Raw genomic sequence first — 202,446 nt, 5'->3', positions numbered from 1 at the left:
AGGTCTACTTAGCATATACAAATAATTCTACTGGCTAGAGTAAATAATTAGAAGGCTAACTTAAGATAAATGCTTTAGCATAGGCATAAACAACTTTAGTAATGCATAAGACCTATAACTACTAATGTGTAAAATAAAATCTATTAGCATGAGTAATTATAGTTAAAAGTTAGTATCAGATAAATTATTTTGATTGATTTCCATAAGCAAATTAAACGTAATATCAATGAACAGATTAACAGTAAGCTTCTGGAAAACATTTAAAACTCCTAAAACAATGTGGTAGGTCCTTCTATTATGGGGACCTCAGAGCGCATTGAAGGCTGCATGAGAAAATAATCTACTTCCTCTACATCCTCTGCAAGCTTGGCATTGGCTATAAGATGTTAATTCAGGACATATTGGCCTGCAGGATCTTTCTTGCTCAAAGCAGTTTCAATTAAGCGTTCAACTAATCCTCTGACACATGGGATAATACAGAATCCTACAAGTACAAAAGTAGCAACACAAATAATAATAGTAGTTGCTGCTGAGATGATTAACATTTTCCATTTACCAAAAACCTTATCCATCCAGCTGGTCCAGGAAGTATCAACACCAGAGTTGGCAGCAAATTCTTCAGAAAGTGAAGTGAGGCCTTTCAAAGCTCTGGTAATTGATCCATCTGGAGCAGTATTATTGGGGATAAAGGTGCAACATTGAGTACCCAATTTCTTACATACCCCACCTTCCGAAGCCAACATCATATCAAGAACCATATACATACATCCAGTGGCGTACCAAGGTGGGGGGGCGGTGGGGGCGGTCCGCCCCAGGTATCGGCGGGTGGGGGGGGTGCTCCGTCGTCTCCTGCCACCATCCTGCGTTTTTTTTTTAAATCCATGCAGCGACGCAGGCAGCGCCTCGTGTCTGCCCTGCAGTGTGCTGTCAAAAAAGAAAATCGCTTTGCTGGCGTCGGGCCTTCTCTCACTATGTCCCGCCCTCGAGGAAATAGGAAGTTACCTCAAAAGTGGGCGGGACATAGCGAGAGAAGGCCCGACGCCGGCAAAGCGATTTTCTTTTTTGAAAGCACACTGCAGGGCAGACACGAGGCGCTGCCTGCATCGCTGCATGGATTAAAAAAAAAACGCAGGATGGTGGCAGGAGAAGAGGGCTCTGTCGCTCTCCACGGAGGGGGGGGGGGGGCTCAGATGGGAGAAGGAGGTGGGGGAGCTCAGAGGGGAGAAGGGAATTGGGGAGGGGTGAGGGGAGCTCAGAGGGGTCCGCAGAAGGGAGAAGGGAACTGGGGAGGGGTGGGGGAGCTCAGAGGGGTTCACAGAGGGTTGAAGGGAACTGGGGAGGGGTGGGGGAGCTCAGGGGTTCGCAGAAGGGAGAAGGTAATTGGGGAGGGGTGGGAGAGGGGTTCGCAGAAGGGAGAAGGGAACTGGGGAGGGGTGGGGAGGTCAGAGGGGTTCGCAGAGGGGAGAAGGGAACTGGGGAGGGGTGGGGGAGCTCAGAGGGGTCCGCAGAAGGGAGAAGGGAACTGGGGAGGGGTGGGGGGAACTCAGAGGGGTTCGCAGAAGGGAGAAGGGAATTGGGGAGGGGTGGGGGAGCTCAGAGGGGTCCGCAGAAGGGAGAAGGGAACTGGGGAGGGGTGGGGGAGCTCAGAGGGGTTCGCAGAGAGGAGAAGGGAACTGGGGAGGGGTGGGGGAGCTCAGAGGGGTCCGCAGAAGGGAGAAGGGAACTGGGGAGGGGTGGGGGAGCTCAGAGGGGTTCGCAGAGGGGAGAAGGGAACTGGGGAGGGGTGGGGGAGCTCAGAGGGGTTCGCAGAGGGTTGAAGGGAACTGGGGAGGGGTGGGGGAGCTCAGGGGTTCGCAGAAGGGAGAAGGGAATTGGGGAGGGGTGGGGGGAACTCGGGTTCGCAGAAGGGAGAAGGGAATTGGGGAGGGGTGGGGGAGCTCGGGTTCGCAGAAGGGAGAAGGGAATTGGGGAGGGGTGGGGGGAGCTCAGAGGGGTTCGCAGAAGGGAGAAGGGAACTGGGGAGGGGTGGGGGGAGCTCAGAGGGGTTCGCAGAGGGGACAAGGGAGCTCAGAGGGGTTCTCAGAGGGGAGAAGGGAACTGGGGAGAAGGGAACTGGGGAGGGGTGGGGGGAGCTCAGAGGGGTGCTCAAAGGGGAGAAGGGGATTGGGGAGGGGTGGGGGTGCTCAGAGGGGAGAAGGGGTCTGAAGCTGGAACTGGGGTCCGACAAGGGGGCAGGTGGGAAAATGGGTCTGGGGCTGAAAAGGGGGGTTGCAAAGCATGTGGTGGATGAAGGGGGCTGGAACTGGGGGCTGAAAAGGAGGGTATTTGGGATAAGGGGGCTAGTGCTAGAACTGTGGGCTGAAACAGGGCAGGGGCTGAAACTGTGGGCTTTAAAGGGGACAGGGAGAACTGGCTGGGGCTGAAGCTCAGGACTGGTGAGAGAAAAGGGCTGGGGTTGAAACTAGGGGCTGAAAAGGGGACAGGGAGAAGTGGCTGGGGGCTGAAGCTCAGGACTGATGGGAGAAAAGGGCTGGGGACTGGTGGGATAGTGGGGCTGAAAAGGGGGGCAGGTGGGAGATGTGGGCTGGGGCTGGAACTAGGGGCAGGTGGAACTGGGGGCTGAAAAGGGGGGGCAACAGACCCTGGATGGAAGTGGGGAGCGTGAGGGAGGGCAGACCCTGGATGGATGGAAGAGGGAGGGCAGACGGATTGAAGGGGCAGAGAGAAAGGGCGGATGGTGGGTGGAAGGGGGAGAGAGAAAGAGGGCAGACTGGGGCAAATGGTGGATGGAAGGGAGAGAGAGGGCAGTGGATGGAAGGGGCAGAGAGAGAGAGGGCAGACAGTGGATGGAAGGGACATTAGAGAGGGCAGACACTGGATGGCAGAGAGAGAGCAAAGACAGATCCTGGATGGAAGGAAGACAGTGAAGATGAGGAAAGCAGAAACCAGAGACAACAAACTGTAAATATATATTTTTATTATTTTGCTTTAGGATATAGTATTGTAGCTGTGTTGTTTATAAATAGAACATGTAAATAAGGTAATCTTTTTATTGGACTAATTTTAATACATTTTGACTTAACTTTCAGAAAACAAAACCCCCTTCCTCAGGTCAGGATAAGATACTGTAACAGCACTATACTGTACTGACCTGAGGAAGGAGATTTTGGCCTCTGGAAGCTAAATGTATTAGTCCAGTAAAATGGTATTATTTTATTTTCTGTATTTGTTTTATTTCTATTTGTTAATTTGTAAAGTGGTGATTGGTATTTGTTAGTTTTTTCAAATTTACATCTGCTGTCTTTATATTTTGCACAGTACTAGAGGACATTTTCTGTTTCTGTGGTGTTGCATTGTATACAGAGTCTGGCATCGGGGGTTCAGTTTAATTTTTGTCTAAATAGAAAGTTTATGATTACTTATCCTATAGTGGATTAGGGTGTATCTGTGTTTGTGAAAAAGACATGGCTTTCAGTTGGCATTGACTGTGCAGGATCTACGATCTGTACTGTTCTGTCTGGTTTCGTTTTACAATAGGTGAATTGATGTTCTAGTGCTCACTGTAGTGTTTAAGATGCTTTCCTTTTCCTTGTGTGACTCGTAGAAATGACTGCTTATGGTATGGTAGAATTGCTCTATAGGTCCTGAGTGTTTTGTATTCTTGGTATGCCTAGTACTGGATTTGGGGGGGGGGGGGGTGTTAAAAAATGACCGGCCCCGGGTGTCAACTACCCTAGGTACGTCACTGCATACATCACTGTTCCTTAATCTCTACATCCAGGTTCTTATCATCAGCTGGGGGGGGCCTGTCCACAGCGAAAGCTAGGAGTCTTTTGATCAGGAAATGTAGTTCTGTGCACAGTTTTGGCACAGTATAAGTCATCACAAGGACAAAATGCAAAGCGGAGATAAGGAGGGCAAAAAAGGACTTTGAGAAGAAATTAGCGTTGGAAGCAAAAATACATAGTAAAAATTTTTTTTAGATACATTAAAAGCAGGAAACCGGCCAAAGAGTCGGTTGGGCCGCTGGACGAAAATGGTGTTAAAGGGGCGATCAAGGAGGACAAAGCCGTAGCGGAGAAATTAAATGAATTCTTTGCTTCGGTCTTCACCGAGGAGGATTTGGGGGGGACACCGGTGCCGGAAAGAATATTTGAAGCGGGGGAGTCGGAGAAACTAAACAAATTCTCTGTAACCTTGGAGGATGTAATGGGTCAGTTCAGCAAGCTGAAGAGTAGTAAATCACCGGGACCTGATGGTATTCATCCCAGAGTATTAATAGAACTAAAAAATGAACTTGCGGAGCTACTGTTAGAAATATGCAATCTGTCCCTAAAATCGAGTGTAGTACCGGAAGACTGGAGGGTAGCCAATGTTACTCCGATTTTTAAGAAGGGTTCCAGAGGAGATCCGGGAAATTATAGACCGGTGAGTCTGACGTCGGTGCCGGGCAAGATGGTGGAGGCTATTATTAAGAATAAAATTGCAGAGCATATACAAAAACATGGACTGATGCATTTTTTTGAGGGGGTAAGCAAACATGTGGACAATGGGGAGCCGGTTGATATTGTATATCTGGATTTTCAGAAGGCGTTTGACAAAGTGCCGCACGAAAGACTCCTGAAGAAATTGCTGAGTCATGGAATCGGAGGTAGGGTATTATTATGGATTAAGAACTGGTTGAAAGATAGGAAGCAGAGAGTAGGATTGCGTGGCCAGTATTCTCAGTGGAGGAGGGTAGTTAGTGGGGTCCCGCAGGGGTCTGTGCTGGGTCCGTTGCTTTTTAATGTATTTATAAATGACCTAGAGATGGGAATAACTAGTGAGGTAATTAAATTCGCTGATGACACAAAATTATTCAGGGTCGTCAAGTCGCAGGAGGAATGTGAACGATTACAGGAGGACCTTGCGAGACTGGGAGAATGGGCGTGCAAGTGGCAGATGAAGTTCAATGTTGACAAGTGCAAAGTGATGCATGTGGGTAAGAGGAACCCGAATTATAGCTACGTCTTGCAAGGTTCCGCGTTAGGAGTTACGGATCAAGAAAGGGATCTGGGTGTCGTCGTCGATGATACGCTGAAACCTTCTGCTCAGTGTGCTGCTGCGGCTAGGAAAGCGAATAGAATGTTGGGTGTTATTAGGAAGGGTATGGAGTCCAGGTGTGCGGATGTTATAATGCCGTTGTATCGCTCCATGGTGCGACCGCACCTGGAGTACTGTGTTCAGTACTGGTCTCCGTATCTCAAAAAAGATATAGTAGAATTGGAAAAGGTACAGCGAAGGGCGACGAAAATGATAGTGGGGATGGGACGACTTTCCTATGAAGAGAGGCTGAGAAGGCTAGGGCTTTTCAGCTTGGAGAAGAGACGGCTGAGGGGAAATATGATAGAAGTGTATAAAATAATGAGTGGAATGGATCGGGTGGATGTGAAGCGACTGTTCACGCTATCCAAAAATACTAGGACTAGAGGGCATGAGTTGAAGCTACAGTGTGGTAAATTTAAAACGAATCGGAGAAAATTTTTCTTCACCCAACGTGTAATTAGACTCTGGAATTCGTTGCCGGAGAACGTGGTACGGGCGGTTAGCTTGACGGAGTTTAAAAAGGGGTTAGATAGATTCCTAAAGGACAAGTCCATAGACCGCTATTAAATGGACTTGGAAAAATTCCGCATTTTTAGGTATAACTTGTCTGGAATGTTTTTACGTTTGGGGAGCGTGCCAGGTGCCCTTGACCTGGATTGGCCACTGTCGGTGACAGGATGCTGGGCTAGATGGACCTTTGGTCTTTCCCAGTATGGCACTACTTATGTACTTACTAGTAAAAAAGGCCCGTTTCTGACACAAATGAAACGGGCGCTAGCAAGGTTTTCCTCGGAGTGTGTATGTTTGGGAGAGTGTATGTGAGAGTGACTGTTTGAGAGTCGGAGTGAAAGTGTGATTGTGTGAGAGAGAGCGTGAGTCTGGGTGTGAGTGTGTTTGTGAGAGAGTGTGTGTGTGAGAATGAGAGTGTGTGCAAGTGTGTATGTGAGACACAGTGTGAGTGAGAGTGTGTGTGTGTGTGTGTGGGAGAGAGAGAGAGTGTGTGTGAGACACAGATTCTCTGTTTGAGTGAGTGTATGAGACCAAGCGAGTGTGTGAGTGACTGTGTGGCACATAGAGAGTGAATGTGATACAGTGTGAGACAGAGTGTGTGAGAGTGAGAAAGACATTGTATATGAGAGAGAGAGTGTGAGCCGTGCCCTCCCAATCCATGGCCATCTGTCCCCTGCCCCCTCCATTCATCCTTTTCCAGCAATTCCCCTCTGTCCGTGAGCCCTGCTCTCCCAATCCATGGCCATCCATGTTTGTCTGTCACCTGCCCCCTCCATTCATCCCTATCCAGCATTTCCCCTCTCTGCTTGAGGCCTGCCCTGCAATCCATATCCATCCATGCCCATCTGTCCCCTCCATTCATCCCTATGCAGCAATTCCCCTCTCCCTGAGTCCTGCCCTTCCAATCCATGCCCATCCATGCTCCTCTGTCACCTGGCCCCTCCATTTTTCCCTATCCAGCATTTCCCCTCTCTGCCTGAGGCCTGCCCTGCAATCCATATCCATCCATGCCCATCTGTCCCCTCCATTCATCCCTATCCAGCAATTCCCCTCTCCCTGAGTCCTGCTCTTCCAATCCATGCTCATCTGTCACCTGGCCCCTCCATTTTTCCCTATCCAGCATTTCCCCTCTCTGCCTGAGGCCTGCTCTGTAATCCATATCCATCCATGCCCATCTGTCCCCTCCATTCATCCCTATCCAGCAATTCCCCTCTCCCTGAGTCCTGCCCTTCCAATCCATGCTCATCTGTCACCTGGCCCCTCCATTTTTCCCTATCCAGCATTTCCCCTCTCTGCCTGAGGCCTGCTCTGTAATCCATGCTCCTCTGTCCCCTGCCGCCTCCATTCATCCTTTTCCAGCAAGTCCCCTCTCGCCCTTCCATGACCCCCCCCCCCTCGCATCCATGCTACGCTCTCTCCCATGTCCCAGCCTGGCCCGCCCTCTTCTTTCCCCCCCCCCCTTCGCATCCATGCCCCCCCCCTTCGCATCCATGCCTCGCATCCATACCCCCCCCTCGCATCCATGCCCCCCCACCCCTTCGCATCCATGCCCCCCCCTCGCATCCATGCCTCGTCACCCCTTCGCATCCATGCCTCGCATCCATGCATCCCATTTTTTTTTTTAATTCTTTTTAACTTTACTTCCGTGGCGGTTCGTGCAGCGAAGCGTCAGGGAAGGAGGCGGCGCTCCCGACGTCTAGCTTTCCCTTCGCTGTGTTCCGCCTTGTTTTGAAGGCGGAACACAGCGAAGGGAAGGCTAGACGTCGGGAGCGCCGCCTCCTTCCCTGACGCTTCGCTTCCTTATTTGTTTGTTTAGGCGCGAGGGCGGGGCAGAGATGGCTGGCTGGCTTGAAGGCTTCACACCACGAATCCCCGAACCCTTCAGCCTCAGCCTGGGAGTGACGTCAGATGGCTTCAAGGCTTCAGGCTTCAGGCTTCAAGGCTTCAAGGCTTCAGACTTCCGGCTTCAAGCTTCCGGCTTCACAGAACGTTGTCCTGAGAACTTAGGCTTCCGGCTTCAAGCTTCCGGCTTCACAGAACGTTGTCTTCAGAACGTTCACGGTGCGTTTTATTATATTAGATGTACTTATAAAAACAATTGATTACATTAGGGGCTTGTGCAGCATACGGATGTACACAGAGAAAGTTGGTTTAATCGGTTAGAGTACTAATTTGTTCTATGTTTTGTGTCATTTGGAGGGGCTGGCTATAGGGACTCCCTGTATTCATGCACAGATGTTTCTACTTAGTAAAGGGCCACCAAAATAGACATGTTATGAGAATCAGATACTTAATCAGACTTACGATTTATAAGTACGATTACAAATAAACATTAATTAGGTTGAAACTGGGAGCATTTAACATCTTTTTTTCCCTCTGCCTACATCAAAATAAAAAGATGGCATTTTTTTATTATTACTATTTCACAGATATGTATTGAATAATGAGGTAGGGGCTTCCTTCATGCAGAAGTTCTGTCCAGAGGCAGTCTAATGTGCCAACATTGTCCAGTTCAGCACACTATTAGCCACCAAGTTCATACAAAGTTAATTATGTTCAATGGAAATAAATCTGTTGGCTCAGGCTGCTTGCTATGTGAATATTCCATCATGCTTTATTATTGATACCAAGTATTACATATTAAGAGCATTTGCTGTAAACTTTGTTTTAATGTTTATCCAGTCCTTACATGCACATAGTTTTGCTTTTTAAACCCAAGGGTGAATCCTAAGGGTGGTTCAACAAATAGGTATATACTGTGTTGTTGTTGTTGTTTTTCTTTTTACTTGTTTTGGACTGCTTTGGGTCCTGCTGATCTGTACATCTGCTGTCTGAAAATTTAAATGAGAGATCTGCATGAAAGACAATATTTATTTTTTATTATTTTGACTTATGAAAACCTGTTGCCCCTGAAACATGCTCAAAACAGAATAATCGATTTGTGCAAAAGAGATGAGGTGAAGATGTGATTCTATGTGCCTCAATGAAAGGAGATTTAATTTTACTTCCAATCTTTATAACATGAACACCAGGCTTCCCAAGGCAGACTACAACAACAGTTAAGATGAACCTGTTCTATCCTCCGACAGCCTTACACTATTTTATAGTGTGGTCCTAAAATATATTTAATCCTTTTATTGTTATTCTCACTTCTAAGGATTTTTACTGCTGCAGTTCTCAATGCAAAGATATATGAGTAATGCATTGTGTGTAATGTAGTCTCACATGTAATGCAGCTACACCTACCTGTCTGCATAAGGACTTTTACTATTGATCTATCCTGCTGCAATGATCTCTTCTCTTTCTCAGCCAAGCTTGGCTTCTTTGTCTACCTGCTATCATTTCCTGGTCATTCTTACTATCTCTGTCCTGAGAGGTCAACCAGGTATGACCTTTCCCTCTAGGACCACCCCTGCTACCTGATGGCAGGCTCTGTCCCTATTGATCCCTTTACCTCCTCCTACCTGTGCGAGCCTCTTCTTGGCCTCTCTTTCTCCATGAGGCATTCTCCATCTTGCTTCAGAAAGCACTTGTCCTGCTAAACTCCCTGGAATTAACTCTGTTTTTACCTTGTAATATATCTCTCTAATGAGATATTGCACTTTCCATCCATCCAGCTCTGAGCTACTTCTACCTGTTTATTTTCCCACCTCTGCAATAAAGCTGCCTTTCTTCAGATTTCTACCTCCAACCACTGATTCAGCTCTCAGAATTACGGAGTCTCTGTTGCCATGGGGCAATACTTCTGAACATCTGACTGTGAGTAAATTATCTATATTTATTCAATAAAGGAAACTTCAGAAAATAAAGAGGCTTCAGGTGTGTGCTGGTGTGCCGAGGTTATACTCCAGGATATTAGGGCTTTACAGATATTAAGTCCTGAGAGGCCTGACAGAACCCATCAGTAAACAGGATATCCTCACTGAAATTTGGCTATGTATTACTGTATTGTATAGAACACTGTACAACAATGAGCACAAAATATAGCTACAATAATTTTTGAAGTTGTTTTAGTGATATTCAGTTTTGATTTCATGATACAGTATTGATGTCTACATATGGGAAGCTTTTGAATAAATTAAAAAGCTGTCAAATAAGTAAAAAAAAAAATCTTTTGTCCTCCACCATTTAAAGCACTGACTATCTGACTGGAACAGCTTTTTAATTCTTACAGATGGACCATGCATTGGCAGTCCATTATATCTAATAATCTTTTACTATTGTTTTCAATAACATTCCACAAAACAAAAGAAGCAAGTTCCCACAAACCGTTTCTCTCTTTGATCTAGGCACAAGAAAAAATAAAAAAAAGATTTTAAACGCTCCCAGGTTTCAACCTAACTAATGTTTGGTGTGAGATATAAATGTTATAAACAAGTACATAAAATATAAATGTTGAGCACCTGATTTTCATAACATGATGTCTGTTTTAGTGGTGCTTTATCAGGAGAAAAAAAAATGTCTGCACAAATACAACTTGTGCTAGGGAGTCCCTATAACCAGCCCCTCCAAATGACACACTGATTACGATTTACAACAAAATTACTACTCTACCCAAAGAGGTTGGATGAACAGGAGACAAGTCAACCTATGTAGCGTTTTAAATCTAGTCTTTTTCTCCCCCCCCCCCCCCCCCAAATTACTATGTACCAACCACCCTCAATTTGAGGTGATAAAAGACTAAGGAAGGCCACGTATGAGAAAAGCAATTTAGTTTATTTACTTACCAAAGTACAAATATAAAGGTACAGATATAATCCATATTTTCTCATGGGAGAATCAGTGCAGCTGCATATAAGTGTTTTCTGCCACTGTCTCTCCGAAGTAATACTGTGCTTCAACTGTTTATATATATCCTTTATGTTAAACAATGCTTCACATAAGTTCAACAAATCATCTTCCTCAAAGATCATTCTGTTTTCTTTCAACTGCCAAACCACATTCCTTTGTCCATCCATAATTACTCACTTCCCACGCTTGTTTGCGCGCAAGAATGTCTTATCCAGGGCTTTTTTTGAGGGGGTACATGGGGGTACTGAGTACCGGCACCTTTTCCATTGTCTGCTAAAATTGACCCATGGACCCCAAGTTTTAATGAAAGAGCTCAGGCTCTACATGCAAATTCTGCCTTGTCATAGATTCTGTGACTGGTTACAAGGGACCTGGCTATTGTGGGGTGGGTCCCTCAGTGATCACCTCACCCCTGAAGGGTGGCCTGGCATTTGAGTACTGGCACCTTTTTTCGCTAGAATAAATGCACTGGTCTTATCAGATTATGAGTCCCCTGCTCACATAGCTTAAACCTTTTTACCTTGTTTCAAAGTGCCCTTTCCTTCTGTTTCAAGATGCACACCTGTGCTCATTATTTACAGTAGTCCATTATATGAGCTGAAGCCAGTAGGTGGAACTTCCAAGCAGTAGATGGAGCTTGACGCCATTTTAATTCACCCAAAACAATAGCAAATGCTACTGAAAGCAATAGCTAAAGATTAGAAATAAGGGACAGCCTGTTCCTCGTACATCTGTATAAAGTGTACACGTGTTCTAGTTGGATAGGCAGTGCTTTAATAGGTGGAGAGCAAAAGATTTATTTTTCTGTTTACTTATTTGACAGATTTTTAATTTATTTGATAGCTTCCCATATCTAGATATAAATATAATGAAATAAAAATGGAATAGCACTAAAACAGCTTTAAAATTATTGTAGGTGGTACCAAAAGCAGTTATAAACTCTGTATTTTGAGCTAATTTTTCTACACTGTTCTATACAATAAAGATGGCCAAATTTCAGTAAGGCTATCCTGTTTCCTCATGGGTTCATGTTCGAAAATATAAGTGAGATTAAATAAAAATGCTACCAATAATAAGGAACAACAACGAGAATACAGCATCTCACACGTCTGCTTGCTTTGTTTTGAGTGTACTAGATGACGGCTGCGCGGGGAAGGGGAAACATAGATGAATTTAATTGGCTTCAACCTATGACGTCATTCCGGTTTTCTTCACCCTCCTTGACTTTACCTACGAAAAGTTATTCCGCTATTATACTTCCTCTGTGTATACCCTTATGCTGTACAAACAGAGTAGTTACTTACCTGTAACAGGTGTTCTCCGAAGACAGCAGGCTGCATATTCTCACAAGTGGGTGACGCCACGTCGGCCCCGGAGGATTTTAAAGCAAAATCTAAAAATCTCTTCTACGGCGTTCCGTCGCGCGAGCGATCACACTGCGCATGTGCGCACACCTCTTCCCGCTCGCCGTGCGGACACGCCCCTCAGTTAAATCCAAAAGATGGAGGAGACAACTCCAAAAGGGGAAGGTGGGAGGGTTTGTGAGAATATGCAGCCTGCTGTCTTCGGAGAACACCTGTTACAGGTAAGTAACTACTCTTTCTCCAAAGACAAGCAGGCTGATATTCTCACAAGTGGGGTATCCCTAGCTTCCAGGCTTACACAACACAACAAACAGTGGTCAATTGGGTCTCGCAACGGCGAGGCCAGAATAAAAATTGACCTGAAAAGAAGAAACATCTAAATGAGTGTAGCCTGGAACAGAACAAAAATGGGCTTAGGAGGGTTGGAGTTGGATTCTAAACCCCAAAGAAGTTCTGCAGCCCCGACTGCCCAAACCGACTGACGAGTCGGCTATCCTGCTGAAGGCAGTAGTGAGATGTGAATGTGTGGACTGATGACCACGCCGCAGCTTTGCAGATCTCTTCAATAGTGACTGATCTTAGATGAGCCACCGACTCAGCCATGGCTCTAATTTTGTGAGCCGTGACATGGCCCTCTAGAGTCAGTCCAGCTTGGACAAAAATGAAGGAGATGCAATCTGCTAGCCAAGAAGAAATGATGCGGTTTCCGACAGCAACTGGCATTAAAAGAAATAAACAACTGGGCGGACCGTCCGAGGGAGCTCGTCTGCTCCACGCAAAAAGTGCGCAGCTTGCTTTCGCCAGGGCTTGTAAGAAGAGGGAGAAAGAATGTTGGCAAGACAACTGACTGGATCAGCTGGTACTCTGATACCAGCGCCAGTAAGAACTTTGTCTGCATGCAGAGAACTACTCTGTTAAGATGAGAAGTAAGGTAAGGCGCTTGAGCTACTAGAGACCGAAGCTCACCGACCTTACAAGTTGAAGGAACAGCCACTAAGGAAAAGGACCTTCCAGGTCCAATACTTCAGATGGCAGGAATCCAGTGGCCCGAATTGAGCTTGCAGCAGCTGGATGAAAACGACATTGGGACCCCAAGATACTGGATAAGGAGTGATAGGAACTCTGACCGAAGCATAAGAGCCAACTGTCAAAATTATTGTGGGTGCTAAGCCCAACAGAAATAATCTCCCCTAGACACATACAAGGAATTCTCTCAATATTGGGGGAGAAATAAACCTCTCGTGAAGTGGACAGCTAAAGGCTGACCTTTCACACGTTGATGATAAGCTCTATTGCACGAAGATGAATACTGACAGAGTTGGTCTTGAGACCAGACTCAGACAGGTGTAGAAAGAACTCAAGCAAGGTCTGTATAAGACAAGATGCAGGATCTAGGGCCTTGCTGTCACACTAGACGGCAAACCTCTTCCATGAAAAAGAATAACACCTCTTTGTGAAATCTTTTCTGAAAGCAAGCAAGAGTCGGGAGACACTCTGGAAAACTCAACGAAACCCCACTCTCAACATCCAGACCGTGTGAGCCAGAGATTGGAGGTTGGGATGTAGAAGTGCCCCCTCGTTCTGCGTAATGAGAGCTGGAAAACATTCCAACTCCAGAAGAAGAGGGAATCCTATCTGACGCAGCTAGAAAAGAGCAATCAGAATCATGGCTCCACAATCTTGCTTGAGAAACAGCAAAGTCTTTTCCACCAGATGTATGGGAGGATACGCATACAGAAAACCTGTCTCCCAAAGAAGGAGAAAGGCATCCGATGGTAGCCTGCCGTGAACCTGCAGCCTGGAACAGAACTGAGGGACTTTGCGATTGGACTAAGTAGCAAAAAGATCCACTGAGGGGTCTTTCGAACTATAGGCATGCTCAACTGTAGCATTATCCTGCTCAGCCTGTCGGCCAGACTGCTGTTTACGCCAATTAGATAAGTGGCTTGGAGAAAACATGCCGCGTTGCGGGCCCACCGTTACATCTGCATGGCATCCTGACTCAGAGGGCAAGATTCAGTACTCCTTTGTTATCGAGTACATCACAACCCGATTGTTTGTTGAATTGAAATAATGTGGTTGGATAGGCAGGAGGGATGCAACCTTCGTCAGCAGCTTCTGACTGAGTAAGGTGCCTCAGAATCAAAATAGAGAGAATTAACCACCTCTGAGGGGAATTCCGAAGACTGGCGAACAGTTGGGTTACATCCTCTAGATACCCTAAACTTGATACCACTGGGAAGCTAGGATGCACTGAGCGGATGTCATGTGCAAAAGTGCCATGGGAGTTACATGAACTGTGGAAGCCATGTGTCTAGAAGTCTCAATATGTACTGTGCTGTAATCTGTTGAGACGGGCAATCATCGTGTTAAGGGAACACATGCACTCCCAGTCCATGAAGATACGCTGCAACAACAGCCAGGCACTAGGAAAAAAACATGCTCTGGATGCAAAGAGAGTATAAGTATCCTGTAAATCCAGAGAGCATAACCAATCGTTTTCCTGAAGTATGGGAAGAAGGATGCCCAGGGAAAGCATCCTGAACCAAAACTGTTTAGGCCCCTTATGTCTATGATGGGTCGCAACCCACAAGGAAAGACCTGGAATAGAAACTCAACCCTTCTTGCCCTGGTGGAAAGGGCTCGACTGCATTGGCGCTGAGAAAAGCAGAGAGTTCCTCTGCAAGTACTCACTTTTGATGGAAGCTAAAGGATTAAGCTTCCAATGAACAATGTGGAGGGTTTGATTCCAGATTGAGAATGTATCCTAACCGGACTAGTTGAAAAAACCCACCGGTTGGAGGATAAAAGAAGTCACCTTTGGTGGAGAAAATTTAAACTTCCCCTCCGACAGGCAGATTGGCCGGTACGGACATTTTTTTTTTTTTTTTTTTTTAGTGGCTATACTGAATTGGAGCCAGTCAAAAACCCCTCTGGTTCCTGGGGAATAGCTGCAGGGGCCTGATTAGGTGCACGCCGCTGACTAGAACGAGCGTGCTGAGGCATAGCCCGAACCGGCTGTCGAGAAGTAGGAGTATAGGTACGACCCCTTAAGGCACAAGGAAAACTACTCTTCTCTCTAAAGAACTTCCAAGATGAGGAAGTGTATGCACAGCATATCTACAGTTTTCTGCTGAGTCTTCTCCTCCAGGAGAGAGGCACACAGTCACGAGAGTCTGCGCATCACTGTACCTAGAGCAGAAATCTAGGTGTTACATTACAAGTGTCGAAAATGCCCTTAGACAGGAACCTGCGACACACCGTGTGCTACCTGACCACTTGGTGAAAAGGTTTAGCCTACTCCGGTGGGAATGCTTGTAAAGATCTGACAAGACTTGATTTTGGATGCGATCATGCCAGCCTGGTACGCCATTCTCCAAAAGAGGCTAAGGATGTATGCTCTGGCCCCGGGGGCGCCGAAGTAAGTTCTTAGAACTCCTATCTGTTCTGAGTGCAGAAGACTCAGGTGAAGATAGTAGTCCAGGACCTCTAGCATCTGGGCATTGGGATTCACAATCTCCACTGTAATGTCAGATGACCATCATTGAACTGAACTAACTACTCAAACAGAGCAGCTCAGATCCAAACGCGTCCGATATGGAGGCTACTACGGGTCGAGAAGTTGCCCCAGTAGGGTGCGAACACCCATACCAGAGGCAGCATCGGTGAAGGAGACCAGGTGAAAAGCTAGATGCCGCAGGAGGCGGTAGCACCCATGGCATCCAATGGTACCCATGGTCCCGAAGCCAAGGACAAAGTCTGGAAATGCAAGGGAATCGAAACCAGACTGCTAGACCATGGCACCGACGGTACCGATGATACACATGGTACCGATGGCCCCCCGGTACCAATGGTACCCATGGTACTTGGTACCGATGATAGTCATGATATCTGGTATCAATGGTACCCATGATACCTGGTACCGATGGTAGCCATGACATGTGGTACCGATGGTACCCATGATATCCGGCACCAACAGCACAGACGGTACCGATGGTACACATGGCACCGACGGTGCTCATGACACCTGGTACCAATGGCACCCATGGCACTGATGGTACCTGGTCATGATATCTGGTATCGATGGTACTCATGTGCCGACGGCATCCATGATACCTGATACCCATGTATCCACGGTACCGACGATACCTGATACTATGGTACCGATGGCACTCATGATACTCGGTACCGATGGGCGATGATACCTGGTACCGATAGTCGATGGTGCCCATCATACCTGGTGCCGATGGTGCCCATGATACCCGGTACCGACAGCACCCATGGCACCGATAACACTCGGCATCGACGGCACCCATGGTACCGATGATACCCGGTGCCGACGGGACCCATGGTACCGATGATACCCGGTACCGACGGGACCCATGACACCGACCATGGTACCAATGTTCCTGGTATCGACACTCCTCGGTACCGACGCACCGATGATATTCGGTACCGACAGTACCCATGGCACTGATGATACTCGGTACCGACGGCACCCATGGCACCGATGACACTCGGCATCGACGGCACCCATGGTACCGATGATACCCGGTGCCGACGGGACCCATGGTACCGATGATACCCGGTACCGACGGGACCCATGACACCATGTTCCTGGTATCGATACTCCTCGGTACCGACGGTACCCATGACACCCGGCACCGATGGTATCCACGGCACCGATGATACCTGGTACCGATGTACCGGTGCATCGACGTCCAATGCCAGGATACCTCCATAACAGAGGGAGCAACGCTCTCGGCACCGACTGATGTCTGAAGCCCGGATACCTCCATAACCGAGGGAGCAAAGCTCTGGGCATCTCCTTTGGGCATCCCTGGCAGAGTAGAATACGTCTCGTCTTTGAGACAGTACTTGCGCTTCACAGGGAGATGATCCGGCCCAAGACACATCCGCCGATGCGCCCGAATGACCTGCCAAGCAGGAGGCGCCGAGGCAGGTGGAGACCTATTCGATGCATAACTATACCCAGCGTGCATCGGTCTCTGTCGGACTCCAGAATGATCTCCTTTGGGCATCCCTGGCAGAGTAGAATACGTCTCGTCTTTGAGACACTACTTGCGCTTCACAGGGAGATGATCCGGCCCAAGACACATCCTCCGATGCGCCCGAATGACCTGCATAGCAGGAGGCGCCGAGGCGGGTGGAGACTCACTTCAAAGGTTACACCACTGATATTGTGTCACCAGGTTGCCCATTCAGTGGCTGACCAGGGATGCACCTGCTTAGGTTCCTGGTTTTTCCTGTGACATACACCTTCACCACTTGTGGGGCTTAAAGACAGTGGTGTGCTGGAGCAGGCTCTCACAGATCTGGAGAGCCATTTGTAAAGTTTTAATAAATGGATCCTAAAAATGTGGGCTTGTTTAGTTTGCTGGCGAGAGAGAGCCCACAGATAAAAATATGCCAGCACTTTTAAAAGAAAAAAGAAAAAGAGAAGCTTATATGCTTTGTTTTCCTTTCAGGCACAGCCCCTTGTGACTCTGGCAACTACTTAACTTTTTCTTGCCCCAGGTACAAAAAAGTACCTGTATATATAAGCCACAATGAACCTGCCATGAAAGGATCAAATGAAAAAATAAAGAACACCCAAAAAGGGTAAAATAAAAAAAGAGATTTTACTCCGAGGACCTGAAGAAAACACGAAGCACTAACGAACTCCGTGTCTCCTCAGACGCGGAAAAAGAAAAACTGAGGAGCGTGTCCACACGGCGAGCGGGAAGAGGTGTGCGCACATGCGCAGTGCGATCGCTCGCGCGACAGAACACCATAGAAGAGATTTTGCTTTAAAATCCTCCGGGGCCGACGTGGCGTCACCCACTTGTGAGAATATCAGCCTGCTTGTCTTTGGAGAATGGCTAGGGTTACCATACGTCCGGATTTCCCCGGACATGTCCTCTTTTTGAGGGCATGTCCGGGGCGTCCGGCGGATTTTGCCCCCGCCCACGTTTGTCCGGATTTCTGGACAAACGTGGGCGCGGGTGCGGGCAGGCGCGTGCGTGCGGTGGGCGTGTGGGCGGGCGATCGGCGCATGGTCTCCCGTCCTCTCCCCTCCCTTACCATGTTCCCTGGTGGTCTAGTGACGTCTTCGGGGCAGGAAAGAGCCCCCTCTTTCCTGCCCGGAGCGCTGCCTCCCCTGTCTATCATCCTTCTCGGTCTGGCTGGGGATTCAAAATGGCCGCCGAGAGTTGAACTCTCGCGAGGCCGCTTCAACTCTCGGTGGCCATTTTGAATCCCCAGCCATACCGAGGAGGATGCAGCAGGCAAGGGCAGGCAGCGCTCCGGGCAGGAAAGAGGGGGCTCTTTCCTGCCCCGAAGAGAAGACGCTACTAGACCACCAGGGCTAGACAGTAAGTGAGGGGGGGGGGGATGTGATGGGGGGGAGGGGACTATGAGACGGGGGGGGGGGAATAGGGGCGGAACCCGGACCTGAAGGGGGCGTGGCATGAGGCGGGGCGGGGGCGGGGTAGGGGGGCGTGACATGTGTCCTCTTTTTCAGAGGACACAAAATGGTAACCCTAAGAATGGCATATTTGAAAATATAAGCGAGATTAAATAAAAATGCTAGCTACAAACAATAAAGAACGACAACGTGGATGCAGCAGCTGACAGGTTTGTTTGTTTGCTAAATAGTAGTAGTAGTAGTAGTAGTTTTGAATATATACAAAACGACAGCTGCGCAGAGAAGGGGAACCAAAGATTAAGCTAAGTGGCTTCAACTTTTCTATGTCATGCCGGCTCCTGTTCTCAATCTAACCTCTTTTCCTTCTACAATCTCCTGTTCTCAATCTAACCTCCTTGGAGCAGGCGGTACCGTGGTGGTGGTTACCTATCAAAGAGGTTTTCTTCAACCCAGTCTGACCTCCTTGCCTCAACCTGCTTGGTAACTATCTCCACCCCCACCACGGGATTCCCGCAAACTCCGTTGTCCGGCATCCTCTTGCGCTCTCCTTTGACGCAATTTCCTGTTTCTGGCACGGCGAGAGGCGTCTGCTCACTCAGAGGAGACAACTTGAAGTTTGTATTGTATCATATAGGTCGGGGTACCGGACTGGAAAAGAAAAGCTGCGGGATTGTTGGTGGGTAACCTCAGGTATTAGTTTAACAGTGGAGTGAGACATGCAGACCGAAGAGATGGCGGACCATAGGGCGGGGAGTCTGGTTCACTAATGCGTGTAACTAGGTATTTTTGGCACAGTAAGTGTGCTTGTGCCAGGGTGAGAGTTGTTGGGCGTTGCGCGTATAATGTAGCTGTGTTAAGTCAAACTGTACCTTGCGTGGAGCCTCAGACTGAGCTCGAGAGCGTTTTAAGCCAAGGATGTTTAATAAGATATCCTTGGTTTAAGCTCCTTTGCACGTGGTTTGGCGGGAGGCGCTGTCCAGCTGCACACTTGATACTCTGCTTTTTTCCTCCCATTATCTGATCTTTTTGTGCTAACGGTTGATGCCGAAAATTTCTGCAGGTTGTGTAGTCGGATGGTTTTTATTAACTGGAAGACCAAAAGAGCAGGAAGGAATGGCCATGCTAAAATTATTTGGCTTAGAGATCTAGTAAAATACTTGGAAGCCAGTGGTTGAAAAACAAAACAAAACAATACTTTTTCCTTTTCCCAACATCCTAGTGTGCTCCTGAAGTTCGAGAGGGTGGAGAGAGAATCCTTCCAGAGGTCTGTAGCGATTCCTTTAGAAACTGGTTTGTTAAGACTTCTTGCCCCCCCCCCCCCCAATTCTTTGTCTATGGGCAAAGAAAGTAAATAACTCGGGCCTTTTAGATGCCACTGCACATCACTGATCAAAGCCAGCACTGTACCCTCCCAAAGCTGCAGTGTGACACCACCCTGTTGATAACTGACTTGGGTCCCCATTACCACACCTTTTCACCCCATTTTTCCAACTCCTATGCCCCCACACCCTATTTGTTTAAATCATTTCTGTTCTGTTTTATCTACAATTCTAGACAGATAAAATAAAAATACATAAGTAACAAAATATTAACAATGAAATTAACATTTAACATACAATACACACATAAAATCTATCAGCTATTTGCCAATCAGTGTATGAGTCTCATACTTTATTCCATTTTACATAAAACATACCACTAAATGCTTGCCTGAACAGGCGTGCTTTTAAATTCTTTTGGAAAGACAAATGGTTTAATTTGCATAGATCATTAGGCAAACAGTTCCAGAATTGTGGTTCAATAACTTGAAAGGCACTGTTCCTTAATTCTAATAAGCTCACTGTATAGAAAGATGAAACATTCAGTAAATTGTTATTTATTGAAAGTAAAGGTCTAGCAGGGTGATAGATCATTAAGTAGAGGCAGTTGTCAATGGAACCTCATTATTTAATGTTTTTTTGTATAAGTAACTGAATTGAACCCTAGTTTTCAGCTAGTCTCTTGCTCTCTTCCTGCATTCTTCGATCTCATTCTCTTGCTCTCTTATATTTTTCCTTTCATTTTCACCCAGTTTTTCTCTAATATACCTTCATTTTATTTTTATCATATCACTCTCTTGTCCACTTGTAGGCCAGGTAAACCATCCAGTTGTCACACTTGGGCAAATAATGAGCTTGGTGCACTTCCCAAACTTCCTTGTCACCTGTTCTCCCTTCAGCTTGCTCTCTGCAGCTCTTTTTGTCACTATTGGGAAACAGTATTGTCCTTCATAATCCACTGTGCGATTCAGCTTCGGACTTGAAATCACAAGGCAGAAGTTCCTGCACTGTGCAGCTCAAACTTACAGAGCCAAAATTTGAGGAGTATAGAATACTGTTTTATCCAGCAGCGATAGAGGACAATAACAGAAAAAGAATTCCAGGTTGTAATGGTGCCTCAAAATTGGCACCAGTATTTGTTGAGCCCTGTGATTGTCATTCAAATGTCTGAAACACGTGGAGGGACATTTTTGATATGATGTTTAAATCCAACTTTGGATGTTTTGTTCAAAGTGTCTCCAAGTGGTGAATATGATTTTCGAAAATGAAAAACATTTATCTTTGTTTTGAAAATGACCTTTTTCTAGCCATTGCTGTACTCAGTGTGTTTATATTTTTGGACCATTTTTGAAGGAAAAAAAATTCAAGTGAAAAACTCACAAAATTAAGCCATTGGGATGTAGGAGGAGCCAGCATTCTTAGTAGATTGGCCATACAGATATCCCAGCAGAGCAGTGGGGCACTGCAGTGGACTTCACATAAAATGTCCCAGGTACACTTCTCACCCTTACCCCCTTTTGTTTTATGGGGAGCCCTCCAAAACCCACCAAAAACTTTATATACCACTATTAATAGCCTTTATGGTTGCAGGTGCAACCTGTATGTGGGTACAGTTGGTTTTTGGTGGGCTGGTACTTTCCACTGTAAAAATAATAAGATGTAAAAAAGGAAAAGGTGGAATGAAGGGATATATTTGTGGAATTGCATTAACCTGCACTGTAATGTTTAAGGACTTGTGCTCAGAACATAAAGACCAGGTAGGCTGGATTAATAGTAACTCACTTTGATGGAGGCTGCTGGTTGGAGTGGTGAAGGAGGTCGTTTCTGGAAAAGAAGTAATTTTGTTGCAGAGTTGTTGCTGGAGCCTGAAGAAAGTCTTATTTTGGATGTGTGTGAAGTTCACCAAGGCCCAGGGGTTCAGTGAAGGTCCAGAGAGTGCAGATCAGGAAGAAGCAGAGTGGAGCAGAGAGAGGCAGAGAATGTTCTAGGGTTTTTATAATTTATTGTTGGATATTAGGCTGAAGTCAGGTGGGGTGTATTTGATCCAATGAAAACTTAGGGATAGCTGAAAACTAGTTCCATCTAGTTTTGAGATGGAGCATGGTAACTGGTCACATGTTTAATGACATCATAAGAGTTCCTATCTGGTTATCTGCTGTGATATACATCCAGAAGGTATCTGACAGGATTAAAAGAGTAATTGTCTGGCATAGATGGGCTTTCTTTTGTTAGATTAGGTAGGTGGATGGGCTTTTCAGTCTGAGGCCCAGATGCATCAACCAAACGTAAAAAAATCTAAAACGTAAAAGTACTTACCGAATTTGAAAAAACGAAGAATGCACCAAAAAAACAAGTCACACGTGTTCGGTGCGGTATTGTAAAGTACAATGCATTACAGATTCGTAATCCCCGTCGGCAATCGTCTCCTAAAACGTGCGCAGAGCCACAAACTTCAACACAAACGTATTAAACCTGCGTAGGTTGCTTACGTCAGATGGGGGCGTGCGAGGGGGGGGGGGGATCGGGACATGCGAGCATTTAGCTCTGTGATCCTAGCAGGAGAGTGCAGTTGAAGAGGTCCTCAGACTCCAAAAGGACGTCCTTCATAAACCCCCCTTTCTAACAAAAGACCTCTTTCACTGTGATTCCCTTTAGCTCAGCAGAGAGACCTGGGCCCGCCCCCCGGCTGGGGGAAACAGAGGAAGGGAGGGGGACCTGACCTGAGCAGCTTAAAGTTGTTTTCAGAACCGGGAAATTGGCTTCAGAGGAGAGGAGAGCAGAGAAGCAGGGAGGTGTTGTTTATCTGACTTTTGTTTTTAAACATGCCAGCTTGGAATTTTAAGGTGCAGGGGGAAGCGGGGAGATGACAGCTCAGGCCTTTACAACTGCTCTGACCATACATTTAATATGTCGCGGTAAATGATTCAGTGTAATCGTTGGTATTGTTAGTGCATCCCGAATCGTCCACATTACAATGGTAGTTACTCTTTTGTATTCCGTTTTCGTTAGCTGCTTGCTTCATCGGAAAAAGGCCTTTACTTTAAATCTTCTTTTATTAATCAAACAGGTACAACATTCTGGTTCAAAACAACCAGATAGAACTTGAAACAATTTCAAATGTAACAATGCACCTTATAATTTCAGCAAAGTTTTATACAAAACATTTCCTCTTTTTCCTCCCCTCCCTCCACCCTCCCACCCAAAATCCGCCACCCTCCCTCCCCCCCCAAAAAAAATCCCTAGAAATCCTTCACAATCTGTTTAATACAAAACTGCGCGCCCTCGGAGATAGCGATTGGATATAACCGTCCCATATCTCCAGAAATGCCTTTCTTCTATTTGTGGAGGACCCCACCACCCTACGCTCCTGCAGCAGCAACTCATACAGCTTGTTTCTCCAATGCCAGTAGTCTGGCGGTTCAGCCTTCATCCAATTATTCATAATAAGCTTCTTCGCAATTATATTAGCCTTACGAACAAACTGCTGAGCCCCTTTGTGTGTCAGTTTCAAGCTTTCATAATTGTCTAGCAATATCGCCAGGGGAGAAAAACTGTATCTTGTGTTTTACCACCTGTTCTAAGTAGTGAGCTATTTGTATCCAAAAGGATTTGTTCTTATAACATTCCCAAAGGGAGTGGAAGAACGTCCACTCCCCCTGCCTACACTTAGAACATAGCGGGTCTGGAACTCCTCCAATTTTAAACACCTGGGGCTTGGACATGTACGCCCTATATAAAATTCTATATTGACATTCCCGTAGTGTGGCATTTCCCGTTAATGAGGGTATGCGGGCTGCCAATTTCCTAAGATCGATTTGCTGGTTGGGCTGTTGTAAAACATGATTCCACCTCCAGCAAATATGCCCCACATCTTTCCCCACCCCTATCTCCCAAAGGGCCTTCTGCAGGCCCGGGACCGACAACCGCTCTCCAGGAATTGATTCAAAGAATTCCCTGATCCTCCGTCCATGCCCTGCTCCCAGTTTATTCTGATATAAAGAATGGACATAGTGAGCCAATTGACCATATGCAAAGGTGTGACTAGTGTCTATACCCACCCCCAAAGCCCCCAAGCTCAGCAGCTGTCCCCTAGAACCAAGAACATGCTCTAACCGTGTAATCCCCAGCTCCGCCCACCTCTTGAACACTTTTGATTCAGACCCTGGTGTGAATTGAGGATCGCCCTGTAATGGTAGCAGGTCTGTGGTGTCTGCTGCTACTCCCCAGTGTCGAACTAAATCCCTCTAAATACCCTTAAGTGGCTCAAGCAATACACTACTTCCCATGCAGGCCGGGACTGCTCCCCTTGGGCACTGTAACAAATAGTATAAATGATAAGGTTTGAAGTATTCATGTTCAATCCCCCTGTGAGTGTAATCTTCTCTATCCAATAACCAATCTCCCAGGTATCTCAGCAAGCAAGCTTGATTATAATGACGAAAATCTGGCAACCCCATCCCCCCTGTAGCCCACGGACCCATCAATAAGTGCAGTGGGAGTTTAGGTTTTGCATCTCTCCATACCAATCTGCGCACACATGCATAAATCTTTCGTAGGTCCTTACTCTTTAACCTCAAAGGGAGTACTTGAAAGGTATAGAGCCGCCGGGGAAACTCCACCATCCGGAATAATTGTATCCTCCCGTGCATTGTTAAAGGAAGTGCCTTCCATCGTCCCAACCTTCCCTTCATGGCCTCCAACAAGCAAGTGATATTGAGACAATGTAATGCAGAGGTCTGCATAGATATTCGCACTCTCAGATATTGAAGCGATTCAGAGGCCCATTTTAATTGGAATGCACCCCCACATCCCGCGTACCTCAGCACTTCCCATTAGCGCCTGAGATTTAGAATAATTTATCTTAAATCCCGCAAAGTCTCCATACTCCTGGAAAAGTTCCAACAATGCCTCTAAAGAGCTTTTAGGCTGTGTAATGTGCACCAAGATATCATCTGCAAATGCAGATACTTTGAATGTGCACGGCCCCCAATCTACTCCCTTCACTTCGGGGTGGGTAGTTATTTCTCTAATCAACGGGTCTAAAGCAAGGACAAACAGTAATGGGGACAGGGGACAACCCTGTCGTGTGCCTCGCCTAATCGGGAACAGTGCTTATTGCTCCCCATTCAGCCAAACATATGCCTGCAGATTCGAATGAAGCGCTCCCACCGCATCCCTGAAGGCCAAATCTATCCCCACCTTAGCCATAACCGCAAACATAAAGTCCCATACTACTCGATCAAAGGCCTTCTCTGCGTCAAAACTGACCAGCAGAGAAGGCCTTTTCTGTGGCTCCACTGTCTCCAGGGACGCAAGCAAGGTTCTAATATTACTGGAAAAAGGCCTTTAATGCATGCAACGGTTAGGAATTTCCTTCGTTAAAGGGTTGTTAGAGGGTCGTTAAGGTTTAGTGCATCTGGCCCTGAGTCATTGTGAGTTTCATGCAATCCTTTTGATTGCTGTCAATATTCAGGCTTTTGTTCTTTGGAGATGTGGTGATTGACGTTTTAAGTATCCACTCGGCTAGCTTTTGTTATGTTATCACTGGTCTTCAGAGGGAGGGTGAAAGTCAGACCAGTTTTTCTGATACTGCTCCATGAAATCTTTGTAACTATATATATTTGTATCTTATACCAGCAAAATCAATAACTCTGACAAACTCATATCATGCTACACATTAAGTTCTAAGTTCTGGGACAATCTAGAGTATAGAATTCATATCATGCTATACCATCACGTGTAACAGAGTAGATTATGGGCCTCGGTCCCCTTTTTCGCAGTGCACTGCATCGACCGCTAGGCTTAGGGTTACCATTTTTTGTCCTCATAAAAAGAGGACACTTGCCCCGCCCCTTTCACGTTCTCCCTGCCCCCCCTTTCACGCACACTCGCCCCGCTCCTGACACATATTCCCCTCCCCCGGTCACCCTCTCCTTCCCCATCACCTTCCCTCCCCCGTCATCTCCACTCCCCACCGTCACCTCCCCTCCCCTTACTCTACTATCCCTGGTGGTCTAGAGGTACCTCTTCGGGGCAGAAAAGAGCCCCCTCTTTCCTGCCCGGAGCGCTGCTGCCAGCTGCCCTGCATCCTGTGAGTCCGGCTCTCGGCGTTTCAAAATGGCCGCCAGTTGAAGTCTCGCGAGGCTGCTTCAACTCTCGGTGGCCATTTTGAAATGCCGAGACGAAGAGGTACCTCTAGACCACCAGGGATAGTAGAGTAGAGGAGAGGAGTCCCGCGCCTGCTAGCCAGCCCCTTTGTCCAGAAATCCGGACAAACGGGCAAGCTGGCCAAATCCGCCTGGACATGTCCTCAAAAAGAGGACATGTCCGGGTAAATCTGGACGTATGGTAACCCTAGCTAGGCTACTCCAGGGACCTGCTTGCTGCTCTAGTAGGACTGGCCATAACATCTGAGGCAGTCATAGAGGCTGGTATGTACTGTTTCTTTCACATCTTTGGGGGTGGGAAGAGGTCAGTAACCGTTGGGAGAGTAAGGGGGGGGGATCATTCCTTTGTTCCTCCAGTGGTCATTTAGTGCACTTTATTGTGGCTTAGTCGTATGGAGGCACTGTTAACAACTGAATGTTTGTTAGTAACGTTTGTTGTTTGCTCTTTATATACCAGTATACCTCAGGAAAAGGCATTGGAAATACTGTTTAATGCTGCAGAAGCACAGTTTTGTCCACAATTGATTCCATCTGAATTTTTGCTACAATTAAGTAAAATAGCTATGGGTTCTAATTTTTTTTCTTTTTGATAGTTCTACCAACAGACATGTGGTATTGCTATGGGGGGGGCGTCATATGTCCCCACAGCGGCAAACCTTTTTATGGCAGCGTTTGAGGAAAAATGGATCTATTATTCTTAGTATATTCATGGTTGGGTTTTAATATACGGGTGACATTTTTTCCATTTGGACAAGTTCAATAGACATGTTATAACAGTTTAACTATTTAAATGCTTGCCATGCTACTATTAAATTTGAAGTTTCTTTCGACCCAACTGAAATTGCTTTTTTGGATGTATTAGTAATAAAAGGATTAGATGATCTGTTTACTACAGTATTTTCTAAACCTACAAACAGGAACTCTGTATTGCACTTCTGTAGTATGCACCCTCCACATATGAAGGATAATATTCTTTTTGCTCAGTTGTTTGTGTTATCAACAGATATGTTCTTATGATGACTTTAAAAATAAATCGGCGTTATTGAATCAGAAATTCATACAGCGAGGCTACCCCCTGAGAAATTGGTGAATCGGGCGGTTAAAAGAGCTTTATTTCCTTGTCATCAAGCAGATGAATCCATTTCGAGTGGGTTGTGTCCTTCAACCAGCAGGGGGAGATAGAGAGCACTGAAAAACCATAGTGCCTCATGGCCAGCTAGCTCCATCTGCCTCTTCAGTATTCTCTATCTCCCCAGCAGGGTGGTCGCAGCTTATTCAGCTCCTTCAGAAAATCTGCCGGGGGTGGCTCCTGTGCTGTTGCCAGTTGTAGCAGGGGTGTTGAGGCTGGTGGTGCCCAGTTTAAAGGCACTTAGGTTCGCCCTTTCCCTGCCTTACCCAGCCCCCGATGTGGATGTAGACACATAGGTAAGCCCTGTCCCTCTCTTTGCCCACGCTGTGGATGCAGGCACATAGGTTCACCCTTTCACTGCCTTTCCCACGCTACTGATCCTCCGGAGTGGAAAGAAATTTGCCTCTTGCGCTGTTGTCTCTAACTTTCCTCACAGCGTTAACAAAAAAACAAAAAGTCGCTGCGATCTCAGAAAAGAGGTTTTCTTCTGTTTGCGCTGCGGATCGGAGCTCTGTGGACTCGATCCGAAGAGGTAAGAGCATTTTGTAGCTCCTCTGGGGAGGGCCTGCGTTCGGGACGATTTTGGCGCGAATCCGCTATTTTTAATTTCCTGCCGTTTTCGGCGATGGCTGCAGAGGTTGTTAAGCGTTTTCCGTTGTGGCAAGCGCAGATCAGCAGCTGGGCTCTGTAAATCATGCTCTTCTGACGTCAGAGCCGGCCCGAGCATGGCGAGCGAGGTTTCTTCCTGCTCCGTGGAGCTGGCAGCGAGCGCCATTTTGGAACAGCATGGCATGACCCCCACTGAGGCGGAGGGGTTTGAGCCTGGAGGGGAGCCTCGTATGGAGGCTAATATGAGAGCCATTTCCCCCGGACTGGAACCAGGAGGCCAGGATGAGCCGTTCTCCCCTGAGTTTGTTTTGCTGCTGCATAAAGCACTTATGTTAAAAAGAGCTCTCCTGCAGGGGTCTTAGTGCCGGCTGCCTGTGTCCCCTCCAGTGGAGCCTGGCCTTGAATTGCCATCAGGTGCGTTTTCCCCCGACAGATGGCTGCAGTACAAGCGCAGAAGGGTGGATTCCCCTTCAGAGAGTGGCACACCCCCGTTCCCCCCCCCCCCCCCCCCCCCCCTCCATGGTTGGGATGTGAGGAGTCTGAGGGGTCTGGCAGGCCCTCGTGGTCTGGAGAGCCAGAGGAAGGTGCAGAATTGCCACTGGATCCAGATGATCCTTCCGCGGTGAGGATTTTCCATCGCGATAAGCTGCCAGTGCTAATTTCTAATGCACTGCAGGCCCTCTCTATTGATGATCCTGCGAGTGCTGAGCTCTCCTCTGCTAATCCGAGGATGACAAGTACTAAGAAGCCTGCTCGAGCCTTTCCTTTGCATGACTCCATCCAAGAGCTTATTTCGGCTCAATGGGCTGACCCCGAGGGGCCTTTGAAAGTTGCCAGGGCTATGGGGCAATTATACTCTCTAAGTGAGGAGCATTTTGCGCACCTAGCTGTGCCTAAAGTGGATGCCCTAGTCACGGCTGTGACAAAGAGAACTACCCTCCCAGTTGAAGGAGCAGTTGCCCTGAAGGACATGCAGGACCGACGCCTTGAATCAGCTATAAAACGGTCCTTTGAGATTTCAGGCCTATCCTTACGGGCGTGTGCATGCAGCAGTTACGCTGCCCGAGCCTGCCTTGCTTGGTTACAACAGGCAGTGGAACAGCCTGGAGATGGAGCGGAGCCCCTTGCGGAGGTGGCACCGCGGATGGAGTTGTCTTACTTGGCTGACGCCCTTTATGATCTGGTCAGCGCTTCGGCTAAACAGATGGCTGTAGCGGTGGCGGCTCGCCGCCTGTTGTGGCTACGGCATTGGGCGGCTGACATGGCCTCTAAGCAAAGGTTGGTGAAGTTGCCCTTTCGAGGCCTTCTTCTATTTGGTGAGGAGCTTGAGAACATTGTTAAAGGCCTGGGGGATGCTAAACCCCGGCGCTTACCCGAAGACAGGCTGCGGCCTTCCTCCAAGGGTCAGGCGGTTCCCTCCTTTTACAGACCTCGCTTCAGAGAAGCTCGAAGGTACCGCCCGGGGCATTCTGCTGGGTTCACGTCTCGTGCCCGTTTTCAGCAGAGGAGCTCCTTTTGCTTGGACAAATGTTCCGCAGCAGCTGGCTCAAGACCTGGAGTTCAAGGGCGACCCTCTCAATGATGGTGCGCTGGCCCCTCCTCGCTACCTGTTATAGGAGGACTACTTTCCCTCTTTGCCGAGGAGTGGGCCAAGATTTCCTCAGATCAGTGGGTTTTGGACCTGATCAGAGATGGCTACAGAATAGAATTCAATGCCCCGGTGAGAGACGTGTTTGTGGAGTCCCGATGTGGTTCGGCCGCCAAAAGGGCGGCAGTAGAGGAGTCCTTGCAAGGCTTGATTCACATAGGGGCGGTGTCCCCGGTGCCTCCCACCGAACACGGCTCTGGCCGTTACTCCATGTACTTTGTGGTGCCGCGAAAGGAGGGTCTTTTCGGCCCATCCTAGACTTAAAAGAAGTCAACAAGTCCCTGAGAGTGCGGCATTTTCACATGGAAACCCTGCACTCCGTCATTGCGGCGGTACAGCCAGGAGAGTTTCTCACGTCTCTGGACCTGAAAGAAGCTTACTTGCACATTCCTATTTGGCCCCCGCACAAGAGATTTCTGAGATTTGCGGTGATGGGAAAACATGCCACAGCTCCCCGAACCTTTTCAAAGGTTATGGTGGTAGTAGCTGCTTTTCTCAGGTGAGAGGATATCCGGGTTCACCCGTACCTAGATGACTGGCTCATCAGAGCGGATTCGGCAGTGGAGAGTCATCAGATAACAGCCAGAGTGGTCTCAGTACTTCAATTTCTGGGCTGGGTCGTCAATTTGGCCAAAAGCCATCTGACCTCCTCTCAATCTCTAGAATATTTGGGGATCTGGTTCGACACAGCCTCGGGGTATGTGTTCCTACCCGAGCAAAGGCGGTGCAAGCTTCAGAACCAGGTCCGTCTGCTCCTGAGGATGCCTCGCCCGCGAGCTTGGGACATTGTCCAGCTGTTAGGGTCGATGACGGCCACCTTGGAAGTGGTGCCCTGGGCGAGAGTGCACCTGAGACCTCTGCAGTGCTCCCTGCTTCAACGATGGTCTCCAATTTCTCAGGATTATCAGTGCAGACTCACGTGGCTCCCTGCGGCCCGGCTCAGTATGTAGTGGTGGCTCTCAGACAGCATGCTGCGGCAAGGAATGCCGCTAGCGCTCCCCGATTGGTGCCTTGTGGTAACAGGTGCCAGCCTGAAGGGCTGGGGTGCACATTGCCGGGGAAAGCATGCCCAGGGTCTCTGGACACCCGAAGAGTCGGAGTGGTCCATCAATCGCTTGGAGTTGAAAGCGATTTTCCAGGCTCTTCTGGCCTTTCACTCGACCCTGGAAGGATTGGCTGTCAGAGTTCTGTCGGACAACACGACAGCAGTGGCCTAAATAAATCGACAAGGCGGCACTCAGTGCAGAGCACTGGCCGTGCAGGCCGCGCAGATTTGCCACTGGGCTGAGCTACATCTGCAGTTTCTGTCAGCAGCTCACATTGCAGGTCAGAGCAACGTGCAAGCCGATTATCTAAGCAGGTATCAAATCGACCCAGCAGAGTGGGAACTGGCAGACGACGTGTTTCTTCAGATTTGTGCCAAGTGGGGGTCGCCCGAAGCAGATCTTATGGCCTCAAGCGCAAATGCCAAAGTCCTGTGCTTTTACAGCAGATGGATTGCTTGGCGGGGTTGGATGCCTTGGCTCAACCCTGGCCTCAGGGCCTCCTGTATGTGTTCCCTCCTTGGCCCTTGATAGGGCGAGTACTCCTGCGGATTCGGCTACATCAAGGAGAGGTGGTTCTCATTGCCCCCGATTGGCCCAGGAGGCCGTGGTATGCGGACCTCCGGCGGATGCTGGTAGAGGCTCCCCTTCCTTTGCCTCTGGTACCGAATCTGTTGTCACAGGGACTAGTAACCAAGGAGGACTCCTGCCGCTTTGGTCTTACGGCATGGCTATTGAGAGGGCGCAATTGAGAGACAAGGGCTATTCCAACAAGGTCATCTCCACTCTCCTTCAGGCCTGCAAGCGTTCCACTTCCGTTGCCTATGCTCGGATTTGGCACCAGTTTGAGGCTTGGTGTGCTGCTAAAGCGATTACACCCATGCGGGCTTCTGTCTCGCTGATACTTGACTTTTTGCAGGATGGTTTACAAAAAGGCTTGGCCTATAATTCCCTGCGTGTTCAAGTTGCAGCCTTAGCATGTTTTGGGGGAAGGTGGCTGGCCTCTCCCTGGCTGCTTATCCGGAGGTGGCACGGTTTCTTAGAGGGGTGCTTTGGCTCCGTCCTCCCATGCGGGCTCCATGTCTGGCCTGGAACCTGTGGTTAGTTTCAAAGGCCCTTCAGTGTTCGCCCTTCGAGCTGGTTAGGCGAGTTTTGGAGACGGACGTGACCCTAAAGACAGTCATTTTGGTGGCCATTACATCAGTGAGACGGGTGTCTGAGCTCCAGGCGCTGTCCTGTCAAGACCCATTTCTGCAATTGCATCTTCTAGATGTGCAAAGGGCTCTGTTGCAGTATCTGCACAAGTCAAATGCTTTCAGGATCTCTGATCACCTTTTTGTTTTGTTGTCAGGTCTTCGCAGAGGGTCTCCAGCGTCTAAAGCTACTCTGGCTCGTTGGCTCAAAGAAGCTATTTTTTCAGCATATCTGCTGTCTGGCCTTCCTCCGCCTGAACCCTTTAAGGCACATTCCACAAGAGCGATTTCCTCCTCTTGGGCTGAAACTGGAGCACTCTCTCTTCAAGAGATACGCAGTGCAGCGACATGGGCTTCTAAGCTCTCATTTGCCTGACATTACAGGCTGGATGTGGCTGCCAGGAGGGATGAAGTATAAAGTAAGGGTGGTGGGGGGAGAGAGCAGAAGATAAAGAGAAAGAGGAGGGTGGGGTGGAACTACAATAACTTATAGGAAAGAAGAGAGGGTGGTAGAGATATCACTCTGGTTTCTTTGGCATAAGGAATTCTGCCAAATATTTCAGTTCATTTTGAGGATCCAGTTGACATATGAGCACCTTGAAATACTGACATTCTTGTCATTTAACTTCGTTACTAGTTTCACTTGCCTGCATTTATCCTGATTTTCAAAATTATCCTATGGGGAAAAAAGAGTTTATTTTTGGGCCTGACCTGAAAATCAGCAGAATTAAGGACTCTTTTACAAAGCTGCGCTGCCAGTTCTTGGTGCGGCAAATGAGAGAAAGCCCATTCAATTCCTATGGGCTTCCTCTCATTTGCTGCACAGGAATCAGTAGTGCGACTTTGCAAAAGAAGCCCTAAGTGAGATCTGTTTACTCTTGTTTACTTTTTCCAAAAATACTAGGCATGCGATGAAGCTACAAAGTAGTAAATTTAAAACTAATCAGAGAAAATCTTCACACAACATGTAATTAAACTCTGGAATTTTGCCAGAAAATGTAGTAAAAGCAGTTAGCTTAGCAGGGTTTAAAAAAAATGTTTGGATGGCTTCCTAAAGGAAAAGTCCATAGACCATTATTAAAATGGACTTGGGGGAAAATCCACTGCTTATTTCTAGGATAAGCAGCATAAAATGTATTGTACTTTTTTGGGATCTTGCCAGGTACTTGTGACCTGGATTGGCTTGATGGACCTTCGGTCTGTCTCAGTATGGCAATACTTATGTAATTATGTACTTTTTGATTATTTCATCTAAACTTTTTAATTGCAAGTTATTTTTTGGATTTAACAGTGGTTTGGTTTCCAAATAATTTGTTTTTCAACTTCTTCTCAGTAGATCTTGGAAGAATTTTGTTGAACCAGAGTAAGAGAAATTGCTAGCTTGAGTTCATAACCTGCTCTATATAATCGTCATGGATGAAGATTCGAATGTGAGGAACCCAAATCTGAATCCTTATTGGTGTAATGTGAGTAATATCTTATTGTCTGATTGTTTAAAATAAAATCATATATATGTTTGAATAATAAGGTAGAAAAAAATAACTCGGGGGTCTAAAATTCAGTGCCTTGTGTTAGGCTGTTTTTGGAACTTGCAGTCAGGCTTAGGGTTGGTCAGAGTTTTCTGGGCTGTAGAAGAAGAAAGTAATGGGGAGCAGAGACTGAAGAGAATGAAAGGGAGAGGGGAAGTGATGGGGCAAGTAAAATCTCACTGCTATAAATTTCCCCCTCCATAGCTCTTAATAGTTTTGTCTGATGACTTAAGTTTTCTCAAAAAATTCTAGTCTGGTTGCATGTGTGCATCTGTGTATATGTGTAACAGCAATTCAACAAAAGAAACAAAATTCCCTTCAACACCTCATTTTTTTTTCATGCTACAGTATATAATCTCCCATAGTATCTTTTACATTAATCTTTGGAGGCAGTAATCTAATTTGAGATGCTTTAGGGAACAGAGATTGTGTTTCAAAAGAAGTTTGAAGATGGTTCATATAGTAGAAGGGTTGCATTTTGAAGTAAAGGGTCATGGATTTGATATACTGCCTTTCTGTGGTACATCCGAAGCGATTTACATATATTTTATGTAGGTACTTGCTCTGTCCCTAGTGGGCTTACATTCTAAGTTTTTGTACCTGGGGCAGTGGAGGGTTAAGTGACTTGTCCAGAGTCACAAGGAGCTGCAGTGGGAATCAAACCCAGTTCCCCAGATTCTCAGGCCACTATACTAACCATTAGACGACTTCTCCACTCCAGATCTTGTGCTAATGAAACAGGAGCAGTTTTCTCTAAAAACAAGGGATGCTGTCAGGTGGTATTTATGAGGTGGTTGTAATTGTTTCTCCATATTTTTAATCATATATAAGAAGACAGGTACTGATAATTTGTTTGGATTGAGCCTTGGAGGGCTCACAATCTAGGTTTCTTCCTGAAGCAAAGAAGGGTTAAGTGACTTTCCCAGAGTACCACAGTGAGAATGGAAACAGGCTTTCCTGATTCTTAGCCATTGCTGTAACCCAGTGCAATATTCAACAGTTAGCTAAACCAGTCCAGCATTCATAGAGGAAACTCAAATCTTTTAGTTTCCAACTGCTTAATACAGATAAGTAAAGACAAGGGATTTTTGCATGCAGAAGGTTGAAACCAGAGATTAGAGTGCTGGAGCTGAAGTATTATATGATTGTCCTAAACTTTATTAAATAGAGAATTTGTTTTTAATTTTTCTTTTATGGAGGTTTACAGCTATTTTTTGTAGTCTCCCACTATTTTGTTTTATACCTCTGATGAATGTATATATAGTCATATATGAGAAAATCATTTCCATTATGGAGCTTCCCACTGTTCCAGAACCTGTGGCATAGTTGTGTCCATCAACCATGAGGTAGGTGGAAATAGAGAACTGAAAACTGAACTGAGACATATTTATTGGCATCCATTCAAACTCCTCTGTGTTTTCTGTATCCAGCAGGTAGATAGACATACTTTCAGCCTCTGGTTCTTCTCTTGGTTCATTTGGTCAGCTGGTCCCCAGTTGAGCTTGTGGGTGTCTTGAGTCTACAGAGTCATATCTGATGGTCTTCAGATCCCTGTCTGGTGAGTCATTCCATTTCAAGTGGTCTAAAATTAAAAAAGTTCCCACCATCATGTTCTCCAATTTTGTTCAAATTTTATCTGTTGCGTGAGTCAAGTGTTAAACGAAGTTTCCCAAAATTTGAGGTCTCTAACTGCAATAGTTGCAGATCTAGACCCCCTTTTCTGAAAGGTTGTCAGTCCATGAGCGCGCGACTGACCAAAATGCCATTTTGGGGGTCTAATAAAATCCAAACACATTTATAAGAATGGCTAAAAAATTCGAATCTTGTACAGTTTTTGATGCTAATTCTGATGAAATACATTTTAACATTATAGATGCAAAATCCAGTCAAACAAGTTGACTCAAAGTGTGCATCAAAAGTGGTCGCGACTCATCGGAACATATATGGACCAATATTCAGACTGCAACAACTTCCATGCAAACAAAGATACGGACTTGAAATTTTGAACAAGCATTATGCTTGTGCTGGACATAATACTGCCAGATTTGCAACTAACCAGCATCTATAACCGCCCTCCTGCAGGATCTCTTCAAGGTTGGCACTGTCAGCGCAAATGGTAAAATGTACCAAAGTTCAAAGCCAATTATTAAAAAAGAGACTGCCTGAATCAGCTTGTGAACAGTATCATCTGAAAGAGAAAATTGTGCTCTACAACACTGATATGTTTTTGTTTTGCAATGCCACCATTAAGTAGCCATTTACTCAGGTCAAAGTATGTTATGTTAGGACGCTTGATGCGCTAATCTTTCTTCATTTCTAGGAAATTGAGTCTTAATAGTCGCTTAAAAGTATTGATATAATTATTTATTCATTTGTATTTTATTTGTTGATTGTCCAATCGTTTATTGTGCGCTGAAGAAGGCAGGCTTGGGAACCTGCAGTGAAGTAACTGAAGAAGGCAGGCTTGGGAACCTGCAGTAAAGAAACACACAATCAGGCTTGGGATCCTACAGTAAAGAAACCCACAATCAGGCTTGGGATCCTGCAGTAAAGAAACCCACAATCAGGCATGGCTATCGGGCGTGGCCCCTATGGCGATGGGGATGCTGGTTTCAATGTGATAACCAGTAATGGCTCAGCCATCATGGACCAACGCAATACATCGCACACATAAAATATAAGATACTTTGACCTGAGTAAATGACTACTTAATTGTGGCACTGCAAAACAAAAACATATCAGTGTTGTAGAGCACAATTTTCTCTTTCAGATGATACTGTTCACAAGCTGATTCAGGCAGACTCTAATAATTGGCTTTGAACTTTGGTATATTTTACCATTTGTGCTGACAGTGCCAACTTTGAAGAGATCCTGCAGGGCGGTTATAGATGCTGGTTAGTTGCAAATCTGGCAGTATTATGTCCAGCACAAGCATAATGCTTATTCAAAATTTCTAGTCCGTATCTTTGTTTGCATGGAAGTTGTTGCGGTCTGAATATTGGTCCAAATATGTTCCGATGAGTCGCAACCACTTTTGATGCACACTTTGAGTCAAGTTGTTTGACTGGATTTTACATCTATAATGTTAAAATGTATTTCATCGGAATTAGCATCAAAAACTGTACAGGATTTGAATTTTGTAGCCATTCTTATAAATGTGTTTGGATTTTATTAGACCCCCAAAATGGCATTTTGGTCAATGTCGCGCGCTCATGGACTGACAACCTTTCAGAAAAGGGGGTCTAGATCTGCAACTATTGCAGTTAGAGACCTCAAATTTTGGGAAACTTCGTTTAACACCTGACTCGCGCAACAGATAAAATTTGAACAAAATTGGAGACATGATGGTGGGAAGGTTTAGACCTCTTGGCATGGAATGACCCTGGTGCCCTGCAAATTCCCTTCCTTCACCTCTCTCCTGTTTGCTATGGAGCTCGCCTTTTCTAGCACAACAACCTTTTAAGAAAAAAAAAAAAAGCTTGGGGGGAGCAGCTGGTATTGGTAAGTCTCTTACTAAAGTTTGACTTGGAACCACTTGGAGGGCTTCAAGTTCTACTTGGTGCAGGGGAGGGATCCTGACTCACCACTTGGGACACGTTCTTCACTTGTGACAGTTGGGATGAATACCAACTCCTGCGGAGGCAGTTAAGTGGTGTTCCCGCTGTGGGACCCATTGGCCGGCATAGGGGCATTCCAATGTGTGCAAGCTGGGAATCCCACAGGACGCAGAGGAAATAGTTGGCGGCAGCACAGCATCCGAACAAGAATGGGGTCTTTGGGCTCTCTGGCAAGGCCGGTGCGCAGTTTGATGCAGGAGAGCACAGGAATGGGTACCATTTTGTCGGGGCCAGCTGGCAGTGAGGAGCAGCCTCTGGCTGATCACGCATGGAGCACTGCCCTCAGGGCCTGACAGATATTCAGCTGCTTTGGGATCTTTGTTTTCTTCAGAGTTTAGCTCTTACACCAGGCCTATTTACTGAAGCAGGGATAGTCAGTTGCTGGAAGGTGCGTCAGTTTCTCTCCCTGCTGCCTCACTGCGGCTCCTTGTGACCTTGGGCAAGTCACTTAACCATCCATTGCCTCAGGTACAAAAACTTAGATTTTGAGCCCGCTAGGGACAGAAAAAGTACCTGCATATAATGTGTATAGCGCTGTGTATATCTGGTAGCACTTAGAAATGATTAGTAGTAGATCTCATTTAGACCTCCAGGAGCGGGCAGATAAAGCTGTTTCTGCTTCTTCGTCCTTATCTGATGTGGCATCGATCTATTCAGAAGAACCATCATTGAAGGAGCCCTTAGAGGAGGGGAATGCTCCCTCTTGAGGAGGGGGTTGATCTGAAAGTACGGAGGTTTTCATAAAAAGGAGCTCAGTACTATTATTTTTGAGGCATTGGCAGTGCTTTTCATTGAGGAGCCTTCTGCTTCAGCGTCAGGCGTTCCATCTTTGTCAATCATGAGGGGGGCTTTGAGATCCTTCTAAGACCTTTCCGATGCATCCAGACATTCAGGAACCGATTACAATAGAACGAGTCTCACTGGATGCGGGACTCAAAGTGGGAAGAGCCATGGCTCCCCTCTACCCATTAGTTCCTGAGGAGAAAGATAAATTGCAGCTTCCCAGGGTTGACTCCCTGGTTACGGCGATGACTAAGAAGACCACTTTGCCAGTTGTAGAGGATGTTGTCGTAAAAGACCTACAGGATAGGAAGTTAGAAGGCTTGCTGAACCAAGCCTTTGAAGTGGCCTCTTTGGGCCTTCAAGTGACAGTGTGCAGCTGGTTCATGGCAAGAGGATGCCTGAAGTGGCATCAGCAGTATCAACATAAGACGGGCCCCACAACATCCAGCAGAAGTGGGGTTGGCTTACTTGGGGTCAATATGACATGTTAAGGCCCACAGTATATGTCTGGTTGTCATGGCACATTGGCAACTCTGGTTACGGCATTGGGCAGTGGTTTCAGTGTCAAAGTCACATCTAGTTAAACTGCCCTTTTGGGGCAACTGGCTATTTGGATAAGTTCTCAGTAACTTGGTGAAAGAACTGGGGTGAAACTAAGCCACAGCGGTTGCCAGAGGATGAGCTGAAAATCTCTGGTTGCCCGTCTTCAAGGATCTCACCGTTTTGAGACAGAAGATGCTTCCGGCCTTTTCATCAGCAATGTGATCAGAAGTCCCACTGTCAGGCATGCCAGTCTTTTGTGCAGATGGGTAGTTCCTCTCAGTCAGCTAGAGTCCCCAATGCCTCCAGAGCTTTGCGATGATGTGAGGCTAGTCCACTCTTCTTTTCCTCCGGTGGGAAGATGTCTTTAGGAGTTTTGGGAAGTGGGCCAAAATCGTGTCAGACCAGTGGGTTCTGGATATTCTTGCAGAAAGTTACAATTTGGAGTTCTGCTTGGTTGCTCCTCTCTTCTTCTTGTCTCTTTATCAAAAGGGAACAAAGGCGATCGAGGTTCAGACCACTGTAGATTCCTTGCTGGTGCTCCGGGCCATTGTTCCAGTTTCCCATGCCGAACAGGGGCAAGGCAGATACTCCATTATCCCAAAGAAGGAAGGCATCTTTCGTCCGAAAGCGGGACACTCAGAGGCAGTTTAAACCTTTGAGATGTTTAAACTGCCTCTGAGTGCCCCGCTTTCACATGGAGACACTAAGAGCAGTCACAGCCTTGGTTCAAGTGGGAGAATTTCTCACCGCCCTCAGTCTCAAGGAGGCGTACATTCATATACCCGCCACATGAGAGGTTTCTACATTTTGAGGTGATGAACCGTCACGTCCAGATCAGGGCTTTGCCCTTTGGTCTCGCCATGGCTCCAAGAAAGTTTACCAAGGTTATGGTGGTGGTGGTGGTGGTGGCGGCGGCAGTGTTCTTCCTTTAGTGCCATTGAATTAGTTCGCGTGTTTCTTACCGACTGATTAATTAATTAATTTATTACATTTGTATCCCACATTTTCCCGCATAGCAGTAGGCCAATGTGGCTTACAGGTTCCGGAGAGGAGAGTACCAACTCCGGGAATATATACAGAGTGGAAAATAGAGTGACAGTAGGTGCAAGGAAGCTGATAAGGTTCCGGAAAAGAGAATACAACTCTGGGACGAATATATAGTAGCATATAGAGAGAAGTAATCCCAATGAGGCTGATAAGTCTCTAGGGGTGGGACTACAGCTTCCAATGAGCAATACAGAGTAGGATAAGGGTAGAAGTACACTTAATTATAACTGGAGTGGTAAAATTCGTGTGAAGTAATAGGATTATGCGGAAAGGGTATTGTTCATTTCTTAGTTCTTTAAGCTCTTTGAGCAGGGACTGTCTTTCTTCTATGTTTGTGCAGCGCTGCGTACGCCTTGTAGCGCTATAGAAATGCTAAATAGTAGTAGTAGTAGATAGATGTGATGCATTGTTCATGAATTAGTTTGGGTCTGCTGGGTAGGCTTTCCGGAACAGGTGAGTCTTGAGGTCTTTTCAAAATTTTAGATGGGTGCTTCACACACTTTAGTAAAGGGCATGAAAGGGCCCAAAGTCTCAAGGTGATGAACAGTTATAAAACTGGGGGCTCAATATTCAGCTGCCAGTGACCAGCATTTTGCTGACCGCTTCCAGCTGTATACCTAGAAATTCAATGCCAGGCCATGTCCAGGCACCGGCATTGAATTTCTGGGGATAGAAAGCTAGCGAAAACATAGCTGGTTAAGTGCAATATTTGGCACCTAACCAGATAGGATTCCTTTTTACACGGTCCTAGTTACGTGGTTATCTTAGCCGAATATCGGCACAACCACCTAAGTGCTATGGAACTGTAATATATGGTAAGATATATTAAATGTTTTTTTTTCCTGGGGCTCTGTGGGGGGCTGTTCCAGGGTTTTGGTGGATGGTGCTGGCTGGAAAAGGTTTAAATTTAGTTTGGGAATTTTTAATGGAGTTAGGTCAGTGAGGGCATCGGATGGCTGAAAAATGAGCTTGCGGAGCTACTGCTAGTGATATGCAATTTATCCTTAAAATCGAGCGTGGTACTGGAAGACTGGAGGGTGGCCAATGTAACGCCCATTTTTTAAAAAGGTTCCAGGGGAGATCCGGGAAATTATAGATCGGTGAGTCTGACATCGGTGCCGGGGAAAATGGTAGAGGCTATTATTAAAAACAAAATTACAGAGCACATCCAAGGACATGGATTACTGAGACTAAGTCAGCACGGCTTTTGTGGGGGGAAATCTTGCCTGACCAATTTACTTAAATTCTTTGAAGGAGTAAACAAACGTGGACAAAGGGGAGCCGGTTGATATTGTGTATCTGGATTTTCAAAAGGCGTTTGACAAGGTACCTCATGAAAGGCTACAGAGGAAATTGGAGGGTCATGGGCTAGGAGGAAAAGTCCTATTGTGGATTAAAAACTGGTTGAAGGATAGGAAACAGAGAGTGGGGTTAAATGGGCAGTATTCACAATGGAGAAGGGTAGTTAATGGAGTTCCTCAGTGGTCTGTGCTAGGACCGCTGCTTTTTAATATATTTATAAATGATTTAGAGATGGGAGTAACTAGCAAGGTAATTAAATTTGCTGATGACACAAAGTTATTCAAAGTAGTTAACTCGCGACGGGATTGTGAAAAATTACAGAAGGACCTTACGAGACTGGGAGACTGGGCGGCTAAATGGCAGATGACGTTTAATGTGAGCAAGTGCAAGGTGATACACGTGGGAAAAAAGAACCCGAATTATAGCTATGTCATGCAAGGTTCCACGTTAGGAGTTACGGACCAAGAAAGGGATCTGGGTGTCGTCGTCGATAATACACTGAAACCTTCTGCTCAGTGTGCTGCTGCGGCTCGGAAAGCGAATAGAATGTTGGGTATTATTAGGAAAGGTATGGAAAACAGGTGTGAGGATGTTATAATGCCGTTATATCGCTCCATGGTGCGACCGCACCTTGAGTATTGTGTTCAATTCTGGTCGCCGCATCTCAAGAAAGATATAATGGAATTGGAAAAGGTGCAGCGAAGGGCGGCTAAAATGATATCAGGGATGGGACGACTTCCCTATGAAGAAAGACTAAGGAGGCTAGGGCTTTTTAGCTTGGAGAAGAGACGGCTGAGGGGACACATGACAGAGGTATATAAAATAATGAGTGGAGTGGAACAGGTGGATGTGAAACGTCTGTTCACGCTTTCCAAAAATACTAGGACTAGGGAGCATGCGATGAAACTACAGTGTAGTAAATTTAAAACAAATCGGAGAAAATGTTTCTTCACCCAACGCGTAATTAAACTCTGGAATTCGTTGCCGGAGAACGTGGTGAAGGTGGTTAGCTTGGCAGAGTTTAAAAGGGGGTTAGACAGTTTCCTAAAGGACAAGTCATAAACCGCTACTAAATGGACTTGGGAAAAATCCACAATTCTGGGAATAACATGTATAGAACTATTGTGAAAGGCCCGTTTCAGAGAGGAATGAAATGGGCGCTAGCACCGCTCCCCCCCCCCCCCCGATGTCTGCGCTGCCACTGTCCCCCTCGCCCTCACCAAGTCGCCGCCGCTTCTCCCCCCTCTCCGTGCGGCCAGCAACTGTCTCCATACACAGAGGTGGCGCGGCGGTCCAAAATCAGCATCAGGTGTTGTGTGTGTGTGTGCGCAAGTCCCTGGTGTTGCTTTAAATGTAAAGGGAGGGAGTGGTTGACCTTCCCTGCACTCATTTTCTCTGACACTGCAACTAAGAGGAAGCAGTGGGGGGAGGGGAGGCCGAGCAACAGAGTCAGCAGGAGAGCAGCAGATTGGAGCTTGCGCTTTGAGATCCTCAGCCATGCCCTGACGATACAGCGGGGGGGGGGGGGGGGGGGGAGGGGAGGGGAGCAACCCGGGCAGCAGAGTCAGCAGGAGAGGAGCAGATCGGAGCTTGCTGGCTATGTTTCCCTACTCCTTACTCCTGCCTGTGATTCGTGAAACCGACACCCAGCTGTATCTCTCCACACCAGACATCACCGCGGAGACCCAGGCAAAGGTATCGGCCTGCTTAACCGACATTGCTACATGGATGTCCAACCGCCACCTGAAACTAAACATGTCCAAGACTGAACTCATCGTCTTTCCACCAAAACCCACTTCTCCTCTTCCTCCACTTTCTATCTCAGTTGATAACACCCTCATCCTCCCCGTCTCATGTGCCCGCAACCTCATCGTCTTTCCACCAAAACCCACTTCTCCACTTCATCCACTTTCTATCTCAGTTGATAACACCCTCATCCTCCCCGTCTCATGTGCCCGCAACCTCGGAGTCATCTTCGACTCCTCCCTCTCCTTCTCGGCACACATCCAGCAGATAGCCAAGACCTGTCGCTTCTTCCTCTTCAACATCAGCAAAATTCGCCCTTTCCTCTCTGAACACACCACCCAAACTCTCGTCCACGCTCTCATTACCTCTCGCCTTGACTACTGCAACTTACTCCTCACCGGACTCCCACTTAGCCAGCTATCCCCCCTCCAATCTGTTCAGAACTCTGCTGCACATCTTATATTCCGCCAGAATCGATATACTCATATCACCCCTCTTCTCAGGTCACTTCACTGGCTTCCAATCCGATACCGCATTCAGTTCAAGCTTCTCCTTCTTACCTACAAATGTACTCAATCTGCTGCCCCTCACTACCTCTCTACCCTCATCTCCCCTTATGTTCCCACCCGAAACCTCCGTTCACAGGACAAATCCCTCCTTTCAGTATCCTTCTCCACCACTGCCAACTCCAGGCTCCGCCCATTCTGCCTCACCTCACCCTATGCCTGGAACAACCTTCCTGAGCCCTTACGTCAAGCCCCCTCCCTGCCCATCTTCAAGTCTCTGCTTAAAGCCCACCTCTTCAATGCTGCCTTCGGCACCTAACTCTTACCTTCAGGATATTTATTTATTTTATTTTATTGCATTTGTATCCCACATTTTCCCACCTATTTGCGGGCTCAATGTGGCTTGTCCCAATTTGACTGCCCCTATCGAATTGACTACTCACTTGTCCTTTAGATTGTAAGCTCTTTGAGCAGGGCCTGTCCTTTTATGTTAAATTGTACAGCGCCGCGTAACCCTAGTAGCACTTTAGAAATGTTAAGTAGTAGTAGTGAAACCGGATATCTACACCACCATGCAAAACGGAAGTGAGACTTCATTAGAACATTGGTGGTGCCTTTTATTTATATAGATGTTTGTATGTTTGGGAAGTTTGCCAGGTGCCCTTGGCCTGGATTGGCCGCTATCGTGGACAGGATGCTGGGCTCGATGGACCCTTGGTCTTTTCCCAGTGTGGCATTACTTATGTACTTAGGTGAAGAAAGTGTGAGATGTTTTTTTTTTAACACAAGAAATAAACCATGATTAGGTGGGGATTGTACTATAAAATGTTTCTTGCTGTTTTGGGTAAAGGTTAGGTTAAAATTGACTTTAAAATTCTATATATAGTAAGTTTTGCATTAACTTCTATGGGGGGAAGTGGAAGCAACCTGGAGATTCAGTTAGGACAGTCAAGATTCTAAAACAGATAAGTCACGCGTCATCCTATTCAGACAATGTGGTGGCAATGGACAAAGTTGTCAGTCTTCGGGTTGGGTGATCAATTTTAAAAAGAGCAGACTAACTCCATCACAGATGCTGGAGTATCTGGGCATTCTGTTTGACAAAGCATGGGAGAGGATCTTCCTCGCTGAGTGCAGGAGATCGAAGCTGGTTCAACAGATTCGTCTTCAGTTAGACCCAGGGTCTGGGACTACGTTCAGATTCTGGGGTCAGTGATGGTGGTGATAGAAGTGGTGCTGTGGGCAATGACACATATGTGGCCATTACAGGAGTTTCTTCTCAGCACTGGTCTCCGGTGTTGCAAAAGTACTACCTTCATCTTACTTGAACGCTGGTTGCCAGACTGAATATGCAGTGGTGGTTGTCACCCAGAAATTTGATCATTGGAGCTCCCTTTCCGATAACACAATAGGAGTTTGATCATTGGAACTCCTTTTCCGATAACAGAATGGGAGGTGGTGACAACGGACATTAGCAAGTTGGGTTAGGGAGCTCATTTACGAGTTCCATCTGACATAGGGCAGCTGGACAGAGCAGGAGTCTCTGTGGTCAATAAATTGCTTGCAGCTCAGGGCAATTTGTAATGCCATGTGACTTCTCTCCCTTTCTTGTGGGGGCCCCTTTCCGAGTTTTCTCCAACAATGCAACAGTAGTGACTTACATCAACCAACCCACGTGACCCACAGTTGTCTGATGGTGGTGGAGATGGCCTCCCCCATGAGTTGGGTGGAGAAAAATCTTTGCTGCTTGTCAGCAACTCACATCGTAGAGTCCTTGAACGTGGAGGTAGACTTTCTCAGCTGGCACTCCTTTGACCCAGGAGAATGGGAACTGTCCAGCTGGGGGTTTCAGCTGATAGTGGACTGATGACGTTCTCTGCCTCTGGACTAGATGGCGACTAAAAAGAATGTCAGAGTGCCCAAGTTCTTTAGCCGTTGGAAAGAACTGGGCTTATTGAGGATTGATGCCCTACTGCAGCCCTTACTGGAGACACATCTACTGTACGTCTTCCCTTGTTGGCCCTTGGTAGACCAGGCATGTGTTGAACAGGATTGCATTGCACTTGGGTCAAATAATTCTCATAGCCCTGGATTGGCCGTGGTATGTGGACCTGATTCAACTGCTAGATGGGGTCTTCTCCATCTTCCTCAGGTACACGGTCTGCTGATATGGTGCTCTTGGAGAATCTGTGCTCCTTTGTTCTTATGGCTTGGCTGTTGAAAGGGTTCGGTTGAAATGAAAAGGTTATTCTGGTTTGGTCATTGCTACCTTGCTTCTGGCTTGGAAATGCTCTACATCCGTGGCGTATGTGAGGGTGTGGAGGACGTTCGACGGATGATGTCCTGAACACTAACATTCTCCCTTCTCTGCTCAGATCACACACATTTAGCATTTCTCCAAGCAAATCTTCAGAAAGGATTGGTGTTGGATTCTCTAAAAGTTCAGGTTGAGACTCTAGCCTATTTCAGGGACTGACTATAGATGGTGTCTCTTGCAGCACACCTGGATATTGTTCGATTCTTGCGGCCTCCTTTTTGTAAGCCATGTCCAGAGTGGAACATTTAATTTAGTCCTTTGGGCTCTTCTGAAATCTTCTGTTGAGCCACTCCGTAAGGCCTCCTTGAAAGATCTTATGCTAGAGATGGTGTTCTTGCTGGCTGTTGCATCAGCACTTAGTGTTTCAGAGCTTCAAGCTTGCTCTTGTTGGGATCCCTTTCTTCACTTTCAGAAGTGGGGGTCTCCTTGAACACAGTTCCTTCCTTCTGAAGGTGGTATCAGCATTTCATCTCAACCAATCTGTGGATCTTCCATATTTTTGCAGAGAGGATGAAGAGGCTCAGTATTCTTCCTTGAAGCTTCTCGATATGCAAAGTCTTCATTAGATATGAATGAGTTTCACAGATCATACAGACTGTGCACTTTTTGGTAAACAGAGCCTTGGTCTCATGGCTTCCAAACCCACAATTGCTAGATGGCTGAAGGAGACTATTGCATCAGCTTATTTGCTTATGGGGAAGCAGGCTCCTCAAGTTTTAGGGCTCGTTCTAGAGGTGTACAGCAACATCCTGGGTGGAGACTACTTTACTGTCTCCAGCGGATATTTGCAAGGCTGTGATTTGGTCAACCTTGCATACCTTTACCAAGCACTACATTTAGGGAGGATGTTGTGGTGTGTTGGTCAACACTGCATACCTTTACCATTCACTACAGGGAGGAGGATGTGGTGTGCTCAGAAGCTAGTTTTGGGGCTTCAGTCCTTAGGGCAGCGGTGCCAGGATCCCACCCACGCTAGGCATTGTTTTTGAATATTGCACAGGTTCTGGAATAGTGGGAAGCTATGTGATAGAAGGAGAAATTAGGTCTTACCTGATTATTTTCTTTCCATTAGTCCTTCCAATTATTCCAGAGGCCCGCTCAAAAGGCTAGATTTGCTAAGCGGCGCTATGGGTGCTTTAGCGTTTTTAACGCACGTTAAACGCTAATGTGCCCATAGAAATGTATAGGCATGTTAGCGTTTAACACGCCTTAAATTTACAGGCTCGTTAAAAACGCTGATGCACTTTAGTAAACGTACCCCAGCGTTTCTGAGATGTTTAGTCGATGCAAAGTAACAAGTCAAATAATGGCTGTTACCTTTCATGGTTCCTTCCTGCATATCTCTTGTTCTCTACAAGTTGTACAGAGATGAGAGAGGTCCATGCATGTTTGATTGTCTGGTTAGTGTTAGGTTAGTGAGTTGTTTAAAATTGTCATGTTTATTCTGAGTTTCTCCTTATTGCTTATCTACGTAAATATTGAGGAGCTGGAATAGTGGGAAGGACTAATGGAGAGAAAATTATTAAGGGGTCCTTTTACTAAGCTGCAGCAAAAAGTGGCCTGTGGTAGTGTGGGTGTGTGTTTTTGGTGTGCACCAGACTTTTAACTGTGTCTGGGGAAAGGGGGCTATTTTTCAGTGGGACAGGAAAAGGGCCTGTGGTAAAATTGTAACCAGCGCACACCTATTTACGGCCTGAGCACTTAACGCCACCCATTGATCTATTGGTAAGGGCTCATTTGCTACATGCGCAGTGACCAGTCGGCGTGCACCCACTGCCAGTTAATGCTGGAAATGCCACGCGCAATAAGACATTTTAAAAAACAAATTTGTACTGGTGGTAGGGGTGAGCACCAAATCCAAAATTACTGCCGGGGGTGCGCACTAGCCTGGCAGTAATCTTGTTTTGGCGCACACGTAGAGCCTACTGCGCCTTTGTAAAAGGGCCCCTAAGTAAGACAATTTCTCCTTGTTCAGTTTTATTGTTGGAGCTATACATGTGTAAGAAAAATTACACACAACACACATGACCTGCTGAGTGAAGAGTTACTAATAAGAGATAAAAGCTATAAAGTGTGGATGGGTAAATTTGGGCAGTGAAAGTTTTGTGTACTGTATGATTAGTGGAAAGGGACTATACAATTTGTTTTCAAAACTTTGGATTATAGAGAGATGTTTTGAGTTTGCTATTTTTCAAATGCATTTTTCTGAAAAATGTACTTTTTTATTGATACACATTTCTCATTTTTTAAAGATGTAATAGTCCATACCTGAAGCTGAAATTTTGCATGATTATGCAAATAATACCCCTCTTTCTTGTGGTATAAATAAGTCACATACCCCACTTTTGTTCAGTTGCTCACATATATATAAAAAAAAAATCTTGTAATTAGGTGTTTATAAAATTGGTAGAAAGCTTTATATATTTTTTAAAGTATTGCCTTAAAATAAGGATGACTGTTTAAAAGTAATGAATAACTGTGTATCCTGGAAGTAACAATTAAACTGTGGTGTGTGTTTTTATTTAGATTTGCAAAATATCCTGTGCATCTGCATTAAACTTGCAGACCCATTTCCTTGGATTTAAACACAAGAAGGTAAACTAATTTTTATGAATTCAAAGAGCATATTTTGAAAAATGTTAAGTACTATTCTGAACTTTATATAAATGTAGAAACACAACTGTGTTCTTACGTCCTGGTTTTAAAATACTTTCTTCTATTCAGTGCTTTATGGTAGTGTATTTTGTAAACAGGGTATGCTCATCATAAATAGAAGGTGCCAAAGAAAAGCAAAAAAAATGTTTGTAAAGTATGATATAACAGATACATCCAGCTAAATGGTATGCAGAGTGTTAGTAAAGCAATGATTCATGGTAACTGTGATTCAGTTTGAAGGACAGTGATAGCTAAGTTGAACTGTGCATCTAAAACTGGATAATGATTTCATGACGCTAATGCCTCTGCTTTCCATCCCTGAAGAAGCTAGCATTTTAGCTGGTCAAAGTGTGTATTGGTTAATTACTGAAATCTCGTCAAGTACATTGAAGGTGACTTATAGAAATATCAAATCACTTCTGTGTTTTTATAAGCCTTTAACATTATACTGTCAGTTCTTAAATGTTGCTTTGGAATACTTCCAGTTGTATGCAAAAAGGCATGCTTTCAATCAGTCCTTAACTGAACAGAAACTGGTACAGTCTACATGGTAGAAAATTAAGCATAATACTTTCTGCAGTTTTTAAGGAATGTTTATAGTTAACAGATTCAGAATAAGGAAACAGTGAATGTGGCAAGTGCAAAGGTTTGCTTTGGACACCTTTTTTCAGTTAGTACTTTGTAACAGCTTCCAAACATTTTCTGCAGCTAGCTAAGAACATTCATATATTTTATCATGGAATTTTTCCTCATTCTTTCTTACAAACTCTCTAGTACAGAAATATTGTTAGGTCCCCTTTCATGCATGACATTTTGAGATATACCTACAGATTTTCAATTATTTTCAAGTCTGGAGATTGTGAAGGACATTCCAAAATGTTCATCTTTATTTTCTCAGTGTTTCGTGGTTTATTTACAAGTATGTTGAACAGTACCTGGGTGAACCTCTTCAGATTTAGGTTATTTTTCTTTGGAGTGTTCCAAAAATGTCCCACAGATAAAAAACTGTCTTTATTCTGAATGCACTATACTGTTTATATGTGTGTGTGTTGTAACTATTTGAAATAAAAAGTTTCAAAAAAAAGGGGCTGTTAATAAATTCCAATAAATAGTAAAAAAATAAATATATGTTTTGAAGTCTTGTTGAAATAGCCAACCTTTCTAAAGCTTACAGGGTCTTCATTAAGTTCTAGGATTCATTGATATTTAGTTTAACCCATTCTTCTTTCCACTTGCACAATATTTCCTGTACCACTGACTACCACACAACCTAAAACATAATAAATCTACCCCCTCTTCAAATGCTTCACCAATTTTTTCCGCCAAATGTGTCTTGTGTATTTGTGCTCCAACAGTTCCTTTTTTGTTTCCTCAGTCTAAAGTACTTCATTTAAAAAAGGTTTCAGGCTTATCAGTGTTTTCTATTGCATTCTTTAGATGACAACTTTATGGTGAGATACTAGAGAAGGATTTTCTTCTGACAACTCTCCTATGTAGGTCATTTGCAACAATATTGGTTTTATTGTCAATCTGACAATTTTTTGTGCAGGTCTGTACTTTTTTTTTGGTCTTTCAGACTTGTTTTGGCTTCAGCAGTTCCATGTCACTTCCATTTCATCAGCTTCTGTTCATGTAGGGATTTGTTTAAGCATATAGTTTAACTGGGATGCATAAATGAGCATATAACTTATGATATAACAAAAGATTGCCAGTTATTGTGTTTGATCCAAGTGCTTTTTGAAGACAGCTCTTTCCTAGTCATCTACTATACTAGTCCTGAATAAATGGGTTATTCCTGCCTACCAGCAGATTGAGACAAAAAAAATATTTATGAATCCCTGCACTGTGTAGCTCCAGCCAGCTCTCCAGCAGATGGTAGATTGGCATAGCATGCAACTGTTGTGAACTACTGGGCCTGTTTGGAGATCAGGTCACCTCTCTGCTTTGCACGTGACTGAAGGAGTCACTGGGGAGTGTTAAGCAGTGGCTGCACCCAGAACAGCAAGAGCAAGTCTGAATACTGCTGGGAGCAGTGGCAGCAGCATAGCGGGGCTCAAGTCTGTGTGTGGTACCATTGGATTGGTGTGAGATCAGAGTAGGCGAACCTGAATAGTGTTTTTTAGTGGCGCAGAATGGAGGTTCTGGTTGAATGTGCCAAACATTACTTGTGCTGTGGGAGCTCAGAGTAGTGTGTGACCTGCTGCAGTAAAGCATGTACCATAGGTAGGAAATTTGGCAGGCCAGGCCAACTCCAGAGGCAGGGGAGCGGAGTTCAATGTAAGGAGCACTATTTTGGTATGTCTGCAGCCCATGACGCTGATATTTTGCAGATCGGATCCTTCAGTGTGCCCTCAACTGGACTGTGCTGGAGAATGAGTTGAACGGGCAGCTTGGTGGGAGCTGGCTGAAGGCCCCCTTTCCTCAAATGAAATGGCTCTTAGCAAAATTTGTGCTTCTGATGTGCCAGGCCTTCTTTTTGTTATGTCAAGTACAGCTCAAAGAAAAGACAGCTGAGGAGGGATATGATAGAGGTCTACAAAATCCTGAGCGGAGTGCAAAGGGTTAACATGGATCGATTTACTCTTTCAGAAAGTACAGAGACTAGCATACCATAAAGTTACACTGCAATGCTCTTAAAAACAAATAGGAGAAAATGTTTTCACTCATTGCATTGTTTAAAGCTCTGGAACTGATTTATTTACCGCTTTTTTTTTTTTTTTTTTTTAAAGAAATTCACCCAACGGTGTGCAGCAAGAATAAGTCGAACATAGACAAGAGATAATTACACCAGTAATCATATTCAAACAATACACATTATGGCATAGTATGCTACTTACAATGTCCATGTAGCACACATTAAAACATTTAAGAATATAGCATAGGGTATAAATGAAGGTGGAACATATAAATAGGAGTTAGACAGAAATGAGGGTGACTAACAAGGGAAAATTGTACATGAAATCAGAAAAGATGCAGGAAAATGATTTCGGGTAGAGAGGAATGCTAAGGTTAGGACACTAAATCAGGCATGGACATTATTCAAAAATACCATCTTGGAAGCCCAGACCAGATGCATTCCATGTATTTGCAAAGGTGGAAAGAAGAGAAAATGACAGCCAATATGGTTAAAAGTTGAAGTAAAGAGACTATTACAGCCAAAAGATTTCCCTTCAAAGAATGGAAAAAGGACCCAAATGACAAAAATAAGAAACAACATAAGTACTGGCAAGTCAGATGCAAAGCATTAATAAAGAAGGCTAAAAGAGAGTATGAAGAGAAACTTGTCGCAGAGGCTAAAACTCACAGTAACAACTTTTTCAGGTACATCAGAAGCAGAAAGCCTGTGAGGTAATCCATTGAATCGTTAGATCACAAAGGAGCAAGATGGGTGCTCAGGGAGGACAAGGCCATAGTGGAGAAACTGAATGAATTCTTTCCTTTGGTCTTTACGGAAGAAGATGTAAGAGATCTGCCTGTACCGGAAATGTTTTTGAAGGGTGATGATGCGGAGGAACAGAAAGAAGTCTGTGAACCTGGAAGATGTACTGATCCAAATTGACAAATTAGAGTAGTAAATCACTTGGACCAGATGGCATACATCCAAGGATACTCAAAGAACTTGAGCATGAAATTGCTGATCAGCTGTTGTTAATATGCATCCTATCTTTAAAATTGTCCATAGTACCTGAAGATTGGAGGGTGCCCAATGTGATGCCGATTTAAAAAAAAAAAAAAAAAAAAAAAAGGGTTCCTGGGGTGATCTGGGAAATTACAGACTGGAAAGCCTGACGTCAGTGCTGAGCAAAATAATGGAAACTATTATAAAAAATAAACTGATAGAACACATAGACAAACATGGTTTAATGGGACAGAGTCAATATGGTTTTAGCCAAGAGAAGTCTTGCCTCACCAGTTTGCTTCATTGAAGTCGTGAATAAACCTATAGTTACAAAAATTGATTCATATTTGAGGGGTTCCACTCATCTCATTCAGATACTTCAGACATTGAAGATTCAAAAAGAGTCCATACAGTTAATAACCATGGACGTAATATCATTTTCTCCGAGGACAAGCAGGCTGCTTGTTCTCACGACCGGGTGACGTCCGCGGCAGCCCCCACCAACCGGAAAAGGCTTCGCGGGACGGTCGGCATGCAGGGCACGCCCACCGCGCATGCGCGGCCGTCTTCCCGCCCGTGCGCGACCGCTCCCGCCAGTTCCTTTTTTTCCGCGTCTGGAGAGAGTCGTGCTTTGCCGCTCTCTCTGCTTTCAGCCGCCGGAAAGTCGATCGCGTTTACGCGGATCGTTGTTTTTTCTATTTAATTTTTTGTTACCGCCGGTTTCCCTTTTCTTTTTCAAAAAAAAAAAAAAACCTGAGCGTGTGGAGCACGCGCTCCCTTTTTCCCTCGTTTCCAGCGGGGACGCCGCGTTGCGGCCTAGTGGCCGCACGGTCGTTTTCTTTTTTCGAGGTGTGATTTTCGCCACCATTGACGACTTTGACTTCGCCGACGCGATTTTTCCGTCGATGTCCTCGAAGGTCCCGAGTGGATTTAAAAAGTGTGGTCGCTGCGGCCGGCCGATCTCGCAGACCGACACCCACGCTTGGTGCCTCCAGTGCCTCGGGCCGGAGCACAATATCAAGTCGTGTTCCCTGTGTCTCGGTCTCCGGAAACGGACTCAAGTTGCGAGGCAAGTTCTGCGGGACCGTCTTTTTGGAACTTGCGCCGGGCCCTCGACGTCGACCTCGACGGCATCGGTATCGACGCCCGGTCCTTCGGTACCGGTATCGATGCCCGAGACATCGGCACCGATGGCATCGACCCCAGGAGAACAGGTCCCGTCGGCCCGCCGGTCCGCCGGCGAGGGTGGAGGTGAGCGGCCGCGTGGGCAGTCGGCCCCGGTCACTCCCTCAGCCCGTGGTCCACGGGACCGAACCCTGTCTGACCCGGCTCCTCGAGACCGAGGGGGATCGTCCTCCTCCTCCTCCATACCTCCTGGCGCCGGTGACGCGCATCGAAAGAAGGACAAGAAGCGTCGTCACCGGTCGCCTTCGGTGCATCCGGACATCTGAGAGGAGCCGACGCCGAAGCGTCATCGCCAAGAGGAGAGGTCCCCGTCGGTTGTGGAGGTACCGACGCGTCAGGGTTCCGGCACCTCGGTGCCGTCTCCTGGCCCCCATCAGCTTCTGGCACCGACACCCCTACCGGTCCCACCGCCTTTCCCGGCAGCGGGCCTGGACGAGTGCCTCAGAGCCATCCTTCCGGGGATCCTGGAAGGGCTGATGCGCCAGGCTGTGCCGGCGCCGGGGGTGCTTGCGCCCTCGGCGCCGATGTCTGTGGCGCCGGCGAGCTCTAGCCCGGCGCCGGGGCCGTCGACACCGCCGCCGCTTGCGGCGCCGGTCTCGACCGCCACGCAGGTGGAGTCCCCGTCGATGGAGGGAGCTCCGTCCCCGCCGACGCGGGAGTCCACCGCTCGACGACACCGAGACCTTGGTGCCTCGACGTCGAGCCGGGCCCGGTTCAGGACTCAGCTACATGAGCTTATGTCCGATACCGAGGATGAGGCCTCGTGGGGGGAAGAGGAGGACCCTAGATATTTCTCCTCAGAGGAGTCTACGGGCCTTCCCTCGGACCCCACGCCTTCACCGGAGAGGAAGCTCTCACCTCCTGAGAGTCTCTCCTTTGCCTCCTTTGTGCGGGATATGTCTATTAGCATTCCCTTTCCCGTGGTCTCTGTGGAAGAGCCGAGGGCCGAGATGCTCGAGGTCCTCGACTATCCATCACCACCTAGAGAGTCCTCCACGGTGCCGCTGCACAATGTCCTCAAGGAGACACTGCTTCGGAACTGGGTGCGACCGTTAACTAACCCCACCATTCCCAAGAAAGCAGAGTCCCAGTACAGGATCCACTCTGACCCAGAGTTAATGCGGCCCCAACTGCCCCATGACTCGGCGGTCGTGGATTCTGCTCTCAAGAGGGCACGGAGTTCGAGGGATACTGCCTCGGCGCCCCCGGGGCGGGAGTCTCGCACTCTGGACTCGTTTGGGAGGAAGGCCTACCAATCCTCTATGCTCGTGACCCGCATCCAGTCATACCTGCTCTATATGAGCATCCACATACGGACTAATGTGCAACAGCTGGCGGACCTGGTCGATAAGCTCCCGCCGGAGCAGTCCAGGCCTTATCAGGAGGTGGTCAGGCAGCTGAAGGCGTGCAGAAAGTTCCTGTCCAGGGGTATCTATGACACCTGTGACGTGGCATCTCGTGCTGCGGCCCAAGGTATAGTGATGCGCAGGCTCTCAAGGCTGCGTGCCTCTGACCTGGACAACCGCACCCAGCAGAGACTGGCCGACGTCCCTTGCCGGGGGGATAACATTTTTGGTGAGAAGGTCGAGCAGCTGGTGGACCAACTGCATCAGCGGGAAACCGCCCTCGACAAGCTCTCCCACCGGGCGCCTTCAGCATCCACCTCAGCAGGTGGACGTTTTTCCCGGGCCCGGCAGGCTGCGCTCTATTCTTTTGCAAAGCGTAGGTACAACCAGCCGGCCCGAAGGCCTCGCCAGGCACAGGGACAGCCCCAGCGCGCTCGTTCTCGTCAACAGCGTGCGCCTAAGCAGCCCCCTGCGCCTCCACAGCAAAAGCCGGGGACGGGCTTTTGACTGGATCCTCGGGAACATAGCCGCCCTCAAAGTGTCCGTACCGGACGATCTGCCGGTCGGGGGGAGGTTAAGTTTTTTTCACCAAAGGTGGCCTCTCATAACCTCCGACCAGTGGGTTCTCCAAATAGTGCGGTGCGGATACGCCCTGAATTTGGCCTCCCTGCCTCCAAATTGTCCTCCGGGAGCTCAATCTTTCAGCTCCCATCACAAGCAGGTACTTGCAGAGGAACTCTCCGCCCTTCTCAGCGCCAATGCGGTCGAGCCCGTACCACCCGGGCAGGAAGGGCAGGGATTCTATTCCAGGTACTTCCTTGTAGAAAAGAAAACAGGGGGGATGCGTCCCATCCTAGACCTGAGAGGCCTGAACAAATTCCTGGTCAAAGAAAAGTTCAGGATGCTTTCCTTGGGCACCCTTCTGCCAATGATTCAGAAAAACGACTGGCTATGTTCCCTGGATTTAAAGGACGCATATACTCACATACCGATACTGCCAGCTCACAGACAGTATCTCAGATTCCGCCTGGGCGCACGGCACTTTCAGTATTGTGTGCTGCCCTTTGGGCTCGCCTCTGCTCCACGAGTGTTTACCAAGTGCCTCGTGGTGGTAGCGGCCTACCTACGCAAGCTGGGAGTGCACGTGTTCCCATATCTCGACGATTGGCTGGTCAAGAACACCTCGGAGGCGGGAGCCCTCCGGTCTATGCAGTGCACTACTCGACTTCTGGAGCTGCTGGGGTTTGTGATAAATTACCCAAAGTCCCATCTCCAGCCAACACAGTCTCTGGAATTCATAGGAGCTCTGCTGAATGCCCAGACGGCTCAGGCCTACCTTCCCGAAGCGAGGGCCACCAATCTCCTGGCCCTGGCTTCGCAGACCAGAGCGTCTCAGCAGGTCACAGCTCGGCAGATGTTGAGACTTCTGGGTCATATGGCCTCCACAGTTCATGTGACTCCCATGGCTCGTCTTCACATGAGATCTGCTCAATGGACCCTAGCTTCCCAGTGGTTTCAAGCCACCGGGGATCTAGAAGATGTCATCCGCCTCTCCACCAGTTGCTGCACTTCACTGCTCTGGTGGACCATCCGGACCAATTTGACCCTGGGACGTCCATTCCAAATTCCGCAGCCCACGAAAGTGCTGACGACGGATGCATCTCGCCTGGGGTGGGGAGCTCATGTCGATGGGCTTCACACCCAGGGTCTGTGGTCCCTCCAGGAAAAGGATCTGCAGATCAACCTCCTGGAGCTCCGAGCGATCTGGAACGCACTGAAGGCTTTCAGAGATCGGCTGTCCTACCAAATTATCCAAATTCGGACAGACAATCAGGTTGCAATGTATTACGTCAACAAGCAGGGGGGCACCGGATCTCGCCCCCTGTGTCAGGAAGCCGTCGGGATGTGGCGTTGGGCGTGCCGGTTTGGCATGCTCCTCCAAGCCACGTACCTGGCAGGCGTAAACAACAGTCTGGCCGACAGACTGAGCAGAGTCATGCAACCGCACGAGTGGTCGCTCCATTCCAGAGTGGTACGCAAGATCTTCCGAGAGTGGGGCACCCCCTCGGTGGATCTTTTCGCCTCTCAGACCAACCACAAGCTGCCTCTGTTCTGTTCCAGACTTCAGACACACGGCAGGCTAGCGTCAGATGCCTTTCTCCTTCATTGGGGGACTGGCCTCCTGTATGCTTATCCTCCCATACCTTTGGTGGGGAAGACCTTACTGAAGCTCAAGCATGACCGCGGCACCATGATTCTGATAGCGCCCTTTTGGCCCCGTCAGATCTGGTTCCCTCTTCTTCTGGACTTGTCCTCAGAAGAACCGTGGAGATTGGAGTTTTCCGACTCTCATTTCACAGAACGACGGAGCGTTGCTGCACCCCAACCTTCAATCCCTGGCTCTCACGGCCTGGATGTTGAGGGCGTAGACTTCGCTGCGTTGGGTCTGTCTGAGGGTGTCTCCCGGGTCTTGCTTGCCTCTAGGAAGGATTCCACTAAAAAGAGTTACTTTTTCAAGTGGAGGAGGTTTGTCGTTTGGTGTGAGAGCAAGGCCCTAGAACCTCGTTCTTGCCCTGCGCAGAACCTGCTTGAATACCTTCTGCACTTATCAGAGTCTGGCCTCAAGACCAACTCAGTAAGGAATCACCTTAGTGCAATTAGTGCTTACCATTATCGTGTGGAAGGTAAAGCCATCTCTGGAGAGCCTTTAGTCGTTCGATTCATGAGAGGCTTGCTTTTGTCAAAGCCCCCTATCAAGCCTCCTACAGTGTCATGGGATCTCAACGTCGTCCTCACCCAGCTGATGAAACCTCCTTTTGAGCCACTGAATACCGGCCATCTGAAGTACTTGACCTGGAAGGTCATTTTCTTGGTGGCAGTTACTTCAGCTCGTAGGGTCAGTGAGCTTCAAGCCCTGGTAGCTCATGCTCTGTATACCAAATTTCATCACAACAGAGTAGTGCTCCGCACCCACCCAAAGTTCCTGCCGAAGGTGGTGTCGGAGTTCCATCTTAACCAGTCAATTGTCTTGCCAACATTCTTCCCCAGGCCGCATACCCGCCCTGCTGAACGTCAGTTGCACACATTGGACTGCAAGAGAGCATTGGCCTTCTACTTGGAGCGGACACAGCCCCACAGACAGTCCGCCCAATTGTTTGTTTCTTTCGACCCTAACAGGCTAGGGGTCGCTGTCGGGAAACGCACCATCTCCAATTGGCTAGCAGATTGCATTTCCTTCACTTACGCCCAGGCTGGGCTGGCTCTTGAGGGTCATGTCACGGCTCATAGTGTCAGAGCCATGGCAGCGTCAGTGGCCCACTTGAAGTCAGCCACTATTGAAGAGATTTGCAAGGCTGCGACGTGGTCATCTGTCCACACATTCACATCACATTACTGCCTCCAGCAGGATACCCGACGCGACAGTCGGTTCGGGCAGTCGGTGCTGCAGAATCTGTTTGGGGTGTAAATCCACCCTCCAGGACCCGAATTTATTCTGGTCAGGCTGCACTCTCAGTTAGTTGTTCTTCGTAGGTCAATTTCTGTTGTACCCTCGCCGTTGCGAGGTTCAATTGACCTGGGTTCTTGTTTTGAGTGAGCCTGAAAGCTAGGGATACCCCAGTCGTGAGAACAAGCAGCCTGCTTGTCCTCGGAGAAAGTGAATGATACATACCTGTAGCAGGTGTTCTCCGAGGACAGCAGGCTGATTGTTCTCACCTACCCTCCCTCCTCCCCTTTGGAGTTGTGTTTCATATTTTATTGCTTGTCATTCAACTGGCGGGAGCGGTCGCGCACGGGCGGGAAGACGGCCGCGCATGCGCGGTGGGCGTGCCCTGCGTGCCGACCGTCCCGCGAAGCCTTTTCCGGTTGGTGGGGGCTGCCGCGGACGTCACCCGGTCGTGAGAACAATCAGCCTGCTGTCCTCGGAGAACACCTGCTACAGGTATGTATCATTCACTATATACAAAGATACCACATAAAGAGGTTTTGGACCTCATCAATAGACAGCTGAATCAGTTGGATCTTTCATCAGACAAAATCGACCTTTTAAATCAGATGACAAAGATAATCATTACTAAAAAACATATGCTGAGGAGAGAATCCCTAGAAATACTTGCAGTTAACAACCAGGTGGAGTCTTATATCACTTGGCACAGATATTCATATCACTCCCCTGGTGACTCTATCAACGTGCATAGGTTTAATCATCGACTAAAAACCACCTCCACCCTAATGTTGTAATTGCAATAATAATAACTTAAATTCTCACACTAACATGTGCAGATATATAAATGTACAAAAAGACACTTAGCTTATGGAGCATGTATACTCCACAATTCAGACTGGCATGTGTAGAAGCCCCGACAGTGCCTGTTTCGCTATGCTTCTTCTGGGGGGAACCTCACACCATTTAGCCTGATAAAACAAATCACAAAGTGTCACATATATATTTCAACCCAACTGCAGGTATTCTAACAACATTCTTTTTCACTAACGCGGACTTACTGTATTGTGTCTGAGCGCAGCTTCTTGGCTGTCAATATAAAATGGCGCCTCTGTTCGCTTAAAACCAACGGGCTACCGGAAATGACTACTCGTCATTTCCGTGACAGAAGAACTTAGGTGCTTACATGAAACTACCCCATTGCAACATTGTGTTGAGACCATCTGGTTCCACCGTATTCAACTGGTGTATCCAGAAGGTCTGACGTTGTAGCAGCTTCCTGTTGAAGTCGCCTCCTCTTATTGCTGGATCAACACGTTCAATTACTTTACATTTAAGATCTTCAAAAATGTGGTCCTTAGCCACACAATGCTGGACTAAAGGGGCACCAAAATTGCGTGCATTAATCCTCGATCTATGCTCTATCAATCTAGCATGTAGCGACCTGGTAGATTTACCTACGTATAACTTGCCGCATGGGCACTTGATGTAATATATTATGCCCAGAGTACGACATGTTGAATATTTTCTTAACTTGTACATTTTACCATTGTATAAAAAATGGTCACCCTCTTCTGTGATCTCACATGTCTTACAATGATGTCCCGTTTTTACCTGCCTATCAAATTCATTATCATGTGGTATAGCTGGTAAACAAGCTGGACTTAAAATCTCCTTTACGTTCTGGGATCGGGAAAAGGCTGTCCTCACTGTGTAGTTCTCAAAAAGGGGATGTGATCTCATTACGTCCCAATGACGTCTAATAATGTCCGCTATTGCTTCCCCTCTGGGGACATAACGTAGCACACAGGTTAGAAAGGTGAGTAGCGGAGTGCCTCAGGGATCGGTGCTGGGGCCGATTCTGTTCAATATATTTGTGAGTGACATGGCCGAAGGGTTACAAGGTAAAGTTTGCCTTTTTGCGGATGACACCAAGATTTCCAACAGAGTGGACACCCCGGAGGGAGTGGAAAACATGAAAAAACATCTGAAGAAGCTAGAAGAATGGTCTAACGTTTGGCAATTAAAATTCAATGCGAAGAAATGCAAAGTGATGCACTTAGGGAGTAGAAATCCAAGGGAGACGTATGTGTTAGGCGGGGAGAGTCTGATAGGCACGGACGGGGAGAGGGATCTTGGGGTGATAGTATCTGAGGACCTGAAGGCGACGAAACAGTGCGACAAGGCGGTGGCCGTAGCTAGAAGATTGCTAGGCTGTATAGAGAGAGGAGTGACCAGCAGAAGAAAGGAGGTTTTAATGCCCCTGTATAAGACGTTGGTGAGGCCCCACCTGGAGTATTGTGTTCAGTTTTGGAGGCCGTACCTTGCGAAGGATGTTAAAAAAAATGGAAGCGGTGCAAAGAAAAGCTACGAGGATGGTATGGGATTTACGTTCCAAGACGTATGAAGAGAGGCTTGCTGACCTGAACATGTACACCCTGGAGGAAAGGAGGAACAGGGGTGATATGATACAGACGTTCAAATATTTGAAAGGTATTAATCCGCAAACAAATCTTTTCCAGAGATGGGAAGGCGGTAGAACGAGAGGACATGAAATGAGATTGAAGGGGGGCAGACTCAGGAAAGATGTCAGGAAGTATTTTTTCACGGAGAGGGTGGTGGACGCTTGGAATGCCCTCCCGCGGGAGGTGGTGGAGATGAAAACGGTAACGGAGTTCAAACATGCGTGGGATATGCATAGAGGAATCCTGTGCAGAAGGAATGGATCCTCAGAAGCTTAGCTGAAATTGGGTGGCGGAGCAGGTGGGGGGAAGAGGGGGTGGTGATTGGGAGGAGAGGATAGGGGAGGGCAGACTTGTACGGTCTGTACCAGAGCCGGTGATGGGAGGAGGGACTGGTGGTTGGGAGGTGGGAAATACTGCTGGGCAGACTTATATGGTCTGTGCCCTGAAAAGGACAGGTACAAATTCAAGGTAAGGTATACACATATGAGTTTGTCTTGGGCAGACTGGATGGACCATGCAGGTCTTTTTCTGCCGTCATCTACTATGTTACTATGCCTGCTTTGTTGAATGACTTTGTTGCAATAATAATTCTCTGTTATTAAACTTAGCACGTGTATACGTTTTCTTTAAGATCTTATATGGATAATGTCTTTGTAGCAATTTGGCCCCTAGATCATCCGCATGTACTTTGTAATCATTGACATCAGTGCAGATTCTTTTGAATCTAAGGAACTGGGAGAAAGGCAAGCTCCGTTTTAAAGCTCTAGGGTGGCAACTGTGATAATCCAAGAACGTATTTCTGTCAGTAGGTTTCGAGAAAACCCGGGTAATGAAATGATTCTGAATGAGATGCACTTCTACATCTAAAAAATGTATTTTGATGTCAGACCATGCCATTGTGAATTGAATACTATCATGGCATTTATTTAACCATTGAAGGAATTCCATTAATTCCTGTGCATCTCCGGACCACAACATAAAAACGTCATCTATAAACCTGCGCCACAACATAATCTTGTTTGTGTAAGGTGAATTATGCAACCATTTCTTCTCAAATGTTGCCATAAAGAGGTTGGCCAGGGTAGGGGCAAAAGTAGCACCCATGGCGACTCCGGATCTCTGCAAATAAATGTCTTCTTGGAATTTGAAAAACTTTTTACACAGCGCCATTGTAGTCAATTCCATCAGAAAATTAGTTGGAACATCGTGTGGTCTTAAACGAGTTTCCAATGTCTCCATGATTACATCTAACAGTTCTTTTTGCGGAATCATCGTGTAAAGTGCCTTGATGTCGAGTGTCACAAGTAAAGTACGGTCATCAACTGGTTGTGTTGTTTGTAAAATATTCAAAAAATCAGTAGTGTCCTTAATAAAGGCAGGACTTGATTTAACAAAGTTCATCAAAAAGGAATCGATGTAAACAGACAAGGGTTCCAATAGGGATCCCTTGGACGACATGAGGGGTCTACTCAGAGGGCTGGTCACATTCTTGTGAACTTTCGGCAAAATGTATAAGACAGGAATTACAGGGGCTTTCCTGTTCAAATACCGATACTCCTTATCCGTGAGAAAACCACCTTCATGTCCTAATTGGGTTACCTCTTGAATTCTCTTCTGGAGACTTGTTGTAGGATCTTCACTTAACAATTCATAAGCTGAGGTGTCCGATAGCTGTGAAGAAACTTCACTGATGTATTGCGTTCCGTCCAGTACCACCACAGCCCCTCCTTTGTCAACATGTTTTACTACAACTTCCGTTCTGTTTTTAAGTGTATGCATCTCCCGCCTTTCTTCTTTTGTTAGATTATCTCTCCATCTATGCTGTCTTCCTTGATATAACTGATGTACATCTCTCAAGACCAGTTGTTTAAATACTTTGACAACCGGATCAATAGGAATCTGAGGCATCCATTGTGATTTCTCTTGCACTCTTGACATGGTCTTGTCAAGCTCTCTGCCATTGAAATATATTCTTAGCTGTAAAGTTCGTATGAACTTTTCAAGATCTATTCTAAATTGAAAAGCATCAAATGTTTTGGTGGGGACAAACGATAGTCCTTTCGCTAAAAGAGAGAGTTCTGCATCTTGCAAATGTATACTGGATAAGTTCATCACATTATCACTCATCTGAACTGGGACCGAGTTCGGGGGTGTGACGTGGGATGGCCTCGATTCATTCCTCGTCTGCCTCCTGCACCAGGTCATTCAAAGGGAGATCAAGAAATTGTGAGGGGAAAAAAAATGTAGATAAAGGTGTGAATTGTTCTTGGTCAATATGAGAAAGATGACGTGACTGATGGGAAGATTGAAAAGTTGAACAAATTGAGGCTGAAAATACATCAAAATCCCGGAGTCTAAAAGAAATAAGCAAATGATCTGACCAAGCTAATGGCAGAAAGGAAAGCAAATCACAACAAAAGGAAGCTAAAACGGGAGAAATCATTAGATCCAGGGTGTGATCTCCCTGGTGAGTTGGAACAGTGACAAGCTGAGAGAGGCTTAAATACTCAAGGAAGATGGAAAATTATGTAACCAACAGATTCCTCTGTGATGGTGTTGAGCGGAGAGTCCCAACTGTGGGAGTCTGACGACGGTGGTTGGTAAACTAACAATAAGTGAAATGAAACTGGAAAAGAAACATGGCATAAAAGGAGTTCAGGGTAAGAAAAAGAAGAGTTCCACAGCCAAGAAAGTTTGTGGGAGAATGAGAGCCAGCCCACCTCCTTTACAAGAGCTCCGAGAACTGTGAAAAGAGTGAAAACCCGCAGGGAGTGATTGGTTGAGTTAGGGTTCCTCGCCCGACTTCAACCATGTTTCTGTCAGGTGTGTCCCACTTATTCATATACGCATAAATAAAGAAAAACCCTAAAATACTTAACTAGATCTTTTATTATTATTATTTTAATGAAACAAAGTGACTACTTTAAATGAAGGCTTTTTTAAAACACAAAATCTTTGGTATACATAATACACAGTTATGAGGTAAAGTGTACCCAATCCTGGGTTCATGGAGTAGGTGTGGTCTAGCCCAGGGTATGGTTCTTCGACGAGAATTATGCATCTGCTTTCTATAGTATCAGGCTCCTAGATGCAGAAACACTATAATTTGTTAAGTCTGATATTAGCAAGGGGAAGAGAAATGGGGCTTTGCATTTCTGAGGCTAAGAGCAGAAGTCAACTAGCTACTAGACATTCCCTCCTGGGCCCCGTGCTGCTAAAACTGGGATTGTGTTCCTTTGTTTACTGTTGAAGAGTATTTATTTTATTATTTAGTTACATGCCTCTCCAATTTGTCTTTTACCTTTTGTTGAAGAAAGGGTTTGGCTGTTCTACACATTCCTCTTCTTACTCTCCCATAGCAGGGGTTCCTAACCTAGTCCTTGGGACACACCTAGCTAGTCAAGTTTTCAGGGTATCCAAAATGAATATACATGTGATAAGCTTGCATGCAGTACCCCCATTGTGTGCAGATGTATCTCATGCATATTCATTGTGGGTATCTTGAAAAACCTGACCTCTAGGTGAGTTCCAAGGACTGGGTTGAGAACCACTGGTCCCACAGGAAGATTTGTATTTCACCACTTAGCAGCCGCTAGAATCTCTTCTATGATTTGACATTACCCAGGAACTACATCTTTAGACTATGTTTTTTAGAGCAGAAGTTTAATTTCATGTGTCTGGGTGTCCTTAAATAGTGTTATGCAACAGCACCGTCTGCTGAAATTTAGTCAGAAAGTGTGTGGTGTTTTTTTTTTGTTTTTTTTTACTGGAAATGCCTGCACAGGGACTTCCCATGCTAGTCAGTTTTTGGTGAATGCAGGTGTTTATATCATATCAACGGAGATTATTAAAGCTAACTTTTTTTTTTTAATTTCTTTCCCCACATTTTTCTCTTCTCCCTCTGGAAAAAAATGTCATGATGAAACCAGGTTGAAGAAGCCCTTAAAGCCCATGGCATTGGTAAGTTCTGAGTTAACATATAACTTCTCAACAAGGTGAATAAACCTAGATTCCATCTCATTAGAATTGATTTTATATGTAGTATTGAGATTCTTATCACATTTGTAAAATAAGTTTCCCAATTGTAATTGCTTGAGACTTAAATACTCAGAGCCAAAGTGGAAGGCATCAAATGAAACTAAAGGCAATTACTCTGGTCATAGCTTTCTCCAAAGACAGGCAGGATATCAATCCTCACAGATGAGTACATAAGTGTTGCCATACTGGGACAGACCAAAGGCCCATCAAGCCCAGCATCCTGTTTCCAACAGTGGCCAATCTAGGTCACAAAAACCTGGCAAGATCTCCAAAAAGTACAAAACATTTTATACTGCTTATCCCAGAAATAGTGGATTTTCTCCAAGTCCATTTAATAGTCTATGGACTTTTCCCTTAGGAAGCTGTCCAAACCTTTTTTAAACTCTGCTAAGCTAACCGGCTTTACCACATTCTCTGGTAACAAATTCCAGAGTTTAATTACACGTTGAGTGAAGAAAATGTTTCTCCGATTCGTTTAAAATTTACTACATTGTAGCTTCATCGCATGCCCCCTAGTGCTAGTATTTTTGGAAAGAGTAAACAGACGCTTCACTTCCACCCGTTCAACTCCACTCATTATTTTATAGACCTCTATCATATCTCCCCTCAGCCGCCTTTTCTCCAAGCTGAAGAGCTCTAGCCGCTTTAACCTTTCCTCATAGGGAAGTTGTCCCATCCCCTTTATCATTTTTGTCACCCTTCTCTGCACCTTTTCTAATTCCACTATATCTTTTTTTGAGATGCGGCGACCAGAATTGAACACAATATTTGAGGTGCGGTCGCACCATGGAGTGATACAAAGGCATTATAACATCCTCATTTTTGTTTTCCATTCCTTTCCTTTCCTAATAATTCCTAACATTCTACTTGCTTTCTTAGCCACAGCAGCACACTGAGCAGAAGGTTTCAACGTATTATCAACGACAACACCTAGATCCCTTTCTTGGTCTGTGACTCCTAAGGTGGAACCTTGCATGACGTAGCTATAATTTGGGTTCCTCTTTCCCCACATGCATCACTTTGCACTTGCTCACTGTAATCCAATGGAATCTATGCAGGAAAAGCCTCTTCTGCTATTAAAAATATAAATAAAAAGTTCTGGTGCTGTTGAAAGGCTCTACCACATATGCATGCAAGTTCCTATCTTGCATAATTATGCAGGATCACCGCAGTCTATTTTTTTTCTCTGCAGAGCTGTTCAGACATATTCTCTCTCTTTCTCATGGAATTAAAATCTATATCTTTATTGTCGCATGTGGATTTTCTCTTCCTCTTAATGTCCCTAGTTAGTAACTTCTTTTGTGTGTGTGTTTTAAGTTTTATTTATTTATGATGTTCTCACTTGCTTTTTCTTTTTTTGAAGCTTGATGATTGTAGCCAGGGCTTGTTTTTCCAAATAGAATTGTTTGTTTTTTCACACAGTATGTGCAAGAAAAAGGCTTCAAGTGGCTTTTAAAAAAATGCAGCAGTGTGGAAAATGTTCAGTGTCGATACCAACAGCTGGTTCTTCCTCTTTATTTTGCTAGACCAGACAAATGGGTTTATGCCTTCCTGCCAGCAGATGGTGGAGACAGAGAAGACAGCTTTGAATTGACATCATCACTGCTAAGAGGCTATGTCACTAGGCATCTTGCTAGTATTTTCTCTCTCCAGAAGATATTGGCATGTGCTGGTCTAGTCAGGTTTGAGCTCCCTGGTCCTTCTCCCAGGGCAGTGGTTGTAAGGGCACCTCCACTACTTGAGGGCTTCCAGGGCACCAGTTTTTGCACTGTCTACCCTTGAGCGGGCAGCAGTTTCAGTGCTGTTCTCCTGGTTAAATCTAAGATGTTGTTTTAGTATTGGGTTGAGGGATTAGTGGGTCTCCCATTCCGTCTGGGACTGTCATGGATGCAGGGACGGTAAGCCCTTGGACTGTATCCAGGCTGCAGCAGACAAGTCTTCTGAGAATGTACAAAGCAGAGGTGAGCCAGACACTGAATCCAGACAAGACACAAGACATAGCAATAGACAGTGCACACTCAAGGCAGGGTAGAAACAGCCTGGCTAAAGCAAAAACCAGAAACGGAGCTTGACACAAGCAGGAACCAGGAACAAAGGAAGGACACTCATACGGGTCGCAAGGCCAAACTGGAACCCACACGTACCAGAGGGAAGGGAAAAGAAACAAAACAGAATCCCCTGAGTAAGTACTACCCAAGTGCACACATACTGCACAAAATAGAGCAACAAGCAGGAGGTCAAAAGACCCTACACACAAGCACAAAGGGACTGAAGGGGAATCCAAACAGGAGTATAGCTCAGGGCTGTGCTGAGAACCACAGCTATATGGACGAATAGGCTTAACTAACTCAAACAGGAATAACACAGAGAGGTAGCTCAGGGCTGAGCTAGTAGTCCTAGCAAACCAGAAGAGTAGACCACTCGTGCCACACAGAGAGGCAGCTCAAGGCTGAGCTAGTAGACACAGCTAATAGAAGAACCACCCACTCACAATCAAACAGAGAGGACGCTCAGGGCTGCGCTGGTAGTCACAGTTAAACAGAAGAGCAACTCACTCAAACTCAAGCAGAAATCTCACAGAGAGGAGTCAAACAGAAAGCATACAGAGAAGTAGCTTGAGACAGGGTCACAGGGCCATTCTAAGGTAAAGGGAAAATACACAAAAGCAACTCAAGGCAAGGCCACAGAGTCAAATACAGACACTAGAGACAAAGGGGAAAAAGCAGGCAAAAGGGAAAGGCTGCTTTTATAAACATAAGTCAGACAAGGAGCAGAGCTCACAAGAGCCAGGAAGCAAGCACAGCAGACAAAGAGTTAAAGCAGGCTAAAGAGAGAGGCTGCTTCTAATACACAAGTCCGCAAAGTAGTACTGCTCAAAAGAGCCAAGTAACAAACACAGCACACAAAGGGTTAAAGCAGATTAAAAGGAAAAGCTGCTTATAACTACAAAAGTCAGGAAAGGGGCAGAGCTCACAAGAGCCAAAGAACAAACACTGCACACAAAAGCACCCACAACCGGGAAGGGAAGGGCGAGGCTAGCTTCTACAGACTCTCAGAACAAACAGACAAGAACTACACACGCCCAGAAACAGTACAGGCAGAGCTTGAAAACAAAGCTGAGAAGTAATCCATTCAGGTACAAACAAGAACCACACACACAGAGAAACAGAAGAGAACTTTGCTGGAGAGCATAGCTAACATGAAAGTAAGCCATTCGTTTAAACCAGAAGCACACACACAGCTCAAGGCTGTGCCCTGAGGCACAGCTAACAAGACAACCAGTTCCCTCAGAATTAAACACAGTTACAACTATAACAAAAAAAGGAAAATAGGCCTGTTGCAAAGGCAACCCAGGAAAGTTTCCCAGGTCTTTATAAAGGAGATGGCTAATGTCTCACTGGGCAATGAAGCCTGGAAGCAGATACACCAAAGCGAGGCTATGGCCCTGGGAGCTGCGTCGGGCACTGGGGATGCATTGACATTCAGGAGGTCTTCGGCTGCCTTATCATCGAGCGTCAACAGCACCCATTGGAGCTGAGCCTCCTTGAATCTGGCACTAAAGACTTGTTAGGATTTGACATCACGTAGCTATAATTCAGGTTCCTTTTACCACATGCATCACTTTACACTTGCTCACATTAGACATAGACCCCCTGTGTATCGGTCCTTGTACCTTTAGTATATCTGTATCTCCAGCAGGTGGTGGATGGAGCTTTCCAGCTCCTGGATTCTATGCTGAGGGGGCTCCTGGGGTTTTCAGTTGAGCTGGAGTGTGTGGCTGACGGTGCGCACTTTAGAGGCATACTTGTGGGACAGGTCCCTGCCTTACCCGTTTCTCCCCTTCTCCCAGTGGGTTTTCAGTGCTGTTTCTTCTGTGGCTTTCTGTGCTCTTAGCTCACAGTAAAAAAAAAAAACCTGACCCACAGACAGCACGTTTCCAAACCTGAGCTCCTTTGATCAGGTGCTGGAGCGCTGGGACACCGTCTGCAGCTCCTCTGGGGCCGGACCTCACTTCCCCTGTGGCTGGGTGAGTGTTGTAGCTTCCTCAATTCGCACCTTTTCTCCCCGTGTCAGCGGTAGCGCTGTATGGCAGCTGAGATGGCCAAACGCTGCCCTTGTTGTGGTAAAAGTCGCAGCGTTGCAGGACTCTGTATTGCAGGCTGCCTGGAGGAATCGGGGCCTGTGAGGCGGATGGCGGCCTCAGAGGGGGTTTTCCGTGCTCCGCTACTTGGCGCAGGCGCCATCTTGGATTCACCAGGGGACATTGTTAGCGTGGTTTCTTGATCAGAGGAGAGTGCAGTAACGGTGAAAAAATATGCAGAGGGCAGTCAGAGGTCTCGGGGGCTCAGAGCTACAGAGGCTTTGGCCTTTCAGGGACAGGGTGACCCATTTTCCCCTATTTTATTGATGCATCAGGCATGTCTGTTGAGAAGATCCTCCCTGGGTTCTCTGTCGCTCTCCCTGCCACAGCCTTTCCCTTCAGAGCAGCTGGGTCAGATTGGTCCTGAGGTGGTGGCAGGTACATCTTCATCTTTTCCTGCGGAACTGCCGTCTTTGAAGCGCAGTGGGATGGCTTCCTTGTCTGAGGCAGGTTCTGTCGCCTCCCATTTTCCCCAGCCATCCCTTTTAGAGGGAGCAGGAGGGTCCTCTAGAGCCATGCAGAATTTGGGCCTGGGGGATCTTGAGGAGGGAGAACTTGGTCAGGAGGAGCAGGACGATACAAAGGCAGTTTGGATTTTTCACAGAGACGAACTGACCTCTCTCATTTCCAAGTTTGCAGGCGTTAAATATTGAAGATGCGAGGAAGTAGCCGCTGCGGTGGTGAACATCAAGATGGCTAGCACCAAAAGGCCGCCTCGAGCCTTCCCGGTACATGAGGCTATTCAGGAGCTTATTACGGATCAGTGGTCAGAGCTGGAGGGGTCTCTGAAGGTTGCCCACACTATGGCTCGTCTCTACCTGGTGGGTGAGTCTCATCTGAGTCGTTTTGCCTTTCCTATGGTGGACTCCCTGGTGGCGGCTGTCACCAAGAAGACCACTCTTCCTGTTGAGGGTGATGTGGCCCTCAAGTATATCCAAGATCGCCGTTTGGAGGCATCTTTGAAACGCTCCTTTGAGGTTGCTGCCTTGGCTCTGCAGGCTTCTATTTGTACTTCCTATGCGGCGAGGGCTTACCTTTCTTGGCTCCAACATGCAGTGCAGCAGGAGGAAGTTTCGAGTCCCTTGGCTGAAGGGGCCCCTCGAATGGAGTCCGGGCTTTCTTACTTAGCTGATGCCCTCTACGATTTGGTTCGAGCCTCGGCTAAACAGATGTCCCTAGTGGTTTCTGCTAGGCGTCTATTATGGCTACGAAATTGGGCAGCTGATATGGCTTCGAAGCAGCATCTCACGAAATTGCTGTTTCGTGGTACATTGCTGTTCGGTGAGGACTTGGAAAAGATTGTTAAAGGATTGGGTGATTCGAAGACACAGCGACTCCTGGAGGACAGGCCCAAATCGGGGTCCAGAATGCCCTCGGCCAGACCGAGATTTTGTGATGCTTGATGGTATCGCCCGGACCGGGCGCCAGTTCCATTTCAGCGTTCCAGGTTTCAGCAGCGTTCCTTTTGTTCAGACAAAAAGCCCTCTAATCAGGCACAGAGACAATGAGGCCCCAGCTGGGGTGCCCGATGAGGGGTGCCGGTCCATTCTTCCGTTCCTTACATAGGAGGCCGTCTGGCTTTGTTTCTGGAGGAGTGGGCCAAAATTACGACAGACTTTTGGGTCCTCGACCTAATCAAGCACGGCTATGAGTTGGAGTTGGCGGCACCCATTGGAGATGCCTTTTTGGAGTCCCGCTGTGCTACGGCTGCCAAGCGGGCAGCGGTTTCCAACACATTGCGCGCTCTGTTGCAGCTAGGAGCGGTGGTTCCTGTACCCCTGTCCGAACTTCGAGGGGGGGGGTCACTATTCTATCTACTTCGTAGTTCCTCGCAAAGGGGGGTCTTTACGACCGGTTCTAGACTTACAGAAAGTAAACGAGTCCCTGAGGGTGCGGCACTTCCGCATTGAGATGCTGCGCTCGGTGGTAGCGGCGGTGCAGCCCGGGGAATTTCTGATCTCTGATCTGAAAAAGGCGTACCTCCATATTCCAATTTGGCCGCCGTATCAGAAATTTTTTTCGGTTTGTAATTTTAGGCCAGCATTATCAGTTCCATGCCTTACCGTTTGGTCTGGCCAAGGCACCTCACACATTCTCCAAAGTGATGGTGGTGGTGGCCGCCTTCTTGCGGAAAGAAGGAGTCAGAGTCCATCCTTGGACGATTGGCTTATTTGAGCAGACTCAGAATTGGAGAGTCGGCAAGCCACTTCTCGAGTGATAGAAGTTCTACAGTCTCTTGGCTGGGTCGTCAATTTTCCAAAGAGCCATTTGATCCCCTTGCAGTCTCTCGAATATTTGGGAGTTTCCTTCAACACGGATCTGGGTTGCATATTTCTTCCTGACGGCAGGCGCCTCAAGTTGCAGTCGCAGATTCAACGATTGTTGGGGCTTCCTGGGGCTTGGGATTATGTCCATGTGCTGGGACTCATGGCAGCCACGTTGGATGTGGTGCCGTGGATGAGGGCTCACATGAGGCCCTTGCAATATGCCTTATTCAGTCGATGGTCTCCTATTTCTCTGGAGTATCAATGTCTGTTTCCCTGGACCCCAGCTGCCAGGAAGAGCATGGATTGGTGGCTTTCCAAAGTTCATCTCAGGCGGCGAATGCAGCTTGCCTCTCCTCAATGGATTCTAGTGACGACAGATGCCAGTCACCATTATGCACAGGGACTGTGGTCAACTACGGAGTCCGGTTGGTCCATCAGTCGTCTGGAGCTGAAGGCTGTTTGGCTGGCTTTTCTAGCCTTTCAAAGGATCCTACAAGGGCGAGCAGTGCGAGTTCTGTCGGACAATATGACAGCAGTGGCCAACATCAATCGGCAAGGCAGCACGCAGAACAGAGCATTGGCCTAAGAGGCAGAGGTCATTTTGACTTGGGCGGAGCAGCATCTTCTCCTGTTATCGACAGAACACATCGCCGGTCTGGACAACGTGTGAGCCGACTTCCTCAGTCGTCATGCCTTTAATCCAGCGGAGTGGGAATTGGCGACGGATGTGTTCAATCAGATTTGCAGCAAGTGAGGAACACCAGGCTTCGATCTCATGGCGTCCAGCTCCAATGCCAAAGTCCGTCAATTCTTCAGCAGAAGATGGGAGCACGGGTCCGAGGGGCTGGATGCCCTCTTACAGCCATGGCCAACATCCACACTTCTGTATGTATTTTCTCTGTAGCCCTTGATAGGGCGAGTTCTTATACACCTTCACTTGGGCCTAGTGATCCTAGTAGCTCCAGACTGGCCGCGTCGTCCATGGTATGCGCATTTGTGCCGGCTTCTGCTGGGGGAGCCGTTTTGTCTTCCTCTCCTACCAGACCTTCTTGATCAGGGAACGATGGCTATGGAGGATCCTTTCCCCTTTGGTCTTATGGCCTGTCTCTTGAAAGGGTGAAGTTGAGGAAGAAAGGTTATCCTGTTGAAGTTATAGCTACCTTGCTAAGGGCTCGCAAGCGATCCATGACTATGGCCTACGCATGGGTCTGGTGTACCTTTTGAGGCATGGTGTTCGGCGCATGCGTGGTCGCCGATGTGGGCTATTGGTTGCCCAGATGCTGGCTTTTTTGCAGGAGGGCCTGCAGAAAGGTTTAGCCTACAATTCTCTGTGGTTGCAAGTGACAGCGCTAGCGTGTTTTCGAGGTCTGGTGGCAGGATCTTCGATTGCGGCTCACCCGGATTTTATTCATTTATTTTTTTATTTTTGTTACATTTGTATCCCGCGCTTTCCCACTCATGGCAGGCTCAATGCGGCGGGCAATGGAGGGTTAAGTGACTTGCCCAGAGTCACAAGGAGCTGCCTGTGCCGGGAATCGAACTCAGTTCCTCAGGACCAAAGTCCACCACCCTAACCACTAGGCCACTCCTCCACTCTTGATCAGGGAACGGTGGCTATGGAGGATCCTTTCCCCTTTGGTCTTACGGCCTGGCTCTTGAAAGGGTGAAGTTGAGGAAGAAAGGTTATCCTGATGAAGTTATAGCTACCTTGCGATTCTTGCGAGGAGTGTTGAAACTTTGTCCTCCATTGCGTGTCCTGTGTCCTATGTGGAGTTTTCAACTTGTTTTGCATGCTTTGCAGTCAATGCCCTTTGAACCACTTCGTCAGGCTTCGCAGAAAGATCTTACGCTTAAGGCTGTTTTTTTTTTTTGTGGCGTTGGCACGTAGGGTGTCGGAGATTCAGGCCCTGTCTTGCCGGGACCCTTTTTTGCAGTTTTTGGAATCTGGGGTCACGGTTTGTAGGGTGCCATCGTTTCTTCCTAAAGTGGTGTCAGCCTTTCACCTGAATCAGCCTCTCTTTCTTCCTTCATTTTGGAAGGAGGACTGCCCAGAGTCTTTTCAACAGCTGCACCTTTTAGATGTTTGGCGCATCTTTTTGCAATAATTGGAAATGTCAAATGAGTTTCGGTGCTCTGATCACTTATTCTTCCTATTTGCAGGTGCACGACGAAGCTTCCCAGCGTCTAAAGCCACGGTGGTGCGCTGGCTGAAGGAAGCAATTGTTTTGGCTTACCTTTTGACTGGAAAGTCTCCGCCTCAGGCTTTGAAAGCGCATTCCACGTGGGCTCAGGCGTCTTCTGTTTTGGGCATCTGTCGAGCGGTGAAGTGGGCATCGCATCTTTCCTTTGTGAAACATTATCGGCTCGATGCAGCTTGAGAAGATGCATGCTTTGGAGCGGCGGTTCTATCTCGGGGAGCTGCAACTTCCCACCCAGTGTAGGGAGTGCTTTGGTACATCCCACCAGTTCCTGGATTCATCTGCTGCTGAGGCTAAGGAAGGAAAAATTAAGACATACCTGATAATTTTCTTTCCTTTAGTCGCAGCAGATGAATCCAGGATCCCTCCCTGTTGCAGTCTGTGGTCAATTTCAGCAAATTTGCATTTGACAGTTCTATTTGTTACTCCTTGTGTTATTCACTCCGGTTGAGTTCGTTTCTTTTATTGTGAGTTAAGTGATGTTCCTATTTCTTTTCCTGCTTTGGAATTCTTTCTATACTAAAGGTAGAAGGCCCGATACACAGGGGGTCTATGCCTGTTTTTAGTGTTCTCTATCTCCACCTGCTGGTAGATGGATACAACCCACCAGTTCGTGGATTCATGTGCTGCGACTAAAGAAAGAAAATGATCAGGTATGTCTTAATTTTTCCCTCTGTTTCCTATCTTTTAGCCAGTTTTTAATCCACAATAGGGCAGTACCTCCTATCCCATCCTCCTATCCCTCTGGAGTCTTTCATGAGGTACTTTGTCAAATGCCTTCTAAAAATCCAGATACACAGTATCAACTGGCTCACCTTTATCCACATGTTTGTGCATCCCTTCAAAGAAATGTATTACATTGGTGAGGCAAGATTTCCCTTCACTAAATCCATGTTGGCTTTGTCTCATTAATCCATGCTTTTGAATATGCTCTGTAATTTTGTTCTTTAAAATAGTCACTACCATTTTGCTCAGCACCATCGTCAGACTCACCGATCTATAATTTCCCGGATCTCCTCTGGAACCTTTTTTTTTTTTTTTTTAAATCGGTGTTACATTGGCCACCCTCCAATCTTCCGGTACCACGCTCGATTTTAAATATAAATTGCATATTACTAACAATAGCCCCGCAAGTTCATTTTTCAGTTCTATCAGTACTCTGGGATGAATATCATCCGGTCCAGGAGATTTGCTGCTCTTCAATTTGTAGAACTGCCCCATTACATCCTCCAGGTTTATAGAGATTTCATTCAGTTTCTCCGACTCGTCAGCTTTGAATACCATTTCTGGCACTGGTATCTCTCCCAGATCTTCCTCGGTGAAGACCAAAGCAAAGAATTCATTTAATATCTCCACTATGGCTTTGTCTTCCCTGATCGCCCCTTTTACCCCTCGGTCATCTAACGGTCCAACCGATTCTTTTGCCGGCTTTGTACTTTCAGTATACCTAAAAAAATATATATTTACTATTTGTGTTTGCCTCCAACGCAATCTTTTTTTCAAAGTCCCTCTTTGCCTTCCTTATCAACGCTTTGCATTTGACTTGACATTCCTTATGCTGTTTCTTATTATTTTCAGTCAGTTCCTTCTTCCATTTTCTGAAGGATTTTCTTTTAGCTCTAATAACTTCATTCACCTCACTTTTTAACCATGACAGCTGTCGTTTGGTCTTCCATCCTCCTTTTTTAATACGCGGAATATATGGTGTTTTTGAACAGCATCCACGCCTGATGTAAATTTTTGACCCTCGCAGCCTTTAAAAAAAAAGAAAAAGAAAAAAAAAAGACAAGTCACTCAGCTTAGTGAACTTAATTTTTATAAAGGAGGATCGCCGATTCAGGCTTGCTTCTCTCTCTCTTGGCGGTAGCATGAACCCAGCCTAACCGACAACACCTGCATTCACAGCCAAGCAAACACAGATTTCATGGTAAAACAGAAATTGCAACCTCTCATCTCCTGTCTTGATCACACATAGTGAATCAATACAGACATAAATACAAGTACACTCACATGCACCCACACACACTGATTCATGATCATACATGCATACATACACATAACCGATAAACACAGAGAACAGATTTTTTTCTCTCTTTATATATAGATATATATAGATATAGATATCCTATATAATAAAAAGCACCTCCAACATTCTGAAGCTGACTCCGTGGCACTGTGGCAGTGTAGGGTTCATAAGTCTGTAGTTCAGCGTTTCATTGGCTCTCACTGTCCCCGCCCTCACGTCGAGGAAACAGAGTGCTGCATAGTTGCCAAGCAAACAAACGTGATGTCACAGGAACGAAGAACCAATCAGACAGAACGGAACGTGGAGGAGGGAAGTGGAGTGGATTGAATCTCTAACAAACAATCATATACAGGGAGGTACGAACATCAGTGGAGGCAAGTGCACAGAACGGAAGGGAAGACAAACATTTAATCACTTTGTCACTCACACACAGACATCACACACACACACACACACTCAATCACTCTGTGTGTCTCTCTCTTACACTGTCTGTAAAACACACTGTCACTCTCAGTCTCTCACATGGGCAACTGTATGTTGCATTCTCACGAGTAAGGAGCTCTTCTGATGTGATTGTTAAACTGATTGAAGGGCCTGAACAAGGAAAACTTTTACCACATTGTAACACAGTTTACACAAAAAATATTGTATATAAAGAAATCTTACACATGTAAACAACAATTATATTCAGAATACAACCGTGGAAACATTAATGGCAGGAACTCATTACATTGCTAGCACCCGTTTCATTGCGTTAAGAAACGGGCTTTTTTTACTAGTATATATATAATATGCACACATACACAAACGTTGAAATTTAGTCATACTTGTTAATATCCTTTCCCTTTCCTTGAGTTTTGCCAAACCAATCTGAACAATTGTGTTTTGTCACTTTCCATCAGCAGATGGAGGTAGAGAATGGAGTTTTCCAGTGAAATCAAGGCATATATAGGCTGATGCCTCCTGGAGTTCTCCCAGTATCCCACTTCCAAAACAGTGTAAGGTTCTCTGTGCCACACCCAAGCTCCATCTACCACTGCAGCACAATTAGATTGACCAATTAACTTATACAAGAAATGTCTACACTAATTGAAAGAGAAGCAGACAACCCAATGAGTCCCATAACTGAAGTATTTCAGGGTGGGTCTCGGACTGATATAGCAGGACTCAAGGAAAGGAAACTAAAAAAGAGAAGGCCACGTTCCACTTTCCTTATCGCCCCTGCCCATACCAGTTTAAACAATTGAGATGTACTTAAGCATCTCAGTATGAGGGGGAAGATTAGGCCCCTTGGATCCACATTCCTGCCAAAGGCTGATTGGTCCCTGGCTAGTACGTCAATCTCAAAAGAATGCAGCAACACTCAGGTTGCTGCTCTGCAGGTGTCTTAAGGTGAAACTGTGAATGGAGCGCTGCCCAAGAAGTCATCTGCGTACGGATAGAATGCGCTGTAAGGCCCTCTTGCAACTTGCCTGTTTAGACAAATATGCGTAGCCTCAATGGCTGCCTTGATCCAGTAAGGAATTGACTAGTGCATTGTTAGGCCCTGGCATGCCTATGGAACAGCTCAAACAAGTGATCTGACAGGTGGAAATAATTTTTTTTCTTTCACATAGCAGAGCAGAACTCACCATATATCCAATTTTGTGTAGACACCTAGAGTGTGTGCCCATCTCTTGATCTAAAAGATCAGGGAGAAAAACTTGGTTGATATGGAATGGTAAAATTGCTTTCAGAAGAAAGGAAGAACTGTCCAAATGGAGACAAGAGTCCTTCGAGAAGGACAAAAATAAGGCCTTCAGCTCCAAAACTCTGCATGCAGATGCGACAGGGACTAAATAGACTGTTTTCAGCATGTGTTCTTTTAGAGAGGCAGCCCTCAAGGACTCAAAGGGCAGCCATGACAACACATTGAATACCAGGCTTAAGTCCCACAAATGAATCGTGGGCCTGATTGGCGGATGCAAATGTGCTACCCTCTTTAAAGAACAAGAAATGTCTGTGTGTAGTACCAGGGAAAGACTACTGATCTTCTCCCTATAAGAAGTGAGTGCTGCTACCCAGACCTTCACTGAGTGAAGAGCCAACCTCTGCCCAAACCAGGTTTCCAGGTTTATTAAGTTGTTTTGATATCCTGCTCATTACAACAAAGTTTCTAAACGGCTTACATTCATAAAAAAAAAACCATTCAGGAAAACAGAAAGGAAGGGAGACAAAAACAGTAACTCTGGACCTCTGACAAGACAGCCTTATAAGAACACTAATAAAAAAGGCCCGTTTCTGACACAAATGAAACGGGCGCTAGCAAGGTTTTCCTCGGAGTGTGTATGTATGGGAGAGTGTATGTGAGAGTGAGTGTTTGAGAGTCAGAGTGAAATTGTGAGTCCAATCCATGCTCCTCTGTCACCTGGCCCCTCCATTCATCCCTATCCAGCAATTCCGCTGTCTCCCTGAGGCCTGCCCTGCAATCCATATGCATCCATGGCCATCTGTCCCCTCCATTCATCCCTATCCAGCAATTCCCCTCTCCCTGAGTCCTGCCCTTCCAATCCATGCCCATCCATGCTCCTTTGTCACCTGGCCCCTCCATTTTTCCCTATCCAGCATTTCTCCTCTCTGCCTGAGGCCTGCCCTGCAATCCATATCCATCCATGCCCATCTGTCCCCTCCATTCATCCGTATCCAGCAATTCCCCTCTCCCTGAGTCCTGCCCTTCCAATCCATGCTCCTCTGTCACCTGGCCCCTCCATTTTTCCCTATCCAGCATTTCCCCTCTCTGCCTGAGGCCTGCCCTGCAATCCATATCCATCCATGCCCATCTGTCCCCTCCATTCATCCCTATCCAGCAATTCCCCTCTCCCTGAGTCCTGCCCTTCCAATCCATGCCCATCCATGCTCATCTGTCACCTGGCCCCTCCATTTTTCCCTATCCAGCATTTCCCCTCTCTGCCTGAGGCCTGCCCTGCAATCCATATCCATCCATGCCCATCTGTCCCCTCCATTCATCCCTATCCAGCAATTCCCCTCTCTGCCTGAGGCCTGCCCTGCAATCCATATCCATCCATGCCCATCTGTCCCCTCCATTCATCCCTATCCAGCAATTCCCCTCTCTGCCTGAGGCCTGCCCTGCAATCCATATCCATCCATGCCCATCTGTCCCCTCCATTTTTCCCTATCCAGCATTTCCCCTCTCTGCCTGAGGCCTGCCCTGCAATCCATATCCATCCATGCCCATCTGTCCCCTCCATTCATCCCTATCCAGCAATTCCCCTCTCCCTGAGTCCTGCCCTTCCAATCCATGCCCATCCATGCTCATCTGTCACCTGGCCCCTCCATTTTCCCTATCCAGCAATTGCCCTCTCTCCCTGAGGCCTGCCCTGCAATCCATATCCATCCATGCCCATCTGTCCCCTCTATTCATCCCTATCCAGCAATTTCCCTCTCTCCCTGAGTCCTGCCCTCCCAATCCATGCCAATCCATGCTCCTCTGTCCCCTGCCCCCTCCATTCATCCCTTTCCAGCAATTGCCCTCTCTCCCTGAGCCCTGCCCTCCCAATCCATGCCCATCCATGCTCCTCTGTCCCCTGCCGCCTCCATTCATCCTTTTCCAGCAAGTCCCCTGTCTCCCTTCCATGACCCCCCCTTGTATCCATGCTCCTCTGTCTCCCATGTCCCAGCCTGGCCCGCCCTCTTCTTCCCCCCCCCCCTTCGCATCCATGCTGTCGTTTCTCCCCTGCCCTCCCGCTCGCTCCCATTGTTGTACTTTAGTGGCCACCCTCTTCTCTCCCCCCAACATGGTTTTTTTTTTCTTTTCTTGTTTTTAAATTTACCTCCTTGGCGGTTCCGGCAGCGAAGCGTCAGGGAAGGAGGCGGAGCTCCCGACGTCTAGGTTTCCCTTCGCTGTGTTCCGCCTTCTTTTGACGTCATCCTTGACGTCAGAAGAAGGCGGAACACAGCGAAGGGAAGGCTAGACGTTGAGAGCGCCGCCTCCTTCCCTGACGCTTCGCTGCCAAGCGTTGCAATTGGTTGAGTCATTGCTCCGCCCTCGACGTCATCACGTTTGACGCGTGGGCGGGGCAGACACAATGCGATCTCACCCCCTTCACTTAGAATGTTGGCTAACTAACAGAGGCTTCATTAGAACGTTGGAGGTGCGTTTTATATAGAGAGATAAGAGTAGCCATACTGGGTCAGACCAGTGGTCCATCCAGCCCAGTATCCTGTTTTCCAAACTGGCCAAGCCTGGTCACAAGTACCAGGCAGAAACCCAGTTAGCAGCAACATTCCATTCTACCAATCCCAGGGCAAGCAGTTACTTCCCCGTGTCTCTCTCAATAGCAGACTATGGACTTTTCCTCCAGGAATTTGTCCAAATCTTTTTTAAACCCAGATATGCAAACCGCTGTTACCACATTCTCCGGCAATGAGTTCCAGAGTTTAAATATTCGTTGAGTGAAAAAATATTTCCTCCTATTTTTTTAAAGGTATTTCTATGTAACTTCTAGTGTCCTCTAGTCTTTGTACTTCTGGAACGAGTAAAAAATCGATTTACTTCTACTCATTCTACACCACTCAGGATTTTGTAGACTTCGATCATATCTCCCCTCATCCGTCTCTTTTCCAAGCTGAAGAGCCCTAACCTCTTTAGCCTTTCCTCATACAAGAGGAGTTCCATCCCCTTTATAATTTTGGTCGCTCTTCTTTGAACATTTTCTAATTCCGCTATATCTGTTTTGAGATATGGTGACCAGAACTGAATGCAATACTCAAGTTGAGGTTGCACCGTGGAACGATACAAAGGCACTATAGTATTTTCGGTCTTATTCACCATCGCTTTCCTAATAATTCCTAGCATCCTGTTTGCCGCCACTTCACACTCAGCAGAAGATTTCAGCATATTATCTAACGACACCTAGCTCATTTTCTTGGTTGCTGACCCCCAAGGAGGGACCCTAGGATCAGGTAACTATGATTCAGATTATTCTTTCCAGTGTGCATCACCTTGCATTTGTCCACATTAAATTTCATCTGCTTCTGGATGCCCAGTCTTCCAATTTCCTAAGGTCTTCCTGCAGTATTTCACAGTCCGCATATGTTTTAACAATCTTGAATAGTTTGTATTGTCTGCAGATGTAATCACCTCACTCGTTCTGATTTCCATATAATTTTAAATAAATTAAATAGCACCGGTATAAAGATCCCTGTAGCACTCCACTGTTCACCCTCCTCCATTGAGAGAAAAGACCATTTAACTCTACCCTCTGTTTTCTGTCCAATAACCAATTCCTAATCCATACCAGAACCTTGCCTCCTGTGATTTTTTAATTTTCTCAGGAGTCTCTCATGAGGAACTTTTATCAAAAGCTTTCTGAAAATTTTGATACAGTGCATCAACCGGCTCACCTTTATCCACGTGTTTATTCACACCTTCAAAGAAATGAAGCAAATTGGTGAGACAAGACTTCCCTTGGCTGAACCCCTGCTGACTTTGTCCCATTAAACCATGTTTGTCTGTGTTCTGTAATTTTATTCTTTATAATAGTTTCCACTATTTTGCCCAGCAGCAACGTCAGGCTTACCGGTCTGTAATTTCCTGGATCAACACTAGAACCCTTTTTAAAAATTGGCGTCACATTGGCCACCCCCAAATCTTCAGGTACTATGGACGATTTTAACGACAGGTTACATATTACTAACAGCTGATCAGCAATTTCATGCTTGAATTCTTTGAGTACCCTTGGATGTATGCTATCCAGTCCAGGTGATTTACTACTCTTTATTTGTCAGTTTGGCTCAGTACATCTTCCAGGTTCACTGAGATTTCTTTCAGTTCCTCCACATCATCACCCTTGAAAACCATTTCCAGTACAGGCAGATCTCTTACATCTTCCGTAAAGACAGAAGCAAAGAATTCATTCAGTTTCTCCGCTGTGGCCTTGTCCTCCCTGTGCACCCATTTTGCTCCTTCGTGGTCTAACAGTCCCACGGATTCCCTCACAGGCTTTCTGCTTCTGATGTACCCGAAAAAGTTGTTACTGTGAGTTTTAGCTTCTGCAGCAAGTTTCTCTTCATATTCCTTTTTAGCCTTCTTTATTAATGCTTTGCATATGACTTGCCAGTGCTTATGTTCTTGTTTTCTTCATTTGTATCCTTTTTCTATTCTTTGAAGGACAATCTTTTGGCTGTAATATCCTCTTTTACTTCACCTTTTAACCATACCTTCCATGGGGAGAGCCACTTTTCTCCAAGCTAGTACTCAAAGGTCTTCCAAATATGGAGAGCCCAAAGAAGTGGAGGACTTACAGGCCTTGAGGAGCATGGAAATTACAGAGGTTGACTGCCCTCGTTTCATGATACACCTCCTCTCAAGGGCCAAGCTATAAGCTAAAATGGATCTGTATCCTCCATCTCTACTGGCTCCTGCCCTCTTATCCCATGACTTTTTAAAATTTCCTCAAGTCTCTCTCATGAGGGACTTTCAGATGCTTTCGGAAAATCAAGATTCATTATTTCAACCAAATCTCCCTTATCCACATGTCTTAGTAACCATTCCAAGAACTCTAACAGATTAGTAAGGCAAGACTTCCTATGCTAAATACTTTTGACCGCGATTAAGCGGTATTTATTCATATATTTCATAATTTTGTTTTTCTGAATGGCCTCTATTATTTTGTCTGATACTTATGTCATCTGTAGTTTCCTTGATCCCTCCCCATCCCTTTGTAAAAATTGGTGTTATATTGTTTACCTTCCAGTCCCTAGGTAGCATAGCCAAGTTTAATGATATGATACAGATTTGTTGTTAACAGATCTGTAATTTTTCATTTTTGAGTTCTTTCAGAACCCTAGGTGCAGTGTTGCATGTGGCCAGCACCTCCCTTGGAAGTGTGTTTCAGCAACATGGTTCCCCTCCCCCCCCACCCCTCCCCATGGCATATGAGGCGGTTGCCTCTTTGCTTAATGTTTCATTGTAGCCTGGATGCCTGTGAGTCTTGCTTCTCCATCTCATCACCAGCACACACTCTTCTTATCTTTTATCTCCGACCATATGTTCAGCAGGCTTGCTCACTTGCTCAACCTAGGTTCTGCCAGCTACTCAACTTGTCATCTTTATCTACTACTCCAACCCCAGTCACACTTGCATGCTGTCTCTGCCCACCCAACTGGCTATTAGTGAGTTTACATGATGGACAAACTCTCTTGCTGGTCTCCTGAAACTTAAGTCCATGAGACAGTAGCACATGTATTTATTCCCATTGCTCTTGGTAGATACTCAGACCACTCAGAGCAGTGACTTAAATTCACTTATTTGGCATTGTGATCCATGGCAGTAGTACCTCAAGACTACTACTAGGGGTTAGGTGATGGCATTTTGAAAGAGGCAGCTACCGGGGCAGGAGCGACTGTGAATTGCTACTTCCCCCTTTGCGCCCCTCTCCCTCTCGGCATCTTTAGGGAGTCTTAAAAGCATTTTAGCCCAGTTTTGCATCTGTGGAGGTGGACGTTGGACTCATTAAGCCATTAGTGATTGAAGACTTCCCCAGGGGTGGGGCTTCAAGGGAGGCATGCTCCCAGTTCAGGCCAGTGGGCCTTTTAATTGGTTATCTACTGCTGCCATGTGAAGGGCACAGTTATTTTTTTTCTCTCCAGCATGTCTTAGAAAAATAAGTACAGCTCGTTCTCACGTGGCCATTTTTTAATTTTCTGGTATTAAAGAGTTGCTTTGTATGTTCTTGCATCACAGCAGCCCATTTATGCAAAATTTACACTAACTTTTGTGACGTGGACTTCTGCATGAAACTTACGACTGTGAAATGTACTTTTTTTGTTTAGAGACTTTGCAAAAATTCACATCTTGCAAAAAAAAAAAAAAAAGCATCTAGAAATGCAGAAAAACAGATGTTTTTTTGCACTGTTTTTCATGCAGTCACTTTACATTATAGCACACGAGGACCTTTACTTGCATTGTACGGCCCTTGCTGAGTTTGAGCAACATGTTGTAGGAACTCCCACCCTGGTCTCTCAAGACTTCAGACCCCAAGACCAGTGTGGGAGTTCCTGCACTGCGCTGCTCAAATTTACTAAGGACCATGTGTTCCCAGGAAGAAACAGATCACAAGATAAGGGAGAGATGAGAGAGAAGAGGTCCAGGGAGCTTTGTGGCTGGAAGCTTGGAAGGGTGACTGGGCTTTAGGTGGATAGGGGGTTGGGTTTAACTACCTAGGAATAAAGGGTGAACAGATGGATAAGGGGGATGAGATACTAAAGACAATGGAATTGAGAGAGGGCGGCCTGGGGATAGATGAAAATATGAGAGTGCTTTGGACAGGGTGGGGGAGGTGTGACAGATTGAAGACATTGTAATTTGGTATGAGAGAGACTGGTTGAGGTTAAGGTGGGAGACTGAAAAATGGCTTGTTGGATGGAGGCTGTTGCAGCAGCAGCATGCAGTGGTGTATTAAGAGGCCCAGTTTACTAAGTATTCCTTTCCTTAGACGCAGAGGAGTAGATTTACTAATATAAACTAATGCATTTTATTTACCGCAGGTCCATATTCAGTAGTAATACGCATTAATGGTGTTGATGTACTTCAGTACATCTAGCCCAGAATGGGAAAACAACTTTAGTATGACAGATCCTTAAGGAGCTGGAGCCAGGCTCCTGCATGCTAAATAAATAAATAAATAAATAAAATTGTCAAGATCTAAACATACCTGTGGTATTCCTGCATTCAGGTGGTAAATACATATATATATATACACACACATCAGTATAAAAGGCCCGTTTCGATAGGCAATGAAACAGGTGCTAGCAAGGTAATCCCCCCCCCCCCCCCAGCAGCGTCCTTCCTGTCTCCCCTGCCCCCCCTGCAGCCACCCATCTGGTCTCAGGGCCCCCTCCCCACCAACCATCCTCTGCCCCTGTAGCCACGCATGTGCAGCGGCCCTCCTCTCTCCCCTGCTCCCCCTGAAGCCACCCATGTCCAGTGACTCTCCTCTCCCCCTGCCCCCCCCTGCAGCCACCCATGTCCAGCAACCCTTCTCTCCCCCTGCAGCTACCCATGTCCAGCGACCCTCCTCTCCCTTGCCCCCCTGCAGCCACCCACGTCCAATGACCCTCCTCTCCTTTCCCCTGCCCCCCCTGCAGCATCCCTTCTGTCTCCCCTGCCCTCCCCTGTAGCCACCCATCTGGTCTCAGGACCCCCTCCCCACCTCCCTCTTCCCTGCCCCCCCCCTGCAGCCATCCATGTCCAGCGACCCTCCTCTCCCCCTGAAGCCACCCATGTCCAACGACCTTCCCCTCCCCCTGCCTCCTTCCAGCCACCCATGTCCAACGACCCTCCCCTCCCCCCTCGGCGCATCACCCAAGCCCCTACTCCCCCTCGGGCATATCAATCCCCTCGCCACCCGCAGCCACCAATACTAACGCTGTCCGGCCGCTGCTGCGTCTCCTGTTGAGCAGCAGCGGCCGGTACAAAAAGAAAAAAGCCAAAAAAAGATTTTAAACCTGAAACACGGCTCCGTAGACAGCCATCTGGCATTGGCTGTCATCTCTGCAGCAGCTCCTCCTCTCCCCTCTGACGTCGCTGCGCTCCTCCGGGGTCTTCCTGCAGGGCAGTGACGAGGGGAGAGGAGGAGCGGCTGCTGTGACGACAGCCAATGCCAGATGGCTGTCTACGGAGCCGCGTTTCAGGTAAAAAAAATCTTTTTTTTTTTGGCTTTTTTCTTTTTCTACCGGCCGCTGCTGCTCCACAGAAGAAGCAGCAACGGCCGGACAGCGTTAGTATTGGCGGCTGCAGGTGGCGAGGGAGTTGATGTGCTCGAGGGAGGGAGTAGGGGCTTTGGTGATTCGTCGAGGGGGGGTTAGGGGCTTGGGTGCTGCGCCGGGGTGGAGGGGCTTGGGTGTTGCGCTGGGGGGGGGGGCACTGAGAGCTGATTGGTAGGCAGGGGGAGGAGGTTTTGCCTGGCTCGCGGTTTTGCAGGGCAGGGGCTTGGGTGTTGCGCCGAGGGGGGGGCACTGACAGCTGTTTCCCAGGCGGGGAAGGAGTATGGAAACACGCTCCGTGTGTTTCCCTACTCCTCCCCTTGCCTTGGAATCAGCTGTCAGTGACATCACTGACGTCAGTGCATTCTAAACTGCCTAGCAGACCACCTCCGAGGGAGCCACGGTCCGAGGCACATTAGAACGTTGGAGGTGAGAATTATTATATAGGATATATATTTTTTTTGTAGTAGCTCATTGCATCATTGCACAGATGGAAACTTGTTTTTTTTTCTTTTTAAATTGTAGAAATCAAGAAATACAATATTTAGATTGTTACCTTGAATAAAATATTGTTCTGTTTGTGAATGTATTTATTTTATTTTTAGTTAAGTCCATTAATCCACTGAATGAAGAACCTATAAAGGAAGCTTCAGAGGAGGGTAAGCTAATTTTTACTTTGATTATTTAGACATTAGTTCCTATAGTTTCTTCTTGCTTACAAGTTATATATATAAAACACTTGTTTTTTTACCTGATAGAGTAGAAAGTGAATCTTTCTTGGAGTTTGACCACCTTCATGCTATTCCTGTGATAGGCTGAGGTTCTGAAGACTGCTATTTGCAAGTTTGTGCTCTGAGATGCAAATGGTATATTCTTGTGTCTCTCTAGACCGTCCTAGACTGATGGGCTATGTACTCCTACCAGCAGATGGGTGTTGACTGAAAACTATAGACTTCTGGTGGAGCCTGTAAGTTAACTGTGCAGTCCCTCCCAGAGTCAGTATTTCTCAGCCTCCCAGCAGTGGTAGAGGTGCAAGCCTGTACAGTCTCGACTGTTCTGGTGGGCCTTGGGGGTTCCTAGTCCTAGGAGAAATTTTTTTTTTTTTTACTGGAGTCAGCAGTGTTTTGTAACTTATTCTGGTTCCCAATTTCTCAGCTTTTCTCCCAGGGCTCCTTCTTGGCTGCTGGATGGGGCTGTGGCCTGTGGGGGATCACAGTGTGTATTGGGGGTGTTAAACTTGATGGCTGGGTCCTTCCCCCATTCCCTTCCTATACGTCCTAGTTCCTTGGCCCTGAGGGGATTTCTTTTTGTGCTCAGTTTGGTGGCACCCAGGCTTTGCCTTGCTTGTGGGTAGTTTTCAGAGGTATGTTCTCGTGCCCCCCCTCTTTCTTCCTGCGGTGTCATGGAGGATGGACTAACTGTGCAGCTCATTTTTTCAGTTAAACTATGGCGAGTTTTTTCTGAACCAGTATTTCTGCTGTGTTTGTCAAGTTGGGGATGTGCTCTTGGGCGGCTTCTCCTGACCCATTTTATACCTGGGTTCAGTTGAATTTTGGGGTGCCTAGCTCCTGTTAAAAATAAAGTAAAATAAAAAATAATAATGAGACTGAGGTACATCTCAGAGCTCTCTGAGATTTCTATCCTCCTCCCCCCCCCCCCCCCCCCCCCCCAAACCGTGGAAGCCTCCTTTAGAAGACAGCATGGTGAGTTTATTCTATTTTATTTTCTGGTATTTTTTGCTTTTTTGTAATGTCAGTACTCTGTCACTATGAGTGTGTGTGTACTCCTCTGCCCTTTTTCATGCATGAGAACAGTTTGTTTTCCTATTTCTTGTGGCAGACTAAATTATTGTCTGGGACGTTCAAAACCTCCCATACCTCTGTCCTCCTTTATCTGTGCTAAGGTGTATTTTATCACTGCTTTCTGGAACTGTGCAGAAATAAGTAGTATTTTGCAGTGTTGTTTGGCACCTGTGAATGAATGCGTGGAGTTCTAGAATTTTCAGATTTCCTTGGTAAACGTTAAGTCCCTCAGCTTAGAGTGCACAGCACATGAGACTGGAACTTTGGCAGGGGAGGGGGGAGATGGAATCTTTCGGAGCACAGTCTTTTAATTATGTGGGGTAACTTGGTCAGACTTTTAGGTTGCTCTCTGAATACTGACAATCAGAATATATGAAATGCTTTAGGAAACATTTTAAAATAAGAGCCAGATGCTCAAAACTCCAGGGCTGTAAAAATAGAACAGCACAGAACAACTTTCTAATGCTCAGTGTTAATGAGATGCAAATATAGGCACGCTTATAGTGTTGAGCATTAAGGAGTTCGGTGGGAGGATTGTGCATGGCGCATACACAGGGTAGCTCCACAGTAAGCTCTGCTCCTGTGTGCATGCGCCTGGCAAAACCCAAATGTGAAGCACACGTTGGAGACTGTTTTCTGAGGCTTAAATATGAGTTTTTAGTTTTGTTTTTTTAAAACTTGGACGCTTATATTTAAACGCAGGGGAGAGATGCCAGTATTTTCTTTCACTTTTGGGTCTGCTGTGACTTGTGCATATTTCTTTCTCACGACAAACACATAAGGGCTTGCACAGATTTCCTTGTGCTTTCAAAAGCAATCAAAACTGGCAGATTTTGAAGAAAGAATCATGAGAAATCCTCTTTTCTAATACCCTAAATCCTGCTCCGACCTGGTGTTTATTTTTGCAGCAGAAAGGCAGATTTGTGTTTGGTCGCTCTTTTCTGAGCATTGGGGAAGAATGCAAAATGACCTCATTTTCATGAGCTTGACTACATTAGCATACTGCTTGTGCTGTTCGTCTGCATGCTCGTTTGTTCCCTTGCTCCAGGCCTCTGAACATCTGTGCAGGTAAATGTGGGTGCTGCTTTGTGGATCCCTTGCCCTGATGTTTCCTTGAGCCATATAAGTGTGACGTGCTGTAGGAGGTCATTCTTTATTCCTTTTACTGTTATCTGGGCAGGGCAGTCAGATAATCTTACCCCCCCCCCCTCCCTTGCTAAACCTCCTGCCATAAAACATACCAAAACCCAACCACAAATCCAAGTTGTTTGCCTTTTCAACTTCTTTTAGGAATTTTAATGTAGCTGTACTGCAATATAGTCCAAGTACTTTCTAGCTTTAAGCTAGTCTGGGTAGATGGGGATGTGAATTTTTGTATATCAAAAACAAAAAGCTTTACCTCCGCTTTTTTTTTTTCTGTTACCTCTCTTAAACAGTACCCCCGATTTTGTTTCAGACATGCTTGAAATGTGAGCCCTGCAGGGACAGAAAATAACTACTGTATCTGAATGTACACTGCTTCAGTAGCTTTCAGTCTTACAGGTGATATATAAGAAATTACATAAATAAATATATACATAGGTTTATGTCACCCTGTGGAGCCAAGGGACCACAGCTTTTTAGTGGCTACATCATTATACTTCAGGAGGGGTTCAGAGAGGCCTTTACTAGTGTTCTGTCTCTAGCAGCTGGACTGGTAAGCAGGATTTCGTATTCTGTCAAGCTCCTTCCCCCAGCGGAGCAGGGTGATGGTGTGCGGAGTGCCTCCCCTAGTTGAGCGGGATCCTGGGCTCCCAAAGTACCTGTTCTTGGCCTGTCCCATGTTGGACCAGATTCCCCAGTTAGTTTCCAAGGCTTGGCATTGCTTTTGGTGGAACTGGCTCTGGTAGGTGGGTTCCCAGGCCACATTTTAAGTGTGTTCTGATTGAGAAAGTGTGGTGGGGATCAGAGAGTCTAAAGGAGCCCCCCTCCAATTTTAAGAAATCCTGTTCTAAACGGCATTAAATTTAAACTGCTTTGGCTGTAAAAATTAAAAAGGGATGGTAAGGGGAAATTTGTTCCGGTTGCCATGATGATATTGATTTTTGAGGTATTTGTTGTGATAATCTCCTTTGACCAACAATGACCACTGCCACCAAACTGTGACAAGGCCCCATCCAGCAGTCCATCAGAGCAACAGTGAGAAAATTGCCACTAATAAAGACTTTGGCAGTCAGCCTCTACCTACTGATGAACAGCAGTAGTCGTCCTTGCTAGTACCATGTACACTCATGGGCCGATAATCAGAAGCAGATGCAGGCACTAGAGGCTGTTAGCGCCATATTAGTGCCTGCGTTTGCTACCGCCCCATGATCAGAGCCCCCGAGCGAGTGAAACAATATGCTCGCAGGCTCTGACTGCAGCTAGTATACAAATGCATGCAAAACAGGGCTTTTAGCACAAGTAGCATGTAAATGCATGCTAAACCTATTCATTCCCGATAATCAGCAACCAGTGCCCGAAAGATAGGCTTTTTGGCTGCGTCAAACCCTACACCAGCTGAGAGCTGGCGTTAGGGTTTGCAGACCATCAGGGAGGAATTGTTAGCCCTGTCCAGCATGCATTTGCATGCTAGCAGGCCCTCATTTCCCCCAATGCAGCAGCCCCCCCCCAGCGACAGGGGGCTGGAGGTTCAGCAGATCTCTGGTCCCCCCCCCCCGAACTTGTGTCGGGAGGGGTCAGGGAGACCAGAGGTCCGCCGGACCTCCAGCCCCCGTTTCACTTGGCTTGGGGTGGGGGTACTTGTCTGGAATGTTTTTACGTTTGGGGAGCGTGCCAGGTGCCCTTGACCTGGATTGGCCACTGTCGGTGACAGGATGCTGGGCTAGATGGACCTTTGGTCTTTCCCAGTATGGCACTACTTATGTACTTATGTACTTGGGATCTGGTGGTCCCATGGACCTCCAGCCCCTATGTTTGACAGGTCTGAGCTTTTGACACAATCCTCCCACATGACCCTATGATCAGAGATAATAGCGTGCTTACATTTGCATTCTATTATCTCTGATCATAGGGACGGTAAAGCCCCGTGCTGTTCCAGTGCTATTTTTAGAGCGCTGTTTGGAACAGCGCGGGGCTTTCGATCATCTGCCCATTAGTGTGACTTCTCAGTCTTCTTCAGGTGGACTCCTGTCTGCCCAACACCCTCTTTCTTTGGGTCAGGAACAAGTTTTCTTACCTCTAGAGCCTTGGTTAGAGTTTGGGAATATATTCAAATGAGGCTCTTTCTCCACAGCTATGCCTTATGCATGTTAACCTTCCTTAGGCTGCTCTAACCAGCTCCGTGGGGGTAATTCTCACTTCTCAGTACTTCTGTACAAAGAAGCAAAACATTGATACTGAGCCCTTTTTATTGAGTAGCAGAAACTCAGATGAACTGCCACCACCCCTCAGACAGGACAACACTTAACTTGACCTTAAAAAGTCCTGTCCTCCACCCTTGGCTGTTAGCCTTAGTTCCAAAAGAAAATATCAAAATCTTAATTTCAAACGTAGTTCCAAATTAGAGTAACAACTCCCCCACATGGTAATACATTAAGGTAAATACCTCTTCATTTGGCCCACCTTTGGGCTCCTGCTTAGGGGTCTGCATCTCAGGATTCTCAGCCAAATCCGTCCATCTGCTGTGGCTGGAGACTGCCCTCTTCCCCCAGGCTTCTCGCTCTCCTCTGCCTGCTTTCTGGGGGAGAGCTTTTATGGGACTTTGGGACTAAATCCCTCCAACTCACAGGCCAGTCTCATTTCCTTTTAAAATCCTCTTGGGCTTTTCCCCAACCTTTCCCAGAATAGACAATGTTTCCTGTGGGCCTAGCAAGACTTCCCTGCCCTCATCCCATATTTTTCAGCTGGATAGCTTTTCCCTAATTTCTCCTCCCTTTCCTGGGTTCTTGAATGCAATAAGCCGTATGAGAGTTGTATTCTTCTATTTAAAGAGAAACTACCATTTCCTTTACACTTTAGCCCATAATCAGGTAGCCAAAGCTGGCCTCTTCCTCCGACTTGTACCTGTCATACAAGTGACCATGGGGTCAGAGGCCCCCTCCTCCCCTCCCATGGCATCCTGTTGGCGGCACAATCTGTGGAGATTTACAGGAGTTCTTGCCCGCATCCTGGCTCATTATATCCCCTGCACTGGTACAAGGCCTTATGGGGCCTATAGTTCCGCCTCCTTTTAAACAAAAACACCCTTTCATAGCCTGACAGGTCCTGGACATGTAACATTGTATAATTGTATTTTACTGTTGTGTTTTATAAACTGCTTTGGGTTGACTGAGTTCAGTTTATTTGGTATAGAAATGTAACACACCTAGCTAGGCAGGCATTCAGGAAACCCACAACGAATAAGCACGAGAGAGATTTGCTGAAGGTAGTTCATGCAGATTTCTCATGCATTTTCATTGTGGGTATCCTGAAAGGCTGACAATAGATATGTCCCAAGGACTGGGTTGAGAAACCCCCTGCACTAAAGTGAAGAAGCATGGGCTGACAGAGCAGTGTCTGTTGTCCAGCTGGCTGTACCAGGCCAAATGCCACTTTGAGGTAGAATTATAAGTTCTGGCCTGGTGATCCTGTGTAGCAGGACACAGGTTTGGCACTGCTGCTGCAGTGGACTCTGCATCATTAGGAGCTGCTGTCATTTTGTATACCACACAATCTTTATGTTCCATGGACTGTAACACTGGGAGCAGTTACCTTTTTCAAACATGCACATGGCACCTCTCTTCAGTCCCCTACATCTATAGCTCTTCCACTGTTTCCCTAATGCTGGGCCCTGCTCTTGTCCCTCAGAGGAGGGGTCTCGGGGCCTTTTGCACCATTTTGGGGTTGAGGGTGTTCTATGTGGTGCTGCTTCATTAAGTCCCAGGTCTCTGAGCACCCCCCCCCCCCAGGGGTTTGGTCCATTGTTGTTCCTGGAGAGGATATGGCCTTAAGAATAATGGTTGTCTTTTCTCTAGTAGAAATACTATTTTTCTCTCTTTTCTGGTCGTTAGGCCCAAGCTGCCTGCACTATGCAGAGGCCTGAAAGAGTGCAATATGGCACTGAGGTCCTTTGCTGGGAGCTTGCCCCTAGCCTCATGTCTATTCAGGGTTCACCTTCACAGTGATTATTATTTGGGTGATTGTACCAACTGCGGCACTGCTAGATGAACCTGCCATTCTGATGGCTTGCCTGCTGGTTTTGCCTACCAGACTGATCAGACAAGACAAGTGAAATCTTCTGAAGGGAAGAGAGCAATGTTCTTTTGTACTCAGACATTTGCAAGAAGAGTCAACTGATAAATTCAGCACACAGAATAACCTAGTAAGCCTCCAGGACTGTAACTAACAACTGGGTGCCATATTATTCCCATATGCTTCTGTTTTGTAGGCTTTTTTTTAAACATAGAAAATGAAGGCACATAAAAACCATGGCTCATCCAGTCTGCCCATCTATACCAACTACAATGCTCCATAATCCCTTCTCCTTTAGAGATCCTCCGTTCGTGTCTCCATACATTTCAAACTCGGAAACCATCTCCATCTCCACCACTTTTGCTGGGAAGCCATTCCACCCCTTTCCATAAAGAAATATTTTTTAGGTTACTCCTAAGCCTGTCCCTTTCACCTTCATCTTATGAAACATCATTCCCGAGTTTTCTGAATCTGTTCTCGAGGTCAACCAGTTTGTCTTCCAGTTTAGCTAATCTCGATTACTGGGCTTCTTGCTGTATGAGCTTGTCCTCTACATCGGAGAGACGTTGCTGATACTGGCTAAAGTCCATTTGTAGTTGCTCAAGTCTATTGGCCACCGAGCCCAGTTTAGTCAAGATTTCCCAAAGTTGTGATTCAATGGGGGTAGAGCTAATGTGGATTTTATCTGCAATGTGACTTCTGCAACCCATGCGGAACTGATAGAGCTGAGTCCAGCTGACTCATCCTCTGCCATTTTGTGCTGACCGTTTTTCCCCTACTGCCTCTCTGTGTGGAAAGTTTTTGACGTCATTGCCTGCAGCAGAGAATAGATCTGCAGATCTCCTTTATAAAGGGATTATGCCAACCTTTGGTGCACTATTTAGAAGGTGAGAATGACGGTGAGGAGGTTGTTAATTCAGGGCCTGAGAGCCTATCTCACAGATGTCTGCTCTCTAGCTTGACATCACATGACCCCCCACAACTCTTCATTCATAGTGTTAATTTAGTCAGTTATTCTAATTAGGATAACAAGGGAGAAGTCCTCTTACAGAGTTTTAATTATATTTCATTCCTTTCTAAGAAGCAAACACTAAATAAATCATACAATATACCATATAGTCTAAAGGCTCTTTTATAATAGTCTAATATCCTTACTATTTTAGCAAGTTTTAAATTATCAAACAATTCAATAATACTAAGATGCACACTGCAGTTCAGCAGCGAGAGAGGTGCTATCCAGTCTTTTTTGCATTGAGTGTCACATGTATGATTATCTTCCAGTTGGTAAGAGGTTATATGCATGTGCCTGATACTAAGAGCTCCTAGCTCTCGGAGAAGAATTCGGTTCTCTTGAGGCTAGAGTTGCGGAGGAGCTGAGGGAGACAGAGAGGTACATAGAGGAGACCTACAGGGATGTTGTAGAGAAGTCCCACCTCCAGTCTTGCAGTCCCTCTGCTGCCTTGGAGGAAGAAGATCTAAAAGAAGAGCATCACCCTGGTGAAGTAGGAAGTACTTCTGTAGTCAGTACCTGCCCACCAGGGTATGCACTATCCTCTCACACAGAGGATATGTCTTCAGGAACTTCTGCCCAGGCAGGAAGGGTTAAAACAGTTGTTGTAGTTGATTCAGTCATTAGGCATGCAGATAGCTGGGTGGCTAGTGGATGTGAGGATCGCCTGGTCACTTGCCTGCCTTCATGGTTTGAAGGTGGCCTACCTCATGCATCACCTTGATGGAATTTTAGATAGTGCTGGGTAGGACCCAGCTGTGGGTACCAATGACATAGGAAACTGTGGGAGATTGGTTCTGGAAGCCAAATTTAGGCTGTTAGGTAGACAGCTGAAGTCCAGAGCCTCCAAGGTAGCATTTTCAGAAATGCTTCCTGTTCCACACGCAGGACCCAAGAGGTAGGTGGAGCTCTGAAGTCTCAATTCGTGGTTGAGATGATGGTGCAGGGATGAGAGATTTAGATTTGTTAGGAACTGGATAGCATTCTGGCAAAAAGGAAGCCTGTCCTGAAAGGATTGACTCCATCTTTACTGGGATGGAACCAGGCTGCTGGTGCTAACTTTTAAAAAGGAGATATAGCAGCTTTTAAACTAAAATGAGGAGGGGGAGGGGAAAGACAATAGTCGCCCAGGAGTGCACGCTTCGGTGTAAAGCATCCTTGAAGGATACAATTGAAACAGGATCTTTAGGGAGTCCCAAAACATTGGTTTCAATAATGGTAAAAAAAAAAAATCCAGTAGTGTCTAGTGCAAATAGTTTTTATTGAACATCTAGGCTACTATGAAACAGAGGTGGAGTTCAATTTTACATAAGAACATTTCTGTCCTCTACTCTCTTTCCCCCATCCCTCCACCAAACAAAAATTTTTGCACTACAGTTTCAACGATGATAATAATAACCCTGCTCCCTCCAACTCCTACCCCCCTTATCCTCACCTACCCATCAGTAGTCTTCACCATTGAGAGACTGTACTGTTATACCTCCCACTGTCAGAATTATACTCTGATACTCTCTACTTTGTAATGCAGCATTTGAATATAATCATTCCAAACGGAGAGAGACAGTTTCCGTCTTTTGAGGGAATGGTTAGCATCTCTTTGAGTCCAACAACAAATGATGCAATTAGAGTTGATATTGCCTAAAGGGTGGAGCCATGAGTGTCTAATGGGAGAAGAGAGTAAAGGATGCAAATTATCCCATCAAATTCAAAGCAACTAGTAGATGCAAGGAAAAACACACAATTTGAAGTGTCTATAAACAAATGCTAGAAGCCTAAGAAATAAGATGGGAGAGTTGGACTATATGGCACTAAATGATGAGGTAGCTATAATAGGCATCTCAGAGACTTACTTGATAGGAGGGCAATCAATGGGACACTTACCAGGATACAAATTATTTCGCAATGATAGGCTGGATGAAATTGGAGGAGGGATCAGGTGACCCTCAGGGGGAGGAATGCTGGCTTCGGCCTAACCCCTGGTAAGCCTTTCCTCAGCTGAGAGGTGCCCACCTCTACCACCGGCTGCCTTTCAGGTGCTGTGGAGGACTTGCAGCTCATCTGCATATCCTTACAGCCTTCTCCGGGGTGACACCCAGGTCCACCCCGATCCACTCAGAGCCTCCGCTCTAGGTGCCGCGCGCCTAATGGCGCGCGGGGCATTTTTCTCTTTGTATCTAATCTTTTTCCAGTTGCTAAAGTACCTTAATCATTTATGGCCCCTTTTCACATTCTCTTCCTAGCTCTGTCCCTTCCTAATCTTTTCCCTCACCCCCTACCTCTCTCCTCTACAGGAACTCACTTCCCATCCATTGACTTCATCACCTCACCTTCTCTCCTACCCTCTTTCTCCCTCTTGGCTTTTAATCTCCGTCTCTTTCTTCCCTCCATTTTGCCTTCCCCATTCCACCTAAATACCTCTCGCCTTCGACGCCTTCGTGGCCACACCTCTCCTACTCTCCTCCGCTCTCTTTTACTCCTTCTCTTACTCTCAGCTGGTGACATCAATCCCAATCCTGGCCCTCCTCACCAACTATTATCCAAACTCTACAGATCTCACCGTGACCTCTCTAACCTCATCTCTATTCCTCTACTCCCCTCCTCTTTTCTGCCCTTCTCTTGCGCCCTATGGAATGCCCGCTCTATCTGTAACAAACTCCCCTATATCCAGGACCTCTTTATCTCGCGTCACCTCCATCTGCTCGCCATAACAGAAACCTGGCTCTGCCCTGATGACTCTGCTTCAGTCGCAGCCCTGTGCCACGGCGGTTATCTATTTTCACATACTCCTCGCCCTGCTGGCCGTGGGGGTGGTGTTGGACTACTTCTCTCTCCCTCCTCCAGATTTCAACCCCTTCTTCCACCTCAATCTCACTGTTTTTCCTCCTTTGAAGTCCACTCTATCCGCCTTTTCTCTCCTCTGCCTCTTCGAATAGCGGTCATTTATCGTCCCCCTGATAAGTCCCTTTCATCCTTTCTCAGTGACTTTGACGCCTGGCTTGCCTTCTTCCATGATCCTTCCTCCCCCTCTCTCATCCTTGGTGACTTTAATATTCCTGCTAATGATCCTTCCAACTCTTATATTTCCAAGTTACTCGCTTTAACGTCGTCCTTTAATCTCCAACTATGCTCCACCTCCCCCACTCATCAAAATGGTCACTGTCTTGATCTCATCTTCTCCTCCAACTGTTCACCTTCTAGTTTCCTTGCCTCTGATCTTCCCCTCTCTGATCACCATCTTGTAACTTTCGCACTTAAATCTCCTCCCTCCCAGTCCCGTCCTATCCTATCTAATTTATCTAGGAATCTTCACGATATTGACCCTTCATCTCTATCCTCCCATGTTTCAAACCTCCTCTCTACTGTGGCACCATCCACGTCTGTCAACGAGGCTGTTTCTTCTTACAACCATACTCTATCCTCTGCCTTAGACACTCTTGCACCTTTGATGACCCGCCCTGTAAGGCGTACAAAACCCCAACCTTGGCAGAATTCTAATATCCGCTACCTACGTTCCTGTACCCGCTCCGCCGAACGCCTCTGGCGGAAATCTCGGGCCCTTGCTGATTTCTTACACTTTAAGTTCATGCTGACCTCCTTCCAATCTGCTCTTTTACGTGCCAAACAGGATTATTATATCCAACTGACCAACTCTCTTGGCTCTAATCCTCGACTTCTCTTCACCACATTGAACTCTCTCCTCAAGGTGCCCCCTCCCCCAACTCCCCCTTCATTATCTCCTCAGACCCTTGCTGAATTCTTTCACAACAAGGTTCAAAAGATAAACCTTGCTTTCTCTACCTCACCAGCTCTCCCTCCACTAGTCCGTTCCCCTCTCTCTCCTTCCCCTCATTCCCTTTCCTCCTTTCCTGAAGTTACTATTGAGGAAACTACACTTCTCCTTTCTTCCTCAAAATGTACCACCTGTTCCTCTGATCCCATTCCCACCCACCTTCTTAATGCCATCTCTCCTACTCTTATTCCTTTTATCTGTCACATTCTCAACCTCTCACTTTCCACTGCGACTGTCCCTGCTGCCTTTAAACATGCTGTGGTCACACCTCTCCTTAAGAAGCCTTCACTTGACCCTACTTGTCCCTCTAATTACCGACCCATCTCCCTCCTTCCTTTTCTCTCCAAATTACTTGAGCGTGCTGTTCACCACCGCTGCCTTGATTTTCTCTCCTCACATGCTATTCTTGACCCATTACAATCTGGTTTTCGCCCTCTCCACTCAACCGAAACTGCGCTTACTAAAGTCTCCAATGACCTATTACTGGCTAAATCCAGAGGTCAATATTCCATCCTCATTCTTCTTGATCTTTCCGCTGCTTTTGACACTGTCGATCACAACATACTTCTCGATACCCTGTCCTCACTTGGATTCCAGGGCTCTGTCCTTTCCTGGTTCTCTTCCTACCTCTCCCTCCGCACCTTTAGTGTTCACTCTGGTGGATCCTCTTCTACTTCTATCCCTCTGCCTGTCGGCGTACCTCAGGGTTCTGTTCTTGGTCCCCTCCTCTTTTCTATCTACACTTCTTCCCTTGGTTCATTAATCTCATCCCATGGCTTTTCCTACCATCTCTATGCTGATGACTCCCAAATCTACCTTTCTACCCCTGATATCTCACCTTGCATCCAAACCTAAGTTTCAGCGTGCTTGTCTGACATTGCTGCCTGGATGTCTCAACGCCACCTGAAATTAAATATGACCAAAACCGAGCTTCTCATTTCCCCCCCCCCAAACCCACCTCCCCGCTCCCCCCGTTTTCTATTTCTGTTGATGGCTCTCTCATCCTCCCTGTCTCCTCAGCTCGAAACCTTGGGGTCATCTTTGACTCTTCTCTCTCCTTCTCTGCTCATATCCAGCAGACCGCCAAGACCTGTCGTTTCTTTCTTTACAACATCCGTAAAATCCGCCCCTTTCTTTCCGAGCACTCTACCAAAACCCTCATCCACACCCTTGTCACCTCTCGTTTAGACTACTGCAATCTGCTTCTTGCTGGCCTCCCACTTAGTCACCTCTCCCCTCTCCAGTCGGTTCAAAACTCTGCTGCCCGTCTCATCTTCCGCCAGGGTCGCTTTACTCATACTACCCCTCTCCTCAAGACCCTTCACTGGCTCCCTATCTGTTTTCGCATCCTGTTCAAACTTCTTCTACTAACCTATAAATGTATTCACTCTGCTGCTCCCGAGTATCTCTCCACACTCGTCCTTCCCTACACCCCTTCCCGTGCACTCCGCTCCATGGATAAATCCTTCTTATCTGTTCCCTTCTCCACTACTGCCAACTCCAGACTTCGCGCCTTCTGTCTCGCTGCACCCTACGCCTGGAATAAACTTCCTGAGCCCCTACGTCTTGCCCCATCCTTGGCCACCTTTAAATCTAGACTGAAAACCCACCTCTTTAACATTGCTTTTGACTTGTAACCACTCGCCTCCACCTACCCTCCTCTCTTCCTTCCCGTTCACATTAATTGATTTGATTTGCTTACTTTATTTATTTTTTGTCTATTAGATTGTAAGCTCTTTGAGCAGGGACTGTCTTTCTTCTATGTTTGTACAGCGCTGCGTATGCCTTGTAGCGCTATAGAAATGCTAAATAGTAGTAGTAGTAGTAGGATTGCGCTATATGTTAAAGAGGGAATTGGGTCAAACAAAAAATAAACATTCTTTATGAAACAGCAGCGTGGAATCATTATGGATAGAAATTCCATGTGTGAAGGGAAGGAGTATTCTTGTAGGGCTGTACTAACATTCACCAGGACAGAACAAACAGACAGCTGAAGAAAGGTTTACAGAAATTAGGAAAGCTGGCAGATTGGTCAACAGTATAATAATGGGTGATTCAATTATCCCAATATTGATTGGATAAATGTTAAATTAGAGCCAGGGAGATAAAATTTCTAGTTGTAATAAATGACTGCTTCTTGGAGCAAATGGTCCAGGAACCGACAACAGGGGGAGCCATTTTAGATCTAGTCCTTGATGGAGTGCAGAGTACAGTATGAGAGGTAACGGTGTTGGGTCCGCTGGAAAACAGTGATCATAACATGATCAAGTTTGAGCTACTATCTGGAATGAAGCCACAAAGGAAATCTACTGTAGCAGAATTTAATTTTCAAAAGGGTGGCTATGATAAAATGAGGAAAATGGTTAAAAAGAAGCTGAAAGATCAGCTGCAATGGTTAGGACATTAAATCAAGCATGGACATTGTTTAAAAATACTATATTGGTAGCCCAGACCAGATGCATTCCACGTATTTACAAAGGAGGAAAGAAGAGAAAACAGCCAGCATGGTTAAAAGGTGAAATGAAAGAGGAAAAATGGAAAAAGGACCCAAATGAAGAAAATAAGAAGCAACCCAAACACTGGCCAGCTAGATGCAAAGCACTGATAAAGAAGGGTAAAAGAGAATATGAAGAGAAACTTGCTGCAGAGGCAAAAACTCAACTTTTTCAGATACGTCAGAAGCAGAAAACCTATGAGGGAATCTGTGGGACCGTTAGATCATAACGGAGCAAAAGGGGCACTCAGGGAGGACAAGGCCATAGTGAAGAAACTGAATGAATTCTTAGCTTCAGTCTTTATGGATCTACCTGTTCCAAAAATGGTTTTGAAGGGTGATGATGCAGAGGAACTGAAAGAAATCTCGGTGAACCTGGAAGATGTGCTGAGCCAAATCAAGAGTAGTAAATCACCTGGACCGGAAGGCATGCATTTAAGGGTACTAAAAGAACTCAAACATGAAATTGCTGATCTGCTGTTCGTGATGTGTAACCTGTTGTTAAAATTGTCCATAGTACCTGAAGATTGAAGGGTGGCCACTGTGATGCCGATTATTAAAAAGGGTTCCAGGGGTGATCCGGGAAATTACAGACCAGTAAGCCTGATGCCCGTGCTGAGAAAATAGTGGAAACTACTTTAAAGAATAAAATTACAAAACTCATAAATAAACATGGTCTAATGAGACAGAGTCAGTATGGTTTTAGCCAAGGGGAAGTCTTGTCTCACCAATTTGCTTCATTTCTTTGAAGGCATGAATAAATGTGAATAAAGGTAAGCCGGTTGATGAAGTGTATCTAGATTTTCAGAAAGCTTTTGACAGAGTTCCTCTTGAGAGACTCCTGAGAAAGTTCTATTGTGGATTAGGAATTGGTTATTGGACAGAAAGCAGAGGGTAGGGTTAAATGGCTATTTCTCTCAAAGGAGGAAGGTGCTGCAGGGACCGGTGTTATTTAACATATTTATAAATAATCTGGAATTTGGAACGAGATTTGAGGTGATTAAATTTGCAGATGACACAAAACTTTAAGTTTGTTAAAACATGTGTGGACTGTGAAAAATTTCAGGAAGACTTTAGGAAATTGGAAATCTTTGCATCTAAATGGCAGATAAGATTTAATGTGGACAAAATGCAAAGTGATGCACATTGGGAAGAATAATCTGAATCATAGTTTTCAGATGCTAGGGTCCTCCTTGGGGGTTAGCACCCAAGAAAAAAATCTAGGTGTCTAGGTGTAGACAAGACGTTGAAATCTTCTGCCCAGTGGGCGACGACAAGCAGCCAAAAAAGCAAACAGAATGTTAGCAATTATTAGAGAAGGGATGGTAAATAAGACCGAGAATACTATAATGCTTCTGTATCACTCCATGGTGCGACCTCACCTTGAGTATTGCATTCAGTTCTGGTTGCCGTATCTCAAAAAAGATATTGTGAAATTAGAAAAGGTTCAAAGAAGAGCAACAGAAAATGATAGGGGATGGAACTCCTCTCATATGAGGAAAGTCTAAAGAGGTTAGGTCTCTTCAGCTTGGAAAATTGATGACTGTGGGGAGATATGATTGAGGTTCAAAAAATCCTGAGTAGTGTAGAACAAGTAGAAGTGAATCAATTTTTTTTTACTCTTTCAAAATGTACAAAGACTAGGGGACACTCAATGTAGTTACATGGAAATACTGTTAGAATAAATAGGAGGAAATATTTTTTCACTCAAAGAATAGTTAAGCTCTGGAACTCTTTGCCAGAGGATTTAGTAGCAGTGGTTAGCGTATCTGGGTTTAAAAAATGTTTGGACTAATTCTTGGAGGAAAAGTCAATAGTCTTCTATTGAGGCAGACACGGACGGGGGAAGGCACTGCTTGCCCCAGATGAATTGGGTTTCTGCCAGGTACTTGTGACCTGGATTGGCTACTGTTGAATGCAGGATACTGGGCTGGATGGACCATTGGTCTGACCCAGTATGACTATTCTTTTGTTCTTAATTGTAATGCACTAGTTGGCCACCACTTCTGCTCCCACACTCTGCCCATGCCATGCCCTTGACTGAAAAATACACAAAAGCTCAGTAATGCTCGATTAAAAGCGTGGAAACAGGTGAACAACCACACTTAATGCACTTTAGTAAAAGGGTCCCTTAGCTTAGGGACAGGGAAATTACCTGTTGTACCTAAATATAAGTCACTTTGAGCTGCTACTGAAAAGGTGTGAGCTAAATGTAAAATAATTTGTTTTTCTCTCCAGCTCCTAATTGTTACCACTCATTTTTATAATTCTCACACAGATACCTGTTCCCACAGGGTTGAGTTTGTAAAATGACTGGTTGCAGCTGTTATGAGATTGGTTTGGTTTCTTACCTTCACGAAGTGGCAGAGCCTGGGGTATAGTATGATGGAGATTAATTGCTGAGTTTGCATATGGAAAGTGCAATGTACCAGTTTCTGTTTCTTTTGTCAAATGGATTGCATTTCTCAAAGGGTAGCACTAAAGTATTTTTTCAAATACCTCATGAAGTGGTCCTTTTAATGAAGCTTAGTTTAATGCTAACGGTTATTAGTGAATGCTAAATACTGCATGCCCTGTTTTATACTGTGGGCTGCTTAGCACATAGTGCATGCTAATGTCTGTTAGCGTGGACTAAGCTTTAGTAATAGGGCCCCAAAATAAAGAGATGGGAGCTGTGCCAGTACCCACTTTCCAGACAGTTTATTAAGGTGTTGTCCCTAGAGTACCAGGACTTGTTCACTATAACACCAATTCTTTTGAGACATATTTTCTCCCATTTTGTTAGAAAATAACCAAGGTTTTTCGTTTCAGAAGTTGAAATTGAGACGCCTAAACATGAATCTCGGACTTTGGATGAATGGCTTGCATCCTGCAAAGGAACAGAACCTGCTCTTGGTAAGTTACCCCCCCCTCCCCCTGACATTAAAGTAGAACAATGATAATGTTGTTTTGGTATTTAATAGTCTGGTAGCATTTGTTGTTTTGGCGTTGTTGTGTGACTTTGCCTATATGAATGTACAGCCACTTGCATGACAAGGCAAATAATTTCAGCCTTTATTGTCTCATGGCACACTTTACACAGCACAGAAATTGGCAAGGCACACCCCCACACATGGTCCAGCATTTTACCTTCTTCCCCACCCTCACACATGGTCCAGCATTTTACCTTCTCACCCCCCCCCCCCCCCACATACACACAGATAGCCCAACATTTACTTCTCTCCCCCATCACAAATACTCCAGCATTTACCTTTTCTTCTCCCTACCCTCACAAATAGTCCTTTACCTTCTCTGCCCTGCCCCCCCCCCCCATCCTCTCTCTCCAGTTGGCGACCAAGCATCTCCCTTTATCTTGAGATCCCCCGGTGTACCTTTTAAATGTTTTCTTGTCTCTAGTGGTCGGCGGCAGTGATTCATACAGCCTGTTTGTGCCAACCCTGGAACCTTCTCTCTGACGCTTCCCGCCTATACGGAAGCAGGAAACTACATCAGAGAGAAGGTTCCAGGGTTGACGCAGGCAGGCTGTATGAATCACTGCTGCCGACCACTAGAGACAAGAAAACTTTCTCTATTCTGGTACAGATTAAGCTGGCCCAACTCCCACGGCAATGTGCTGTGGCACACCAGTTGAAAAATGCTGTCTTAAGGAAATGCAGCAAATAGTTTTCTGAAGCTACATTTCATTATGGAATGTAAACTTGTGTTTGGCCTTCAAAAAGACATACATGCTAACAGTCGAGATTAACAGATATGGTTTCTTTCTATTGTATGCATACATTTCTAATGATGGTTCTCCTGATTAAGTTAGCAGTTTTCTATGCAAAAGAATTGCACTCAGTGGTCACGGGATGCGGATTAGTTGAACGGACGTCTCTAAGCCCTGCTTTGCTCCCGCCGCACTAAAACCTTTGTTTTCATCGCACAAACCCCCCTGGACGGGCTCCCTTTTGACCCAGCTGGCTACTGCAGGTTCCGGCGCTTCTTTTGAGGAAGTTACAGGACCCAGTGGCGTGGCTAGACGGTGGGTATGCCCTCAAAGACCCTGCGGGCCAGGAAACATTGCGCGCAGCACTGGAGACCTAAGATGGCAATAAGCTCAAGTCCTTCCCTGGTAACCTTGCCGGCTGAAGCAATTAAATAGATAATGCAACAAATAACAGTGGTGCTCGATGAAAAGCTTTCTAAGATTCAGGCTTCAGTGGATCATATTAAAGAGGCTCTGGAAGGTCATGGCGCAAGACTGTAGTAGGCTGAGGATCGCATTTTGCGCCAGGAAGACAGAGCCGAGGTAGCAGACATGAGGATCGCAAAGCTTGAGGCGCACTGTAAACAGCTTGCACAAGTTGATGACCAGGAGAACCATAGAAGGCGCAACAACCTTAGGATTATCGGATTGCCTGAATCTGTTAAAGAGAGAGAACTCTGGAACTTTATGGAGAGAGGGTTGCCTGACCAGTTGGGGCTGCAGCTGTCAGATAATGTGTTACGGGTCGAAAGAGTACACAGAGTGGGTGCTCTCCGTGAGGGTGAGCAACGCCCATATTGGCTCGAATCCTCAACTATGCAGAGAAGGACAGGGTCCTCAAAGTGTTCCAAGGAAAGAAGCTAGTGGAATTTCAGGGTCACAAGATCCTGCTTTTCCAGGATTACTCTTCTCACGTCTCTGATCAATGGAAACAGATGGGTTGACTTGGATGCTGTTCAAAAACAACATCCTGGAAGCCTAGGCCAAATATATTCCGCGTATTAAAAAAGGAGGACGGAAGACCAAACGACAGCCGGCGTGGTTAAAAAGTGAGGTGAAGGAAGCTATTAGAGCTAAAAGAAAATCCTTCAGAAAATGGAAGAAGGAACCGACTGAAAATAATAAAAAAACGGCATAAGGAATGTCAAGTCAAATGCAAAGCGCTGATAAGGAAAGCTAAGAGGGACTGCGAAAAAAAAGATTGCATTGGAGGCAAAAACACATAGTAAACATTTTTTTAGGTATATTAAATGCAGGAAGTCGGCAAAAGAATCGGTTGGACCGATAGATGACCGAGGAGTAAAAGGGGCGATCAGGGAAGACAAAGCGGAGAGATTAAATTAATTCTTTGCTTCAGTCTTCACCAAGGAAGATTTGGGTGGGATACCAGTGCCGGAAATGGTATTTGAAGCTGACGAGTCAGAGAAACTTAATGAATTCTCTATAAACCTGGAGGATGTAATGGGGCAGTTCTACAAATTGAAGAGTAGCAAATCTCCTGGACCGGATGGTATTCATCCCAGAGTACTGATAGAACTGAAAAATGAGCTTGCGGAGCTATTGTTAGAAATATGTAATTTATCCTTAAAATCAAGCATGGTACCGGGGGGGGGGGGGGGGGGTTCGCCCTCATAGATATTCAGGACCGGCGGCTGGAATCCGCTCTCAAATGGTCCTTTGAAGTTTCCGGGCTAGCCTTAAGGGCGTCTGTTTGCAGTTCATATGCAGCCCAGGCCTGCTTTTCTTGGTTACAACAGGCCGTGGAGCAGCCCATGGATGGTGCGGAGTCCCTCATTGAGGTTGCACCGCGGATGGAGTCGGCCTTGTCCTTTCTGGCTGACGCCCTTTATGATCTGGTGAGAGCTTCGGCTAAACAGATGTCTGTGGCGGTGTCTGCTCGCTGCCTTCTATGGCTACGGCATTGGGCAGCTGACATGGCCTCTAAGCAAAGGTTGGTGAAGTTACCCTTTAAGGGCCACCTGTTATTTGGAGAGGAACTGGAAAAGATTGTCAAAGACCTGGGAGATTCTAAACCCCAGAGGTTACCCGAGGATAGGCCGCAGCCTTCTTCCAAGGGTCATGCTGTTCCCTCCTCTTCCAGACCTCGCTTCCGTGAAGCTCGAACGTATCGCCCGGGGCGCTCTGCTGGGGTTTCTCAACGTCCCCGTTTTCGGCAGAGGAACTCCTTTCGCTCAGACAAGAGATCCGCAGCGGCCGGGTCAATGCCAGGAGTTCAGGGCCGTCCTCCACAATGATGGGACGCCGGTCCACTCCTCCTTGCCAGCTGTAGGAGGACACCTTTCCCTCTTTCTCGAGGAGTGGATCAAGATTACCTCAGATCAGTGGGTCTTGGACCTGATCAGAGAAGGTTACCGTTTGGAATTCAACGCCCTGGTGAGAGACGTGTTGTTGGAGTCCCGATGCGGCACTGCCGTCAAACGGGCGGCGGTAGAGGAGACCTTACAAGTCTTGTTGCACCTTGGAGCAGTGATCCCTGTGCCTCCCGCCGAGCAAGGCTGCGGCCGTTACTCTATTTATTTTGTGGTGCCGCGAAAAGGAGGGTCTTTCGGCCCATTCTCGACTTAAAGAAAGTGAATGAGTCGCTGAGAGAGCAGCATTTCACATGGAAACCCTGCGCTCCTCATTGCGGCAGTCCAGCCAGGAGAGTTCCTCACGTCTCTGGACCTAAAGAAGCTTACTTGCACATTCCTATTTGGCCCCCGCACCAACGGTTTCTCCGGTTTGCGGTGTTGGGAAAACATTTCCAATTTCGGGCCTTGCCTTTCGGCCTCACCACAGCTCCCCGAACCTTTTCCAAGGTAATGGTGGTAGTAGCTGCTTATCTCAGGCGAGAGGGTATCCGGGTTCACCCGTACCTAGACGACTGGCTCATCCGAGCAGACTCCGAGGAGGAGAGTCTTCATGTCACAGCCAGAGTGGTCTCAGTACTACAGTCTCTGGGCTGGGTGGTCAATATACCCAAAAGTCACCTGACCCCCCCTCTCAGTCTCTAGAGTATTTGGTGGTCCGGTTCGACACAAGCTCTGGGTTTGTTTATCTACCCGACTCAAGGCGGTGCAAGCTTCAGAATCAGGTCCGTCTGCTCCTGCGGATGCCTCGCCCGCGAGCCTGGGACTTTGTCCAGTTGTTGGGGTCGATGGCAGCCACTTTGGAAGTGGTGCCTTGGGCGAGAGCGCACATGATGCCTCTGCAGATTGCCCTGCTTCAACGATGGTCTCCAATATCCCAGGATTATCAACGCAGACTCACGTGGCTCCTATGGAGTGGTGGCTCTCAGACAGCATGCTGCGGTGAGGAATGCCGCTAGCCCTCCCCGATTGGTGCCTGGTCATCACGGATGCCAGCCTGCAGGGCTGGGGAGCTCATTGCCGGGGACACTATGCCCAGGGTCTGTGGACACCCGAGGAGTCGGGATGGTCCATCAATCGCTTGGAACTGAGAGCGGTATTTCAGGCTTTGCTGGCCTTTCACAAGAACCTGGAGGGGCTGGCTGTCAGAGTTCTGTCGGACAACAGGACAGCAGTGGCCTATATAAATCGCCAAGGTGGCACTCGATGCGCAGCCCTAGCAGCGGAGGCCGCGCAGATTTGCCACTGGGCCGAGTTGCATCTACAGCTTCTGTCAGCAGCCCATATCGCAGGTCAGAGCAATGTGCAAGCCGACTTCCTCAGCAGGCATCAGATCGACCCGGCGGCATGGGCCTTGGCAGACGAAGTGTTCCTTCAAATATGTGCCAGATGGGGCAGGCCCAAGGCGGATCTCATGGCTTCAAGCGCAAATGCCAAAGTTCCTTGCTTCTTCAGCAGACGAAGAGATCCCCGCTCGACGGGGTTGGATGCTCTGGCTCAACCCTGGCCCGCAGGCCTCCTGTATGTGTTCCCGCCATGGCCCTTGATAGGACGAGTCCTCCTACGAATTTGGCTATAGTAACATAGTAGATGACGGCAGAAAAAGACCTGCACGGTCCACCCAGTCTGTCCAACAAGATAAACTCACATGTGTCATTTTTTGTGTATACCTTACCTTGATTTGTACCTGTCTTTTTCAGGGCACAGACCGTATAAGTCTGCCCAGCACTATCCCCACCTCCCAACCACCAGCCCTGCCTCCCACCGCCGGCTAAGCTTCTGGGGATCCCTTCCTTCTGAGGAGGATTCCTTTATGTTTATCCCAAGCATGTTTGAATTCCGTTACCGTTTTCCTCTCCACCACCTCCCGCGGGAGGGCATTCCAAGCATCCACCACTCTCTCTGTGAAAAAATACTTCCTGACATTTTTTTTGTCTGCCCCCCTTCAATCTCATTTCATGTCCTCTAGTTCTACCGTTTTCCCCTCTCCGGAAAAGGTTCGTTTGCAGATTAATACCTTTCAAATATTTGAACGTCTGTATCATATCACCCCTGTTTCTTCTTTCCTCCAGGGTATACATGTTCAGGTCAGCAAGTCTCTCCTCATCCCATACCATTCTCGTAGCTTTTCTTTGCACCCCTTCCATTTTTTTCACATCCTTCACAAGATACAGCCTCCAAAACTGAACACAATATTCCAGGTGGGGCCTTACCAACGTCTTATACAGGGGTATTAAAACCTCTTTTCTTCTGCTGGTCACACCTCTCTCTATACAGCCTAACAATCTTCTAGCTACGGCCACCGCCTTGTCACACTGTTTCATCGCCTTCAGGTCCTCAGATACTATCACCCCAAGATCCCTCTCCCCGTCCGTACCTATCAGACTCTCACCACCTAACACATACGTTTCCCGTGGAGTTCTACTCCCTAAGTGCATCACTTTGTATTTCTTCACATTGAATTTTAATTGCCAAACGTTAGACCATTCTTCTAGCTTCCGCAGATCTTTTTTCATGCTTTCCACTCCCTCCGGGGTGTCCACTCTGTTGCCAATCTTAGTGTCATCCGCAAAAAGGCAAACTTTACCTTGTAAGCCTTCGGCAATATCACTCACAAATATATTGAATAGAATCGGCCCCAGCACCGATCCCTGAGGCACTCCACTACTCACCTTTCTCTCCTCCGAGCGAACTCCATTTACTACCACCCTCTGGCGTCTGCCCGTCAACCAGTTCCTAATCCAGTTCACCACTTCGGGTCCTATCTTCAACCCTTCTAGTTTATTCAAGGGCCTCCTGTGGGGAACCGTGTCAAAAGCTTTGCTGAAATCTAAGTAGATTACATCCATAGCACGTCCTTGATTTAATTTTCCGGTCACCCAGTCAAAGAATTCAATGAGATTCGTTTGGCACGATTTCCCTTTGGTAAAACCATGTTGTCTCGGATCTTGCAACTTATTTGCTTCCAGGAAATTCACTATCCTTTCCTTCAGCATGGCTTCCATTACTTTTCCAATAACCGAAGTGAGGCTTACCGGCCTGTAGTTTCCAGTTTCTTCCCTATCGCCACTTTTGTGAAGAGGGACCACCTCCGCTGTTCTCCAATCCCACGGAACCTGTCCCGTCTCCAAGGATTTATTAAACAAATCTTTAAAAGGACCCGCCAGAACCTCTCTGAGCTCCCTCAATATCCTGGGGTGGATCCCATCCGGTCCCACTGCTTTGTCCACCTTTATATTTTTAAGTTGTTCATACACACTCTCTTCCGTGAACGGTGCTATATCCACTCCATTCTCACATGTACTTTTGCCAGTCCATTGCGGTCCTGCTCCAGGATTTTCTTCTGTGAAAACAGAACAAAAGTATCTATTTAGCAAATTTGCTTTTTCTTCATCATTATCTATATATCGGTTCTCAGCATCTTTGAGTCTCACAATTCCCTTTTTAGTCTTCCTCCTTTCACTAATATACCTGAAGAAAGTTTTGTCACCCTTCCTTACATTTCTAGCCATTTGTTCTTCCGCTCGCGCTTTTGCCAGATGTATCTCTCTCTTGGCTTCTTTCAGTTTCATCCGGTATTCCTCCCCTTGTTCCTCTTCTTGAGTCTTTCTGTATTTCAGGAACGCCAACTCTTTAGCTTTTATTTTCTCAGCCACTTGTTTGGAGAACCATGTTCCACTTCCGTTGCTTATGCTCGGATCTGGCACCAATTTGATGCATGGTGTGCTTCTAAAGCCCTCACACCCTCATGGGCCACTGTCTCGCCGATACTTGACTTTTTGTAGGATGGTGTACAAAAAGGCTTGGCCTATAATTCCCTGCGTGTTCAAGTGGCAGCCTTGGCATGTTTTAGGGGGAAGGTTGCTGGCCTCTCCCTGGCTGCGCATCCGGACATTGCACGGTTTCTTAGAGGGGTGCTTCGGCTCCGTCCTCCCGTGCAGGCCCCTTGTCCTGCCTGGAACCTGGGGCTAGTTTTAAAGGCTCTTCAGTGTTCGCCCTTCGAGCCGCTAAGGCGAGCTTTGGAGAAGGATGTGACTCTAAAGACAGTCTTTTTGGTGGCCATTACTTCGGCGAGATGGGTGTTTGAGCTCCAGGCGCTGTCCTGTGGAGACCCATTTCTGCAATTCTCAGAGTCTGGAGTGACGGTACGTACGGTGCCCTGCTTCCTGCCTAAGGTGGTTACAGCCTTTCACCTAAACCAGCCTATTTTCTTGCCCTCCTTTTCTCGGGAGGAGTTTCAAGACTCTTTTGGGCAGTTGCATCTTCTGGATGTGCACAGGGCTCTGTTACAGTATCTGCGGATGTCAAATCCTTTCAGGACCTCTGATCCTTTTTGTACTGTTGTCTGGTCCTCGCAGAGGGTCTCCAGCGTCTAAAGCCACTATAGCCCGTTGGCTTAAGGAAGCCATTTTTTCTACATATCGGATGTCGGGCTGGCCTCCGCCTGATGCCTTTAAAGTACATTTCAGAAGAGCGATTTCCTCCTCTTGGGCTGAGACAGGAAAACTCTCTCTCAGGAGATATGTAGTGCGGCTACTTGGGCTTCTAAGCTCTCTTTTGCCCATCATTACAGGCTGGATGTGGCTGCCAGGAGGGACGCGCTTTTTGGAGCACAAGTGCTTGCGCGTGGTGTGGCTTGTTCCCGCCCTATCTAGGGATTGCTTTGATACATCCCATTCGTAATGGATTCATCTGCTGCTGATAACAAGGAAGGGAAAATTAGTAATTTTCTTTCCTTTAGTCACAGCAGATGAATCCATGATCCCTCCCTGATTGACTCTGTTTTATGTTCAGTTTTGCCTGCAGACATGTTCTCTCATTGGGAGAAGTTGGAAAACAGTCTTCTGGACTTCTCTTCTACTACAGGAGGTTGAGTTCGTCCCTCCTTTGTGTTATTTCTCCTGTTCTGGGGCGTTTGTTCGCTGTGAGGAAAGTTCGTTATGTTACTTTGCGGTTTAACACTGCTTTGGAAGCTTCAAAATACTGAGGCAGATGGAGCTAGCCGTCCTAGAGGCACTATGGTTTTCAGAGCTAGCCATCCTAGAGGCACTATGGTTTTCAGTGTTCTCTATCTCCCCCTGCTGGTAGGTGGACACAACCCATTCATAATGGATTCATCTGCTGTGACTAAAGGAAAGAAAATTACCAAGTTAAGAACCTAATTTTCCCTTACAGGGGCAGGAAGTACAAAGAGTTGTCAGACAATTGAAGATAGCCAAAGCACTGGGGCTGAATGGTCTGGGCACAGAGTTCTACAAGATTTTGCAGGATTTGCTGATACCCTCATTTGTGTCTATGTGTGATGATGTAAGAGAATCACAGGATATGGGTTCCTCTTTAGATCACGTTTTCATTACCGTTCTCCCTAAGCCTGGGAAGGATGGAGAACTAGTGGGTTCCTATTGACCAATCTCGTTACTTAATCAGGATGTTAAAATCTTGGTGGCAGTATTAGCGTCCAGGCTGAATAGGTTTCTCCCCCAGTTGGTCCATCCAGATCAGGTAGGTTTTGTCCCGGGCAGATTTGCCTTGGCTAATATTTTTAAAGTAAGTCGTGCTTTTCTTGAGGGGCGCGGGCAACAGGGGGATGCAGTCTTGGCTAGCCTGGATGCAGAGAAGGCCTTTGGTAAAGTGGTTTGGGAATGCTTATTTTGGGTGTTGTAGCGTTTTGGCATTCGGGGCGCATTCTTAGATTGGATACAGGCACTTTTATAGTAATCCTACAGCCCAGATCATTATTAATGGCACTTTCACCAAAACATTGTCATTACAGGGGGGAACTAGGCAGGGGTGCCCCTTATCCCCCCTTTTATTTGTTCTCACTTTGGAGCCCCTAGCTGCTAGGATTCGGCAGGACTCTGTTTTGATGGGTGTTTCTATAGGGGGAGGGGGTATTGCATAAACTTGTTTGCTTATGATATGTTCTTGATTCTCGATAACGCATCAACTAGTTTACCACAAGTGATGACCATTATTCGAGACTTTGGAGCGTTCTCTGGCCTCAAGATAAATTTTGGGAAATCGGAGGCACTGCCGCTTTCTCGCCCTTGTATTTGTACTGCTTTGTCACATTTCCCTCTGATCTGGGCAGATGTGGGTATAAAGTACTTTGAAGTGCTATCTTAGTGCCAATCAGGCATGTAATTTGAAAAGTTAGATGCAATAAAGGGGCTCTGTTCTTGTTCGAGGGACCTCCCAGTGAACATTTGGTGCTGTGTTGCGCTGGTCAAGATGGTTGTTTTGCCCAAGCTGCTATACCCCTTGCAGATGCTCCCGCTCTGAATGCATAGACGGGAAGATAACATGTTTTGTAGCATTGTTAGCTCCTTCATATGGCATGCAAAGAGACCCAGAATGTCATTCCTTAAATTAATGCATGACAGGGTACGAGGGGGGGGGGGGGTCTGGTTGCCTGACCTAAGGGTGTACAACGTAACAGCACTTCTCCACTGGATTCATGAAATCTACTCAGGGGCTACTTTGTTCGCTCTGTCCCTCTTTCCTCTAAGATATACATATTCATCTCATCAAGTCTCTTCTCCAAATGATGCCTCACCAATGATTTGTACAGGGGCATTCACACCTTTCTTATGCTGCTTAGACCTCTCTCTCTGCAGTCTAGCATCCTTCTTGCTCCAGCCTCTGCCTTGTCACATTGTTTAGCCACCTTGAGATCCTCAGACACTATCACCCCAAGGCCCCTCTCCTGAATTGTGCTTATCAGTTCTCCCCTCCTATCTTGTACATCTCCTTTGACGTTTTGCACCCCAGGTGCATCACTCTCTACTTCTTTACATTAAATTTTAACTACCAGAACTTGGACCATTACTTCCTCCAGGATGTCCACTCTGTTGGGACATCTTCGTGTCAACCGCAAAAAGTCAAACTTTTCCTTGTTTCCTGTTGGCAATGTAGCTTACACATACATTAAACAGACTCTGGCCCCAGTATTCACTTTCCTTTCCTCGGAGTGGATTCCATGTACCACCACATTCTGTCATCTGTCAGCCAGTTTCCAATCCAGTTCACCACTTTGGGTCCTAATTTCAGTCTGCTCAGCTTATTGATGAGCTTCCATATCAAACTGTATCAAAGACTTTGCTTAAATCCAAGTAGATTTCATCAAGCGTGTGTCTTTTATCTAGTTCTGTGGTCACCTAATAAAAGAAATCAATCAGATTCATTTAGCAGTATTTTCCGTTGGTAAAATCATGTTGCTTTGGATCTTGTAACTTGTCAGATTCTAGCTGTTCGCTATCCTTTCCTTCTTGTCCTCGGAGAAAAGTGTATAGGGTATTCTCCCAGGACAGCAGGCTTTATATTCTCACAATCCCTCCCATCTCCCCTTGGAGTTGTCTTTTTTATTTTTACTTTTTTTTTTTTTTTTTTGCTGTAGTGTAAAACTGAGGAGACCACGCTCTTGTGTTTCTGTTTTCCATAAGTCCCAGACCGAGTGACACAGGTCAGCGTCACCCAGTTGTGAGAATATAAAGCCTGCTGGCCTCGGAGAATACCTGTTGTGATCTGTAAAGTGTTAGTATTTGGATTAATATTGTTGTGCTATTTCACATTCCTCTTCCCATTTTGGTTCTTGATGTCGTCTTCTTGTTTCTTATTGTGTTTTTATTTTTTATTTTAGCATCTATTTATATTTCCTATTGTAAAGCACCATGATGAAATTTGAATGGCAGTATATGAAATCTGTACAAATAAATAAAAATTGTGATACAGAACATCCAGTCTCATACAGGGCAATTCTATAACGTTCACGCTCAGCAGGTGTCATTAGAATAGTAACATATATGTGCATTTGTATGTGCATATATGCCAAAATTCAGCCTAAGTTCTATAAATACCCATATATTTTACTTGATACGGATTTTATGGGTGAGCATACACATGGGCAGAATCTGAGCAGGACTTACTATTTTGGTTCAAGCATTTATACCGGCTTTGCAGCTGGTGTAAGTGTTCGTCATTTGTTCTATAAATGTAGGCTTTTATCAGGCACCCAGTTATAGATTTGCCTCCATATTGTCCTAAGTATGAAAACACTACTTATAAATTAACATATGCATCCAGCTTCTCTTACATATGCACCCAAATTTGGAATGAATTGCCAAAATCCATAAAAATAACACACAACACAGTGACCTTCCGTAAACTATTGAAAACGTATTTATTTAAGAAAGCATATAATAACTCATCATAATTCAAATTAACAAAACGCAACTATACAACATGTATTCTCTTTATCTCTACTGTTTTTGCTAATTATCTTGATTTCCAGTTTAATGATCCTAATTATTCAAGCTTTTTTTCATCATGAATGAACTTTAACCTATTACCTTTAGCTCTTATCATTGGACGAACTTTCCTCTTGTAACACCTAATTTGTCCCTTTACCCCAACTATGTATTTCTCCTATCCGGAACTGGTAATCACCACTTACGGAATTATGTAAGCAACATTGAGCCTGCAAATAGGTGGGAAAATGTGGGATACAAATGTTATAAATAAATATTTATGTATGCAGTAAAGCGGCAATGCTGGATCTGTACTGATATCCAATTTAAGGAAACCACTTCATGTAAAACTGTGGGCAGCATGATGTTATCAACATTGATCAAGGTGGAAAGTATGGAGTAAGCATCATGAAAGGGTGTATTGCAGGTTAATGTTGATTTATTTTAAAGGAAATGTCTATGTCAAAATTTATTATGTGGTAATTTCTACATCTGCCATTCTACTTCAGGCACTTTGGAAAGTAGAAAGGTTTATTATAGAAATAAAAATGTGTAATGTGTAATTATACCACATATATAGCTTTCTGGGTGTAGATTATTTGAAGGCATTCTTTTTGTTCGTCTCTTATTACAGGTCTGGAGTACATAGTTGAATATCGGTCAAAGAACAATATTCCTATAATATATGAATGTAAGCTATGTGAATGCGAGGCAGGACTGACCAATATGTTCATGCATGTTGGTGGTGTTAAACACAGATTGGCATACCTGGTAAGTCATTGGAGTGTGAGAGATAGTTGATAGATTTTGGTCACTTATTGGGGGGGGGGGGGGGTGGAGAGACAACAGATCCCAGTACTTCTGACCAATTGTCAATTCATGGTACTTCACAATTTCCACTGGGTTTGGAAAAAAAGTGCTTTTGTTCATTGGGAGGAAGAAGGTAAAGCATATGATTCATAATGATAGGGCACTTGTAGCATATGTGGACTTTCACCGTAGATCACAGTTTCTCAACCCAGTCCTCAGGACACACCCAGCCAGTCAGGTTTTCAGGATACCCACAATGAATATGCATGAAATAGTTTGCCTGCAGTGCCTCCATTGTATGCAGATCTATTTTATGCATATTCATTGTGGGTATCCTGAAAACCTGCCTGGCTGAGTGTGTCCTGAGGACTGGGTTGAGAACCCCTGATATAGACTAATAATTCAGTGGGGAGATCAGTTTGCTTATTGTCAAGTCCGGGCATTATATGCAGTTTTGAGATCAGATAGTCAAAAGTTTAAAAAGGTGGAGAAGCTGCACCCATTCTTTAACACCATATTAGTAGATAGAATATCTATTTCTGGTATACATAATGCCTTACAATCTTTGGGAGGATTGAAGGATTTCACTGGGCTAAAGCTAAATGGGAGTTGGATGTGGGGGTTAAGTTAGTATCTTGGAATATGGGAGCTAATGTCAAGAGAGTATCTCAACTTATAGAAAGTGCAGATGTTAGAGAGTGTTACTTTGGGCACTTTATAGAGCCTATTTTATGCAAACTCAGCTCTGTAGGACTGGGAAACTCCACAGTGGCATGTTCTTAAAATGTACTGAAGCTCGAAACCCCTTATATGTTTCACTTTGGGCACACCCAAGCATCTAGGAATATTGGAAAGAAGTGGGGGGGGGGGGGGGAGTATATGTATCGATTAACAGGGTGGAGAATCAACCTTACCCCAGAAGCTGTGGTATTGAATACCCCAAAAGCGTGGAATGCAAGGGGAAAATTATTGCAATTGATGTTAAGGACGTTAAGTCTAATGGGGAGAAAATGGGTTGGTCCATAGGATGTAACAGGTGACACAGTAAGGTGGGTACAGGTTTTCTGTTTAAAGGTTAGTTTGGGAAGGGGTGGGAGGAGATTAGGAAGTTTTGGTGGGGTTTTGAGTTGCTGATCTAGTTGGATAAGAGAAGGGTGGTTATAAAAGAAACCTCCAATCTCAGAGATATCTTTGATTCCATTCTGAGGGTAGGGGGGAGATTATACCCCCTCAGCTGATACAGATCAAAGCAGTTTACAAAAAAGAATAAAATATATTAATAGAAATGGAAAAGAACTACAATATGCAATAGGCCAGAAATACACTCATCCCAAGATTCAAAAGAAAAAAGAGAGTGAAGAAGACTAAGTCAAAAGAACAGAAAGAGAAAGCTAAATAAGAAGCAGATTGTCAGCACAATACTTCAGATATCCTGCTCCAAAACTTTTCTTTGTATTGAGATGGCTGCACTGAAAAGTATTTTTACTTTTTCAGTGATTTGCTTATTCTCATTTCTTAATTTAAAAACATGTTGAAAGACTAAGTAATAAAAGAGGGTCAAAAGTACACAAACAGGAGCAACAGAAAAAACGCAAAAGGGCCTCCAAGACTGCAACAAACGAGTTCTTTAGTAAAGCAACCTGACATGGGCCTGCGTCAGAGGTCTAACAAAAACAAACAAAATGCAGAATGAACAATATGGAAAATAATATCAAATGAAGTACAGAATTATATATAATAAACAATAATGGCAGTAAAAATTCTCTACATTAATATCAGTTAAACGCATATAAAAACATCAATAATGAGCTGGCATCCATGCAAAAGTGTAGACATACATGTTAAATTTAAATACGTGTGACAATAAAAGTGAATGCAAGAATAAAAATACACAAAAGTGTACGCGTACGTGCAAAAATGTGTTCATGGTGACAAACGTGCATTATGAAAATGTATGTATTATCCTTGTCAACTAAACCAAACACTATGTGGATATGAAGTCAATCTGAGCAAAGCTCTCAAAATCAAGCAGACACAAGAATGACCCACTACAATTGCAAAAATATGTGTAAACAGAAAAAATATATTTACTAAAACGGAAGGAAAAAGCCTCAGAGCCCCAGATCTAAAGATCTATAGAGCTAAAGACGATCATGTTGATCTATACTTGATCATTGGCTGAAAAAACTTTCCAAAGATATCACAGATTACTGTATGGAAAACATCAAAACTTATCCAAACATCAACTATCCATGTGCATCAAAATATCAATGTGCATCAAGAAAACAAAATCCAATACAGTATAGAAAACTTCAGAGAAGGTACTCAGCTCAAGCAAACTTTAAATGTCCCTCCTGAAGTTCGTACAGCTCTTGTGGCTATATTCAGCATCCGCCAGCACCCTAGACCAACATTGGCCAGCATTTCGCTTGGCTCAGATTAGCACTGCTGCTTCAGGCTCTTTAGAATTGGGGTAAAACTAGATGGCAATTTCAAACACAGCAGTCATGTTTGAAGTTGTCTAGTTTTATATATGTAACCTGCCAATCTTACCAAAAAGGTTAAGAACTCTTGAAGAACATACACAATTTAGAGCTACATGCTCAAAAAAGAATCCAACTAATAAGAGAGAGAATTAAAAGTTTTTAGGACCAGATAAAAAGATAATATAATACATGCACATGAGAGGTCTGGGCTTCCAAACAGCTAGATGTATAAATCCCTTAATACTATGCTTATATATACAGACTAACAAATAATAAATTGCTCCATAAATGCAGGCAAATGCTAAAAAGCGTAATCAAACCGGATCTCAGAATCGTTAAAAGAGCATACCAAACACGATAGCAGTCCAGGACCTCAAAAGCACATCAGTGCACTGATTACAACTTGTTCAAGCGCACATAATCAGAAAAACTGAAGAACAGAACATTGTAATCCTGGTTCTCTTAGAATAATGATAAAAAAGTGACAACACACTGGTTATAAATTTTTAAAATGTATATAGTGAATGAATACAATGTTTTTCATACTTAAAAAAAAATGCTGCTGATACTGTAAAATAATATTGGCTCAAGCCTCCGTACAGCTAAAATCCCAAACTGTCAAACTGTAAACTTGTGATTCCAAGGCACTGGTTGGCTATCAAACTAAATATCCAATGCTGATATGAGGAGACTGGTGTTCCTCTAACTAGTACAGTCAAACCTCATCAAATTGGAGCCATTGCTACTACCATTGATCTCTTGAAATTTACTTTGCTTTGAAGTATTTCCAGAGTTACCTGCCTGTCATACCTGCATTTCACAGTGCTACCTGGACAAGTTTTCAGTAAGAGACAACACATTTGGTCAAGCATTACTGAGTAATCTGACTTAATTTACTCAACTCTCGCATTGTCATTTGACTGGGTTGCTCCCCAACACCGAGAAGGTTGTCTGAGAACTGGACAACAGTGAACTTGGGAGAGACCCATTTTCCTGATTTGATCCTGCTTGCCAATCTAGAAATTAAAATTGCTTACCTATAGCAAATCAAATAAATTTTCCCACTTTCATGAGAAAAAAAAATAGGTTAGTAAATGAGGCCAAAAGTAACAGTCATGAAATAGAGAGTAGGAAAGTCAGATAAGTAAGCATTCTTCTAAAACTTTCACTATCTTGCAGAATTATAAAATAATGTGGACCATGCTAAAGAAAATTATGCAGCAGCAAGCTCTCCAGAATTTGAGCATAAAAAAGCATTAAGTTCAATAAGGCGGCATCACCTTTCTTTATATATTCTGTGAGAAAATATTTCAGAAATTTTCATTTCCTCTTCCAAAATTTCATTTCTTTACAAAAAATTTACTTATTTTTCAGAAAAAACATCATCCTGTTATTGCAAATTCCAGTGCAATTCGGGGTAAGGGATCAGAACTGAGTAAACGACTTAGTCAAATTGCAATGGAAATTGAAAAGAAAGAAGGACGGAAAAAAATAGAGGTAATTTTCTTTTCTGCCTTATTATGAAATATAACTGGTACCAAATAGAATGTTATAGATCAAGCTTTAATCTGTATCTAGAAACCAGGTCCAAAGGGGAGGGAGAGATAAAAGAATCCCCCAGCAACTCTTTCTCAAACCCCCTCATTTCCAGCAGTTTCCCTGTTTCTCACTTTTTCTCCAAGGACAAGCAAGGCCATTCTATTCTCACATGTGGGTGAAATCATCCATTGGAACCTAGTGATCATCCATGCCAGTTAGAGAAAGCCACTCAGCTCCTTCATTAAGTCCTTTGGGAGTAATCATGGTTGATTTATATATATAAAATTGTACTCAATATGTCGGCTGCAGCCTTGATTCCCCCCCCCCCCCCCCAAGTGTTGGGAACCTGCACAGTATCTATATTTCACCATTTATGGGCAGTTTATTTTGCAGAGTGGAGAAACTTGTAGTTCACTAAAGATTGCATCAAGTAAATTAAGATAAGTGATTTAACTTCTTTATTATCCTACCTATGGACATATGGATAGTTATATGTATTTTTTTTATAGCGCAGAAATATTTTAAATGTAACACACATACAGTAACACAGTAATGTGTTGCTTGGATATAGTCTGTGTATAAATGTTAGGCTGTTGTCCAGCTTGGATCTCCTGATAACCTGCAGTCAGTCAGAAGCTTGTAACTTAGAAAAGACTGTCATCATATTGGCATTAGAGAGATATGTAAACGTACTTCCTGGTCAGCTTCCATGCCCTTGCTCAGGTAGTTTGATTTAGAGAGTTTGAAAGTGGAATTTTGTGGTTATTAGTTTTTGATAGGCAAAAACCACAATATTGACCTTCTGCACTGACTTACAGAGAGTAGCCGAATTCCATCCACCATGTAGTACTACAACCCTAATCCTTAGGGAAGGCCTCCTTGAACAGATAAACCTTTAAGTGCTTACTAAAAGAGTCTAGTGAAACAATCTGTCTCAGCCCTTGTGGTAAGGTGTTCCAGAGTTCAAGGACTTTCTTTATGTGTCTTTACTCCACCTTCTGTTTGCTGTTCCAAAGAATTCACCCTGCAACTGAAAAAAATCTGAGAACTGTTCTCTTCTAGGCTGACCTGACAATAGATGAAACACTCAACAGTCATTTATCTTGCAACCTCAACATACTAGTTAGACAATGGATCCTTAAAGAAGAGACAATTTAAAAAAGGCATGTCATTATTCAACACTTTGTGCACCAGGACAAGTATCCTAAATTCCATGGACCTAAAGTTGGAAATACATCTGCTCCTTTATTTTTCTAATTTTATCATAGACTTCCTTTTCAGAATTAAGTGCAGAGCAATAGTGTGTTTAGTATCTTTGTTTCAATCATGGTAAATTTGATTGCATTGGGATCACTATTGCCTTATCGCCCCATCACGATTTATCTCTTGCACCAGGTCCTGTGAACATAAAAGGACTTGATATAAAGTATTTTTGCCTCTTTTCGGTTTCTGGACCAACTATTCTGTGGTGCAGCTATTTATGGCATCTAGAAACTTTTCTTCCTTAGCATATCCTGATGAGACATTTACTCAATCAGTATTGAGATAATTGAAATAATTGAAATCTGCTGATATAACAGCTTATGTCTTATGCAGCAAACACCATGAAATGTGAATTAAAACATTTGCAACATAAGTCATTAGTAAAATGGTGGAGAAAGGCTTCAGAACTTCTTACATTGAACCCATTATACCTTATATTAGTTTTAGGGTCATGGAAAAATATATACAATCATTGGTTTGAAAAAACTCTAACCATTAAGAAATATCTACAAAAAATATCTTTAAAATATTTTAAAGTGGTCTAGAGGAAAAAACATCTGTAAAGTTGTGAGCAGTCGCAAGTGCTGCTACTTGCATGAATATATTCAGTGGTTTTATGATCTCAAGAGTCAGTTTCTATCCAGCCATAGTAGACAACAAAAAAATCACTCAGCTGTGAAACTAGTAGCAATTAGTGCTTGGACAAAAACTTGTTTCCATGCTATGTTGGGCAGTCTTCAATCTGAGTCTTCTAATCAACAAAGCATTGGCTGTTTTGTGACCCTGACTTGAAACATTTATAAATCAGGTAAACTCCCAACATGGGCCCCTTGTTTCACCATGTAGCTGCGTCAGGGTAACCATAGCTGACTCCCCATTTAATAACTCACAAAATGGCCTCCATCCTTTTCGTCCGTACCACCCTCAAGGGTATTGTGCACTCCAGCTTAGAATGTTCAGTATTTTGCTCTGTCTCCAGGCGTATGGTAGATGAATTGTGCAGCTCCTTCTTAGGTTTTCTCTGTGAGCTCCTGTCTCAGTTTATTCTGAGTGACAGTTAAGTAGGGGGTCATTTTTGGTTGAATTGTGTGCTCTTTTCTACCTGAATATGGAGTCTGAGCCTGGATGACACTTGGTGGGGTGGGTTCCCCCATCTGCCAGCTAGGTGACACCCAGTGGTGTCAGATCCCAACCCCCCCCCACCCCTCCCCAGCTCCACTTCTTCATATGTGTGGCTCTAAGCGGTGGACTGAGGCTAAGAGTTATAATCTGTGCTTTTCTGGATATAACGTCTCCCAAGCAAGTATGCACCTTTTCTTGTAAGGAGAAAGTTTTTTTTTTTTTTTTAAACCCACACTTACCTCAGCCAGAAGACAAGTGGTGTCCAGTGTCCATGGCTTCTAAGTGCCTTGGTATGTCTGCTTTGTTATATTTTAGTGCAACGCTGGTATATTCCATTTACTCTGGGTGTTTTATTTTCAGTGGAGCCATTCTTCTTGCCTTTTTGTTTTTTTTTTCTGTGCTGTGACTGCTGTTTTTTTTTTTGTTTTCTTCCACGATTTGTGTAGTGGGGCAGACCTCTTTTATTTGGCCAGGTTTTCTTGCATATAATTTTGACAGTTTGCTCCTCATAGCTGTGTCAGTTGTTGAGACTCATCCACCTTAAAAAATAAAATAGTGAACGCATAGTTCCCGAGTTTGGTTGTTTTTTGGAGGCTTTTATTCTTAGCCTTTTTCTTCTGAGGAGAGGCATCAGTTTTTCCCTGATCAGTGTCTTCTGTAGTTCATGCTGGCCAACAGCAGTTATATTTTTACCTTACTGCATTGTATGTCAGCCTCTTGTGTTCAAGTCAGGTGTTGTAGTGACAGCTGTGTAGGGGAGCCAGTTCTCTCCATTATGTGGTTGCAGTGTTCTTCTGCTGCATTGTACAGCACAAGCCAAGACCTGTCGCTTCTTCCTCTTCAACATCAGCAAAATTCGCCCTTTCCTCTCTGAACACACCACCCAAACTCTCGTCCACGCTCTCATTACCTTTTGCCTGGACTACTGCAACTTACTCCTCACCGGCCTCCCACTTAGCCATCTATCCCCCCTTCAATCTGTTCAGAAATCTGCTGCACGTCTCATATTCCGCCAGAACCGATATACTCATATCACCCCTGTCCTCAGGTCACTTCACTGGCTTCCGATCAGATACCGCATTCAATTCAAGCTTCTCCTTCTTACCTACAAATGCACTCAGTCTGCTGCCCCTCACTGTCTTTCTACCCTCATCTCCCCTTACGTTCCCGCCCGTAACCTCCGTTCACAGGATAAATCCCTCCTCTCAGTACCCTTCTCCACCACCGCCAACTCCAGGCTCCGCTCATTCTGCCTCGCCTCACCCTATGCTTGGAACAACCTTCCTGAACCCTTACACCAAGCCCCCTCCCTGCCCGTCTTCAAGTCTTTGCTTAAAGCCCACCTCTTCAATGCTACGTTCGGCACCTAACCCTTACCGTTCAGTGAATCCAGACTGCCCCAATTTGACTGCCCCTATCGGACCGGCCGTTCACTTGTCTATTAGATTGTAAGCTCTTTGAGCCGGGACTGTCTCTCTTTGTTAAATTGTACAGCGCTGCGTAACCCTAGTAGCGCTCTAGAAATGTTAAGTAGTAGTAGTAGTACAGCTCCATTTGGCACAATTTTGAATCCAGTCCTGGGCAGTGAATTGGCTTCTGCTCCTGGACAGTAAGTAAGCATTATCTTAAGCTGGGTCATGCTGCCTCATGGACTGTGTGATCTCAGTGGCCTTCTGACCTGCATAAGCTCTCTGTTGGACTATTTACTGGCAACTCAGTCTTGTCTTTGTCCTGTCATAGCCTCCCGGCCTTCACCAGCAGTGGCAGCTAGCCACTGGTCTACAGTGGTAGTGTCCTTTTGATCAGCAGCGCTGGCCACATCTGGAGCTGAAGTAGCAGCACCTTTTGGGTTTCACTGAGGCTGAGGACTGTCTCTTGACCTCCAGTCATAACAGCCTCTCAGACTACATGGAGAGTAGCCTTCAAGCTCTACTGTCGGTGGTCTCTACAGCTACATGGGCAGTGACCTCTCGGTCTGCATCGGCAGTGGCCTCTCAGACTGCACTCATTGCAGCCTCTCAGGCTGTTTCTTTCCCCAGATTCGTGGACAATGCCAGCTTCTTGGCCAAAGTTCTAGTATGGTTTCTTCACCTGTGTTCTGTAAATGGCCTCCTACTTTCTATTCTAGTCTTTGTTTTGGATGCAACCTCCTGGGCTGTGCTCTTGTGGCAGCCCTCTGAGCTGTGTTTGGGCTACAGATGCCATCAGACTGATTATGGCCTACAGCTTGCTGAACTGTATTCTGCTTATGGTCTCTTGGACCGTGTTTGAGGTGTAATCTCTGTGTTGTATTCTGGCTATAACTTCCTATCAGTCCTATGGCTACAGCCTTCTAGGCTGTCTTCTGGTAACAGCCTCCTAGGCTGTGCTCTCCATATGGCCACCTAGGCTGCGTTCTGGTGACAACTCCCACAGCGGGGTCAGTCATCGGCTTTCTTGGCTGTTTTGCCAACAGTCTCCTGGCTTGTGTTCTGCGACAACCTCCTAGGTCATAGTCGAGTGTCAGACTTATGGACTGTCTTCAACTATCAGTCTCCTGGTCTGTATTGTGACATTGCCCTCCTATATTGTCCGTTGCCCATACTCTCCTGGGTTGTATGCTCCCCAGGCCTCTTGGATTGTGGTCTAGCCATGGCCTCATGGGCTGTGTTCCACTCACAATTTTGACTGGAGTTTACAATTTCATTCTCTGGCAATTTGTCTTTGGGGCACAGTGCATCCCCTAAGTTAGTAGAATTGCTTCAAGGTTGCAGAGGCAGTACCATTATATCTCTGAACATGGAGCCCTGATCCATGTCTGGATATGGAATGCTGCTGCTTCTCTGCATATAGCACATTACTTCATTTTTGGATATGAAGCACAGCTCCATTTCTAATTAGGAATTGCGCTTCCATCTTTGCATATTCAGCACAGCTCCATGTCTGAATATGAAGCACAGTTCCATCCCTGGGAAGGTAGCATGGCGACAGCTGTTGATATGAAGCACAGCTGCTTCACTAATATGTGGCATTGCTTAATCCTTGATTATGAAGTGCTCTTTCATGTCTGAATGTGAAGAGCAGTTCTATCTCGGAACTTCAACTCCATCTCTGCATGTTGCACACTCAGTTCCATCTTTGAAGGCACAGCATAGCTTCGTCTCTGATTGTGAGCATAGAGCTTAGGTCCGTCTCTGAATGTGGGGCACAGCTCCATTTTGAAAGGTCAAGCTTGCCCACTTCTCATATTTCAACACTCACCTCCCATCTTTCACAGTAGACCCTGGTGGCTTCTGTTCTGAGTGGAGTACACATGCATTCTGATCAGATGTTTATGGGGCCATCTATCCTATCTGTCAATTTTCAGCATTTGATGCAGGGACAACTGGTCGTCTTCTGGTTCACCAGGTCTATTCAGTCATGCGATAGTGGCTGCCTGATGCTCCATGCTCTGGTATGCCACTTTTATGGTTTTCCCTACATTATCTTCTAGGGGTTACACTACCTGTGGCTTTTGGTTCTGTGGTACTGTATACAGATTCTTCCTAATGGCTCCAACTCTGGCTGTTATCTTCTCATTTCCTGCCATAACAGCCTGTTATCGTCAGTTGCTGTTCCCGCTCTCATTGCCTGACTGTTGTTTTGCTATATTTCTTTTATTTTTGGTCACCAGTACTGTGGATCACAATAGTCTGGGGCCTCTGATTTTGTGTCTCCCTTTTTGCTGCATTTGGCTTATTTGTCCACTTTCATATCTTCAGATCTCCTGCCTGCCTTCTAGTCATTCCTTGCAGGTGGGCTGTTCACCTGATAAATATTTTTTTCCTTCCGCCTCCATGGTCTCTTCCTGAAGATTCATGTTTGAGACTTTCCTTCTGAAAAGGTCATTGTTCCTAGGGGCTTATGTTGGAAATTTAGTCCCACCCTCATGGGGACACTGCTTTGCTACATCTCAATCATTCTAGACTGGTCTGGTATGGATGAAAAACAAAAAATAATATCTTACCTGATAATTTTCCTTCCTTTAGTCCACCAGACCAGTCCAGAAACCCTCCTTGTTAAGTTCTCAGGATTGTTTGCTGCTGATTTCTCCACTTCTGTCGCATGTATGTGGCTGGTCTCCTGACTCAGTAAATAGTCAGTTTCTCACAAAATATGTGCTTCCTCATTTCTTTGTGCTACCACCCAAGTGGCACAGCGGACATCAGATTTTCATTGACAGACTGAGTCAAAATACTGAATCTTCTATGGTGCACGATAGCGTTTAAGGGCAAATTACTTGATACTATATTCCCCCCTCTGTCTCCTTCCGCTGGTAGATGTAAATAACCCATTTGTGCTGGACTGGTCTAAAGGACTAAAGGAAAGAAAATTATCAGGCAAGACATAATTTTTCTTTATTTGTGAAAAATGCCAAGATTCAAATTAGTTAATCAGTGATGGGCCAGAAGCACATCTTTATATAATGAAGTATAAATCTATTTGTTCTCATATGCTGCCAAAAATAAATGGCTATAGAGGGAGCAAAAGAAGCCTCCATGGCAACCCCTGACAATTGCTGATAAGTTATTAACAAAAATAAAATGATCATACTGTTGGACTGCATCTGTCTATTTCACGAAAAATTGGGTAGGCAGCCTATATGGACAGGGGCAAACATCTAAAGCTGTCCTCAAAACCTCCCGTGCTTCTTTCTGTGAGACACTGGTATATAGGAACAGCACAACCAACATGACCACCAATGTAATAAATTCAAAATTCTGCAATAGATTTTTAAAAATGCATGGATTCTTTGAAATAAGACACAGTATCCATTATAAGATGTGTACTCAAATTTTGTTTATAAAAATGATAAGAGGTGAAAGGTGTCACCAAAGAGGAAAAATCAGTTGCCTTCTTCAAATCACTGGTGCAACTCCAGGCCTAGATGAGCAGTTAATTGACACCCTTGCCTCAAAGCAGGAATAAATTCCGATGCCTAGATTTTACATTTTTTAAAAATATATATATATTTTCACTGCAAAATTTGAAACACACTTAGGAGATAATTCTATAAAGTGGTTGCTAACATTTACTTGCAAATTAAATGCCCTGTTTACTAAGGTGCGCTAGCGTTTTTAGCACATGCTAAAAATCAGCGTGCGCTAATGCTGGAGACACCCATACATTCCTGTGGGTGTCTTTAGCATTAGCCCATGTTAATTTTTAGCGAGTGCTAAAAATACTACCGAGGCTTAGTAAACAGGGCCCTAAGTACGTAAATAATTAGAATATATGAGTGTATGTGTGTCTATGCATGTGTAAATGCCAAAATTCTGTCTAAATGCTTTTCTGTAAAAATGCATATGTTTTTACTTAGAGCAACCAGAACAGTGGGAAATGGACCAGGCACTCCAAGAACAAATCAAGGAAGCTTCAAAATCTCAATGAGAATAATATTTATTCTGAAAGCAGGATCACTTTCTGTTGTGGTTGCATATCAAGGGTCTTTTTCAGGACCATTTGTTCTCAAATGATGATTGGCACATTTACCATTGGATTGTTTTACTCCTCACACAACATAGAAAGGCTCATGAGGCAGGCCTTTGGGCTGAAACATAGTGCTGTGTTGAGTCTTCTGTCAGTAGATATTGTTTGAATCTTCTATCAATAAATATTGTTTTCATTGAGATTTTGACGCTTCCTTGATTTGTCCCTGGGTGCTTTGTGGGATTTCAGTGCTCTCCACCTAGGTGGCCTTTTTCTGCTATTTGACAGATGGATGTACATACAGGAGACTGGGCAGAGCATTGGGTAGGCCTCACACGTGTAGCATATAGAATACTGTAGGTTATGTTTATCTTTGATAGCGCAAGTGTCCATGCCTAAATATCTCTATGGCTGTTGTATGAGCTTGCCCCTAACAGCATGCGTGGATACCTGATTACACTAGTATCAAACATATAAACGGCAAGTGACCGACTCACCTGCAAATGCGCAGTAGAGACTTCCCTCTCTGTCCCACCCTTGCGTCAAGACGTGATGACGTCAGAGGGCGGAACAGAGAGGGAAACAGAGTTGGAGTCACTGTCGGACGCTGCCGCCTGGTAACGAACATCGCGCGCACCACCCTCCACCCTCCCCCCCATCCCCACTGCCGCTCCCGCCCTCCTCCATATCGGGCCCCCTGCACTGACCTGACAGCGCCTCTCACCTCCGTGTGAAAGCGCTGCTGCCTGTAGCGCTTTCACACGGAGGTGAGAGGCGCTGTCAGGTCAGTGCAGGGGGCCCGGCACGGAGGGGGGAGGGAGCGGTGGCGAGGAGGGTAGCTGGAAATCTCGCACGTTTTAACGGGCTTAACGGCTAGTCTTTTATAAAGGAAAATAGATACCTAATTTCATTGATAGAATAGGCACCCTCCAGCCATTTAAATGTAGACACTGTCATAGAATTGCTCTCATACTGTTTGGATCATTACAAAGAATGCCCTTAACATGCCCACTTGGAAACTTAATGTAAAATAGTGGCTTTCTAAAATAGCATTTCTCAGGGCCTTTTGCTAAACTGCATTAAACACTAACATGCTGCGCTTAATGCAGGTGTATAGTTATAAGTTGTTGTTGTATAAGATTATTAACTGTTGTCTCAAAATTGCCATTTACCTTGAGAATAAGATAGAAATGTATTAAAACCTGAATTTTTCATTTGGTATAGGAAACAAAAGCTAGAATATATTGCATAATATTAAACTGATGCATATATAACTTAAAACATTCAGATTTTTTCATAAACTAGGATGTTTGTGGGATCTTGCTGGGAACCTGGGAATCTGGGTTCAGTTCCCACTCAAGCACCTTGTGACTCTGGACAAGTCGTTTAACCCTCCGGGTACAAAAACTTAGATTGTGAGCCCAGTAGGGACAGAGAAAGTATCTAACATAGTAACATAGTAGATGACGGCAGAAAAAGACCTGCACGGTCCATCTAGTCTGCCGAAGATAAACTCATATGTGTATACCTTACCTTGATTTGTACCTGTCTTTTCCAGGGCACAGACCGTATAAGTCTGTCCAGCAGTATTTCCCGCCTCCCAACCACCAGTCCCGCCTCCCATCACCGGCTCTGGCACAGACCCCGTATAAGTCTGCCCTCCCCTATCCTAGCCTCTCAACCACCAACCCCTCTTCCCCCCGCCACCCAATTTCAGCTAAGCTTCTGTGGATCCATCCTGCATATAATAATGTAAATCATTTTGATTGTACCACAGAAAAGTGTTATAACAAATCCCATTACCCTTTACCACCTTTCACCTGACAGGTTCCCTGTTAATGACTTAAATTTCTTGATGTTGCTGGTAGCTGTAGCAACATAGTGTTCAAGACATTTAAGATAATGAAACTATTTGGGCTGCAGGAATAGCCTTACTACTACTAGATGAACCTAGGCAGTCGTCAAGGGTGCCAGAATTTGGGGGAAGGGAAGGAAGCAGCCTGCAGGGTGGAGCACCATATCCTGCCAGCCTAAAACAGAATTGCATTGACCAGACATGGCGGTGGGAGCCTGTATTATGGTTCCCTGTTACTCTTCTTTCTTAAGGCTGGCACTGTGAATACATTCAAAACAAGTTAAGTGATAAGCACTTCCTAATGCTGATGCCATGTATTGCAATTTTAACATCAAAAAGAAGTAGCCTTGTGACCATGTGTTTGATCATAGTTGTGGAGGAGTGGCCTAGTGGTTAGGGTGGTGGACTTTGGTCCTGGGGAACTGAGGAACTGAGTTTGATTCCTGGCACAGGCAGCTCCTTGTGACTCTGGGCAAGTCACTTAACCCTCCATTGCCTACCGCATTGAGCCTGCCATGAGTGGGAAAGCGCGGGGTACAAATGTAACAAAAATAAAAAAAAAATAAGGAAGAGGAGGAAGAACAGCAAGTAAGTTGCGGTCGGCATGGCGGGTGCAAGGCTGACTTGCCTAGAATATCCAGTACCCTTGCTCTCTTGAGCTGCAACAGGAGCTGTACTCACCTTGCTCCAAAAACACAAAGTTTGAATCATAATTAATTTTAATCAAATAATTATCTAATATTTGGTTACTATTATATTCTGTTTACTTAATTTGAGGTTTTTGCTTGCTTAATAGATTGTAATGGACTTCCCAGGACGAAAGAGAAAATATGAAGAAGGTAAGTGCTAGAAGATGCCCTATTAATTGATTTTACCATGAAAAAAATGCACCTGACATTCAAAAGGAATTATACAGATAATGGCATCTGTTTCACCTAGCCAGTGTTCTCTCGTGGATCTTCAGTACCACTATCCAGTAAGCCTGAGTCCTGCCATTTCTAAATTCATGAGTCTCAAAGCATGTTCTATCTTATATAGCCATCGTGTACGTATGAAATTTTGGATATGATTATTGCTGCTAGTAGTCCAATGACTATTGATTCACCTGAATTTAGAAACATGCTTAAAACCTTGGATCCCAAATTCAAACCTTATAGCAGTGCTAAAGCCTTGAAAATGATGTAACAAAGCAGAGTCCAGCTGATTTTCAAATTGATTTAAGCAGAAAGAAACCTCTCCTGTCCGCTTAAATTGCTTCCTGATGCCTAACTGGAGAGTGCAGCTGAATATCCGTACAGATCACCTAACCAAAAAGTGGGGAGATCAAGGGCGGTGCTGGGGGCCATATTGGGGAGGAGCCTGGGGTTATGCAGGTGCTGACAATATTCAGTGATGGCACCTGCATAGCTAATTGGCCTAATTTAGGACAGCTCAAAAGCTAGGCACTTAACTATGTGGGTGCCGGCACTGAATATCAGTCTGGCACCCGCATAACTATGTTTTTTTTTTTTGTTTTCTTTTTTCTAAAACCCTCCTGATCCCCTTCCCGGCCTTTCTAATACCTCCCTGTCACCTCCCCCCCCTCCCCAGACGATGTCTAAATAGCCCCCCTCCCCGGGTGTTCCAGCAGGGGTCTTTGGAGGCACAGTTCACCCCCCCCCCCCCCAGCTCCATATCAGAATGGCTGTTGCGACCTATCACGGCAGCTCACAGTACTGTGAGCTGCTGTGTGAGGTCGCAGCATCCATTTTGATAGGCAGCTGTGAGGGGGCAGGAGCGGGGGCTGCACTCCTGCTCCCAAAGACCCTCACTGGACCACAGGGAGACAAGTAGGCCCAGAGGAGCCTACCTAGACATCAGGGGGAGAGGTGAGGGCAGGTGGTTAGTTTGGGTGGGAAGGAGAAAAATTTACGGCATCTCGGCAGGGGTGTAGGAGGGTATTAGACTGGGAGGAGAATTGAGAGGGTTTTAGAAAACAATTAGTTATGTGGGTGCCAGCTCGATATTCATTTCCAGCACATACATAACTCACTTGTGTGGCCCCGGCTGAATATTGGCCGAGCCCTCATAAACTCTGATGTACAGCCCATCCATATTTAGACCCAATATTCAGTGCTGGTGCCCAGACATGGCTGGGCACTGAATATTGGGAGCGAATTTAGCCGGCTACGGCAAGCGTTTAAAAAACCGCTGACTGTCGCTAGCTGAATATCAGAGGAGTGTCTTTACCAGAGAAGCTGAAGGAAATGTTCGCTAGGAGTGGAAAGGTCACAATATGTTTATGCCTTGATGGAAGGAGAAAGTTTTACCTCAAGTTTCCTCGATTTTGACATCCAGCAGTGCCTTCACCGACAACAATACTTTCAATCATCTTCCAGTGGCTGCAAGCATTCTCGATCCTACAGTTGTGGTTGTTCTTCTGTTTACAGAAATGAGTCCTCTACTTGCATTTTCTGATCAGTTCATAATTGATTGGTCAGTACATGAATAAATGTGCAATAAAACCTCCCCAGAAAATAAGCCATATGTTGCAGCACAGAGTTCAAATGTCAACAGCCCCAGCAGCAGCACTGAAAAATTTACTTATATTGCTGAGAAGCTGAAAGAGACCAAAGTAAGAAGTCCGACAGGCTGAGCAGACTCATGCAACCGCACGAGTGGTTGCTCCATTCCAGAGTGGTACGCAAGATCTTCCGAGAGTGGGGCATTCCCTCGGTGGACCTTTTCGCCTCCCAGACCAATCACAAGCTGCCTCAGTTCTGTTCCAGACTTCGGGCACACGGCAGACTGGCGTCGGATGCCTTTCTCCTCCATTGGGGGATGGGCCTCCTGTACGCTTATCCTCCCATACCTTTGGTGGGGAAGACCTTACTGAAGCTCAAGCAAGACCGTGGCACCATGATTCTGATTGCGCTCTTTTGGCCCCGTCAGATCTGGTTCCCTCTTCTTCTGGAGTTGTCCTCCGAAGAACCGTGGAGATTGGAGTGTTTTCCGACTCTCATTTCGCAGAACGACAGAGCGCTTCTGCACCCCAACCTTCAGTCTCTGGCTCTCACGGCCTGGATGTTGAGGGCGTAGATTTTGCTTCATTGGGTCTGTCTGAGGGAGTCTCCCGTGTCTTGCCTCTAGAAAGGATTCCACTAAAAAGAGTTACTTTTTCAAGTGGAGGAGGTTTGTCGTTTGGTGTGAGAGCAAGGACCTAGAACCTCGTTCTTGTCCTGCACAGAACCTGCTTGAATACCTTCTACACTTATCAGAGTCTGGTCTCAAGACCAACTCAGTAAGGAATCACCTTAGTGCAATCAGTGCTTACCATTATCGTGTAGAGGGTAAAGCCATCTCTGGAGAGCCTTTAGTCGTTCGAGTCATGAGAGGCATGCTTTTGTCAAAGCCCCTGTCAAGCCTCCTGCAGTGTCATGGGATCTCAACGTCGTCCTCACCCAGCTGATGAAACCTCCTTTTGAGCCACTGAATTCATGCCATCTGAAGTACTTGACCTGGAAGGTCATTTTCTTGGTGGCAGTTACTTCAGCTCGTAGAGTCAGTGAGCTTCAAGCCCTGGTAGCCCATGCTCCGTATACTAAATTTCATCATAACAGAGTAGTCCTCCGCACTCACCCTAAGTTCCTGCCAAAGGTGGTGCCGGAGTTCTATCTTAACCAGTCAATCATGTTGCCAACATTCTTTCCCAGACCGCATACCCGCCCTGCTGAACATCAGTTGCACACATTGGACTGCAAGCGCGCGTTGGCCTTCTATCTGGAGCGGACACAGCCCAACAGACAGTCCGCCCAATTGTTTGTTTCTTTCGACCCCAATAGGAAGGGGGTCGCTGTCGGGAAACGCACCATCTCCAATTGGCTAGCAGATTGCATTTCCTTCACTTACACCCAGGCTGGGCTGACTCTTGAGGGTCATGTCACGGCTCATAGTGTTAGAGCCATGGCAGCGTCAGTGGCCCACTTGAAGTCAGCCACTATTGAAGAGATTTGCAAGGCTGCAACGTGGTCATCGGTCCACACATTCACATCACATTACTGCCTCCAGCAGGATACCCGACGCGACAGTCGGTTCGGGCAGTCGGTGAAGCAGAATCAGTTTGGGGTTTGAATCCAACTCCACCCTCCAGGACCCGATTTTATTCTGTTCGGGCTGCACTCTGTTAGTTGTTCTTCGTAGGTCAATTTCTGTTATGCCCTCGCAGTTGCGAGATTCAATTGACCTGGTTTCTTGTTTTGAGTGAGCCTGAGAACTAGGGATACCTCAGTCGTGAGAACAAGCAGCCTGCTTGTCCTCGGAGAAAGCGAATGATACATACCTGTAGCAGGTGTTCTCCGAGGACAGCAGGCTGATTGTTCTCACCTACCCTCCCTCCTCCCCTTTGGAGTTGCGTTTTTTTTCCCTCATTTCTTTGCTTGTCATTCAACTGAGCGGGAACGGTCGCGCACGGGCGGGAAGACGGCTCCAGGCCCTTGACAGACTGACATCGGATGCTTTCCTCCTCCATCAAGGGAATGGTTTTCTGTATGCATATCCTCCCATACCTCTTGTGGGGAAGACTTTGCAGAAACTCAAGCAAGACCACAGGACCATGATTCTGATTGCATCATATTGGTCCCAGCAGATCTAGTTGCCTCCTTCTGGAGTTATCCTCCGAAGAACCGTGGAGATTGGAGTATTTTCCAAACCTCATCACGCAGAACAAGGGATCTCTTCTGCATCCCAACCTTAAGTCTCTGGCCCTCACGGCTTGGATGTTATGAGCTTAGAATTTGCTTGCTTGCATCTTTCAGAGAGTGTCTCAAGAGTCTTGCTGGCTTCCAGGAAAAATTCCACAAAGAAATGCTACTCTTTTAAATAGAGGAGGTTTGGTGTGAGGGCAAGGCCCTAGATCCCATTTCCTGCCCTACACAGACCCTGCTTGAATACCTTCTACACCTCTCTGAGTCTGGTCTCAACACCAACTCTGTAAGGTTTCCCCTCAGTACAATTAGTGCTTATCGTGTAGAGGGTAAACCCATCTCTGGACAGCCTCTAGTTGTTTGATTCATGAGAGGTTTGCTGTTGACAAATCCCCCTGTCAAACCTCCACTTGTGTAATGGGACCTCAACGTTGTCCTCTCCTAGCTAATGAAAGCTCCTTTTGAGCCACTTGATACTTGTCATCTGAAGTACTTGACCCGGAAGGTCTTGTTTTTGGTGGCTGTTCATCTAGCAGAGTCAGCTTCAGGGCTTAGTAGTGGATCTACCTTATACTACGTTTCATCACAACAGAGTGTTTCTCCTCATGCACCCTAAGTTCCTTCCTAAGGTTGTGTCGGAGTTCCATGCCAACATTCTTTCCCCGACCGTATGCACATCCTGGGAAGAGCACACTACATACTTTGGAGCGGATTAGGCCCCACAGACAATCCACTCAGCTTTTTGTTTCTTTTGATCCCAACAGGATGATGGGGGTTGCCATTGGGAAACGCACCATTTCTAATTGGCTGGCAGACTGCATTTCCTTCACTTATGCCCAGACTGGGCTGACTCTTGAGGTTATGTCAAGACTTACAATGTCAGAGCCATGGCTGCATCAGTAGCCCACTTGAGATTAGCCTCCATTAAAGAAATTTGCAAGGCTGCAGTGTGTTGTTCAGTCCACACATTCATATCTCACTACTGCCTTGAGCAGGATACCCGACGTGACAATCAATTTGGACAGATGGTACTGCAGAATTTTTTTGAAGTCTAGAATCCAACTCTATTCCTCTAGGCCTGTTTTGTTTCATTCTAGGCTGCACTGTCACACAGTTTGTATATAGTTTACAGGCAGTGGTGTGCTGGAGCCGGTTCACAAGAGCTGGTTGTTAAATATTTTGGCATTTTGCTAGCCGGTTGTTCTGGCAGGGCAAGCTGGTTTGCGTCTTCCCCCCCCCCCCCCCCCCCGAGCTCCCATCGCATACCTGAAGGCAGCCACTCTGGTGATCTAGTGGATTCTTCGGGGCAGGAAAGATCCTCAGTCTTTCCTGCCTGCAGCCGCATTGCTCTTTAAAAATGGCTGCCAAGACTTCCAGGGGCGGCCTTGCAAGACTCTAATTCTCGTGAGGCTACCCCTGGAAGTCTCGGCAGCCATTTTTAAAGAGTGATGCGGCTGGAGAGTCTTTATGCAACGAGAGGCGGGGAGCGGGGAAGGAGGTCTGTAATAGAGTGGGGTGGAGAGGATACTGTAAAAAAAAAAAATTAAATTTTTAAACATGCTGTCGGCTTCTGCATAGGGATGTACACAGAGGGAGTATAAGGGAATAACTTTTCATAGGTAGAGTAGTAATTTGTTATAAATTGTAATCCGTGTGTCATTTGGAGGGGCTGGTTATAGGGACATCCTAACCCTGTTTGTTATTGGTACAGAGATTTTTTTTCTCCTGGTAAAGGGCTTCTAAAACAGACGTCATGCTATGAGAATCAGGTGCTCAACGTTTAGCGTTTCTATCTATTTATTTATGGCATTTTATCCCACATTAAACATGAATTAGATTGGAACCTAGGAACATTATAAAAAAAAAAAAAAATCCCCGCGAAAGTAATGCATTACCCCCCCCACCCCAAGGCTCTCACCCCGTTTATAGCCAGCTCTGCAGTTTGGGAGGGGGCACAGAGGTGGACCGGGGAGAGAGCCTGTTGTTAAAAATTTACCAGCACACCACTGTTTTCAGGTTAATCTGTATTTTGACCTCACTGTTGTGAGATTCAGTTGACCACTGCTGCTGTTTTTGGTGAGCCTGGTAGCTAGGGATTCCCACATGTGAGAATTATGGGCCTGCTTGTCCTCGGAGAAAGCGAAGATGCTTACCTGAAGCAGGTATTCTCCAAGGATAGCAGGCCATATATTCTCACATACCCTCCTTCCTCCCCTTGGAGTTCTGTCTGCTAGTTCATTGTAGTGGTGGTCCCATGCTCTTACAGCAGGTGGGAAGGCACTCGCTCATGCTTGGTGTGAATGCTGAGTGCGCTCTTAAAGCTATACAAAGCTTTTTTTTCAAGCTCCAAAGCAGGCTACATGGAACTCACCCACATGTGAGAATATATGGCCTTCTGTCCCCAGAATACCTTTTACAGGTATCTTCACTATTTCTTCTTACTGATGTAGCTAGAGCCACTCAAAAGAGGAGGAAGCAATTTATTATTGAGACCAACGATTTTTGTATCTGAATGCTCAATATTGGCTTGCTTTTTCCATGTTAAATGTGTTGTAAAATATGACGGGATCAAATACATTTTCTTTCATCCACAACAGCTTACCAGTTTTTTGGTGTGTAAACATCCTATTCTATCTCTTTTCTTCCTCCTACTGCTACTCCAGGTTGATAGAAGTAGTTGATAGTCCCTAATTTGTAATGTTGTGTGGTATCATCACCATTTTCCTTTTAGGCTTTTTTTTTTATTTTTTCTTGAAATTTTGTTGGTCAGGCCCTCATTCTAGAGGTCTGGATAGTTGATTGTATTCTTTTTTTTCCTCTGAGCAAAACACAAAAGAAGAAACAATCACCATATTCAACAAGTATATTACTTGGATTGAAATAATTTTATTCTATAAATATAAAATAAAATATAATTGCATAACACTCATAATCTTATGCATACTTACCTTAAGTGAAGAGAAAGACGACATATTGCCTCCGCTTTGATCTTACTTCTTGTGTTAAGACATGTGTAGTGATAATTTACAAAGCAGGACAAAAACAACAAAATTACAAGCAACCATAATCACTGCAAATATCACATTTTACCTCTGCACTATTTATGATTATAATACAGGTGGCACCTATAATCCAGATAGCAAATTAGCAAAAATGGATTTCACTAGCGATGATGTGGATGGAAGTTTCACTGAGAAGATAAATCCTTCTTCTCCTACTTCCGCTCCTGCTAAAGAGTCCCCAGCAAATCCATCTTTTCAAGGTGAGCTAAAACACTGTGGTGAAAACAAACTTAATATACTTTTCTGGCCTTGTCAGTGCAGCACTCTGGCTTCTCTACTCTTTCACATTTGTAGTTCCCTTCCATTTGTAGTTGTCTGCGTGAAACTGATGCAGGTTTTTTGGTCAGTGTCCCATGCTTAAGTTAGAATCTGCTTTTTCTTCAAGCTTTTTGTCTAAAATCCATCCATTTTCTATAGGATTTTTGGTACTTATAAAAATTTCTCTTTTTCTTCATTGTTCTAAGCCACCTTTGTTTCTTTGCTTTAATGTGAGCTTTACCAACTAAGTGGCTCAATCATTTAACAGTTGCTATTCATCTTATGTGAGGAGGAGAAAAGCCTCTGTATTCCCGTTTCAGTACATACTTGTGTCTGTTAAACCGGGATGGAATCTTCATAGGCTAAAAAAACCTCCTCATAACTTTAATCAACAAAACAGCAATCACATCACATTTGACGAACACTTATCTTTAGTGCCGCCCATGCAGTTGCAATTTAGCTTCACTCTGATACGCCCGACGGGGTCCCGTTTCGCAGTCACAGGCTTTCTCAAGGGAAACACGTCATGCGATGTGAATCTACAAAAGCATGACGTGTTTCCCTTGAGAAAGCCTGTGACGGTGAAACGGGACCCCCGTCGGGCATATCAGAGTGAAGCTAACGATAGTGCATAAAAATTTACAAAAAATTGATATAAACCAAAGAAGAATTTTTTGTGTTATAAGCACAGTTGAAACATGGATTAATTTATTGCAGAACACTTATTTTGAGGTGGTTGACAGCACTATCGGTGGTTGGGGGTAGTCGATGATTATAACTGAGTCACTAAAGCTGAGGCTTTAAGGAAGCACAAAAAAGAAGTGCCTGTGTGACAGTATGAGACATCCCCTTATTAAAGCATAAATAAGTGTGAGCTGCTCCACTGACAGTTTGTTGTGTATGGTTCAAATTATAAGTGGTGGAGGGTTGCCATTTTTTTGCTATATTTTTTGTCATAATCTTAGGCAGTGAGGGCTTAGAGGGTCTTTTACTAAGGTGCACTAGAGTTTTTAGCTTGCGCTATTGATCAGCAGGTGCTAAATGGGAAATAATGGACGTCTCAGTGTTTAGCGCCAGCTGATTTGTAGCACGAGCTAAAAATGCTAGCGCACCTTAGTAAAAGACCTCCTTAGATTCAGGGAAATAGCTGCGTAAATATTTGAACATAGCAACAAACATAATCATTTCATTGTTTTCTGTGTAGATTTGAAGAAAGCTTATTCTGAAATCATAAAACTACTACCAGATCAAAAAGTAGAACCAAAAGAGATTAGGTAAGTTTGAATTGCACTAATTTCCAATATGCATTTTTAGGTGTTTTTCAGCAGAAAAATGTTGTATGTACTGTTCTATCATTACTGTGGAGTTTGCTTATGGACAGTATCAGTAAGGACAATGAGCCAAAATAAAATCCTTTTCTTTGATTGTTAAGCTAATTCTGCTTGGGGTCTCAGTAAGTTCTTTAGGTTAAAATAAGCAAATTTTTTTGTATAAAAGGATAGTTTTTGATGGGAAATAATTTTTGAAAGAGTGTACTCCTGTGAGAATGTCTGAGAACACTATTACTGTAAAGTAATGCTCTAGGTTTTTTCCACCCTTCCAGCTCATACATCCCAGGCACATGCTGTGCTAGGCTATTACCCCAGCTGGGAAGTGAGAAAGCGGATAGTTTGGTTTGGTTTGATTTTTTGTTTACAACAAGAGTTTGTTAGGGATATTTTCATCAAAAGGTGAGTGACCCTGACCTTATCAGTAGTATTTTTGCAGGTCCCTTTATGTACATAAATACAGCAAACTTAAAGGACAAATTAAGCATTAAAGTCAATAGGAACGTAAAACTTTACTTTGCTTCAGAGAGAGCTCTTCAGTTTGTGTTATAGGGGAAGTAAAAAAAAATAAAAAAAATCTGCACTGTTGAGTTCAGATGCCCCCTTCTGAGATTGGAGAGGGAAGGGGTGTCTTCTGTATATGCATGCTGCAATTCTGTGAAGACTCCTAAAACTCAAGCAGCATTGGATAACTGTGATTCTCATAGCCCTCTTTTGTCCAAAGCAAGTTTGGATTTCCTCTCTTTTTGTGATGGTATTTTTTAAAACAAAAGATTCCCACTCAGAAACCATGGAATGTTGGGGTTTATTTTTTAAAGAGGTAAATCAATGGATGAATGCTAATAAGTTGAAACTGAATATAGCAAAAACACAGATTATGCTGCTATTTGGAACTCCTGTCTTAGATTTTCCAGTTTCTTGTAAAGTTGATAGTGAGGAGCTCTTTTTGGTTCAGAAGATTCATTCTTTGGGGGTTATACTTGACTTTAGGGTTAACTGTGTGTGATCAGATAAGAAAAACAGTATTATTTTTGATAGATTGAAACTGATGAGGTGATTGAAAGATTATGTGACTCCTGAGAAAGTCAGATTGATCATCCAAAGCACAGTAATACCATACTTCGACTACTGTAGCAGTTTGTTTTTAGGATTACCAAAGAAGGTGTTAAAATCTCTTCAAATTGAACAAAATGCAGTGTCACACATCATTTTTGGACTTCTAGATGTGATCATATAACACAGAGTCTTACATGCTTGCATTGGTTACTGATTGAGTATAGAATTCAAAACAAAATTTTACTACTTGTGTTTAAAGTACTAACTGATGCTGTCTCATCAATTATTTTTCCAGTTTGCATATCCATTAGCCTTCACAAACACATCTGATCAGTTAGATATTCCATCTTTTCAGTTGATAAGGTTGGAAGAATATAGGTCAATGATTTTTTTATCTATTAGGACTGAAGTTATGGAACAAACTGCCACCTCAGATTCATGGAATAAGATCAATGCCTGTTTTTTTTTTTAAAGATGCTGAGTTTTTCAACAAGCATTTGTTTAAGGCTAGTTTGTTATTTAAGAGCCTGCAGTATTTACTTTGAGATTTTATTTTTAGTTTTGTTTTGTATTTTATGTTTTTGTAGATTGTGAACCTTAACTATGTCATTGTCTTGTCTGTTGATTGTAACTATGTATGTTCATTATGTAGTCCTCCTAGAATTTTTGAGATATTTAGAATATAGGATTTGTACAATAAACAGGAAGACCAAACTAGGGAATTCTCCTATGTTGTTCATACCCCATAGGGAAAATTGTTGCATCCTAGCATCAGGTCTCTTTCCCTCACAGCCTGGATGTTGAGAGGATAACCATAGCTGCCCTGGATCTGCCTGATAGCTTATCTCAAATGCTTTAGGCTTCTAACATTCTGCTATATAGTCTTATGGTATTAAGTGGAAAAGGTTTGCTGTGTTTCTTTTCCTGTCCCATTCAAAAACTGCTTTAATAACCTCAATATCTCTCTTGAGTTGAGTTTTAAAGACGTATTTATTAGAGTTCACCTTGATGCAGTTAGCCCTTACCACCACCATGTTGACGAGAAACCGATTTCTTTACAGTCTAGTTCAGTTTATGCGGGGCTGACGTCTGTTGAAGCCTCCCATCAGGCCATCCACTATGTCTTAGGACCTCAGTGTTTTAATTTAATTTAATCATTGAAAACTCACTTTGAGCCACTAGACTCCTGTGATATAATGTATCTGACCTGGAAAGTTTTTTATTTTTGGTGGCACAATGTTAGTGAGCTCCAGGACTTATTGAATGATCTACCCTTTTCAAAGTTTATCAGAAATAGAAAAGATAAGGGAGTAGTAAAAAGCAATAAAAAAAAGAGTGAGAGAACCTGTAGATGTAATAGGCATGTTTGCACCCTCCGGATTGCAATGAATCTTAGCCTTCTACTTGGAGGAGAATAAAAGCTGTTAGACCCTGTTTATACCAGAAGTATGTCCCTGTGTTGCTACATGATAAGGAGGCCATTATGAGACTTAATTTCAGAGTAGCTGAGATGTTTCTCTAGAAGTTAAAATACAACACTTCCTGATGTATTAAGATAAATACAAGTTAAGAAGAAGAAAGTTTTGTCAATGAAATAGGTGGTTATTTCTTTTGGAGCAACTTTTCAACTGCAGTGTCCCTGCAAATGTCTTACTCACTTTGAAAATGTTATATCTTTTTTGAACCTCTCCAGTTGAGTATTTTCTTAGATGCTAAAGTTCCTTAAGCTATTTATTTATTTGTTTGTTTGTTGCATTTGTATCCCACATTTTCCCACCTATTTGCAGGCACATTGACTCTATATTTGGAAATTGAAGATTCAGGGTGAGGGTTTTGTATTTTTTCTTTTTTAGCCGGTCTAACTGCCACGGTCTAAATATCAGCCCCTCAGTAACTGAGCCATAGCTGGTTGGTAATCTAGTTAAGATTAGTCTCTGTAGAGCAGAGTTACAGAGCTGTAACATGGACTTCAATCCATACATTCACATCTCATTATATAGGTGGAAAAGGATTGCTAAAGTGACAGTTGGTCAATCTGTCCTTTGAGGCTTAAAAGTCAATTTCATCTGCCCAGGCCCATCTGTAACTTTTTGGTTACCTTCATTTAAAAAAAAAAAGGTAAACTGAAATGGTGTGCTGCTACCAAAAACAAATTTGATTTCTGCCTGTTAGTCATACCCTTTATTTGTTTTCACCCTTGTTATTGAAGACAACCTGTAGCTAGAGAGTGCCACTTGTGAGGACTTAATATCCTTCTAGTCTTCAGAAAAAACAAAAGTTCTTCAAGGACAAGCTGGATGAATCTCTACACTGTCCCACCCACCTCCCCTTGGTGTTGTGTTCTTTCAGTTATAGCAGTGTTTCCCCGTCCAAACCTGGAGTACCCTTTGCCAGTCAGGTTTTCAGGATATCCACAATGAATATGCATGAAAAAGATTTGCATATAATGGAGGCAGTGTGTGCAAATCAAGTTCATACATATTCATTGTGGATATCTTGAAAACCTGACTGGCAAGGGGGTACTCCAGGACCGGATTTGGGAAACACTGGGTTATAGTATTAGAATGATTTAGTCCTTTGTGATGGCAGCAGGCAGGATGAAGCACACGTGTGTGTAGCTCTGCTTTCAAAGGCTTCTCAAAGTTGCTGGAGAATGGTTCCTGTGTGGGGCTTTGTCAGATGACATCACCATCTGTGTGGAGATTCATCCTGCTGTCCTCAGAGAACATCTTCTACAGATAAGTCTTGCTGTTCACAGAGAATTCTTATCACAAGTCTTCACATACCCACTCACTTCCCCTAGGAGTTGTATTATAAATAAGTTATTTAGGGACTATAGAGGCCACTTGTGATTCCATAGCTCAAGAAGTATTACAAATGTGTGATTGACTCGCACAAAGCTTCCAGAAGTTGCCTTAAGCTAAGGAAGCTTTTTTCCATATCAAGATCCATTAGGTGACATCACTGACTTGTGAAAACTTGAAATTCTGCTATTTGTGAAGAACACTTGCTACAGATAAGATACTTGGTTTAATTGCATTTAGTCTGTTTTGTATTTTTATTACTGTATTTTAAATTCAGTTGTTGATGGGAACTCCTGTAATGTGACTTTAAATTTTGGACCTTAATCAGTATTGAAATGTCAGGCATAAATTTTCATGCACATTGCTTGCTTCTGGGTAAAGTATATTACATTGTGCTTGAAATATGTGCCCAAATATGCTTCTTTCATTAAGAAGAAATACAAGGTTATACAGCTAAGAGGAAGAGAATAGTGGAACCTGTGGGAGGGACCTAAGACTGGGTTGTTGGAATTATTGCTGTTCACTTGGTGAAGGGGGCATGCATGACTTATTGTTTAATCACAGAGCACTAAATTCTTCAAGAATATTATTTCAGAGTTATCCATTGATTTTTTTATTTTTAAAGTAATTTCAAAATATCCTTATTAAAGAATGATGTATTTCAGTGAGGCACCATGAAAGTGACAGGACTGAGATCCATGTGAAAATTTATTTTGGAGGTTCTAGAATGTATTTATTTATTTATGCATTCTTGTATCCCACTTTTATCAAAAACAAATTTCAGATCAAAGTGGCTTACAATTTACATTTTGGTGGAGTTACAATAGTGTTGTGCAATGTGGAAAGGGCATCTATAGTTCGTGTGGTTATTCATAGAGTTTTTGAAGAGAGAGAGATTTGAAGAGGAAAAGGTAGTGGTAGCTTTTGTGTTCAGTTGTAGAGTTTTGGTGATGTTTATTCATATAGTTTTTGAAGAGGTAGATTTGAAAGGAAGGCGATGATACCTTTGTGATTAGCTGTAGAACTTTTTGAAAAGGTAGGTTTTCATTTCTTTTCTGAATTGAAAGAGATTTGTGATGCTTCTTATTGATTTTGGTATCAAGTTCTACCATTTGGAACCCTGGTAGCTAAATCCTGTTGTGTAAATAGTTTTGTAGATGGCGTTTTTGCATTTGTGTAGATGTAGGAGTAGGTAGTTTCTGTTTACTGGGCTGCATTTCTTGAGGATAGTGCAGTCATGTTGCGCATACATTCGGGTGTCATTCCATATAGTATCTTGAAGATTAGGGTGCTCGCTTTGAAAAAATAGTCTTGCCTTGACTTGTAGCCAGTGTAGTGTTTCAAGCAGTGGGGTTGCTCTTTCATATTTCGATTTCTTGAAAATCAGTCTTGCTGCTGTGTTTTGGACTGTTTGCAGCAATTTTAGTGTGTTTTCCTTGCACCCTACATATGCCGCATTGCAGTAGCCTAGTTGCGATAGTATCGTTGATTGGACCAGTTTTGGGAAAGATTATCTAGGGAAATAGACTTTTATTCTTCTCAGTTTCCATAGTGTTCTGAAGCATTTTGATGTTATGCTGATATTTGATTGTCCAGTGTTAGATGTTTGTTGAGAATGATTCCTAGTATTTTAAGTTGTGTTTCGATGTGGTATGTTTGTTGGTTGATTGTGAAGTTTTGGTAGGATGTGGGGTTGTGTGGGCTGGATAGTACTAGGAATTTGATTTTGTCTCTGTTCAGTTTGAGTGTGAAAGTTGTTGCCCATTCTTCCATGAAGTCCAATCCTTTTTTAAATTTTGTCCTGTATGTTTGTAATACTGTTTTGGAAAGGTATGAAGATGGTGATGTCGTATGCATATATAAATGGTTTGAAACCGATTAATTCCAGTTTTTACTGAGTGACGCCATCATTACATTGAATAGTATTGGTGATGTTAGCGATCCCTGTGGTACCCTGCACGCAGAGATCCATGAGGCTGATGTTTGGTTGGATATCTTTACAATGTAGGATCTGGTCTTTAGGAAGCCATTGAACCATGTTGCCACTGATGTCTATGTTGTCGAGCAGTGTCATTAGTGTGGTATGGTCTGCTAGGTCGAATGCACTTGACATGTTAAATTATAGGAGTAATACGTTTTGTCCTTGGCATATTATGCTTCTGAATTTTGTTATCAGGGTGTTTATGACAGTCTCAGTGCTCTGTTGTGGTTTGAAACCTGATTGTGATTTATGAAGAACTGAGAATTTTGTCAAGTATTTCATTAATTGCTATGTTTAGACCTTCCATCGTTTCGGTCAGTAGTGGTATTGTGGCTACTGATCTGTAATTTGTGATATCAGTGATCTTGCTGGTAGTGTTTTGGGGGATAGGTGTGAGTACGGTTGCCTTTATCTGGTGGAAATTGACCTCTTTCAAACATGTATGTGATGCGTTTGATGAGATACTGGATGAATCAGTTTGGTGGGTTTTTCATTATGTAGTTGGGACATTTGTCAAGTAGGCAGTATGCATGTGCATATTTTATCATTAGTGTCTTTACTGTGTCTAGTTGGGGTGGTTTGAACGTGGTCTATATTCTGTCTGATGTGGTGCAGTTGTGTGTTTCGCAGTCCTGTAGGTTGTCTGTGATGTTTATTTGTGTTTTTTGCAAGGTTTGATCTTGTGTTTATTTTGTTTTTGAAGTATTGTGCAAGCTCATCTGCAGTTGGTGGTGTTTCAGTTATTGCCAGTATGTTCTGGGTTTTCAGTAGGTTGTTCGTGAGTTCGAATATTATTTTTGTCTTGGTTTGGTTGAGGTTCATATATGCACTATTGTGTTCTGCTTTCACTTTCTTTATGCTGTTTGTGTATGTTCTTACGGCTTTGCTTCATATGGTTTTGTTTGTGTCTGTTTTGTTTTTGGCCCATGCTCTTTCAAGTTTCCTACAGAGTTTCTTCATGTATAGTGGTTTGTCATTAAACCAGGGATGTGGTTGTTTTGTGATTTTTGTTTTGAGCGGTGCTATTTTGTTTAGTGTGTTTTCACTTGTTTCGCCCGTTTCTCATGAAGTGTTTATCCTCGGGTGGTATTTCATTGAGTTCATTTATTGTTGTTGTCCAGAATGTGTGGTTGTCTACTTTTCCTCTCATTGTGAATGTGTGTTGGGTTCTGGCTCTCTTTTCTTTGTAGTGTGAAAGTGAGCTTGCTATAAACCTTTAAACCTGCCTACTTGAGAAGTAGAAAATTATCATCAGGTAAGACCCAATTTTACCTTTCTTTTGAACCTATGACATGTCCAAACCAGAGTTAAGGGTTTTCCTCTGCCTGCAATGTGACAGAAATATTCACACTCTTTGATATAACTTTCATTTACTTTCAAGCTCAATGACTTCAAAAGTCCAGTTGCAAAGGAGCAATATTGGAAATCAATGAAAATGTTTCTTGAAGGTTGTCAGGGCAAAAAGTGCAGTTGTCTTTAGAATAGTCACATAGGCATGAGATGAAGGCATTCTCTTTGATTCCCTCAAAAGCAAAAGATGATCATATTACCATTTGCTCTGAGCTTCTGAAGTGTGTCCTACAAGGACACACCTGCACCGTTGATCCTATAGCATCTTCATGATAGCACAAGGATGCTACTGACATATATTCATATTCTGTTATTGTAGTCATCTGGGTGCATCAAGTAGCAGAGATCAGTCATATATTAATTTTATGTGGAATCTACCAGTAGCACAGATATAGCACAAAGCTTTCTGGCACTCAAATTCAGCCTCAGTTCTCTCCTGTGCAACAACCACAGGAGCAATCTCCAAGGTCTCCAATTCTACTTCCACTGTAGGAATGGAATGGCTCATCTCTGGCTGCTCCACCAGTCCTTTCTAGAGCATCCTTCCTCACACAACAGAGTCAGCATTCCAAAATAAAAATTGACTTTATTGAGATGGTTAGCATCTTATATTGAACTCTGTTATGAACAAAGTCGGTGCTCCATTAACCAGTAAAGTAAATCTCATCAGATCGTAGCCACTGGATCTACCATAGGGAAAGGGAATGGAACGATATACCGCCTATCTACGGGGGGGGGGGGGGGGGGGGGGGGGGGGGGTTGCAACTACATTAAAAGTGGTTTACATAGTATATACAGGTATTTATACCTGGGGCAATGGAGGATTAAGTGACTTGCCCACAGTCACAAGGAGCTGCAGTGAGAATCAAATCCAGTTCCCCAGGATCAAAGTCCGCTGCACTAACCACTAGGCTACTCCTCTACTCCTAAAGTGTGCTTCAGTGGGTTCTACATGTAAAGTAGTGACTTGGTTCTTGCGTCTTACTTCAGCTTCATATTTTGACCAGTCCACAATCGGAGACAGTGCATTCTGTCGGTGTACTGGCCAAACAACTTGCACTTTCTTGGCAATCAGGCTACTCCTGAACATGGACAATTCACAATGAGATGAGCAGCCCTGAGGTTGGGAGTAACCTACATGCATGCCTGAATCAGTTCTGCTTGTTGATGATTCCTCCTACCTTCTTGGAAATTGCATTACTTGGTGAGCTATGAAACTGAGAGAACTGAGGAGACTGCTGTGCTTAGGAAGGGGCTGTACATTCTTAGAACTTCACGCTTAGTTCTGGGTTCCAGAAGAGTTGTTGGGACCTGGCAGTGTTGAATGATGCCGTCCCCTTGAACCTGATCATTCCTGCATTAACAAAAAAAAAATATTGTTCTAATGCTACATTAATGAAAAAAAATCACTGAGTGTTCATACTTACTTAAGCAGGTTTCAATAAAAGGAACATTTTTAGCTAATATTGAAATACTTTTGATTGATTTTTTTTTCTAATTTTATTTTAAATGACAAACAGCCGTAAGAATACTACAGCGAAAAAAAGTGGGGATCAGACATCGCAGGTGAGTAGTGCTCCATTAACTGATTACTACTTTGTCCTTGTCTGCTTTTGAGACACTAAAATAATTTCAGGTCTAACTATTCTGAAGATTTGAGTCAGATAAAATATTTTTAGCAGTGCTTTTTTTGTGCCGGTACGCGCCGGTACAGCGTACCAGCACCTTTTTTTCCTAGGCTCATCTACCCACCCTTAGCTCCCCAGCCCTGCTTTCCGTTCCTGCCACCCGCGACGCCCCTTTTAAGCCCCCATCGGGTTCCAGCGCCCCAGCCCCAGTTGCCCGTCCTTAACTTCCTGACAGCCCCCCCCCCAACACGACGCGTTTAAATCTTTTATTTTTTTTTTTTACGTGAAGTCTCAGCGCCGGTGTTTAGTGAGAGGACCAGGCTCGCCTCCTCCTGCCTTCTCTTTGTTCCCTCTCAGTGTCCTGCCTTCCTGTGACGTAGTTTCCTGTTTCCGTGAGGGCGGGACACTGAGAGGGAACGAAGAGAAGGCAGGAGGAGGCGAGCCTGGTCCTCTCACGCCGGTGCTGCGACTTCACATTAAAAAAAATAAATAAATGATTTAAACGGGGGGGGGGGGGGGGGGATGTGGGGCTGTTGGGAAGCTAAGGGCGGGCAGGTGGGGCTGGGCCCTGGAACGACGGGGGCTTAAAAGAGGGGGCAGGTGGAGGCCTGGGGTGAGTTACTGGACATGGAGGGCAGGATAGGGGGCAAAGGAGAATCGCTGGACATGAGGGGAGAGAGGACAAATTGCTGTACATAGATGGGGGGGAGGGCAGAGGAGAATCGCTGGACAGGGAGGGGAGGGCAGTGGAGAATCACTGGACAGGGAGGGCAGGGGAGAGATGAGAATCGCTGGACATGGAGGGGAGGGCAGGGGAGAGGAGAATCGCTGGACGTGGAGGGCAGGGGAGAGAGGAGAATCGCTGGACACAGATGGGAGGGCAGAGGAGAATCTGGACATGGATGGGAAGAGGGCAGGGGAGAGAGCAGAGTTTCTGGACATGGATGGAGGGAAGGGTAGGAGAAATGCTGGACATGGATGGAGTGGAGGGAAGACAGGAAGGAGATGCACATGGATGGAGGGGAGAGAGGAGAAATGCTGGACATGGATGGGGTGGAGGGCAGGGAAGAGAGGAGAAATATTGGAGGGAAGGAAAGAGATGCACACGGTTGGAGGGGAAGGGAGAGAGTAGAAATATTGGACATGGATGGAGGGGGAGGGAAGACAGAGGATGTAGATGCACATGGATGGAGGGGGAGAGGAGAAATGCTGGATATGGATGGAGGGGAGGGGAGACAGAGGAGGAGATGCACATGGATTTAGGGGAGAGGAGAAATTTTGGACATGGATGGAGGGGAGGAGAGTTGAAATGCTGGACATGGATGGAGGGGAGGTAAGAGAGAAGAAGTGAGATGAACATGGATGGAGGGGAGGAGAGAGAGGAGAAATGCTGGACGTGATGGAGAGAGGAAGGAGCTGTATACTGACAAGGTGAGGGAAAGGGAAAAGAGGAGAAAATCTGCACATGGATGATAGGCAAAAGCTGGATCCACTCTATACCTCCTCCAGTCAAGTTCGCAGAGGACTCAGCTTTTACCTATGGATGTAGGGCAAGAAATGAAGGCGGAAAATAAAGAAATAAATGGAAAGCAAGCCCTGGAAACGGAGTTAAGGGATCAGATAGCCTCAGAATCAGAGACTGGGACCAACATTTTCAGAAAAACAGTCACCAGACAACAAAGGTAGAAAAAATCATTTTATTTTCATTTTAGTGTTTGGAATATGTCCAATTTGAGAATTTACATCTGCTGTCTTATTTTGCACTGGGTATACTAGAGCAGTAACAGCTTACAGAAATTATTTATAATGAAAATATCACAAGTTATTTTTTGCTCTTATACTGGTATAGTATTTTTAATGATACTGCTTATATGCACCACGGCTGATATAAAGGGTGTGGCTACCGTGGGTGTGGCTACCGTAGGGGGTGGAGCCATATATGGTGACCCCCCACCCCTAATGAATACCGGTACCTTTTTTCCTACAAAAAAAGCACTGATTTTTAGCCTCTAGGTACAAATAGAGGAAGTTTTCCAGATACCAACTTTGAAGAATGAAACATTTTCTTTTCATCTCAGTCTTTTAAACTGTTAAAAAAGACTCAGCCAACATTTGAAATGTGCAGTGTGCTCTGGGAGCCCATTGGGAGCAATGTTTGGAATTTTCAAGCGTTTACACCACAGGTGGAATCACTTCTTGATAAAGTTGTTCTGAATTTTTCCCCTGAGATCATTTTTTGACAGTTTTGAATTTTTCCTCTGAGTCAAGCACTTTGTGCCAAAACATGTCAAGTATTTGATTGAATAATTGGAATATTCAGATTATTATTTGTTTTTAAAGTTGCTGATCTAATAAACCTGTAGTTTTTTGGAAATATTACTGGGCGCTCCCTTTAGAAAGTGAAGTGTTCTTCCTTTTCTTGGCCATTGTGTTGTTTAGTCTGGCTGCCTGATAATTAGTTTTTGGAATTTGGCAGGTCTTGGCTGGGGGTGTGTGGGGGATGTTAACTGTTTGAGCCAAAAATTGAGCACGCCATCTGGGCCAGGGCTCTTCCAGTTTGGGAGTGTTTATTCTCTCCCCCCCCCCTCCCCCCAGTGATTCTAAGTAATTCACCTACTTGCTGATTGAACTCTCTGTTGACTTCCCTTTACTCTAGGGAACTTTTGTGATCATTTTGAAATATTAGTTTAAGCCTCTAGCGTACCAAGTTCCTCCCCGGGTGCAGTTGCGCAGCTATCGGTTCAACTGGTTCCCTGCCCATCTGACGCTACTTCCTGTTACAGTGCAGGGGACTGTTGCATTATAAGGGTGTACTCAAGGATATTCTAAGGGTTATTGTGAGCAGCATTAGCAGAAACAGTATGGCTATTGAAAGGAAAGTATACTTATGGGGTAAAAATGGGGAGCAAAGAGGGAAGGGACGAAGGAAAAAAAAGGAGAGAGGGAGATGAGAGGGCTAAGGGAAGATAAAAGAAAATATAGGAAAACACAGAAGGGGAAAAAAAGAGAAAGGGGGAATCCTGAGGATGCTGGTTGCATCAAAGCGACGGGGTCAAAAAATATTGTAGTCTGCATCTCGTGTGAGGTTGGGATCCATAAGGCATTCTGCCCTTTTCTTTTTAGCTCCTTTTTTATGGAGCGTGCTACTCCTTTATATATGAGCAGAGACTTTTATAAGAAATTCTGTTATACCTGTTTTTCTTTTCTTTTTTTTCTTCTTTCCCTTTACTTGTTTCTTAGCTAACTTTGCTTTCTTATCAAGTTGTTTAGAGTTCCTTTCTTTTCCTGTGTTTTTATCTGTAAACCACCAAACATTTTGCAATAAATGGCAATATAACAAATCTAAATAAACATAAATGTGATGGAAACTTGAAAGTGTTACATTTCCTTTCATATTGATTCCTGTGGAATTTAGACTGAAGAAATGATTCACCTGTGTTTCAAAAGTACATTTTTTTTATTAATGTAATTTCATCATACTAACCTCAGCTTTGGGAGCATGGGTGAGGTAGTTCTTCTCTAATTCTATGGCCACCATCAAGAAGGCTTTTTCATAGTCATATAATGCTGATAATTTAATGCACTATCAGGTGCCATTCTAAAGAGTCACAGAATTTGTGGCTTCCAGATTATGAAAGGCACCAGAGCAATTTGGCGGCATTCAGTATAGACATGTTATGTTTAATGTCTTTCAGTTGGAAATTTCTGTAGATCCTGAATTTATTCAAATGTAGCCTATGATTCCTTTGATCATCTTGTTCTCAAACCAGCCAGCTAAGTTTTCAGAGATTCATAATGAATAAGCATGAGAGAGATCCTGCATGCATTGCCTCCATTATAAATCACTATAAATATGCACCACTGAAATCGTACTCAGTATCCTCCACCAGCAAGAAATAGTTAATATCTCTCTATCAGGAAAGAAAAAGCCTCAGAAATGTGCAGGTTATTAATTTGCAAAAACCTGCTTTCATCGATCACTGGCTCAAAAAAAACCTTCTATTTTTTCATATAAATATGCCCCCCAAATTTTTATTTTTCTTATGAACTTAACATCCAGCTACTTAGCTTAAACAAATACAGAGGTCTCCCTGACAATGGCCACTGTTTCACAGTGGCCAACTGCTGTTTCAGGGGGTGATAAACCTTCTCTGTAATACGCAGTGCTATCCAGTGAATATTCATTGTAGATATCTTGAAAACCTGACTGGCTTTTAATGTCCCAAGGACTAAGCTGAAAAACACTGTCCTAATTTATATTCCATGCATCAAATACTTTTACTTTGTTAGCTACAAAATATATTCATCTGGTCATTCATAATCATGTAAACAATTTGTCATAAAAATGTGTATACACCAAAAGATAGTCACTCATTTTCTTCCATATTATTTTTTTATGTTTTCTACATTGTGGAAAAAAAAGGAAACAAATTCAAGCTTCTCTGGCTTTACTTGCAACAAAGACTTATTTGATTATCTGGTAAGTGTCATGTTTTATTTTTAAGTACTGTGTTATGCTATAGATGAAATGAAAGTTTTTATATAATGGCAGTTTTATAGTTAAAAAAAGGATATCACTTTTAAAGATAATAAGATAGTTTTAAAAAATGTCCTATTGTACTTCACCCTGAAATGCATATTGTAGTATCACACTATAACTATTAGGTGTGCAGAATGCTGTGTTGTAAAATACACAGGTACACATTATTCTCTGAGGACAAACAGAATATCAGTATTCAAAAAGAGGTGATGTACAATGGAGCCATAGTTGGAGCTGTGAGAACTAGCCATCAGAGCTTTTTAATAAGTACTCATGGCTGTTATTGCTGTTAAAGGGCTTCCACCAAATATTGAGTTAAATTGTGTGAAGGTGTGCATTTAACACTTTTTGGTTTCTGTAGTTGCTTTTTTGTGTTGAATTTGTAGACTGTTGTGTGGATCAATGAAACAACCTCCTACTTCAGTGCATTTGGAGTTATATTTTTTAGGGATGGGCACCCAGAAATGTTTGTTTCGTATTCATTTTTTCCAGTTGGAAATGAATGTCATTAAGAGTGTGCATTTCTCTTAAAGACTTCATTCTATTTGCATATAGTGTACTCGTTTTCCCAATAGTACACACATCATGCACAGTTGGGAAAGAGTATGACTATGTGCAAATAGTGTGCTCTCTTATTGCTAAATGACATTTGTTTGAAAAAACTGCCATCCCTATTATTTTTAGACAACAGAATGTAAAAGCTGTACAAGGACTTCTGTGAAATGAATTACAGAGACTTGTGGAAGTAAAGCAATCAAGCTTCATTCCAAATATTGGGACAGAACATTTTTACATTTACATTTTACATAGTAACATAGTAGATGACGACAGATAAAGAGACCTGTATTGTCCATCCAGTCTGCCCAACAAGATAAACTCATAGCATAAGGTATGATGTGATACTACATATGCATACTTTATCTTGATTTGTCCTTGCCATTTTCAGGGTGTAGACCGTAGAAGTCTGTCCAGCACTAGCCTTGTTCTCCAACTACTGAAGCTCAGTTAAAATGGGACGCCTTTTTGCATATTTGTCCACCAGGCCAGAGAGCCCCAAGGGGCCTTATGACAAGTATTACATCTGGCACCCTGTGAATGGCCCAAGTCCACTGTGTGCATAAGGTCCATTGAGCACAACACTAAATACTACTTCCAGAAATCTCCAGGCTGTTGACCCCCTCACCTTATCCTCTAGTATCTCTGATCTCCTCCCTTCCATCATGTCCTCCGAATCTGTTGACAAAGCTGTTTCCACTTACAATGCTACTCTCTCCTCTGCTCTAGACACCCTTGCACCGTCCATCTCCCGTCCCACAAGACATACCAATCCCCAGCCCTGGCTGACCCCTTGCACCCGATACCTTCGCTCCTGCGCCCGTTCGGCTAAACGCCTCTGGAGGAAATCTCGCACCCATGCTGATTTCATTCACTTCAAATTCATGCTATCCTCATTCCAATCCTCCCTATTCCTCGCCAAACAGGACTATTACACCCAATTGACTAATTCCCTCAGCTCTAATCCTCGTCGTCACTTCGCCACCCTCAACTCCCTCCTCAAAGTGCCCTCTGCTCCCCCCCCCCCCCCCAACTCTCTCCTCAATCTCTGGCCAACTACTTCCGTGACAAGGTCCAGAAGATCAACCTCGAATTCACCACCAAACCTTCTCCTCCTCTTCATCCTATAACCCACTCTCTCAACCAACCAACCCAGGCCTCCTTCTCCTCTTTTCCTGATATCACCGAAGAGGAAACCACCCATCTCCTCTCCTCCTCGAAATCCACCACCTGTTCCTCAGACCCCATCCCCACCAACCTACTTAGCACCATCGCTCCTACTATTACCCCCACCGTCTGTCATATCCTCAACCTCTCTCTCTCCACTGCAACTGTCCCGGACACCTTCAAGCATTCTGTGGTCACACCATTCCTCAAAAAACCATCTCTTGACCCTTCCTCTCCAAGATACTTGAATGCGCCGTTCACAGCCGCTGCATTGATTTTCTCTCCTCTCATGCCATCCTAGATCCGCTTGAATCCGGCTTTCGCCCCCTACACTCGACAGAAACGGCACTATCTAAAGTCTGCAATGACCTGTTCCTCGCCAAATCCAAAGGTCACTACTCCATCCTCATCCTCCTCAATCTATCCGCCTCTTTTGACACTGTCAATCACAACCTACTTCCAGGGCCCTGTCCTCTCCTGGTTCTCCTCTTATCTCTCCCATCGTACCTTCAGAGTACACTCTCATGGTTCGTCCTCCTCCCCTACCCCGCTCTCTGTTGGAGTTCCTCAGGGATCTGTCCTTGGGCCCCTCCTTTTTTCAATCTACACCTCTTCCTTAGGCTCCCTGATCTCATCTCATGGTTTCCACTATCATCTTTATGCTGACGACACCCAGCTGTGTCTCTCCACACCAGACTTCACTGCGGAAATCCAGGCCAAAGTATCGGCCTGCTTATCCGACATTGCCGCCTGGATGTCCAACCGCCACCTGAAACTTAACATGGCCAAGACTGAACTTATTGTTTTCCCACCCAAACCCACTTCTCCTCTCCCTTCACTCTCTATCTCAGTTGATAACACCCTCATCATCCCTGTCTCATCTGCCCGCAACCTCGGTGTCATCTTCGACTCCTCCCTCTCCTCTGCGCATATCCAGCAGATTGCCAAGACCTGTCGCTTCTTCCTCTACAACAGCAAAATTCGCCCCTTCCTCTCTGAGCACACCACCCGTACTCTCATCCACTCTCTCATTACCTCTCGCCTTGACTACTGCAACCTACTCCTCACTGGCCTCCCACTTAGCCACCTATCCCCCCTTCAGTCCATCCAGAACTCTGCTGCACATCTTATCTTCCGCCTTGACTGATATACTCATATCACCCCTCTCCTCAAGTCACTTCACTGGCATCCGATCAGATACCGCATACAGTTCAAGCTTCTCCTACTAACCTACAAATGCACTCGATCTGCAGCCCCTCCTTACCTCTCTACCCTCATTTCCCCTTACGTCCCTACCCGTAACCTCCGCTCTCAAGACAAATCCCTCCTTTCAGTACCCTTCTCCACCACCGCCAACTCTAGGCTCCACCCTTTCTGCCTCGCCTCACCCCATGCTTGGAACAAACTCCCTGAGCACATACGTCAGGCCCCCTCCCTACCCATCTTCAAATCATTGCTCAAAGCCCACCTCTTCAATGTCGCCTTCAGCACCTAATCACAACACCTCTACTCAGGAAATTGAGACTACCCCAACTTGACATTTCGTCCTTTAGATTGTAAGCTCGTCTGAGCAGGGACCGTCCTTAGTTATTAATTTGTACAGCGCTGCGTAACCCTAGTAGCGCTCTAGAAATGTTTAGTAGTAGTAGTAGCTTCTCGTTTTTGAGACATGCCAGGTATATTACATACACTATTGAGGTCATGTGACCAAACATTCTCAATTGTTCCATGCTGATGTCTGCCAGTTTTTAGATTTTTACCACTGGACACTAAATCAATGATCCTTTGCTACCAGAGGGGCTTCATGTTTATGCATTCTCAAATTGCTCAAATGCTGTGCTATGCATTGCTTAACTTTACATTTGGTTTGGCATATATACCATTTGTTGCAAGGGCAACAGTTGGCCTATACCACTTTGGAGGAATTGCAATCCGTATTACAGTTCAATCTAAATGGTCTTCCTGTAGCTGGATTGGTGACATCCTGTGTGACAGTAGCATACTTGTAATAAGCGCAGCCATAACACTTATCTTGCCCCCTGACTACTTCTGTACTAGCAGGCCAAGATCTCAATACTGAAAACCTTTCCCCTAAATTACAGACTTTAGTAAATGCAAAGGTCAGGCTGCCCACTGGTGTAAACTTAGCAAAGGCCAGTGTTTCCGTATAATGTGTTTAATCAATGTTGCCTGGTGTGAATGTGGCAGTACACATACTAACCTATCTTCAATATCTTTAGCATCAGAGCAGTTAAATAATCACTGTCGATATATATTGATTGCCCTTTTCTTAGCTAACTTAATAACCCTGTCTGGGCCTATAAATGAAATCTGAAAGAATCCTGTGTGCTGCATAATCGTTGAGTATGCAAAAGTTACCCTATGGGAATGCCTTCTTTCAACCGCTTAGTGTGAAAACTAGTGTAATGTAAAAAAGTGTTTCTGTCCGTCTTTTTCAGAAAACTGAAGTCTCAAATCTATAATTTTGATAAACAATATGAATGTCCAAAAAATCTAAACTGTACCCTCCAATATGAGATTCAAAACAAATGTTAGAATCACAAGTATTCAAATACTGAAAAAATGAGTCAAGTAATGATGTTCCTCGTCCAATTAAAATTACATCGTCAATTATAAGGAAGAACATTTTTTTTAATTATTCTGCTCATTCTAAATTCATATATTGGTTGAAACCAGCATAAATCCCTTTAAAAATATGCATTTCAAAGTGTTAAAAGCTATGAAAGGAATACAAGTAAGAAATGAAAGTAAAGCTCAAATTGACCCCATTTTCACAGCAGTGCTGCATGCTGTTCTAAGGTTTAAAAAACATTCCAAGTGAGAGCTGGGTGGATATCCATGGATATTTTATTTCAACTAAGTTTTGAAGGAAGAGGGCACCATGGGGGGGGGGGGGATGCAGGACTCTTAACCTCTGTTCTAAATGTCCTCAATCTCCGTCCTCTGAACCTCATCCTTCTGCATAGAAGAGATAGGAGGAAGAACCCTTTTGGGAAGAGAACACCTCACCCACTAGGAGTGGAATCGGCGGGGGGGAGGGGGGGGAGGGATGAGGGCCCTTAGGAAGGGAATGAGAAGAGAGTTTACGCTCAGATGGACAATTAAAAGGGAGGATTATTGCTGTCTGGGATGAGGGATTCAAAGGGGGTTGTCCTTTTGCGCCTGCCCTTCATGCAGGCATTTATGCATCCCTCAGGGCAGGTGTAAATGCTTTGTGCTCCCCTTGTAAAATGGGGGATACATGTCAGTATGTTAGGCTTACCTAAATTAGTCCCACTAAACTTAGCTGGCCAGTGCTTGAATATTCACTGATAGTTGGCTATATTGCACTAAGCGCTAATATTCAGTAGAGATAACTAGCTGTCTCGTGCTGAATATTAGCATTTATTTATTTATTTGGATTTTGCTCACACCTTTTTCAGTAATAGCTCAAGGTGAGTTGCATTCAGGTACATTGGATATGTTTCTGTCCCAGGAGGACTCACAATCTAAGTTTGTACCTGAGACAATGGAAGGTTAAGCGACTTGCCCAATCACAAGGAGCAGCAGTGGGATTTGAATCGGCCACCTCTGGATTTCAAGACCGGGGCTCTAACCACTAGGCCGCTCCTCCAGCTGTTCTTGGCCAGTTAAATAGCATTGAATATCGGGCCCTTTGTGTCTAGAATTTGAGTTAGTAATCTTTGAAAAAAAATTCATCTTTAAAAAAAAACAGCAAGCAAAATAACACATTTTTATGCTTTTTTTTTTTTTAAAGCAAAACTTTGAGATACTGTCTAATGAAGATGCAGTGTTCATCCTAAAAGTTACCCAGAAGTTCACAGATTCGTTAATTAAGTATCGGGAAGACATTAAGGCAAAGGTAAGCTTTATGTTGGTGTAAAGAGGGGCCCTTTTACAAAGGCGCATAAGGGCCTACCCGTGTGCAGTGCACGTCAAATCGGCATAACCACCCGGCTAATGCGTGCGCCTGGCAGTAATTCTGCGCACTGGACTGTTACTGCGCAGGTAATGCGTGAGCCCTTACCGCTAAGTCAGTGGATGGCGTTAAGGGCTCAGGCCATACATAGACACACATGCTGGTTTTCATTTTGGCGCACGTCCACTTCCCGCCCCCCCCCCCCCCCCAAAAAAAAAACCCCCCATTTTTCCAGATGCGCTGGAGAAATAGTCCAGCATGCGTCTAGTACACACACCCACAATCAACATTTTGGAGCGCCTTTGTAAACGGGCCCCAGAATTTGTTGTTTGTGTGTGGCATGTGAAGTATGTGCTGTGCGCACGCTAGTGTTTTTAGCGTGTGCTGACTTCTAGCGTTCGCCAACACTAGAAACGCCCATATAGCCTATGAGTGTCTCTAGCATTAGCACGTGTTAAAAACGCTAGTGCACCTTAGTAAACAGGGCCCTAAATGTAATGTGTCAACAAGTTTTAGTTACCCACTATGATGATTATTAAGTGTAAAGGAATAACAGATATTTTAGAAGAAAATCATTTTTGAGAAACAATATTTATCTGTAGAAACCCAGAAAAGACCTGGGTCTTTTCTCTCAGGCCAGAGATATAGCAAGATTGTTGTAGATGGTGCAACGCACAAGGTCCGTTTTGAGTGGGATCTAGAATGAGCAATCAGAAAACATATATAGTAGTTGAACTGATATTGTCGTCCATTTGTTTTACTCAAGGCTGCTGTTATCCAGATGAAAGAAGAGCATGAAGCCAAGTCCCGAATATCAATGTACTTTATTGTATATAAGGTTCTTTGGGGCATAAAATCAGTTGAACCATGTGCTGCTCACATTACAACATTCTTACCATCTAAACCTTGCAATGCTCATTTACCATCTGCATTCGGAGACCACTAATGAGCTCTATGGGCCATTGTCCCAAATCATGTAGTGCTCACATACCTCCAGCAGAAACTCCTGGTGGTGCAGATGAATGAGCTTCATGGTTCACAAGCAGCTTTGGGTGAAGTCTGGAGGTAGTAATGTCCCCTGTATTATAGAGCTTGCATTCCTAGGTGATGAGTAATCAAAGTTTGTTCTATAATCAGCAGCTGGAAAATTACAAGAACCTCAGTAATTGGAACTAGAAGAATATAGATACTTTACCTAAGATACATACAGTCAACTCCACTAATTAAACTGTTAGAGGTCTCTTTCTCCTCTCTACACTGTTTTATAGGGGATGTTTATCACTGTTTTTGTGGTGTTTTTTTATTTTACATGTGCTAAATTCCCCAGCTGGAGCTAATGTGATTTTGGCAAAATGAGTTTAGTTGAATAATGTTGAAGGAAATGGGAGCATGAAAGTGAGGAAAAGAATTTGATGCCATTGTATGAAAAATTATATAGAACCAAGAATCATAGACCAGTCATTCAAATCAATATCAGGGAAACTGCATTTATTAAAGTTATTACTATAAATGACCATTGTGATTATGTATAGGAAATTATTATTGGAGCAGTATCTTTGAAGTGGTACTTGGATAAAATGCTTACTTGTTAGCCTAGATAGGTATCACAACTTGACCTTAATTTAGGATTCTTTTTATTGGACTAAGAATACACTTTGACTAATAAAGTTAAAGGAGGATAAATATATTGTAATTAGAGGTGAGAAAGATGAAGATGACAAACAGCAGAATTTACAGCTATAGGAAGACTGGTAATGAATAAGGAAACAAATGTTTCTATTAAGTCTTTTGTTATACACTTTGGGGTAAATATTCAAATGGTGGTGGTCAACGGCTTTTTGGCCGTTGCTGCTGTTATGCCTAGATATTCAATGCTGAGCCATGTCCAGGCACTGAATATCCGGTTATATGTGGCTATCTATCCCTTATGTGGTTACATATCAAAACATAAAAAATGAAGGCAGGCAGACCATAAGGCCTATCCAGTCTGCTCATCTATAACACCTACCATCCCTTCTTCCCCCTCAAAGATCTCTGTTCCAAGCTTTTTTGAACTCATACAGTTTTCACCTCTACCACCTCCATGAGGAGGCCGTTCCATGCATTCAGCACCCTTTCCATGAAGAAGTATTTTCTTAGGTTACTCCTGAGGCATCCTATGCACCTTCATTCCAGAGCTTCCTTTCAATTGAGAGAGACTCACCTTCTATGCATTTATGCCATGGATGTATTTAAATGTCTCTTTCCATGGAGGAGTGGCCTAGTGGTTAGGGTGGTGGACTTTGGTCCTGGGGAACTGAGGAACTGAGTTCGATTCCCGGCACAGGCAGCTCCTTGTGACTCTGGGCAAGTCACTTAACCCTCCATTGCCCCATGTAAGCCGCATTGAGCCTGCCATGAGTGGGATAGCGCGGGGTACAAATGTAACAAAAATAAAAAAAATAAAAATTATGTCTCTTCCCACTATTCCAGGGTGTGTGGAAATATGTCCACCAACCAGCAAGTGGAGATAAAAACTCAAAACTGAGCTGCTCCATATAGACTCACTCAGCCAACCCAGTTCTCCAGTATTTTCTATTCTAGCATGGACAGGCTATTCAGCCTCTGATTCTGGAATCCGTACTCAGGTTCCAGTTGGTCAGCTGGTCCCCAGTAGAGCCTGGCTTGTATCTACAGTTGAAGAGTCATATCTGGTGGTGCCAGATCTCTCTGTCTCTAGTCCCCAGGGGGGATTTCCGCTTCCTAAGCCCTCCTTCCCTTCCTTCTTTCTTTCTGCCTCACAGTCTGTACAGCAGCTTTGAAAAAAAATGTAATAAAAGGCTTTAAACAAAAATAGTAAAAAGAGGAAGACCGGAAGCAGGAGAAGGAGAAGGAGCCGAGTAACAGCTGAAGGTGTGTCGAACAGACCTTGGAGAGGTTTCCTTACAGTAGAGGGGGGAGGCATGACTCTTCACAAAGACTGCAGACCAACTCGGTGAGTTACCCCCTACTTCTTTAGACCTGGGGGGGGGGGAAGAGAGTTCGGCCAGTCGTGGAGCCTCGGCGATGTAAAAAAAAAAAAAAAGTGCGGCGAGAGGGGACTAGAAGCCTCGGCATGCAGGGAAGCATGGTATCTCTGTCAGAAGGGATCAAGCGAAGTTCGAGTTATGGGGACCGTCGCTCGTTCTCAGGCTGCTATACGGCGTTCAGACTGGCAACTCCAAGGGCAACAGGGGAGCTGGAAGCTGACGCCGTATCAGGGGAGAGTCTCCTGTAGCGGGCAGAGTCGGCCACATCTGGTTCACCTGGTCAAGCAATGAGCGGTTTGCCTCAGGAGGTGACAGGAACAGTGGCCATTTTGGCGAGCTCTCAGCCTGAACCACTGCCTCTGCATCTCCCACGTTCGCATGGAATCCCTTCGATTGGTAATCGCCGTGGTGCAAGCAGCGGAGTTCTTCACAGCACTCGACCTCCATGGAACCATATCTTCATCTCCCCATTTGACCTCCACATCAGCAGTTCTTGCATTTCATGGTGTTGGGCCATCACTTCCAATTCAAGTTATGGTCATGGTAGTGGCTTTCCTGTGGTACCAGGGGATTCGAGTCCACCCATACCTGGACAACTGACTAATTTGCACGTCATCATATCAGGACAGCGTAATGGCGACGGTGGTCAAGCTGCTGCAGCCCTTGGGCTGAGTGATCTTCAAGAAGAGCAGGTTAATTCCATCACAGCAACTGGAGTATCTCAGGGTACCATTCAATACACAGAAGGAGTGTTTCTCGTGGAACTCCAGAGTAGGAAGTTGATACGCCAGGTTTGCCTTCTCCTCAGGTATGAAACTGTGTGCAGGTGCTGGGCTACATGACAGCGGCTATGGAAGTGGTACCCTGGGCATAAGCACATATGCAGCCACTGCAGGACTCCCTTCTCAGTCACTGGTCTCCGGTATCTCAGAATTGCAGCATATGGCTGCCATGGCTGGGGGCGGCCAGGCGGGTGTGTAAGGTAGTAGCTGTAGGAATCTCTCTTACAGAATGTCATTCCCCAGTAGTGGGAGCTAGTGACAACGGATGTGAGCCTCTCACGTTGGGGGGCTCATTGTGGGGTTCACCTAGTGCAGGGGACTTGGTTGGCAGAAGAGGCTCGCTGGTCTATCAACTGTTTGGAGATCCAGAGAGTGCACAGGGCACTGGTGACCTTTGCTTCGAAGTTGCAGGTTGCTCCATTGCGAGAGTTCTCTATCAATGCAATGGTGAGACCGCCTACATCAACAAGCAAGGAGGGATGTGCAGCAGGCCGCTGGCATTGGAAACTGGGTTGCTCATAGATTAGGTGGAGAAGAATCTTCTCTGCTTATCGGCAGCTCACATTGCGGGGTCTCTGAGTGTGGAAGCCCAGCAGGCACTCCCTGGACCCGGGAGAGTGGGAGTTGTCCAATGAGGCCTTTTGGATGATGGTGAATCATTGGGGTACCCCGGCACTGGATCTGATGGCAACGGAGGCAAATGCCAGGGTTTTGCAATTTTTCATTCGGCAGTGAGAGCCGTGCTCTGCAGGTCTAGTTGCATTCCTTCATGAGCGGCTGACCTCAGGCTTCTCTATGTCTTTCATCTGTGGCCGATGATTGACCAACTGTTGATGAGGGTGACGCAGCACCTGGTCTGGGTAATCTTGGTGGCTCTGGACTAGCCTCAAACACCGTGGACCTGGTGTGAGGAAACCAGTTGCGACTGCCAGAAGGAGATCTGTTGTGACTGCTGCTGGCTTAGGGGCTGCTTCAGCAGGGTCCAGTGTTTATGGAGGACCCTTCCTCCTTAGTTCTTTCAAGAGCCAAGCCGTAAGACCAAAGGTAAAGAGGAAAGGATACTCAGATTCAGTCATTGCAATATTGCTTCAGGGTCAGAAGCGCTCAATGTCCGTGGCATATGCCTGGTTGTGGTGTACGTTTGAAGGTTGGTGCGCGGAGAGGGGGTAGACCCCTTCTCGTATATGACCATCCACATCTTAGCATTTCTGTAGGCAGGTGCTGGGCTTGTGCTTGGTGCTGGGCTCGTTCAAGGTCCAGGAGGCAGCCTTGGATTGTTTCAGGGGTTGCTTGCAGATCTCGTTGTTGTAGGCACGTCTGGACATGGTCAGATTCTTGAGAGGGGTGAGCCGCCTACTCTGCCTGGAGTGGAATCTCAGCCTTGTGCTGCATGCTCTCTGAAAGCCTTCCTTCGAGCGACTGCAAAAGGCGACCTTGAAGGATCTCACACTGAAAACGTTCCTAGTGGCCATAGCCTCAGTGTGTCAGTTGCCGGAGCTTCAGGTGCTCTCGTGTCGAGATCCTTTTCTCCATTTCATGGCTGCTGGGTCTCTATTTGGACATTGCCTTCCTTTCTACCCAAAGTGGTGTCAGTATTCCATGTTAATCGGTTGAGCTGCCCTCTTTCCACATAGATGAAGGGGGGCACAGTTTTCATCCCTCCAGCTTCTGGATATGCTCAGAATCTTGTTGAGGTATCTCAAGGTCATGAATGATTTTCGGAGGTCGGATAGGCCTTTTGGGCCTGATAGCTTCCAAGCCCACGATTGCCAAGTGGCTGAAGGAGACTGCTTCCCTTCCAGCATATAGGCTGAGGAAATAATCCCCTGCACTAGTGACGGCTCATTCTACCAGGTGGATGGTGACGTCTTAGGCGGAGTCCGCTTTGATTGCACCAGTGGACATCTATAGGGCAGCGACATGGTCAACACTGCATACCTTTGCCAGGCACTATTGAGTGGATGTTACAGCCCATTTAGAGGCCGCATTTGGGGCCTCGGTTCTGCTCGTGGCGGGGCAGGGTCCCACCTTGTTCGGGATTGCTTTTTAACATCGCACACATCCTAGAATAGTGGGAAGAAACATCATGGAAGGAGAAATTAGGTCTTACTTGATAATTTTCTTTCCATTAGTTCTTCACACTATTCCAGGGGCCCACTTGTGGATCTGTGAATAGGGTCAGAGGATGGCATTGGGTGGCTGCCTTGGGGCATCTCTCTGCGAGGGGAGTCCAGGGCAGGGCCTGGGCTCCTTTAATTATTGCTTGTTGTTTGCCTTGTTTAAAGATGTTGTATAGGTTTTATATCTTGTTTCCTACTGCTTGTCTAAGTAAATACTGGAGAACTGGGCTGGTTGGCTGAGTATATATAGAGCAGCTTGGTTGTGAGTTTCTATTTCCACCTGCTGGTTAATGGACATGACTATTCCCACACATCCTGGCATAGTGTGAAGAACTGATGGAAAGAAAATTATCAGGCAAGACCTCCATCCTCTCCTGCCTTTCTTCCAAAGTATACACATTGAGATCTTTAAGTCTGTCCCCATACAGTTTGTGACAAAGAACAGTGACCATTTTAGTAGGTGCTCTCTGGACTGATTCTATCCTTTTTATATCTTTCTGAAAGTGTAGTCTCCAGAACTGAACAAAGTGCTCCAAATGAGGCCTAACCAGAGAGGTGTTTTACAGAGGTATTATCACATCCCTTTTCCTGCCAATCCTTCCTCTCCCTTTGTGCCCTTCTGGATCCTTCTGGCATATGCCATCACCTTACTACCTGTTTGGCCACCTTAAGATCATCACATGATCACCCCAAAGTCCTGCTCCTCTTTTGTTCACAGAAGTATTTCACCCCTTAACCTGTATTGCTCACTTGAGTTTTTGTAACCCCAATGCATGACCCTGCATTTTTACCATTAAATCTTAGCTGCCAAATACTACCCCATTCTTCACACTTCACTAGATATCTCCTTATGTTATCCATACCATCAGGGGTGTCTACACTGTTGTAGATTTTTCTATCATCGACAGAGGCAAACGTTTTACCTTTAATCATTTTGCAATACCACTTACAAAAATGTTGACAAGAACTGGTCCTAGCAGCACACCACTTGTAAATGTCCCTCTCCTCAGAGCGAGCTCCGTTTACCACTATTATTTGTCGCCTTCCCCCTCGAGCAGTTCCTAACCCATTCACTCACTTTGTCAAAGGCTTTGCAAAAATCTAAGTACATCACATCCTACATTCTCCCTAAATCCAACGCTCTGGTTACCCAGTCAAAGAAATCAATCAGACTTGTCTAACAAGACCTCCCTCTAGTGAAACCATGCTGCGTTAGGTCCTGCAATCCATTGGCTTCCAGAAACCTCACTATTCTCTGTTTTAAAAGCATTTATGTTAATTTACCACAAAAGTCAGACTAACTAGCCTATAGTTCCCAACTTCCTCCTTTAGAAGGTATATAAATTTATAGAAAATAAAATACATTATCTCACACAGGATCAGTAAAATTGGAGTGGAGTGGAACAGGTGGATGTGAAGCGTTTGTTCACGCTTTCCAAAAATACTAGGACTAGGGGGCATGCAATGAAACTACAGTGTAGTAAATTTAAAACAAATCGGCGAAAAATTTTCTTCACCCAACACGTAATTAAACTCTGGAATTCGTTGCCTGAGAACGTGGTGAAGGCGGTTAGCTTGGCAGAGTTTTAAAAGGGGTTAGACGGTTTCCTAAAGGACAAGTCTATAAACCGCTACTAAATGGACTTGGGAAAAATCCACAATTCCAGGAATAACATGTATAGAATGTTTGTACGTTTGGGAAGTTTGCCAGGTGCCCTTGGCCTGGATTGGCCGCTGTCGTGGACAGGATGCTGGGCTCGATGGACCCTTGGTCTTTTCCCAGTGTGGCATTACTTATGTACAGTAGTTGAATGAAGGATAGATTACACTTTATACCACTCTACGAAAATGACAAACATTCAATTAATTCTTAGCCTTCTAACAATTTTCAATTTGAAAAAACCTGGTGAACTATTTTCGGAACTTGTGTTTTCATGCTGAAGGACAAATTGAGCATAACTCCTAAGATCACCATATTATACCCATTGAAAAATGAGAGAGAAGGAGGAGGAAGTGACGTCACCACTGGCAATGGCGGTCTAGCTTTTCAGCTCCCGCTCCCCGCCGCGATAAAAAAGCTTTAAGTGACCACCATCAACTATTTTCGCCGCTTTTGAACATTCCCGATTGGTATTACCCACCAGCTGGTATGAGTAAGGCGCATTCAGCGCGGAACAAGGACTCAGAGAAGTCGGCAGGCGGCGGGCCGAGTAAGACCCCGAAGCGCCACGAGGCAATGGCGCAGGCCTCGCCTTCTGATTCCGACTCAGCCTTATCGCTGGCGGAGTCGCGGAGGCCCCCCGCAAAAAAAAAAGGGTGTCTCGGGCGAACTCAAGCTGATTCTGTCCGGTATTCAGGAGGACATCCAAAAATCAAAGGAGGAGATATTGGAAAAGATGGAGGTGCTTAGCGCAGATCTCCGCGAGCTGGGGGGACGAATGGAAGAAGCGGAACTTCGGCTGGACGAGCATTCAGAGTCCCTAACTGCTCATGATGCACACATACAGGAATTGGATCAAAAAGCGAAAGACTTGGCTTATAAACTGGACGACTTAGAAAACCGGGGCAGGAGGAATAATCTCCGACTCCGCGGGGTTCCAGAGGGTGGAGAGACGGAGGATATCCCACTAATAGTGCAAACTATATGTGCAACCCTGATGGGGTCCGAGGTAACGGCAGAGAAGATTGACTTGGACAGAGCACATAGAGCCCTGGGCCCGCGTCAGGAGAATAGAGCGCGAGACATCATCGTGCGATTTCATAAATATGAAATAAAAGAACAAATTCTTGCATGTGCTCGGAAGAAACAAGATTTGGAGTATGAAGGAGCCAAGATAACGGTATACCAAGATCTTTCCCAGTTCACGCTGCAGCAGAGGCGACTCCTGAAGCCGGCCCTGGATGTCCTAATCAAAGAGAAGCTCACCTACAGGTGGGGCTTTCCTTTTTCGCTGAACTTCACGATTAAGGGGACCAGATACAGGGTTTGCTCCCTAACTGAAGCTTGGGCGTCTTTGTATGCGGTGGGACTGGTGAGCTCGAAGGCTCCTTTGGGAGAGCTGGCACCTACGACGAAAGCAAAGCTACAAAAATGGCAGCGGGTCCCTCCATCCAACAAGCGCAGCAATCCGAGGCGGAGAGCGACGGTGGAGGGAACCTGAGTGCTGATACGCTGGCCTAATCGGGGCATGTCACCTGAGTTCCTTGCGTCTGTGGACGATGAAGAGCAGATGGACACATATGTGGTATCAGGGGGACACTGCTCATAGAGTCTTCCAGTCTGCTGTGTTCTGAGTTTATTTTGAAGCACCATAGTTATTGGGGGATCTGTATGTATATATATATATTTTATTCATTTTCATTTCTCTCATCTCCTCTTTTTTTTTTTTTTCTTTTCTTCTTTTAGTGGGAGGAGGGAGGCTCTCAACAGTTAGACACCTAAAAGGAGTGAGGTTTTGTATTGGTAATGGGAGAGGTGTACTTCATGGAGAGCTGTGGCATGTATACAAGTTACAGTGTTTTGATCTGTTTAAATGGGATTTGGCATCTGATGGTAGCATGGCAAAGATCAAGGGGGGGGGGGGGGGCGGGAGGGAGTTGGATCGACTGAAATACAGTGGGTTACTTTCTCACATCCCACCCGGGGGGCATGTACCTTCGGGTTGGTGACTGGAGAAGAGGGAAGAGGGGGTTAGATAATGGGGTCAAGGGGGGGGAAGGGGAGGGTGGGCTCGGACTGGCACATTGTAGGAGAATGGAGGTGAAAGCGAGGACAGTGGGTTGGTATGCTCTGCTCGTTCTGCTTGGTTTTATGTCTTAGTCATGAGTACAAATCTTAAGATCTTATCTTACAATGTCAAAGGATTGAATATGCCACAAAAAAGGCAGAAATTATTTAAAGAGCTCCAGCAGCTGGGGGCCCATATAGTTCTGTTGCAGGAGACGCACCTCCGCCGGAAGCATGAAAGACTCCTCTCCAATCCTAAATACCCCAGGTCCTTTTTTGCCTCCTCCAATGAGGGATCCAAAAAACGTGGGGTGGCGGTGTTATTCCATGAGTCAGTACAAGCCCAAATAGTAAAGGTTAAGCGGGATCCAGGCGGGCGGTTTCTGTTTTTACACATAACACTAGACCACATGGACATAACTCTAGCCTGTATATACGCCCCGAATGATCACCAGCAGGCTTTCTACATTAAAACAAGGAATCTATTAGCTACATTTGCACAAGGAGCTATAATAATGGGAGGCGACTTCAATGGAGTAATGGATCCGGTTTTAGACCGGTCTGGGACGGGGCAGACTGTAGGCACTCGGGATGCCTTAGCGCTGGGATCACTGGCCACTTCTCTGGGGACTCTGGATATATGGCGATTGAGTCATATGCGAATGAGAGATTATACATATTACTCAGCAGTGCATGCATCATACTCACGTATCGACTATATCTTTCTTGATGTAGCTCTATCAGAGCAGGGGCCCAGTGCAGGTATTGGCAGTGCGACCCTGTCTGATCATGCTCCGGTTTGGATCGTACTGCCAACAATTAAGGCAGAGATTAAAGACAAAAGATGGGCACTTAATGCCAGCGTGTTACAGGAGAGTGAGGTGGTGGAGGGCTGTAAAAAAGTGCTGAAAGAGTATCTGGAGATCAATAAGGCATCGGGGCCACCCCTTAGCATTGTGTGGGACGCCATGAAGGCAGTGTCGAGAGGCTATTTCTTACAGCTGGCTAGTAGGAGGGCTAGGATTCGCAGAAAACAAGTGGCTCAATGCTTAGATAGGATCAAGAGTTTAGAAGCTCAGCATAAGGCCGGCGGCTCTCCGACCACATTGGAGGAGCTGCGAATCCAGCGCCTTCAGCTGGACTCTATTTACTCTGAACACTTAAGCCAATTACAATCTCGATCGAAAGTTTACTCTTATGAATTTTCTAACAAAGCGGGACGCCTCCTGGCCCTGAGGCTACGTAGGAAAAAGGTGGAAAGGGCGGTAACCCATATCCGGGAGAGAGGTGGGGACATGCTGAATACATCAGAAGCTATTAGAAGGCGGTTTGGTGACTTCTATAAGGAGTTATATGCTCGTGAAATAAACCCCCCTGCTGACTCTATTGCAGATTACATAGCGGAGACTGATTTAGCCTCTTTGACAGGCCAGCAACGTGCCACTCTGGATGAGCCGGTCACCCCGCTTGAAATACACAAAGCTATTCAACATTTACCATCTGGTAAGTCCTCGGGGCTGGATGGACTACCTAATGAGTTCTATAAGCAATTTGCTTCTGACCTGGCCCCACTTTTGGCTAACATGTTCAACCAAATAGGGAGGGGGGAGTCTCTACCGGCCTCCATGTTAGAGGCCTGGATAGCAGTATTACCAAAACCAAACAAAGACCAAGCGGATTGTGGGTCTTATCGTCCTATATCTGTTCTAAACGCTGACGTCAAAATTTTAGCCAAAGTCTTAGCTAATAGACTAGCCCCTATGCTCCCGGCGATTATTCACCCAGATCAAGTGGGTTTCGTCTCTTATAGGAAAGCAATGGATAACACGAGGAGAGTAATAGACTTAATGTATTTGGCAAAAAAAATGTGAAAGCCTATGTGTCTCCTTAGTCTAGACGCTGAAAAGGCCTTCGACAGGGTGCATTGGCCATTCATGTATAAAGTGATGGAGACTTTTGGGATAGGACCACAATTCTGTAGGTGGATTCAAGCATTCTACACCTCACCTAAAGCATGTATCAGCGTGAATGGGGGCTACTCTGAACTCTTCACTCTGCACAGGGGCACCAGGCAGGGATGCCCTCTCTCCCCGCTGTTGTTTGCAATGGTCATGGAACCTTTTGCGTCTAGGGTTAGATCCAACCCGGGGATCACTGGCGTTACAATAGCGGGGAGAGCACATAAATTGGCCCTCTTTGCAGATGACGTGTTATTGTTTATCACCCGCCCTCTAACATCGTTCCCAGAGCTTTTGCAGGACATTGAACAATACTCTGCACTCTCAGGATTTAGAGTAAATATGTCCAAATCTGAAGCCCTAAACGTGACCCTCGATGCGGATCTGGTGGAAACCTTAAAATCGACGTATGCTTTTCGGTGGGCTAGTGGGAGTATCCGCTACCTGGGGGTGAACATCACTGCTAGGCTCTCTGATCTTTTCACAGCAAACTATAAAGGCCTGGGCCGCGTCCTCACTGCAGATATGGAAAGATGGGGAGACATTGCACTCTCCTGGTTTGGCCGTATTGCCGCAGTTAAGCTAAACATATTACCACGTTTACTGTACCTGTTCCAGGCTCTTCCGGTCCCGCTGCCTCGTAAATTTCTTGCTGCACTGCAAGATCGTATTGTGCGTTTTATTTGGGCTGGCAAACGTCCGCGGCTAGCACGAGCCTTCTTGTACCAGGATAGGAGGAGGGGAGGGCTGGGGGTCCCCAATGTGGGTTGGTACTACAGAGCAGCTCAGGCACGTGCGGCTGTGGAGTGGTTCCAGGACTACCCTGATCGGCAATGGGTGGGCCTGGAGCAGTTCACATTGGGCGCAAGGCCGTTGGGGGCACTAATGTGGCTACCAAGGTCCCTTAGGTCATTGGAGGAGGGTTTGTGTCCCTCCCTATACGTTACTCTGTCTAACTGGGATAGTCTCTTTCCGCATCGTCAATGCTTACTGTCGCGTTTATCCCCCATAGCATATAACCCCTTATTTATTCCGGGGACAGAGAGAGGCATATTCACTAGATGGTATGAAGGAGGGCTGAGAACTTGGGGGCAACTACTGGCGGGAGAGTCCCTTTTGTCTTATACAGAAATTCAGCAACAGTTTCCAACAGTGGTGACTGATAAGTACGCATTTCTCCAGCTCTCGCATTTCCTTAAGACGAAAGCAATTCAGGAAGTACTACACAGACAGCAATTAACTCTTGAGCAAATATGTGAGGGACAGGCTACGACCACAGGGTTGATATCTCGTTTACATCGTATTATTACTCAACAAACACCTTGTTATACACTTCACAGGAAGGGTTGGCAGAGGGACCTGGGGATCGAATTGGAGGATACGGTATGGGAGAGGATGGAACGAGCGGCGGCCGGGGTGTCGTCTCATGTCCCGTTCAAAGAAAATGCCATTAAAGTTCTATTTAGGTGGTACATGACACCAGAGCGTTTACAACGAATTTATCCCACCATGCCTGGGCAATGCTGGAGGGGATGTGGTGTGAAGGGATCCATGGGACATATTTGGTGGAAATGTAGGAAAATCAGAGCTTATTGGAAAGCAGTTCGTAGCAGACTGCAGGTATGGCTGGGAACTCAGATTCCATGGAATCCCACTATTTTTCTGTTTTCAACAACAGCAGCGGGCCTCACACCTACTCAACAGACTTTGGTGCGCTATGCCACCTGTGCAGCTCGAATAGTTATAGCGGCTTGTTGGAAACAGACTACGATTCCGCCATTAACTAGGTGGCTTCGAAAATTGGGATACGTCTGTGAGATGGAACGGCTCATAGCTGAGCGGAGTAACCGTACAAATAGATGGCACTCGATTTGGGACCCCTTTCTCCTTCATACATAATTTCGATGAGGAACCGGATTGTGATAAAGCCAGTCCGAGGGGGGTATGGGAGGGGGGAGGGGGGTAAATTTGACTTCTAAAGTAAAAGTTCTACAAAATTTGAAGTTATATGTATTGCTTTGCACTGTCATCAGATCGTTGTTTGCCTTGTTTGAAACATGTATCATTTGTTAATATTGACTTCAAATAAAAAAAAAAAAAAGAAAAATGAGGGAGAAAATCTGTCACTAGATGACCATCTTTCAGTGATACTCAAACATAAATGTAACGTCAAGAAACATTTTTCAAAAGTTGATCATGCTCAATAAAAGGTGAATGTAGTCTGCATAGATTCTAAAACTCAACCCTAAGCAATACAATAGCTTACACAATGGCAAAAATAAAATATTTTTAAAAATTGCTGAAAGACGAGATCCTTGTGGATCGCCAGTGGAGCAAATCAATTCAGAAGATTGTACACCATTTTTAATAACACAAAAGTCTTATCACTTAAAAAGGAGCAAAACCAATTCCAGACTGTCCCCTTAAGCCCTATCGCACATAAACGATTAAGCAATATTTCATGGCTTATTGTATCAAAAGCTGCTGAAATGTCGGGTGTAACTAGCAGATAATCGAGGATCCTTATCAAATCCTGCCCTCTATCAAGAAGGAAGATGAGCAATGTCATGCTGAGTTCGAAATCCAAAATTACATTAGAATACAGATAAGTCACCAATTGATTGTAAACTACCCTTTCTAGCAACGTACCAAAAAAAGGTAGAGGTGATATCGGCCTTTAATTATTAACCACATTGTAATCTAGTGTTTTCTTCTTAAGTAATGGTCAAACCAAATCAGTCTTCAACATCGATGGCATTACTCCTTCCTCTAATGATTTATTTACAATTCTAGTAAAGACAGATACAAATGGATCCTTAGTGCCTTAATAATTGATGGATGTACCGGATCTTATTTGCAATATGAGTTCTTTAATTTTCTTAGAACCTGTTAAAGGTGATCTTCTCTGATTAACTCAAAACTATCCCAACAATCATTACTCCCAGAAGACATTTGTAGCTTTTTCTTAGGCATCACATTCGTATCAAAAGATGACACAATATCTACAACCTATTTTTTGAAAATCTTCTTCAAAATCGTGACTTGACCATTCTGACTTAAATAATTCATTAGACCCCACGGGTGTAGTTAGATGTTTAACAACTGAAAAAAGTTCATTAGATTCAGGTGGAGAAGTTTCAGTATTATTATAAGATTTTTTTAACCTCGTTTCTGGTGGTACTATACAAAGTCAATCTGAAATTATACTCTTCTAATGTCAATTGGGAAGGACAATTTCTCCATTCTCGTTCTTTCCAGATTAACCCACAATGCTTCTTCCTTACCTCATAAGACCTGCAATTCTGTTGCTTAATCTTTAATTTATAATGCCACTTCTCCACCCTTTCTTCCTACCCTGTCCTTCCTGAACAAATTATAGCCCGGTATAATTATATCACGGTCATGGTTCTTCATGAAGCCATGACCATTACTAGATCCGAATTAGATTCTTCCATCACAGCCTCTAGATTCAGAACCTTATTTCCGAGACTACAGGTATTTGTATACACTGGTTTCCAGATGTTGCCCTTTATTCATTTCACTTGCCTGTGGGCTTAGCCACTAAGTGAAACCAGGCAAAGATAGGACCGAGTTAGGCACTTAACCACATAAGAGCCAATTCCGCCCTGAACCACCCACAGAATAGCCGACTACTTGTTACTGCTGCCAGCCACGAGACTCTCCTAGCTGGTTAAGTCACTTTGGGTTGTTGTTGTTTTTTTTGTTTGTTTTTGTTTTTGAAAGGAGTTGATATTTAAGGGAACTTACCAAACTTCTTCCCTTAATTCTGCTGTTTGTCCTCAGCTGTCTCATTACTGTCTAAATAGATCAACTCTTCCTTCTTTTTATTTTGTAACCCTTTGCAAATTTGAAAACAAATGGTGGTCTTGCAAGTCAGCTTACATTTTCTTTGTTTATACCAGTATTTTCCTTAGTTCACACTACTTGATAAAGGGGATATGACTCTTGTAAGTTAATCAAAAATGCATTTCTGGATACAGTGTATATAGTTGATTTGTACAAGTCAAGACAGTGTTTACAACCACAAAAATTTAACAAAGTTTTGTGTTTGAATTTTACAGAATGATGCAGAGGTCAGTATTTTCCTAGTAAATACAACAAGTAACCCAGAAGACAAGGTATGTGGATAACAATATCAGGAAAACTAACAAAGGAATTGACTGTTTAGTGCAGACTCCTAGTGAAGTAAATGGGGAAAAATAAGTTAACAATTAAATTAGGAGACAAGGAGAAAGGAACATAAATAGTTGACAGCCCTAATATAAAAAAGTATTAGGTGTTTGACAGCAGTCTTACGTATTCTGACGGCTCACTGAATTGTTACAGTATGGGTGTAAGTTTGGGCCTTGTAAGAACCAGAAAGGAAGATGACAAGGCTTGAAATAATTTCTGTAAGGGCTTGTGGGTATATAGGTATGCTCTAGTGAAGGGGGTTTCAATCCGGTCCTCAGGCCACACCCAGCCAGTGGGGGGATTCAAGATATCACCATTGAATTCAGTATACAAATTTCACATCAACGGGTGAATAAATTAAAATAAAATTGAAATCATCAAACAGATAAATATAGCAACTATGCAGTACTAGCTCAAATTTAATCATGTTATGATCACTGTTTCCCAGCGGACTCAACACAGTTACTTCTTGTACTATGCCCTGCATTCCACTAAGGACTGGATCTAAAATAGCTCCCCCTCTTGCTTGTTGCTGGATCAGTTGCTCCAAGAAGCAATCATTTATTATGTCTAGAAATTTTACCTCCCTAGCTCTTCCTGATATTTATCTAGTCAATACTGGGGTAATTGAAATCACTCATTATTAAATATTATCCAAATGTTATGGATTGATAGTCACAATTGCCCAAACTCTCAAAGAAAGTGGAGAAAAAAGACTTAGATTAAAAAAGCATGGCCTTCAAAACACGAAATAGCCAGCTTTGTATTCATTCATTGATCAAAAAAACTCCACTCAAATACATCTTTCATATCAAAATGTCCCAAACAGTGACTATAGTCATTTCATGTTGTTATAATACATAAGTCTAGCCTCTGAATGTGCCAAGTAATGTGCATTATTCTCATATAAATATTTAAAACAAAAAAACACTTCTTATCTTCAGCATGCACCACTGCTCCTTCAATTAATAGTTTAGACAGGAATTCGGTTTCACTATCCAAAATCGCTGCCTCAGGGAAGGATTAGAATCAAATCACCAACATCACAGGCTCACAAAGATGCCCATAGACAGTCCACCCAGGCGTTTGATTTTTTTTGTTTGTTTTATTTTGTTTTCTGACTCAAACAGGATGGGTGTAGCTACTGGAAAACTCACTTTATCCAATTGTCTAGCAGACTGCATCTTATTTGCTTATGCCCAAGCTAGGCTGACTCTGGAGAGCCATGTCACGTCTCATAATGTCAGAGCCATGTCTGCATCAGTAGCCCACAAGAGATCAGCCTCTATTGAAGAGATCTGCAGAACTGCAACTTGGCCTTCGGTCTGCACATTCACATCTTGCTGCCTTGAGCAAGATTTCTGACTCAATAGCCGGTTTGGTCAGCCAGTCCTACAGAACCTATTTGGGGTCTACAATCCAATTCTACCTTCCTAGGCCCATTTTTGTTTCTGTTCCAGGCTGCACCCCTTTGCTTGTTTATAAATTTTTCCCTTTTCTTTTGTTTGGTCAGTCTGGTAACTATGGATTCCTATATGTGGAATTACTGTGTCCTGCCTGTCCTCAGAGAAAGCAAAATTACTCACTGTAGCAGGTGTTCTCCAACGACAGCAAGACACATTTCCACATACCCACCCTACTCCAGTAGGAGTTGCATACTGTAAACTGTTGTTAGGCTGCCTTGATCCTGCATGATTCTTGCAGGTAGGAAAGTGCATGCATGTATGGTTCAACTTCTAAAAGCTTCTGGAATTAGAAGATGGCGAGCACGTCCATGCTAGGCTTGTTGGATGAGATCACCCAGAATAATTTCCGACCAGCTGTTCTTTTTTACTGCCCAATGAGAGTGTCCCGAATGAAGAAATACCAAAGTGGGGTGCTCTCAGATAGCATTAGAGCAGTGCAGATAGGTGCAATTATTATTTGATAATGTATTTTCAACTCGTATGTTTGCAAATTAACTGATCAGTGAACTTTTAATGTTTCAGGGTTTTTTTTATAGCGGACTATAAGAACATTTTATGGTACACTGTCATAAAATACTAAAATTAATTAGTGATGGTAAATATGTTCACAGGAATTGAACACTAAGTGGTTAAGGTTCACATTTTTGTCACTGAATATTCGGGGAGGATATATGATGGGATTTAGAACCTGAATGGTTTGCCAAGTGGTAGCATGTTTGTGGAATTTGGCTTTTTGAACCACAATGGGAGCTCATACAACTGATATCCTCACCTTGTCATCATTAATTAACAAATTATACGTCAATAACCTCATCTATCTTTTTGGAAGAGGCTTATTTTCTGTTACAGTCTACTTTGCTTTTCCTCAGTGAAAGTTGGCCTGATGATCTTTACTTCCTAGTCTATGTATTGTAATTTTGACTGAAAAGTAGCCTTCAAATCATAACATATTGAAACTGCTTTCTAACTTCCTTATTCAAATAGTTTGTGTGATGTGATTTGGATCTGATTTGCCATAATATGAGTCCTTCCAGTTTAGTTTGTCACTTCTTAATATTGAATGGTTCGCAAAATACTTAGTACTTTTCAATTCTTAGGAATTCTATAAATACTGAATCCTTTCCTGTGAAATTAACTTGCTTATTCTTACTTGTTGGTAATAGTTTAATTATTAATCTGATGTCCCTCTTATGAGTCATTCTGTGAAGACCCATCAAAACATAAAATGTTTTATTTTGTAATTGAATTAATATAATAAATTGAATGTACAACCTGTGGTTTATAACGTAACCATTTAGCTTTAGAAAAATATGTTTTACAAAGTCTTTAAATGAAGATTTCTAAAACTTAATGGGCCGAATATGTAATTTCCTTTATGTTCTTACTGAACATTTGGAATATCTAGGGCTGGATATACACTGAGTAGCAGATTTGTCATGGTATCCAGACATTACATCTTGGCACCAGGGATTTGTCCATAAAGAGCAGATGTGACATACTTATGAAGAGGCTGGAATTAACTTGGCCCCAAGAAATGTAGAGCTGGTGTGGTTGCCACCAAGAGAGCAGAAGAGGTAGTATTTCAGAGATGACTACAAAAGGATAGCAAGTTACTAAAGAGAGAAAGAAGTTAGGCAGGAGGACAAATGTATGGAGAGGGAATGGAAAATAAGGAGCAAGAGAGAAGTATGTGGAGAAGGAAAAGAAGAGTACAGATGGAGTGATGGATAGGGAGAGGAAATGGGGGGGGGTAGGAAAGTAGTAAGGGAAAAGTGATGGTTGAGAAAATGAAAAGGATGCAGAGCATGGGTAGATGGGGAAGATCAGGATGCTGAGGGTATAAAGACTATAGTAGAAGTAATCAAGGGAGTGAGTCTGATTAAGGTTGACATGTGAAAAGAGGGTGAAAAAATGAAGGGAAAGTAATTAAGTGGGAATGATCGGTTTGGGAAAAGAGTTTTAAAAGATGGAAGATGATAGAATGTAGATGTTTGGAAAAAGAATGAATAGGCAGCAAAATAGATAAAAGATTCAATACTATAAAATAAAAATCTTTTGTGCTGTCCAAAACTTTTGCCTTAAAAGTATTCCCTGGAAACATAAAATGGGAGATGGAGACCATACAACCCATACATTCTGCTCATTTGCATAGTTTTATTTGCTCCCTCTTGATGCTGCCTCTGCTCCCATTTTTCCTCCTCTTCTACCTGCCCTTGTGAGATTGTCATTCCCCTGTCATCTAAATTTTGGAGGTGGCTGTTGTGACCCAAATTTGTTCCAGCTTGGGTGCATCATTTTCTTGGTAAATGTAAATATAGCATTTACTGCACTAAGCATCCTGAAAACTTGAAATAGAGAAGCTCTAGTCCATACTTGTATATTTTTCTTCATTCAAGAATAACTTTGATTTCTAGTTCACAGGGATTTTAATTAATCTGAAACTGAACTGAGTATAGTGAATGATAAATGTTTGTATTACTTTAGGCATCAAATCCTAAACCAGTTCAGAATAAAGGAGCAGGCAGTACTACTCAGAAGAAGGCTTTGACACCACAAGCTGGGAAGAATCTAAATCGTTCATCTGCTCCAATCGTTTATTGTGGTAAAAATAATCTTTGAAACCCTACTTTTAAAGAATGTTTTTGAGTGGTTTCTTTTTTTTAATGTTTTGCTTATGTAGTAAATTCAACCTGTTGCAAGCACTCAAATACAATAACCGTTTACACATATAACATTCTCATATATATACTTATACATATACTTCATTGCTTTCTCTGGTGATAGAAGCGATCCAAACAAGCAGCCTTGTGGTGGCGCCAAGTGCCTTTCCTTCTGGTACATCCCATCTCCTCTGACACAACTTCCTGTGTTGATACCAGAGGAAAGGGCCCCGATGCCTCCTAAGGCTGTCTATCCTAATCACTGTTGACACTGGAGACAGGAACGAATGTGGGGAGAGTGGGATAGAGTACCAAATTCAGGACAAAAATCCGTATAACGCTGTCACATATATAGCACGCAGGAGAGGTCTTGCAGATTGCAAAAATGCACATAATGCATGAAATATGGTAATCAAAACACCACAGTAACTAAATTAATATTTTTATAGTGTGCCATAAATGTGAGTCCTATCAAATTTTCTTTAAAACTTTCTTGTTCATCTGGACAGAACATTTCCATACTTTTATACCAATCAGTGAACACTGGGATTTTTCCACTTGCCAAAATCTCTGATTGCAAAGAAAAGTGGTCTTTGAATAAGCCCTAATTGCACATCTCAGGATGACTAAGTGGACCTTACCCAAGAATCTTAATCACTCGATCGAATAACCTCAATGCTTTTAATAAACAAACAATCCCACTTCTAATCTAAAATCGATTACTATGTAACCACACAATGCTGACTAATCTCACTGCCAAACACTATCACTATCTACCCTAATGTCGATAACCGAGCAACAATATAATGTTGACACCTACGCAAGATCACAAGCAGGCTCATTTTTAAAGCACTTAGACTTACAAAGTTCTATAGTTTACCATGTAACTTTGTAAGTGTAAGTGCTTTGAAAATATGCCCCAATGTATTTTTATACCATGTATGTATGCACTGAATGTAAAACCATGTGCAACTCTGTAGACCGGAAATGGCAATCGCCACTACAGCAAATGTAAGCCACATTGAGCCTGCAAATAGGTGGGATAATGTGGGGTACAAATGCTACAAATAAATAAAAATAAATAAATAAATCATCAACTTAAGATTCTGCAGCATCTTCTCTCATTATGTTCTTTCTTCTCTAACTAACCATAAATAAAATGTAAATATTATTAAAAAGAGAGAATGTGAAACAGCATGCCTCCTCCATATTCTCTCCTGCAGTAATCTGAATTAGTGCTTCTCAACCAGTGTGCCGCAGAGATCTCCCTGGTGTGCCGAAGATTCTGCCCTTCCCCAAATGTAGGTTGTCTCCCCAGCCCCAATCATGACTACTCCTCCCTGCTGACCAGCAGCTCACCAGCCGTGTCTGCTGCCTCCATAAGAGCCCCCCCCCCCCCCCCACCTATTTCCCTGCCTTTTTTTTTTTTTTATACCTCCACCGCCCTCCCACTTGCTCAGTTACTCACTCACTGGCTTCTCTAAGCCTGCTGCTTCCCCAGGTCTCTGTTAGGGGAAACAACAAATAGAAGCCAGGTGTGGGGCCATAGCTGCTGCCGATTCTGCCAATCGCAGCCCTTCTGATGTAGCTTTCGGTTTCAAAAGTTAGGCAGAATTGGCAGCATCTTCCACAGGGTAGTGGTGATGTACGTGGCTTCTATTTGTTGTTTCTGCCAACTGAGAAGGAGGGTGTTTGAGGTAAAAAATAGACCCAGGGAGTGACAGAAGATAATAATAGGGGTGGGGAAGAGTGCACTGATGCGAGTCCTTGGTTGATGGTGAGGAGACAGAGGGCAATAGTGGGGGGAGAGCACAGAGGGCGATGCTGGATGGTAGGAGGGGATTGTGCACAGAGGGCAGTGCTGGATGGTGGTGGGGGAAGAGTTCACAGAGGGCAGTGCTGGATGGTGGTGGGAGGAGACAGAGCAATGATGGAGAGTGCACAGAGGGCAACGGTGGTGGGGGAGAGCGGATGGTAGCGGCACAGTGATCAAGGGTGATGCTAGATGGTTGGGGGGTACAGTGACAGAGGGTGATGTTAGATGGTGGGGGTATAATGACAAGGCGATGCTGGAAGAGGAGAGAGAAACAGAAGAGGTACTGCTTGGCAGGGGAAGAGAGAGACAGAAGATGTTGGATGACAAGGGGACAGAGAGGAAATGCTGGTTGGCAGAGATACAGAGAAGAGGTGTTGTATGGTGGAGAGGAGAGACAGAGGGGGTGTTGTATAGTGGGGGGAGGGAAAGACAAAGAGGAGGTGTTGCTTGGCAAGGGGGGAGAGAGACAGAGAGGTGATCTCGGAGGGCAAGGGGCAGAATAAGTGAGGCAAAGAGGAGATCCTGGCTTGGGAGAATTAAATGACCAGATAAAGGTAGAAAAAAAAATTTTTAATTTAAGGTAAAAATAGTGTGGTAATCATGTTGGTCCGCTTTAAGGGTTAATATGTAAAAGAAGCAAACAGAAAATAAGGTGATAACTTTTTATTAAGCTAAATACAGAGGCCAAAACTTCCTTCTTCAGCTCATTAAAATGTCTAGAACCAAAGAAGGAGGTTTTTGGACTCTGAAAGCTAGTCAAAATATATTTCATTAGTCCAGTGAAAAAGGTATCACCTTATTTTCCATTTGTATTTCTTAATTGGGATGTCACTTTTAGAACTTTACACCAGTCTTTACATGTTGCACAGTAGAGGAGGCATTTGTCACTAATTTTCTTTCTCTGCTTGTTGCTTTGTATGCGGATTTTAGCTTGGGAGTTCAGTTTAATTTTTATCTACATATTTCTAGTTTTAGTTTGTGATTACTTATACTTGATGAGGATCTATATATGTTCTGCATGTGTAAAAGAGATCAGGTATTCTGTAAGTATTGAATGATCCCTCAGAGACAATCTGTAGTAATCCAGTTTGTTTAATTTTCCAATAGGAATATTGATGTTCTGTTAACCACAGCAATGATTATGGTGCTCCTTTTCCTAAGTAGGCCCTCGTGTGACTCCTAGAAGTTAGTGCTATTATGGTATGGTAGAACTGCTACATCAGTCTTGAGTGAATTTTGTAAAGTTTTGTATTGCTTCATAATAAGCGTAGTACTGGACTTTAGATTTGGATTTAGCTCATGCTTTTCTCAGTAGTACTTCAATGTGAATTATATTCAGGTACAGTATATAGTTTCCTGTCCCTAGAGGGCTTACAATCGGAGTTTATAACCTGACACAATGCAGGCTTGTGTGATTTGTCCAAGATCTCAAGGAGCAGCAGTTGAATTTGAACCCTGGGTTCCCTAGTAACTAAACAATTATCTAAAGGCCACCATACATGAAGCCTAGTGGCTGTTTGGCAACCTACAGAAAAATTGATAGGCAACTAATTTTATAATTGTTGGTAACCACAGGATTTCTGATGGTGCTGTGCTGGAGATCCAAGGCTGACTGGGAGCCTCATGTTAAGTGCCTGTGTATGTTTCCAGAGTACTGTAAATAGTGTTCAATATGTTGTATTATTTAGGTGCATTTTGAATTTTATGGCACATAATTCCTTCCAGTTGTATTAGTGCACACATATTGCTATCAGAAACACAGGTATTTTTTTTTGGGGGGGGGGGGGGGGGGGGGGAGGTGAGGCAGCAGTTGCAGTTACTCTTTTTATCCATGTTGGAAAAGGTGGTGTTTTATTTTTGTTTTATTTTGTTCACTGACCATCTGTGAACATACGAAGGGAGGGAATTATCTTGCATTAAATCCTGCCACGGTCCCTATACTTTCTTCTATGCCTCTGACTAGTTATGTTTTGGGTTAATACTGTAGATTTATATATTTTCTGGCATTTAACAATCATGGTCAGTGACTAGCAAATATGACAACTTTAAGAAATTTGGTTTAGTATTTCTCGAGGATCAGGAAAGCTTCAAAGTATGCCCCAAATTACAAAAGGTTGAGAATCACTGCTTTAAATGAAAGGCGTAAAATAGGAACCAGTGACCAAGTATAATGTCTTATGGAAATTACAGCTGAGTTAAAGCGTCTACAGAATCTTGTGCCAGTGCTGATATGTAGTTTTTTAACTTAACTCCTTACTGCAGACTTTCATAATAATCAGCAGCCTTAACCTCTAAAGGTACTCTTAAGTTCTTCCAGTCACCCCTTGAACTCTTATCAGTCACAAATATAGCCAGATCTATTGCAGAAACAAGGCCCATCAATAGCAGCTTTCACCAGAGAAACACATCTACCTTAGCAGAAAGTAATCAAATAGGGGAGTGCTAGCAGTCTAAATTGAGATTCTGTATGAGATTGAAATTTTATGTTGGAATACTTTTTTTTTTTTTTTTAATACCCTACTACCCATTTGAAAAACCGAGGTTTCTTGAGGAAAGGCCACAAATTTTCCTTCATGTCAGTGTGCCACAACCTTGCTAGGTCAAGAAGACATAAACGGGTAATCACTATTGAAATAACTTCTTTCACTACTGCTACTGCTGTGATCAAAGGCATGCTTCTCATTTTTTAGAGAATGAGTCCAAGGAGGAACCACCTCTTTTATAGATCCATACCATTATCCCCATACCAAAAGGAAACATTTTAAAATTGGCCAGCCAATTTGTTTATAAAAAATCAACCAGCATTAGTCCACCAGTTTCTTTGTAATTCCAAAACAAACATATTCAAGACTTCCTCTGTTGTGCTCCTATGTATATTGGGGCATCAAGTTGCATAGGTCTCCAGAGAAGGACCTTTGGACTCTTTGAAAAATATCACTGGCAACCATTTTATATGTGTGGATAGTGTGCATCTATGCTATCTAACAAACACTTTATGCAGGTATTTTCATATGTTCTTTAAAATGTTTCCAACATCAACTTTGTAGAGATCAGATGGATCTCATATCAGATATATGCTCATATTTGAAGAGAGACTTACTGAGAATCTCCCCCACCTGCAGTGGCAAGATCTTGGAATTTACTACAGTGAGTTGCTGTGCAGAAAATTTCCCATGTTCCTCCAGCAGTCCAAAGTGTTGTAATACAAAGCAACAGGGCCGGTCTTAGCAAGTGCGGGGCCCTATGCAGACCAATTTGATGGGGCCCCACCCTAGCCCTGCCCCCATCCTAACTCCACCCCCACCCTAGCTCCAGGGCCGGCCACCCCTCCCTCCGAGTTCCAAGGCCCCCAGCTCCAGGGCTTCTCCCCCCCTAGGGCCCCCAGCTCCAAGGCCCCCCTCCCCCCCCCCCCCCCCCCCAGCTCCAAGGCCTCCCTCCCGGTCATTTTTTAACACCCCCTCCAAAATCCAGTACTAGGTATGCTGAGAATACAAAATACTCAGGACCTATGGAGCAATTCTACCATACCATAAGCAGTCATTTCTACGAATCACACAAAGAAAAGGAAAACATCTTAAAACACTACAGTGAGCACTAGAACATCAATTCACCTATTGTAAAATGAAACCAGACAGAATGGTACAGATCGTCGATCCTGCACAGTCAATGCCAACTGAAAGCCATGTCTTTTTCACAAACACAGATACACCCTAATCCACTATACAATAAGTAGTAATATTTAAACTTTCTATTTAGACAAAAATTAAACTGAACCCCCAAGATGCCAGACTCTGCATACAATGCAACACCGCAGAAACAGAAAATGTCCCCTAGTACTGTACAAAATATAAAGACAGCAGATGTAAATTAAAAAAAAAACTAACAAATACCAATCACCACTTTACAAATTAACAAATAGAAATAAAACAAATATAGAAAATAAAATAATACCATTTTATTGGACTAATACATTTAGCTTTCAGAGGCCAAAACATCCTTCCTCAGGTCAATATAGTATAGTACTGTTACAGTATCCTATCCTGACCTGAGGAAGGAGGTTTTGTTCTCCGAAAGTTAGCCAAAATGTATTAAAATTAGTCCAATAAAAAGATTACCTTGTTTACATGTTCTGTTATAAACATTTATTAACACATCTACAATACTACTTTATCCTAGAGCAAAAAAATAAAAATTTATATTTTATTTACAGTTTGTTGTCTCTGGTTTCTGCTTTCCTCATCTTCTTTTCACTGTCTTCCTTCCATCCAGCATCTGTCTTCGGTCTCTCTCTGCCATCCAGTGTCTGCCCTCTCTGCTGTGCCCTCCATCCAATGTCTGCCCTCTATCTCTGCCCCTTCCATGATCCATCCACATCTGCCCTCTATCTCTGCCCCTTCCATGATCCATCCACCATCTGCCCCTGTCCTCTCTCTCTCCCCCATCCATTCACTGTCTGCCCTTTCTATCCCTTCAATCCACTGTCTGCCCTTTCTCTCTGCCCCTTCAATCCACAATTTGCCCTCCCTCTCCCATCCATCCAGGGTTTGCCCTCCCTCTCGCTCCCCCATCTAGGATCTGCCCCTCTCTCCGCCCCTTTTTTTCAGCCCCCAGTTCCAGCCCCACTATCCCACCAGTCCCCCATTTCAGCCACAGCCCTTTTCTCCCACCAGTCCCGAGCTTCAGCCCCCCCCCCCCCCCGCCACTTCTCCCTGTCCCCTTTTCAGACCCTGCCCCTTTTCAGCCTCCAGTCCCAGTACTAGCCCCCTTATCCCACCTAACCTCCTTTTCAACCCCCAGTTCCAGCCCCCTTCATCCACATGCCTTGTATTAGGGCCCCCCTTTTCAGAACCATTTTCCCACCAGCCATGGCCCCCATTTTCCCATATGGCCCCTTCTCAGACTCCAGTGCCAGTCCTCTTCTCCCATCCGTGAACCCCCTCCCCACCTCAGTCCCCTTCTCCCTTCCAAGAACCCCAGTCCCCTCCCCACCCGTCCCCTTCTCCCATCCGAGAACCCCCTCCCCAGTCCCCTTCAACCATCAAAGAACCCCTGCCCCACCCTCTTCTCCTATCCGTGAACCCCCTCCCCACCTCAGTCTCCTTCCCATCTGAGTCCCTCCCCCCCAACCCACCTACCAGCTCCGTTCTCCTCACCCTCACTGCCTTTAAAAAAACAATTTTGAAGCGCCAGTGTGACAGGCAGTGCCTCGCGTCTGCCCTGCTACTAAAAATCTCTTCGACGTCGTTGGGCCTTCCCACGTTGAGTCCTGCCCTCCTCTGAGGTAACTTCCAATTACTGCGAGGGCGGGTGGGACTCAGTGTGGGAAGGCCCAACGACGTCGTCAAAGAGATTTTTAGTAGCAGGGCAGACGCGAGGCACTGCCTGTCACACTGGCGCTTCAAAATTGTTTTTTTAAAGGCAGGACAGGGTGGGAGCAGCGGGAGTAGAGCACCCCCCACCCGCTGACATCTGGGGTGGACCGCCCCCACCACGCCGCTGTCGAGCACCGTTCGGAGGGAGGGAGGACTGGAGCTCGGGCGGTCGGGGTGGGGCGACCTCAGGTGCGCCGCACGGGGCCCCCCTGAGCACGAGGCCCTATACGGCTGCCTCGCCTTAAGACCGGCCCTGCAAAGCAACCTTTAGCAACTCTTTCTATACTAATACTTTATAAAGAAGATTACCATGGCCAGCAGTTCCTAAACTGTGGGTCACGATCTCAAATGGGCTCTGTAAGTCCACATTTGGGATAATGACCAATCCTGCAGTTAAAGAAAAAATAAAAACAGGTAGGATAGAAATGTCATCAGCTTGTGCAGGTCAACAATATGTTATAACTTCCTGCATGAGCTCACCAAGAGGAGACGACCAGCCTGAAGCAGAGGCACGTGAGAGAGAAAGTCCAGAGCAGAGATTCTGGGGTCATGAAATTTTGTGATACTAAAATGGGAGTTCCTTTGGTGGGAAAAAAAAGTTTGGGAAGTACTGGCCTAGTTAAATTTGTTGTGCAAATACTGATTTTCTGTGTAAGATATACCTGATGGTTATGATTCAGAATATTCTGCTGGAAAAAAAAAGGCTACTAGCCCATTGCAGCGTGAATTATTAAATTATTAATGCACTGTTCTTGTGACCTGTGTCAATTTCTTTCAAACCCAACAGATGTTGGAAAGAGATTTTACATATGGGGTTGAGAATATCTTTGTCTAGAAACAGAATAACTTTGAAAATGTAATGGAAGTGGAAAACCCAGTGAAAAGACAGGCTGGAGGTAGAGCGTGCCACAGGACTAGGGATTGCTTGAACAAGTTGAAATGGGGGGGGGGGGGGGTCACTGGAGCAAGCTGGGAAGGGGCCATGAAGGTGGGGGACTCTGAAGCAAGCTTGGTGGGTGGAAGAATGAGAGGTGTGTGTATGTGGTGGGGAAGGAGATAGAAGAAGTTAATTATCTGCATGATGGGGGAGGAGGGGGTACCTGGTATTTGGGGAGTAAAAGAGGTAGGTGTATATGGATTGGGGGGAGCCTTGGTGTTACACAGGATTGTGGTCTTGTTGGGAATTAGGGGAAGAAAATGGAGGTGGGCAAGGCAAGATGTGGTTGCAGTAAGAGAGAGAGTTGAGAGGGGGCAATGTCAGGCCTTATAGGGGAATTTTACACAGAATAATTCAGAATTTAAACAGAATTTTAAAACTTGGACAAATTTTAGAATTTTTCTGCACACAATTTCTCCAGCAGTAAACTATATGGCTCATTACAGAATTGCCCCTGTTGAGTTTGAAATGGGCCAGATTGGATTGGGAGTTCCAGAAAAAAAAAAAAAAAGCCCCTCAAGAAATGGCTCAATGCATTTTTATGAGAGAAGTAGTTCCTGTAGCAGAGAAAATTTGATACATTATGAAACACAGCAGTTAAAGAATTACTACTTTCAAACTGCCTCTCCTCTTCTGATCAGAGAAGCACACAGAGTCAACAGATAAGTACCACCACAGAAACACCAATATGCATATATAAGATACACACATATGGATGGATTGGGAATAATTCCATTAGTCACGCCCTGCATACCTTCCCCACCAAGCACCACTACACCCACCAAGCACCACTACACCCCTTGTCTTTGCGGACTGGCTCTTTGTGATTCAGATGTATATTTTGTTTTCTGCATTGTAGATTTTACTGTGAAACGTAATGACTAAAACTGTATGGGTTTCTTAATGATTACTGTGTATGGTGACACCTAGTAACTGAGACGTGTAGTTTGCTATAAGTAACATAGTAGGTGAAAGCAAATAAAGACCTTCACGGTCCATCCCATCTGCCCACACCCCCCCCCCCCCCCCTCCCCCACACACATTCCATCTTATTTTCTATGTCCTTGGTGGGATGACTTCCATCCCTTTCTTTCCCTACTCACCCATGCCAGTTCCAGCATCTTCCCTTCCTATTCCCAAACCCTGCCGCAGCCCCCCCCCCCCCCCAATGGTCTACCCTCCTCTGCCACAGCAAATGTGCAAAAATAGCATGTTCCCCCTCTTCCTCATCCTGACACTTTGTGATACCTGTTCTCAAAGCTATACAGCCTTTTCAGCACTGGTGCAGGGCCTTCCTCTAAAGGCCACACTGAGGTATGCTGCCAAGTTATGCACTCTGCTCAACAGAAAGTGCATCATTGTACTTCCTGTGGGACAGAGGAAATGACCCAGCAATGTACCTATAGAGGAAGACCCCGCATTGGTGTGGAAAAGGCTGTACAACTTCTGGAACAGATATCACCGAAAGTGCCACTATGGAGAAGAGAGGGGGGGGGGGGACACTGATCTTAGTTGCTGTGGCAGGAGAGGGGTAGACCATGAGGGCATAGGGAGGGGAAAGGGAAGATGCTGGAATCGGCATGAGTGGGTAGGGCAGTGAAAAGACAGGCTGGTAGACTGCCCCTGCCCCCCTCCCCACAAAACTTTGACCTTAACCTATATACAAGTATATGCGGTAATTTTTCTGGCATACTACCTACAACTCCACAATCTTCCCTTTGTGAAATATTGGTGCTCATTTTCAAAGCAGATGGATGTTTTAAAATGCCTAAATAGAATCAATCTGCTAAAAATATCCAAATCTTGATTTTGGAAAGTCAGAGTTTGAATGTTTCACACTACAGTTTGTCCAAATAGCAAGGGGCATGTTGTGGGCATGTTTTGGGTGGGACTAGGGAGGGCCCAAAAGTAGGACGTCCAACAGTGATTTTCAAATGGAGAAAGAAGTCCATGTCTAAAAAAGAGGACATTTTTATCTAGACCTGTTAAGTCACCTCCAAGTTACAAAAGGTTGCTCTAATTGAGCAACTGACCACTGGAGGGATTAAGGCATGACCCCTCTTTAATTCCACAGTAGTTGCTGTCCCCTTCCCTCTCCCCTGAAAGTGAAACTGGAAAAGAAAACCAGATTGTATGTCAGCTGCAGGTATTATGACCATTCTGAACAAAGCAGCAAATAGGTCAGAGGTGTTGCCTTGTGGGTAGTGCAGCGAACTGTGAACCAAGGGACCCAGGTTCAAGCCCACTTCTATTCATTTTGGATGTTTTTACTGCAAATGCATCCATCTCACAACCATAATTGAACAGAAAATCTAGATGTTTTTCCTGTTTGATTATGGCTGTGAGATGGCCTTTTTTTTTTTTTGGGACTTATTAAATGCCCTTCTTGACCCCTAATTCTGTAACTTCCTTTCCATTTAATAAAGTTCATGTCTCTGATAGATCCTTCTCCCTCACCCCGTTCCCAGTCCTTCCTGTCTTGTTGTGAACACATATTTAGATCCTATGGTCTCACGTCACAGGGCTTTTGGTGCAAATTCTACACCATTTTGGTTATCTCTTTGAACTGCCTCCAGCCTATCTATATCTCTTCTAAGATACAACCTCCGGAACTGAACATAGCATTCTAAGGGGCTCATTTTCAAAGCATTTAGACTTATAAAGTGCTTTGAAAATATGTCTCTATGTGAGGCCTTGTAATGACCTATAATGAAGTGTTTTTCCTCTGGCTCTGACACCATCTTATCACACTATTTTGCTGTTTAAAGTAAGATCATTAGATATCTGTTATCCTGAGGCTTCTTTCCTGTTGATACACATCAGCTTTTCACCACTACTTACATACCACTCTTGCAGATTTTTTGACCCTTCGTGCACTTGTTGCTCCATTCAGGCTGCTCATTTATGCCTTTTTAATGGTCCTTATCTTGTGGTATCTTCTATATGTTACAACTAGAATCTGCTCAAATTCTAGGTGTGAAAAATGTGTTTGCCACAGGTGTTTTACAATAATATGTTACACCTCTAGGAACAAGAGAGCCACCTAAGCTTTGTCACCATTTGAAATTGAAAGCATTTTTTGGTGTTTTTAGATATTTCATTATCTGCAAAAATTATTCATTAGCACAAGCTTTTATTCTGTGATCAAAAGGTGAAAAATTCCCAAATGTGACTGGACTACACAACTTAGGAGGAAAGCATTCCTCCAAATGGAACAACAATTAATTATATTGGGAACCTTTTTAACTATCTCTTGTAACTGAATAGTAGGTGACCATGGGAATAGTCACCATTTAGACCCTATGGTGGCAGTTCTAAAAGTGAGTAGTTCACTGAAGGTGCTCCAATGCTGCACGGTCGCGTGCTAATTCTTTAACTGCTTCTGAGTACCCAGATTTCATTACCAAATACTAGCATAACCTGGTATCAACACACTACATTTAGGCATCCACAGTTACACGAACCAGAGACCTGGCATAACTGCAGGCACCTAAATATAGCCAGGGTGAGTGTAACTGACAGTATTAAGTGTTACAGCCCATACTGCTCCCATGTTCTGCCTATATGTTTGCCACCCCACCCCCATCCCTTGCATTTGTGTTCTATCATACTTATACACGCTAATACCCAGAAGTGGTACTTTTTGTGCAAATACGTGCACAAAGGGACACCTAGTTAAAGAATTGCCCTTCACATGTTGGAAATGTTTTTGAAGGATTGTTACATCTGTGACTCTGGAGACTGCAGTGTTGTTGAGGGTGGTGGCTGGTTAATGACCCTCCCTATAGAACTATAAACTGACTTCATATAGGATATCTGTTCTTAATTTGTTTTAATTTGGGGTTTTTTTTATGGTTTTACTTCACCCTTCTCTTTAGTGGGGACTAGACTCAAACATAATGGATTTGCCTCATAATTTAGGGGGCCTTTTACTAAGGTACACTAGTGTTTCTAGCTCGCGCTAAATGCTGAGACGCCCATATATTTATTGCCAGTTAAAAACACTAGCCCAACTTAGTAAAAGACTCCCTTAATGCCTGCATTTTTTTCCTTAATGTTTTTGTTTGCTTATAATTTACTTTGTAAATATTTGTGATATTTCAGGAAAAAAATCACTATTTGTAAAATGTATACATCATTTTGCTTTTCATAATTTTCAGCTCTTCTGTGAGCAACAAATATAGGGCCTCTTATCAAGCCATGCTAGCGGCTCCCAGTACGGTAATGCTGACAAAGACCATTCACTTTGAATGGGCTCCATCAGCATTGCTGCTCAGGAACCACTAGCACATCTTGATAAGGGGCCCATAATTATCATTGCACTTACTACTGCAAGAAGTAATCTTTGTATATCATTTTTTCTTTACAGGGCAGCCAGTAAAGTACAACATCAACCAACAGGCTGAACCCCCACAAATAACAGCCACCACTCCTAGTACATCAGAAGTGAATAAAAATATCCTTTCTTCAATCTTTAGTGCTGCTTCAAAGAAACCTCTGGGTCAACAGTTCCAAAACCCTGTTGGGCAGCCAGTCTCTTCCTCATCTTCTCAGGGTCTTTTCTCTAGGCAGAATCCATCCACATCTAACTCAGATACTCCAGGGAACATTCCATTTGCCTTTCCAAATGCATCAAAGGACAAGAATGAAGCCATGTCTGAATTCTTTAATAGCATCAAAGACATGGAGGTTTCTGAAGTGACTGCTACACTTAATCAAATTGCTTCCACAAATCCAGCTTTCAGAGGTAATGTAACTGTATATAATGCTGCTTACCCATATGACCATCATTTTTTTAGGGGGGGTGGAGGGATAACTCATTCTTAGAAATTAGCCCTCCTTTGAATTTCTTTTTGTCGCCTACAAATAGATGAGGCTTAGGAAAATCAGAGTTTATTATCTGGCAAAACTTGGATCCTGCTGGCAGCATGATGATTGGGTTGCTGTGCTGCTGAGAGCAAACGGAAGTAGCCACACAGCAGGCAGTTAAGAGCCTTGGCCAGTTTTCAAGTGCTATAAAGTAATCTCCTTTTCCCCAAAATCTAATTATAAAGCATGTATTATTATATATCAGTGTTATGCCAGGTATAAAAATGTATTTTGACAAAAACATTTTCTCCTTGGCGAGTATAAAGTTTGTAGATGTATGTGCTTACAAAATTATTGCAGATGAAAATTTTGCAGGGCAGCAGTTATCTGATAGTGTCATAAGGAAGACAATATTTTAAATGGTCCTTCTGTAACTAGAGTGTGCTCAAATTCTTACCCCGTTTACTAAATCGCGCTAGGGCTGCCATGCTCTAATGCCTACACAGCCCTTTCACTTTGAATGTCCTGTGTTGGCATTGCCGTGCTGCTTAGTAAACAGTGGGGTAAGTGTGAAAAATGTTGTTTGCAGCAGGCAAGGTTTTGCAATAATATATTACCTGGATAAAATTGACAACTGAATATTGTCCTCCCCTACTGGGTGTAAAATGTATTCTGCAAAAGGTAGGGGCAGGAGCAGCAAGCAATATGTTGAAATTTAATTTTGAAATACTTATATCTTTTAGAGCACTGATGTTGCAGGCGTAGAATTGCTGGCCAGCCCATGACTATTCAAAGAGAAGCTCTGTAGGGAGTTTGCTTTTCAAAATTAAATTGCAGGCCTGTGGCTGCAAAGCAGTTCAAGATTTTTTAAAATGATTCCCTGTTCCTTAAGGAATCTATTCTAAGATTTCACTTTATTTAAATTTTTTTAAAAATGTTAAAGCAATACTGTAATTTTGTTCTTTGATATATAAGCTAGGATAAACACCATTAAATAATTTCACTTTCTAAACTTAACTGTTTTATTTTTATTCTAAAAGAGTAGTATTAATTATTCATAATTTGCCTTTCCCCTCCTTTTTTTCCCCATAAAGGAATTGATGTCTCAAGTGTGATCAGGATCCTGGTTGAAAGTGGAAGACTGAAATCAGCAAGTGGAACATTATAAATTAATTCTAGAAAAGAGACCTTGTGCATTCAGTGTTTTTCATGTGGAGCTGTGCTTTTAGTTTTTTTTCAGAAGTTCATTTTATTGTAAACAAGAAATCAGTGGTTTTGTTTAATATCAGTAGGCATAGATTGCTTTAAATGGTCTGTTCCTGCAATAATCTCACTATTTTCATTTTAATTTTTCTGGTTATAAAAGTGCTTATTGAGCTCAAATTTATGTATCTTAAAATTTGAACACGAAAAGCTGACTAAGAAAAAAAAAATCTGTAACCAGTGATTGTACATTATGCATTGTTCTTACCTTTATGTGGAGTCCTTTTGAAATGTAAAATTGCATGAAGTGGAGTAAAACCAAACTTAGCAAAATAGCTGTTTTGGATTCTTCTTTTGGTCCACCTCCTCTTTCTTCTTCCTACTAATTCTGTCCTTGTGCCATAAGCCCTCTCTACAGAGAGATGTATCCCTTATTGTAATAGAGCTTTCCTCCCATTGCTCCTAGTCTGGTCACCGCTGCAGTGATTCTTGAGACTGAAACACATGTTCTGTTGGATTTTTACACTACCTTTTTTTAGGAGGGGAGGAAAGGAAAGGGGATGGGGTGGGATTTGCTAACCAGTTTACATATTATGTACAGGTGCATGAGGGTGACAAATAGAAAAAAAAGGGAATGGGACGACTTCCCTATGAGAAAAGGTTAAAGCAACTAGGGCTCTTCAGCTTGGAGAAAAGATGACTGAGGGGGAGATATGACAGAGGTCTATAAAATAATGAGTAGAGTGGAACGGGTAGATGTGAATCGCTTGTTTACTCTTTCCAAAAATACTAGGACTAGGGGGGCACACAATGAAGCTACAAAATAGTAAATTTAAAACAAATCAGAGAAAATATTTCTTCACTCAACGTGTAATTTAACTGGAATTTATTGCCAGAGAATGTGGTAAAAGCAGTTAGGTTAGTGGGGTTTAAAAAAAGGTTTGGATAATTTCCTAAAAGAAAAGTCTATAAGACATTATTCAGATGAACTTGGGAAATTCCTCTGCTTATTTCTATGATAACTAAGATAGTCAGAAGTTCACTACCACTTGTTACAATAGAACCAATGATTTGATCTGGGGGGGGGGGGGGGGGAAATATTAAGTCTCATATATGCACCCAGGCACCAGCAATTGTCTGCGCTCAATATTAGAGTGTTTGCCCTGTGGTATCAACGTGTAATCATTGACTTGGCCTCCTTCTACCAAATTCCATTTTTTGCTTTTTTTATAATTGTTTTTTTTTTTTATATACTTAATTGTACATCCTTACAAAACTCTCTTCAAGTTTTCAATTTTGATAGGGGTCCCTTTTGCTGATGACCATTTCAGAAAGCAGATAAGTCTTACTGGTTTTGGATGCTTTATTCTAATTGCCATAAAAAATTACATGATATATGATACAGACAGAAGAAGGTTAAGCCATATGATATAGAAGAGAATTTGTCTTTTCATAAACACTGTATTGAGGTGCAAAAGGGAGTTCTCTGTTCTTTAAACATTGCATAGAAGAGGACCAATGCACAATAAGAGAAATTGCAGTGTACATCAAATTTGGAATTGATAAAGACTAAAAGACAAAGATATACAGCATAAAAAATCGAAAAGTTGAAGAGAGTTTCGTAAGGATATACAATTAAGTATACAAAAATAAAAACAGAATTGTAAAAAAGCAAAAAATTTAATTTGTTAGGAGGGGGGCCAAGTCAAGGAGGGCTGGAGCAAAGAGAGACAGGTGCTGGACCTATGGGAGGGGTTAGAGGGAAGCGAGAGAGATGCTGGACAAGGGGATAAAGGAAGAAGGGGTCAAATGCTGAACCCACAGTGAGAGAGAGAGAGAGCCAGATGCATAAGGGGAAGGAAAGAGAGAGAGAGGAAGAGAAGCTGGTTGGGGTGGGATCAGAGTGGAGAGGGACACATTGGTGTGGAGGAGGGAGAAAGAGGACATAGGGAGGTGTACAGATACAGAAGGGAGATGATGGGCATTAGGTGGGGACAGGGACACAAATGTGAGATGCTGTATGGGGATGGCATATGGGCACAGAGGGGCAATGCCTGACAAGGGAGGGAAGGGGGGTATTGAATAGAGATACAATGCTGGGCACTGGAAAGAGGGGTATATGGACACAGGGGGGAGAGATACCAGACAAAGGGGAGAATAGGAACACAAGGGATGTGCTGGGCATGGGGTGCATAGGTGCACAGAGGAAAGATGAGGGGTTATGAACAAAGGAGATACTGGACAAGGAAATATAGGAAAACAGAGATGGATGATGGACATGGAGAAAGAAGAACTGTCAAATAGGAGACCCTGGCAAATGAGTTAAGAGAAGACAGAGGGAAGCAGAAACCAGAGACTGGGACCAATATGATTTGAAAAAATAAAATGACCAGACAACAAAAAGGTACCAAAAATTATTGTATTTTCAATTGTGAATATAATATGTTGGATTTGGAATGTACATCTTGCCAGAGTTGATTTTAAACATGGCTGGGGCCCAGGACAGAAATCTAGGAAAGGACCCAATTTCCATGCTGCGCCTTCAGCTTCCAGCAGACGGGCTTTCTCTGGCCAGGGAACCAAGCACAATTGCCCTAGTTGCAGCCCTTAACACCATCCCTGTCATGTGCTATCTTTATATTTTGAACAGGAGGAAATGCCTTTCTTTCTTGTTTCTCTGGTGTTGTACTACATGCAAGGTCTGGTTTCTTGGGGTTTCTGTTTAATTTATATTTCTAGAGTTTGTGGTCACTTATTCTGTATTTGGCATTTGTGTTCTCTGTGTGTGACTGAGGTATTCTGTTAGCATGAAGTTTCTATGTAGCATTCTGTAGTAATTTGGCTTGTTCAGCTTTCCTGATAAATGTATTTGTATTTTAGGTCCCCACTATAATATTTAAGGCACTTCCTTTTCATAGGTAGGATCCTTGTTTTTGGAAGTTAGTGTTGGCATGGTATATTCCATATCATCAAGCTGATCAATCCATAGACTGGTGGGTTGTGTCCATCTACCAGCAGGTGGAGATAGAGAGCAATCTTTTTGCCTCCCTATATGTGGTCATGTGCTGCCGGAAACTCCTCAGTATGTTCTCTATCTCAGCAGGTGGTGGTCACACACAGCAGCAGCTCTGGCTAGGCCTCCAAGCCTAATTTTTAGGTTTTGTTGAGTGCCTGGGGTTGAGGGCTCTTCTTGAGCAAGTGCAAACCTGGTGGCGCCAGGTCCCTCCTTTTCTCCCCCCTCCCGCTGGCTCCGTTAAAAAAAAAAAAAAAAATTTTGAACGTCCTTAAAGGCGTTTATTTCGACGTTTATTTAAACGTTTATTGCAGCTACTCACTGGGACACCAGGTCGTTACAGCTCGGAGCGGAAAGCAGGTAATTTTTACCTTTTTATAGCGGGCAGGGGGTTCCCCGATTGATCTCCACGTGGCATATGGCGTCGGAGGGCGAGGGCGCAAAGAGTCGCTCCCCGGATCGCTTAGGCGCTTCTAGAGGGGATGCGGGGGTCTTAAAGTCTGATTCGCCCTTGTTGGGTGACAGTTTCGTGACCGATGAGTGTCCCGGTCTTTCCTCCGGCGTGGCGGTTTTTCCCGCCATAAACGCCCATCCCCCGCTGCTCGCCTCCGCCATCTTGGCCGGCCACGCGGCTCGGACGGCTTCTTCGTGGGCCGCCCTTGAGGGAGATATTAATGCCATGGACGCCCTTAATTTGGGTGACGACACCAAAGCGGCTAAAGTTAAGCGCCGTTTTTCCCGCGCGGCTCCTTCGCGGAGTGTCGCGCCGGACGCCATTTTGGATGCGCAGCATGTCTCTCCCCCGCTCTTGCGAGCGCCGGTTGAGGGTGCGTGTAGGGCTGTAGCCCAGGCTGCGGAAGTGCACAGTCTGGGGGGTTTCTCCCCCGAGTTTGTTTTGCTGCTGCATCAGGCCTTCCTTATGCAAAACGCTGCCCCTGCTCCCTCGTTTGGTAAAGAGGTTGAGGTCCCCGGAGGTAAACGCCCTCGGGTTGATTCCCAGGCCTTGGAAGACCTTGTCTCCTCCGATGTAGATGAGGGCAGCGTATCTGAGTTCTCCCAACGGTCCTTTGCGGATTCCTTGGAGGAGACGGATCCCCGCTCGATTGGAGCGGATGACCCCTCTGCAGCGCGGCTTTTTAGCTCAGAGGATTTGCCCAACCTGTTAGCGCAGGCCATGAGCATTTTGAAGATTTCCTCTCCGGAGGACGTCTCTCCCTCAGCCCCTGTTGGCTCTGCCATTATGCTGGGGACGAAACGCCCGCCTAGAACCTTCCACGTGCATGATGCCATGCACACCTTAATTTCGGCTCAATGGGATGTCCCGGAAGCGAGCCTCAAAGTGGCTAGGGCTATGTCCCGCCTCTATCCTTTGCCTGAAAGTGAACGTGAGGTCTATCTGTGGCCTACCGTGGATTCTTTAATCACTGCGGTGACTAAGAAAACGGCTTTGCCGGTGGAAGGTGGCACGGCCCTAAAGGACGCCCAAGACAGAAGATTGGAGGCGGCCTTAAGGTCGTCCTTTGAGGCGACTGCTTTATGTTTGCAGGCCTCGGTTTGCGGTTCCTATGTGGCCAGGGCGTGCCTGTCTATGGTGCAGCGGGCTTCCCCCTCGGATCATTCCTTGAGGGCTGATTGGCCGGCCCTGGAATCGGGCTTAGCCTATTTGGCAGACTTGCTGTATGATTTCTTGAGAGCCTCAGCTAAAGGCATGGCTCAGACTGTCTCTGCGCGGTGGTGGCTTTGGCTGAAACATTGGTCTGCTGACCACGCCTCTAAATCCCGCCTGGCTAGATTGCCTTTTAAAGGCAAGCTGCTCTTTGGGGTCGAGCTGGACAAAATCGTGACCGATCTCGGCACGTCTAAGGGCAAGAAGTTACCAGAGGTCCGGGCTCGGGCTAGTACTCGTTCCGGTACCTCCAGAGGACGGTTTCAGGAAGCCCGTCGGTACCGCCCGGGCAGGTCGGGCTCCTCTGCCCCCTCTTCCTTCAAGAGGACTTTCTCCCCCAAGCAGCATTCCTTTCGCAGAGACCGCCGTCCCGGAGGTGCTCCCTCCGGTCCTCCCCCAGGGTCTCGTACCCAATGACGGGGCCTTGGTCCACGCCCCAGTGCAGATTGGAGGGCGGCTGTCCTCGTTTCTGGGCGAGTGGACCACAATAACTTCAGACGCTTGGGTGCTGGAAGTCATCAGAGACGGCTACAAGCTAGAGTTCTGCCGACCCTTAAGAGACTGGTTTGTACTCTCTCCCTGCAAGTCTCCGGTCAAAGCTGTGGCAGTGCAGCAGACCTTGGACAACCTGATCCGCCTGGGTGCGGTCGTTCCGGTGCCAGAAAATCAGATTGGCAAGGGACATTACTCCATTTACTTTGTGGTACCAAAGAAAGGAGGTTCTGTCCGACCTATCCTCAACCTCAAAGGGGTCAATCGGGCCTTGAAAGTTCGGCACTTTCGCATGGAGACTCTCCGCTCTGTTATAGCGGCAGTGAAGGCAGGGGAGTTCCTGGTATCCTTGGACATCAAGGAAGCGTACCTGCATATTCCCATCTGGCCTCATCATCAACGCTTCCTGCGTTTTGCAGTCCTGGGACGACACTTCCAGTTCAGAGCCCTCCCTTTCGGGTTGGCTACTGCTCCGCGGACCTTTTCCAAAGTAATGGTGGTCATCGCGGCCTTCCTGCGAAAGGAAGGAGTACAAGTCCATCCTTATCTGGACGACTGGTTGATCCGAGCCCCCTCTTATGCAGAGTGCGGCAAAGCTGTGAACCGGGTAGTTGCTCTTTTGAGCTCCCTGGGGTGGATCATCAACTGGGAGAAGAGCCAGCTGCGCCCGACTCAGTCCCTGGAGTATCTGGGAGTTCGATTCGACACCCAAGTGGGCAGAGTGTTCCTGCCAGACAATCGGATTGTCAAACTTCAGGCTCAGGTGGACCAGTTCCGAGTAGCCTCTCCTCTTCGGGCTTGGGACTACGTGCAGCTGTTGGGCTCTATGACGGCCACGATGGAAGTAGTGCCCTGGGCCAGGGCTCATATGAGACCACTACAACACTCTCTGTTGCAGCGCTGGACTCCGATGTCGGAGGATTATGCTGTGCGCCTTCCCTTGGACCCAGCAGTGCGCAAGGCGCTGAGCTGGTGGCTGCAGACAGACAAGTTGGCTGCAGGAATGCCTCTGGAGTCCCCAGAGTGGATTGTCGTCACGACGGACGCCTCTTTGACGGGCTGGGGAGCCCACTGCTTGGGAAGGACAGCGCAGGGACTCTGGTCTCCTGCAGAGGCAAAGTGGTCTATCAACCTCCTGGAACTCAGAGCCATTCGGTTGGCGCTTTTAGAGTTCATCCCGGTACTGGCGTTGAAGCCAGTACGGGTCCTGTCGGACAATGCCACTGCTGTGGCCTATGTCAACCGCCAGGGAGGTACCAAGAGCGCCCCTCTAGCCAAGGAGGCCATGAATCTATGCCAGTGGGCGGAAGCGAACCTGGAACAGCTGTCAGCGGCCCACATTGCTGGAGTCATGAATGTCAAGGCGGACTTTCTCAGTCGCCATACCTTGGAGCCCGGAGAGTGGCAACTATCGGCTCAGGCGTTCTTGGACATCACGAAGCGCTGGGGCCAGCCGAGCCTAGATCTGATGGCGTCATCGGCCAATTGCCAAGTGCCGCGCTTTTTCAGCAGAGGACGGGACCCTCGATCCCTGGGAGTAGATGCTCTTCTCCAACAGTGGCCGACACAAGAGCTTCTCTATGTGTTCCCGCCCTGGCCCATGTTGGGCAGGGTGCTAGGCCGGGTGGCAAAGCATCCGGGCCGGATAATCCTGGTGGGTCCGGATTGGCCCAGACGTCCCTGGTATGCGGACTTGATCAGGCTCTCAGTCGACGATCCTCTGCGGCTGCCAGTGGAGCGGGGCCTGTTGCATCAGGGTCCCGTGGTGATGGAGGATCCCTCCCCCTTTGGTCTTACGGCCTGGCTATTGAGCGGCAGCGTCTGAGAAAGAAGGGCTTCTCAGACAAAGTCATCGCCACTATGCTGAGAGCGAGGAAACGCTCTACTTCTACTGCTTACGCCAGGGTTTGGCGTACCTTTGCAGCGTGGTGTGAAGCAGGCTCACTTTCTCCCTTCACTGCTCCAATTTCTTCAGTGTTGGCGTTCCTGCAAGAAGGTCTGGAGAAAGGCCTGTCGCTCAGCTCCCTTAAAGTCCAGGTGGCGGCTTTGGCTTGCTTCAGGGGCCGCCTGAAGGGTGCTTCCCTGGCTTCGCAGCCAGATGTGGTGCGCTTTCTCAAGGGAGTTAATCACCTGCGCCCTCCTCTGCACTCAGTGGTGCCTGCATGGAATCTCAACCTGGTGCTAAGAGCCTTGCAGAAGCCGCCTTTTGAACCCTTGTCTAGGGCATCTCTGAAAGACCTGACGTTGAAAGCAGTCTTTTTGGTGGCTATCACTTCAGCCAGAAGAGTTTCCGAGCTCCAGGCGCTATCATGTCGAGAGCCTTTTCTGCAGTTCACTGAGGCAGGAGTGACTATTCGCACAGTGCCTTCCTTCCTGCCCAAGATTGTTTCTCGCTTCCATGTGAATCAGCAGCTCTGTCTCCCTTCCTTTCGTAGGGAGGACTACCCAGACGAATACTCTGCTCTCAAATGTCTGGATGTGAGACGAGTCATCATCAGATACTTGGAAGTGACCAATGATTTCCGGAAATCGGATCATCTGTTTGTCCTGTTTGCAGGTCCTCGTAAGGGTCTGCAGGCTGCGAAGCCTACAGTGGCAAGATGGGTCAAGGAAGCCATTGCAGCGGCTTATGTGGCCGCGGGGAAGGTGCCGCCTATCCAGCTGAAGGCTCACTCCACAAGAGCTCAGGCGGCCTCAATGGCAGAGGCCGGTTCCGTCTCCTTGGAAGAGATATGCAAGGCGGCAACTTGGGCTTCGGCCCATACTTTCTCCAAGCATTACCGCTTGACTGTGGCTGCTCGGGCGGAGGCCCGGTTTGGAGCTTCAGTGTTGCGGTCAGGGATTTCAATGTCCCGCCCTGGGTGAGTACTGCTTCGGTACATCCCACCAGTCTATGGATTGATCAGCTTGATGATATGGAAGGTAAAATTATGTATCATACCTGATAATTTTCTTTCCATTAATCATAGCTGATCAATCCATAGCCCCTCCCAGATATCTGTACTGTTTATATTCTGGTTGCATTTCAGATTCAAGTTTAGTCTTCAGTTCCTGTTCAGGAAGATTTCGTGTTCAAGTTCTTTTTTCACTTGGATTCTTCAAGAGTTGAGACGAGTTTGTGTTACAGTGAGCTGCTGCATTCCTCTCCCCTCCGTTTTACGGGGCTGGATTGAGATTTAAATTCTGCCGGCACTCCCTCCCGCTTCGTGCGGCTGTAGGGCAGCTTTGTACCCCTCCCGCTTCGGCGGTGTTTGGGTCAGTCAGCTCCTCCCGCGGTTGCGGTTGCAGGATAAGCCAGATCCCCCCGCATCGGCGGGTGTGGTGTCCCTCCCCCGCTCCACGGGGATGAGCTGGACGGATTCCCCTCCCCCACTTGTGTGGGGATGAGCTGGGTTAATTCCCCTCCCCCGTTTCGGCGGTGGTGAGCTGGGCAGAGTGTCCCTTTGTGGGTGTAATTCTCTAAGTGCTGAGTCCTGCGGATGGAGCTTTGATATCGACATACTGAGGAGTTTCCGGCAGCACATGACCACATATAGGGAGGCAAAAAGATTGCTCTCTATCTCCACCTGCTGGTAGATGGACACAACCCACCAGTCTATGGATTGATCAGCTATGATTAATGGAAAGAAAATTATCAGGTATGATACATAATTTTACCTTTGCTGTAGGTTCTGAGTGACTTTTGTTTTATAGATTTTTTTTAAATTAATTTATATGTCTGTTATTGAGATTACACTAGAAACCAAAATGGCTTTGTATGATGAGTTTTATGGGGAAATGTCCTTGCTGTGCTCTGTATCCATTGTTGGTGGAGGGCCAGGACGTTCTCTAGATGCAGAATGTATTTGGCTTCAATACCATATGTGTGTTGGAGGACCATGGCTCAATGGGGCTGAAGTGCAGTCTATTCAGTGGTGTGCTGGAGCCGGCTCGCACCGGCTCGCAAGAGCCGGTTGTTAAATTTTCTTCCAGCTTGCGGGCCGGTTGTTGAAAATAGCGAGCCGGCTCTGGCTCTCCTCCCTCCCTCCCTCCGGATCCGCCTCATCGCCTGCTTGTTTTTTGAATTCTTCGGGGCAGGCAGTCTTGCCTGCCCGCTTCCAGCGCAGACTGTCCTCCCTTGCCGATTCGCGCTTTAAAAATGGCCGCCGAGACTTCGGCTGAAGTTTCGGCGGCCATTTTGAATAGTGAATCGGCAAGGGAGGACAGTCAGCGCTGGAAGCGGGCAGGCAAGAGTGCCTGCTCTGAAGAACTCAAAAAAACAAGCGGGCAGTGAGGGACCGGATCGGGAGGGAGGGAGAAGAAGAATTCGCGATACAACTTGGGAGGGGGTGGCAGGGGGAAAAAGGGAGTCGCTGCTGGACATGGGTGGAGGGGGTCGCTGGGTATGGGTGCATGCAGGGCAGGGGAGATGAGGGTACACTGCTGGGTATGGGTGCATGCAGGGCAGGGGAAAGGAGGGTCACTGCTGGACATGGGTGCATGCAGGGGAGAGAAGGTTCACTGCTGGACATCTGGGTGCATGCAGGGCAGGGCAGAGGAGGGTACACTGCTGGACATGGGTGCATGCAGGGCAGGGGAGAGGAGGGTCACTGCTGGACATGGGTGCATGCAGGGGAGAGGAGGGCACACTGCTGGACATGGGTGCATGCAGGGCAGGGGAAAGGAGGGTCACTGCTGGACATGGGTGCATGCAGGGGAGAGGAGGGTACACTGCTGGACATGGGTGCATGCAGGGCAGGGGAGAGGAGGGTCACTGCTGGACATGGGTGCATGCAGGGCAGGGGAGAGAACGGTCACTGCTGGACATCTGGGTGCATGCAGGGCAGGGCAGAAGAGGGTCGCTGGGTATGGGTGCGGGCAGGGGAGAGGAGGGGAGAGAGAAGAAATGCTGGACATGGATGGAGGGGAGAGAAGAGTGAGGAAGGAGATGAGATGAGGGAAAAGGAAGAGAGGAGAAAAACTGCACATGGATGAAGAAGATAGGCAGAAGCTGAGGACCAGAAATGAAGAAGAAAGGAGGAAAGAAATAAATGGAAAGGAAGCCCTGGAAACGGAGTTAAGAGGACAGATAGCAGCACAATCGGTTACTGGGCCAGCATGATCAGAAAAACAGTCACCAGACAACAAAGGTAGAAAAAAAAATCATTTTATTTTCATTATAGCGTTTGGAATATGTTCACTTTGAGAATCAGGTGCTCAACATTAAAAGTTTATATTTATTTACTTATTTATTTTATCCCACATTAAACATGAATTAGATTGGAACCAGGGATCATTTAATTTTTTTTCCTGGAGAGAGTAATGCATTGCCCCCTCCCCCCCCCCCCCCCCCCCCCCACAGCTATAGCCAGCTCTGCAGTTTTGGGGGGGGGGGGCGCAGAGGTGGATGGGGGGGCGCAGTGGTGGACGGGGGGGGGGGGGGGCACCGAGGTGGACCGGAGAGAGAGCCTGTTGTTAAAAATTTACCAGCACACCACTGAGTCTATTGTACTTCCCTTAGCTCTCAATTGGGCAACCACTGAAGCCTGCACGGCAACCCTCATTCAAGTTATGGGGAATGGGGTAGGGATAGAGCATGGGTGCATCAGGTTACTGTTTTTTCTCTTTCAAAAAAGTTATAGTGCCCACCCATCCGACCTGTTGGCCCACCCAAAAATTACCTTCTGGCTACACCATTGATCAAATGCAAAGCGCTGATAAGGAAGGCAAAGAGAATCTTTGAAAAGAAAGTTGTGTTGGAGGCAAAAATGCATAGTAAAAACTTTTTTAGGTATATTAAAAGCAAGAAGCCAGCAAAAGAATCGGTTGGACCGCTAGATGACCGAGGGGTAAAAGGAGCACTCAGTGAAGACTGGGTGGTAATTTCATTTTTTACAAATACCAGAAAGTTTCTGGTGCACGGTGCTAACCGGGCAATAATCGTCAGTGTACGCATGCTGACGATTATTGCCCAGTTAATGTGTGAGACCTTCATTATAAGTCAATGGGTGGTGGAAAGGTCTGAGGTCCAAAATGGACGCGCGCCAATTTTTATTTTGCTGCACATCCATTTTCTGCCCCCCCCCCCCCCCCCCCACACACACACACACAAAAGGCCTTTTTTTTTTTTTTTTTGCAGGTGCGCTGAAAAATGGACCTGCACATGTGCAATACACGCATCTACAGCACAGGCCATTTTTCAGTGCATCTTAGTAAAAAGACTCCTAAATGAATTCTTTGCTTCATTCTTCACCGAGGAAATTGTGGGAGAGATACCGGTGCCAGAAATAGTATTCAATGCTGACGAGTCAGAGAAACTGAATCCAAATCTCTGTAAACCTAGAAGATGTAATAGGGCAATTTGACAAATTGAAGAGTAGGAAATTGCCAGGAACAGATGGTATACGTCCCAGATTATTGATAGAATATAAAAATGAACTTGTAAAATTGTTAGTAATATGTAATTTATCTTTAAAATCAAGCATGGTACCGGAAGATTGGAGGGTGGTCAATGTAATGCCGATTTTTAAAAAGGGTTCCAGAGGTGATCTGGAAACTTACAGACATCGGTGCCAGGCAAATTGGTAGAGACTATTATAAAGAACAAAATTACAGAGCATATTCAGAAGCATGGATTAATGAGACAAAGCCAACATGAATTTAGTGAAGGGAAATCTTGCCTCACCAATCCAGGGCCGCCTAGAGGGGGAGCGGGGGGGGGGGTGCAAAATTCCCCAGGCCCGGGCCTCCAAGGGGGGGCCCAGCGCTGGGGTCTGTCTCCTGCTCCTGACAGGACCTAAGTGATCGCGTCCCAACAGGAGCAGGAGAGAGAACATTTCAGTGCCGCGCCCCCCCCCCCCCCTTGGAGGCTGGGGAGGACCCGGAGGAGCAGACACTGCAGGTCATCCTCCAGCGCTGCTCTTCTGCCCATTGCTTGCTGAACAGCTGCTTTTCCTCTTGGGGTGCACATGCTTAAGAGAAAAAGCAGCTGCAGGGGCAGGCAATTGGCAGAGTGAAGAGTCAGTGCTGAAGAAAGATGTCTTCTGCTGGCCGGGCCTCGGGATCCCCGCCAGCCAAGGTATTTGACATTTTTAATTGCGGCAGTGATCCAGGGGAGGGGGTGGCAGCGGACTACAATTGTAGGGGGGTCGGCAGTAGCAACGATCGTGGGGGGTGCGGGTGGTGGCCCTGCGCCAGGCCCGGCGGCTGTGGCCCTGGCCCGTTCCCGGTTCAGTCTCTCGGCAGCCTTGCACCAATCTACTACATTTCTTTGAAGTGGTGAATGAATGTATGGATAAAGGTCAGCCGGTCGATATTATGTATCTGGATTTTCAAAAGGCATTTGACAAAGTACCTCGTGAAAGACTCCAGAGGAAATTGGAAAGTCATGGTATAGGAGGTAGTGTTCTATTGTGGATTAAAAACTGGTTAAAAAATAGAAAACAGAGAGTAGGGTTAAATGGTCAGTATTCTCAATGGAGAAGGGTAGATAGTGGGGTTCCACAGGGGTCTCTGTTGGGACCACTGCTTTTTAACATATTTATACATGATCTAGATATAGGAATAACTAGTGAGGTAATTAAATTTGCTGACAACACAAAGTTATTCAAAGTTGTTAAATTGCAAGAGGATTGTGAGAAACTGCAAGACGACCTTACGAGACTGGGAGACTGGGCGTCTAAATGGCAGATGATGTTTAATGTGAGCAAGTCCAAAAGTGATGCATGTGGGAAAGAGTAACCCAAACTATTGCTATGTGATGCAGTGTTCCACATTAGGGGTCACCGACCAGGAAAAGGATCTATGAGTCATCGTTGATGATACTTTGAAACCTTCTGCTTAGTGTGCTGCGGCAGCAAAGAAAGCAAATAGAATATTAGGT

The 202,446-nt window shown here is 45.1% G+C and overlaps 1 protein-coding gene across 5 annotated transcripts; it reads left to right on the top strand.

Moving 5' to 3' along the window:
• Positions 1-18,696: 18,696 nt before the first annotated feature.
• LOC115471274 lies at positions 18,697-189,749 on the top strand. Of its 5 annotated transcripts, none has more exons than XM_030205002.1 (18): positions 18,697-18,853; positions 32,622-32,751; positions 47,202-47,270; positions 63,317-63,347; positions 84,428-84,481; positions 100,940-101,023; positions 113,123-113,259; positions 117,159-117,281; positions 127,808-127,850; positions 134,812-134,955; positions 136,218-136,287; positions 145,053-145,098; positions 149,584-149,640; positions 155,201-155,305; positions 171,040-171,051; positions 175,102-175,219; positions 187,772-188,149; positions 189,306-189,749. In XM_030205002.1, the coding sequence occupies exons 2-18, from the start codon at positions 32,698-32,700 to the stop codon at positions 189,377-189,379; spliced, it is 1,599 nt and encodes a 532-aa protein (XP_030060862.1). In that variant the 5' UTR covers positions 18,697-18,853; positions 32,622-32,697; the 3' UTR covers positions 189,380-189,749. The 5 variants fall into 5 exon arrangements, with proteins under 5 accessions (XP_030060862.1, XP_030060838.1, XP_030060844.1 ...); XM_030204978.1 differs by having other exon boundaries at positions 18,698-18,853; positions 171,040-171,096; XM_030204984.1 differs by having other exon boundaries at positions 18,698-18,853; positions 32,619-32,751; positions 171,040-171,096.
• Positions 189,750-202,446: the final 12,697 nt, after the last annotated feature.

Source organism: Microcaecilia unicolor, chromosome 1 (genome assembly GCF_901765095.1).
Source record: "Microcaecilia unicolor chromosome 1, aMicUni1.1, whole genome shotgun sequence".
NCBI classification, from domain to species: domain Eukaryota; kingdom Metazoa; phylum Chordata; class Amphibia; order Gymnophiona; family Siphonopidae; genus Microcaecilia; species Microcaecilia unicolor.
This window is presented reverse-complemented; position numbering and strand designations above follow the sequence as displayed.

Bases quoted from the DNA above. Each gene is read 5' to 3' on its own strand.
- LOC115471274 (XM_030204978.1), top strand. From the start codon at position 32,698: ATGGATGAAGATTCGAATGTGAGGAACCCAAATCTGAATCCTTATTGG. The intron at 32,752-47,201 runs GTGAGTAATATC...GTTTTTATTTAG, and splicing joins TGAATCCTTATTGGTGTAAT to ATTTGCAAAATATCCTGTGC. The intron at 101,024-113,122 runs GTAAGTTACCCC...CTCTTATTACAG, and splicing joins AGGAACAGAACCTGCTCTTG to GTCTGGAGTACATAGTTGAA.